The 278,926-nt window shown below is 46.6% G+C and overlaps 70 protein-coding genes across 70 annotated transcripts; 32 read left to right on the top strand and 38 right to left on the bottom strand.

Annotated features, from left to right (window-relative positions):
• Positions 1-5,092: 5,092 nt before the first annotated feature.
• On the top strand, positions 5,093-5,692 carry N7446_010776 (uncharacterized protein; the record flags this gene model as incomplete). The annotated part of the gene is made up of 2 exons (XM_058519519.1): positions 5,093-5,099; positions 5,265-5,692. 2 exons carry the CDS (start codon positions 5,093-5,095, stop codon positions 5,690-5,692), a joined length of 435 nt encoding a protein of 144 aa, XP_058368357.1.
• A 4,317-nt stretch (positions 5,693-10,009) lies between these two features.
• Positions 10,010-10,328, top strand: N7446_010775 (uncharacterized protein; the record flags this gene model as incomplete). The annotated part of the gene is made up of 2 exons (XM_058519518.1): positions 10,010-10,110; positions 10,163-10,328. 2 exons carry the CDS (start codon positions 10,010-10,012, stop codon positions 10,326-10,328), a joined length of 267 nt encoding a protein of 88 aa, XP_058368356.1.
• A 1,448-nt stretch (positions 10,329-11,776) lies between these two features.
• On the top strand, positions 11,777-12,103 carry N7446_010774 (uncharacterized protein; the record flags this gene model as incomplete). The annotated part of the gene is made up of 2 exons (XM_058519517.1): positions 11,777-12,025; positions 12,098-12,103. The coding sequence occupies 2 exons, from the start codon at positions 11,777-11,779 to the stop codon at positions 12,101-12,103; spliced, it is 255 nt and encodes an 84-aa protein (XP_058368355.1).
• A 3,374-nt stretch (positions 12,104-15,477) lies between these two features.
• Positions 15,478-15,957, bottom strand: N7446_010773 (uncharacterized protein; the record flags this gene model as incomplete). The annotated part of the gene is made up of 1 exon (XM_058519516.1): positions 15,478-15,957. One exon carries the CDS (start codon positions 15,955-15,957, stop codon positions 15,478-15,480), a length of 480 nt encoding a protein of 159 aa, XP_058368354.1.
• Positions 15,958-21,781: 5,824 nt separating this feature from the next.
• On the bottom strand, positions 21,782-22,072 carry N7446_010772 (uncharacterized protein; the record flags this gene model as incomplete). The annotated part of the gene is made up of 2 exons (XM_058519515.1): positions 21,782-21,931; positions 21,986-22,072. 2 exons carry the CDS (start codon positions 22,070-22,072, stop codon positions 21,782-21,784), a joined length of 237 nt encoding a protein of 78 aa, XP_058368353.1.
• Positions 22,073-31,206: 9,134 nt separating this feature from the next.
• N7446_010771 (PaaI family thioesterase) lies at positions 31,207-31,852 on the bottom strand (the record flags this gene model as incomplete). The annotated part of the gene is made up of 2 exons (XM_058519514.1): positions 31,207-31,662; positions 31,721-31,852. The coding sequence occupies 2 exons, from the start codon at positions 31,850-31,852 to the stop codon at positions 31,207-31,209; spliced, it is 588 nt and encodes a 195-aa protein (XP_058368352.1).
• A 555-nt stretch (positions 31,853-32,407) lies between these two features.
• Positions 32,408-33,590, top strand: N7446_010770 (MFS general substrate transporter; the record flags this gene model as incomplete). The annotated part of the gene is made up of 2 exons (XM_058519513.1): positions 32,408-32,652; positions 32,702-33,590. 2 exons carry the CDS (start codon positions 32,408-32,410, stop codon positions 33,588-33,590), a joined length of 1,134 nt encoding a protein of 377 aa, XP_058368351.1.
• A 2,483-nt stretch (positions 33,591-36,073) lies between these two features.
• N7446_010769 (uncharacterized protein) lies at positions 36,074-36,496 on the top strand (the record flags this gene model as incomplete). The annotated part of the gene is made up of 1 exon (XM_058519512.1): positions 36,074-36,496. The coding sequence occupies one exon, from the start codon at positions 36,074-36,076 to the stop codon at positions 36,494-36,496; it is 423 nt and encodes a 140-aa protein (XP_058368350.1).
• A 4,365-nt stretch (positions 36,497-40,861) lies between these two features.
• Positions 40,862-42,472, bottom strand: N7446_010768 (transposase; the record flags this gene model as incomplete). The annotated part of the gene is made up of 1 exon (XM_058519511.1): positions 40,862-42,472. One exon carries the CDS (start codon positions 42,470-42,472, stop codon positions 40,862-40,864), a length of 1,611 nt encoding a protein of 536 aa, XP_058368349.1.
• A 3,715-nt stretch (positions 42,473-46,187) lies between these two features.
• On the bottom strand, positions 46,188-47,546 carry N7446_010767 (uncharacterized protein; the record flags this gene model as incomplete). The annotated part of the gene is made up of 1 exon (XM_058519510.1): positions 46,188-47,546. The coding sequence occupies one exon, from the start codon at positions 47,544-47,546 to the stop codon at positions 46,188-46,190; it is 1,359 nt and encodes a 452-aa protein (XP_058368348.1).
• Positions 47,547-48,269: 723 nt separating this feature from the next.
• On the bottom strand, positions 48,270-49,582 carry N7446_010766 (ankyrin repeat domain-containing protein; the record flags this gene model as incomplete). Its single annotated transcript, XM_058519509.1, has 2 exons — positions 48,270-49,127; positions 49,472-49,582. 2 exons carry the CDS (start codon positions 49,580-49,582, stop codon positions 48,270-48,272), a joined length of 969 nt encoding a protein of 322 aa, XP_058368347.1.
• A 633-nt stretch (positions 49,583-50,215) lies between these two features.
• Positions 50,216-50,886, bottom strand: N7446_010765 (uncharacterized protein; the record flags this gene model as incomplete). The annotated part of the gene is made up of 2 exons (XM_058519508.1): positions 50,216-50,459; positions 50,486-50,886. 2 exons carry the CDS (start codon positions 50,884-50,886, stop codon positions 50,216-50,218), a joined length of 645 nt encoding a protein of 214 aa, XP_058368346.1.
• Positions 50,887-51,624: 738 nt separating this feature from the next.
• On the bottom strand, positions 51,625-52,009 carry N7446_010764 (PaaI family thioesterase; the record flags this gene model as incomplete). The annotated part of the gene is given in 2 exon segments (XM_058519507.1): positions 51,625-51,846; positions 51,863-52,009. Coding segments are annotated over 2 exon segments (369 nt in total), but the record flags the coding sequence as incomplete, so codon positions are not given.
• Positions 52,010-52,807: 798 nt separating this feature from the next.
• On the top strand, positions 52,808-54,593 carry N7446_010763 (MFS general substrate transporter; the record flags this gene model as incomplete). Its single annotated transcript, XM_058519506.1, has 5 exons — positions 52,808-53,091; positions 53,141-53,472; positions 53,520-54,116; positions 54,147-54,238; positions 54,294-54,593. 5 exons carry the CDS (start codon positions 52,808-52,810, stop codon positions 54,591-54,593), a joined length of 1,605 nt encoding a protein of 534 aa, XP_058368344.1.
• Positions 54,594-57,552: 2,959 nt separating this feature from the next.
• On the top strand, positions 57,553-57,867 carry N7446_010762 (uncharacterized protein; the record flags this gene model as incomplete). The annotated part of the gene is made up of 1 exon (XM_058519505.1): positions 57,553-57,867. The coding sequence occupies one exon, from the start codon at positions 57,553-57,555 to the stop codon at positions 57,865-57,867; it is 315 nt and encodes a 104-aa protein (XP_058368343.1).
• Positions 57,868-59,150: 1,283 nt separating this feature from the next.
• Positions 59,151-60,326, bottom strand: N7446_010761 (uncharacterized protein; the record flags this gene model as incomplete). Its single annotated transcript, XM_058519504.1, has 2 exons — positions 59,151-60,138; positions 60,226-60,326. The coding sequence occupies 2 exons, from the start codon at positions 60,324-60,326 to the stop codon at positions 59,151-59,153; spliced, it is 1,089 nt and encodes a 362-aa protein (XP_058368342.1).
• Positions 60,327-62,250: 1,924 nt separating this feature from the next.
• On the bottom strand, positions 62,251-63,357 carry N7446_010760 (uncharacterized protein; the record flags this gene model as incomplete). Its single annotated transcript, XM_058519503.1, has 1 exon — positions 62,251-63,357. One exon carries the CDS (start codon positions 63,355-63,357, stop codon positions 62,251-62,253), a length of 1,107 nt encoding a protein of 368 aa, XP_058368341.1.
• Positions 63,358-64,591: 1,234 nt separating this feature from the next.
• N7446_010759 (uncharacterized protein) lies at positions 64,592-66,410 on the bottom strand (the record flags this gene model as incomplete). Its single annotated transcript, XM_058519502.1, has 7 exons — positions 64,592-65,172; positions 65,225-65,230; positions 65,287-65,619; positions 65,677-65,742; positions 65,817-65,975; positions 66,029-66,203; positions 66,273-66,410. The coding sequence occupies 7 exons, from the start codon at positions 66,408-66,410 to the stop codon at positions 64,592-64,594; spliced, it is 1,458 nt and encodes a 485-aa protein (XP_058368340.1).
• Positions 66,411-68,037: 1,627 nt separating this feature from the next.
• On the top strand, positions 68,038-69,144 carry N7446_010758 (hemolysin-III family protein; the record flags this gene model as incomplete). The annotated part of the gene is made up of 2 exons (XM_058519501.1): positions 68,038-68,614; positions 68,699-69,144. The coding sequence occupies 2 exons, from the start codon at positions 68,038-68,040 to the stop codon at positions 69,142-69,144; spliced, it is 1,023 nt and encodes a 340-aa protein (XP_058368339.1).
• Positions 69,145-70,232: 1,088 nt separating this feature from the next.
• Positions 70,233-71,018, top strand: N7446_010757 (uncharacterized protein; the record flags this gene model as incomplete). Its single annotated transcript, XM_058519500.1, has 1 exon — positions 70,233-71,018. The coding sequence occupies one exon, from the start codon at positions 70,233-70,235 to the stop codon at positions 71,016-71,018; it is 786 nt and encodes a 261-aa protein (XP_058368338.1).
• Positions 71,019-72,263: 1,245 nt separating this feature from the next.
• Positions 72,264-72,911, bottom strand: N7446_010756 (MADS-box domain-containing protein; the record flags this gene model as incomplete). Its single annotated transcript, XM_058519499.1, has 1 exon — positions 72,264-72,911. One exon carries the CDS (start codon positions 72,909-72,911, stop codon positions 72,264-72,266), a length of 648 nt encoding a protein of 215 aa, XP_058368337.1.
• Positions 72,912-74,662: 1,751 nt separating this feature from the next.
• On the bottom strand, positions 74,663-75,475 carry N7446_010755 (uncharacterized protein; the record flags this gene model as incomplete). The annotated part of the gene is made up of 1 exon (XM_058519498.1): positions 74,663-75,475. One exon carries the CDS (start codon positions 75,473-75,475, stop codon positions 74,663-74,665), a length of 813 nt encoding a protein of 270 aa, XP_058368336.1.
• Positions 75,476-77,410: 1,935 nt separating this feature from the next.
• Positions 77,411-78,949, top strand: N7446_010754 (glycoside hydrolase family 71 protein; the record flags this gene model as incomplete). Its single annotated transcript, XM_058519497.1, has 4 exons — positions 77,411-77,539; positions 77,588-78,119; positions 78,176-78,401; positions 78,448-78,949. 4 exons carry the CDS (start codon positions 77,411-77,413, stop codon positions 78,947-78,949), a joined length of 1,389 nt encoding a protein of 462 aa, XP_058368335.1.
• Positions 78,950-79,554: 605 nt separating this feature from the next.
• On the top strand, positions 79,555-80,789 carry N7446_010753 (uncharacterized protein; the record flags this gene model as incomplete). The annotated part of the gene is made up of 4 exons (XM_058519496.1): positions 79,555-79,863; positions 80,150-80,515; positions 80,579-80,719; positions 80,766-80,789. 4 exons carry the CDS (start codon positions 79,555-79,557, stop codon positions 80,787-80,789), a joined length of 840 nt encoding a protein of 279 aa, XP_058368334.1.
• Positions 80,790-82,128: 1,339 nt separating this feature from the next.
• N7446_010752 (uncharacterized protein) lies at positions 82,129-82,341 on the bottom strand (the record flags this gene model as incomplete). The annotated part of the gene is made up of 1 exon (XM_058519495.1): positions 82,129-82,341. One exon carries the CDS (start codon positions 82,339-82,341, stop codon positions 82,129-82,131), a length of 213 nt encoding a protein of 70 aa, XP_058368333.1.
• Positions 82,342-83,829: 1,488 nt separating this feature from the next.
• N7446_010751 (Kelch repeat-containing protein) lies at positions 83,830-85,338 on the top strand (the record flags this gene model as incomplete). Its single annotated transcript, XM_058519494.1, has 6 exons — positions 83,830-83,983; positions 84,031-84,196; positions 84,247-84,560; positions 84,607-84,719; positions 84,766-84,827; positions 84,879-85,338. The coding sequence occupies 6 exons, from the start codon at positions 83,830-83,832 to the stop codon at positions 85,336-85,338; spliced, it is 1,269 nt and encodes a 422-aa protein (XP_058368332.1).
• A 3,673-nt stretch (positions 85,339-89,011) lies between these two features.
• N7446_010750 (uncharacterized protein) lies at positions 89,012-90,456 on the bottom strand (the record flags this gene model as incomplete). Its single annotated transcript, XM_058519493.1, is given in 2 exon segments — positions 89,012-89,072; positions 89,084-90,456. 2 exon segments carry the CDS (start codon positions 90,454-90,456, stop codon positions 89,012-89,014), a joined length of 1,434 nt encoding a protein of 477 aa, XP_058368331.1.
• Positions 90,457-103,959: 13,503 nt separating this feature from the next.
• N7446_010749 (uncharacterized protein) lies at positions 103,960-104,525 on the bottom strand (the record flags this gene model as incomplete). The annotated part of the gene is made up of 2 exons (XM_058519492.1): positions 103,960-104,019; positions 104,364-104,525. 2 exons carry the CDS (start codon positions 104,523-104,525, stop codon positions 103,960-103,962), a joined length of 222 nt encoding a protein of 73 aa, XP_058368330.1.
• A 617-nt stretch (positions 104,526-105,142) lies between these two features.
• N7446_010748 (uncharacterized protein) lies at positions 105,143-106,587 on the top strand (the record flags this gene model as incomplete). The annotated part of the gene is given in 2 exon segments (XM_058519491.1): positions 105,143-106,515; positions 106,527-106,587. 2 exon segments carry the CDS (start codon positions 105,143-105,145, stop codon positions 106,585-106,587), a joined length of 1,434 nt encoding a protein of 477 aa, XP_058368329.1.
• A 3,658-nt stretch (positions 106,588-110,245) lies between these two features.
• Positions 110,246-112,712, top strand: N7446_010747 (beta-glucosidase; the record flags this gene model as incomplete). Its single annotated transcript, XM_058519490.1, has 3 exons — positions 110,246-110,378; positions 110,429-111,433; positions 111,478-112,712. The coding sequence occupies 3 exons, from the start codon at positions 110,246-110,248 to the stop codon at positions 112,710-112,712; spliced, it is 2,373 nt and encodes a 790-aa protein (XP_058368328.1).
• A 2,582-nt stretch (positions 112,713-115,294) lies between these two features.
• On the top strand, positions 115,295-118,872 carry N7446_010746 (ankyrin repeat domain-containing protein; the record flags this gene model as incomplete). The annotated part of the gene is made up of 2 exons (XM_058519489.1): positions 115,295-118,390; positions 118,414-118,872. 2 exons carry the CDS (start codon positions 115,295-115,297, stop codon positions 118,870-118,872), a joined length of 3,555 nt encoding a protein of 1,184 aa, XP_058368327.1.
• A 688-nt stretch (positions 118,873-119,560) lies between these two features.
• Positions 119,561-120,164, top strand: N7446_010745 (BTB/POZ domain-containing protein; the record flags this gene model as incomplete). Its single annotated transcript, XM_058519488.1, has 2 exons — positions 119,561-119,722; positions 119,778-120,164. Coding segments are annotated over 2 exons (549 nt in total), but the record flags the coding sequence as incomplete, so codon positions are not given.
• Positions 120,165-124,698: 4,534 nt separating this feature from the next.
• N7446_010744 (uncharacterized protein) lies at positions 124,699-125,920 on the bottom strand (the record flags this gene model as incomplete). The annotated part of the gene is made up of 2 exons (XM_058519487.1): positions 124,699-125,759; positions 125,821-125,920. The coding sequence occupies 2 exons, from the start codon at positions 125,918-125,920 to the stop codon at positions 124,699-124,701; spliced, it is 1,161 nt and encodes a 386-aa protein (XP_058368325.1).
• A 9,856-nt stretch (positions 125,921-135,776) lies between these two features.
• N7446_010743 (peptidyl-prolyl cis-trans isomerase) lies at positions 135,777-136,661 on the top strand (the record flags this gene model as incomplete). The annotated part of the gene is made up of 1 exon (XM_058519486.1): positions 135,777-136,661. The coding sequence occupies one exon, from the start codon at positions 135,777-135,779 to the stop codon at positions 136,659-136,661; it is 885 nt and encodes a 294-aa protein (XP_058368324.1).
• Positions 136,662-142,891: 6,230 nt separating this feature from the next.
• Positions 142,892-144,334, bottom strand: N7446_010742 (pyridoxal phosphate-dependent decarboxylase family protein; the record flags this gene model as incomplete). The annotated part of the gene is made up of 1 exon (XM_058519485.1): positions 142,892-144,334. One exon carries the CDS (start codon positions 144,332-144,334, stop codon positions 142,892-142,894), a length of 1,443 nt encoding a protein of 480 aa, XP_058368323.1.
• Positions 144,335-145,812: 1,478 nt separating this feature from the next.
• Positions 145,813-147,094, top strand: N7446_010741 (PQ-loop repeat-containing protein; the record flags this gene model as incomplete). The annotated part of the gene is made up of 7 exons (XM_058519484.1): positions 145,813-145,969; positions 146,062-146,096; positions 146,198-146,262; positions 146,325-146,415; positions 146,463-146,598; positions 146,657-146,819; positions 146,872-147,094. 7 exons carry the CDS (start codon positions 145,813-145,815, stop codon positions 147,092-147,094), a joined length of 870 nt encoding a protein of 289 aa, XP_058368322.1.
• Positions 147,095-148,298: 1,204 nt separating this feature from the next.
• On the bottom strand, positions 148,299-148,739 carry N7446_010740 (uncharacterized protein; the record flags this gene model as incomplete). Its single annotated transcript, XM_058519483.1, has 1 exon — positions 148,299-148,739. One exon carries the CDS (start codon positions 148,737-148,739, stop codon positions 148,299-148,301), a length of 441 nt encoding a protein of 146 aa, XP_058368321.1.
• Positions 148,740-150,329: 1,590 nt separating this feature from the next.
• Positions 150,330-152,149, bottom strand: N7446_010739 (cytochrome P450; the record flags this gene model as incomplete). The annotated part of the gene is made up of 5 exons (XM_058519482.1): positions 150,330-150,784; positions 150,848-150,990; positions 151,045-151,660; positions 151,713-151,959; positions 152,054-152,149. 5 exons carry the CDS (start codon positions 152,147-152,149, stop codon positions 150,330-150,332), a joined length of 1,557 nt encoding a protein of 518 aa, XP_058368320.1.
• A 4,711-nt stretch (positions 152,150-156,860) lies between these two features.
• On the bottom strand, positions 156,861-158,505 carry N7446_010738 (cytochrome P450; the record flags this gene model as incomplete). The annotated part of the gene is made up of 2 exons (XM_058519481.1): positions 156,861-158,039; positions 158,101-158,505. 2 exons carry the CDS (start codon positions 158,503-158,505, stop codon positions 156,861-156,863), a joined length of 1,584 nt encoding a protein of 527 aa, XP_058368319.1.
• A 4,920-nt stretch (positions 158,506-163,425) lies between these two features.
• Positions 163,426-164,586, top strand: N7446_010737 (uncharacterized protein; the record flags this gene model as incomplete). The annotated part of the gene is made up of 1 exon (XM_058519480.1): positions 163,426-164,586. One exon carries the CDS (start codon positions 163,426-163,428, stop codon positions 164,584-164,586), a length of 1,161 nt encoding a protein of 386 aa, XP_058368318.1.
• A 1,935-nt stretch (positions 164,587-166,521) lies between these two features.
• On the bottom strand, positions 166,522-167,157 carry N7446_010736 (uncharacterized protein; the record flags this gene model as incomplete). The annotated part of the gene is made up of 1 exon (XM_058519479.1): positions 166,522-167,157. One exon carries the CDS (start codon positions 167,155-167,157, stop codon positions 166,522-166,524), a length of 636 nt encoding a protein of 211 aa, XP_058368317.1.
• A 1,400-nt stretch (positions 167,158-168,557) lies between these two features.
• N7446_010735 (uncharacterized protein) lies at positions 168,558-169,896 on the bottom strand (the record flags this gene model as incomplete). The annotated part of the gene is given in 4 exon segments (XM_058519478.1): positions 168,558-168,928; positions 169,009-169,316; positions 169,334-169,773; positions 169,855-169,896. The coding sequence occupies 4 exon segments, from the start codon at positions 169,894-169,896 to the stop codon at positions 168,558-168,560; spliced, it is 1,161 nt and encodes a 386-aa protein (XP_058368316.1).
• Positions 169,897-173,080: 3,184 nt separating this feature from the next.
• Positions 173,081-173,771, top strand: N7446_010734 (uncharacterized protein; the record flags this gene model as incomplete). Its single annotated transcript, XM_058519477.1, has 5 exons — positions 173,081-173,217; positions 173,287-173,323; positions 173,377-173,473; positions 173,530-173,549; positions 173,607-173,771. 5 exons carry the CDS (start codon positions 173,081-173,083, stop codon positions 173,769-173,771), a joined length of 456 nt encoding a protein of 151 aa, XP_058368315.1.
• Positions 173,772-175,102: 1,331 nt separating this feature from the next.
• Positions 175,103-179,050, top strand: N7446_010733 (ankyrin repeat domain-containing protein; the record flags this gene model as incomplete). The annotated part of the gene is made up of 1 exon (XM_058519476.1): positions 175,103-179,050. The coding sequence occupies one exon, from the start codon at positions 175,103-175,105 to the stop codon at positions 179,048-179,050; it is 3,948 nt and encodes a 1,315-aa protein (XP_058368314.1).
• A 549-nt stretch (positions 179,051-179,599) lies between these two features.
• N7446_010732 (uncharacterized protein) lies at positions 179,600-180,581 on the bottom strand (the record flags this gene model as incomplete). Its single annotated transcript, XM_058519475.1, has 2 exons — positions 179,600-180,000; positions 180,065-180,581. The coding sequence occupies 2 exons, from the start codon at positions 180,579-180,581 to the stop codon at positions 179,600-179,602; spliced, it is 918 nt and encodes a 305-aa protein (XP_058368313.1).
• A 3,400-nt stretch (positions 180,582-183,981) lies between these two features.
• Positions 183,982-184,775, top strand: N7446_010731 (uncharacterized protein; the record flags this gene model as incomplete). Its single annotated transcript, XM_058519474.1, has 4 exons — positions 183,982-183,984; positions 184,106-184,413; positions 184,468-184,652; positions 184,711-184,775. The coding sequence occupies 4 exons, from the start codon at positions 183,982-183,984 to the stop codon at positions 184,773-184,775; spliced, it is 561 nt and encodes a 186-aa protein (XP_058368312.1).
• A 1,116-nt stretch (positions 184,776-185,891) lies between these two features.
• N7446_010730 (ankyrin repeat domain-containing protein) lies at positions 185,892-186,476 on the bottom strand (the record flags this gene model as incomplete). The annotated part of the gene is made up of 1 exon (XM_058519473.1): positions 185,892-186,476. One exon carries the CDS (start codon positions 186,474-186,476, stop codon positions 185,892-185,894), a length of 585 nt encoding a protein of 194 aa, XP_058368311.1.
• Positions 186,477-187,609: 1,133 nt separating this feature from the next.
• On the top strand, positions 187,610-188,746 carry N7446_010729 (uncharacterized protein; the record flags this gene model as incomplete). Its single annotated transcript, XM_058519472.1, has 1 exon — positions 187,610-188,746. The coding sequence occupies one exon, from the start codon at positions 187,610-187,612 to the stop codon at positions 188,744-188,746; it is 1,137 nt and encodes a 378-aa protein (XP_058368310.1).
• A 2,440-nt stretch (positions 188,747-191,186) lies between these two features.
• N7446_010728 (uncharacterized protein) lies at positions 191,187-191,870 on the top strand (the record flags this gene model as incomplete). The annotated part of the gene is made up of 2 exons (XM_058519471.1): positions 191,187-191,444; positions 191,508-191,870. The coding sequence occupies 2 exons, from the start codon at positions 191,187-191,189 to the stop codon at positions 191,868-191,870; spliced, it is 621 nt and encodes a 206-aa protein (XP_058368309.1).
• A 2,617-nt stretch (positions 191,871-194,487) lies between these two features.
• On the top strand, positions 194,488-195,216 carry N7446_010727 (uncharacterized protein; the record flags this gene model as incomplete). Its single annotated transcript, XM_058519470.1, has 2 exons — positions 194,488-194,644; positions 194,705-195,216. The coding sequence occupies 2 exons, from the start codon at positions 194,488-194,490 to the stop codon at positions 195,214-195,216; spliced, it is 669 nt and encodes a 222-aa protein (XP_058368308.1).
• An 827-nt stretch (positions 195,217-196,043) lies between these two features.
• Positions 196,044-196,373, bottom strand: N7446_010726 (uncharacterized protein; the record flags this gene model as incomplete). The annotated part of the gene is made up of 1 exon (XM_058519469.1): positions 196,044-196,373. The coding sequence occupies one exon, from the start codon at positions 196,371-196,373 to the stop codon at positions 196,044-196,046; it is 330 nt and encodes a 109-aa protein (XP_058368307.1).
• Positions 196,374-200,905: 4,532 nt separating this feature from the next.
• On the bottom strand, positions 200,906-201,403 carry N7446_010725 (uncharacterized protein; the record flags this gene model as incomplete). The annotated part of the gene is made up of 1 exon (XM_058519468.1): positions 200,906-201,403. One exon carries the CDS (start codon positions 201,401-201,403, stop codon positions 200,906-200,908), a length of 498 nt encoding a protein of 165 aa, XP_058368306.1.
• Positions 201,404-204,129: 2,726 nt separating this feature from the next.
• Positions 204,130-204,804, bottom strand: N7446_010724 (uncharacterized protein; the record flags this gene model as incomplete). Its single annotated transcript, XM_058519467.1, has 1 exon — positions 204,130-204,804. The coding sequence occupies one exon, from the start codon at positions 204,802-204,804 to the stop codon at positions 204,130-204,132; it is 675 nt and encodes a 224-aa protein (XP_058368305.1).
• Positions 204,805-205,877: 1,073 nt separating this feature from the next.
• N7446_010723 (ankyrin repeat domain-containing protein) lies at positions 205,878-207,836 on the bottom strand (the record flags this gene model as incomplete). The annotated part of the gene is made up of 1 exon (XM_058519466.1): positions 205,878-207,836. The coding sequence occupies one exon, from the start codon at positions 207,834-207,836 to the stop codon at positions 205,878-205,880; it is 1,959 nt and encodes a 652-aa protein (XP_058368304.1).
• A 1,859-nt stretch (positions 207,837-209,695) lies between these two features.
• On the top strand, positions 209,696-210,784 carry N7446_010722 (Trichodiene synthase-domain-containing protein; the record flags this gene model as incomplete). The annotated part of the gene is made up of 3 exons (XM_058519465.1): positions 209,696-210,081; positions 210,155-210,593; positions 210,644-210,784. The coding sequence occupies 3 exons, from the start codon at positions 209,696-209,698 to the stop codon at positions 210,782-210,784; spliced, it is 966 nt and encodes a 321-aa protein (XP_058368303.1).
• Positions 210,785-212,246: 1,462 nt separating this feature from the next.
• On the top strand, positions 212,247-216,139 carry N7446_010721 (uncharacterized protein; the record flags this gene model as incomplete). The annotated part of the gene is made up of 2 exons (XM_058519464.1): positions 212,247-213,222; positions 213,288-216,139. The coding sequence occupies 2 exons, from the start codon at positions 212,247-212,249 to the stop codon at positions 216,137-216,139; spliced, it is 3,828 nt and encodes a 1,275-aa protein (XP_058368302.1).
• An 8,817-nt stretch (positions 216,140-224,956) lies between these two features.
• On the top strand, positions 224,957-225,430 carry N7446_010720 (uncharacterized protein; the record flags this gene model as incomplete). The annotated part of the gene is made up of 1 exon (XM_058519463.1): positions 224,957-225,430. The coding sequence occupies one exon, from the start codon at positions 224,957-224,959 to the stop codon at positions 225,428-225,430; it is 474 nt and encodes a 157-aa protein (XP_058368301.1).
• A 3,797-nt stretch (positions 225,431-229,227) lies between these two features.
• Positions 229,228-229,836, top strand: N7446_010719 (ankyrin repeat domain-containing protein; the record flags this gene model as incomplete). Its single annotated transcript, XM_058519462.1, has 1 exon — positions 229,228-229,836. One exon carries the CDS (start codon positions 229,228-229,230, stop codon positions 229,834-229,836), a length of 609 nt encoding a protein of 202 aa, XP_058368300.1.
• A 4,457-nt stretch (positions 229,837-234,293) lies between these two features.
• N7446_010718 (cyclin) lies at positions 234,294-234,930 on the bottom strand (the record flags this gene model as incomplete). The annotated part of the gene is made up of 3 exons (XM_058519461.1): positions 234,294-234,479; positions 234,513-234,671; positions 234,721-234,930. 3 exons carry the CDS (start codon positions 234,928-234,930, stop codon positions 234,294-234,296), a joined length of 555 nt encoding a protein of 184 aa, XP_058368299.1.
• Positions 234,931-236,138: 1,208 nt separating this feature from the next.
• On the bottom strand, positions 236,139-236,408 carry N7446_010717 (uncharacterized protein; the record flags this gene model as incomplete). The annotated part of the gene is made up of 1 exon (XM_058519460.1): positions 236,139-236,408. The coding sequence occupies one exon, from the start codon at positions 236,406-236,408 to the stop codon at positions 236,139-236,141; it is 270 nt and encodes an 89-aa protein (XP_058368298.1).
• A 583-nt stretch (positions 236,409-236,991) lies between these two features.
• On the top strand, positions 236,992-238,009 carry N7446_010716 (oxidase ustYa family protein; the record flags this gene model as incomplete). The annotated part of the gene is made up of 3 exons (XM_058519459.1): positions 236,992-237,259; positions 237,336-237,497; positions 237,549-238,009. The coding sequence occupies 3 exons, from the start codon at positions 236,992-236,994 to the stop codon at positions 238,007-238,009; spliced, it is 891 nt and encodes a 296-aa protein (XP_058368297.1).
• Positions 238,010-240,632: 2,623 nt separating this feature from the next.
• On the top strand, positions 240,633-240,966 carry N7446_010715 (uncharacterized protein; the record flags this gene model as incomplete). The annotated part of the gene is made up of 2 exons (XM_058519458.1): positions 240,633-240,859; positions 240,933-240,966. The coding sequence occupies 2 exons, from the start codon at positions 240,633-240,635 to the stop codon at positions 240,964-240,966; spliced, it is 261 nt and encodes an 86-aa protein (XP_058368296.1).
• Positions 240,967-243,441: 2,475 nt separating this feature from the next.
• Positions 243,442-246,080, bottom strand: N7446_010714 (uncharacterized protein; the record flags this gene model as incomplete). The annotated part of the gene is made up of 3 exons (XM_058519457.1): positions 243,442-244,142; positions 244,195-245,992; positions 246,051-246,080. 3 exons carry the CDS (start codon positions 246,078-246,080, stop codon positions 243,442-243,444), a joined length of 2,529 nt encoding a protein of 842 aa, XP_058368295.1.
• A 1,891-nt stretch (positions 246,081-247,971) lies between these two features.
• Positions 247,972-249,044, top strand: N7446_010713 (NmrA/HSCARG family protein; the record flags this gene model as incomplete). The annotated part of the gene is made up of 3 exons (XM_058519456.1): positions 247,972-248,187; positions 248,232-248,558; positions 248,625-249,044. The coding sequence occupies 3 exons, from the start codon at positions 247,972-247,974 to the stop codon at positions 249,042-249,044; spliced, it is 963 nt and encodes a 320-aa protein (XP_058368294.1).
• Positions 249,045-251,425: 2,381 nt separating this feature from the next.
• N7446_010712 (uncharacterized protein) lies at positions 251,426-252,133 on the bottom strand (the record flags this gene model as incomplete). Its single annotated transcript, XM_058519455.1, has 1 exon — positions 251,426-252,133. One exon carries the CDS (start codon positions 252,131-252,133, stop codon positions 251,426-251,428), a length of 708 nt encoding a protein of 235 aa, XP_058368293.1.
• A 1,428-nt stretch (positions 252,134-253,561) lies between these two features.
• On the bottom strand, positions 253,562-254,672 carry N7446_010711 (beta-glucosidase; the record flags this gene model as incomplete). The annotated part of the gene is made up of 4 exons (XM_058519454.1): positions 253,562-253,831; positions 253,864-254,231; positions 254,290-254,311; positions 254,361-254,672. The coding sequence occupies 4 exons, from the start codon at positions 254,670-254,672 to the stop codon at positions 253,562-253,564; spliced, it is 972 nt and encodes a 323-aa protein (XP_058368292.1).
• Positions 254,673-263,529: 8,857 nt separating this feature from the next.
• On the bottom strand, positions 263,530-264,270 carry N7446_010710 (HMG-box domain-containing protein; the record flags this gene model as incomplete). Its single annotated transcript, XM_058519453.1, has 1 exon — positions 263,530-264,270. The coding sequence occupies one exon, from the start codon at positions 264,268-264,270 to the stop codon at positions 263,530-263,532; it is 741 nt and encodes a 246-aa protein (XP_058368291.1).
• A 2,341-nt stretch (positions 264,271-266,611) lies between these two features.
• N7446_010709 (WD40 repeat-like protein) lies at positions 266,612-268,601 on the bottom strand (the record flags this gene model as incomplete). Its single annotated transcript, XM_058519452.1, has 3 exons — positions 266,612-266,626; positions 266,743-267,312; positions 267,363-268,601. 3 exons carry the CDS (start codon positions 268,599-268,601, stop codon positions 266,612-266,614), a joined length of 1,824 nt encoding a protein of 607 aa, XP_058368290.1.
• A 571-nt stretch (positions 268,602-269,172) lies between these two features.
• On the bottom strand, positions 269,173-270,357 carry N7446_010708 (uncharacterized protein; the record flags this gene model as incomplete). Its single annotated transcript, XM_058519451.1, has 1 exon — positions 269,173-270,357. The coding sequence occupies one exon, from the start codon at positions 270,355-270,357 to the stop codon at positions 269,173-269,175; it is 1,185 nt and encodes a 394-aa protein (XP_058368289.1).
• Positions 270,358-276,486: 6,129 nt separating this feature from the next.
• N7446_010707 (uncharacterized protein) lies at positions 276,487-277,085 on the bottom strand (the record flags this gene model as incomplete). Its single annotated transcript, XM_058519450.1, has 2 exons — positions 276,487-276,645; positions 276,699-277,085. The coding sequence occupies 2 exons, from the start codon at positions 277,083-277,085 to the stop codon at positions 276,487-276,489; spliced, it is 546 nt and encodes a 181-aa protein (XP_058368288.1).
• Between the last annotated feature and the right edge of the window lie 1,841 nt (positions 277,086-278,926).

Below are 278,926 nucleotides of genomic sequence, written 5' to 3'. Positions count from 1 at the left end.
ATATCCGCCTCGCAGCCGCGACGAAACGTCGATTCCGCCAAGAGGCCAAGCTCGAGTGGGAGCAAATGTGGGCATCGGAGAAGACCAGTCGGCCGACCAAACGGCTGATCGAGACACCACACAAGAAGACACTAGAGTACTGGGCAGGACTACGCAAAGCAACTGCATCCATTCTGATGCAGCTGCGCACTGGGCGCATCGGCCTAGGTGCATATCTGGCTCGTATCAACCGGCGGGAGTCGGCACGGTGCGATTGCAACCTGGGCAACCAAACGATAGCACATGTCCTGCTAGAGTGCCCGTTGCATCAAGAGGAGCGTGATGGGATGCGAGGCGCCCTATCAGAGCATGGTATCACGCTCCATCAACAAGAGCTCTTGACGCGCGTGGAAGCGCGTACAATAGTAGCTGAGTTTATGACCCGAACCGGTCTCTTGGGCCAGTTCCAAACGGTGGATCCAATGGCTCTCGGGGTGGAAGAAGTAGAGAAACAATGACCCCTTAAGACAGTGTGACGGAAGGAGAATAATAATGCCCGCTAGGAGTGCAGTGCCAGGTCCACTGTACTCCCTTGATACAAATGAGCGCGCAAGCGGCGACCGGCAGCTGAGGAGGGTAAAGGCGACAAGGGGAGTTGGGGTCAGGAGAGGAGCTAGGAGAGGCGGAGCAGGGTCCCAGTGAAGGCGGTGAGGGCCAGGAACGCTCATTTTGGTGTGGGCAAGGGGTTAAACGCCTGCACTCTTTCCTTTGTCTTATATAAATTCTACATTCGATGTGGCTAGAGAGAAGCTCGGACATGAGCCTCTCTAGGACACCCAGTGGGCTGGCAGCCACTTTTTAGCTGTCGGCGGGCCCGATAGCACTCCCGCATAGCAGCATATATTTAGAGCGAGCTACATCGGGCAAATGAATTCATCATCATCATCATCATCATCATCAACCTATTGAGTTAGTATTGAGGACGGTAAAAAAAATCAAAATCAAATAAAATCCATAAGCGAAAACGAGAACAAAAAGAAAAAAAAAAAGAATAAAAGGTTAAAGGAAAACTAAAGATTAAAGGGAGATGAAATAAGGGATGGTTGGTAAACAAAAAGTGGAGAAAGGAAAGAACAAGGAAAACATTATGGGCGGTAGAATATGGAGAAATAAAAAAATAAATATAAAAAAGAAAAGCAATAAAACCCGGAGTTTCTCATCCACTTAGTACGACCCACTTATGATAGACTCTTATCTCAAAATAGATACCTCGTCTAGTGGATAGATTGAGTAAAGGGGGGCACTGCAATAGGCTTCATATTGACAGAGAATATACACCGAGATATATTCATTCAGGCCTATACAAACGGACCTGGGAATAGGCGGACCTCGTTTTCCGGATATTAGACTTGTAGGTAAAACTCTCACGAAGCTTAAAAGGTAAACCAAACACAGAATAGGAAACCACTCGTAACTTCCCAGAAGGAGCGTGCTGGGTAGCGGAAGGCTCCACCCGTGTAAACCAAGTGGCCTGTTGGCGACGCTGGAAGATGGGAAGAGGTTGACCCGATGCGTGATGTAGCCTTTCCAGGAGGGATACTAAACGCCCCCGTTTTGACGGTTTGCTTGGAACTCGAATATACGGTATCTCTAGTTCCTGTTGCTGAAGAGATAGATGAAGAGCTCCACCCTCTGCTATATGTGGCTGAGTGGGATTGGATCGTCGACGTAGCGTTGGTCGATCCCTCACAATAGAAAAGGAATTGTTGGAACTCCGGAAGAGCTGAACTCCTAGTGCGCACTCCCGAGCCGGAGTCCACGCAGGATTTGCAAGCGCGATGGGACACTTGGAATGGAGAACCTGGAGAGCACAGCGTCTGGGTCTTGGTAATTGATTCGGCCGCCTCCATCGCATCGTTACACGGGCCATAGCACTTTCCTGGAATGTGTACGTCTCGTTGGGTATTTATTCGCGGCTCGGGAAACTCGAAAATATCGTACCCAAGCCCGAACTGGAGAGGGCTTAAGTTGGTAAATCCCGGAGCCACAGTGTATCGTATTTGGCCGGACGACGTCGTCGAGCCCTGAAATGAAGTACTAGGCAGCGGGGGACTGGGAATACACTCCTCGGGCGCACAGTAATAGGTGTCGGCCGGTGGCCCAGCTTCAAAGTTGCATTCCCCATTAGCCGTTCTCTTGGATGGGCTACAAAGAAAGTTTGGCGGGCAGCCCCAGGTGTAGTCGCGAGGTGGTCGTGATGTCGGTGTGTACGTTGGATTGATGACTCTGGTCGGGCAGATGGAAAGCGATGGGTCTATTCACGTTAGCCAACGTAGTCTCGTTCTCTTCAGTCTCCACACTTACTGGGGGAAACCGTTGTCGAAGACAACGCGGCACTTCTATCATCAGTTTGAGCCTGCCCAGCGCTGGGACTTCCGGAAGGAGGCAAAGGATTGGCCCGGGTGACAAACGGCTCCGTCGACGACTGGACTCTCAAACTTAGTTCCTGTTCAGTCGCATGATCGATCGAAATTTGATCGGTAGATACCCCGGAGCCGCCTGTATTGGACTGAGAGGCGACTAGGCTAGAGTCGGGTGCTTCCTCTGTGGGCTGGCCTGAGGGGTTACCTGGACTCGTAGGTAGCGGAAGAGACGATAAAGATGCCGCGTCGCCTGTTGTACAGTCAACTCTCGCTTATACCACGGTGGGATATTGCACATTCTTGATAATAACACATCCCTTGCTTGGATGGCCCCTTCATTCCAGTTTTTTCCATATAAATTGACAGAATATAACACATTTTGTTTTACCACACTTTCTTCCTCTCAAATCTGCTTAGTCAGCGCAATCAACCAATCAGAATGCCTCAATCTACAAGCTCTCCTACCCTCCCGACCCCACCCAAGCGCGTCAGAATGGGACCAAAGCGTACCAAATTGGGTATATCAGACGCGCAGAAACAGGCACTACGGGCATTTTGGTCTAATACTAGCCCAAAGCCCACGCAGACTGCATGTGCTAAGTGGTTTGAGGACCAATTCAAACAAGTGATTGACCGGTCAACCATATCAAGGATCCTTTCATCCAAATACAATTATCTTGATACGGGCCCTGCAGGGGCAAACAAACGATCTTCATCCTCTCATTGGCCATTATTGGACCAAAAGCTATATGACTGGGCAGATAACCATATTGGCAATGGAATACCAATAAATGGCCCTTTGATCCAAACTAAAGCAGCTGAGCTTTGGAGACAAATACCGGAATACAAAGATCGGACCAAACCTCAATTCTCTGAGGGTTGGTTAACTCGCTTCAAACAACGCCACTCTCTTCAATATCATACTTTCCACGGAGAAGCTGCCTCAGTCCCATCCTCGGTACATGATCAGATCAAAAGCACCAAATCGATTTGCAATCAATTCAAACCGTCCGAAATCTACAATATGGATGAAACTGGCCTATTTTGGCGACGTATGCCAAATGGTGGTCTTTCAAAGGGAAAAATTGCTGGCAAAAAGCTTGATAAAACACGAATCACTATTGTTGTTGCATCAAATGCGGATGGTTCCGATCGAGTCCCTTTATGGTTGATTGGCACAGCAAAAACCCCTCGCGCACTCCGGGGGGTTAATTTCCGAGCTCTGGGATGTGTTTGGCGTCACAACAAGGCAGCATGGATGCGTCATGACATTATGGAGGACTGGTTGCGATCTTTCTATGGGCGTATTCCCTTAGATAAGAAAGCTTTGCTCCTTTTAGACAATGCTTCACCACATGTTATTGGACTCCAGCGAGCGCCACCACCACCCCGGATTACGGTTGTTTTTTTGCCAGCAAACGCAACTTCAATTTATCAACCCTTGGACCAAGGTATTATCCAAAACTTGAAGCACCATTATCGGAAGAAATGGATGCGCTATATGATTGCTTTTCTTGATCGTGGGATAGACCCAAAACAAAGAATGAGCATTTATTATACTGTTACCTGGGTAACGCAAGTTTGGAGAACAAGTGTATCAGACCAAACGATTATCAATTGCTTTAAACAAAGTACTTTGATTAGTCCAAAGTCTATACCTATACCTGAGTCCGCGCCCGAGTCCGCACCTGAGTCTGCACTATTTTCCGAGCCCGGATTGAGTGATGAGATTGAAAGTCTATATAATCAAGCAATTGATAAGCTTGGTGATAAAGATATTGTGCCATTTGACGAGTTTTTGAACCCTTCGGACGAAGACATGTTAGAAGATGGGACTGAAGGGCGAGATGAGACCAATGAGCAAGATATATATATTGCCCCAACAACCTCAGAAATTCAGGATATTGACATTGATGGGCCCCCACCTGAGCTTCTGTCTAATTCTGCTATATTGGACAGCCTCCAGGATATCCTACTATGGGTTTGTAGCAAAGAAAAGGGTACCTCGGACCATATTAGACAAATTGAGAGCTTAATCAGCGACTTTGGCAGGATTCAGATTGATGAGAAACGTCAGGTGACTTTGGATCAGATGATGGGATGGAAGACTAAATAGGTATTAGGGCTTAGAGTTAGCTTGTCAAATATTATGTCATCCTCTCACCAAAACACAACTCAATTATACCACGTAATTTGGCTTGGATAGTATGCTGTGGTATAAGCGAGAGTTGACTGTAGTGGGTAGAACCGTCGTCCATAGACCTCCTTGTGGGCTCTCAGGAGCGCTCGTATATACTACGACGGTGGTAGTTGATACTACGATTGTGGAATTTCCGGCAGGGCTCGTACGTGATGAGGGAGTGACTTGATCTTCTGAGAGCTTAGGTGGGTCGCTGGACGATGTTGGAGTTGACTGCGTGACCGCCGTATCGCCTGGAACGTTGGTCATTGTCCAACTGGTCACATAGCTGGTATCGTGAAATGTAACTGTGGTGTATTGAGTTGACGCGCTTGGATTTGAATTGGGAGCTTCATCCGGAGCAGATTCGCTCGGCAGACTGGGTGTGTTTGATGTCGATAGGTCCACTTGCGAGCTATCGATCACGCTCGTACCTATTGCCGTGGTCGTCGATACCGTGATCGTCGAACTTTGGTCGGAGCTCGCTGAAACAAATACTCCACTCCCTGTCATGGTAGGTGAGTCACTATTTGACGACGGAATTGACTGGCTGACTGGCGTCGTGTTTGAAAGTTCTGTACTCCTCCAACGAGTTATGTAGCTGGTATCATGGACCGTGACCGTGGTATATTGAACTGACACGCTCACATCCTGCGTGAAAAATTTACTTGACAAGGGAGTAGGAGCGCTGGGAGCGAGTGTGATAAAGCTCACTACCGTGGTCACCCTCCAGTCTGTTACGGTGGAGATATCACCGACAGGAGTCTCGGTAGAAGCGGGTATAGTGGTTGTGGTTGAGACGTCTATTGACGTTGACTGGACGTCGGTGCTAGTTTGCGACGCTGTGGCTTGTGGAGACGAGCTTGCCATGAGCGAGGTTGTCGTTTGGATCTCGTCGGTGCTAACGGTCGTGCTAAGGGCCGTTTCCGTACATGTACAGTCGGTTGTGTCCGTCGATGTCGTGGTCAGAGTGATAGTAATCATGCGTTTGGCCAGCTGGGATATAATCTCCTTTGTCGTCACCCCCACCCGCCCAGTCTGGCAGGAGGGCACTGTCTGGCTAGAAAGAGAGATGGAAACATCGGAGGCAACCAGTAAACAGAGACCTTGAATGCAAAGCAAGACGAGGGATAGGGTCGAACTCCGCATTCTGATTCTGTATGCGACTAGACAAGATTAAACAAAGGTGGGTAGAATGATACGGAGGAAGGGTGTCGAGTAAAAAGTCGTCGTGAGATAGACCTCCTTTATAATTGCTCAGTTCCATGGTGCGATACTAGCGCCAATAGGCAATTCGATCGGAATGGGTTTGGTTTTGAGTCATAAAAACCCCGGAGGTGATCCCATAGGGAGGGTTTTAGTACCCGTTTGGTCCACGATACTTTCATCCACAGATCATAAGACCCAGAGAGGTCGCCCTTAAGCCAAGTACACCACGGCAACCTCACTACAAAATGTGTGTTCTCTACTGGTGCCGCTGCATTTGTGCTTTGGCCCCTCTCACAGTTCATTATGTGCAGAACAGATGGGCAGCCCATCTGGATTCCTAAGTCATCAGTGATCGAAACACGAGCATAGATATCTGTAGGATGTATACGAAAATTAAGGGTTCTAGAACTAAAACAGGGATGATTCAAGTATTCCGTCGCACTACTAGCTGTGATGTTGTGGATTTGTCTTGAGATAGCGTGCCCAGGTCCGCCTGCCCTACAGCATGGAAGAAACGCTTCTTCCATTCTCTCTCCCTCTCGTCTAGCCAAATTTAATCTATTGCCATCCTTTGCTAGTCCTCTTCTCTCTAGACTTCGCGAAGAAAAACTCAGTGCAATTGCCACAATTTTACCAAGTGACGCCAAAATAAAGAGCAATTTCTCCCCACGGATAAAGTCAAATGTATCAATAGGCTCCACGGGGCTTAGTGAACCCCACAAAGTTCTAGATTTAGGAATTTAGAACTTGGCATCCTATTTTGCCTCATGGGTTGATCGGGACCAAGTAGGAGAAGGGCATAATCAAGCAGTTCGTTAAACGATTAACAAATATTTCTTTCGAACATCGATGCACTAGCCCAGTTTCTCGTCATAAGAATAATTCAGATGACAGTTGGTGGTAACACAGGTCGGAAATGGACAAAATCTCCACCCCCGCCGCCTACGTGGAGAATATTTGGGAGCGAAACAAAAACAAAACCAGAGGTAATGGACCGTAGTAGGTTGCGCTGTCAATACGGCTAGGGGCCTAGATATAGATTAGGCGTTTTCGGGATTAATTCCGAGAAAAGACCAAGGATTTCAAAGTGGTGGAACAGATTCTGAGTGTGCATACACAAACACAAATAGCCGAATTTTTTCATCCCCTCCTTAGCTTTTGATCAAATGCCCCCCTGCAAGGCCGCTTCAACGCGACAGTGCACCCCACTTCTCCATTGTGAGTATGTCCGATAACACTATGTATTGCATGCCGGGTTCCATAGGCTAATGTACATGTCATAGATAGATGAATCTGCTCAATCTTCCTAATGAGCTTCGCCTTTTGGTAGCAGAGAGTCTGGATAAATCAAGGGACAAATTTACGCTGGCTTGCCTCAATCGATCAACAAGAGATCTCCTCCTTCCGGCTCTGTACAGATTCAATCTGCGGCAGCAACGTAGCTCTGCCTTATTTTGGGGTGCTGGCAACAACCGACCAAAACTTGTGGAAAGATTGTTGCGCGAATATCAAGCGGACGCTAACACTACGGATAGGAAATCTCGCACACCCATCTTCTACGCCGTTCACAATGAGGACACCACCATGGCTGGCATGCTTCTTTCTGATTGGAGATCTGATATCAATTGGCAAGACAGGTACCTGCAGACGCCACTAGTATACGCCATAAGTCGAAATCTTCTGTCCATTGCAACATTTCTACTGAAGTTCAATCCAAAGGTGGATAGAAAAAATTACAAACAGCGTTCGGCGATCTGGTATGCTGTCAACCAACGAAATGAAGATCTGGTGCAGGTTCTTTTAAACATGGGCAGCGATGTAGTAACGCCCGATTACAGAGGAACATCACCGCTTCTCCTTGCTATTTCTAAGAGAAGCGTCAAAATCAGCCGAATGATATTACTGCATTCGGAGGGATCGGGAAAGCCTTTGCTGGAGAATGTGCACGATACACATGGTCTGCTTCGCCAAGCTGTAAAGTCAGGTCTTAAAGATATCATTTCCCTATTGATCGCTAGTGGTGCAGACTTAAATTCGAGGAATGACGATGGTCAGAGTGTGTTGCATCAGGCCACACGAAGAGGTGACAAGGCTATAGTCCAACAGTTACTCGCATTTGAAAATATCTCGGTCAATGTGGCTGATAGAAACACCCGCACTCCCCTCCACGTTGCAGCAGAACGAGGGCTTAGGTTCATAACCAGTCTGCTACTTGGACACAAGGATATAGATGTTAACGTAAAGGATATGGACGATCAGACCGCTTTCGACATCGCAGTAGGATGTGGCAATAGTTCAATCACGAGCCTTCTTTTAGCAGCTGGTACTGTGGATATCAACGCTCCAGATGTTCATGGAACAACAGCACTCTGTGTAGCTGCACAGGAAGGGAATACAGATATAGCATTGCAAATACTCGCAGAAGATCTTGTAGATGTGAACGCGGCAGGCCAAGAGGGAAGGACAGCTCTTCATCATGCGGTGAGGACCAATAACATGCTGATCACATGCGCACTCTTAAATAGAAAGCGGATAGATCCAAATGTTTGTGATGACTACGGATGGACGCCCCTTAGCGAGGCTGCTTCCAATGGTAATCTACCGATAGTTGAACTTTTTCTCGCCAGGCGGGACATACACGTGAACGTGCAGAGGGCCCCTCCGTTGTTCTATGCCGCTCAACGGGGTCATGTAGAGGTTGTTAGTCGATTACTGTCCCTTGACGATAGAATCGACATTGATCAACATGTCTCACACAAATCGGCTTTATGCATTGCCACCGAGAAGGACCATGCTGAAGTTGTAAGGCTTCTTCTCCTTCAGCAGAAACAGGGACCCGGTATCGACACCAAGGGAAACCCAGAAGACCCAGCGCTTTCATCCGCTGCCTAGAATAGATATTGCCATGAAGATGGAGATCTGTCTACATGTTACTGTTACCGTTCTGAGACCCTAGCTAGAACGCAGAGGTAAAAGGTGGTAGCAATGTGAAGAACACTATTGATGCGGCTGACAATGCTCCGTCATGTTGTTTCGTGCGTCCATAAGGATCGCTTAGGTTAGTCCAAAACCCTATAGCTTAGTTTTCACCGATCAGTCCGAGATTACAATATCTACTCTCAGTAAAGAATGTAGAAGTATTTCATACACAAACCTGGCGGCGGTAACTATGGTCTTTGAAGCATGAGACATCGTCTTCTACTCTATAACGATTTGCTTCCCCTATAATGGAGAGAGAGGAAAGACAGAAAACTTGTTATAGTATATCAAGCTATACTATGCTACAACGCAAAAGAGGCTGACTACAATAAGGTTTCCCGTTTGTTTATTGCTTTAGGAAACATATATAGTCATATACACTAAACATCTGTATTCCCCTGACGCAAAGTGCTACATATTATATTAAGTGGCGAATGCTTGAATCAAGCTTCATGTCTTCAACTCTTGTATAAAGGATTGTTTCTATTGAAGAGAGGAGTAACGGAGATAAACCGTGGATGAAAATCGTAATTTTGTTTCCGAAAGTTACGGATCATACTATGTTCTTGTTACAATACGGTTCGTGACTTTGTAACAATCAAAGTCAAATATAGATTAGACTGCGTGTTTCAGAGTAGAGTTCACCATGAAGTAAAGAGAGTAAAGAAGTGAATTTGGAGCGCATCTGTAAAATTATTCATACTGTTGCTGTCCGAATGAGCTTTGTTTTCTTTGTTTTATCAAGGACCAGACAAAGAAAAACGAAGAACTAAAATATAAATAAACACAAAAAAATAAAATAAGACCAAGAATAGAATAAAATAAATATAAAATAAAATAAAATAAACCCAAAAGAAAGGAAAACGGGACACTTATCACCTTGCACGCCGACTTTTCCATTCTCTTTCTACCTACATTTTGATCAGAAGCCATCCTGCCACTACCAAATTAGGAAAAGGCAATCAGAAAAAGCCTCCATTCTTTCACAACTTCTATCACCTTGCTTGTGTGTTACAAAAGATGATGCTATACAACGACTCCGATGAACAAGATAGTGCACTCTTTGCTTGCGCATTGCGTCTAAGTAGTCACGTGTGTCCTTTTATTTTGTCTATCAGGTATTGAGATTCCATAGACAGATGGCGACCCTGGGCTAATCTTTAGCTATTTACTATTTCCATGGACACTAAGATCAGACTGGTCGGGTTTCCGTAATTTCAGTCAGCTCTTAGCTGCCACGATGGCAACAGTGGTCTGTGGTGTTTTTTTCTTCTCAACCAAGCTGGCAGAAGGCCCCCAGTACCGAGAGCATCACCTCCGCGAATTCATGACGTTACTGAAGTAAGTCCTGGGCCATAGCATTTAGAATAGCTAACTAACAATTTTGGCCTAGTGGATGCTATGAAGCTAGTAAAATGGGCTTTTTCAACATGTCTATATTTCTTCTTTTAGCAGCGCAAGATTCTTTTCGACTTGCTTTGACAGGTTGGGGCTTGACCATCGCCGTCACAGTATTCTACATCACTATGCTTTACTTGGCCAGCGATGAATTGATGTGAGCTTAATGCACTGTAAAAACAAGCTAAGTAGAATATTGCATTTCTCAAACAGTTACGGAATATGTAAAATAAACAAAAACTCGCTAGAACTCCATAGGAGCCTAACAGTGCGTATCCAGAAATCAGATCAGCGTTGCCAAGTCGGTAATTGGTGGAACGTGTCTCAGGTCTAAGCGGACCAATACAGTCGGTAGGTGTAGTGAAAGAAAGGAAAACCTTCTACCCCATCGCCTACGGTACGATTTCCGGCGGTGAAACATGCACGAGTCCAAAAGTGTGTGGAGCACTAGCCATCACAAAGCTTACGAATAAAGGTAATTATGGGAAAGAAAACATAAGAGTCGAAATATACGGACCTTGGAGTAACCACCCTCCCGCGATTATGCAGGGTAACGACGGGAAACGGCAACGGAAGACCAAGTCTCGCCTTGTCCTATCACCAATATTACTGCCATTGTATACCTACCTTCTAGATCTCCCCGCCTTTCCTATAATCAATTATAGGTCATCGGGTGGAAAGCCCTCGCTCCGCGCGCTGAAGGGGCCTGTAAACCTTGACACAGACGAAAGGCAAGTAAACATCACAATGCTAGTGGATTGTACCAACCATTTCTGGACGGGTTCCACATGTCAATACTAGATATATCGTTTATTTAGATATACAGTATAACTGATTTCGAAAGCTACTGTACATCCTAATAATATTGTTGAGTCAGCAGTTTATGACCGGGCTTTAGAGCAAATCACTGAAATGCGAGAAGGAATGTCTCTTATGTTTTATACACGTAGTTAAGCAAAAACACGAATTAGTTGATTGTTGAAGAACTACTATCGTGGTATCGATAGTTAAGAATCACTGTACCTATATCGATTAGAGATCCGCGTCCTAGATCGCGCTAACGGGCGGCGCTCGGAGGACGAGATAATAAAAAGACTCATATAAGACATACTTAACATAGGGAATATGCCACTTACCGGTGTGCTTCCGGCATCTATGCGTCTCGCAAAGCCGACAGCCGAAGCGCGCTAAGTACTGATGTAGCCTTATTCTAATGCCGTTTGAAGACATGATCTCCGGTGGCTTTTGTGATGTGCCACTTTTGGACTGTCGCACGTAGTCAAACAAATTGTCTATTTAAGCGCCAACTCTCCTCTTTGGAACGATACGATTTTCAGTTTTTTTCGCAGCCAACAAAGACCTGTCGCAACCGAATAATCCCCTCTTATTTCATCACGTTATTCTCGCGTCGTTTGTAAACCGTCTATACAAGAAGCATCAGCTTATCCGCTAGCAAGAGATAATCCTACTGAATCGAATATTGGTACATACGCTAAAACCCCTCTCTTGTAAGTCACATACTCCTCGAGGAGCCATCAATATGGTCTACCGGGAGTCCATTGATATGGCTACCTGCTGACAAATATAAACAAGAATATATAGCATTTTTATGGCAGTCTTAGCTTTGTTCCTTGTGGAACCCGACGATTGCAGTGAAGACGAGGCCGAGAAGGTCCTGAAGGATGCGCGGAGTGGCATAAGGAAAGCCGTCGAGCAAAAGAACCTGCAAGTTAGATGGCTTGTCATGGGCTTCCCGTTGGGGATTGGCCCGATCTATTCCATGGAAGTTCTTTTCGATGGGCCACCCGAGTTGTTGGACGGGGTCCCTCGAGGCAAACCTGGAGTAACAGGAGACCCGGTTTGTTATCATTGGAAGTATGACAAGGTGGAAGCGGTGAGCAGATTTAGCAACCTCAATTATATTATGCAGATATAAAGGCCAGGTGCTCCGCCGGCCACCGAAAGCATGTATTTATCGGCTGGATTACGTATATAGTGTTCCAAAATTCCAAGATAGTACCTCTATCATATGTAATCACATATCCATCAAATTACATTGGAAACGTATGCATCTCGGCCTTATGCTTTACCTTAAAATAAATCTACCTTGTTGGTCAAAAATGTATAATACGGCGTCCTGATTTGGTTTTCAGCTTCGTGAAAAAGGACCAACATAAACAAATGATCGGCCGCCGGATAATAATTATTGCTACTTCCGCCGTCAGAGACTTTTTAATGCATAAAGAACTCGATTTGTTCTATCCAAGCCCGAAATCTTTCCTTTCCCTCCGTGTTCGTTTTGCTGTACCAATATCCTCGTACTTCATGATCTTGGCCTTGCTAACAAATTGTCAGCTTTGTATTTTGTCGAACATTTTTTCTGGGCGTTATGTAAGACGACGAAAGTAGAAACGAAAAAATAGGACGTAGGAAAACAAAATCCAAAAAGGGGAGAGGAAAAACAGGAAAGAAAATAAATGAACGAAAAATCCAAGGATAAGGTAAGACTTACACGAAAAAAGAAATGCAAACAAGGAGTGGTAAAAGAGAATGGAAATAGAAAATAGAAAAATATGGAAACGGCGGTGAAATATTTAAATATAGAGTAAAACCCGAATAGGGCCTAGAGCCGCGAAAGTCTCCACTATATCGCCTACGTTAGTAAGATGCAGTGTGCCTAACGAACTGATGCTGAACCTACTACTCTGATTCTCTTATAGAATTTCTGCCTCAAAAGGGACACCCCGCCCTGTCAATATGTTCGATTGATGTTATAAACTCAATGGCTCTTGTATTGATGAATTATAGTATACAAGACATCTTGTGGAAAGTGTAAGTGATTTATTGATTCACTCTCATTAGAAACAATATAGAAGGCGTGGGTGGACGGACTTTGGTCCGAGTTAAGGGAATGGTATCAAAAAATCTCTCGAGCCTTGAATAGTGGGCCATTTTTGGTAAGCAGAACTGGCGATGCGGGATGAACCGAACGCGAGGTTAAGGTGCCGGAATACACGCTCATCAGACACCACAAAAGGTGTTAAGTCATCTAGACAGCCCGACGGTGGCCATGGAAGTCGGAATCCGCTAAGGAGTAGTAAACTAAAGACAGAGTAAAAAGGAACTTGTAATTACCCAGAGGGACGTGCAGGTTAGCGCAAGGAAGCTCCACCAGTGTAAGATCAAGGGTCCTCTGGTCGACGCCGGAAGACGGGAAGAAGTTGACCCGGTGCATGATTTAGACGTGGACTTTGCATGGGGGATAGTAAATGCCTCAACGGGGTCGCCTAGAGGTTGTATGTCAATTAATATCCCTTGGCGATGGAAACGACATTGATCAACATGTCTCACACAAGTCAGCTTTGTATATTGCCGAAAAGGCCATGTTGAAGTTGGAAGGCTTTTGCTTCAACAGAAAGGGCAACATGGTATCAACACCGAAACGAATGCAGGAGACCCAGTGCTTTCATCGGCTGCCTAGAATAGATGTTTGCCATGAAGGTAAAGGTTTGGTTAAATGTTTCTGTTACTGGTAATGTAGGTAGAAGGCATTATACGTAGCAGCTCGAGGTACGAAGGAAGACATTGGGGCAAAAAGTGGTAACAATGTAAAGAACTCAATGGATGCAGCTGAGGAAGCTTCGCCCTACGTGCTTCCGTTCTACGTTCAGGATCGCTCGAATGAGTCCAAAGCGCTATAGGCTTGTTCTCACTGATCAAGTCAGCGATTTGCTTTGTTTATATCGACATAAATAGCTACTCTGATTAAACCGTCTAGAAGTGTTTTTCATATATTTTGCTGGAGGACAGTTCGGAAACGTGTAAATACAGTAGTGCAAGTTTAACCATGAAGGTTAGTCTGGTACCCTACCGTAGTAAGGGATCGGGCAGTACGAGGAGCTGTACCGCCTAAAGGCCAAGCCATGAGGATGGTTGGCATTTTGTTGATCTTTCAAGACTTGAAGGCTATGATAGTCCGAGGATGCGGCAGGGCAAAGCATCGTCAACAGTGATGCGGGTTCCACAAATTAATGCCCTTATCTCTCGGCTTATTCCTTGCAATACCGTGGTAGGAAAAATCTCTCTCTCCTCTCGTTTGTTCGTTTATCGCCATTTAGAATAGAAGAGATCAATCAGACTGCTGCGCCTCCTCATTCCTGAAGACGTCGTCGAGCCGTCACAGCTCTCATATTGGGACTAGTAATATTGATATCCTGTTGTTCATGGGGTTGACCGTATTGGAAGTAGGATTGGACTCCACAGCTAGACCTTTCACATCGGTGGGGTACTGCACTCTCTCCTGAGAGCTTCCAGGACTGCAAACATTCTGTCGTGTCAACGCGTGTGCGACTGTCGAGCGCCCCGTGTCGCAAGGGCTTTGTTTGGTAGTATGCTGTGTTTGGTTCACAGCAGTAAAGCCAGCAGACCCAATGGCACAACAGGAGGAACTTTCTCTACATAGAACTCCTCGATAAATTTGGTTAGCGAGTCAATATATTCCAGGTTGGTCATCGCTCCCAGGCTGACGCGTAGAATGCCAGTTGTCCGGCGATTTGAGACATCGTGGTCATCGCCGCAACGTAAACTGGCGGCATGATGGCGACGCAGCTCTTCGCCTGTCCACCCAAGAGACAAGGTCGTTCCTCTGGGGTTGTAATCCGAGCTACAGCGTAGTTGGATATTCCGTACGGCTGCCATTTCTTCTACCTCGGTCCTGGAGATCCATTAGCCACGACTGTTTCTCAAATTAAAAGCGACGATCGGGCCTTGGAAGAGTGGCTTGCTATAACTTGGTTGGTAAGTCTGACAGACCTTTATGTCATTAAAGTGTCTCAATACAGACAGCTGATCATAGAGTCGCTGAGCGAGAAACCCAGTATGTGCGGAACTATTAGACATTGACCCGTACAGACGCTTGTGCTAATGGCGGCATCTAGTGCGATGATGCTCTGAAAAGGAAGGGTATCGTTGTTTAGCCGCTCAGGGATCGAGGTGTCTTTCTTGGCATGCCATTGTGCTACGGATATATCGACATATTTACTGTACGCCTGCCAAAAAGCTTTCGTCTCTCAAGTAGGGAGCCAGAACATTTCCGGACAATCAAAGCCCCTAGATCCGGGAATCCAAAGATTTTGTGGAAGCTGAACGCCGTAAAATCCGGCGCGGTGTTTGGCGCGGTGTTTGCTTCACCAAAGTCAAGAGGAGCGGTTGATAGAAATGAGGAGGCATCAAGCAAAGTAGATACATTCCCTCCCTGACAGGCAACGGAACGGAGTTGCGCGCACCACCGAAGTGGGAGACGTCGACCATTCATGTTGGACTGGGCTGGAAAGGCAAACAACTTGGGAACTTAGACTGAGCTGTGCTAAGCTCAGTAATCCAAGCCTCGACATCAGCATCGTCAAAACATTGAGAGTTTATGTCCGCGAGCTCCCGCACACCAATCACACTGGTATGGGAGTCAACATGGCAGCCATACCAAAATCCGCCAGGGTCGGCATCACGAAACAAGTCTCCAATCAGCTTCATAGCTGCTGTCGCATTTGCCACAAAGACTAAATCAAATCCATTGGGGTTGGCATTAAAGAACTGGAGGACTTGGAGTCGCACGTCATCTGTCCGCCGTGTAGACCGCTGTGATGATACCAACATCGGATGGTGACTGGACATTATATCATCAGAGAATGACTGGATAAAAGACTTGGCAAAGAGCGTGGTTCCGGCGTGGCCAAGATAAGTCATTCCTGCAACCCATGGAAGAGGATAGTCAGCATAGACGAATCCAGTCATTTGAACGACTGGGCTATACCATTGAGAAGAAAATACTCTTGCTCATGAATGGCATCCGTATCGGCAAAGTAACCCTGACCATATTGGGGATGAACGAATTCCTCTAAATATTCTCCATCATACTCGATTTGGCGCATGGAATCGAAGAGTATATTATTCTTCCGCGATAATAGTGTGCTGTGCATGAGATTGAAAGTGCAGATAAAAAATTACTTTAATAGAAATGTATAATTGCCACAGAGATGGTGCGGTAGACATTTACAGCGGATATAGATAAAGGGAAAACAGTCGTTTGTGATCATGTTTACTAGGCTAGTTGGTAGGTTTACTGGCCGACAATGTTAGTCCCTATATAAGCAAGGTTGCGCGGTAGAACTCAAGGCCAATAAGGGTTCGAGGGAAGGACACATTTGGAATTAATTGTCTCCCACCCGCTCGCTGCAAGTATTCACCGTAGTTGCATCAACTACGAAGAACCCTATTTAATTCCTGGAGTGGACCCCATCGTGAATTCTCTTATTAACGGACCGTGTATTAACTGGGGTCTCGAGAATTATGATTGCGACCTCATCAATTTTGTGTGGGTGAATATTTACTCCCCCTTCCCTTTTAGTTTATTTTCATTTATTTTTTATTTATTATTTATTTAATCTTTTTTTTTCAAAAAGAAAGAAAAAGGAAAATCGACATTAGTGCTTAGATATGCACTTCGACTAAAGCAAACCAGGGTACCCAACGCTGAGAATGTTTCCGTAAGACTTATGAACATGTTATATCCCATGGTTTTGCTAGGAGAGATGATATCGGATTTTGCTCGTTTTCATAGAATGACCGCGAAGCGTGCGATGGCCGAGTAAAAACCGGCAACAGCTAACCTCTTTTGAAGCGAGGACAAGAAACGCACGGCACACATTCTAGTCGTGTATTTGGTGCACATTTTGGAGCGGCCGGTGCTGACCTACGGAAACAGTTGTAAGCCGGAACCGAAGAATGCCACTTCAAAAATTGACCTGTATGATTGGTCTGTTGATTTATAAGAAAACAATCACAGCTAAATGATTGCCACAGGATCATATTACGTGAATAATGGTTTGGTTAACCGCAGCCTATTATGACAAGCACCCGTTTTCGCAGGTCACGGCACTTCGCAAGAGTGTGAATACTTATCGCCGGGCGCGTTAGCGATAGGAGCAAGTATATACAGAGTCATTTAGGGCGAAGAAATCATAAGAGTCGAATATACGGAGGTTGATGCAATTACGGGAACAGCAACGAAGGCTAAGTCTCGCCTTATGCTATCACCAATTGTCATTGTACTCCGAATTTCTCGCTCTCACTGTCTTCTCCAGGACCAATCATATTTCATCGGCAGGAGTGTGACTCGCGCAGGTTTAAAAGGCCGAAGGTCCTTTCCATGATGGAAAGGCAGAGTAAACAATAAAAGCGCTAAGGAAATATTGTAATTCTCATCAGTTTTAAATGAACTTCACGTGCCAGCGCTAAGAGTATATCGTCGACCCAGATATCGACTAAGTTAGGCATGTTCGGATTAATTCGGACAGGACATCGAGGAACTGCATCCAGAATAGGATAATATTCTCATCTTTCTCCCAACGTTCGATTAAACTTCTCTGCAAGGCCAGCTGAACTTAAAGTTGCTGGCCAGTGTGAGTATAGTCAGTACTGTACCACTTTGTGCCATATGGTTGGTTGTGTGAGCTAATGTAGAATAGATAGATGCATCTGCTCGATCTTCCCAATGAACTTCTCTTACTGTTAGGAACACCGTGGGAGCTCAATAATCCAAAAGTGAACCAAACAGGCTACTATGAATGCGATTTTAGTGATTTTTCACAGTAACCCCTTAACTAGCAGTAGGCCATGTGTAGTATTCGTATACGTGACTGAGCAATGGGCGCTAGCAGTTTGGAACTCGAGCAGGAGTCTCACGAATTTTCCTTCCTTTCTGGCTTGAACGACACACCTAAGATCTAGAAGCCTCGGCGAGTTCAAGATATCCTCTTTGGTAGAACTAGACATGGGCCTATATTTTATCGGATCGTGTCGCCCGTGATAGAATACTACAGAGGACCCAGATTTATGGGTCAAATTTAATTTCACACATGACAGAATGACCGACCAATTTGGCAGGAATCGACTACATGTTATTATTAGCCGCCCCTAGCGACAAGGTAAGAGAATGACCCCAAAGGTTTGTGCCAGATTCTCTCCTAACTGGGTTGACAAAAAAATACTACCGGTGTTTGATCTTACTTTCTCTTCATTTGTCAGGCTTTATTGTCGGTACCGACAGAATTATAGCGAGAATTGCATCACGGAATACTGATTCGACTTCCTAGCTTTGACACTTGCATGCTGAGCCTCACCGTCTATCTCTGCAAGGAAGTCCAATTTTGAGCAGCACGTTTTAACAGCAAAACGCACATCCCTGACATATACATCCCCTGTCTTTAAAAAAGTCCGCAATGCCACCGGTGAATCCCAATCTTGCCGCAGCCAGAATTTCCTAAGCCCCAAATAGCTGCCTTACCTCATCAGGACACCGACGGTATACGGCAATAGGGCGACCCATCAAATCCTGCTTCCACGACCTCAACATTTATCGGAGCATGGCATGCGACCTTCGAGGCTACAGTATCATGGGATGGAGATCTCCTCGCACAATCGCAACGCTCTACGGTTTATTTATAACTCCACCCCACCGAATGAATGAAATACGCAGTGATTGATAGTAGATAATTGTACTTCTGAACATAAAAGGGGCAACACCAAAAGTAAACGAGATATATTGACTACATACAGCCCACTCAGACCAACTGGGTATCTGATCAGTACAGATGAACGTGCATGTCTGCATGGGGGCTACACGACTTGGTTGCCAAATTATCAAACGGCTGGTTATATACCGACGGACATGGTATTTCATTGGCACGACAAGAGATCGCAGGGCAAGTTGATATACTTGGCTCAACAATGACACTGATTCCGCCACCTCCGTCTCCGTTAATATAAGATAAATCATAGAACATCTGGTCTGTGAAGCAATAGAAAAAGCTGTCACATTCAGGTGGATATGGAGGACAGTAGCTCATTTCAAATTGAATGATGTTCCCGCTTCCCCTCTGTCGTGACAGTTTGTATGAGGCCGCAGTTCCATTGATCGTCGGCTGATATTGCCCTGACCATACTTGATTTGATGGAATAACAACATCGGCAAATGTATCTTTGGTTGTACCTACCATGTACACAGGAAAGCTGCAATGATTGTGAAGGAAAGTGCTCCCACGGTTGGAATTCTGACCATAATCGTAACAGGCTACTGACAAACTACTCGCCGAGGCAATAAGCGTAACGCCAACTGCAATCTTTAACAACAGGTTTATTATACCGTGGTGCATCACCGAAGTGTGTTATAGTCAGACCTGGAAATGTGACTCGCAAGCTGGCAATCAAATATACACTAGGGATGGCTTTCCTACATGGTCTATTTAGGGGAGCGTGGGAGAAAGGCCAGCAATTACTCTTACGTTCTTTCGTTATAAATAGTTTAGGTGCTATTTTATAACCAATCTGCGAGACTTGAAATACGGGTGGGGTGGACTGCTTCCCCGGAAAGCGACAGTCAACTTCAAAATGGTGGCTGATAATAATATTCTACCGTCTGCCACCGATTATGATAATATTCTACAGTCTACCATCAAGACACTGCATTCGCTCCCGCAACTCCGACTTGGTATTGAAAGAGTTTCTAGTACAGAAGTCACCACTCTGGCCAATATGCTAGCCGATGATAAAAGTCTTATCCAAAGGAGGCTTGAGGTAGATTTCGGGTTCTATAGAGGATTCTTGATATTTGTGGGGCAGCTATTGGCTATCGTTAAAGAGTACTCCGATGCGGACATAACCAGTACCGGCTTCCATCCCGAAAATCGGAAGATGATCGAAAATTGCTACCGCCCATTCAGCCCGACGGGTGAGGTGCCTTGTGAATTCATAAAGAAAGATATCCAGGATGCATCAGCGGACTACAGGATGATTATTCTCCAGCAGCTACAGTTAGGGCAAATAGCTGACAAGAATGGATGTTAATTTCTGCAACCACTCCCACATTGGTCCGGTAACCCTTTCCCCCACAGGGCGGTCCATGATATTCTAAAGCCGTTATTCGTAATCACGGTATAGTACGACGTATGCAGGCCTAAAACTGTGCAAACAAATTTGTTCAAATAACATTCTTTTAATATCTTGGGGAAACCAGGAAACAACAACTATCTTAGTATGGGCAATCAGTCTCAAAATAAGATAGGAATTGACACGAGAAACACTGAGGTTTTCCTACAAACCAGTCAAGGGTAAAGATTCAATGAAAAGGGAAGGCAGGATAGCAATTTTTGCAGGGTGCCAATAAAAGATAGGGCTGGTAATCGAAAAAGTTTATTAATTGCAAGTGTGGCGTGGCGTGCAAACGCGCCTCAATCGCAGTGCAGACGGCGGTGTACAGGATAAAGCCATTCGGACCTTCACCATGTTGCAGTTATTTTAACAACAGAGTCTGAAAATGTTTCATGATAGTCCTGCAGAGCTCGTTCAAGACAAATACGGTCAACAAGACCACTACAGTACATGCAAACAACCCCCACACCACATGTGGATATCCATGTAGTTACAATGGCTGGGAAGCCCGGGAAGCCCAGCAACATGCATCCTTCCTCACTTCCACTTGCACTGGAACTAAACCCACGGCCCCAATGCAACAATGAACCGCACCACTACGATGGCCATTTCAAAATGCTTCTCCAGTATGCCGCAGCTGTCAATGCCGTTTTAGACTTCGTTGGAGGCGTCACAGATGTTTCGCTAAGCCATGGGCATAGTTAGCTACGCACGGGCAACAACTGGCCGCCAAGACCTTTGGCCTCCGTGACAATGATCATTGCGGTTCCTGGGCAGATTCCCGTAACAGCTTCCTAGTGTAGGTAGCTGGTGAAACACTGTCGATTCTTCGCAAATGACCGCCTTTGGTGGATCAGTTCTATTCCCGCTCTCACGGAGCGCGGATGTTGTCGCGAACAAGCGCCTTCATCCTTATCAGCAAGATCGGAAGGGGTGTTGTTTGCCCGCGCTTGCCGCCTCCTGGGCCAGCTGATCTGCTCGTCATTTCCTGAGTTGTCGCAGTGCACAAGCCCCCAGCACCCACTGTAGACGAAATGCTTCTCCTGTCATTTAAACCTCCGTGGCCGTATGGTGAATGGCATGGCCGGCCTTGTTAGGTTAGGGTGCCATCCACGCCTCGGGCCGTATCTCTATTATTATAACGATGCGATGCTGATATACATAGTGCATTCTGTCTGCTCCGATGTCAGATACAAACCATCAGTTCTCTAGTCTAAGTGAAAACGGTGATGCACCGTCGAACTCGAACAAACTTTCACATAATGGCTAATGTGACAACATACAGCTCTGTTTCATCCCCATGTGTACCATCGCGGAATTGGCCGAGATCGTCCTCCAACGCCCAGAAAAGCTTAAAATATCCGATGGCTACAGCAGCAAAACTCGCATTGGCTATAGCTAATACACTCTAGCAAATCAGCCCTGCGTATTCGTAATATGGGTATAGTAAAATATTCGACGCATCGTATTACACTGAAGGCCGTGTCAAACTGCCGTAATAGGGAGTGATTACTTGTCATCGCTTTTGCCGATCAAATTGTGGTGAAACTAGGGAACGAACTCCTAAGCCTGGCAACATAGGACTGCAAAAATTGGATTATATCACGCTTAGTTTGAAGAATACGACAATTCAGGCACTTGGGGGGATTTCTTCTAGGTCCTCGCTAGCGTTGGACGACTCGGCCGGCGATGATACCTGATCCTCGTCCATAGGCCGTTCCTCAACCACCTTGTCTGTCACATTGTCCAGGAATAACCCAAAGAGGTTTTTATCACCTCGCTGCTTGAATCATAAGTCACGGCCATCCAAGTAGTTTGGGTAAGATATACTCACTATACGCCTTGCCACGCGCTCTGCAACGCATTCTAGTAGGTATCCTGGACGCTGCGTAGTCTTTCGCACCCTATGCCGTGAAGACATGTGAGGGCTACGGAATTGCGGCTGCCCACCCGGCAGTGGAGGATACATGGGCTGCATGGGCTGCATGGGTTGCATGGGCTGCCATGGCTGGGAGTGAGATTGGTTTTGCGGTGGGACTTCATGCCTATCGTACGGACCAAAGAAGAACTGTCCGGGGTGATATGGGGATGGTGAGAATGGCAGATTAGATATGTTTTCACCGGCCCGCGGTGGGGTACTTTGTCTGCCTAGGCCGACTGACTCGGCTACTGGGGCGCTGGCATTTGGCGTTGAATCCATCGTAGAAGCTTCACAATTGTTGATAGCGAAATTTGAACATATTCCACCAATACTAAATACTATGTCGCTATCTGAAGATGAAGGTCTGACTAAAAATAGCATCGTATAGGTTTATTCCGGCTTTAGAGGTCTCTTTGTGAAGGCTAAATTTAGCGAAGCTAAATATACTTGGGTCCTTAGTAGAGGGTCGCAATCTAGTCCTGAAGACAGCCAGTATTCACTCCGCTGAAAGTAATCACCTGGTGGACTGATGCCAACTTGACATACCTGTCTGCAGTGCAACTAGGTAGGACAATTTCAACCAAGAAGGGCTGGTGCGAGGTCCAACCGCCGCAGAAGCAGGGGCTTCGGGCTAAACTCATCGAGTCTACTTAAGACGATCTTTTCATGCAGCCTCTCCAGTATGAGGCACGCCGCTCAAAATTGAAGAATACGTTGGTGAGTCGCAAAATGTACGAGCGATGCAATCAGGTGCTGTCCTTGTTATGCAACCTGGGAAGACCCAGACCTAAGAGCGGGAAGAAATGTTGGGAAAATAGTTTCCAATTTGCCCACAAAGGCTACTAGATGCTGTATTGTTCCACACTGCTAGAGTTTCATCCGATATTTAGTTGCATTCAAGCAGTGATTTTCTAAAATTTACATAGCCCGGAATCATGTTCATCGCTCATGTGGCTCAGCGTAGACGTATAGGCCTAGATTATGATTAAGCTTACGTGATTAAGACCAGCAGCCCTTATCCTAAATTCCCTGGGTTGGAATTAACCTTTACATCCAGGAGAACGAAGGATCTCGACAGCACGTTCATGACCCCGTTCTCGCGCGGCCTTTAGAGGTGTCCATACCTCCGTGGCCACCAACAGCTTTACCACTGAGTCATGTCCATTATCTGCGGCAAGTAGCAATTGGGGTCTGCCAAAATTAGTTCGGATTGACTTCTTTGTAGAAAGCAGTTGCTTAACCACAGACGGGTGTCAATTTTCCGCAGCACTTATGTAACAGTGGTGTCGCTACTCCGAACTCTATGTAATTTAGTTGTCCACCATAAGCAATGAGTGTCTTCACCACAGCACTACGCCCCGTCGATGCTGCCACTAGTAGTGGCGTTTGCAGGTAAATATTTTTACAGTCTGGATTTACTACATTGGTACAACGGAAACCCGTACCACAGAGTCATGACCGTTTTCCGCTGCTATCACTAGGGCATTCTGACTGAACCTGAATAATGCAGGAACATCAGCTGCGTCTCGTAAAGGCATCGTAACTGTAGCTGTTTGTCCACACTTCGCAGCCCTGAAAAGAGCGCAACTGCCAGAGTCGTACATCATATTGATTTGAGATATAAGATTAATGGCCTGTAAAAGTCGGAATTTGTCCGCTCAAGAGCATTAATATTCCTTTTGGATGGCTGGCGTCTGCCACAGCCGTAATAGCTCATTGGGTAACTGAATAGTCAAAGGTAACTTTACCATCTAGTCAGCACGAGAATACGAGCGACGACTAAAGTATAGTGTCATCTTCCTGTCATATTTTTAACAATTGCACTGAATTCAAATTGTGGGCCCAACACGGACCATGACCTATAAAGGTTTCCTTAGGCGGACGACATATATAATTGAAGTCCTATTTCAATCCCAAATCTACGATATGGAACGAAAAAGGAACAGACGGTGCAAAAGAGACCCAGCACAAGAACAAATTACATAAAACCTACGGTATCAAATCCGTTGACCGAAGCTTCCCTTCTAGGAAGATTTCAACCTTGTCTACTCGGGCGGCAGGGCTTACCTCAGTTACCTCAGCCGCCCCCAAAAAGGCGGTGAATTTGGCCATCCACCGCCTGCTGTTTCCAGCGATGCTGACACACCTTTTTTGGGGAACGTCTGAGCTGGGAATTTGGTGGTACCATACAAGTTTCCGGGGTTTTTGCCCGTGTTTATATGGCGAAGTTTCCAGGCGCGTCTTTCAATATTTCCAAGTTTCTCGCGCACCCACGCGAATATTAAGAATCGGGCGACGATGTCTTCTGCATCTTTCTGAGCTGAACCCATTGACACCAAAATTGTATGTATAACTGGAAAGGTGGGTGAGAAATATGTCCTTAAAATACCCGAAGGAACCCTTTCTTAAGCTGTCAAAGCCATTATATGCCCCAAGTATTCCGCCAAAACCTCCATGAAGCATATATTGACATATTTTAATGTATAGTGGCTACATCTGATCCACAATATTAACTCTATCGCGTGAGAATTGACTCCAAACCCGCCTCACGATGCCAGATCGACGCCCATCACGACGGAAGCCTCCTCGGAAATATAACGCGAAACTGAACGACCCCGGAAATGGACAGACACAGTTGGATAACTGGTTGGCCTCTGAGAATAATCGACCTTCTTCAAAGGCTGGAGAGCCTATTGAATTGGGAGTGGAGTACGAGAATGAGGGCGCAACTGTCTTGCTGGAGAAACAACAAGTTGAGAAGAATTCAGTTCTTCAAGCGCAGAAACTGATTCGCGATGCGTCTGAGAAGCGTAAGGATGAACAGGACCAAGCCATCAGACAAGCAATTCGAGAGCTGTATCCCTATTATCCACGTGCGGGTCAGTTGCAAGCATTGAGACAATTGATCTACCTGAGAAAGGACCTTATCCTGATTGCGAAGACGTCATTTGGGAAGAGTATGATATTGCAAGCAGTGTCACTCTTGCTTGATAAGTCTATCACCCTTGTTGTGCTTCCATTGAATCAAATTGGCGTTGAGCAGACCAATTACATCGAGAACATTGGAGGGCGACCTTGTTTCCTAAACAGGGAAACATTCTCATCCGAACTTCTTGACAGGGTACAAGCGGGCAAGTTCACACATGTCCTCGTGAGTCCAGAGCTTGCAATCAGTGACAAGTTCCGTTCAACTGCTATGCATCCAGGTTTCCGAGACCGGCTGGCTCTGGTTGTTGTAGACGAAGCTCATCTTGTGGCTCAATGGGGCAAAGATTTTCGAACGGACTATGCGCGATTGCATCAATTGCGAAGTCTATTCGGCAGTGGCGTCCCCTGGTTTGCATGCTCTGCTACGCTTGATATGAATACATTGCGCGTTGTTATTGAGGGACTTGGGTTTCCAAAGGATGTTGAAATCTTGCGGACATCCGTCAATCGTCCAGAGTTGCTCATTCAAACAGCTTGGATCCCACAAGGCGCGCATAAGAAGGCAACGGCCTTGCGTTTCCTGTTTGACAATGGTCCTTGTCAGCCCATTTTACGACCGTCACGAATCCCAAAGACATTGGTATTCTTTGACTCGAAGAATGATGCATATACTGCCATGGAAAATTGTCGGTATTGGCTGCAGCATAACAAGCAACCAGATGGGGCAAGTGTTCAACATTGCAACTATACCCTCAAAGAGGCAATGGATACGGTGAAGGTCTACCATAGCGACACCGCAAAGGGAGACAAGGAAGCAATGATCAAAGAGCTTCAGAAACCCGGACCGCAATCCAAGCTTCGTGTCCTCATGACCACCGAGGCACTAGCGCTCGGAGTGGACCTCCAGGATATTGATCAAGTTGTCATGTATCGGTTCCCCAAAAACCTACAACCAGCAACGCTCTGGCAACGCGGTGGTCGGGCATCTCGCCTTGGACAGGATGGAAAGATCGTTATTCTCGTTGATCAGTGGATACGGGGGCGTATCAAGAAACGTGCCGTGAAACGCAAGATTCATACAGAAAATGATGATCTAGCGGAAGACAACCCACTGGCCGATTCAGATGATGAAGTCAAAGAAGCAAACCCTGAGAGACCACAGAAAGGTGGACGCTTAAGTCATGAAGAGCGACGTGCTGTGTTGCCTGAATTTTGGTATCTCCTTGCCAATGAGCCTACAGAATGCCTCCGGAAACGGTTCCTGGACTACTTCAATGAACCTGAAGAGTTCAGATGTAATCCTCGGCGTGACCGGTGCTGCAGCAACTGCAATCCTGAGTATCAGCTCAATGATCCAACTCGTTATCTGTATACTGAGCACGGTCCGAGGTCAGGACAGATGGACGAGATAATCATCAACCAGTTAAAATATTGGTCCAAGGAGGTCCTTTCAAGCGCTTTGAACGGAGTGAAGTTCATACCTGATTGCTCAAGCATACTGGCAGAAGAACAATATGTCCATCTTGCGATATATATTGAAAATGCCACCTATTCGGAGCGGGAATATTTCCAGGCAAAGGATCTTCAGACAATATTGGGAATATGGGCTTTGTCGAATCAGCTTGCTGAGGGTCTTGTGGATGTCTTGAAGAATGCATATCAAGCAGCCTTTATGGCCACTATTCAAACCCCTGCAAAGAGGAAGCGTGTGTCGAATGACTCTAGTCAAATGAGTGAATGCAGCAACCTCACATGGTCTTCTGCAGTCACGCCAGAAAGCACCAGTCAACCAACTCCATCTCGGAATATCTCTCCGTGGGTTGATATTAACACGCCATCCCAAGCTTTTATGGACATGCCTCCTCCTTCGGCAACTCCAGTTCCCAAACGCAAGGCCCTCGGTGTGGTATCAGGAAATGGGCGTCGCGTGATGAAGGGTGGAGAAGACCTAGGTTCTAAGGTCTGGTAGAGAATGATGAACAATCCATCTGATGCATTCCATCAATGTGTGTCAGTCACCTTATAATATAGCGTGGGAGTATTATCAATGGAATGAAGAGAAGTATAGCTAAAGCTGTCCCGGCAGCAACCTGCTATTCAGTGTCATGTGTCATTCTCTTCAATCTCATCTAGAACAGCAATAGGAGTCGATGTCATCTTGCTAAAATCAACTTCTTGTGCCCACTGTCCGTTGACGACGAGGCTATTGAAGTTCTGTACGGCTTTGAAGAGCTTTTCGCCAATTGTTTCTGTGAGTATATCACATGGTTGAAAGCCTCTTGTCCGACCATTTGGTTGCTTTTGGATGCACTTCGAGATCTGATAAGCTAGATGACGAACATCCTGGCTAGCATCCTTATTTTGGTGTCGCCCATTGCTATATTCTCCAAAGGTAGCCTCCAGAAGCTCCTTTAGATCAGTACAGTAGCTGGCTGTGAGAGCAGTTCGACGGAACATGGTAGTGATGTCCAGATTTGAGGTCCGTCGAGTCGACATGAGTGTCTTCATATGAAGATTGAAGAACTCATTCAGTCGATCAATTTCGAACCAACCGTCCTCCGCACCCCGTAGATTCACAAGTCCGTTGGCAAGAATGGCAGTCTGCAGCTCGGGATCAGCTGCTTTGGTTTGAGTGAGCCATGTCATATACAAGGAGAGGAAAGAATATCGGGTTTTCTTTGTGCCAGGGAAGAGGAGACAACATTGTGCAAAGATCCGCTGGATAATTCCAATGTCACCAAGTTTGATGGCAAGCTTCAAGGACTTGTAAGTCTCCATCTGCTGAAGGAATTTCGCATGTGCTGAGAACTCATAGTCGACTGGTTCTCCTTCTCGTTCACGAACCTTAGACTGCTGCTCTTTAAAATGGAACAGAGACTGGCGTATCTGATCCACAACGTCCAGGAATTGACCCCTTCCGAGGCTTTGAATCCAATCATCCACATCTTTAGCATCCGCGAAATTGACTGTTAATGGGACAAACTGATAGAACATGGCCGTGACGCGAGCGTCAAATGAGCGAGTAGCCACCTCTTCTTTATGGTGGAATGGACTTTTGTGTCCCTGTACGCAACCGAGACAGACCTTATTATGATGGATCGTCGATTCAACGGTAGGGTGGTCTGTCCCAGCATAGAGCTCAAAGATCATATCCAAGTAGTTCATACGCCAGTGGAACAGTCCGGGGATTGGCAATATCCAGCTGAAACGATCGAAAAGACGAGAAGCCTCCGCACGTTCTTTTTTGACGGCACGAAGGAGTGACACTGTTTTCTGATCTCCATAAACCAGTTGTAAAAGCCCATCAAGGTCTGTATCATCATCATCCCCCAGTTGCTCCAGAAAGACATTCTGAATGACCTTGTATGTCCCCTCTGTCGTGCCTTCGTTGTATAACATTGGCCCAAGGCTGTAGTGAATTGTCTTCTGCGCTTGCAGTCGTTTAACTGCTGGGAATTCAGGCCAGTCAATAAGATGGGCTCGCGGTTTCATCTGGCCTGGTTTGACGCACGCTTCCGCAGTAAATAGTTTCTCTACTGCCTCCCGATGAGTATAGCGAATGGCCTCTGCAATCCAATGGCGCTGACATTGATGGAAGATCTCATCATCCTGATTGCCTGGTGCCATGTAGATATCATGAGGACTCAGTGCAACCTCTGGATGGAACATAGATCGGAGAAGCCCTCCTGCAGGGATGGACTGACCGATACAAAGCTTGCCAGTGGTGGCGGAGATATGCTCTGATGGATCACGAATAGTTTGATGTCGAACAGTCTGGCTGTAGTCAAAGTTATCCCATGCCACAATGAGATTCCTGCGAGAAGCCTGGGCATTCTGTTTCAATTGTTTCTGTACACATCTTGGGGTAAGAAGTCAGCCAGAACATGTTATTCTCCGGTAAATGCGGTTATAGTACCTGTCCTAGTTCTGCAAGTTCCTTCCGTCTGTCCATGATAGTCTGGTATGCTGAGTTTATCCCCAGGCCAGCCAGAAAGCTAATCACACGTCGCTTGACACCCATTGCATGTAAATACAAGCCGATCAACATCGGGAAGTTGTTGCTTTTCCGTGGTGCAAAAGCGCAAGCCAGAATTGAACAGACCATCACAATGCTGCCCTGGTGGATCTTGGGTGTATCGCGATGGTTTCCTGGAGGTGTCATGATGCTAACGAGCAGTCCACAGAGCTCTGGAGCTTTCCTCTGCATCTGCGTAGCCAAGCTAGAGATGTCCATATCTTTAGGGTCCACATTGGACTGGAACTCGCCGAGTATATCTCCGTTAATCAGCCCTCGAATCTCGGTCTGTATCCGAGACACGAGATCGGATGCACCAGTGGCATATATGTCTTTTGAGACACTACCTAGCCGCTCAATAATTTCAGGTTGCCCATATATAGCGTCAGACAATTTCTGTGCTCGATACGATGTCGAATATCCATTTTTTTTGACTGGTTGTGCATGCACCATGTGGTAAAGAAGATCCTTGATTGTCCACCGGTGCTTATCATTAAGCTCAGCCAGTACCATATCGACACGTTCGCGTGGCTGCAATCCTGAGATATAACGAGATCGCTGAGTAGACGCAGGTGGTTCTTGTAATGGTGAACTGGAAGAAGGCCACTCGAGGGAGGATTGTCGAGCACGCTTTCGCGATCTAGAGATCATATTGGGCAAATCCGGTGATGCCATTCTTTCTAACAATGTCAGAAATACTCTCAGAGAGCTTGAGAAAACACACCTTGACCAAATGGTGGGGTTGCTGGCGAGAACCGGAAACTTGTATGTACGGAAGGGGTTCCCGGCTCAGACCACGGGCTGATGAAGCAACCCAATCGGGTTAGCGTGGCAGAATCGGCAGAATTCTGTCTCATCATTGGCTGTGGTCTGAGGGAACTGAGGTAAGGCAGGGCGGCTCTTGGTTACGCTTACTCATCAAGGAAAGACGGACCAGTGGGCATCCGATACACAGTCGATGCTTGCTACATAAAAAAGCCGACATATATCTTCACCCCAACTCCAGCCATATCCCGCTAGATCTCTACTCTGTACTCTCATATTTAGCAGCTATTGGGGTTCTCCACGTAGTATTCAGGCGTCATCCCATCAAGTAATTAAGAAAGGCGCCAATCTACATATTCACTGACCCAATAGGTAGAGAGCCATATAGTTCTTGATCAAAGGCATTTGGCAAAAATCCCGGATCAATTAACCCCTGGTCTTTTAGTCCTGGGCTTGGTGCGGCAGGGTTTTCGTTGCTAGACCGACCAAGATCTGGATCGTCGGAATGCAACAGCTCGGATCCCTTAGTGGAGAGCAATATAAGTGTATCGTGGCTTTTCTGTCTCAGATCACTTCTTTTGGTGGCGAAAGGGTGACTCACATTGTATCCTGTTGCTTGCTAAGTACTGCAATCGAATTTTGTAACTGGGCCCATTGTTGACTCCAGTCATTTTCTAGAACAGACAGTCGTTGCTCTAGAGTCGAGAATCGCTTTTCCAACGAGGAAGGCCCGTCTTGCATTAATGAACACTCCTTATGGGCTCCTGGGACCGGAGAGCTAGAAAGCGTATACGGTTTGGTTGTCTTTCTATTCGAGCTAGACCGCTTCCGGATACCGTCGTTTGTTTTCCAACGAGATCCCAGGTTTGCATTCGGGTCCCAGCGTGCAGTCTCGTACGTTGATAATTGGGTCGATGGATATGACCTATGCGACGTTTTTCTCGTCCCCGATGGTTCATATCCACTGCCACCATGCAGAGTAGGTCCTGTCATTCTGTAGAGATTCGAAAATAGATGACCATGAAATAGAGAAGATGACTTTATAAGTGACACGACCTTGGAGTTCCAATGTGTCCTATCTTTAGCATAACACCGAAAATAGCATACTCCAAGTTTCGATCTAATAATAACCCCTATGAAGGAACAAAGCTTTAACCCATATTGTTAGTCAAGTGGCTTTTTCTAAGGGACCGTGATCTTCAGTAGAGGAGCAGCCTCGTACGACGAAGTCTCTTGGTCTTGAATTATTATCATATTGTGTTGAAACTGGCTGTCATACTACATATGCAATGCTTCCTACCACCACCTGCTATTGTCCGCTGGCACATAACAGTATCAATGTTAGATCTATCAAGTGGCTAACATTACACGGTAACTTGCAGAGTGGCAGTATACTGTGTAGAGACTCTCCTAGCACAGAACCACTCTACTGACGAGGGATAATGAATAGCGCAGAGGCTGTGACCACTGTGGCCAGGTCACCGGTGTCTTTGTCCATTAGCTTAATTGATCCCTCCATCTCAATCTTCCGTCCATTGACCTTTGTTGGCCAGGCTTCCAGGAACAGCTCAGCATCAGGTGGCACTGGTTGATGATAACTGAGCGTCAGACTTGCAGTGACCGGAGGGTTGCAGCAGTCGACAAAGAGCTGGTTACAGCAGTCGGCAAAGAGCTGGTCGAGGAGAAATGCTTGGTACCCTCCGTGGAGCTTTCCCGGGTAGTAACATAGTCCCTGGCTAGGTGACAAGGCGATTGCTGCGCGGGCCTTATTGCCTACCTCACTCAGTTGAATGGTGGGCGTGTAACCTTGAAGAAGCACATGTTGTATTCCGTGTGTAGAGTGCCTACCGAGGCTGTCGTGATGAAACTGTATCGACTGGTACTGCGGCAAACCGTTAGCTCATTGAACGTCGAATCTGGCGGACGAGGCGAAGAACCACCTTCTTTCGTATGTTGGAAAAAAGACCCTTGCGAGCATGAAGCTGTATCCGTGATCCGTCCCATAGCATATAAAGAAGGCGCTGAACCTTTCCTCTCCCCCCTATCCAGGCAGAGTGGCGACGTGGATACATGACGACTGCGAGCAGATTTGAGATTCAGGTATGACTCTCTCAGTCGAAAGCAAAATTGAGATGGAGAACCCGGATATAAGACGAGATTCTACGCCTAGGTCCCTGTGTGTGTGGGTCTAGAGCAGGTTCCTTTATCATACACAGTGTACCAAAAAGCTAGAAAACGTAGCAGTCATGATTAGGTTCACTAAGCGTATCGCATTCTACTGGCCATCGTTAGGACACACTAGACATATTACGGTTATACATCCGTTGCTTTGACCGAATAACCTTCGAAAGACCTAGACCATGTCGATTATTTCTCGCTGAGTGAAATCAACACATCGAGTGACATCATGAGATCCAGTTACTTTCCTTGGTGATATCGCCCATAGATGTCGCGTTGCGGTCTAGCCATGCGCCATGCCCTGTGTGTTCCTCGCCTGGGGTATTTAATACATGCTTTGCCCATTCTCAGGTAGCGTCTTCCTCCTTGTTTACAGCACTTTTTGGGTAAATTGCCTATTTACTTCGATTTATTTATCTTGGTATATTGCTATCAATTCGTTGCTCAACATGGATACACACCCGGAGCTCTCATCTAGTGGCCCAGACCCCAACCACAAGTTGGACATAACGGTTCAGGAGGAGCCACAAACCCCATCATCCAGCACTACCCTCTATTTTGGTGACCCCAGCTGGATTATTCACTTTCAAGACAAGAAAGACGACTCCCAGCCTACCGACTATAGCGCTCGCCAGTGGGGCACTGCTACAAAAATCCTAATCTCCATCGTTGCAATTGCCTCGTTCTTTGTGGTGTACGTTCTGATCCTTCCTGTTGAGGCTTCGACTAAAAGTTTATTTCAGCACCCTGGCAAATTCGATCTACATTGCTGCCATTCCGGGCGTTAGAGCGGAGTTCCAGATTGGATCTACCTTGGCTATATCGCCCGTTACCCTATACGCTATGGGGTTTACGATTGGTCCTCTCCTCTCGTCGGCTTTGTCAGAGGAGTTTGGGAGACAGTGGGCTATTAAATGCTCTCTGCTCCTTCACCTGGTCTTCACTATCCTCGGTGCCACAGCGCGAAACTTTCGCACTCTGGCCGTTGCCCGTGCCCTGTCAGGCATTTTGGGCTCTCCATTGGTGACCATATTTGTGGGAGTCCTGAACGATATATGGAAGATGCCTGAAGATCGGCTGGCAGTCCCTGTATTCCTGCTCTATGGACTCGGAGGTATCGCTGCTCCAACAGTCGGGCCTATCATTGGACAGTCCGTTGTGGAAGCCGGCGGATGGCGGTGGTCCTTTTGGCTGATAGCCACACTGATTGGTGTCTGCTTTCTCGCAGCCCTTCCTATCGCAGAAACCTACGAACGAGAGGTGCGGAGGAAGGCGCTCAATCTCCCTCGTCGTGACTGGCGCAAGGTCATAGGTCCTGCCGTTCTACGACCTCTCGATATGCTCTGGAAGGAACGTATCATATTCCCCACCACTTCTGTTACTATTGCGGGCCAAGTCGTGCTTTTCGTTCTCTACGAATCGTTCCCGAACATGCTGAACGAGGTGTATGGATTCTCCCCGTACCAGACGGGGTTGGCCTTCTTAGCCCAACTGGCCGCAGGCTTTGTGGCATTCCCACTGTTAGCCTTTATCGAGAGGAAAAGACAAGCCACCGTGGAAAAAGACCCGGAATTTATTCTCGTCGGCGGCAAGTTAGCGGGTGCCGCGATGTGGGGTTCTCTCTTCACGTAAGTTTTGGGAACTCCTTCCCCATTCACCTGCCGGGCAATAAATTTGGAGACTTCAAGTCATCAGCAGAGACCCGTTCCCTTGCACCAGAAGGTATACTGACATAAAGATAGTCTCGCATGGTTGTCACGGCACAATGTTCATTGGGTCTGGGTAATTCTGGCGTCTGCTGTTTTCGGGTTTGGTTTTGCGTTGTCACAGGTATTTTGCTTCTTTTGTCTTTGAAAGACTGCCGCTCATCTGTTCTGCAAACAGTTAGTCTATGCCCGCTACAAAAACGAGGTGTATAGTGCCGAGCTCGGGCTTCCGTTCTCGCAATCGACGTGTCTATGAGATATGGGGTGTCGTGTGTATTTCCCCTGTTCACCATGCAGTTTATGGAGCGGGTCGGGTTTCACTGGATGATATCTCTGTTTGGGGTTCTACATCTAACCCTATGGACTATTCCGTGGGCCTTACAAAAGCACGGTGCTAACGCGCGCGATATAAGCCCCTATCTGAATCGCCACTCCCGACCGTACGAAGATGCTGTGAAGAGCATTCAGACGGCGTAAATGCCAACCCAGAGTCGTAGTGAGATATGTACATGGCGGCTCTACCCTTGTAACAAAGATTTCATGTCTGTAGTCTTGAGCTTCATGGCGGTTCTAGGCTCCTTCTGATTGAATTGGATGTTATTACCACCTTGGGCCCCGACTGAGTAGGGCTGATTTGAAGTCCTGCCACTATTATATCATCATAGCTCTAGTGTCCCTAATACGGGAACCTCTTGTTTCTGAATGCGAGATTGGTTATCCGTACAGTAGCCAAACCACGCTTCATTCTTCCTGAAGTTGGATAAACACCCATTACAGTAATCGCGCAACGCTGCTTTTTTGGCTTTTGCCGTCACATTAAGATCAGTTGCTTTTGGCTCCTTCCTGCATGGTCCCCACTATCAGCGACGATATTTATTCTTCTTTCTAATGAGGATTACAAACAAACCACACTTGTAATAGCAACAGGTGCAACACGGCAGGCTTTAGGTTACTGGCCGCACTCTATCCGGTCAAAGAGGGTATGGCAAATTCTACGCAGATCAACGAGATCCGACCCATCGTATCACTTATCGATCCTATGCCATAGAACTACTGTCAATTCGATACGCTCGACAAATGCTACAGAAATGATCGAGATTCGTTTGACTGACTCTAGAATCCTCATCAGTTCGGGGTACTAAGTCCACAGATCCAGTCGCTATAATACATCTCATTCCCTACCTACGCCTTAGGAAAGAAAAATGCAAAAGACTGAGGAAAAAAACAAAATAAAACCAAAAACAAAAATAAAAATAAAAATAAAAAGGGGAAAGTGGAAAGCGGAAATGATCGACGAGGTCGCAAAATCAAACTTATCGTGAATATTGGAATGAATTCTCCGATGTCTGGAATTTAACGAGTAATGGTTTTCGAAGCACGGCCTATTTAGCAATATCTGAAATAGGAATATCCACTGTCATGATATAACCAGTTCTTGTAGGAAATTCGGGCAACCATCGGCCACTGCTTCTTCCAACCGACGCGGAATAACATGCTACCAGGAAGCTATGCTAACCGACTAGTCTGCTTTTAGCGCAGGGTTCCTTTTTTCCCCTTTCCGAAAAAGAAAAAAAAAGGAAAATCATCTATTACCTTTTCTTTAATTCATCTTTTCTATTTAGGACATTTATGCCCCACCTTCTTCTTCTCCTTTGTTTTCCTTTTTATCCTTTTTATTTTCCTGTTCACAAAACATTTACGCTACGACGATTGAGCTATCCTTCTTTTGTTCTTTCCAAAATTGCGCATCGCGCTAATATGTCACAACAAAACTGTTTCCTCTGTTTTCCTTCCGTTAAAGTAACCATGATCGATCTACTTAGGTCTTTATATGTAGAGCTTTGGCGCATTGCGTCAGTTTGGCACTAGCTTTATACATCCTAGGACACTGTACATGTTACATGTAATTTTAGCACCGTTCGGTGGGACTAGGCGGGTCTAGTAGCTAACCAATAGAATCACCTAGGTCTCTATCACGTGTCCACCGCATTTACATCTACAGCGTCTATAAAACGCGACAGTGACGAGGTAGTTTTACATTCACTTAACAGGCGTTTTTACTCGGATTATGCTACTCTCGGCTGGTGAGAGACCTATACGACGAGAATGACTAGCGGATTTCGCAGCTGTGATCCCGAGCTCCCCATTAGATTTACCCCAGTTACACACCGTATTAGCAAGGCCAAAAGGGGTCAACGGGTACACGCTTGTGACTATCCTGGTTGCATGAAGGTCAGTGTTCTCAATCATTGCTCGACTTACGCTCACTCTCCTTCCTAGATCCTGACGCGAGCTGAGCACCTTAGGCGCCACAAAGAGACGCATGATAGGCAGCTACCACGTCAGAGACGACGTGCAAAAGAAGTTAAGCAATCAACACCAGCCGACGGCCTCATCATTAAGCCATCCATGGATCGCCAAATTAGTTCCCAGAATGAGCCTTCCCCGCACACTAAACGCCGCCACAAGCCTGCCATAGGCAAATTCAGCATCCCACGCGGCGCCTACAAGATGCCCCCAACAGCAGCTTTTAAGCCACCAGCAAAATCCCCAGGGCATCTTAGTGCACCAATGCGCAATCTACCTGTCCGACGGCAGCTCACATTCGACAGCGAAGTCGACAGCGAAGTTCCCAAGGTACATAATCCCGGCTCGTTGCCCTCCCCTGTATCGGACACAACTATGTCTCTGCCTCCATCCCGAAGCTGCTCACCTGACGACAGTCAGTCGTCTATGGAAGACTTACCTGACGGTATCAAAGAGGCACTTTTAACGAACCCTCCTCTCCGGAACATCAACTCGAGCCTAGCTTCCAAGTGTGTCATCATGTAGAGTCTGTATGCCGACAGGCAGCTACATTAAGTGCCATGTGCTCGTGTACAAGGGCCAAGGGAGTGGATAAATAGGTTAGACCGCTCACTATAGATCAACATCATGTTCTATAGTAGCGCGAATTGAGAGAGAGGGAGAGGAAAATGACTCACATCCAATAATGGATGGTGGATATCTACGAAACTGCCCTTGGGCGTTAGATAGTTGTGTCAAATGGGATATAAAGATACCACAAATATTGAGTATTCGTCGAATTGGTGGTGTGGCATTTTAAGAGCGATGGGTGACCGGAGAGTTTGGGTTTACCATGTCGGCCGATCAGTTGGCACTGACAGAATCCCTAGTGGTGTTGATCAGGTTTAATACCTGTCCCATTACGGGAACAATGTTCTCTATGACGGAGGGGATGGTTAATATGCGATGTGCTGCCCTTATAGCACAGCAAACTAACTGTAGGCGAAAACGTACATTAATAATATTTTCTAGTATTTAGTTCTTTAAGCTTGGTGTATATGTAATCAGATCTACAATTAGGCTTTGGTTCCAAATTTACCAGAGAAGTAACAAGCTGGTCAACAGTCCTTTTTTAGGACTAACTCGGTTTCTACATAGGATAGTAATACACAATTCTTTTGCCACTAATCCCTACGACCTCGCGAGTATATGTATTAGAAATATAGCCATTCAATGCTTCTCGTGAAAGTCAGGTTTGGTTATGAAACCCGGCATCATTCTCGGGAATAGTGGTTTAGCAACCTGTACTGGCTTATAAGAAAAAATGGCATAGTGCGCTACGGCCAACACAGGCGTATATGAAATTGAACTTCACTCGTCACAAGTGTCAAAATAGCCACTGGATGTCACTTTGATTGCTCTACGGCGGTGTCTATAATTACATTTTCTATCATCAGCATATAGCGCACCTAAAAAAATGCCGTACGGTTTAGCGTAAATCGGGAATCTATTTCAGTGCCTGATCCAAAGCCCTAGAGGGTATATAAAGCACAGGTATAAGTAGAAATGTACCATCCTGACCAACCGTTGGCCTTGCATCTTAAGCAGATTATCGACGATGTATCCTGTCCCAATCTTCCTTTTTTTCCTCACATTCGGTACAGCACTTGGGAACATTGATTATTCAAAATCCACCCGAGATTGCACCCTCGTGAATGCCAAATTGAGCTGTCAATGCAAGAAAGATTTTGGGGGTGGTTGGGTACCCTGTGGGGCCGATTTTAACAAAATCCTTGCCAATGACAATGGCACACTTCATGTTCGGCCAGAGTAAATGCAATCTCAATATTCCAATGGTGAAAGAAAAATTTTTAAGGCTAACAAGTCATGCATGATAGTGGTGGAGCCTACGCTTCTTGTAAAGGGTTCCAATTGGAAGGGACTACTCTTCTCGCCACCTGCAGCACTAACGCGGCCGCAGAAATCATCGCAGAAATCAACCTTGGTAATTAGAGACCCGCTTAGCCTTCTTTACGTTCGATACTTACCACTGCCGTTAATAGACGAACACTGCGGAAACTCTGACGGAGAATTCCTATGTGGGAAACAAACCCCTACTGCAATCTCGACGCCGACATCTTCCGTAGCGTCGGTCTCCTCCTCGGTTTCCCCTTCAAAGGTGTTCCTAAGTCCAATTCAGGACGTAAATCCGCCTCGACGCCCATGTCATGCACAGCCTCGAGATCATCAGAGACCGTGAAACCTTGTGGCTGTGGCTCTAACGCATGATCAAGTTGGGATAGAATCAGGGCAACGTAGCAGAGGTTAAAGACTTTTATTGTCGACACCATTCATAGCCTGTCGAGGGTTGTGTTAGTCTGTGCTAATCTATAGGACGCTTAACTTACCGGTCTACGAGCTAGCTATGGTCAGCTGTCCATTTTGAGCTCTGTCACGTAGCCATATTCCTCTACTTTATACAATGCCATGTCAAACGTTCGTACAGTAGAATTCGAAATCAGTTTTAACTTCACACTCTTGCGACTTGATTCGCGAACCCTAATCTGAAACACGCTAGTTCATATTTGGAATAGTGGTAGATCCGTGATTTCCAAGAATAGACATTGTATTTTACATGACGAAGGTGGGACCCTGTCTTGTGTATCTTACTCGTAAATGCCATACAATGGTAATTCTCCGCCATACCACCCACCCCAAGCAGGAGGCATCTTCACCAGACTATCTCTCTAGAACGTCATAATCGACCTCACAAAATGGCTCCGAGACTTCCACTAGCCAAGCTGCATCTCATCAGCGACATGATAGAGAGCCAGTCACTTGGCACATCTAAAATGGCTGAAGAAGCAGAATGCAGCCAGGCTACGATTATAAATATTCGCGCAAACTTGCGGCAATTTGGAAGTGTGCATGCACCCCCAACTCGAATAGGACGGAAACGGACTGTAACACCACTGATGATCGAAGCCCTCTGCGAACACCTGTCTGAAAAGCCCGGATTATACCTCGATGAGATGGCTGTTTTCCTCTGGGATGAATTCCGCACCCTAGTCACAACCTCCAGCATCAGACGAGCCCTTGTTGCCAACGGTTGGTCTAAAAAGAGCACTCGGCAGCAAGCGAGGGAGCGGAATGCCGATTTGCGAGAATGGTACCTGCATAATTTATCGGATTTTCAGTCGTATCAGCTGGTTTACGTAGATGAATCCGGATGTGATAAAAGGGTTGGGTTCAGGCGCACAGGCTGGTCACCACTTGGTGTGTCCCCTATGCAAGTATCACAATTTCACCGCGACCAGCGATATCAGATACTGCCTGCGTATTCCCAGGATGGAATCGTTTTCTCGCGTGTCTTCCGCGGGTCCACAGATGCCACCGTGTTCGAGGACTTCATAGCGCAGCTTCTTCAGCACTGCGGAAGATGGCCCGAACCTAAATCCGTTCTGGTTATGGACAACGCCTCGTTTCATCACTCAGAGCGAATGACACAGATGTGTGTGGATGCAGGGGTAAAATTGGTCTATCTGCCACCCTACTCGCCGGACTTGAATCCGATTGAAGAGTTTTTCGCTGAGCTCAAAGCCTTTATTAAACGCAACTGGGGCTATTATGAAGTAGACCCCGATCAAGGCTTTGATGTCTTTCTTGGATGGTGTATTGATGTGGTCGGTGCAAAAGAAGAGAGTGCTAGAGGTCATTTTCGGCACGCAGGCTTGAAAATCGAAGAGGCCTCAGAAAATTGCTAGGTACAGTACAGTTCAATTGAATGAAGACAAATTTCACACGCGCCTTCATGTTGTAATGACTATTTGTCATGGGGTCACTCACTAAACCAAGGGTCATCAAGAACTTGTTTCGCTGACGCTCTTGCAGACGGCTCAAAATGCAATAATCTTCCAACGATTCGTCCCAGCCTCACTATGTCCTCTCGTGTGAGATCGGGACTCAGCGGGCTATCAAAGTATACTTCTTCCAGCCATTCCTGCAAGTTGGGCCCGGTGCTTTCTGTGGCCATGACGTCCCCTGTGTTCATCGTATTCCATTCATGTTGCCATCTTTCAGGTAGTTCATCAGTTGCCATCTCTCGCATTTGGCCAACAAGGATTGCGGGCGTTATTAAGAATATGTCGAAAGGTGGCTGGCCCACGAACAGTTCAAAGAGCTGCCAACCTATTAGCTTGGGTTTTTATGTAACTAATCAGTCCAGATTATGTGATCGGATGTCCTACGCGCCCGGGAAAATGATGACGTGGCAACAACCTGCATACAACAGCCAATAACATGGTTTAAAAAAAGCCCAGTAACTTCCCGGCGGCAAATGATTGGTCGCTGGTACACGACCAAAATATATATCGGGCTTATGCATCCTCACAAGATCACACCACTGATTGGTACACAATGTCAGATCTAAAAAAAAACCTCATGCAACATAGCTGTCTAAATGCAGAGTTACACAATCCCAAGAAGAACATATAAACGAACATCCTGCTTGTCTCCTAAGCTGTGTCTACGTCTAGAAAAATAACTACTCGTTGCTATTCTCTTGAAACTACGCTTACACACGCGCTCGAAATCAGTTTCATCTCTATACTCTCTTTAATTCTTTGCTGAACTTTGTTTTGCATAACGCTATGCCTAATACAGTTAGATTGCCTCTGACCCACACTTTTGACAGTATCTTAGTACGGTAACCGGCCCTTACATTTTTTTACAAAAATTACAGACCCTCCTAGCGGAGGGTCCGCCACCCATATGAAAGGGATCACCCAAATGACAGATTTTTCCTACATTTTACTTTAACCTCAATTTACTACACCACCACATAGTAAATTAATTAATTTAATAAGAGATATAGATGAATTAGTCAACTTACTACTAGAATACAAAAGCAATTTAATTTCCACTGCGTTTTTTGGCCCTTCCATGCTTCCTGATTTCGACCAATACCTTCTTCCACTTCCGCCTCGTTTTCTCTTGATCGGCTTTTTCGCTCAGTTTATATTCTTTTCGCTTTATTTCTTTGAGCTGGTTTGAATTCATGATGCCGGTAATCCGTACATGACGGCGAGATGCATCATACCGGGCGTGGCGAGCTCCCATGATAGCTTGTGTTCGATCGAATTCCCGCTGTAGCTGGAGAGCTAAAGTAGCCTGCGCCTCGGCACCTTTTGCAAGCTTTGCCAACCCCTCTTTGAAATGCTGAGTTGTAGGATCATATTGATTAAGCCGTAGGCTTATTCTTCTCACTTTTTCAGCGGTTTTTGGGGTGCTAAACTCAGTGTTTTGTGAGTTTATTGATGGTGTATTCGACCGGTATAGATTGTCATAGTATGGATCGTATGACTCTAATTCGTCGGTAATAAGCTTAGAATTAATAGGCCAAAGGCCTGTCAATTTAAATCCAAGCTTAATTGTATGCGGTTTGAAGGTTTTTCGACGAATTTCCCCTATGGAATGTAGGAATTCATCCTTTGAGAACTTGCGGCATCCAGTCATTGTTGCGGCCTCGACAGCCTCACTATGCCAGTGTTTATAAACACTAAACACTCCGACATCGAGAGGCTGTAATATATGACTAGTATGCGAGAGTAAAAAGAATAAAATGATATTATTCTTCTCACAAAATTGGACGAATTGACGCGTCATATGGGCTCCAAAACGGTCGCATAACACAAGCCTTTTTGCACCTAGTGTACGGCCAATAGTCCACTTATGGAATAGCTGAATCCACTGGAATGCTAAGGTATCATTGATATAGCCGGTGTCAGTGACAGCTAGATGCTCATCTTCCTTAATAGCATCAAACCAGCGTGCTAAGGCTTGCTTTGCACTTAGAATAATAAGCGGCGGGCAGGCAAAACCATCAGCAGAGACAGCCTCCAAAACAGTCACAGATTCTCGGTTTGTGATAGATCCATTGAATAGCTTCTTTTTTGGATGTCTAGTAATGATAAATTGATCACGTCCGACACCAATTTGAAAGCCAGTTTCATCAAAATTGTAGATGTCTTGCTGGCATATACCGTGCTCAGTCACCACTTGTTTGTAGTCTTGAAACCACCTCTCAACAACAGATTTATCAAGTGCAGCACTTCTTTCAACATCAAGAGCCTTCCTCCGTCGTACATAGTACTCAGGATTACGTTTAAGAAAACGTTTTAGCCAGTGGTCACCGATTTGAGGGGGCGGTTCGCTCTCGTCATGGTGGTCTTCTTCGAGGATTGAATTGGCTGCAATAGCAATTTGACGGCGATTTATCGATGCTCCGACCGTATCAAAGTAATTGATATATTCACATAAAGCCTGCTCTTGTATGGAATTAAGCCTCCGGCCATTGGGTTGTCTTTGAAAAAGCGATTTTCCACCTTTCCATCGCCGTCGGAGTCGACCTTCGGGGACCGCGAATTCTCGCGCAGTTTTTGCAATATTGGGTTTAGATTGCTCAGAGAGAGAGTCCATTGCTTTCTCAATCTGGATCTCTATTTCTTTATTGGTTTTAGGCATGGTGGGCTGCGTGGTGGAGGATCAATGTGAAAATGGTAAATTTAAAAAAAATCTGTCATTTGGGTGATCCCTTTCATATGGGTGGCGGACCCTCCGCTAGGAGGGTCTGTAATTTTTGTAAAAAAATGTAAGGGCCGGTTAATATATAATGGCATAAAAATAGCTATCGTATCATAGTTGTATGGGCTATGCGTGCCTAGAGCCATTCACTTGCAACCAAGTCAAACAGCTGAGCTAGCAGGAGATTCGGTCGGTTGGCTAGCCACTTCTCCTCGCCCTTTAGCTAACCACATTCATTCGACTACTCTACTAATCCAGTGGACGAGCGAAAACATACGTAGATACAATACTGGTAGGACGAAATATTTTTTACCAACCGACTTACCTACCCTACAAATGCTGGATTCCTTTGGTCCCCTTCTGTTGAACCCTCCATGACCACAATGTGCTGAAGTTCGGTTTATTAGGAAATTGAGGACGATGATTAACCACTTCTATCCCAACGGTGATGAATCCCAAGCCCAGAACCTCGATCCGTCGGACCAGGATTCGCAATATGCCCCAACGCCTGGGTATTACGAACACACGCCACCATCAGAATATGGTTTCAGCCCTTCACCGAACCGTTGCCCCCAGGACGGTTCCGAGCCCTTACTTTCAACCCCACCGGAAGCCAATAAGCTGCTTCAGCTCTCCGAGTGGGAAGCAAATAGGCCAGACGACGAGCTTCCCGCAAGCTTTATTCGGTATACTATCGAGTGGAAAGTCAAAGTGAATAATCGGTCCATATCAGAGGACACGGAGCAATCATTAGCTTTTGTAAATGATAGGAACTATAAATAGGCAGTAAGTTGGGTCCTTTCAAAAGTCCACCTAAATCAAGGTACCCAATGACAAGCTACGTACGATATTTGCCAGGCCAGCTAAGACGCTACGCATTTATAGGTCCAGCGGAAAGAAAATTAGGCCGACTCACTCCACCGCCTATGTGTAGGTCCTGATGATTGTGCTTCGGTCTCGGTCGGCTCAGAGACGCTGAACTATCAACAAACGCCTAATGTGATTGCTCCTGCATGGCTCCTGCAAATGCAGCCCAGCTATTGGCCAATACCTGCAAGCAGTTCGTAAGGATACGTAGCCACATTGAAATCTCAGCCAACAGCGGTAAACTCAGGCATACTATTGGTTCTCGGCAACTTTGCTCCATACGGACACAAACCTGGTTTGTCTGCTTATAAAGTATCATTCATGCTCTTTGTTCGACAGGAAATATCTATACATCCGAAACACAAGATTCTGAACTACGCGAGTCTTACCGTAGGGGCAATATCCACTTCCGTTGCCCCCTCATCGAAGCAGTATCATACCATCACAAATTCGATCAAACAGACCCGCGGAAGCCTTCGTGTTCCAGGGGCTGAACCTCTTAATTATTCCGTCGATCGCGCTGCCCCTTTAGCCCGCAACTATTATAACCAAGGACGAAGTAAGTTATCTTTTTGAATAGTGTTTAGAGCTGTAGAACAGACCATTGATTCTATAAATACAGATTGTCTCCTCTTCGAGCCGCCTTCCCTTTCAAGACTACGTCTCTCGCATCACGATCCGCTTTGTGTGAAGGTCCTCTCTGCGATATTCAATATTAACCGACTTCCTTCACTCTCACGCAATGTGTGAATGGGCTTGCAAGACATACGCAGCTTGTACGCGTGTTCCTAAACACATGAATCGAGATCACATTATCTTTTGTACACCCGCAAGAAGCACTGCAAATGACCCATGCGTACCTCCCTCAGGGTTTCTGAGAGACCTCCCGTTGGTTCTCGATGCGCAAGACACGAATATAGCGGGATCCTGTCCTCCCTGTGCTGGTACAACACCGACTAATTCCTCTGACTAGAGTGGTTGCCTTCCCCCCAATCCAGAGAAGCAGATCGTTGGTGAACCTGCTTGCGAGCTACCTCTCCGAGATCCTGAAATGTACTAAATATAGTTAGCTTAGTTAGGTTATAGAAGAGGGTAACGCACAATGGATCAATTCCTGAGACTTTGAAGACTTCGAGGTCTAAATTGCTAAGATCGACATTTGGATGTGTTTTGCAGTGGAGATCGAGAACGAGATATAACCGAGAAGATCGAGGATCACTGCATATATGTGTATAGTAGTCTTCTCGGGGGGTTGAATACCTCGCCATGTAAAGAAAGCGTTGATGATTGCTGTAGGCTTTTGAAAAGGTTGTTCGCGATATGGAAGGACTATCCGCACCGGAGTAGCCTGACTCATTTCGTCCCAAGTGTAAGAAGAGTTGCTGATGTCGCTTGTAAAGGTTCCTCGAAGATTCTGAATCACAGACAGGCATAGACAGAGACAGAGACAGAGACAGAGACAGAGACAGAGACAGAGAGAGAGGGAGGGAGAGGGAGGGAGAGAATTGAGGCCTCACGTGTAGATTACGTAATCGCGCAACAGCCATTGTCAAGCTAACTATCTTGGCTTGTTAAGGGGTGGAGGCGAGGTCGATCACGTGACGCCGGCTTCCAACACCCCCCTCGAACGAGCGCTGCCCCTCCTTTCTCTATCCAATAGCGGTAAATAGGATGGTGGTCGATTCGATTTGTTTATATGGTTCCACTTTTCTGATTTTAAGTCGATCCGATTTTATGCCATCCACCCCATTCTTTTTAACCTTCCTGGGTGGCTACGCACTCCAGATTTTGGATACTTAGAGAACCGGTAGTTATTCTATATATTAAGTGCAATAGGAAGTTGCTATCTTCCAGAAATCTTACCATTGCAGGAATCCATCGCACACGAGCCATACCGATCTCACTCCGCATGCTACAGCTTTGTTTGCAACGGAGGAACAATTCAAAAACAACAAGGCTCAAACAGCTCATATCTACCACGATGAACAGGGACAGTATACTGGTCATATTCTATATCAGGAAAGAGGGAACAAGTCGTCGGATGAATGAAGCATTTAGGTTGATGCTTGGAATACATGTACTGCCAGTACTGGTGGCCACGTTACGTTGAGAATGAGAAATACAGTATCTATGAGAGTTCGGACCGCCGCCTAGAGTACTGGGGCTTATTTTTTGTATCTCCCATTCTGTGTAAATTTGATGCATATAGTGCAGTACATATTTACAGGGCCGTCAGATGTATTCTGAGGGAATTCGCAGGAAAGCTAAGCCTAAATACTTGAGTCACCAACAAGGCATAACCTCAACTAACAAGCGAAGGCCAACACGACCGAAGAAGAGGTCTATATGGCGCCGGGACTTTGGAGCTTCTTCTAGAACAAATTTAGCAGTGAATGTCATGCAATTCTGCCAGCTTTTCTGAACCCGTAGTTACACAGTGTCACCTCACATTGCTGCGGAAACCGTAAACTACTCAGTATTCTGATTGCCATCCCCACAATATCAGTGTAACCCAGCCCCACCTCTGGTGGAGATCCGGCCCAAGTCTGTCAAAAACGCTGTAGTAATGGTACGTGGAAATGATGGGTAAAAAGTTCAACGAATTCAGCTACTTTTTTTCCTGGCTTAAATTATAGTATGTATTACTGTAGCCTCTAAACAACAATTCCAACTACACAAATCAACACTCGTGAAACCAGTAGTATGTTAATTGAACCTGCGGTCAACAGCACTATGCTAAATTAAATCTCCTAAACGCCATGTGCTCCAACGCCAAAGCAGGTAGTTGCTAAATTATGTCATATATAGGGATTGCTTTCTTCACATTCTCGACCCAGCGCCGAATGTCTTCTACGAACCGTCGAGCAATACCTATCTTTATGCCCTTTTCGATAAAGAATTCCGGGTCTTGATCCTTGTAGACCTGCTCAAGATCAAGACCATTGTCGATCATCATGTCACAGATCTCTCGAAATGCAGCCTTGAGAGTGTCATCAGTGACATTTGACACCTGCCATTCACCATATTCCTTGACCGCTTCATCCCTAGGTCCAGGGATCTCAAGCGGGCCTGGAGATTGCATGGACTGGAAGTCAGCAGAAACCTGTGCAGCCGCAGAGGTAGAAGACTGCGAGGGCAGGACATTGATGTTGATAGCAGGATATGGTGCTCCATTTCCTGTCACATGTCCTCCTTTGCGATTGTTCTTTCCCTGTCTCTGTTGCTCTTCCATATATAATTCTTCGCATACTGTTTCTGGCACATCCTTGTGCCCGTCTAACACCCCACCTTTTTCGACGTGGGTAACGAGCCGCTTCAGATGATGAGTCTTCAGTTGGTAATGCTTTTTTCCCATTGGATGCACCCAACAATATGGGCCTAATGGGCAAGTCGAGGATGCGCATCGCATCAGGTTGTAGACGCTGCGCCAGATAGGTCTTTCTCCAGAAGCATCCTGCTCAGCATCAATCTGAGCGGCTCTCTCATCGAGCATTCTCTTCGTGACAGAGGCTTTTCCTCTTTTCTCCCCTTTCCGACCGGCGGCTGGAGGAGAGTGACGATCGTCTACGTAATTGAAACTTATCTTCAACGTGAGCTCTTTACCCCGGGAGAATAGACCTGACCACATCCGAAGCTGCTTCTCGATGGCGGTCCAAATGATCTCGGTATCATCAAATCGTTTAGTCAAATTGCGCTGGGTTCGGTCGTTCACTGAAACGACAATCGCAGTGTCATCAGCTCTCACCTGACGATGACGGGCAATTTTTCGTCGAAGAACTTTCTCTAATTTCTTTTCCAAGAACAGCTGCCAAAAGGCACTAGGGGCCAAAACAAGATCTTCCTCCGTGTCCTTTGATACCTCTCGATTGTTGACTGTAACACGCCACTCTAGACGGTAGTGTATACAGGTCGGCGGGTCCTTGTCGTATACTCTTCCTTCTTCCCATTCAGACAACTGGAGCAGCCTAAGAATATCCGACTGTGACTGATCTTCTAGCACAACAGAGGGGGAAGGACTGTAGTTGAACCGTGTTGCATTGGGACTACCGCAATATCCAGGTGTTGGAGCGTACTGTGAGTTGTTTTCCCATGTTGCAGGATCTTCGGGATGAGGGATGAAATCGTCATGATATGGGCTCTGTGTCATCTCTACAGTACGATGGCAGTCCTGGGAGGGTCCATGTCAGCTTCCCCAAGTACCGGATTTGCTTAGGACTTGGTGACGAATGAGAACCGCAGTAGATAGCAGAAGTCAGAGCTATAGAGAAACAAGTTGCGTACCAGGATAAGTTCTCTATGGCGTCACTACAGCCTTCTTTTGGATGCAAAAGAGTGTGGGCGAAGGCTGCGCTTGACAAATAGCCCAAGCAAGATATGAGAGAATGAAAGAAGATCTTGCCAGATTGTTAGGATTCTCTTTTGTTTGATCTGTTTGCACGATGGATTCCATCTGTTTCTACATGAAATTACGGTACTATAACAATGACTCATTGTGGTTACCAGTGAATACAATACAGCCCTACATGGATTAACAGGGGAAGAGCTAAAATTAGATTAGCGTGTCTCCACCTAGGGTCCGGGACATAAAAAGTAAGAGTTTAGAGTTAAAACTGATTTCGAATTCTACTGTACGGTATCCAATTACTCCCACCTCACTTATCTGTAGTTGTTCCGGTATATAACGACTTTGGTTCTCTGGAGCCTTTGTTTAATTGCTGAGTAAGCCAGTTCGTAGCAAAATCTCTACATGCTTCCGCGTTTCGTTAACAAACAACTTTACCTTAAAAGACTGGCAATGCTATCCAGCTTTCAAAGCTAGAGCGCTAGATAGTGAGCCTTACTATATAGTAGGTTTCGAATTCGGTCTGACCTAACACTCTTTAGAACTTGATTCCCGCGCCCTCCTAGTCGCAAGTAACAGCCTCAGCACTGCTTCGTGACCGGCCGACGCGGCCCCAGACAACGGCGTCCGACCGCCGGGGTCCTTCGAGTCCACGTCCACCCTACCTGTCGCAAGTAACAGCTTCACCACTGCCTCGTAGCCCTTCGACGCCGCCATAGACAACGGTGTGAAACCGTAGGAGTCCTTCGAGTCCGCTTCAACCTTCCCCGTCGCAAGTAACAGCCTCACTACTGCCTCGTGCCCATACGACGCTGCCCACGACAATGGTGTCATGCCGTAGGAGTCCTTCGAGTCCGCGTTGACCTTCTCCGTCTCAAGTAACAGCCTCACTACTGCCTCGTGTCCATACGACGCTGCCCACGACAATGGTGTCATGCCGTAGGAGCGTGTCATGCCGTCGGAGTCCTTCGAGTCCGCGTCGACTTTCCCCGTCGCAAGTAACAGCCTCACTACTGCCTCGTGCCCATACGACGCTGCCCAAGACAATGGTGTCATGCCGTAGGAGTCCTCCGAGTCCGCGTCGACTTTCCCCGTCGCAAGTAACAGCCTCACTACTGCCTCGTGCCCATGCGATGCAGCCTCAGTTAACGGTGTGCAGCCGAACCGATCCTTCGAGTCGGCATTTACCCCCTTTGTCGCAAGTAACACCTTCACCACCTCCTCACTGCCCTTCGACGCAGCCAAGAATAGTGGTGTTCTGTTGAATTTGTCCAAAATCTTAACATCAGCTCCTTCTGAAACGCAGGTTCGAGCCGTCGCCTCGCTCCCTCGCTGGGCAGCCCACAACAACGCTGAACTCCCCTGCTTCAGCGAATGCGAATTACGCTGATAAAGGTAGCGGTTGAGGAGAGAGTAAAACCGCTGGCTGGATCGAGCCAACGAGTTAATGTCACTTCTGCGTCCAGAAAATCTGCAGCTAGAAACAGCAATGCCGCAGGTAAGTCAAGAAAATGCATTTTCACATTCAAGACGCCGGATCGCGATAGGCGAAGAGAATTAGAAATCAGTGAATTTGGGGCCTCAGATAATTTGTAAATTGCGTTCTTCGTTCGGAAGCTTCTTAGCAAGGAAGAATAGTTGTGTGGGATATTATAATAGATAAGAGCGCTGAACTCCTCTTCAACCAGTGGTCGTAAATAATTCTACGGATTAGGACGAAACAAACAAACCAACGGCGTGTTGTGAATCTTGAAGGCCGTAGCTACCTGAAGCGCAAGCCGAGAACCAACCAAACCCCGGACGCCTTGGATTATGTCGGAACAGGGATCAGTGTGCCCCATAGGTGCAACAATAGAAAGCGCAACAGGTCTGAATTGCTAACATGGTCTTTACCGGCAATTAGGATGGGCCCATTTCCCACTCATTGATAGGAACATCAGCGTCTCAGATCGTTTCGGTCTGAAGCATGTGCGCCAGGGGTTCTTTGTTTCTTCTTTGATGCTTCTTTGTGGCTTCTTTAGTGGATAACCCAATACATTACCAGGTACAAAGTACATGCAAACTGCAGCTGCATATCCGTGGATCGCTGTCTAGTGGAGTCCACTGTATATCTACATGTACTCTCTTGTGACACTGTCGGATGTTGTCTTTACCTACAGGGCGTGCAGTCTCACTCGCATATACTTTGATAGGGACGAACTTCCCACGCATCCAGAACCTTGAATCAAGACGACAGAGAAGCAAACTTCGAGATCGTCCACGCTAATTGTAAAAAGACCATCGAGAACGCCGAGCACTCAACCGACAGCTTACGGTTCGGTTCAATGATCGAGAGATGTTCATTTGCGTTCGAGTACCATCAGGGAATTTCGGCACACCGCCTTATCTCGCCACCTCCCGTGCACGTTAGACTAGCGAGGCTAAGTAAAATGTGTTTCAGGTACCCCATATAAAATATTAAGCAAAACCTTAGTCTACATAATTAGATTGCCAAAGGCAGCTCCGGCAGACTCTTCTGCAAACATCTCGCTATCAAATGCGTTGCTCAAAAGTTCCGGATTGATTGAGCCTTGGTCTTCTAGCCCTGGGCTTACTAGCGCTTGTGGCTGAGGTTTCTCATCGGTAGGATAGAAGTCTAGACCATCCGGATGTAACAGCTCGGACTGTTTGGTGGAGAGCAATATAAGCGTATGGTGGCTTTTCTGTCTCAGATCACTTCTATTGGCAGCAAAAGGGCAACTCACATTGTATCCTGCTGCTTGCCAAGGATTGAAGTCGAATTCTGTAGCTGGGCCCATCGTTTAGTCCAGTCATTTTCTAGAACGGACAACCGTTTCTCTAGAGCAGAGAATCTCTTTTCAAATGAGGAAATCTCATCTTGCACTAACGAAGATTCCTGTTGGGTCTCTAGGACAGGGTGGGTGGGACGCGTATAGGGCTTGGCTGGCTTTCTATATGAAATAGGCCGCTTCCCGATGCGGCTTTTCGGTGTTTTCTGAGAGGAACCGTTCCAATGGGATCCAAGATTTGCATAGCGCGAAGGATCCTTGGGTGTGGATGATTTAATAGCTGGATATGACCCGTGCGAGGAAGACCAGACCCCCGATGGCTCATATTCATTGCTATGTAGAGTTGGTCCTGTCATTGCGTTAAGATTCGAAAATAGATAACCATGGAATACACTAGATGGCTTTATAAGTAACACGGCTGTAGGTCGCTTCACCGTGTCCTATAATTAGCATTGGACTGAAAATAGCATACTGCGAGATTTGATCTAAAATTAACTAGTCTACAGATCTCAAGACACATATTGCTAACCGGTGAGAGCTATGCTACCGTATATTGCGACATTGACAATGGCAACCGTCGTTCCTTTCTACTCAGTGGCTCTAAGACATTATTCAAAAATTTATTCTCTTTAGAAGTAGCCCGCATATATTGAGGAGAGGATAGGCTACATATATTACTTTCTACTTTCAATACCAACAAACATCCGCTCTGTTACTAGTAAGATAAGTCGCATCTCGCAACATTACTGGACTTCTATGACCGATACTCTTCGGTGGAAAATGACTCTATCTTCGGTACGAGGCAAGAATCCCTCGCCGGGCCTTGGATCCTCGGCCGCCAAATACTACAGTGAAATCTGATAATGAAAAGGTTGGAAAGGTTGGCCTAAAAATGCCTATCATGATAGATGTCTAATGCCGCAGCCTACTGCTACCTGTCAACTCCCGCCGCAGGCCTTAGTACCTTCTCAACCCAGTTCTGATTCGCGACATCCTCAATGCTAGACGGGTTCGACGGTTAGACATACAAGATGACTGGCAGCATGATAGGTACACAGCGCGGACTGTATACATCCTTCAGTCGCTGGGCCACTCTACTTCCGAGGGCTAATAAATAGCGCAGAGGCTGTGACCACTGTGGTCATATCGCGGGTGTCTCTGTCCAGTATCCTGATTGAACCCTCCATCTCAATCTTCCGACCATTGACCTTTGTTGGCCAGGCTTCTAGGAATAGCTCCGCGTCTGGGGGCACTGGCCGTTGATAGCTGAGCGTGAGACTTGCAGTGACCGCAGGCTTGCAGCAATCGGCAAAGAGCTGGTCGAGGAGAAACGCTTATACCCTCCGTGGAGCTTCCCGGGTAGTAGCATAATCCCTGGCTTGGTGACAAGGCGATTGCAGCGCGTGCCTTATTGCCTACCTCATTCAGTTGGAGGATGGGGGTGTATCCTTGAAGAAGCACATGTTGCAGTCCATGTGTACCTGGGAGGCTATCGAGACTGTTATGATGCAACTGTATCGACTGGAAATACAGCAAACTGTTAGCTCGTCAAACATCGGATCCAGGGTACTAGGAGATGATTACCTTCTTTCGCATGCTTGAAAAAAGACCCTTCCGAGCTTGAAGCTGTATTCGTGATCCGTCCCATAGCATATAAAGAAGGCGCTGGACTTTCCCCTTTCCACCTATCCAAGAAGAGTGGCGACGTGGATACATGACGAATGCGAGGAGTTTGAGGTCCAGGTATGACTCTCTTGGTCAAAGAGGAAACCTACCTGGACTAACTGTATATAAGACGAGATCCTGCGCCTAGGGCCCTGTGTGGGTGGGTCTAGAACAGATTTCTTTATCACGCACAATCTACCAAAAAGGGTTAGAAAATGTAGCAATCGTGACTGCTTTCACTAAGCATATCAATTTTACTGGATATCGTAGTATAGACTAGACATATTACGGGTATACATCCGTTTCTTTGACCGAACAACCCTGATAAGACAGGCCTCATCGGTTATTTCTCACTGTGAGTGGCCCGGGGAATCAACACATGCAGAAACATGACGACACATACTCACCTTCCTAGGTGATATTGCCATAGGTGTCGTGTTGCGATCTAGCCATGGTCTATTCCCTATGGGTTCCCTTCTTGGGGTATTTAATACATGTTATGCCCGTCCTCTGGCAAGATCTTCCTTCTTGTTTTACAGCGCTTTTTTGCTTGTATACCTTTTTATTGTGGTCTATTCAACTTGATATATTGCCATCAATTTGTTGTTCAACATGGATACACACACCGACCTTCCTTTTAGTGGCACAGACGACAAGTTGGGGATAACGGTTCTGGTGGAACCAGAAACCCCATCACCCATCTCCCTCTCTTCTAGTGAACATGCCCTCCACTCTAGTGATACTACCCTCCATTCTAGTGACTCCACTCTCTGGGATATCCACTTAGTACAGCACGCAAAAGTCGCCTCCCAACCTGCTAACTATAGCGCTCGCCAGTGGGGCATTGCTACCAAAGTCCTGATCTCTATAGTTGCAATTGCCTCGTTCTTTGAGATGTAAGTTCAGATCTTTGCTATTTGGGCTTCCACTAAAGATTTAATCTAGCACCCTGGCAAATTCGATCTACATTGCTGGCATTCCAGGCATTAGAGCAGAGTTCCAGATTGGATCTACCTTGGCTATATCCCCTGTTACCCTGTATGCTATGGGATTTACCATTGGTCCTCTTCTCTCCTCGGCGTTGTCAGAGGAGTTTGGGAGACAGTGGGCTATTAAATGCTCTCTGCTTCTTTACCTCGTCTTCACTATCGTCTGTACCACGGCGTCAAACTTTCGAACTCTGGCCGTTGCCGGTGCCATTTCGGGAATTTTTGGCTCTCCGTTGGTGACCATATTCGTGGGAGTCTTGAATGATTTCTGGAAAATGCCTGAGGACCGTCTGGCAGTTCCCATATTCCCATATTTCTGCTCTTTGGACTTGGAGGTATCGCTGCACCAACAGTTGGGCGTATCATCGGACAGTCCGTTGTGGACGCTGGCGGATGGCGGTGGACCTTTCGGCTGATAGCCGTACTGGCCAGTGTCTGCTTTCTCGCAGCCCTTCCCATCGCAGAGACCTACGAGCCAGAGGTGCGGAGGAAGGCGATCGGTTCCCCTCGCCATGACTGGCGCAAGGTCGTAGGTCCCGCCCTCCTACGCCCACTCCATATGCTCTGGGTGGAGCCTATCATATTCCCCACTACCTCTATTACTGTTGCGGGCCAGCTCGTGCTTTTCGTTTTCTACGCAGCGTTCCCGATCATGTTGAACGAGGTCTATGGATTCTCCCCATACCAGACGGGGCTGGCCTTCTTAGCCCAACTGGCAGCAGGCTTTGTAGCCTTCCCGGTGATGGGATTTGTTGAAAAAAAAAGACAAGGCAGACAAGGCTCCGTGGAAAAAGACCCGGAATACATTCTTGTCGGCGGCAAGTTAGCGGGTACCGCCGATGTGGAGTTCTCTCTTAACGTAAGCATTGGATACTGCTTTGCCATTCCCTTCCCAAATTCGGAAATCTCGCGTTATCAAATGAAACTTGCTCGTTTGCACCTGAAGACATACTGACATTGAGATAGTCTCGCGTGGCTGCCACGTCACAATGTTCATTGGACCTGGGTGATTCTAGCGTCTGCAGTTTTCGGATTTGGTTTTGCCTTACCACAGGTATTGTGCTCCTTCCGTCTTTTGAACGACCACCGCTCATCCGCTCCGCGAATAGTTGGTTTATGCACGCTACAAAAACGAAGTGCATGGTGCCGAGCTCGGTGCTTCTGTCCTCGCAGTAGACGTGTCTATGCTATATGGGGTGTCCTGTGTTTTCCCCCTATTCACCATCCAGTTTATGGAGCGTGTAGGGTTTCACTGGATGATATCTCTGTTAGCGGGTCTACATCTGGCTCTATCGAGTATTCCATGGGCCTTACAAAAGCACGGTGCAGCCGTACGCGCAAGGAGCCACTATCTGAACTGCCACTCTCGCCCGTACGAACATGCAGTGAAGGGCATTCAGACAGCCTAATCACACCTAACGTCTTGATGAGGTATATACGCGATGCTTCCTTCTGGTTAGAATGATTCTTCGTCTATGTATTTGCCATAATAGATGCCCTTTATGGACTACTTCTATCTGATTTTGGATTGTTTCTCTTCTCGGATGGATCCCAAATGCGTACGGTTGAACCTCTAAAATCCTTTCAACTCTTATATCATCCCAGCTCTATATGTGTCTCCTACATACGAGACTGGTAGTATGTACAGTGACCACAGACCTCGTTTTTTGTTCATGGAGGGATGGACCCACACGCCCTTCACACTATGTCGCACAGCACCGCTATTCAGCGCTTGCTTCGATAAGAGACCTTACCTAAGGAGATGGATTATGATTCCTCCTTGCAATGCTCGGCTTTCGAGGCGACAATCTATTCCTTCTTGCAAGGGCAATGACAAACAAAACCAGCCTGTGATAGCGCTAATTGTAATACTTTAGCCTTGTCGCTAGCGGCCTCATTCTAATTTGGGGATTGTTACTCTAATGAAAGAGCATAGTGTGACTTACTTCTATAGCAGATAAACGAAATGTGGCGGATAGTCATCACAGTAACATTGACTATTCTTGATATATAAAGTTTGTATATTAGACGCGCTTGGTGAATGTTACAAGGGTGATTAAATATCGTTTGACAAGCTCGAGGATCTTTAAATCGAGTATCGTAGTACCATGAGAGATTTCTTTAGGAACATGTGGTCGGTAATATACACTGATTCTTTCAAGCTATCACATATCTCTTTCAGTACCTATGGCTAAAATAAAAGTAAAAAGAGGATCGGCTTATATTAAAATTAGACTGATCATGAATATTAAAACTGGCAGAGCTAGCCTAGAACCACTGGACTGTTGTCGCGGCATGGCATATTTCTGCAACATGAAAAGCATGAAAATCCAACCGTTCACGATGAAAGCCCCAGTCCGGTTTGAATACCAGTGTAGATAATGTAGCTCACTACCGAGCTGCGCACCGAAACCACCATACTAAATAGGATCAATTACAGCTTGATATCTCAACAACGGTCGTCTATAAGGACTTTGACTTATAGCACAATACCTTTTAGGTTATATCTAGGCTCTTTGGGGTTATTACAAAACTTTTATGTCTCAGTGATTCAAATATGTATACATCAGGCTCACAGCAATTTATTTTCGATACCATGACAATGCAGCGTATCGATTTCCTTGAACCGGATATATAGCGTTGATAAGCCTTATCAATAACTATCGAAGCAATAAAATAAATAAAAGCGTGGTTGTTGAGATATTCAGTATGGTGTTTTGGATGTTTTGGGGCTCGGTATTGTGCGCAGGTATGAGATACGTTCCTGCGGCAATACTCTCTGTACGTTGCTTATTCTGGAGGACCGCAACAACCTGCTACAAAGGAATCACACCAATCCCTGGTCAACTAGTGTATAATTATATTAGCGTGGGCGTTTTTACCTTTCAGTAAAAAGACAAAATGAAAAACAAAAATTATTTTCTTATTTTCTTTTTCAAAGGGTCAACTTCCACTTCTTTGTTCCTTTTCCCTTTTTTTGGAGGGGTTTTTTTTTTTTTTTTGCCAATTCGCAAGACCTTTTCGGAGCACGCCATGACGGTTGAACTAGCCTTCATTTATTTTCTCTTCTGAATACGGAGTACACCTTGCTAATCTGTCATTACGGGACTGTTTTGTCGATTTCTTTTCAAATCCATCTATCAATTTTAAACTAACAATCGCAACTCGACCTACTTTGAATTATTCGAGAGCGTCCGTGCTTGGTTTCTGTTTGGAGCTAGCCTCGTACATCCTCAGATTCTTTGTCTCGGATAACAGCTACTGTAGTTTTAAGCACTTTGAGTGGGGGCCAGTGATACTGACGTTACCCGCACCCACCAATAGGACCCCGCCTCCCATTTTCATCTACAGTATAGAGTCCATAAAGCGCCGCACTGAGGTGATCGCGTTCGTCTCACAGCATTGTACCCGGCTCTTCTGTTACTATACTCTCAAGCAACCTTTCGATTCGATATGCCGCGAATGGATTTTAGCAGACGTCGCAGCCCTGCGCCCGTTGTTTTCCCCATCACATTAACACCAGTTACAAAACGTATCAGCAAGGCAAAGAAGGGTAAACGGATACATGCTTGCGACTACCCTGGCTGCAACAAGGTCAGCATACTCTCAATCTCTCTATGGGCTCACGCTCACTCTCCGTCCAAGGTCTTGACTCGAGCTGAGCACCTGAGGCGCCACAAAAGGACGCATAATAAGCAGCTTCCATATCCCAGACGAAGTACAAAAGATGGCAAGCAATCTACATCATCCAAGAGCCTCACTCATGAGCTATCCATGAGCGACGAATTTGGCCCCCGGGCCGAGCGACTCCGGCACACTAACCCCCCCCAATAAGCCTGCTATCACTGGCTTGAATAACTCAGGCGGCGCCTACAAGATGCCCCCGATAGCAGCTTTTAAGCCACCAACCAGACCTGTTGTCCCTCCGAGCGAAGAGTTGGGCTGCCCGGGGCCAATTTCGACCACGTCGCCTGTTCGCCTGACGCCCGCGGCCTTACAGAAGCAGGCTCCTCACTAGGCTAAGCGCTGAGATCTAGCACCGAACCTCACCACGCCCCTGCTCAGCACGAGAGTCTTATATCCTTGCCCGCTAGTAGCAGCCAGGGATCAAGCCCGCTGCTTCCCAACATATTAATATCTTCATTTCCCAGATGATTAGCGCCTGCCACCTTCTCCTTTACACTCATTAAATACCCTTCCAGTATTCCTGCGTGAGTTTCGAAGGTACGAAATCCTCTTTCTCCCATCTTTCTTTCTCAATCAGGCCTCCTTTGCTCTTCGTCTTCTTTTTTCTTTTTGGGGGGTTGGGGGGGGGGGGGGCGGCTAACTACACCACTCTATAAGGTCATCGCCTGATCCAACTCCAACATGAAACCCCTCACCTACCTCTCTCTCCTCCTTGGCATCTCTACAACCACTGCCCTCGCCGCTCTCCGCCTAGACGCAACCCCCGACGAGGTCGCCATGGCAGAAGCTGAGTGCGGGTCCCTGGGTGTGATGAGGATCGACCCAGTAGAGCTGCCCGAGGGGTTACGATGGCCGACGTCCGCAAGTGCGCCGACCATCCGCTTGGCCTGGGGTGTATCTGGGTCCGGGTCCTGGTGCTTTCGCCAGGTTCCGTCAGTTCCTGCCGACTTGGGTATTTTCAGAGGACAGCCCAGGAGCTGGGTCGAGGCCCTGTAGGGAGTCCAGCATGCAGGCTTCTTCTGCTCACGCGCGGGCTAGTTTTTCATACCCAGTCTGGTTGCGTGCGCTGTGCGGTGGGAGCAGCTGTTTGGTCATGAAACACTTGGAAATGTATGGTGCTGTCTAATATTGATTTTTGAAACAAGCTTGATTGATATAGTCTAGCTGGAGGATAATATTCAGATATAACGACATATAAAATTCAATGATAATGACATTTTAGCAATTTCCGTTAAGTAGTAGATTAACTATTTCCATATCGGCCTAGTAATCACTCACCCGCGCAGCGTATATAGAAGGGTTGGGCTGCTGTTCTAGGGAACAGAAATGTAACTGTTCATCCATAAGGAATTGAGAGAGCTAGATATTTCCATTTCTTGGTGCGTTATAGCTGCTCCTCCTCCTCCCCATCTTGCTGCCGGGCTTTTTGGATCGAAGCCGTGTAGGATCACAATCTTCGCTGCTCCCCGTGATGACATTAATATTGATTTCCTGGCATATAATAAGTGAACCGCCACCCGAAAGAGCGATTTAAATGTACTTCTCACACTTACATATCCTTGTCTCTTTCCAACAGCTCCGAACAAATCTTTATTATTTACTGGGATTGCTAATAATCCGGCCAGGAGAGAGAACAAAATACTGTAATGTAATGCCAACAAAGGCAACAGTTAATATCTTTCATAATAATTAGGTCCATTCTCGCTCGCCTTGCTTTGTTCACAGTGCTTGATCCAGAGGCTAATATTGGCAACAAACCTGCACGCTTGCTGATTTTCACGCGCTATTTGACAATGAAATCTGAGTATCCACAATACCAAACCGTTGTGTCGCGATGGTGGTACCTCGGATAATATGATGCAAATGTGGCCACGACGCATGCCTTATGACCATACCTACTATTTGCTTCTTATCCTCGACCGTTGCCAAACTCTCGATGAATGGCGGAGAGTTGTGGTCCCAACTGGTAATCGTGACCCTGACTGGACATCGTGATTTTGATCGGACATTGTGAGCCAAACCGATTTTACGCGACCTAAGAAGCCAGTGGCGAAAGCGGCATAACTTTGTAAACAGAATTGGCTAGTTAAGTCATTCTCTCCACGTTAAAGCACTCCACGTGCTCTTCACGGATCTCAATATCCATATTCAACAAGGCCAACTATATCACACTAGACATTTCAGATGCAAATGGGACAAATTGTCAAGTCAATCCAACCTATAAGCAAGATTTACTCGAAATTAGGGTCGTATTATGTTTGAAACGATCCTAACAACGTTCAAGGTTTAGGCCAGCCATCCAGATTTCCAAACCACCGCGACCTATAGATCTCATCGCCGATATTGATCTTGCGTCTCTTGCCCTGAACAACCAAACTCGTGTGGGAACCACGGAACTTAGTCCACAATGACTGCACATAGATGAAACTGCCATCGGGTGCAATACTAAAACTCTTTAGGTCCGACTGAGGTAACTCCTCCCACCTCCCGTCACCAGTATACCCATGGCGATCGTTGGTTGTAACCTCAAATCCTAGTAAATATTTATTGGTGACGTTCTCATAATGTTCTGTGAACTGACCCGTCTCGATATCAAATGCGTGTAGACCGCGGTCTTCCGACACAAGGAATTTCCGCTGACCAGGGATAGGTACTAGGTCATGCAAACCGGCCCACCAAGGGTATCCCTTACCCCATTCAGCCTCAATTAGGTATGCCTCGGGTAGTTTATAGATAAAGCGATCGTCCTTAGACAGTAGGCCCGTCCTAGAGTCCCAGGGGTATCCCACGATAATCCCATAAGCAGGGGTTAGATCGGTGCCATCCGCTGCGGCGTCCGTGCCAGCAGCCCATAGCATTTGTCCTTGTTCATCCCAAATCAAACCGTGCATAGCTCGTAAGCCGGTGATGTTTTGAAGAATTGGAGGGTTTGCAACGAGGGTGTTGGCGGCGCTAGCATTATAGACAAGAATACCGTCCCAGGTTCGTTGACCAGTAGTACCCACAGCAAGTAAATTGCCCGGTAGGGGTTCGAGTGTATGCGCATTCCAGAGGACTTCGTTCCTTCTACAAAGCGCAAAAGTTATGAGCTTGTCCGTCGCTGGATTTTCGGGGGCGTGGTTGATAACGAGGGCAAGATCACTATAGACGGCACCGACACTAGTGCCGTTGTTCATATACTTAAGCTCCGTGGCATCGTTGGCGTGGGCATAGAGACATTTATGAACATCGTCCGGCAGTGGCTGCGTGACGTCGTCGCGTTGGAAGCTCCAGTTCACGACTCCATCGCGGTCATGAATTTTCAAGAGGGGTGGGCGGCCATACACGCCGGTGACGATCCGTTGCCATGGTCACCGCTCGGGCCGTAGACGCTCCTGCGGTTGGATAGAAGGGATACAGTAGTCCGCGAGGGATTCGAAGTGGAAGGGAATCCATCTCAGGAATCCGCCCGGCATGATAAGAGGTTGTAGGCCAACTAGGAGCACTGTTTCATGAAGGTAAAGTCATATTTCTCTCAGTAAATTTCGCTTCAAATCTTTCTCAAATGCATGTCGCCAATCGGAGAACAAAAGGAGCCAAACCTCTAGCCGGTTGGGCGGAGTGGATCATTTGATAGATTAATGTTCATGGGCCACCAAAAAAAAAAAAAAAAAAAAAAAAAAAAACAAAAAGTCGAAATATTTATGGGATCGTCACCTGTCAATCACCGATATCAAGCTGGTCTACTTCTACCATGAGCCACATACAAAATCTCCGTGGATATCGTCAATGCAATTCCTAGGTCTGCCCAATAAAATTTTGGTCTATACTGCCGATTGTTCTGACCAAGATTGTGACATAAGTTCTCTATTGCGAGTGTGCAAGCGCTTGCGATTCTTACTTAACAGCACACTTTATCTGCATAACATTCGTTATTCTAAAAGTAGTGCTCTACACTGGGCAGCACATTATGGTCGTATCGAAACTCTCAGGAAGTTTTTGGATGTACCTGTCTCGCGGAAAGTTCTATCATGTGTGGATTCCAAGAGCGGCCAGACGGCCTTGTCGACTGCGGCACAACAAAGACACCTCGAAATCGTGAAACTTTTGCTTTCAGTGGGAGCAGATCCTAATACATCGACTCGTTCCGGTGAGTCGTTGTTCTGCTGGGCGGCTAAATATGGACACCTCGAACCTGTAAAGCTGCTCCGACAGCATGGGGCATGGGTTGGTGTCGGGACGGAGACTGAATCTCAGCTACTTCCATTGCTATGGGCTGTATGTGGAAGGCAATACCACGTGGCTGCATTTCTTTGAAATGCCTTACAGCTTGATTCGTGGATCGAATCCACAGACACTGGGTCAGGGCTCTGGTAGATATTGCAAGAAATCGTGGGCGTGAAGGAGTCGTGAAGCGAATACTAGGCACGTTAAAGTAGACGAAAACAACCTGATTAGCGGGCATCCCTCCGCAACCGCTTCTCACTATCACCTCTCATGATCAGGATGCTGGAAAGTCAGACATGTTCTATCGCTTGAGGTCCTCCATAAATACACTATGTGTCGTAATCAGGATGGATGTCAAGGATATAGATGAAGCATGCGGAACGGATGGAGATATGATCCGCACGGGACCCACATGGTGTACATGGGTGCCCCTGAACGCGAGGAAGCTACCTTTCTTTTGCTTCCTCGCGCTACGTCTTGTATCTAGAGTCAACTATAGCAATGTAAGTTCTCGATTTGTTCAACATTGATATATGATATTTAAAATGCTTATCAATTGCTATTAGCGAGTAATGAAATTCAATAAAAGCGTTGATTGTTGAAATATCATGTTGTAATTTATCGCTTTTGCTATGTGTTCAGGGCTGCGCAGCTCGCCCGTGTGCGCAGCTCGCTAGTGAAATACGTTACTTTATCATTGATTAGTCATACTAGAGACAGGGGAAAAAGACCTGACAGAAAAAGAAAGGAGAAAAAAAGAAAAAAGGAAGACAACAAAAAAAAAAAAAAATTCTAAAAAAAGAATCCGAAAAGCAACATCAAGCAAGGAAGGAAAAAAATAAAAATAAATAAAACAGTTCATTTCTCAGCTAATATACAGTTCGAGCATAGAGCTCTACTCCACTCGTCCAAGTTTAGTCTGGGGACGCCAGTCTGCGTCCCCACTCACACGTTGATTAAACCCGCTCTCTATCTAAACTTTTGGAGATATTGCCAGTATTCTGATGTAGCCACACGTCGCATGCCCTAACTAAAAACGGCCTCCGACTTTGCCGAGGCAAACACCAGGGTTGGGTTGTCCATCGCAGTTGCGCCGCCCGTTCATATGGGTCATTTCGAGAGAGCAGATGACTGACGGCGGCGAAGCCAAGAGTGAGCATATAGTAGACCCATTCATCTATAATCATAATATGTTAGGAGTGGACATGAAATGCGTGGATGCGGGGCCATACATTGATACTCTGGTTCCCATTTCCAATCCGGTGGCGGGGCCCCTACATGTTCCCGTAGTATATCCTCGAGAAATTTCCAAAGAATCTGCATATCCTCCACCTCACAGACCGATAACCCCATATGGTTCCCGTAGCCGAATCCTTCAGGAAGAAGCGTCCAATGCTCAGTGGGGGTATCGGACGGATCAATTGTCGCTCCAATCATTTCAGTATCACAGGCACTGCCGGCTAGCCACTGTTGTTGCTTCTGGATATCCCATTCCCGGCCTTTGTTACAGCCAAAGGTCAAACAGAATGTCCACACTCGCCAAAACGCCTGATGAACCCTTGGCCAGTGTTTGCCCTGGGTTGAAATCGGATCGAAAACCTCATGGTCCTTGGCGCCTTGTGGTTTGTATCTTTCCAATATAAGTCCGGTTATATGACTGCAAATATTCAGTTCCCATTTATACTGATCGAGCCATGATTCAGGTGTCCAGCTGACAGGGGTATTGGGAGCTATGGTCAGGGTCGTATAGTATTCCTCTGTACCAGGCACCTCCGGGTTTAGCGCTCTCAGGTGTAGTTCCCATAGGGTAGGGTTTGCCTTCATGAGCGCCTCTTGTAGCTCGGTTACAGTGACCCGCGATCCACCTTCACTCTGAGTCGACGTAGATTCGTTGTCAACTAAGTCACAAAGGACTGTAAGTCGCGAGGTATCATGATTCTCATCGTTCATTCCTCTGGAGTGCTCCCCATCCTCTTGGTAGGAAACTGGTTCGGGGCTTGTTCTCCCCTCCGAAAGATCGTCTGTACTCGGCGTTTCTCTAGGAAGTTCGATGAGACTCGTGTGTGATGTCCTGACCGTAAGTAAGTTGACAATATCTTGATGGAGGGCTTCTTGTGCTTCAGCCTGTTCTTCCGGAGACAGGGGCAAGGGCTTGTTTAAGTCTAGATACTTGGTTTTTCCGGCGTTGTTTCTCAGCTGCGACCTATCTTCTGGGTCACGGACACGTTTCGGAGGGACCGGCAGTAACCTGCGATTGTGCAATGCATCCTTCAATCGCATGAGTCTGCGTTATTGACTATGGTATTCTTTTATAGAGGAGATCACTCGAAAAGCAATTCATTACTAAAGGGCGATTGGTAAACCCCAGTGACAGATTCGCGCCACTTGAGCCCTCAAGTGTTGTATGCAGGAGACCTTTTCTACTAGAGACATCGGGAAAGAAATGATTGTGTCTGATTCCACGTCTATAATAAGATCAAACGGAGATCCAAATTCAGATCAGACAAAGTCATACCGTGTACGTACTCGTACTGTGACAAAGTTGGGATCACCAAATTGTAGGGCAAATTCTAGCTTCATCACGAGGCTGCATGTTTATGTCGAACTTATCGATCTCGGCAAATTCGGGGCACGGTATAAACCATTAAGAACTAGTGTGTATGTATGAATGATATATTTTGAGAACATGTACAAAAATGACCAATAAACGAGATGATTTAAGTCTACTCCCCAATTGGGAGCACCTGTACTGCTATTTATAGTGCGTCGGGTTCTGCCGGCAGTATATCTATTTAACCCTAATTGGTAGTTTGACTTTACAGCTACACCAAAAAATGCCAATAAGACTATCGTATTTGCACTCCGAAAGCGATTGTCGGAAAACGGGATCAAGAACGGTCTGAAAGACAAGACTAAATACAAAAAATGGATAAAACTTCACGTGATATCGCTCAGTGCATTCGCCAAGAATTAAGCCAAGCCGGTTGATTGTGTCGGCAAAAGGGTATATTAGTACCTGACCACGTTCAAGGACCTGTCCCCCATATAGAAGCCTAAACCACTCTTCAGGAGGGGACTGAAATCATCTCTTGGTTGGGAGTAAGATACCTTTCATGTACTGTACATCAACCGAATTTTCACCCGCACACATTTTAAAATATGTTTCCCAATCTAATATATAGTTTTCAAATACTAAGACTGTAATATTCTACAGTACGGCTGAAGATGTATTCTTTACATTTACAGGATGTCGTAAAGTCTTTTTGGTAATGTTAAATGTCGCATACTATTAAGCGTAAAAGAAATATAGTATCGTCGGCTACATAGATTCCGCCTTCAATCCCCACAGTGTCGTGTAGCAAGCGTTAGTACATTCTGCTTTCTTCCCTTTAAAGGTTGGCACTACTAATGGTGTCTCAAGCATTCTATAAATTCTTTTAACTCTATGCTGGATTGTAAGGCTAGCAGCTGTAAAGTCGCATAGTCCACATGTCCACTGTTAAGAACTTCCGCGTTATGAGATCACTCTAGCAGATAGGGGTCTACCGCACGGGTTGACAATAGCTGCCGCTTCCGGGAAGCTTATTACGATTTTACCATGATCATCCAGCCAGGCAGCAGAATCAATGGCGATCATGAACCCTGAGAGCTGTTCCAATTCAGTCTTGATCGTCCCAGTAAAATCATGTGGGAACCAGATACGTGGTGTCCAGAGTTCACTCGCGGGAGTACGAAACCGCGGCGCGCCTTTCTTCTCTGCCGGCCGTGGGATACCACCAGCAAATGGCCGGATCATCATACTTAGATAGCAGTGGTAGATCACGACAGTCACGAGTAAGACGACAGTCACAATCATAGGGCCGACTGCCGACCGGTCATTCAGGAGTCCTATGGCAAACACGCTGATGAGGTACATAATCAGTAGGTAGCACCCGATGGTGACATGCTGTAGGGCCAGTAGAAAACTCTTGCCCCGTGTGTCAATCGTCGCCTTCATAATGTAGAGAATGTTGTATCGGTAGATGATAAAGAAGAGATATAACCCCAGGGCGGCCGCGCCCACAACCAGAGGCGCGATACATGAGTATGCGATTCCTTTTAGATTTTAGAACGAGAATAGTCACAATAAGGATTCGGGCCTACTTACCTAGTACTACGAGCAGAGTGGAGCGGGAATAGATGTTCGCCCATTTCAGCCTTGGTTCAGACCATCGGTGATACACTTTGCGGGGGTGTTATCAAAGAGCTTGCCTAGTGATCCATTGACAACCAGTCTGCCTACTTGAAGTAGCTTGCTTGCACTCAGGGTAAGACCTTGCAAGAGTATATACGAGAGGTAAAAATTAGACGTACGGTTGATGATCGAACATATGACGATATCGGCCACCTCAGGGCGCCGGATGACCTGGGAAATGAGAGGTGGAGCAGCAATAGAGACACCTGTCACCAGTAGTATCTGGATGAGCAAGAAGCCAAAGAAAACCTTGTGAATGCAGAGCTCAAGCGAAGACAGGGTTGGTATGCCACTCTGCCTGATAGTCCCTAGAGAACGTGTTAGTGCACCTACCAACACAGAGCTCCAGCTAGAGGATAACTTACAGCGAATTGGAGTCCGAGCAACAGCCATCAAAATGGAAGTAAGGGCAGCAGGGAAAAGACCTGCGACTGCCCCCTAAACCACGCCGGTACGCGGACGAGAATGGTTAGTGTGGGTCGGAGCTCGGCCCAGAGGTCAGTACTTGTAAAGGCAGCAGCCATGGTCACTGGAACAGCGTAGAGAAGGGTGATAATTGCAATCCATATACCGACCCATATATTGTGGAAAGTGCGCTGGCTACCCGTGAACCGCAGGTTTTCCCAGATGATTTGGTCCTTGACTGCATCATAGCGCCGGAGCCCTAGGGAACAGTCTAAGCTTGTGATCGATGGTTTGGAGGCGCATACAACATACCCGGTGGAAAAGTGGAGCTCGCATCAACATATCTATTGAACTCTACGAATATACAAGGAAGAACCGGGGCATTGGTTATACCTTTACACTGTAGGTCCTCGATCTCCTGTTTCAACCTTGGCATCCTTGACTTGGCCCACATGATAGTTGCCTGCATTTCCGTCCCAAGGACGCTCTGGTGGTCTGTTAGCGAGTGGTTGGGTACTATGGCCGCTGTTTTGTGTTTGGATGTTTTCGACGTTACAGTGGGCGTAGACTTCCTATATGCTTGCTGGCGCCGCCGAATGTACTCCACCACACATTCCTCAATCACCTTGACAGTCTGATCGTGTTCCTGGATTTTCTTCTCGACGTCCTTTGTATCGGGTACTTCCCAGATCATAGACAACTTCTCCCGCCCGATACGATCTACTACTTGACTCCGGCGTAGGCCTTCCACTGGCACACCCGTAAAAAGGACGGTCCTGCATAACGTGTCCCCCGTTTCGAGGTGATCTACTATAGCTTTGCGGAACAACCTGATAAACATATTGTACTCCCGGGTAAGACTTACGAAGAACCACCCTATTTATGTTAGCGGAAAAGAGTCAAAGGGGTGCTTTCAACCATACCCAGAAAGGCCCAGGCGCTCAAACAGTGTGCGTAATATCTCAAAGATGACTCCTTTGCAATATTCGAAATGGTCAAAGAATTCAACTGGACCATTTCACCTCCTCCGCTGCGGTTAAAGGGGAGAAGTATGGGCCACGTGATACACGTACCAACGAACAACGTCGAGGCGCAAAATCGAAGAAATCGAAGCAAAAGATACGAATCTAGCGAATGATGATATAACACATGATCATCCCGAAGTGTGTACAGACTTAGTAACAGGTCCCACCACTCCGTCCATGTTTTGGTAAGACCATCATATATGGGCAGGTACCCCGTTTGCTTGCTCGACATATAAACATGAGGGTATCTGTGACGCAATAGCGCAAACATGTAACTCATAAACAGAAAGCTAACAATACCAAATACGAGAGTTACCACTAGGGCTGATACCGAGTCGGGCGCGTTGGAAGCATGCTACTTACATTAGTGGGACTCGAGGTCACCAATTCTAGAGGAAAACTTTACCATGGCCTAAGCAAAGAGTTCTATGAACACGCCACAATGGATAGAGCTGTCGCGGCGGCCATTTGGATATGACATTGTAGGGATTTAACGGCGGCTTTATATACATTAAGGAAAGGTGTCGATGGTGCTATTTTTGATTTTCAGCGACAACGCCGTTTATATCTTCTCACCTCAATAGGCGGTCTATTAATGTAGAAGGGAAGTGGGATATATGTCAGCTTGTCGAAACAGACAGTGCTTTGTTACCTTGAACATCAAACGTATCCGTCCCTCCACGTATAGATGAAAATAGTTTTTTATTGTGTTGCCGGGAAGAATTTTCCAGCTCAAGACTTTGGAAGCGCATGAATTAGTGGGGCGACACGTCGACAGTTTGAGCGCAGAGTTGTCATTAATTGGGATTGCGCCTTACTGCTGATATTACAGTACCCAGTACTGTACCAAACGGGTAATTGATTTCACACACGCGACAGTTGAACCCCATCAAATTTGACACACGACAAAAATAGCACCCATAGTAAATACGGTAAATTGACATTTTATATCCAAACAACGATGACCAAAAGGGCTTTTTCTTATAGACTCATACTTTTTCAGGTGATATGTAATCTCATTCGGGGGTTTAGGAAACTTTCGTGATTTAGTGATCAAGGTATCTAGCCTAGGGCAATGTAACTTGCATCCTGCTAGATCACTCTTCCTGGACGATCGTGGCGTCGGATGTGTCGTGCCGGATTGCTGCATTTGGGCTTCGCAACGGGGTAACAACAAGGCTGGCGCTTAGCAAGAAACAAAGCAAGAGGGACACTTTTTTTCTTCATCTTGCATTTCCACTGACTGACTCTTAAAGCCTGGCGTCCCCACATCACATTATCATCAGGCGACAGCAAATGGCATCCGCTCCCCGTCTTCGAGTTCCGTCCCCGCATCCCCCAGAGGCGCACAAAGCGCGGGCAATGGAATCTATCAGCGACACCGCGTCCAAGGCCCGCAAGGCAGGACGGCCAGCTCTTCTATGGTTCGATGAGATGCCGAAATGGTTCCGACTTGAATCTAACCAGTGGATTCTCCGTGGCTATCGGCCCATCTCAGGCTCGGCTCACGCTTCGTTCTGCAGTTGGTCGTATATTCACAACGAGTCAGTCAACATCTATTCTCACCTCATACCAGCCGTTTTCTTCCTGTGTGGCGAGTGGTATATCCCGCAGTACCTTGCCAGCAGATACTCCGGGGCCACTGGCGCCGATATTATTGCTTTCTCCATCTTCATGTTGACAGCCGCCACGTGCCTGTCGTTGTCGGCAACGTACCACACCTTGATGAACCACTCCCGAGAGATGGGACATTTCTGCCTGCGACTGGACATGCTGGGTATAGTGATCTTCATACTGGGCGACCTTGTCTTGGGAATATACATGGTTTTCTGGTGTGAACCGTTGCCACGCAATATCTACTGGTCTTTGGTTAGTTAATCTCCATGTGCACAGTTTGGCATTTCCTCACCCCGGACCTGGTACTTGAGTCTAACACTCTTCTTTTCTTGGTTGATAGATTGGAGTTTTCGGGACGTTGACCATCTTCATGACAATGCATCCCAAGTTCCAGGGCCCAAAGTATCGCCTTTTCCGAGCATTGATGTTCGTGGCGACTGGCTTGTCCGGTGTTGCACCCTTGATTCATGGACTCAATGTGTTCGGCATGTCGCAGATGATGAGAAAAGCTTTTCCCTATACTCTGGCAAAAGCAGGCTGCCTTCTATCTGGGACTTTTTTTATGCAGTAAGTCTCCCAATTCCGCACACAAGAGAGAAAATGACCCTAACACATGTGGTTCTGGAGACCAGGTTTCCCGAAAGCCAATATCCTGGCAAATTCGACCTATGGGGCTCCCATTCGATCTTTCACATCCTGGTCGTATGCGCCGCTGTGGTCCAGTTGATGGGGTATCTGGATGCCTTTGACTATGCGCAGGCAAATCTTACTTGCTCGTCCCTTTGAAATCTGTTCTCCTATTGTAGGTTTCTCTAAGCATTGTCAAGATGAGATATCGTGAACGGATTTACGCATAGCGTGATCAGCACTAGCACAAGGCAGCACAGCTGCTGCCTACAGATTGTCTCTGGCATAGGAATGAACACAATTATAGAAACCGACTTTCGTCACTCCTTTAGATAGAAAGTCAAGTCTCCAAATCATCAGATCAACGGGTCATTATAGCGTGACAGTTATGAGCCCGGTTTGCCCCAGGCTTCATTGAACGCAGTTATATCCCGTTCCAGGCCGCATGCCGTTGTGATCAGAAGGTTGATCAGACGGATTTCCGTATCTTTGACACTATACACCGACTTCCACTGCTGTTATCGCCAACAATGGATCCAACGGATCTGGAAGCCTCTTCCCGGACCAGCCTCCAACTATAGTAGTATGCCCTTTCGGCTCTATATCTTAACACATTGTTCTATCAAGACTGAAATTATCCTGCAAGCGAGCGCCGCCGTCAGACACCATGGTCAATGCCATATTCCACAACCACGTAAGCCAGCAACTTTCCATCAAGTATTTGATTACCATAAACATATCTGTAATTTAGCTGGACAATTTATATATCACAGGGAGTATATGTTTAAAAATGTAAGAGCACTTGATTCGCTATTACGAGTGTGAGATGTTAGACAACAGTAAGAGTAATATAGAATTTGGATTTGAATTCTAGAATTGTGAATATGTTTGTGTATTTGGGTTTTCCGACTACGATGCTTGAAAGCTACATTATCAAGATTTGCAAGCTGAAGAAAATACACGGTATAAGTTCACTTTGGTTTGTATTGCATGGTTACAAGAAGAGCCTTGTCAATGGGGATCCCATTCGTATATATCCGTGTCTCAAAACCACGCTAAATTACCGGCTCACGCCTCACATATTTCCTAGCTGTACAAGTAGACTCTTGGACCATTTTTGGTTCCAACGTTGCCGCGTAAGTCTCACAATGCCTATTTTTGTAACGGAATTTCTATAAGCTGTCAATTATCAAGGACCATAATACATATTCTCATGTGTTCCTCATCTCGAACCCCAGTAAAGGATGATGGTATCAAGCGTCTCCTTGCGCCGGTTGGCGCTCATTACCTTCCTCCTTCATTCGGTCGTTCATGCCCATGTTGTCATGATATCACCTGAGCCCTACAGTTTTGACACACTTAATAATTCTCCGTTAGCCGCAGATGGTAGCGATTTCCCTTGCAAGCTGCGCGATAACGCATTCGAGGCCCCCGAGTCTGAAACAACTATCAGTGTGGGCGAATCGCATGGACTGATCTTCCAGGGTAGTGCTATGCATGGAGGAGGTTCGTGCCAGATCAGTCTAACCACAGACCTTGAGCCATCCAAGAGTTCGGAGTGGAAGGTAATCGCCTCATATGAGGGTGGGTGCCCGGCCAACGTGGAGGGAAATCTCGCTGGTGGGTCCGCTCGGATCGAGAAATATCCGTCGAACTTCACCATTCCATGTGATATCTCCCCAGGTAAATATACGCTGGCCTGGACCTGGTTCAACCGCCTTGGAAACCGCGAGATGTATATGAATTGTGCGCCTATTACGGTGACAAGTGATGTCTCCAGCGGAGACCCCGTCAAGTCCATCGTGCCCTCGTCCACCCTTCCTGCAATGTTTGTTGCGAATGTGAACGGCTGTATCACGAAGGAAGGCGTCGACATTAGATTCCCCGAACCTGGTGAAAAGGTTGAGTTTAAGGGCCAGCCTTCTAACCTCGCACCTGAGGGAGAGCCTGCCTGTACTGGCAATCCGACATTTGGCGTGGTCACGTCATCCAGTATATCCATGAGTACCCCGTCAGCTAAGGCAGGCGCATAGGCCGAGGAAGACTTCTTGCAAGCTGGAAGCTTATTTGGGAAGGGGATGGAATAGGTAAATGCTCCGTTCTTCATAGTCAGTATATCCGGGTAATGAGATAGATCGCGATATCTGCAAATTGCGAATTCATTATCCATGTTATCTCACACAGAACAGTCGTAAGCCCCAGTTTGATATCGTAGACTCGACTACTATTCACAACTACTTTTCTAGAAATATTGGTAAAGAAAGCACTTTCACCTCTAATCCTGCGACCTTAGCACATCAACATAAGGCCGAGCTGGTCTGTTCTTCGCGTGTGACATCAGGACAAGGGAACAGGGATTGGGACAGTTAATATTACCAAACATCATGTCGTGGCGGAGATTCACCGCCTGAGTTGAATCCTCATATAGACTACGCTGGAAAGGAATTGGTCCGTCGCCCCGGCACAGCAAAACGACGTAGGGCTCGCGGTGTCACGTGCGCATCGACTGCATCAACGGTCCCTTCCGCCACCGTACCCAAAGCAAAAATGCTGGCTTGACTAACATACAGTCACTGTAATATTCAACGTGCATGATTTTACCTGAATCTGACATGAACATAAAGAAGAAGAAGAAGAAGAAGCTGCAAAGTCTCAAATCGTGAAGTCAAACAAAATGCATAAAAAAGCTAGGGCTGGTGGGACCACTGCCACGAGAAAAAGAAATAAAAAGACAAACAAAAAGGAAAAGAAAAACGAAAAAAGAAAATATAAAAACAAAAAGGAAAAGAAAAAGAAAAAGAAAAAGAAAAAGAAAAAGAGCAGAGGGAGCCTTGCCTATAGCTGCCTAGTATGCAGTGTCCCTCTTTTTCATTATGATTATATAACTTCCCAACTCTACTCAGTCGGAGCTTTGCCTTGCGGTGATTTCTCACTCTCTACTACATCCTTCAACACCGGGTATGTAATTGATTTCTAAAATAGACCGACTAATTCTAACGGGTGTCAGTAAGTGAAGTCAGCATCCGACTCCCATGGACTATGCGCTACCATTTGGAACATTCTTCGATGATAATGTTATATGTGTGGTATTTGGCTTTATTATGATTGCGCTAGGTGTAGGACTTGGCTTTGCTGAAATCTCTCGCCCGCCGCCAGGTCTGCCTATTTAGCGAATACAGAAAAAGGAAACTTCCAATCTAGCCCCGAAATATTGGCTCCAGTACTCCTTTCCTAAACCCAAACGACGCCTGCAAGTCGTAGCCAGTATAGGCAAGGTGCTAAATTGCAGTAAATATTCGTAATGTGGCTTTGAATGTCCTCTGGCAAGACTCACTCTGGGACATGAGGCTGCTAAATGGTTGTATGATTCTCGGGTTCGAAACAATGTTCCATACCGAAGAACCCTGGTTCCGCTGTCCACGACAGTCCAGTCGGGGTGGCGCTTGGGGCGTAGTCACCGAATGAGCCGATTTGTGCTCCTCGCTACCTGCCGAAGAAGATAGCCATTTCGGGCCATGGTTCTGGTTGTGCGGCTGATTGACTGGCTGGTTGCTCCACTGGATGTTCCATTGGTTTTCCGACTTGTCGCTCGGCTGCTGGTTCGATTGGGTTTCCTGCTGGTTCCGCTTTTGTTTCTGGTTCTGTTTCTGGTTTTGGGCCTGGGTATAGTATATCTGCATATCTTTAGGGCCCTTGCGATCTTCTTGACTGATTAAATCGTAGTCGGGTACAAATTTCTCATCACATGATGCAAATGTCTGGAGCTTCCCAGTTTCCTGGTCACGAATATAGAGAAATATATCCTGGTTGCAAAGAACGCTGAGCTCATGAAGCTTCTTCATTGCCCCCGCGGAGCGCTTCCGATAAGTAGTTAGGCGAGATCTCTTATTTTGTAAGCTGACAATGGCTCTGCGTACACGGCCCATTGCGATAATCTTAGACACTATAACATGTATTGAATTAGGACTCCTGGTAAGATATAGCAAAAATGTTTAGGCTGGCTAAAAATATACCACTGGTGTCCAAATTTAGACTTGTTGGCAATACTAAGTTACTAATATGAGCCAGTGACTTGATCGTCCCGACGAGTTGGCACCACTAGTGGATACTACAGTAGGTGTTGTCTGCCCACCAAACCATTGGTATGATTTTGGCCCCCGATGCGTTGGAGTAGCGAGCGATTTCTCTTGTGCTTAACCGTCCTTCGTTCCTTTGAGCCAATATCACTGCATTCATCGGTTCCATTTGAATCTATTCTATCTTTAGAAGAACATTAGTGTCCCGGAATATTGTGCCAAAAATAGTTTCAATAACCTTTTGCCCGTACGCATTGATCTATCAAAACAGTATGAACTGGCTAGTAGGGGGTCGGTTTAGTGCATTTACAGAAAAGTAACAACTGAGGTCTTTCAGAAGAGGTTGTATGTGTTCCACGTGCCCTTGGAACCTGCCATTCAAGGCCGAGCTCACTTTGAACCCTCACCAAACCCCAACCAACTTCTATATCCAAGCTGGTCCGAGAGACAGCCCCGTAGCCCAATGAAAGCTCCAAATCTCATTCTTTTTCTTCCAAACTAATATCGTTTTCGTGAGACATTCCAATCCACGGGGACATTAAAATAGGGTATTGCAACGTTGTGAGTGTCGGGGGCCAGACCTGGTGAAAGTGCCGGGCCAGGCTATCAAGTTGGGTCGAAGTCAAGAGATAGAAGGAGAGGAGAGTAGATGGAAAGTCGGGATGTGTTTCTCCTGTGGACATGGATATTAATGGCAATAGCCTTTGACTGTAATGGTACAGGGCGCATGGAAAGTGGGCGTGGTATTCGTCGAGCTCTGATGGCACATGGTTTTACGTGTATAATGAAAGCAATATCGGGCAGAGCATCTGAAATTGGCCTTGAACCGCCCATCCCGCGGCGTTCTTTTAATTTGCTTCATAATGGCAACCGGTGAAAAGTCCTAAACCCTAGCGATGTGGTACCTTTTATACCTCGGGTCGAGTTGAACTCCCACTAGAAGAGTTTAAATGTGATTCGGAGGCCCTCATCATGCTGCGACAACAGTCCATTTTAGTCTACGTCGGAGTTTCCAACGTTGCGGTATTCGGCAGGGCGAAATGTCATATGTCGGACGTCCAGAATCGGACGTTTAATAACCTAATCTTGGATGAGATATTTTTAGCCCCACACGCACCTAGCATAATTTTTACGCTAAACCACGGCGGACTCAGCACTTCTGCGCGCGGGTAATGCCTATCAGCTTCAATCCGGGTGTAACCCCGGATTTCGTTAAACGAATGTATCGGCTTTCACACGGTAAATACGAGAGCAGGAGGTCTTTGAATCGAAACTTTCAAAACTGGCATCTCAAGATAGCAAAAGGCTGCCTCTCACCGTTGCAATAAAACGGGCTTCCCACATGGCTAGTTGTGCCCTTCCTTATAGCCAAAATAAATCCGGCTGAAAAGCACTAGTTATAAGAGCAACCAGTATAAAATCGAATATGGAAAATTTATGTCCATTACGGCGAAATCCCTTTTCTATCCGAGCCTTAAAAAAATGATAATGACAATAACAAACGTTCGCCGGTGGGTACTGTACATTGATTCCTCATGGCATCTGTTTTCCAACAAACAAAGCAGCCCGATAATTCCAACGGCATGGGCAGTCGGCCTAACTTAAAGCAACATGACACCTTTCCCTACGTATCCTGGTGTGCAGTATGGGTTAGAACCGCCGCGGCATCTCCAGCCAGCAAAACATGTCTCACGGGGTGTCCATGTGGTGCCGATACACTGTTCCAGGACATTCCCGTCGCGTTTCCAAACGTTGTTCGTGCATGCAGTTGCCGATGAAATGGTGGTATTTGCGCCGATCTGCACCCTCGACGGGACCAGCAAAGGAGCTGAACACTGGGGCGAGGCGGACGCAGTCGTGTATCCAGGCTGTTTCGATACTGATGGCAAGGGAACGCCAGAAGAGCTGTTCACAATGTCGTTTATCGTCGTGTCAGTTATTTCCCATGAGATTGCGAGGTGACCTAAACTGCAGGCATTTCCTCCGGCCAACTCGTCTAGGACAGTATAGCTAAAGTCAAGACCAGGAGCGCCTTCCGCATTCCAAATCCTGGCGGATGAAGAGCCGACACTACATCGTTCGCAGCCATCCCCAATGAAGAGCTGCATGGTGGATGGCTTCCCACTAACGGAGACTATTACTTGTTTACCGCAGTATTTCGCCGGGTCTTGGCGTAGCTGGGTGCTATTCATAGCGACAAGGTGGTTTGTATTAATCTGGTTAAGGGAAAGCGGTATGAGGGAGCTACACATCACTCCGCCTTGATTTTGAGACTCAAATGTAGTACCGCAAGTGTTCACCTGCTCGACGTCATAGTAGTACGTGACAAAGCCATTCCCACTGTCAATAGTAGATCTAGCAACGACTCCTAGCTGGGCGAGCAAGCTGGCTGTGATACTCGATCGGAAACTCATGTCGAAGGCCCTACGAGAGATAACGCGGCATCAAAGCAACTCATGAGCTCGAAGATTGTGCAATGCTCATGCGAAATATTCTGTTTTTCCCTGACGGAGAATACAAAGCCAAATATAGTTCTTGCTGCCCCAAACCTATGCCGTATTGTGGTAGCCAATCTAAAATTAACATGGCGGATGTACAAAGTACACTATTATACTTGCCCTTCTCTGGCAGGCCCTTCTTTGATAGTAAAACTGCAGCCGGATTTGGAGAGGTATCCCTGGGATAAGATTCAAACTTACGTTGACTGAGCCTTTACAGACACTATAACGCAAATTTAAGCCTACTTAGTCCGAGTGAATAGGGACGACGATATTTTAGCTAGAACATTAACTGCGTATAGCCCGCGTCTGCTATCTGCATCAACATGAGTGTCTCACATGGTAATCACGTGATGTCAACTATAGTGAGGTTATGCGAAAGAATGTTTTAAACGTAAGCACTATTAACAACCACCACTAAAATAGGGTGAATAAGGGGAGCGTGCAAAATTTATCCTGCGGAAACTTAAAATTAAGACATTGTAGACATACCGGAAATCTGGATCGAGCATAGGAGTAAATTTCCTCTGATTCCGGTAATGTTAATATAGGTAAGTCTGAACATAAGAATATTATTCATTACAAATCCTCATACAATGTTCAAGTTACAATGCTCAAGGGGGCTTCTTTCTAAAATATCTGTCTTTACATGTCCGTTCCTCTCCATCCAGGCGGTTAGAATTATCAAATAGAAAATACTAAGACTAAGGCTCGATCAAAGCAATCCCGTGTTAAACGGCCTACATCGGTTATGATAGACAGGTTAAAATTCTCGTTGCTGTTGGCTCCATCGAGACGTTTATTGAGTTTCTACTATAGGAGTGTGCCATTAGCTCGCTTTCTACATTGGCAGGGCCTATGAGGAGCCATAGGTCCCCTAAGCCAATGCCAATGGGTATTCTTCACCCTTTTAGAGACTAATAAATTATGTACCCTTCTCCTGCCTAGTCTTGCCTCTGCCTCCTGTAATATTGCGCGTTTCAACCCACCAAGCAGACGATACTCACTACTCCTTTTGAGTACGTTACGTAGGAGAAGCCTCAGATCTGAACTTTGGATAATCCAGAGTCTGCAACGTATCCTAACCAGGCACCGATTGACTAGAGAGATAACACCATATTTCATACCAAAGGCATAGATATCTATGTCTCGCCAGATTGCACCATAAGACAAACTAATTTGACGGTCATGTTCGCAGATCAGACATCTTCTCTCAAGAGGCGTAGGATTGAAATCAAATGTAGGGGATGATGTTACGCCAGTCCCTAGGAACGTTTGAAAGAGTCTTACCCTATCTTTACGATCATCGAGGTATATCACGGTAGAATTCTCGACCTTATGCTTCAAGAACGGCGATGCCTTTATCAGGTGTTGTTTTGAAAACAGAAAGCTTTCACCTTGGCAAAAGACTTCGATCGTTTCTTCGGATTGCCTGCCTATCACAGCAGCCTGATCCATAGGATCACTCTCCATCGATATTCGTGAGGGGTCAATGTGCAATGTAGTGTTCCGCTTGGTGATTCCAAGGCGGGGATACGGTAGAACAGGCGTTAGTGGACCTGAAGGACTACGATAGAGACGGTCATTGGTAAGATGATTAAAAGCTTTGGAGAGGCTATTTATGGACGGATATAATTGAACAACGACAACGTAATGTGGCCCGGGCGCGTTGGGTAAAATTTAGCGATGCCCTAATCACCGATGCCAGTACCGGTGCTCCAAGGTGGGGTACTGCCTTGGCCTAGCCTCGAGCCCCGTCAGTAGCCGATATCCACAGGCTATAACTTGCAACAAATGTTGCACCTATACAGGTGGTAGGGAAAAGCAGGACATGCAATCCGAACTGACTGAATGGCTTATTATTATGTATCGATCACGTGCCGGTTACTTTTGTGTCTTTTCTACTCTCCTCTTGCAGTTGTCGCCGATGCCACGAATTACATGAACGACACTGACCGTCTGGTCTTTGCTCATTTTATAGTTAGAGTTTGTGTATCTTAACGTTAAACAACTACTAACAGAATCCAGATGGGCACAAGCCGCGTGGGTAGAGCGTCATCGGACTATGATCAGGATATGAAGCGAGCCAGGGCTTTTGGTATTGATGCGTTTGCCCTCAACATTGGCGTTGACCCCTTCACCGATCAGCAACTTGGCTTGTTGTACGAATCGGCGTCCAATAACGACATGAAAGTCTTTATTTCCATTGACTTTAACTGGTGGCGTATCGACCAAACTGGGCTTATTGGCGAGAAGATTGCTCGGTTTTCCAACCAGCCCGCACAGCTTCTTGTGGATGACAAAGTTTTTGTCTCATCATTTGGTGGTGACGGCCTCGATGTAATGGCATTACGCGCTGCAGTAGGGAGACCCATCTTCTTTGCCCCCAACTTACATCCGCCGTTTAGCACAGAGCTGGAATCGATCGATGGTCTCTTGAACTGGATGGCCTGGCCAAGCGACGGAAACAACAAAGCCCCAGCTCCCGGTCGGCGTGTTTCGGTGGCTGATGGAGACACAATATATCTTAATGCGCTTGCAGGAAAATCATATATCGCGCGTGAGGCTCCTCACGTATGCCCCAGCCAGCTGAATAGCCTACTAATTCCCTTACAGCGGTTTCACCGTGGTTTTTCACGCATTTCGGGCCCGAGGTATCCTATAGTAAGAACTGGGTTTTCCCGTCGGATTTACTCTGGTTTCACCGATGGATGGAGCTCCTAGCCCTGAGTCCTCGTTTTATTGAAATCCTCACTTGGAATGACTACGGAGAGAGTCATTATATCGGGCCCTTAAATTCTCCACACACTGATGATGGGGCTTCCAAATGGACAAATACTATGTGGGTCTCCGCGGAGCTACTGCTGCGGCGTGGCTGATCTGAGTAGGCCTCACGACGGATGGTTAGACGTTGCGAAACCATTTATTGACGCGTTCAAGCAAGGCGCGAGCTCCCCTGACGAGTTTGTCACGTCTGATAAGCTGGTTTACTGGTATCGGCCAAACCCTCGAGAGATATATTGCGGGGTGACGGACACCTGCATGTCCGAGGCCGATAATAGTAGCGGGAATTACTTTATAGGGCGACCGGATGGCTGGCAGCAATTGAACGACTCCGTGTTTGTTGTATCTCTACTGACTTCCGCGGCTACCGTGCGAGTGAGCAGCGGAGGCAATGTCTACTCCTACGAGGCGCCGCTAGGTGTAAGTGCTAAAGAGGTATCAATGGGATTAGGGCCTCAGAGCTTTGCAGTCATTCGTGGTGGGCAGACAATTCTCTCGGGCACCGGCACAACGGAAATCACGGACGAATGTGTCTATGGAGCATACAATTACAATGCCTATGGTAAGTTGTGTCCTACGTCCTACGGCCGGTATCTGATCTGCTAGTTATAGTTGGATCACTTCCTCCTAATTGAAAGAATGCTTCATCTGGCTCCCTATATGAAATTCCTTGCTATATCCATTGAAATGCTGAGCTATGGCTATACAGGCAAGATTGGGATCCCATCTCTTCCTTCGGTTAGAAACAAAGGCGACATTCAAGGCCCACTACAGTAGTCTTGTCAATCTTTACATGTAAAGCCCGCCCCAAATTGCATTCGAGAAGGTCGCGTTCCGTTACCCTTGCTATGCAGGTATAGAATATGGTACTGCTAGTCGATTACCACGTGTCCTATAAAATATACCATGTCTTACGATACCACTTTGACTGTGAAGCTGTGTTCATGCGGTTACCTGCATGGGTATTGGTAGTAAGGGAAATATACCCTGTTATTCATTTTTAAGGTTTCGCAGATAGCCAGTAAGGCGCACAAACATTTTATTCCAGTCTAATATTGGTCTCGCGCTAAGGAAATAGTATAAATCTCACTATCTGCCAGCATTTTAGCGCAGCGAGCTGAGTACCTAGTTTTGATGTTAGACAGCAACCACATTGCCTCCCGGAATCCTTGCCGAACCTTTTTGTCGTCTTTTTCCCAGCGTGGTTCACCATGCTAGGAAGTCTTCCGAAAGCCCTACGTGCTATAATTGCCATATTTATCATTCTTGTCCTAATCCAGTCCCTGCTCATTCTAACAGATGGGCCTACGGTGGCATACCTCCCAAGTCACCATGGTGTTCAAGCAGACGTTGACGCAGTGGACTGGTCGCGCTTTGCCTACACGCAATATGTCACTAACACAGCCTACCTCTGCAATTCAGTCATGTTGTTTGAAACCCTACATCGCTTGAACAGCAAGCCTGACCGAGTTATGATGTACCCATCGGAATTTTCGCTAGACGAAAACGATGCTGAACCGGTGGGTCGACTACTGCGGAAAGCGCGAGATCAATACAAGGTTCAACTGGTACCTATTCAGGTTCAGAGTCGCATCAGTGGGGATGGTATATGTCACCTGATTCTTTGATTAAAATTGTGAATACTAACCGTGTTATAGCAACATGGGCGAAGAGTTTTACTAAACTCCTCGCCTTTAATCAGACAATATGATCGAGTTCTAAATTTAGACTCGGACTCAACTATACTGCAGGTGTGTTTCTAGAACTCAAGTAGAATTTCAATATCTTTGTGCTAAAAGTCTGTAGAACTTAGACGAATTGTTCTTCATGCCTCCATGCCCATTAGGATTACCTCGAGCCTACTGGCTTAACCCTGATGAACGTGTCCAAGGCACCGGGTTGCTACTGATTCAACCTTCTCATTTTGAATTCCGCCGCGTCATGGCTGCTATTAACAATGCTAGTGGTTCCGAATATGACATGGAAATTGTGAACACTCTCTACAAGGACAGTGCACTCATCATCCCGCATCGTCCATATATGATTCTGACAGGGGAGTTCCGTGGTGAAATTCACACCAAGTACTTGGGCAATGACCAAGAAGTCTGGAATCCAGACAAAGTGCTCCGTGAGGCTAAATTCTTACATTTTTCTGACTGGCCCGTCCCAAAGGTTCGTTATTGAAAGTACTTTTCTAAAACTACCTTGGAAAGCGTATCTAACCGTCCGCTGTAGCCCTGGATCAGAGCCCCTCAAGAAGTCATGGATCACGAACGGCCCCGCTGTCGATCCAATGCGACAAGTGGACATAAAGACGACTGTCGCGATCGTGATTATTGGTTGGGCTTCTATGCCGATTTTTCTAGACGACGAGCAGTATGTACCCTCCCATTATCTTGCCGACATCAACTGAAAAATCTAGGATGTCTGTGGCGAGGATGTTTAACCGAACAAACGGGGCATACCAACCCTAGAGGTGCCTCTTTACATGAATCATTGCAACCCCCGTTTGAATACGTACCCGTCGGGTTCAGAAAGCCCATTTTGTCTGTATTTTGATATGATAGAAGAGATGAATATGTATCTACTTTTTGAGGACAATAAAACCATCTTGGCGTCCTATAGAAATTGCGACAGTGAGCATTATGTTTAGTACATCTACAACCAGTTGACACTACAAGCTCCCAATCAAGATCTAATCGAGAAGCCATTCGCGCCGCATTTCTGCGTATATACAATCGTTACATGCTTATGGGCCATACTGGAAGAACATCCAGTACCAAGCCAGCTTAGCTTTTCAGGAGCGAACTTTTTACTGACTAGGATAGAATGGAACATTTCGTCATGACGACGGAAAATCCAGCACTATATTATTCATGCAGTGGTGTCTCAACTCTAAGCGTGCGTAGACTTCAGCTTCGCCCTAGTGGTCAAGTAGAGTTGGCAAAGTCTTTTGCCTAGATCACGTAACACACAGACTTTGAATGCATCACCACAATAACCTTGGAGCCCTCAGAAGAACCACTAGCAATGATGTCCTTCTCAAACCATGTGGGCACATATGGAAATTGATCCTCTCCCCCTGAATGAATTTTTCAATGCTATCTAGACTCCACCTCACAAGACAATGCCCCACCGTGGTCACTATCTCTTCGTCGTTATTGTGAAAATACGCACCAGTGAAAACCACCCGTTTGCCATCCCTTTGGAACCTCCTCATGTCATCTTTATTCAACTTCAGGGTGTGAATGTGGCTTTTTGGTTTTATCTGAAAGCGACATCTATCCTCTAAAGTTTCGAACAGAATAAGCTCCCCATCGGTAGTAAGCACAATCCATTGACCACTCGCTGCGATACAAATATGGTGAATAGGCTTGCTTTGAAAGTAGCGCCTAACTTTCGCGCGCTCTATGCTTCCGTGATATAGCCGTAGGACGCCTGTGTTATTTCTATTCATCAACGATGCGGCTGCAATCCGGTCGCCTGCGATAGTCGCTACGCAAATAAACCTCTCGCCTGTGTATGTTTTTCTTTCATCCAAGTATCGCCCATTCGCGACCCGAATCAGCTTGTCTTTACTTACACCGACAAAAGCCTCGGTATCAGCGGAAGCAGAAGATCGGCCAAGTAGCCCGGACATGCCCCGACGTGGGCACACCCCAACGATGCCTTTGCGTTCACCCGAGAGATTGACCTGATACATTTCATCACTTGCTACCGTCCACACTCGCAACTGGCTCTCATTTTCACAGAGAAAGCCCCCGGAGGGTGATATCTTTGATTCGTCAATTTGAAGGCGCATGGTGTTGGTCAAGTAAAAGCTCAGGGTCGCCTGCTGCCGTATGCCGTCGTTGATATAACCCAATGTTGGAGCCCCGGCACACAACCACCAATGTGGATCCAACAATCAGGATGGAATTATCCGTGTTGCGCAATTCATCAGGATCACTGTACTGATATTTCACATCACTGGGCTCCCACTGGGGAATATCCTCCATCTTTATCATGACCTTGTCGTGGTTGCTGAAATTTCGATACTGCTGAGATGCTACGGAGTCAGTGTATTTACTATCTTCAATTTTACTATCGCAGGGGAGGGTAGGGTAAATAATGTTACTTCCCAGAGGGTTTGCACGAGACGTGCTTGGTACTGTCTCACGCGGCATACTAAACTCTCTACCAGTGACGCCATCGAACTCCCGACGATTGCTAGGACCTCGGACATTTGTGTATCTTCCTAAATATTGAACAAAGGCACGAAACAAGTCTCCTTGGCCACCGATCATAGAGAATTCTCGGCGCTTCCCGGATCGTTCCTGCCATGTTAGAATATGTCGGGGAGACTGATAATACTGAAATCCTAGATCATAGTCAATAATAAGGGTGTATTTACTGTGCGTACTGCTGTACACTTCAATTTCACAATTCCCCGTGGTCTTCTTTGACAGGGTTATTGTAGCTGGATAAAGAGGCTTATGATCGGATGAGTACTTGAACGCTCCGTCTGGAATTTGGATCCGCACGTCGGGCTCCTCCGACGGACACTTTGGCCATACTATGACTATCAGACGTGAGGCTACAGCGGGTCGGTCTCTACTCACTGCGGTTTAACAGAGACAATAACATATTACGCTTCAAGTCTATCCTGGATAATAATACGTGGATCAGTTTACATTTTATGGAGGATAAACGGTTCTAAATCTGGAAAATAACGAATCCAAACCTGGCGCGGTCGAAGTCTCCACCCCACCCGTACCAACTTAGACCATTTTGTTTCCAGAACGCCCGTGTGACACAAATTTATGATTTGAATTTTTGAAGATGCAACTTAATGGTCGGGATACTTGCTAGGCACCTACAATAGACAAGGCAGGAGAGTGACAGCCATGGCAGTGTAAAAGATACAGATAGAGATGTATTGCCGCTAGTCGACGCGGCTGACCTTCGTAAAAGGGGCTGGTGGTGCAATATGGCAACATTTACATTTTGTTGACTCTCACATGCCCACTTGACTGTCAAGGGGTTAAAGATTGTTCTAGGTGACCCAGATTCCCACGCTGCCAAGGAAAGATGTGACCCTATCAAAGTAGGACTCGCCACACGTACAGCAGAACTGCCAAGAACCTGGTCTTCGCTAGTGGGATTGAGTGTTGTGCTCTTTGTAATAGGTAAAAAGTGGGGCGTTACTAGAGGCACTGGTGCACCCTAGTGATAGTATATCAGCGCCAGGCTCCTCGATCTCCTCCTCATTGGAAACATCGACTATCGACAATTTACTGTCCGACATAACCAGAAATTGCATCCTGGGAAGTACCCTTTTTAGGTCATCCCTCGATTATGCGGTCAGCATGGAGAGCGTGGCTGTTGGTCGCTCTACTCTGGACGGATCGCTCGGAAGGATGGAGCTCCCAAGTGAATACTTCAATGTGCAACTGGTTTCAATCTAGGGGTATGTGCCTCGGTCCCATCTTACGGTCGGTAATATAATGATCGAAGTTAGCTTGACGAGAGGCAAGGTTTACTCTGCCGGGGGATCGAAGTGGGATTTGAAGTATGATGTTCTTGTGCTTCTGTGTGTTATTATGCTTATGCATTCTAGTGGTTATTCCGATGGAACATATGGGGTTCCCGAGAAGGACGGTTAGTTCAGTGTATGCAATATGCCGGTTATCACCTAACGTTCCCAGCAGGATTGAGTGGCACCATCGTCGAATTCTCGCTTCGTGAGCCCTACGATACCGATGTCACGAATCTCTCCGCTCTATTTACGAAGATCTCCGATCCGGCATACCAGTCAATCACATTTGAAAGTGGAGCAATGTTCACGAATGATGACGACCTGGTGCTCTATGGGTTCGTTGAATCTAAATTGGAGCAACGAGGCGCTAGCTAATGTCTGACAGTGGACTTCATCGGCCTACGGATAGTGCTAGTACTCCGGGGCCCCAGGGGATGCTTGGCTATCGCGCCTTTCAAAAAGGTACTGGCAAAGATGCCTGGGAACCAGGGTTCTTCAATATTACGCTTGATGACAGCCTTACTAGGTTCGTGACAAATGGAGCGGGAGCATCGGTACCAAGCGAGGATTTAGGGTTCTACTTTGGCGGAAGACGAGGGGAGAACTGGGGACCGATCATGCAGGACGATGAGTCGGCCAACTTTACGGCCAATACCCTGATCTCGGTCAATATGACGCAGCAGGGGGTATCATCAGTGGGTCAATGAGACCTTGCCAGATCACATTGTGTCACGTGCCGACGCAGAGCTCATATGGGTTCCGACCGGTGAGCGTGGTATTCTAGTCGTAATTGGGGGAGGAGTATATCCAGAGGTGCTGTACCCGTCAGGCCTCTCGAAGGCCCAGCAGAAGCAAAATGTGAGATGTCTCTCTACCTCCAGCGATCCATTGCTAATACCACCAGGCCGAGGAGGATCCCTCGTTTATGCAGGAAATTCCCATTTACGATATTGCGAGCCAATCATGGTAATACCACAGCAACCTCCGTCGAGTGACCGTTTTACTTATGAATGGCAGGTATGTACAGAACACCACGGGTGATATCCCGTCGCTTGGTCGGACAATGTTCTGCTCTACGTTAGCTTCGGCCAGCGACGGGAGTTCCCACAATATATATATCTACGGAGGCTACGATGGACAGGACGGGGAGAATGTGCCGTATGACGACGTCTATGTTCTTTCTCTGCCATCCTTCATATGGACCAAGGTCTACAACGGGTCCTCGACTCACGGAAGAAGTGGTCATCGATGTTTCCGCGTTTTCCCAGACCAGATGCTGGTGATGGGTGGGCGCTTCAGGGACCCCTCGCTCTGTGTAGAAGGAGGAATTGTCCAGATTTTCAACCTCAACACGATGCGTTTCCAACCTAAGTATGCACCCGATGCTTGGAGCGACTACAGGGTACCCGACGCAATCAATAGCAAGATCGGGGGCAAGTATGAACGCTCCTCCATGTGGCCCAAAATATATCCATGACTGATCACGGTTCATAGTGGACTTGGCGGTGCGAATATCAGAGCACCACAGAGGTGGACGGACAGTAAGGTCGAGGCCTTGTTCAGCGCACCGTATCAAAAGTCAATCAAAACGTGGTTCCCATACAATAGCTAACAGGAATATCCTGTATAGCTAGGGAAATACAATGGATGTACTAGGCGATTGGCGCAACGGAATCAAAAAAGGGAACTACCCAAAACGATGAGATCAAAAGAGTGTTGATTCCTCTCCTATCTACTGGGATCGAGGGGGTTGAAATAGCCTCGAGAATACCTGGTATCGAATCCTCTAGAATCCCAGAGGTACCGTTTGGGTCAATACGATGCTGATCACCATTTTCCTGACACACCCCCTCAGCAAGATCCTACTGTATGGGGATTTTGCTGTACAAATGAATGGACGAGCTCAATTGAACTCTTCAACAAGATGACCAATCTCTTCCATACCAAGCAACTTCACAAATTCAACGTGCTTCTGGCGAGGAAGGAGCTTCGTAAGACCATCTGCGACCATCTCAGAAGTCTTTACCCATTCGATAGGGATTCGTCCAGCTTGTACCTCTTGACGTAGCCAATGCTGGTGAATGTCAATGTGTCGCAGCTTGGTGTGCAATTGAGGCAATTCCTTCGTCAAAAGCCCTATAGTTTGCTGATTATCACATTGCAAAGCGACAGGGTGACCAGGATTGAACTTAATAGCGTCGAAAAGGCGCTTCCACGTGAAAAGAGATTTGCCTGCTTCTGACAAAGCCAATAATTCTGCTTCAGTAGTGCTTGTGGTAACAGTCTTCTGTTTCGAGGCCTTCCAATCGACAGGTCCTCCAAATATCATACAGATATATCCAGCAGATGATTTGCGATCTAGATTATCACCGAATGATGCATCACTGAAGAATTGAACGGATGGTTTAGGAGGGATTGACTGCTTCTTGAAGCAAATGGCCCTCATTCTCGTATGATAGAGAAAGACGATGACAGAATTGATAGCATGAATATGCTCTGGCGAAGGATTTGCAAGGAATTGAGCAAGATGGGCAGTGGCCTTGGCCGCATCTGGGCGAGTGACAATTGCCGGGAATTGGGCAGATCCAACCTTGCTCATGTATTCGTGTTTTTGCGCATCCGAGGCAGTGCCGTTATACGGTTTCAATGTGGCAATGGAGACTGGAGGAGTATCAATGCGTCGTTCCTGGGTCAAATGATATCGGTGCGCCATTGCTGAGATATAAGCATCCTGGCATAGCCAGATTATGCCTTTTTGGCGGTCCCGAAGGATACGAATGCCTAAAAACCACTGTGCTTCACCCATAGAACGCAGCTCCCAGGCATCGCTGAGGCCTTTGGCAACATCATCTGCCTCCTCCCGTGCATCTCGTGGGCTCACAATAAGAATGTCATCAACATAAAATACGACAATAATGCTATTCCGGACGAACATGCAGAGATCTTCCTGCACTACCTTGAATCCGAGTGCAGTCAAAACCCTTGATGCTTCTCTCTGCCACATCCTTGGCGATTTGCGAAGGCCATACAGGGCCCTCTGAAGCTTCCAACACCTTCTTCCTTTAGGAAACATACCAGGTGGGAGCTCAACATAGACCTCCTCATCATCCTCAAGCTTGCTGTTGAGAAATGCATTAACAGCATCATACTGACGAATATCTAGGTCAAAATTCGCGGCAAAGGCAAAGATAGCCCGCGCGGTTCGCACTGCTAGTGTAGCAGAATACTTTTCCTCGGTCGACAACTTCTGGAGATCTCCGCGGACACAGATTCTGGCCTTATACTTGACCAAGTATCCGTCACTGTCAAATTTGTAGGTAAAAACCCACGTCAACGGAAGGATTTGAAGTCCCTTGTCATTCGGTTTGTCCACTTCTCTAAAGGTCGATTTCGATTCAAGGCCTTTGACTTCCACTGAGGCAGCATGTATAAATCCATCACGATGTGGGTGCCTCAACATCTCAGACCAGGTTTTTGGTTCAGGGGGAAGATCCTCTCGGTGGGGTTTCTGCTGAGTCAGACCCGCACTAAAGGCCAAAAGGACACCATCATGAATCTCATCCTCTTCAATTAACTCAGTTGGCTCAATTAGTTCCTCCATTGCTGCGAAATGAGCCCTTTTTCTCTTTCCTTCGATGATATTGCTTCTTGAGAGAGATGAGTCGATGTTTCTAGGTGCCACTTCTCCTCGTAGGCGATATCCTGGTGGAGGATTCGATGGCGGGGTGCTGCTCAATTCGGTATGAAGCTGCTGTACAGTATCGCTTGTATGATGCCCCGCCCCCTCAGGTTCATGACGAATAGGCCGAGATTCGGTGGGAAATGCACCAGGAACTTCATTGGGTGAAGCAGCTGGAGTAGGCGTTGGCAAAGGTGTTATCATAGGAGGTGGTGTTCTCTCCATAACACGTGTGCTATTATCGTGAATAGCTTGCTTCTTGGAATGTTCAGGTGCGGGAGCATTTTGTTCCACTGAATCCGCGAAAAATTCTTCATCTCTCGAGTGTCTTCGATTCGAGTCGTTTACCTCGGTATCCCAATATCCAACATCATGAATTGCTGGTGCGATCGGCACGGCATTTTCAGAGGGATTATATTGTATATTCTCGTCAAAAACAACATCTCTGAACTCCCTGACTTGGTTCAATTGAGGCAGCCAGATCTTCCAAATATTCGATGCAACATATCCAACCAAATATCCAATCTCAGCGCGCGGCTCCATCTTATCAGATTTGGCAATTCCCTGGCGCATCACGTACGCTCTGCATCCATACAATCGGAGATTCGAGAGGTTTGGGCGCAGATCCTGCGAAGGGTCCCTGTGTTGCATAGCTTCAACCCATGGGATAATATACCTGCCGTCGGGCATCCTGGTAGGCATGCGGTTAACCAAATACACTGCCGCTGCCACTGCCTCTGGCCAAAGATTCTTGGGTAGGCTTGAATCAGCGATAAGGGCCCTCGCGGTGGTAATGATGATTCCTCCTGCCCTCTCGATAAATCCATTCTGTTCCGGCGTTCCAACCACGCTGAGTTCTACTGTCAGACCTTCTTGTCTGCAGTACTCCATGAATTCATTGCCTAAGGTAGGCTCTCTGTCGCTCTTGAACACGTTGATGTCCATCTTTAGTTGTGTACGGCAAATTGCAATGAAGGCTTGAATAGCCTGAATACAGCCGTTCTTCTTCTCGTGGGTTTGGGCCATATGCAACCGAATTCCTTCAATGTAAAGGTGTGAAAACCACTGATGGCCGTTATAACCATCCTTGATATGTACCAAGTCGAAGTGAATGCGTCCGAATTTGCCATGAATATACCCTCTGTCAGCCGGCCGTCGTGAGATTTGTCGTTTTGCCTTAGAGGTTTGGCATGTCTCGCACACTTCGGGATTTGACAGGGCCGAATCGTCATTATCTGGCCGAATTTCAACGCCATCAACCATTTTGGCAAGTATCTTGATGCGTTTATCGTATAGGTGGCCAACCCGTCTATGCCATATTCGTGGGGTTGCCACTGAGACGAGCGGTTTGGCAGAGGTCTTAACGGTAGCAAATGCATAGGAAGGTTGTCCTTCATCTAGGAGATATAAGCCAAATCTCTCTGTGCACATAGCAACCGAAGTCCCCTGGCGAGTGATGGCGGGAACCTCGCTATTGAAGAAGAATCCATTCTTCTTGATTTCTGATACAGAGATGACGTTGGTTTGGAATCCTGGGACATACCACACATCCTTGAGGTGTACCCAGGTAGTTCCTCCACCTGGTTGGTTAACGCAAATTCTTGCAGTTCCTCGTCCTTGGGCAATTGCTTTGCCTGATCCCAGGACCACTTCGCGTTCCTCTTTGGTAAATGTAATTAATCGGTCTCGTTGGTTGCTGATATGAGTGTTGGCACCTGAATCAATTATCCAGCAGGCAGCCAACGGGTGAGTTAAGGCGGTTTTGAATACGAATGGAGACACAGTGAAAAAGATGAGGGTCTCAGTGGATACATCATCCGCCTGGGTAAGGGCCAATTGGGCGGTTTTCTCTTGACCATTATCCTTCATAAATTTCCGGAGCTCCTTCTGCTTTGCAGCATTGAGCTTCTTGATGTTTTGTTCTACTCGCTTTGCAGCATCCTCATACGGTTTCCATCCAGGAGGCCTCTTAGAGGCGTTGATATGGAAACAGTTCTTCCAATGATGACGAGAACTTCCGCAGACGCAATTGGAGCGAGGTTCTCGAGAATTGTGGGAGCCCTGAGCGGAATTCTGTCCTTCTTGGGGCTCATGCTCATTAAGAGTAGCAGCGAATGCGATGCTGCTAGAATTTCCTGGGGATTTGACAACACCCTTAGCATTTCGGTGATTCCGGTATGCTGCCAAGATATCTTGGAAGGAAATTCTGAAATCCTTATTCATAATATCTTTCCTCCAAAGGGATACAAATACCTCATCGAATGATTCAACGGCTTGGAGGAAATCTCGAATGGCATCTCGATCCTGAGGGTTTCCCTTATCGTCATGGTATGCAATGTCCGGGATATTCATTGCTTTACCCTCTTCATAGAGATTTGACCATGTTGCAAGCCATTTATCAATTGAGATTCTGCCAATTGGTCTTCTGACCAGATCTCTCCATGCGTTTCGAACGCTTTGGCGGCTAGTATCGCCCTTGGGCTCAAACTGCTGCTTCAAGCGGACCAGTTTTTCATGTGGAGTGACCTTGCCCTCGAGAATATGACGATGTTCTGGAGCAACATTGGCATCAATCAAGGCATCTACCTTGTTAATCTTCGTGCGAATCGATTCATTCCAGCTAGTTTCCTTATCGAATTCCGAGGTCAACCGCTGGTATCGCTTGTATTCCGCGTCTGATAATTGCGAGACATCAGTGGCATCCTCATTGATTTCACGAGGATGTGGATAGGAGTCGCGCGAATCTACTGGGGCCTTACGGACCTCATCCTCAGATAGATTCGGATTCATGTAATGCCATACATTCCCCTTCGTTGCTGCAGCTTCGACCTTAGCAATCCAGGTCCTCCACTGAGCATCCGAACGAAGACTAGTATCCCAGAGGGTCTCCGCTACTGCTTTGGATTCCGCAGACATGATGGAGATATCCTGGGGATAAAAGTAGGTCGGTGGCTGAGCGGATAGGAAAAATCGCTGGCAGGATAACAGAGGCAGATGAAGACGTAAATGAGTCTGATGATGCGTGCTATCCCGATTACCAACGAGCAACCGGGCTCATAACTAACAGGAATATCCTGTATAGCTAGGGAAATACAATGGATGTACTAGGCGATTGGCGCAACGGAATCAAAAAGGGGAACTACCCAAAATGATGAGATCAAAAGAGTGTTGATTCCTGTCTCCTATCTACTGGGATCGAGGGGGTTAAAATAGCCTCGAGAATACCTGGTATCGAATCCTCTAGAATCCCAGAGGTACCGTTTGGGTCAATACGATGCTGATCACCATTTTCCTGACAATAATCCTTTCCTACAGTTTCCCGTGCTGTACTGTATGTAGCTAGCGTGAATCCATTCTATTTACCTAGATTGGGGAGCTCGTCATAATGCTGCCCCTAGCAGATATTTCAATTCGATGGTCAGGGTATTAATCTCAACCTTGGTACGAGTGGGTCATTCTAGCTAAGATTGCGCACAGGGCGCTACTTGCCTCCTTGGGATGGTCATGCTCGTTGCGTATGAGACGTGATAGAACCGCATAGCGAATCCCAAGGCGGAAATGACAGGCAAGCAAAGGCCCTGACGCACAAACAACACGTCAACCACCTAAATTTCGAATTCCATGACATACTACTCCTGTACCATGCTCTATTGTATCTTACGGAATAGTACGGTATTCCCAGCACAGGGGTTCATGATCACATACTGATGCATCCACCGGAATCATATCTCTGATCAAGGCCTAAGAGTGGCAGAATAAACAGGATGGGCAGTCAGGCTAGGAGGACAAGCAAGTCTGCCGGTATAGGTCATACAGGAGAGAAGACCAGAGCAGAACTCCACTTGGAGAACCCATGTACAGTAAATAAGGCGCTTACGCTAGATGAGCTAGCACGAAGGCATCCATCTGGAATCTCCACCATACCTGATTTCTAACCTTAAGGGACATGTCACGTGACTTATACTATCGAATGGTTATATCTGCCAAAGGCTTCTTCATGGCAGAAACAAAACAGTTGGATGTCGATGCCGGCTGCAATATTCCCCAGGGAATCGAGAATTAATGGTTTGGTCTTACGAGTTACTCTATGCGGAAAATATCTAGTAAATAGACTCAAATATGCGACATCCAATCGGAAAAAGCGCTTGACGCACGTCCCTCTAACGGCTTTTGGTTGACTACGCTCGATTGTACGTATTTACAGCCTTCACACTCACTATCGAAGTTCCTACAAGGACACTATTCACTGAGCAATACGCTCCAAGCAAAACTCCCCAAGCTACCTTTGAGCGCACTACAAATTCGAAGCTCACGATACAACGCTTCCGAATGCAGAGGACAAGGCGATAACAGACGATCAAGGACTAAGTGTGTCAGCAGTCGACCCATCATGGAATTGTTTTGAATAGGACGGTGTGACACTCTGTGTAGAGTACGTGATGTTGTCACTTGCTAGGGCTTTCGGAAGGCTTCGTAGCATGTTAGTGCGTAGACAGTAGATTCCTCAGTTGGGAAGCCATCACTCGATCTAACGCAGAATATGGTAGACGCTAGAGAATGATGATTCTTAGTGGTTTTCTTACCCTCGTTGGGGTCTAAAGGTGCTTACCGAAAGACTGTTACGATCATGAAAGAGACCAAAGTGGATGACCCTTGCCCCCATTTTTCTTAAGGTGTAGACCAAGCAGATGGAACTTGGTGTGTGGTAGATTGTAAAATCCCAACTAAGCCTAGATCGTACCCCACGACATCCTTTTGCCAGCAAAAGAAGAACTCAATTTAGCAAGAGGTCGGTGCCTAGATGCTGAAGCCCTCAAAGAGGGCTAATAGATAGTTATCTCGTATAACCACCTCATCGACGTCAATTTGAAACAGTTGTGACGGGGAACACAATCCAGGAAAATGTCCAAGACAAGGAATGAAACACCCCTGTTCTAGCAAGATACCCCTGTGCGCCGAAATAATAAAACCAACATCAAAGCTTGAGTCAGTCCAGACAAGTTTCGAAAACATCCTCAAGTCAGATCCGGTGCCGTTGACATTAGTGCTTTGAGTAAACCAGTCGCTCCAAAGCCTAATCATTTTCATTCTCCCGCCACAAAAGTTGCTCCCGTGTATATATGATTGAGACCTGCATCTATGAATAGCAAAGCACATTTGGTATAGAAAGTCAAGCTCATCAAGCTGGATCGTCTTACTATAACCACCGTGCGTTGGGATTGGGGGTATATTGTCGGGCGCGATTGAACCTGAATTGAGCTTGTCGATGCTCTGGCTTCGGCATAGTTTGAGACTGATGTAATTATCATTCCGCGGTAGCGTCTTTCGGACAGTGTTCGGGGTGCCAAAGTAATGCTGTTTGACAGGATCTCGGCACCGGGTCAATTCCAACGTCTCACATCCTTGCATTGCCGCCGGGTCCGAGAGTACCATTTGGAGTTTGAATGGTGCCCGCGGGGAGAGATAATACATGATACGGCGATTGACCTGCGAACGAACCATGTGGGAACAATACGAAGAAGCACGAGAAAATTTCACCAAACATCTTGGTGTAAGGTAAAAGAGGATGGAGTCCCACACCTATTTTGCTTTTGGTTAAAAGACGGAGTTTCTGTTCCAAGACTCAGACCTACCTCAGAGGGGAGACTGCCTAAGGATGAGGACATCGCACAACAGCGCACGTTGAACTAGATTCTGGTTAAGCTGTATGGGATGGTGCCTCCCCCTTTATAGTTCACTCTGGGCTTTGAATTCAGGACATCGCGAGAGTATAACGCCACACATCCTCTGGGGCGTCATGCGAAAGGACTTTAGATCAGTCCACAACGCCTTAGGGAATTAGCGTAATATTGGTATAAAATGCCATCAGTTGTTACAGAACCGCGGTTCAAAGGACGTCTACACATCTTGCAAAATTTTGGGTGCCAATCCTCGCTGGATGTTGTGGTTCTCCATGTATATTTTGCGCTTATGGACAGCATATATGGCTTCCCCAGGCAGTGCTAAATCATCCTAATTCTAGGTCATTAGGGACCGACATATGCGCTGGTAGTTTTGAGTAAAGGTTGACAAAAACGATGAAGAGACCAATGGGCCGACAGATAATAATATTTACTATTTACATCCTTGATTCCTGAATGAAGCCGAGACCGTAGCAACATGTACAGATCCGCCGAGTAACGTGCAGATATTTTGGAAAGCATGCCAAAAGTGCAATCAGAGTGCATCAAGACATTGTAATAGAATCAAAATATTTATTAATATTACCTGTAATATACATCAGTCCCAATTTCATCTAAATTACGTTAATCTTTTGCATTTCTCACCGTTGAAAATTTCCGCCCAGCACTGGGGTTTCCGTGGTACATTCTCTTATCCATCCATGGCCCAAGGCCAACCATTATTCAAGGGGGAACCTAATATTCTAGGTATATATATGAATATTATCCACTCCAGAATACATACTCTGCTCACGCTCTGTAGGGTCAGAGCGGCAGCCCACGTTTAGAGCCTTCGTTTTCCCCTATAAACACTTTCCTCCTTCTTTCACGGCTATAGCAGAGATCCTGTTCGTGCAATTTTTGCCAAAAAAAGGATGTCCAGCTGGGCTACTTTATTCCTAATGGTGCAGAACCGCCCGACGACTTCCTTGATCTGGGATTGCGCGGAGACTACAGCGTTAATACTTTCGCGAACTGAAAGTCGGTTTATACGTCTTCAAGGGGCATTACAACTACGATTGTGACCAAAAGGTTTCAAGAACATAGGTTACAAAATCACCATCGATTCTATCAAAAACTTGCCGAAAAAGGCAGACCCCAGGGATATCTGGTTGTTGGTTACCACACAGCGTGCAAGCCCAAGATCACAATTACAAATAATAAAGGGGGTTGGGTGAGCTTCACAGAAAAAGAGGATATTATCTACGTCTATGAATGTGTCCGAGTTCGTAGCTGGGGGGTTCAGCATCTGTATGAATTGTTCGGCCGACAATATATTTGGAGCTGGTGGTTGAGATCAAGTTACGACAATTGCTCACCCCACCCACGTTTCCGCGGCGCTCCCTCCCGGAACCCAACCGCTGCTAGTATGCCTCCATTCGTGTTGAATACGGTTTTCGACAAGTTCCCAGTTAGATGCGAGGCTGTTTCCAGCATTTACATGTACCCAGTCGGAAATAGGGAGTGGAGTCCCTAGATCTAGGTTGTCAACGCAACACGCCCAGGAAAAAGTTGAGGTTCTGTTTTAGAAGAGTTCAACCTAACACATGGAGCGTATCGCCAGTTCTCAAGTTACATGTAGATGCTCCGACCATCATGGTAATGGTAAAGGATAGCACAACCTTTAAGCCCACCAAATAATGATAATATTTTTAATGGTTTGTCCCATACAGCCCCTTCCAGAGAAGCCCCGTTCTCATTCCTGATACCTACGTATGTTACAGTAAAAGTGGCGCTCAATCAGATATCCTACTGTACTACCGCAGGCATGGGAATACTTTTATATGTCATAACTCGTGGGAACAATCCATAGATAAGCGACTACGCTCCAGATAACCTTGGAAGAGGCGGTGCCGCGCGCGAGCGCAGCGGTGAAATATGTAAGTTTCTGCCGGCAAATGCAAGCGGGAATTTTGTCGAAAATAAAAATATTTTGGCCAGCCCATGGGCCCCACTTCCCGGTTCGCACAGTGGGTCAAATCTGGAATATTCGGAATATTCTCATTAAAGAAAAAAGAAAAAAGGACTTTAATCCAAAAGAAATTATCCGACCCACGGGCCCAAAGAGAAAATGGTTTCTTTTTTTTTTCCTTTTTTTTTTTTTTTTTTCATTTATTGACGATGATCCACCAAATTGATTAACTCTATTCATCTTTGTTATGATTGCTTCTGGTTTGATAGTCTGACATGCCTATGGCACCCGTCACTTGATTAGGACGCCAAGCACTGATTAGGGGAAATGATGCCGCCAAAAAAAAAAAAAAAAATCAGTGTCCTTGCTTGAGGTACCTGTCTACTGTCAAATAGAGGAGAGATACTTCCTTCAGATAGCGGACGATCCACATCTACATTCGGCGGCACACATTCTCACTATGGCCCGAGGCCAACAACATGGTAGCTATGGAAAGGGCATTATGCTATTTATTCCAATGATCTTCTGGTATTCGACATTTGAAAATCTGACAGGAGAAATTCTGATTTGACGCCGACAAGGAGTGGATTTTAAGTGGAGACGAGAGTTGTGCTAATACAGGGGTCACTGCGTTCCCTGGTTGAGGCCTAATTATGTAATCTGTAATCAGAGTCGAATGGAGATTCATTATATGTAAAGGTAGATTCAATTTAGCAATCTCAAGAGATTCCCTCAGGACACTCCTGTCTCGTAGGATGAGCATGGTAAACTGTTGGAATTTGAGTATCCCGCGACATGAGCCGAAGATGAGATCACGTGATCCGTTGCTAGCAATCTAATCCTGGAACGAGGTCTAATTTCACCCTTACCGCTTAGTGTAGCTTAGAGAAAAAAGTAGATCGAGAATTGCGAACACTGACTGAGGTCTGCGTTGGCACTATGCATCTGTATAACTTTTGATGGCTGTTGTGGTTACAGACGACATCGCCTTCCCTGTTAGGAACACTGACAGGCCCTTTCATACCCTGGTCACATGATCTGCAATGCGAAGATAGTGAGATCGCTTGCTTTTTAGTAGCATATTCTGATTATTGCATGAAAATATCTATAGAGAATTGCTTGGTTATACAGCCATGGCTATAGTTACTTCGGTTACTCGCATAGCAATATATATATCGGGTCCACTTTAAGTAGAGCTTTGTATATACATGCTGCCTGGTCTAGGGAAACCCTCGCAATAATGCTCGGAGATAGCTCCTTTGTCTAATTCATTCGGCAAATTACAGACAGCATAGTCTTCCGTAGATTGCGCAATTCGGTATCGAGGAATTCTCCATTTCAGCTCCTTGTAGAAGAGTACTCCGTGGCTAAATCTACACGCGTCGTCTACCATTCCCCACTTTCGTATGGCATAAGAACTTGATAAGCTCCCATAGTTCAATAGCCATTGATATAACCGACAACATGGATACCCATTATGAAGCATGTACTTTCAGCTTATAATAAATTTGGGATGGCGGCCACCGAAGCGCTCAATGCCGAGCTAGCGAAAAGATACCTGTGCGATTATGGAAGGCTGCCCAAAAACTCATATACATAAGAACACAGCACCACATCTAGCCGTTATAGGAGAAATGTCCATAGAGTCCACGGCTGAAGGCTCCCAATGTCGTAGATATAATATCATAGCCACGCCAAAGGTTATGAAGGGCTGTTAATTGGCACCTAACAGATGCTGCGGATACAAAGACGGATACTCCGTGTTGGAGCCTCACCCCGACGGGACGGTTGACTGGCCGAGTCTGTCAGCATTGGGGACCGATGCGCCCGGCCTCGGTGCGTCGGATGGACCTTTGGCTCTTCGTCGGCTTGTATCTGCCTTATCCGGCGATGGTAAATTGGAGGCGCTGTTTGACTCGGCATTAGATATGATGCGTTTTGGAAATTCACTGCGGACTGTGATCAGAAGCTCTATTCATAAAGGCTTGACAAAGGGGGGACAGAAGGTTTATTTTTGGTTTAGAAGTTTACGATACCGATTCTACATTTGTCTTCGCAACAAGACGTCCTAATTACGGAACAGTGCTGAAAATCAAGTGCTGACACTCGTCTCACAACACGAGCTGATAGTTCTAAAAAGGTCTCGTATCCAGTCCAAATTCTATCTACATATATTAATAGAATCTAGCGCGCCAGGACCTTTAGCAGATGGCTTTTGGTCACTCATCTGGAGATGTCGCCATTGCAAAGTCATGCTGTTCGGGTGTTGGGAACTGTAAGATCGAATATAAGCCTGCGCAATCAATAACAATGTAAAAAGCACCGAAAGGGCTACAGCCAGAGATATGACAATAATTGCCAGAGTTGTTAACTCCAGTCCCCAGGAAATATGTATTGCCATGTTCAGTAAACCAGCGAGGCTAGCCGCTAAACAGGTTCTGGGACTTGTATCAGTATATGTTGCCTGTTTGCTCATGTTCTACTTACCCGTGGCCTACGAGACCGATTTCACCTCGCCGATCGGAGATGGCGAACAACAAAAGTGGTAGGAGCCCTACTGCGCTAAGGCCAAATGCAACACCAATTGTAGCGAGGTTTCTTGTTGAAGGGGCACTAGTAGATAGGCTGTTCAAAGCTGGAGGAAACAGGAGGAAACTAAACCGTTAGTTCATAAACGGTAGGGAGGAGGGGGGCCGTGGGGGACGAGATTACCTGGTCAAAATGGTTGCGGGAGGCAAATACGCCCCAAACCGAGTGACCCATACCATCAGCAGCTGGTAAGCAGTTTTTCGAACTTCTATTTTGTATACCATTTTGTCCGAGTCCCCATTCCCGGTGGTAGGTGATGAGGGGCTGTACAGCCCGTGGGCCATGTAGGAATGAGCCATCGTTAAGGCAGAGAAGATGGGCAAGGGATTTGTTAAAGACTCTGATGGGGGTATGTCCGTGCCAACCGCCACTGTCCGCCTTCCCTGGTCCTCGTACGTAGCACGTTATATTCAATGCGGGGCCTAAAACTCACTCTTGGCCGGTGAAATTCCGGTTGGATCGTTGGAGAGTCCCGCTTACAGTTACTGTCAAATGTGGACGCAGATTTAAAAAAGAATAATCGTGGTTGAATTGGACGGGGGTGAAAATAGACGGGTCCAAGTCAAAGTAGGGTTGTGTGGTTTTGTGCGGCCTTTTGTTCCAACTGCCTAGCTTATGAGAAAAGCACAAGTTTTCTAAACTAACGTGGCATGTGAAGTGTGTTTACTGAGCGCGGAACCTGTAATACGTGTTGTCCACCGTCAATCAAATTAAACTAACAATACGAAAAAGAATGTGGCAAAAAGGAACCCCAGCCAAATGAGCTAGGCAGCGGACATGCGCCTCGAAGAATAGAAGGTCTATAAGTCAAACAAGTGTACACGAAGGGGTGCTTAACGCTATTTCAATAACCGAATTACTTCTAACGTTCTAAAGCCAAAACCAAGATTAGTCTAGTCCAACCTATCGATACGCCGATGTACGTACGTTGGGTGAGGTGTAGGCTTTTTGTTTTCGGGAGAGGAGGCAGAGGTCTATTCGGAGGAGGGCCGGGGCACGGGGGGAATGAAGAAGATTTGATCAAAGGCATGACAGATGTTCAAACAGGCTAGGTCCTCGTTGAAGTGGAAAGACTGGGGCTTATGACTGTAACGAAGTAAGACAGAAAAACACGAAATATGAGAGGAACAAGACCCGGGTCAGACTTGTTCTTATGACCGGTGTACACATATAATGTCGACAATAGAAGGAGACCTTTAACAGTAAGTTAACGGCTCGTGCGACTGTAGGCAATGACATCATTAAAATGCGGGTTGGTGCCTCGGTCATGTCTCCTTCTTGGCGGTATGATTATGTGGAAAAAACAGAGTGTGGCGAGGCTGACATAGGGGAGAGAAAGCCGTCGGCGGAGTCTCCTCTAATGTTTAGCCTTTGATAAATCAAGCTTGAATGTTCCAAGGATTATATGCGGCACTGTATTTTGGACAGAGAGGGTGTGTTTTAAAGCATTACACCACGCGTACAAGGTTAATTTCTAACCAATTCCGTTCGACACTTCCGCTATACCTAAGAAATATCACTATATAGGGAGGTGCCTACGAGCACAGACCAAAGCATGATAACCAAGGGGTGGTAACACCAAGTATATCATCACTAGCTTTGCCATAACAGACAGAAATTCCTCGTAAGCTTAACTACTTTCTATATTGCAAAGAGGCAGAGAGGATAAAGCAATGACTTGGTACCGCAATGAGCAAAGGAGGCAAGGAGACGCATGGTATAACGGGATAACAGACTGTAGATCGTAGTGAAATCATGTCGCCGCTAACAAGACTGGTACCTGGGCCTAATTCCAGATGACTGGCTTCGTAGCACCAATCAAGCCAGTACTTCCATTCTGGTCCAGCACTATCTTAGGACTCACGCTGGTAAGGTATGACCAGGAAGCGCCAGGGCCGTTAAATCATACGTATCATAGCGTAACCCAATCAGTTTCCTCGGCCACGAGCCGCCGCAGCTCTCGTATTAGGTCTAGGGGCACGAGCATGTGATTGACAATTGTTCTCAACCCCGGAGGCATTGGAGTCAGGATTGGAGTTCACATTTGAATTTTGAAACCCTCGGGGATCATCATGCGCATGCGTCGATACGGACTTATCGGAATGCTCTTTGATTTGCAGTGGTTTATTCACCGGGGTAAAGGTATTGGGCTGGTATGACCGTGGTTCTCTATTTTCTGCGCCTGAGAGAGGCGAGTGGCATCTGTTTGCGTGATGGTTGTTCTGTAGGGCGGCAGAGAACATGGTTCGCGAACGGGTCCTCCTAGATGGTCCGGTGCTGCTCATTTCTGATAGGAATCTGGGTTGTCGTTATATGCTCACGCTGTGGGTGAGGCGAGTTGTATTTATATATTTTGAATGAGGCGCTTACTACGCCAATGTCCTTTGGACAGGTTATAATTGGCTACTAAAGGCGAGGGTATGGTAACTATTATCTCGATTTTTATTTTAGTTAAGACTTATTTTAGCATTTGGAATATTTTGGTATAACCTTTTCTTTTGGTAAGTAGCTATACAAATCCTACGTACACACAACGCCCGTGACAGGAGTTCGCTGACAGCTGTGTTGAGTATGTATCTCATGCCAGGAACCTCACAAGGGGTATCGAAATAAGACATTGAGACGCACATTGTATCATATTCCGACAACTTGTCTTCCCCTGTATGCACACTCCTTCATTCTCTTCTCCTCCAACATCGAGGTCTAGCTGTATCTGGGACATATCATTTGGGGACGCTAATCGCTGTATCACATGATACTTGCCCGCCGTTGGGCCAAGACGAAGCCTCTGTGCTATCTCGCCCATATTTCTCATGGCCCTGCATCGCTTCCGTTGCTTCGTTCTTACTCCTTCCATGATGGCAGGGCCTATGTGCACTCAGGCATGCTATCAGCAGCAACATGATTAGAACCAAGATGAGTAGACCCCCATATCCCACCTGACCAAGGCCTCCATAGTACATGATGTTGTAAAACGCCAATTTGTCGCCAGCCTGAAACCTTTGAAATGAGGTCTGATAACCGTGGATCTCGCCACTGACATAGCCTCCTGCAGCAAGCATAATCACAACCTGTACAGCTTCAAGGCCTACAAAGTAAAGCCCAGCCTGATCGTATTCTCTTCGCCACCTCGTGGTTATAATCACGGTTTCGAAAAGAGCAATGAGAGTAGAAATGGTGCCGAAGGTTCCCGTAGATCTCATGACCCTGTCCATGAGACTTATGAACATCTTGTCTGGATAGCCCTTGCCGGGAGTGACGATGTCGGATTTTGCTCGGTCCTGTAGAATGTGTGCGAGGCCAACAATGGCCCAGCACAGGCTGGCGGCAGCCCAAGTTGTGATACAGAGAAAACCACATATAAGGTTCTCTATGATCTTGTATCTGGTGGACATTTTGAAGTGGTACAGCTACACAAGCAATTGATGGGTAGTTGTTTGCGTCTGACCTTGGTCATAGAAGAATTGCTGATAGAGAACAATAGAGAGAATGGATCCAAGAAGTAAGATTTAATTTATATATTACGGTCTCTACACAAGGCTCCCGTCCTAGAAATGCGTGATCATTAGGTGAGCGAGGATGCTCCCTAGGCTCAGCGGTCCACCGTGCTCCGCCACCTGCACCGCCACCTGACGTCCTCGGTGCTTCATATAAGAGGAAGGGGCTATGCAAGCCTAGGCTTTCTTTGAGCTAGCTGCCACTACGCCCTTCACCGCATGTTTGTCGGAACTGCTACGCGAAAATAAAAACACAATTGCGCTGCGAAATCAGTTCAAATGATTGATATTTACAGAGTATATTCAACTCGATTATTTTGTGTTTCTTCCTGCAGGGCAAATATGTCGAAGCTTAAGGGTGGAGAACATGTTCAGATGAAATGTGATAACAGACAGCCATCGAGCCATGCTATTTCAATATGTACCCAGAGACAAACAGAATTGAATAAGACCAATACTATGAGAAATGTCCCGGTGTAGTACAATATTACTTTCAAGTCAGCTTCGTTGAACAAGCGGTCGGACCATCGTATCTCGGAGATGAGCATCTATTATGATGTCATCCAACCCGATCAGGACATTGGCCTTACACCGAAATCAGATTTGTACCCAGCCTTTTATCTCTTGTAACCAACGCAAAATGCCAGCGGGCGATCCGCTCTTACTGATATACCCCAATTCGCGGAATGGACGTATAAACACCTTTTGAAGACTGATCATTCTCAGCTTGCCATTGGCACGGTCAACAAAACCCTGCAGAGTGTTATAACAGATGGCGCAGTCACTTAGCACGAGTGACTGGAGGCTAGGAGACGGGTCATAACAGAGAAGAGGTTCCCAAAAGCCGAACTGTCCTCGCAACGTTAAATTCGGTATACTTTTTACGGCTTCTAGGAACATGGATGTCACCCCTAGATCCTCGATCGTGTCATCGGCCCAAAAGATATCAACAGCGAGGCTCTTTAGGCGTGGGCCCCTCTTACGAATTGTATCAAGCACGCGACCGATCGCTTGTAGATGTTGACGAACTAACTCGGCGGGCAGTGTGTACACGAGTGGAGAATAGCATTCGCGACATGGTTCGAGCGTCACGTGGAGGGAAGTTAAATTGGCACAAGACTGGATCATCGCATTCAGATACTCCACATCCGGCCTGATATCTAGATGGTATTTCTGCTTCCACGGGGGTGGAGTTTTAGTCGACCAGAGGTCGCTGCCTTGGGACACTATGTTATTGACGCAAACACATCCAGTGCTCGGCTTGCGCGTACCTGATTCGACTTTCCAGCTGGCAACGTATGTAATTGATCGAACATAAGATAAAATTGCCATTGGGATCAGTTCTTGCCAATGGCACACACACGTCCTGATCCAGATATTTCGAAAGAGATACGGGCTCACAATATCTCGAAATTTGTGATTGACCAAAGCGATGTTATAAAGAGCTCCATACTCCATGCGTTCAACAATAAGAAGCACTACCTCTATAGGTAGCCGGGACAGGAGCGTGTTCCTACGACCCTGGAATGACCTATCGCAAAGTAAACGCTTCTTTGTAGGGGGCGCACGTTGACTAGGCTCATAGTCTGCAATGAGCCTCGTCGGAAAAATCGCTGGATAAGGTTCGAACATTGCTTCTTCCGTGTTAATTAATGACATCAAGAGGACTGACCAATGGACGTTGACGGACAAAGTTACTGTCTGGTACTGCAATTCCAAATAATCACCTGTATACAGGGTGCAACAGCGACACCCGGTCAAATTTTCTAAATCATGAAAGGCCTTTGGATCTGGTTCAATGGAAGATGAAATGCGGAGTCTCTTCCTAACTTCATATATCCTAAATTTTCTACAAACGCGAGATTTATTTTGAGCATGGTTCCAACCAAGAAATAGAAATGTCCCCGTTATAGAATCGTCCGTGCTCGAAGTGAAGGAACTGCTCGAAGTCTCTGCAACTCTCTTCATTATACAACCTTACGCATAAGTCTCGCTCTGCCCTCTAAGTTCTATAGTGGTCGTCGGACTTGAAGTTAGAGACACGTGTACCCATAGGCAGGGGGTTTTCACAAGTTCTAAAAGCTGTGCGGGGGATGAACGGCCGGCAGTGGGTCAGACCTCTTGAATATCGGGCTTTGCTTTGAGGTTACTAAAAGCAACTTCAAGCATCTTAATGCAGCACAAATGACGGGTACCATTGTTATCAAAATTGATGACGTCGTCCCGTGAAAATAAGGAAAACTAGTTGCAAGAAAGCCTTGGGCGGTGGAGTATGCTATTGGGCCTGGGTTCCATAATCTACCCTGAGAATGAACTAACTCCAATCGAGATGACAGTATATATCCGAGTTTTAAACCAAATTCAAACTCTAGTAATGAAAAATATAACCCACACCCACTAAATGCTACACGCCCCTGCTTACCCTTCTGTTAGAAGCATCCACCGAAAGGTTATCGTCTAGCTGCCCGGGAGCTCATGTATATTTGACAAAATAATTACTTGAGCTGCCGCGCAGTCCGGCCGTGTGCAGATCCCATCACGCGGGAATTTGACGGGATCAAGCCTATGCCACCTGTGGTAAGGTCGAGATCGGCGCTTGTTACAGCGCTGGCACCGCAGCCCTCTCGTTTCTCGGTCCGAAATCAAGCAGTAGGCTGGCGGAGGGCTTACGGCGTCTGTTGTAAATGAATCTTGTTGAGCGTCATACTCTGGCTCCTTCCACAAAGACCCAACCTCCAGACCAGATACGGTCGCCGGGGAGCTAGTCCTGTTAGTTCTACTCACCAGACAATACTGTCAGTGTTCGTACCTAGAGCTTAAGCCACGATAAACACCTTGAATCCAGCGCATTGAGTCGTTTACCTCGATTGTGTCTAAGCTTCTAGAATTGGCACTTACTGCTCACTAAGTATTCGTTGTTCCTAAAATATCCCCTTCTGCTTCCTTTAGCTCAGGACTTAATATAGATCAGATGTTAATCACCATCCTATTTATATCCGCTCCAGGGTCTAGATATTTTTGGACACATCGCAGCCCATACGATGGAGATTGGAGCATGGGAGACCTTTCACACCAAGACTAGGACTTTGGGGTAATAGGACTAACTAGTGTATCCCCAGAGTACATCTCGGTGGGTGTTGTTGTAATAGACGCTGACGACCGTCTATCCGACCCCTCTATCTCAGATGGCTGTTTGGTATCAAGTTCAACACCGGAATTGACGACACGCACTCGTATAGAGTTCTTTCCAACCTTAGTGCCGTCCATCTCGGGGGTAACATCCTTCCCTCGAATCTTTCGAAGCACTCGTCGCACCCATGGTATCCTCGTAACCTGTGATGCACGATGGGATCGACGGTAGAACAGAAACGAAACCACGACCCCTAGCACCAGGACTGGTATTGAAGCACCGAGGGCAGCGGGCAACACCCAGCTACGGGACTCGGTGTGTGAGGTGTCACCTCCGGGTGCTTTCGGGGGTCAGATTTCGTCGAAGAGCTATTGTCAGGAAAATGGTGATCAGCATCGTATTGACCCAAACGGTACCTCTGGGATTCTAGAGGATTCGATACCAGGTATTCTCGAGGCTATTTTAACCCCCTCGATCCCAGTAGATAGGAGACAGGAATCAACACTCTTTTGATCTCATCATTTTGGGTAGTTCCCCTTTTTGATTCCGTTGCGCCAATCGCCTAGTACATCCATTGTATTTCCCTAGCTATACAGGATATTCCTGTTAGTTATGAGCCCGGTTGCTCGTTGGTAATCGGGATAGCACGCATCATCAGACTCATTTACGTCTTCATCTGCCTCTGTTATCCTGCCAGCGATTTTTCCTATCCGCTCAGCCACCGACCTACTTTTATCCCCAGGATATCTCCATCATGTCTGCGGAATCCAAAGCAGTAGCGGAGACCCTCTGGGATACTAGTCTTCGTTCGGATGCTCAGTGGAGGACCTGGATTGCTAAGGTCGAAGCTGCAGCAACGAAGGGGAATGTATGGCATTACATGAATCCGAATCTATCTGAGGATGAGGTCCGTAAGGCCCCAGTAGATTCGCGCGACTCCTATCCACATCCTCGTGAAATCAATGAGGATGCCACTGATGTCTCGCAATTATCAGACGCGGAATACAAGCGATACCAGCGGTTGACCTCGGAATTCGATAAGGAAACTAGCTGGAATGAATCGATTCGCACGAAGATTAACAAGGTAGATGCCTTGATTGATGCCAATGTTGCTCCAGAACATCGTCATATTCTCGAGGGCAAGGTCACTCCACATGAAAAACTGGTCCGCTTGAAGCAGCAGTTTGAGCCCAAGGGCGATACTAGCCGCCAAAGCGTTCGAAACGCATGGAGAGATCTGGTCAGAAGACCAATTGGCAGAATCTCAATTGATAAATGGCTTGCAACATGGTCAAATCTCTATGAAGAGGGTAAAGCAATGAATATCCCGGACATTGCATACCATGACGATAAGGGAAACCCTCAGGATCGAGATGCCATTCGAGATTTCCTCCAAGCCGTTGAATCATTCGATGAGGTATTTGTATCCCTTTGGAGGAAAGATATTATGAATAAGGATTTCAGAATTTCCTTCCAAGATATCTTGGCAGCATACCGGAATCACCGAAATGCTAAGGGTGTTGTCAAATCCCCAGGAAATTCTAGCAGCATCGCATTCGCTGCTACTCTTAATGAGCATGAGCCCCAAGAAGGACAGAATTCCGCTCAGGGCTCCCACAATTCTCGAGAACCTCGCTCCAATTGCGTCTGCGGAAGTTCTCGTCATCATTGGAAGAACTGTTTCCATATCAACGCCTCTAAGAGGCCTCCTGGATGGAAACCGTATGAGGATGCTGCAAAGCGAGTAGAACAAAACATCAAGAAGCTCAATGCTGCAAAGCAGAAGGAGCTCCGGAAATTTATGAAGGATAATGGTCAAGAGAAAACCGCCCAATTGGCCCTTACCCAGGCGGATGATGTATCCACTGAGACCCTCATCTTTTTCACTGTGTCTCCATTCGTATTCAAAACCGCCTTAACTCACCCGTTGGCTGCCTGCTGGATAATTGATTCAGGTGCCAACACTCATATCAGCAACCAACGAGACCGATTAATTACATTTACCAAAGAGGAACGCGAAGTGGTCCTGGGATCAGGCAAAGCAATTGCCCAAGGACGAGGAACTGCAAGAATTTGCGTTAACCAACCAGGTGGAGGAACTACCTGGGTACACCTCAAGGATGTGTGGTATGTCCCAGGATTCCAAACCAACGTCATCTCTGTATCAGAAATCAAGAAGAATGGATTCTTCTTCAATAGCGAGGTTCCCGCCATCACTCGCCAGGGGACTTCGGTTGCTATGTGCACAGAGAGATTTGGCTTATATCTCCTAGATGAAGGACAACCTTCCTATGCATTTGCTACCGTTAAGACCTCTGCCAAACCGCTCGTCTCAGTGGCAACCCCACGAATATGGCATAGACGGGTTGGCCACCTATACGATAAACGCATCAAGATACTTGCCAAAATGGTTGATGGCGTTGAAATTCGGCCAGATAATGACGATTCGGCCCTGTCAAATCCCGAAGTGTGCGAGACATGCCAAACCTCTAAGGCAAAACGACAAATCTCACGACGGCCGGCTGACAGAGGGTATATTCATGGCAAATTCGGACGCATTCACTTCGACTTGGTACATATCAAGGATGGTTATAACGGCCATCAGTGGTTTTCACACCTTTACATTGAAGGAATTCGGTTGCATATGGCCCAAACCCACGAGAAGAAGAACGGCTGTATTCAGGCTATTCAAGCCTTCATTGCAATTTGCCGTACACAACTAAAGATGGACATCAACGTGTTCAAGAGCGACAGAGAGCCTACCTTAGGCAATGAATTCATGGAGTACTGCAGACAAGAAGGTCTGACAGTAGAACTCAGCGTGGTTGGAACGCCGGAACAGAATGGATTTATCGAGAGGGCAGGAGGAATCATCATTACCACCGCGAGGGCCCTTATCGCTGATTCAAGCCTACCCAAGAATCTTTGGCCAGAGGCAGTGGCAGCGGCAGTGTATTTGGTTAACCGCATGCCTACCAGGATGCCCGACGGCAGGTATATTATCCCATGGGTTGAAGCTATGCAACACAGGGACCCTTCGCAGGATCTGCGCCCAAACCTCTCGAATCTCCGATTGTATGGATGCAGAGCGTACGTGATGCGCCAGGGAATTGCCAAATCTGATAAGATGGAGCCGCGCGCTGAGATTGGATATTTGGTTGGATATGTTGCATCGAATATTTGGAAGATCTGGCTGCCTCAATTGAACCAAGTCAGGGAGTTCAGAGATGTTGTTTTTGACGAGAATATACAATATAATCCCTCTGAAAATGCCGTGCCGATCGCACCAGCAATTCATGATGTTGGATATTGGGATACCGAGGTAAACGACTCGAATCGAAGACACTCGAGAGATGAAGAATTTTTCGCGGATTCAGTGGAACAAAATGCTCCCGCACCTGAACATTCCAAGAAGCAAGCTATTCACGATAATAGCACACGTGTTATGGAGAGAACACCACCTCCTATGATAACACCTTTGCCAACGCCTACTCCAGCTGCTTCACCCAATGAAGTTCCTGGTGCATTTCCCACCGAATCTCGGCCTATTCGTCATGAACCTGAGGGGGCGGGGCATCATACAAGCGATACTGTACAGCAGCTTCATACCGAATTGAGCAGCACCCCGCCATCGAATCCTCCACCAGGATATCGCCTACGAGGAGAAGTGGCACCTAGAAACATCGACTCATCTCTCTCAAGAAGCAATATCATCGAAGGAAAGAGAAAAAGGGCTCATTTCGCAGCAATGGAGGAACTAATTGAGCCAACTGAGTTAATTGAAGAGGATGAGATTCATGATGGTGTCCTTTTGGCCTTTAGTGCGGGTCTGACTCAGCAGAAACCCCACCGAGAGGATCTTCCCCCTGAACCAAAAACCTGGTCTGAGATGTTGAGGCACCCACATCGTGATGGATTTATACATGCTGCCTCAGTGGAAGTCAAAGGCCTTGAATCGAAATCGACCTTTAGAGAAGTGGACAAACCGAATGACAAGGGACTTCAAATCCTTCCGTTGACGTGGGTTTTTACCTACAAATTTGACAGTGACGGATACTTGGTCAAGTATAAGGCCAGAATCTGTGTCCGCGGAGATCTCCAGAAGTTGTCGACCGAGGAAAAGTATTCTGCTACACTAGCAGTGCGAACCGCGCGGGCTATCTTTGCCTTTGCCGCGAATTTTGACCTAGATATTCGTCAGTATGATGCTGTTAATGCATTTCTCAACAGCAAGCTTGAGGATGATGAGGAGGTCTATGTTGAGCTCCCACCTGGTATGTTTCCTAAAGGAAGAAGGTGTTGGAAGCTTCAGAGGGCCCTGTATGGCCTTCGCAAATCGCCAAGGATGTGGCAGAGAGAAGCATCAAGGGTTTTGACTGCACTCGGATTCAAGGTAGTGCAGGAAGATCTCTGCATGTTCGTCCGGAATAGCATTATTGTCGTATTTTATGTTGATGACATTCTTATTGTGAGCCCACGAGATGCACGGGAGGAGGCAGATGATGTTGCCAAAGGCCTCAGCGATGCCTGGGAGCTGCGTTCTATGGGTGAAGCACAGTGGTTTTTAGGCATTCGTATCCTTCGGGACCGCCAAAAAGGCATAATCTGGCTATGCCAGGATGCTTATATCTCAGCAATGGCGCACCGATATCATTTGACCCAGGAACGACGCATTGATACTCCTCCAGTCTCCATTGCCACATTGAAACCGTATAACGGCACTGCCTCGGATGCGCAAAAACACGAATACATGAGCAAGGTTGGATCTGCCCAATTCCCGGCAATTGTCACTCGCCCAGATGCGGCCAAGGCCACTGCCCATCTTGCTCAATTCCTTGCAAATCCTTCGCCAGAGCATATTCATGCTATCAATTCTGTCATCGTCTTTCTCTATCATACGAGAATGAGGGCCATTTGCTTCAAGAAGCAGTCAATCCCTCCTAAACCATCCGTTCAATTCTTCAGTGATGCATCATTCGGTGATAATCTAGATCGCAAATCATCTGCTGGATATATCTGTATGATATTTGGAGGACCTGTCGATTGGAAGGCCTCGAAACAGAAGACTGTTACCACAAGCACTACTGAAGCAGAATTATTGGCTTTGTCAGAAGCAGGCAAATCTCTTTTCACGTGGAAGCGCCTTTTCGACGCTATTAAGTTCAATCCTGGTCACCCTGTCGCTTTGCAATGTGATAATCAGCAAACTATAGGGCTTTTGACGAAGGAATTGCCTCAATTGCACACCAAGCTGCGACACATTGACATTCACCAGCATTGGCTACGTCAAGAGGTACAAGCTGGACGAATCCCTATCGAATGGGTAAAGACTTCTGAGATGGTCGCAGATGGTCTTACGAAGCTCCTTCCTCGCCAGAAGCACGTTGAATTTGTGAAGTTGCTTGGTATGGAAGAGATTGGTCATCTTGTTGAAGAGTTCAATTGAGCTCGTCCATTCATTTGTACAGCAAAATCCCCATACAGTAGGATCTTGCTGAGGGGGTGTGTCAGGAAAATGGTGATCAGCATCGTATTGACCCAAACGGTACCTCTGGGATTCTAGAGGATTCGATACCAGGTATTCTCGAGGCTATTTCAACCCCCTCGATCCCAGTAGATAGGAGAGGAATCAACACTCTTTTGATCTCATCGTTTTGGGTAGTTCCCTTTTTTGATTCCGTTGCGCCAATCGCCTAGTACATCCATTGTATTTCCCTAGCTATACAGGATATTCCTGTTAATTATAAATACTGGGAGGGCGCAAGGTAAGCTGCCATCAATGCGCTTCTTCACTGTGGGTAATTTACTAAAGCCAAATCTGCTCTTAGGCCTACTTTGCCAAAACACCGATGCCATCATGTTGGGCAGAGTCATCCTCGCAGCGGCGTTAATGCTGAATCCCACCGGAGGCCTCGCTACGCCGGCCCCAGATCTCGTGGGCCTAGAGAAACTCTGGTCCTACGGGCACTCGGAGCCTGTCTACCCGACATGTATGTATCCCACTATAATTTCCTTTCAAACTCCTCTAATCCGAATCTAGCCGAGACCAGAGGCTTAGGGAACTGGACAAACGCATATGCTCAAGCCAAGAAGCTGGTAGCTCAGATGACCGCCGAAGAGAAGAGCAATGTCACGTACGGATATGCTTCAACCAGTAATGGCTGCTCTGGAAACTCGGGCAGTGTTCCGCGGCTCGGGTACCCTGGAATCTGCCTACAGGACGCAGGCAATGGGGTCCGTGGCACCGACATGGTGAACAGCTACGCCTCGGGCATCCACGTCGGCGCATCGTGGAACCAGCAGCTCGCCTATGATCGGGCAAAAGAAATGGGGAGGGAGTTCAAGAGGAAGGGGGTGAATGTCGCGCTCGGACCTGTAGTGGGCCCTTTGGGTCGTATCGCTCGAGGTGGCCGGAACTGGGAGGGCTTTGGCAATGACCCGTACCTCTCGGGGGTTTTAGCAGGCGTTACTGTCCGTGGACTACAAGAGTCTGTGATAGCATGTGTCAAGCATTTCATTGCCAATGAGCAAGAGACCAGTCGCAACCCGCCCTTACTCACCCCGGGTGCGCTCAATCAGTCGGTGTCATCGAACGTGGACGATAAAACACTACACGAGCTCTATCTCTGGCCCTTTCAAGATGCCGTCAAAGCTGGGGTCGGGTCCGTGATGTGCAGCTACAACCGGATCAATAACAGCTACGGGTGCCAAAACAGCAAGACGATCAACGGTCTTCTGAAAGGCGAACTGGGGTTCCAAGGGTTTGTCGTTTCCGACTGGTACGCGCAGCATAGTGGTATATCGAGTGCTGCCGCTGGATTAGATCTAGCCATGCCAGACTCGCCATACTGGGCTAAAGGTTCGTTGGCCGCTGGCGTTCGCAATGGTTCACTCTCGTCGAGTCGGCTGGACGACATGGCCAAGAGAATCCTAGCGGCCTGGTACAACTACGCCGAGTTGGACCACCCCGGTTCGGGAATGCCTGTCAGCCTGCTGGAGCCACATGAGCTAATAGATGCTCGGGATCCGGCATCGGAGAAGACCCGTTTCCAGAGTGCCGTTGAAGGCACGTGCTGGTGAAGAACGTAGGGGGTGCCCTCCCGCTCCGCAAGCCCAAGTTCGTTTCGCTCTTCGGCTACGATGCCGTGGCCGCGCCACGTCACATGCCCGATCAGCTCCCATTCAGTCTCTGGTCGATGGGCCTCGATAACAGTCTCGTGTATCCGAATGGGTCGGCGATCGATGACGCCGCTCTAATGTCGATCTTCACCTCTAGCCGTCAACCCAGCGATTATGGCCCTGGCGTGGCCTTGAATGGGACTCTTTTCTCTGGTGGAGGGTCGGGGTCAAACACTCCATCCTACATCGATGCACCGTTTGATGCTTTCCAGCGACAGGCCCGACGTGATGGGACGTTTTTGGCGTGGGACTTCGTATCGGCCGCCCCTCGCGTGAACCCTGCGAGCGACACTTGTGTCGTCTTTGTGAATGAGCAGTCGTCCGAAGGTTGGGACCGTCCATCCTTGGCCGACGCATACTCCGATCGGCTCGTCGAGAACGTCGCAGACCAATGTGCCAATACCATGGTCGTGATCCATAACGCCGGTGTCCGTCTTGTTGACCGCTGGGTGGATCATGCGAACATCTCGGCTGTCATTTATGCGCACCTCCCCGGCCAGGACACCGGTGGTGCCTTGACCGAGGTGATGTACGGGAGACAGTCTCCGTCCGGTCGCCTCCCTTACACTGTTGCTAAGACGGAAACCGACTACGGCTCACTCCTCGATCCAACCGTCCCTGTGGGTGATTCGAACGCCTATTACCCCCAGGATAACTTTTCAGAAGGAGTCCTGATCGATTACAGAGCCTTTGAGGCAACCGGTATCTCTCCGCGCTTCGAGTTTGGCTACGGACTCACCTACACTACCTTTAAATATTTCGACCTACGGATTACGGCGCAGAAGGCACCGAGCAGGGAATACCTCGCCCCAGGTATTAGTATCGATGAAGGCGGCTTATCCTCACTCTGGGACGTGGTTGTCGCAGTTAAATTCACTGTTGAAAACACCGGGGCCGTGGCTGCAGCCGAGGTACCACAGCTTTACGTCGGAATCCCAGGCGGGCCAGCTAAGGTTCTACGGGGGTTCACCAAGCAGCTTGTACAACCGGGTAAGCGCGCCGCCATAGTGTTTGAGCTCACACGGCGAGATCTTAGTGTCTGGGACGTGGAGGCACAGAATTGGGGGCTACAGCCCGGCCCGTACGCTCTCTATGTGGGGAAAAGCGTCCGAGACATCCAGCTCACGGGGACATTGGCTCTTTGATTATGCTACATTCAAGGCGACAGGCTTCTTTGGTATGGATATAAAGTGGTGGTTTAGGATATCTGATTGAGCGCCACATTTACAGTGGAATTCGAAATCAAATTTAACTCTTAAACTCTTACGATTTAATTCCCGGACCCTAAGCGGAGCACGCTAATCTATATTTAGCTCTTCCCCTGTCAATCCATGTAGGGTTGTATCTATTCACTGGTAACCACAATGAGTCATTATTATAATACCGTAATTTCTTGTATAAAACCGACGGAATCCGTCGCGCAAACAGAACAAATAAAAAGAGAATCCTATCAATCTGGCAAGATCTTCTTCCATTCTCATATCTTGGTCTATTTGTCACGCGCAGCCTTCGCCCACACTCTTTTGTATCCAAAAGAAGGCTGTAGTTACGCCATAGCAAACTTATCCGGGTACACAACTTGTTTGCCTCTAGCTTTGGCTTCTGTAATCCACTGCGATTCTCATCTGTCAAAACAAGTCCGAAGGAGATCCGGTACCTAGGGAAGCTAACATGGACCCCCCAGGCAGATGCTGAGGGCCCCAAATTCTTCATAACATGAACCAGATGTAAATATATATAACACTGCTCTACTAACAGTTAATAAACAACCCATTTATTTAACAACACATTTCTCAATTATTAATTAATTGAACATCACGTTGCGTACACTTTAACTCACTCACCTGTAAAACATCGGGCTTCGCCCCCCAGGCAAAGCCTGGGGCCCCCCAAATGAATCCCACCAACACTTCCATGTTGATACACATATACATCTGTCAAAACACGTACTCGTTCCACTCCTCACAAATCGTGCCAAACCTTCCAAACGCCCGCATCCAACAACGGTAACGTTCCAAAACAATCACTTCCGCCGGGTATAACCAGCTCAGCATTATAATACTTCTTGAATTCTTCGAAGTCGACAACTGGAGAGATCTCAAACCAACGACAGAGGTTGCCTGTCACACTAAAGGCGTTTCTCGCCTCCAGAACACCCAAATCGATATCCTGGCGAACACTAACCAGAACATGGTAATAAATTGATCCATTTTTATGCCGCTCACGGCGACCATAAAACAAAGCTTTGCTGAAGCCCTCACGTTTTAGCATATCGCTAAACGCTTTCTCAAACTCGTCTTTCGACTCGATGGAACACGCAAAATACTCCAATAAAACAAATCGATCACGGAGACGAGGGTCATCCTCCGTCGTATGTAACGAGGGGACCAACTCGGTCCCCTTTGCCCCCAAGACTTCGTAGGGTCATACTTCAAGTAAGCGTCATACCTGACGCGAAACCCAGGTTTCGTAGCATTACTTGCCCTTTCAAACGGCCCAGAAGTCATTTTGTAACTGTATTTTTATTCATAAAACTACTCCCTCACGGCGCGGCGAGAACGCCGTACTTATACTTCGTATTAGGCTGTATCAGCCTAAGTAGGAGCAGGGTTCTATTTCCCCCGCCTGATTTTCCGATTTCACTTTCCTAAATCAGTCTTTCTGCTTTGAGTTTTCTAAATTGGGTTTTCTAAATTGGTGTTCTAAATTTATTTCGATTGTTTGATCTAGAGTGTCGAGTAAACTAGTCGCATTCTTAGAGTGATCAATTTAGACGTTCCATTTCTTTGAGCCACTTTAACGGGGATCGGCGTTGCATTTTGATGTTGCGGAATTGCCGAGGGCGTATTGTCTAGTATAGATTTAACGAAGTTACTATTGCACAGTATTGTTTGATTTTGGGCGTTACTACGCAGCCATGGAAATCACTAAAGAGCTATAATGAGGTTATTCCTACTACATTGAGTATAGTAAAAACACAGGCTTGGCACTCCGAAGATCAGGGCATAAGGTACTTCCATTTACTATGGCCACCTAGTTAAATGACCCGTATCACCAATCTCGTGCATCCTATAGCGGTGCGAATAGCGAGGGTGAAGGTGGCATTCCCTAGGGCGACTATTTGAAGGGAAGGAACGAGCCAAGAGCGAGCTCAGCTGCTGTGTAAGGACCAGGAGACGGAGTGGCGAAGAAACAACGAAATTTGCTCTACCGTGGAATCCTGTCGCTACTTACGTCAGGTGGAAAGTGTCACTCTGATAGTCGTGGCTCGATGGCTCACGCCATGCGTGTCGATAGGGTGGCATGCGACGGACTGTCGTAGTAGACCGTTTCCTATCATCCGTTTGTAGTGGTGTCAATAAAGGTATGAAACCGAGACCAGATAATCAATAGAACGAATGTAATATATATTGAGAGCTGGGGAATTGCCCCACACCATAACTGCATGGGTTGTTACCTTCAGTGTTCAAGTTGCCGTGGGAGCCCACCATTATTGTCGTTGTGACGTTCCCAAATTGATTCCTATTTTCGGCTTTTCCTTGATTCATTTTTGAATAGAATTTTCTCTAATATAGAGTTCTGTAATTAGATTTTCTTTCCATAATTGATTCTACCAATGCCTAGCCATTCGCCGCCGAAAATTTAGAATAACTTCATTTAAGTCGGTTATCATCCCTCGCTGATAGCTACTAATCTGATCTCACTTCCAAGTATCTGTATTTGAGTCATGATTTCACTGCCTGACCGATCTCAAGCACAATTTGGTAGCCCCAGTGCCGAATACTTCCGGGACCGCAGCTTGATGAATATATCGAACCATCTTCTGAGCGAGGACAAGACCTCGAACCGGATCGATGAGAAAGGAATGTCTGCTATGCATTGGGCAGCCTCTTGTGGAAATTTAGACATTATTCGCCAATTCTCACAGAAGGATTTATGGATGACCTTTCACAGAGATAATGCCGGCAGGGTGCCATTGGATTGTGCGGCGGAAAATAACGAAACCGAAGTTGTAAGAGAATTAGCCCCCCACACTGTAATTGATATGGGGGACAAGAGGGGACGAACAGCCCTTCATTGGGGCGTGTTGAAAAGCAACGAGGAAATTGTTGCCCTCCTGCTGGCAAAAGACTTTGCACCCAACCCTTGGAACAGCTTCCAAAATCCTACCTCGCCCCCGCTTCCGTCTGCTTGGGTTGATTCGCAGATGGAATCAGGGGACACTGCATTGCACCTGGCAGCTGCACGTGATTCTCCAAAGATTCTTTCTTTGCTGGTAAAGGCATGCGACCTCAGGCTTGAGGATTTGGAAGGAAAGACAGCTCTCGAAATAGCTTTGCTTAGCGAGCACGAAATTAATGCGAAAATCATACTTGGGGAGATGGCGCGGCGTAACGTGAAGGGGAGATTTGGATCAAGTGCTCTAAAGATCGTGAAAAAGTGGCCCGATGACAGAGAGTCCTGGAATGGCGAGGTGCTCTGCTGGGCAGCTTTCAATGGGTTTAAGAAAATTATCACACGTATGCTCAAGGCCACGCCCATATTGGGCTTTATCGCTCGGGATCCCTCTGGCAGAACAGCGCTTCAAGCTGCGGCAGAGCAGGGCCATCTTCAAATAGTCAAACTTTTGCTCAAAAGAAGAGCAGACGTCAATGCCCCACCCGGAACGGCCCATGGTCGAACTGCCCTTCAAGCGGCAGCAGAACACGGCCATCTTGAAATCGTTGAACTCTTGCTTAAAAGCAAGGCGAAGATTAATGCTCCTCCTGCCCAGACCTATGGCCGTACCGCCCTTCAAGCCGCAGCAGAACGGGGCCACTATGACATGATAAAGCTGCTCCTTTCTAAAGGAGCAGATATCAATGCCTTGCCTGGACCTAGCTATGGACGAACAGCCCTTCAGGCCGCAGCAGAACGGGGCCATTATGACATGATAAAGCTACTTCTTTCTAAAGGAGCAGATATCAATGCCTTGCCTGGACCTAGCTATGGACGAACAGCCCTTCAGGCTGCAGCAGGACAGGGCCATCTTGAGATTGTCAAGCTGCTTCTATCCAAGGGAGCTGAAATTAACGCTCTCCCGGCATCTATCTATGGCCGGACGGCCGTTCAGGCTGCGTCAGAGCGGAGAGATACTGGCATGGTTGAGCTGCTTTACTCTAGAGGAGCCAATGTCAATGCCTTGCCTGGCGAAATATTTGGCCGTACAGCCCTTCAAGCTGCGGCAGACCAGGGGTATCTTGAAACGGTCAAGCTACTACTATCCTATGGAGCCGACATCAATGCCGCGCCTGGGCTCACCAACGGCCAAACTGCCCTTCAAGCCGCGGCAGGACAAGGATATCTCGAAATGGTCAAGCTGCTTCATTCCAATGGCGCCCAAGTAAATGCCCTGCCTGGAAAAATCTTTGGTCGAACAGCCCTTCAAGCGGCGGCAGAGCAAGGCCATCATGACATGATAAAGCTTCTTCTTTCCTATGGAGCAGAGATCAATGCGCTGCCTGGACACACATATGGCCGAACCGCCCTCCAGGTTGCAGCAGAACGGGGCCACCTTGGTATTGTCACGCTGCTTTACTCTAGAGGAGCTGAAGTCAATGCCTCACCTGGGGAAATCTTTGGCCGTACTGCGCTTCAAGCTGCCGCAGAGCAAGGCTATCTTAAAACGGTCAAGCTACTGCTTTCCTATGGAGCAGACATCAATGCCGCGCCTGGACTCACCGAGGGCCGAACTGCCCTTCAAGCCGCATCGGAACAAGGATATCTTCGAATCGTTAACCTGCTTCACTCCAATGGCGCACAAACCAATGCCCCGCCTGGAGGAGCCTTTGGACGAACAGCCTTTCAAGCTGCCGCAGAACAGGGAGATCTAACCATGGCAAAAGTGCTCCATACCATTGGAGCGGACATCAATGCGCCGGCTGGACACACCAGCGGCCGAACTGCGCTTCAAGCCGCAGCAGGGCGGGGCCATTATGCCATGATAAAGCTGCTTCTTTCCTATGGAGCAGAGGTTAACGCCTCGCCTGGAACCATCAAGGGCAGAACCGCTCTCCAAGCTGCTGCAGAGAATGGGTATCTAGGAGTGGTCAAACTGCTTCTCTCCCATGGAGCCGAGATCAACGCCTCGCCTGGGACGGCCCACGGCCAAACCGCCCTTCAAGTGGCAGCAGAAAACGGCCACTATGAGATGATAGAGCTACTTTACTCCAATGGGGCAGACATCAATGCGCTGCCTGGGCACACTGACGGCCGAACCGCCCTTCAAGCCGCAGCAGAACGGGGCCACCTTGGCATCGTAAAGCTGCTTGTTTCCTATGGAGCAGAGATCAACGCCTTGCCTGGACCCACCAATGGCCGAACTGCCCTTCAAGCTGCAGCAGGACAGGGCCAACTTGAGATCGTCAATTACTTGCTTGAAATCAAAGCAGATGTTAATGCATCGCCAGCCGCTGTCGGTGGCCGAACGGCCCTTCAGGCCGCAGCGGAACGGGGCCAACTCGAAATGGTAAAGCTGCTTGTTTCTCATGGAGCGAATCCTAATGCATCCCTTGCGCACACCAACGGCCGAACCGCCCTTCAAGCCGCAGCCGAGGAAGGCCATATTCCGATAGTCAAATTTTTGCTTGAAAGTAAAGCAAATGTCGACGCGTCGCCTGCCCCATTCGATGGCCGAACGGCCCTCCAGGCAGCGGCGGAACGGGGCAAACTTGAAGTTGTAAAGCTACTCCTTTCTCATAACGCAAACATCAACGCCACTCTTGCACCTACGAATGGTCGGACAGCCCTTCAAGCTGCAGCAGAGCAGGGCAATCTGGAAATGGTACAGCTGCTCTGTTCTCATAGGGCAGATGTCAATGCCCCCCGGCAGTTTTCCGTGGTCGGTCCGCCCTTCAAGCTGCAGCAGAGCAGGGTCATTCTAAAATGGTGACACTGCTTCTGTCTAAGGGCGCCAAGGTCGATGCCTCGCCTGCACAGAACCATGGCCGAACATCCCTTCAAGCCGCAGCGGAAAAGGGCCATCTTCGCATCGTACGGCTGCTTCTTTCATATAGAGCAGGAATCAATGCCCCACCAGGGATCACCGGAGGCCGAACAGCCCTTCAGGCCGCAGCTGAACAGGGCCATCTTCCAGTGGTGCAGATGCTTCTTTCCTGTGGAGCTGACATTTATGCCTCAGGTACACCTATCGAAGGCCAAACCGCCCTCCAGGCCGCAGCAAATCAAGGTCATCATGACATAGAACGCGTGCTTCATTCCTATAAAACGGAAACGAATGCCCAATATACTCTCTACCTTAGCTAACAGCTTTCGAAACACAGTAAAAATAAAGCCACTTACTCTAGTACCAACCACTTGAATATCACTGTCTTTCCCGAGCTTAATTCTGTATAATAATGGGGTCAGGCTACCTGGGGGATATAGCACGTTAGAAGTACTGGTTTCTTAAAAGCATTGAACTCCCCATTCTCCATGATTATCAAGCTCTTCCGCACTTATTGTCGCGTCTATTCAATTGGATACATATCGCAGGTTGGAGCTTTACGAGGCTTTAGCTGAGATAAATGATAGATGAGCATTGTCTGCTCACGTTGCTGCCGCAATGCCTAAGGCCATCATGAATGAAGTCTTCAGCATCTCGCTGTTTTAGAGCTTCCGTCGTGGATTGTGACGTAAATGCATAGCATGTACAGTAGCGCCCGAGATCGCCTTCCATGTCGGAAACAGAAAGATTCTCTTTCCAACCCTAATCGCACGATCCGCTAAACCGGATTTGGTTATTCTCGTATTTTAAAATACGTTCCGATGTTGTACGGAATAAAGTCAAACGAACGAGAGCTGTATGTACAAATCTAATTTGGGTTACACCCACTCTGCAGCGAACGAAATTAGTGTTGACGTCATAGTACTCAAGGCTTCTTAAGGGAAGACAGTATAGAATGATTTACGGTAAATTCGAGTTAAACTTGACCTACATTCAGCTACATCAATCATGGGGTTTCCAAATCTTCAACCAATATTGCAAAGCCTTCTGGATTCAGGCAGATACTCAGACCTGACGATATCATGCGAAGGACAGAAGTTCCAGGTACATCGTGCGATAGTCTGTTCCCAATCACCCTTTTTTGACGCTGCAGTCAAAGGAGGATTCAAAGTAAATGCGACAAGTCTTTGCCGTGACCGTTGCATATGGATAACGTTTTTACAAGGAAGCTTCTCTATCCCATGTTGATCTACCAGATGACGAGCTAGCAACTATTCAACGGGTTGTCTCTTTTCTATACCTTCAAGACTACGAAGACACAGATAGGTCGCACTTTCAAAATCGAAAATGCCCTTCTGGTATTGATATGGAACCTCATGCAGCTATGTGGAACAACCTCGGAGTGTTCATGGCGGCCGACAAGTTTGACATATCGTGTCTGAAAACCCTCGCGAGATCTCGAATTATGGATTGGATCGACAAAAATGCAAAAAAATCTCCATTGATTGTGCGAGAAATCTGGATCACCATTCCGCCTCTTGAGACAGAGCTTCGAGACGCCATAATTAAGTCAATTTCATGCAACGCGCAGGAGTTCCTCACCTACAATGAAAGTATGGTGATTATGACGGATATACCAGATGTTACGATTTCAGTGCTTAAAAGAATCGTGGAGGAAAATTCTTCACTCAAACTCAAACTTCAACAGCAGAAGAAAACTGTGCGATATCCAGATAACTGGATGCGGGATCAGATTTGATATGTATGTGTACTGTATATACATTTCCACTTGCAAGACTTGCAAGACATGATCACGTCGCCTCAAATATATGTCAATTCTCGATCACCAAAAGCCCACCGGCTCTATCTGAAAATGGCTCAATGTCCCTGCTTCAGTGCCCCGGACTTCCGAAGAGGGGAGAGTGCAGTCTGAAGAGGGGAGAATGCAGTCGATAATAGACCGTGATTCTGCTTGAGGTGATCCCACATTAAATTCGTCGGAACCATAACTGCGATGATTATTCAATCTCCGAGAAGAGCTGCAGTCAAAGCAATATAACAGAAATTAGTGACCAACATTGTATGGGTTCTCCAACGGTAATATTAAACTCTCTCTCTAACTAAAAACTATGAACTTGACAATTTTGTAGGATATGCTGACAAAGACTAATATGCACTTTTATGTGAGGTGTCTGATTTGATGTCGTAAGATATTCTGGGTAAATACCCAGAAATCCACACGCAGATCCACCATATTTCTGACACAATATCAAATATGTGCATTGATTTGTCCAGGCCTCCCGGGGCGCCTGCTAAAACTGACATGGTAACGACGAATATGCTTAGTCGTATTTTGGAGGACCACCAGATCTTCCGCATGTTCCGTACATACCCACATTTCGCTGATATCTCGAGTATTGGGCTGTGGATGGCGGCAAAATTGTATGATCATTCACTTACTGCTGAAGAAATTGATTGCTGTGGATGCAGAATCTCAAAAAGTGAACTAGCCTGGCAGGGCGACAAACCATTTGGACATGTCCTTTTTCTCTTTTATGAATGGGTAGGACTACCCAATACAAAATTTTGATAACATCATGACTACGTAAGCTCTACTACAGCTTTAAAGAGTCGGATTTTTTCATGACATAGATTGGTATCAATCTCATAATCTCATAATTCGTGAAATGTAGTTTCTGCACTGGCTTATAATCAATCTTACCATTACACCTCTCAAGGCTAGAGTTGTATGTAAAAGGCTACGTACTGCATTATTACCTGGTAGGACATATTTCTCTGGGGTTCCAGGTTTCTACGTATAGGATCCCTATACCCTTCTTACAGGTATCAATAGCCAGTGTTGTGCTATTACATGTCATTACCAAACAATGTACTTTACAGTATCATGTGATTAGGACTTGGAAGAGCAGCTCTATGATCCCGGCATAGAAGGCAATGTCGGGCGCCACTGTACTGTCAGTCAAACTGTATACCATGTCATAGTGTTCCACATTACAACATTCTTATTGCCGCTCACTCAATTCCCATCGGTCCCGCTTGTGTACATATGCTGATCAAAACTATCCCAGCGGAGAGGATTTCTCTATCAGAGAACCAACAAAGTTCTCAGTACATTCTAATGGGTACTCATAATTCATTTATATCAAATTACATATTTTTACTATAGACTAATATGCGGTACCTACTAGTCTAAAAGACCGCGATCATGTCTTATACATTTTTGCTAAAAGATATCTTACAGTGTTTGGTATGGTTCATCAGGGAAACTTCTCGGTTCGCACTGAAGGTGAGGTGGCAAAGTATTATTTTAAGTTAGGCAAGGTACATAAACAGACCGAATGCAGGGGAAGCACTTTGTAATAATCACATTTGACATGCATCGACTCTATACATCCGTCACATCCAAGTACAGTAGTCCCCCGGGCAATTTTCAACCTAGTCGGTACTATAAAAATATTCAAAATCCATGTTTGACAAAAGCAATTTTCTAGTGAATTCCCGCTGTAATGGCCCTACCCCTTCGGAGTATAGGTTACCGTGAATGTTTTTCGGAGCTCTAAATATAAATACCCTATAACGGGCGAAACGTTGATATCCAAGACATGCATTATCCAAGACTGGAACTATATTGCATAGTATTCTACTGAATAACCCAACATGCTTATATCTATATTTAGTCTGTGTGATGCTCATAATTATCCATCCATATGTCGTTTCAACCTTTTAAAATCCAAGCTGTTCATGGTGATATTTCGTTATATTAACAATGACTAGCATTTTTAAGAACCAGTCTCCCATCAAAATCAATCAGGTGTATACTCTACTCCTAGAAATGGAAGAAGGGTTCGAACATATACGTAAACACCTCAACAACTTAAGATACCTGGCGGATTCCCAGAACCGACTCCACCAACAGCTTGTCATAAATCGATATTCAAGACGAACAAGGCTGTATGAGATTTGCGAATCATTTCGTGGTAAGATCAAGGTGCCATAGTCATCACCACCTGTATCGTAATATGAAGTCACCTTTCGCAAACTTAAAACTTACAATAGCCCTCTCTCAATGGTCCTATCTCAAAACAATCTTCGGACGTAGAGAAGGATCCGCGGAAGAAGCTCTGGAGATCTTCTGTTCTAGGTTGTCTACTAGAAGAAAGCAATGACCGTGGGAGAACCACCAACAGATGATCAAGGAAATCAAAAGCTTGATTCGCTATAATTTCCAGTATCTTCATAGGAAGGGCTATTTGTTGGAATAATGGGGGAGTTCGTGGCGTCTCAATGAACTGGTTTCACCATACCTTTTCAGTTCTATGGATACGGGAGCAAGCAAGGGAGGGACGTCTAAGCTTCAACGCAAATATGTCAGGTTAGTTTTCTTGGTACAATATACCAAGCATGACTAGTTCATGTTATCATATCTGAGACTATTTGCGTACCCCCTGTAACGTATGTATACCGTAGCGAGCGGAGTAACCGTGGCGAAGTATTGCAGAGGTACTTCCCTCAAGGACCAGGAAATATCCATCACCCTCATCTGTTAATTCATCAAATTCATCAGACAGTCATTTTGCTATCTGCTATTCACCGCGGCCGAATCAGCATCAAAAATGAGTCTAATAAACTGTGATAAGCGAAACTTGACCCCTCCAATCCCCACTAGATCGCGAATGTGTCACTCATACGTTGTAGACATCTGACGCTCCTTTCTACTCCGTTTCCAAAACAAAATAAGCCGAGACTAATTACTCCAGCAATAATATGTACATATCACTATATAAAAATCTCTGATAATCCGTTCATCTTCGTGCCGGTACTTCTTACAATATATTTCGCGAGTCATGTAAGATGCTATATTACAGACCATGTATTGTAACTGTATGATACAATACCGAGTGATAGGAGATACCCTGATCCGTTAAATCCAAATATGGCGACTAGCTTTGTCGGGCCAAAAATAACTATTGCTGGCATCCCGATCCAGGAGCGTTTACCACTCCCGCATTGTTTGGGAATCCTGGAATCCTCGTTGAGGTTGATCCAGTGACTACCGTATTTTAGACCTGGCACTCACCCGCCCCGTGGTCCAAGGTCAGGAACCTCCACCCGCACCTCAGAGGACCCTGAGACTCCGAGGGTCCCTTGAGGGTCACCCGCAAATACCCGATCGTATTAAGTTGATGACTAAGCTAACAGACACCTTAGTTATAATGGGAAGAAAGTCACGCTACAAAGTCACGTTCTTAGACAGAATTTATCACGTGAGGACGGCACCTCTATATCCAACCCTCAGTCAGGGTCGAGATGTGGGACCCTCCACCCTCCGTGGGGCGGTGTGGGGTGGAGGGTCCGGAGGGTCTACGAATTCCATCCTAGCAACTAGTCAGGTGACGCCCCGCCGACTTCTTCCTGGTAAGTATCTCTCCGCTCGGATCTCCTCTCGACCACGGCTATCCCCTATTTTCCAGGATAACTTCAATTACGGCCTCATCCTGTGTAGGCGAATATTGATTTGAATATTGTCAAACGAGCTGGAGCAGCTTCGAAAAGTGGGGTGGACTTCTTCCCCTTCCCAGCCGTGCAGAGGAACCCGCTGACAATGATCAGTCCAGTTACCCTTCCGTATGTTCAAATACTTTATTGCAGTAAAATTGCAAAATCCAAGAGTACGTTATCTAAACTTCACATGTTAATTGTTATATTAACTTTAACCCTATAGTGCCACGAAAAGTCGAATTTTTATGCCTTGGCTGTGGAGACATCTATTCCATATATGTCGGAAACAGCGGATTGGGTATATCTGGTGTCTGGGCATATCTTCGGAATCTTATGTTTAATAAAGCCGTCGGGGCTTTTTACACACATGTACAAGTTGCCACAGCATAAATCAATCAATCGAACCTCCGGGAGGGCATCCTTCCAGCGCTGTCAAGAAGGGGTTAATCGATCATGTCAAGGAATCTACTATTTCATCGGACGGAAGTATAAAGTCTTTTGTTGATGTGACTAAGAAATTGGCGTTGGAACATTGGCGTGCCCAAACACTAGGATGAAAACATCTGGGTGTTCTTGTTCTGGACCTAGTGCTGGGTACTCAACTCGATATAAGAAATGTACGTGGCTCAGTTGTCCTGTTCTGTTGGCAATACCACATCCCCCACCGTTATTGACCTGCTACCCGGGGCGTTTCTCCCACTGCTCTCGCCTTCCTTTGTGGAAACTACCGCATATCTGCCAAAACAAATCCTACTATCGGCCCTTCGCAACTTGAGCAGCGCAGTGGAAGACTGGTCAACGCACAGCATCTGACAGCGCTCGCAAGGGTCAACAGTATCGAAGCGAAGCTGGTCATGACCAATGCGAACGGATGACCAGTGATCTTCGGCGTAGGGGCGTTCGGCGCGTGCTGGCTGAGAGATCCGCTCTGCAACGATGATATTGCCGTTAAAGCATTCTGAAGGAATTACCTTGCTAGTGCCAGAGTTACGCTTGGTAATTGCAACGCTTATTTCGTTGAGACGGTTGATTGACGATCTGGAGACGATCAAAACAGACATTTCGTTGGATACGAGCACGTATTGTTGGCCAATTTCGCTCGGCATTCCGGCCCCGCGCGAGAATGGCTCCAATCTATTTAACTTCCGGAATCGATTCTTCCAGATACTTGCAAGATTTGGTGTCTTTATGTCGAGACTTGCATCCAGTGAAGAAAGTCGCGCCAGAGTACAAGATACACCTAAAATGCGTGTAAAGAATGCTGAGACCACTGGCGAGCCGTAAGATCGAAGGCACAAGTTACTATCGTAGGCACTGGGTCGACAACTCGAACGTACTGGAGAGGACATGGCATTGGTACTCATACCGTCCCACGCCAGAGGAATTTTGAGGCTTAATTGACCATTTGGAGCCTTTGGGTTGTAGGTGATGCGAAGTTCTCCGCTGTCGATATCAACCGAGGGATGTATTAGAGCCATCTGAGGATATTCATGCTGCTTGAAGAGAGAACCGGTCCTTTGATGAACGAGGTACCATTCTCGGTCCCAAGCCAGCCCTTCTCTTTTGACCTCCCACCGCTTGCCTTCCGGAATCTTGAAGGCAGCACAACCATTGATAGGAAATACCATCAAACTCTCAACATAGAATTGAGGACTTGCTCTGTTGGCGTAGTCAAGATAAGTCGTTCCTATAATGGAAGAGGGTAGTCAGCACAGATGAGTCCTGTAATTTGACCCACTAGGCCATACCATTAAAAAAAGGATACTCCTGTCCATGAGTGGCATCCGTATCGGCAAAGTAACCCCGGCAATATTGGGGCCGGACGAATTCCTCCTCATTGCTCTCCATTATAGTCGAGTGGGCGACTAGAATCGAGGAGTATATAGTATTGCGTCTGCGTTGATAGTATGCCGTGCCCTAGGTTAAAGGCGCAAGGGGCAATCGTTTCAATAAGAAAAATAATTACCGCAAAGACAGCGTGGAAGATATTTAAAAGCAGTCATGTAGTCATGTATACCAGGCTAGTTAGAAGGGAAGGGGAAGGAGCATTTGGTGCAACGTACAATTGTGGCTTAATTATCCCCGGCCAACTTCTTGCAAATGGTTTTTTTCTAGTTGCGTCAACTGCGAGGAACCCTGTTAAATGGATGGACTTACTCGAAATTCTCTTTTAATGATCCCTATATTTATTGGGGTCTCGTAAATCACGAGCTACGATCAATCTTTTGTGTGGTGAATACTTGATCGCTCTTGTTATTTATTTTGCCGATCTTGTGGAATGACCGCGAACCACGCGATAGCTGAGTAAAGACCAGTAACAGCCAACGCTTTGACAGCGAGAATAGGAAAAGGAATGCACATTCTCGTGGGGTATCTAGTGGACATTGTGTAGCGGCCGCTGCTGACTTGTGGAAACTGTTGCAAAGGCAGAACTGATGAATGCCGCTTAAATCGATGGCAATGGAAAGTTATGAGGCTTTAAATTACATGATCATATTACGTGAATAACAAATTAAGGAATCATCAATTACGGCAGATTGGGAAGATCACCATGACATCTCTCACCAGTAATGCACAACCAGAGGATAATTTCTCGCTAGATTTAAATGTTATCATCGGAAACCCTAGCGACAAAAGAGAGCTTTCCGGGGCATTTTGCTGCGCTAATAATAGACAAGTCTTCCGGAATTTTGCGCTTCATGTTCTGCAATAGAAGCTGAATTTGGTGTTGTACGGTATCCGGGGTAGTGTGATGCTGCCTGCCATGCACATGGATGTAGTGGACCATATTTTAGTTCTGCTGGGATAGCAGGCCTCATGCTTCCATGAAATGAGCCTGTTTTATATTTTCCTATTAGTCCGTGAGGTTTCTTAGTGAGAGTCGAAAGCAAATTTCCCTCCAGATACACGCAGCGTTTTTCGATTCGTTACTACGCTCATCTACATTTGGACAATCATTTATTTTAAAAATAATTACTAAGTTAGGATCAGCACGTAACGTAAGCTAGTATATTCCACGATCATTTTTTGTAGGTTTCAGCACGCGGAAATACAGTGTCTAACGGAGCTGCTTGCCAAAATCCGTTTTGCCGACAATATCAACAGAGGTTCCCAAGTAATACTCCATTAAGTGGATGTCCGGGGTTGCACTTCAGTTTTCTACTTATACAGAAGGAAAACCGAAAAATAAATTATAAAAATAAAAATAAAAATAAAACCGCTTTATACCAACCAAATATAAAGGTCGTCACAATCACTCATAAACTTATTAGGAGGCCTTGGCTCTACAAAAATCGAAGTTCACTCATCTCCTACCGTTTAACTATCTCTCCATATTTAAATGCGCTATTCGGGTCCTAAAATGCCACGCCGGAGCCAGGTATCTACAACGTTTGGTCGAAACAGGAGATCGCTACCTGAACTACCCCGCTGGAAACTGCGAATGATCTATGATATGATAGTCAGCAAAACACTGTCTGTGGCAGATATGGCAGAAGCGGCGGAATGCAGCGCGGAATCAATAAAAGAAATCTGCCATTTGCTTCAAATCTTAGCCTTCCATGAGGACGAAAATCCTCCCCCGCCATCTGCAACAGTCAATATAAATGTCTTACCAGCAGACTGCTCAACACTTCCATCAATCTCAGTTTCGGCGACATCTCGGTCTGTGAATATTTACGTGACAGGAAATATCACGGTTTCTGTTCCTAAAGAAGGCACCATTGAAAAACAAGAATCATAACCGACATGAGCGCTTTGATGTTGAGACGACCTTCGGCCAAAGTACATTATCGCTCGCAGTGAAGCATGAGCTGAAGCTAGTATGTCCCATCACAGACTCTAATACTAGCATAATAGAATATGGGTGAGGCCCAGGGCCGCAACTCACACTTTCTTAAAGCAACAATCTTTTGGTGGTATATTTCTTATTTGCCGCGACAGAACGCGGCAGACCTTGCTTCGTGGGTTTTGGGATTTTTGGATCTGAGCATAACTCGGAGAAGAAATAAAATCACGCATCATAACAATGCTGTTCTGATGTTGGCTCGGAAAATCTACATTCTCAAGTTATCCTACTTTCCCAGTTGTTTGCGACTCACACTGCGATGTTGTACTTGTCAAATATCAGGCTTTTCCAAAAGGGTTGCGCTTGCTTCCCCTGCATTTTGTAAAATCCGTGTATAGAGGAGCAACATCATCGGAGAATGTCTTATATCAAACACTCCTCAAGCTCTAGCTTTGTTCGTATTCCATAAAAGACCAGCCACGGAAAGTGGGTCTTCGTCTCATTATCTCCAATGTTGGAATCTTCTTCGAAGAGCACGACCGCGGCATTCCCTTCTATTTTGTCACCGCAAGCATGAAGGCTGTCGCGCCCGCTAGCTCTAGCCCACTCCTACCAAAATTTCAGGTGAAGTGACTACTGATCGTAAACTTCCTTGAACAATTCGATTTAAACTGATGCCATCACGACAATCAAATCCAAGGATATCAAGGTACCAGGCGACCTTTCAACATCAATACTTGGCATCAATCCGTATGTCAAATAATCTACATTGGCTTTGTAACACTAAGTAGATGAAATAGGAACTAATACCAACGAACCTTCTCGAGCTTTGCACAGGTAGTATGAAATCTTATATATGATCGTGATTGCTTTGATTGTGCCAGGGGCAGTATGAGACCGTGGGCTAAGTTGTAAATTGATTGCCGGCGCCACTTTTATTGTTGTAAGATCCTATGCCGACATTGGTACCTATCCATCCCTGTCCAAGCTACTCCTGGGCGGGAATAGCAAGGACCCAGACCTCCCGGGTAATAGCATGCTAGCTCCGTAGGTAGGATTTAGATTCGCCGATTAATCTGTAAATGCAAGTTGCAATTATCTATAATAGAGAATTAACATATTGTCTCAGGTTTTCGACGCAGAAGACTTATTGCAGACATCCCTCGACCTTAGTGTCCATCTCCGAAGTTCTCCAACCACTCGTTTATATCCATTGTCCTGCGGCGAGCCGAACTTCACCATATTGATATGATCGGCATGGATACTCTTAGAAATATAGCCGTCGAGGGTTCCCGAATTCTTAGAAACCACCACTTTTCCTATCCGCAAAGGGAGCTCCTCAAAGCAAGAAGTAACCTCAAGGCTTCTACCTGCTTCTCCCAGTTCCCGTACCATTGCCATGAATTCATCTTGAAGAGACTCAAGGACCGGGCGTTCAGTATCCAGTACAGCGAACAGAGACTTGTTTGTCGCCATTACACAACCAAAAGTTGTAGCGGATATCCTATCCCAGTCACCCATCCAAGACCCCTTATGGGGTGTACCCATGAACAAGATTGCCACTGTGCAATTGAAAACACTCTGAAGGTGCGAGTCACGGTTCTTTCGAGAAAGTAGGATCAACTTTTTACAAACGAGACCTCCAAGGCAATGGGCGATGAAAATCAGAGGCCTCGAAGAGGCATCGCAAGACGACCTATCGTCCGTTAAGTCATGTAGAAGCTTTGTAGCATGGTCAAGGACCCGATCAGATGACGCGACGGACTTCCGTACAGAATAGGCATCATATCCATAGGTCAAGATCCGAGCCCCGCTGATGCTCGAAGGGAGCAAACATTCTGGCCAGGGTTTTGACTGTTGATCAAGTGCCCAGGTTGTGCGGCGATCTCCGGTCAGACCATGAATAAAGCAAATATCAAACGCTGGCTCAGGGCAATCATACAAGCCTCAAGCCCATCCGGAAACATCAAGGGCATTGATTCATCTCGTGGACTGCTTAAGCTGGCCCCCTGGTAAGAAAGTGGCGGTTGAGTCTTCGTATGATCCCCCAAGAGACGTGCTAAAATTGCCTTGAATACTTTCATGTCGTGCGCGTGGATCGATAGTCTGGATAGAACGAATTCCAAGTGATAGAGAAAGTGGACCTGTGGTACACAGAAGAAGTCAGCCCGAGATTATAAGCAGACATGGTGTATTCTTTACTCGACCTCGCGTCTTGCCAACGTGCAGTTAACCAAGCAAGAAAATGGGTCTCCGACGGAAATCGCGTAATGTCAGGGTGAAAGATTTACGAAAGATGAATGCAACGAAGAAAGATGCATCGGCCAAGTTACTTACGCGTAGGCGCAGACGATGCTATCTACCCTGTTGTGGTTAAGGGAGAGGGGTTTAGGGTGATCGTGCTCCGGCCAGAGTGGGGGCGAACAAGGGTATTTTAACGATTGGTCCTCAGATTCCCACGCCTCCGTGCCTGACCAGAAATACACATTATATTAGCGACGGGGGAGTGGCACATCAAGTAGATCAATATTGATCCAAGCCACGGTCATTGAAAGCCCGCCAGGCAGACACTAGGTAGCGGACGCTCAACATACCCATACCTGTTCAAAGGTATGTATCCACTCCGCTTTTCGGGTTCTGTTCCAAGATATATATACTACTTGCCTGCTTTACAGCACCGTCATCTAACGTGAAGTCCGATTGCGCGGGCGACCCGGTTGCGCGAGCGACCCCACCAAACCGTGAAAAACCTTCAATTTTTAACCACTATTAAAACCACCAAAAAACATAAGTTTGGCTATTGAACACGTGTAGGGCATTTAGAATATGTATGACCTTTTCTTCCACAGCCAGAACATGTCACCTGCCGCCGAACCAAGGGCATAGAAGGTATAGTAGGTTCCGTAACCGGTTTTGCAGGCACCTCTGGTAAAGATATATCTTTGCTTCTATCTTCATCCCCAACAACCACATCATCCTCACCACCCTCTAGACCCCCAAAGATGCCTTTCTGGGTACTAAACTTGTGTTTGGTCCCTCGCTTCTTGGTCTGTTTCTTGTTGGTAGCCTCCAATTGAGTACAGCGATTCTGGAGAAAAATGTGGTGGTGGACCACTTTTATAGTCATCTCGTAAGTCTTATTGATCTCCCTTTTTGTTGGTGAAGAAAGGATTGAAGAAGAAGATTGTAGACTTTTTTTGATCCGAGATTGCGATTTTGTAAACTTTGAAAGGGTCCAAAGGGTATCTGGATCACTATCGCTACCGGAAGAGACTGGTCGCTGAGAAAGGGTCTCCAGAGGAGGGAGGGAATCCAGGTGCACATTTAGCTTTTCCATGACCTTATTAGCATCGAATGGTGCTAATCCAGTAGCCAAAAAGCTATTCTTTATAGTGGAAGTCTTAAAAGCACCCATTCTCGCATCTGCGATCAGTTCAAGGAAATCTTCCTTGTCAATGGAGTTAACTCCGTTTCGCATCAAAGTTGAGACCGCCCCTCCGTAAAGCCTCTTCAAAACCGAGAAACAACCCACGTCCAAAGGCTGTAAAAGATGAGAAGCATGCGGAGGCATACAGATTGCGATGATTTGGTTTTCTTCACAGACTTGGTCAAATTCAGGGGTTAAATGACTCCCATGACCATCAAGGACCAGTAAGCAGTATTTTCCCACTCTTGTCCCAATATTTGGGATAAAATGATATTTTAACCACCATAAACCAATTGTATTGGTAGTCCAACCATTTAAGCTCATGGTTAGACGAGCCCCTTTTTGATTTGAAAGGAGATAGGGTCGTAAATGCTCTGGGAACTGTTTTCCTTTGAAGACAAAGAGCGGCGGGAGAACATTTCCAGAAGCTCTAATACACTCAATCGAAGTCACCCACTCACGATTTCCGGCTTGTAAAAGAGCTCTTTTTCCATGGTATTCTGCTGAAGTGATAATCTTTTGTGTTGCACCAATACCCATGGCAAAACCAGACTCATCAAAGTTGAAGATATCGTCTGAAGCGATACCCCACTTTTCAATCGTCCTTTGAACCAAATCAAACCATGGTTCAATAATTCGAGGGTCTTCTGAAAGAGCTCTCTGATAATCGTATTTGCGAGAGAGGCGAGTAGAGAGATTTGGGCGTCGTTTGATAAATTCAGCAGGCCAATGATTACCCACAGTAGAGGGTGTAGTTTTTCGGGCATACAGTAGAAGATTGGCCATATCTCGCAACATAGGCAAAGTAAGAGCTGCCCCTCTGGAATCCATATCCAGTAGCCATTTTTCAATCGATCCCTCCTCAATTTCGGTAAAAATGAAGCGATTGTGTCGCTTTTCAGTAGCAGATTCGCGCCCATTGATCCGGGCCTTCAAAGTTGAGACAGGTATCTCAAAAGATCGCGCAGCAGCGGCAGCAGAGGGATACTTGCCATTTTTAATAGCTTGTATAGCTAATGAAAGGCGACCCTCCTGCTCTATTAACTTTTTTTTCTTATCAGAGCGTTGGGGGGCATTGTTTTTGTGGTCAAAGAAGATGCATCATTATTGAAGTGTATTTTTGGTGGGGTCGCTCGCGCAACCGGGTCGCCCGCGCAACCGGACTTCACGTTATAGTTTATATTATTTTAATTGAATTTCTAGATAATGATAGTAGAGTTGGATTTTCGCGTCTAGTGTTATATAATAACGCTTGGCGTCCTGCTTAAAACGTCTAATTGTGACAAAAGCATAACTTATTACGTGAATAACAAACTAAGAAATAATCGAGTACGGCAGATTGATCACGTGATCGAACGCCTAAGCAGCCAGGCTCGATTCAGCTGTTCTCTCCTTGACTATCCCTCCAAACTTAACCTTCTTGCCAATACCAAGAAATGACGAGATATCTTCCCTAGGGCTATCTGTGCGCTAAATAGTGAATTTGAACCCTACCTGACGACCTCAAGAGGATGATACTCTGTCTTCTCGACCCAGCGAATCTCCAAACACTCAGAACCACTTCGTATTAGGACTAAGTTGTTGGGCCTGCGAAACCAGTACCTAACCCGCCAACACGCGGACTTGACAAAATACAGCTCGGTGATATTACTAGCTGTGACGATGGCCGGTACTTGGCTTTCAAGCCTCATGGTGGATCTCATCAATTGCACTGGAGATTCCAACGTCCACATTATCGACCCTGGCATGCCGGTCAGTGGAGATCATTACCAGAGAACATTGGAGCCGGGGAAGCTATGTCAGGTACGATGCGGCGCAGGAGACCGGGTAACTCTGCTTTCTACAATGTGCCGGACCCGCAAGAAACGCAGATTAGCATATTAAAGCGCCTGGGGGGTGTAAAGATTAGTCTTTCACCAACGCTTCTCATAACGAGGAGCATTTTGGACTCTATTGCGATTCGGACCATAGCAGACTTAACAAGTCACCGATGATTGTAACATCAATGTGCCGTATACCAAGCTCTGCATTTGCTATAGGAATGAGATATATGGCCGATTCCCCATTCCTTCATACCATAAAGCGTACTTTACATCACATTACAGCTCGTCCGTTCGATATTTCACTGTTCAATATCAGAACGTGATCTACAAATATGGAGTAGCGGATCATGTGATTAGGGATTGAAAGAGTATCTCTATCCTTCCGACATGGAAGCCGATTTTGGGCGCTACTGACTATATAGCCTTCACGGAGATCGAGATCAGGTCAGACCGAGAGACGGCAAGAGGTCGGGCTGAGGCCGTTCGGTCCACATCCGCCATCGTGGTCTACTCTGATGCTTCAGGACGTGAAGGCCACCTAGGCGCTGCTGTCGTTGCACTCGACAACAACCTGGAGGTCATCGAATCTCAGCAGGTCCAGGTGGGACCGATGAACCGGTGGTCGGTTCACGTAGCAGAGCTGATAGGTATTTTCTACGCTGTCAGTACAGTGTTCAAGATCAGCCATCAGCGACCAAGAACGGAACATAATGGAACAACAACGGCAACGATCCTCTGCGACAGCAGATCAGCCTTGCAAGCAATCCAGAACCCAGGTAACAAATCAGGACAGTGCATTATCCACGCGATCCTCCAGGCAGCCGCAGAGATTCAAGCAAAGGGTACCGCGCTCCGTCTCCAATGGATACCTGGAAACTGCGACAACCCAGGGAACGACGCAGCAGATCGGCTGGCCAAGGACGCGGCAAGCCCGGGCAAAACACACCCATTCCGCCCGTTACTGACAAGGAAGAGGGCGCTCATTCGAGACATCATCCGCGCTCAGTGGGAACGGGAATGGAAAACATCTACCAAAGGCGGTCACCTGCGTAAAATTGATAGCACTCTACCGGCGGCCTACACCAGGAAGCTGTATGGGAATTTGCCCAGGGGCCGGGCGTACCTGCTGACATAGCTACGCACGGGCCATAATTGGTTATCCACCTATGCCAAGACCTTTGGCTTCTGCGACAATGATCAGTGCGTGTGCGGCGCGGAAACAGTCACCCACTGCTGGTAGACTGCCCACATCTGAGGGAAATTCGACGGAAGTTAAGGAGTGAAGCTGGGGACGCGTTTAACAACGTATCGAGTCTGCTGGGAGGCTCAACTGAAGGTGAGAGGGGTAAACCAGACACCGTCTCGCGGGCTAGGACGGTCAAGGCCGTGCTAGACTTCGCTGAGGCGTCACAACGGTTCCAAAGTCGCGCGCCATGAGGGCAGCCTAACAACGTGAGCGGCAACTAGGCCACGATAGGCCTTGACGAGGCTCTAAGTTCGTTTTCAGGAAGTGGGACATCATACATGTACATACACGGATATATATAGTTGCTGTAGCCTGTATATCGCTTTGCGAGTTGGATTCTAAACCATAACCCACTAGGCTGAGTGCGGATTCGTATTTTAGTCTAGTTGGGAAATCAACTGGTTATGAGCCCGGATTGCATGACCTTTGAGCGCGCCGGTTCGATCCTCACAGTTTGCGTTCTTGAGCACCCAGAGCCTCCAGAAGACGGCCTATGATTGGTCGCACAGCCAGGCAGCAGAGCTTCACACGCGCCCCCAACCAAGTGTTTATGGTTTACGGGGGAGAGTTGGATTCTAAACCATAACCCACTAGGCTGAGTGCGGATTCGTATTTTAGTCTAGTTGGGAAATCAACTTTGCGAGAGGTCGGGGTAAATGAAATCTACTAGTACTACTACTACTACTACTACTGACTATATAGCAGGCATATTGGCACCTCCTATAATCAAGCGCATCAGGCTTAGGCGCGATAGCGGGGTCGCCCCCACACCCACATTAATGTCCAGTCTAAGAAACTAATTTTTCTTTTTTTTTTCTTTTTCACAAAATCTAGCAAACTCTACCGGAATGGCTCAGAGTTTGAATAGGCAGAAAAGGCCGGGGCGCGCAGCTAGTGGGGAGGCTACAGTTGCGCTGCCTAACACAAGGGCTACCAAAGTCTCGGGGTTGATGGACAGACGACCATACGACTATACGCCATAAAGTGGCATAACGGGTCTTTTTCGAAATTGTCGTTCGAGTAAACCTGTAAACCGGGGATTGGCACATTGCATTGTTCCCGTCATGTATTTCAATTCTGCTTTAGGGTTAGGCTAGACAGCGGGACCGACCCACATGACTTGTGGGTCGAGAAATTACTGTGAATTCATTTTTATTTTTTATTTTTATTTCTATTTTTTATTTTTTTCCTGCAAAAGAAAAGAAAAAAGAAAAGGAAAAAAGGTGACATCTACCTTATCTCGCTTGATTGTTGCCCACTACTATGCTTTTTGGAATGAAATTGCCATCAAAAAGGCGTCATAAATAAAAAAGGACCCTAATAGACATCCCTTCGCAACTGGTTCCCGCCGGCACGCCCGCAATAAAGATACTTTGAATACTTCGCAGTCTGGATTTTTGTACGCCCATAACATTGCAACCATGAGGCGAATAATGGTTACTCTGCATGGATCCTGTGTGTTCGACGTCAATGCGGCAATTTTGCTGGACAACTACATCAGGAAAGTCTTGTTGGCGGATGAAGACTGGCCGAGCGATTTCGACGACTGGGACCCTCAAGGCAGAGAATGGGGTTGGTTGGCACAGAGCAGACCGGAGTCGACCTCGCCATGCGCACAGGAAACAACTATAACCTTGCTGCCGAAGCTCATGGCGAAGCATGGCTTTCGGCATTTCTTGACCCATTGGGGAGAGCACAGATACGAGTTCGAACCCCGTCATCCGATATCCCGGAACCTCGCAAGTATCGTGTCCCCCAAGAGTGACTACTGCATGGTGTGTAGCGACTTAATGTGCTCTGAATTAACCGCTACTACCCTTCCATGCGACCATGTATACCATAGAGGGTGCATTCTGATATGGCTTGCTCAAGATGGACGGTGCCCGATATGCAGACGATTCCCCGATCACCTTCACGAACTGAGGACGTATGGAAATGACTCTGCCAAGTTCGGCAGATTCCAGGAAGCTGTCAAATTCTACTCCGAGTGTTTATTTCGCCTTGACAGCCTTGCCGACGACTCTGAATTACGCATTGCCCTACACTCGAATATGGCGCTCATGTACCTTCGACTGAAACTTTGGAATGAGGCGAAATGGTCGGCCTTGCAGGCATTAAAGGTGCCTGCCATCAAACCAGTGCAGACGGCCAAGGCAAAATATAGGCTCGGCCTGGCAGAAGCGGGGCTGGAGAAGTGGGAATCGGCACAGCACATCTTAGAGGAAGCCAGCCTCTATGCCCCAGCTGATCGATGCATTTCAAAAGCTCTCGCGGAGGTGAAATGCAAGGCTAAGGGCTGTTCATGAAAATGGTCAAGTCTGTACAAGTCTGTATCTGTGCGTATATAACATGTTTCCTATACTACAGTACAGCAACGCAATCTTAAGTGCTCAGCGTTGACGAGAATTGGGTTTGAATGCCTACGGCAGTCTGTTAAGGCCTTAAGGCTCAAAACTAGTTTTCCCTATACAAACCTCTCACCGTCTCCCTTACCGCCTCTATTACCGCCTTAGATAATTACGGCATCGTACGAAAGATATTCTTCTAATTAGGTACCCTTCTCCACTCACTTTATTTACTATGCCTCGGCCGTGATTCACCCGCCGTTGCGGGCAGAGGGCAGGATCCTCCTGCCCGCGGGTCGGGCACGTCTTTTACCTGCCCCCAGAGGGTGGCCCTCGAAATGTTTCGAGGGCCGACAAACATGACAAACATAGAAAATCTCATAATTACATAAAATACGCAAATTCCAAGGGAATTGATAGGGACACTCCCACTTTTGTTCCGGACACTCCTAATTATGTAATATCCATGATTAGGTAATTGAAAACGTCATGTGATTGTATTGGTATTCATTCTCCGTATTATTTACATGACCTTCGTGTATGCCCAACTTTACCACATGCAGTGCATTTAAAGGGTGCCCTCTTCCGTTTATTCATAGTCTCGCTGTCGTCTTTCTGCTCCAATTGATCCCACTTCCGCTTTTTAGGCTTTGGAAAAGGAATCAAAGGCTCTAAGAGAGGAAGGTATTCTGATTCCATTTCAGAAAGCCCAGTTCGCCAGAATGGGTGGATATCTGTCAATGGGATAGCTTTATTGCTCTCCAATAAACTAGTAATCCGATGGGCACAAGGAAGACCCATTGTCCTTGTGAACGTATTAGTACAATGGGGTAAAGGAGCAAGATTTGTAGCTCTTCTAGCCTTTGTAACTTGCTCGCCAATCAGTCGTATCGAATAGCGGGAGGTCCTGATCACAATATTAGTATAAAGTTGATGTAAGGTTACTACTGGCCTCTCAATCTGATCTCGTCTAAAATCATATTCAAGCGTAGCATGCTGGGTTTGTAAAGCCTGTGAAATCCTTTCAAATACGATCAACATATCCCCTGTCGAAGCACCGATGTGCTTTTTTAAAAAGGCATGTGAGCCTTCAACTCGAGAGGTCGCAGAATTACCGAGGTGTAGGCATTGTTGTGTCCATGCAACTATAAATTTTTCTTTATGAATTAGCCATGTCTCCTTAACATATCGAAGAGAAGGGGAGGTCTGATATCGCTTCTCGAACTCTGATAGCCTCGAATTGTAGTCGTTCTCTGTAGTAGAATAAATTAGCTGATTCCATGATTTTTGAAATGTTTGATATTCGGCGTTCGTCGTAAAATGCTGCTTCGTATTAGACGTTACGTTCTTGTTAATATGCCAGATGCAAAGAAGATGGGGATAATCTGGACAGACGACCTTGACAGCACCTAATAATGCAAGGTCTCTATCTGTACAAAGAACTGGATAGAAAGAGAGGGGGTCGAGAAATGAGAAAAAAGTCTTTAAAGCCCAAATATAGCTCTCTTCCTGTTCATTCTGCATAAAGCAAAATGCAACGCTAAAGGTTGAATTTGATGGCGAGACACCAATAATATGCAATAGAGGCATACGATATCGGTTTGTCTTATAGGTGCAGTCTAGGACGAATACCCTGTTGTATAGGTTAGCATACTTGATTGACTCTGGGTGTGCAAACATAAAAAAGAGGACATGTCCTTCGCTATCCTGCTTAATAGCATATTTCCAGTGATTTTCCTTCAAAGTCTTCAGTAGAAACTCAAGGGGAGTACTATTACCGAGCTTTTGCCTTCGTAAAGCACTTCGCGCATTGTAGATGTCTCGAGGGGTAACTAAAGCATTAGGATGCTCTCGTTTGATTAGAGCTAGGATGCCACGAGGGTTAGATCCAATTTCCGATAGATGTAGGACCTTTTGAAGCTGCTCCTCTGTGAGCCGACGGGCAGCTGAATGTCCGATCATATTATCATCAGCTGTGTGATTATGATTCCGGTTTTGGACCTGTAACTCCCACTTATCATCAAAAAGCATTTTCCCGTATAGCTTAAATGGACAGCCAATCCGCCGTGTAGTTGTCGTTCTTCGTTTCGCTCCATCAGGAGTATTCACTCGGTCACGATACGTGCCACCACGGTCACAACCAAGATAGATGTACTTATCTGTGATTGATCGTATAGTAGTGACAGCGTAACCTTGCGAGAGAGCATGCTGACGGACAGAGGCAATTAATAAATCTCTGCTATCAAAAATTTGCTCAGTAGGGGGGCTCCATTTCTGAAAAATCCGAGAGGCAGAGATTTGAGGAGCTAAGAAAAGAGGGAGGCGAGAGCTGGGGATTTATACTATACTATGGTATGACATTTAGAATGATGTTGCTGTGGTAATACCAATACAATCACATGACGTTTTCAATTACCTAATCATGGATATTACATAATTAGGAGTGTCCGGAACAAAAGTGGGAGTGTCCCTATCAATTCCCAAATTCCAAGTTAGCTGTATTATTGGGTATTTGAGTTACAGCTTAGGATTTCCAAGAGTCACTGAATTAGTAGTGGGACTGTTTTAATAAACTTGAAATAATAAATTAAATCCGATTTAGATCCATTTTTAGAATCTATAGTATATACACCATTCTATGGTGTTTACAGCATCTGTTTCAAAGTTCTCACCTTCACGCTAGCGACTACAAGTTCCAGCAAGGACACAAGGTCCGGGAAGCTGTGCTCTCTCGCAGGATTATCCACATACGAACCCTGCATGTGGTCGGTCGTCGCTTCCTTGTAATGTGACATGATAGCGTTGCTTTGGTTGACAAACTGTATCAAGCTTGAGGCCACCTCAGAATGTATGACTATAGGGTCATCGTCGTAGAAGATTTCCTTCGGCAAAAAAAGATGAATCAGGATCCCTGCGCCTCCGAGCTTACATAAAATCTCTACCGGCGTACGGCTCGACTGAGGAGACAACATAAAGGTTTTGCTCTTTTGGTTTCCTGCCACACTGTACCTAATATGCTCTAGTATGGTTTTGGTGATCTGTGAATGGCAGAAGGCCCATAATGGCTCGACAACCTGCGAATTTGCCTATCAAATCCATTGAGAACGGGGTTCTTATGATCCTCTCGAGCAACGAATCTAGACTAGCCAGTTACTACAGAGGTCTTTCCGTATGGCCATCGCGATAACAAACTTTTGAACCTTTTGAGACCTTCGATAAGAAATTCCAGAATTCCATCCAATATGAACATATAAGCGAACAAGATAGCGCGCTGGAACTGAATATTTGCGGAAGCTTTCGTGTATATCTGGTAGTGAACGTCGAAGCCAGTTTGAAACCGGTTTCCACCAAGGTATATATTTTCTCATCCAAGCCAAGACATATGAAGTGATCCCGGATATTAGACTCAATATCATGGTCTTTGATAGAAGAGTATCCAGGTCGGCCCAACTGGATCTCGCTTAGACAATGTTTATTAAGTGCCTGAGCCGAGTAACACTAGCTGTGTACAAAGGTAACGGGCTCTGGGAGCGGGAAAAGGTTGGCACCGGCACGTGACTATCAATGGTGAGATCCATTCTCGACGAAGATTTTCGAGGAGAAGACACGACGTACCATTTCTAAACCAATATTGATAATGATGAAATGTCGGGATTTATACAACTTTACCAGAGACCCTCAATTGCTTGCCGATTAACAGTAGTGGAGAAGAGTCAGTGTGCTTCAACTAGGTGCAGCATGAGTGGTCCAAGCGGGGATTATCTAATCTAATAGCGAGCACAGGGAATTGATAGGGACACTCCCACTTTTGTTCCGGACACTCCTAATTATGTAATATCCATGATTAGGTAATTGAAAACGTCATGTGATTGTATTGGTATTACCACAGCAACATCATTCTAAATGTCATACCATAGTATAGTATAAATCCCCAGCTCTCGCCTCCCTCTTTTCTTAGCTCCTCAAATCTCTGCCTCTCGGATTTTTCAGAAATGGAGCCCCCTACTGAGCAAATTTTTGATAGCAGAGATTTATTAATTGCCTCTGTCCGTCAGCATGCTCTCTCGCAAGGTTACGCTGTCACTACTATACGATCAATCACAGATAAGTACATCTATCTTGGTTGTGACCGTGGTGGCACGTATCGTGACCGAGTGAATACTCCTGATGGAGCGAAACGAAGAACGACAACTACACGGCGGATTGGCTGTCCATTTAAGCTATACGGGAAAATGCTTTTTGATGATAAGTGGGAGTTACAGGTCCAAAACCGGAATCATAATCACACAGCTGATGATAATATGATCGGACATTCAGCTGCCCGTCGGCTCACAGAGGAGCAGCTTCAAAAGGTCCTACATCTATCGGAAATTGGATCTAACCCTCGTGGCATCCTAGCTCTAATCAAACGAGAGCATCCTAATGCTTTAGTTACCCCTCGAGACATCTACAATGCGCGAAGTGCTTTACGAAGGCAAAAGCTCGGTAATAGTACTCCCCTTGAGTTTCTACTGAAGACTTTGAAGGAAAATCACTGGAAATATGCTATTAAGCAGGATAGCGAAGGACATGTCCTCTTTTTTATGTTTGCACACCCAGAGTCAATCAAGTATGCTAACCTATACAACAGGGTATTCGTCCTAGACTGCACCTATAAGACAAACCGATATCGTATGCCTCTATTGCATATTATTGGTGTCTCGCCATCAAATTCAACCTTTAGCGTTGCATTTTGCTTTATGCAGAATGAACAGGAAGAGAGCTATATTTGGGCTTTAAAGACTTTTTTCTCATTTCTCGACCCCCTCTCTTTCTATCCAGTTCTTTGTACAGATAGAGACCTTGCATTATTAGGTGCTGTCAAGGTCGTCTGTCCAGATTATCCCCATCTTCTTTGCATCTGGCATATTAACAAGAACGTAACGTCTAATACGAAGCAGCATTTTACGACGAACGCCGAATATCAAACATTTCAAAAATCATGGAATCAGCTAATTTATTCTACTACAGAGAACGACTACAATTCGAGGCTATCAGAGTTCGAGAAGCGATATCAGACCTCCCCTTCTCTTCGATATGTTAAGGAGACATGGCTAATTCATAAAGAAAAATTTATAGTTGCATGGACACAACAATGCCTACACCTCGGTAATTCTGCGACCTCTCGAGTTGAAGGCTCACATGCCTTTTTAAAAAAGCACATCGGTGCTTCGACAGGGGATATGTTGATCGTATTTGAAAGGATTTCACAGGCTTTACAAACCCAGCATGCTACGCTTGAATATGATTTTAGACGAGATCAGATTGAGAGGCCAGTAGTAACCTTACATCAACTTTATACTAATATTGTGATCAGGACCTCCCGCTATTCGATACGACTGATTGGCGAGCAAGTTACAAAGGCTAGAAGAGCTACAAATCTTGCTCCTTTACCCCATTGTACTAATACGTTCACAAGGACAATGGGTCTTCCTTGTGCCCATCGGATTACTAGTTTATTGGAGAGCAATAAAGCTATCCCATTGACAGATATCCACCCATTCTGGCGAACTGGGCTTTCTGAAATGGAATCAGAATACCTTCCTCTCTTAGAGCCTTTGATTCCTTTTCCAAAGCCTAAAAAGCGGAAGTGGGATCAATTGGAGCAGAAAGACGACAGCGAGACTATGAATAAACGGAAGAGGGCACCCTTTAAATGCACTGCATGTGGTAAAGTTGGGCATACACGAAGGTCATGTAAATAATACGGAGAATGAATACCAATACAATCACATGACGTTTTCAATTACCTAATCATGGATATTACATAATTAGGAGTGTCCGGAACAAAAGTGGGAGTGTCCCTATCAATTCCCGCGAGCACAGCTGTAATTATGGGCTTCAAAGAAAGCTGGAGACTTGTAGATTTGGCGATCTGAGCTAGCGGTTGGTATCTATCACTGAGTCTTCTGAAACTCGGAGTGATGTATATGTCAACTTTGAGTGAAAGTTGGGTGTACAGTCGAAATGTTCCCCAACGTATTTGGCTTCCGTAGGTGCCATCGTAGTATAAAGTCCGGAAAAGAGGAATTTTCTATCTTTTCTTCGTGGTTGGGAAGCGATCGTGGAACGAAATTTGAAAGAGGGATTAAGCGGCCAAGTGACAGACTTGACACGAGCATGAGACCGACAGCAAAAACCCCGTTGTTTAATCAAAGCCGCGAACGGAATCTGGCGGCTTGGCTTTCTCCCAGAATCTCTCTAGCAATACGATCAAGGGCTTGAACCACTTCCTCAATGTCCTCCGTCGTTTTTGGATTGATCGTGCACATTCGCAAACAGACCTGATTTTGCAATCGCGTTGTGAAAATAACAGCCTTATTTTCGGAGGCTATCTTCTTTGAAATCAATGTGTTGTAATTGTTATACTGATTGTTGTCAGGTTGCATTGCCGCAGGAGCGTATCGGAACGTCAATATAGCCAGAGAGCTTGGTGAAATAATCTCCCAGTCAGGTATTCGACGAAGTTTGGATTCCAAATGATGTGACAGATCAAAGCCCCAGCTGATCATTTGGTCAATCTTCTCAAGTCCGAGAACTTGCAGAGTAAACCAGAGCCTCATATGCCGTGCCGGTCGAGTTAGTTCGATTCCATAGTTCCAAGGATCGGAAGGTTTCTGTGCACACTCAACATCCTGTACGTAACCACCAGAGCCAGAAAAGCTTTCAAGCGGATGAGCTTGTTCACGAAAAAACACGGCTCCGCAGCCATGAGTTTGAAACAACCACTTGTGTGCGTCCCAAGCAATACTCTGGGCTAATCCAATGTCCTGAATCTTGGATCGGTGTGTCTTGGAAAAGGCGACCGAACCACCGTAAGCGGCGTCGACGTGCAACCACATATCGTATGTGTCTGCAATTTGCCTAAGCTCCCTGAGTGGATCAATGCTTCTAGTGTTTGTAGTCCCGCAACTCGCCACGATCAGAAAGGGCTGCCGACCCTGGGTGATATCTTCATTGATTTGGTGTTGTAGTTTGACCGTATCCAATTGAAATTTGTCATCGGTCTTTATCACGCGGATCTGGATGTCTGAGATGCCAACAATTCGCAGGACCTTCCCAATGCAGAAATGGGCTTCCTCGGAGATGTAGGCAACACCGTTCACGCGTTGTTCGATTTTCAGCTTCTGGTCTCGGGCCACGATGACGGCGGTCAGGTTGGCCATGGAAGCTCCCGAGACGAATTGTCCACCGGCGGACGATGGCAGACCAAACTGCTCTGCTATCCATCCAATCAGGCTGCTCTCAATAGTACACACCCCCGGTCCTGCTTCCCAGCTACCACCGAAAGGGTTATGAGCGGTGGCAACACAATCACCCAACCATGATAAACGAGACACCGGGGACGGGATGCAGGAAAAGAACTTTGGATGCGCTGTTGCGAGTCTGTAAGACAGAATTTTGTTGGTATCTTGCAACACCTCTCCAATCTGTCTGGCTACGCCGGGAACGGCCATCGTGCGCAGCTGTCTAACTTCATCCTGGTCAGGCCTCCGGACCAGTGTATCGTCAGAAGTAATTTCAGGACCGCTATGGAGCAGAGCAGAGACTAAATCGTCTGAGACATGGGCAATATTGTTAGATTCGAAACCCATTGTGCCTGTTAGAGCGGAAGTCAGTTTAACGTGAGAAGAATTGTGAGATTAGAGGGTGAGTGAGAGTTGCAATTCAATCAATTTAAATAAGTTCGGTTTCGATTTTCCATGATAGTAGGTGGATCATCGAAAGAGAAAGCCCAGAGCTTGGTCAGCATGACAAGCCCAAGCCCATCCGCCATCCAATCCCGAGAGAGACTTTCCCATGTGAACAAGATTCCGCTGTGCCAGGTGAAAATGAAGCGAGATTGATAGCTGTATTTTAACGGGATTCCGAAATACGTCCCTTAGTGTGAATCTAACAGCTCCCCCTATATTACGTCCTGTTGCTAATCGGTTGTGATTTGATCTGCTGATGGCGTACTCAATGATCGGTCTCCAAATGAGCTTTTCCAAGTTATTAAATCTTATACGGCCATGCTATTGCTAGATTAGATAGAGTAAAGAGCCATTTATGAAACAATTCACTCATACCGACAATTATCACAGCGTACTCAGTACGCAGTACAGGAAGGTTGCGGAAATCAGTGTGTACATCTCTCCTCCACCTTCCGTATACGGAACAGCCGCATTTGGCTTTTGTTTAATTTAATCTAATCAATAACACTTTTGATTTTCGTCTTTTGTTCTGTCGCTTTATTTTTACCTCCTTTTTCTTTAATTTTCTATGTTGTTTATTGTATTTTCCCCTTTTGCTTCTTCTTTCCATTTTCCGTCTCGCGTCTAGCTAGTCTACTCTAGCTTACGCAAAACAAAATTGTGACTCGATTCACACTGACCAGCAATTTTTTTGTCGAGCTGGCCTTGCAGAAAAGTCTGAACAACCGGCTGATAAAAAGATGAGCTTGGTATTCTATTGTGAGAAGATCTTCGGTGTCCTCGATATCTCTTTCGATACATCCCAAAACATATCTACTCAATGTATCTCCACGAATGCCTTAGTGCGCTCGAGTAACGACACTTCCTAAAGGCAAGCTTTCCCATTGGAAGTGGAACATCCATTTCACGGGATGTATCAATCTGGAGTTTGCATAATGTGCCCTTTCCGACCAATATGTAGCCCGTGTGGCATAACTTGCGCGTGAATCAACTGCGCCAGAGGCGATAATCTAGTTTCGGGTAAGGTAGTGATCAAGATTCTCGTGGAGTTGCTTTCCAGATGAAATGGTGCCCAAATTTTTGATGTAATGCATTTAGCCCGTCTCAGACACTTGGCGTCAGGTCTACGTTATAGTGGAATTTGCTCAACCAATAAAAGAGGTCAGGCCTTTTAAAGGTGATTTATTGCTTGTGCATACTGTATCCATGGCCCCACTGATTATAGGATATAATAGTCATCTGGTGCCCCGACTTGACAGCGTCCGGTGTACCTTCTGGGTATCCTGGATTTTGAAAGTGACAACCTTCGCGGGAATCTGCACTATTGACAGTGCTCCTCTTGATTTCCTCCCGAAGCTATTTTTCTTGCTGTCTTGAGGATGTCGTCAGAAGGAAATATCACCCTGGCGTCGAATGTCCTCGGAACGATTGGCACGGTTCTTTGGTGTATCCAGCTCCTACCGCAAATTTGGTTCAATTGGCACAAAAAGAGCACAGAGGGACTCCCCGCTACAATGATGTTCTTATGGGCAAGTTGTGAGTTTCATTTCTATAACAGCATTATGAACCTAGCGGGAACTTCAGTAGACATGTCGCGAAGAGTTTGACTTAGGACTTCGTGTCTTTAGGCTCCGTCCCGATGGGTACATACATGATCCTCCAAGTGAGTTCTCGTTTCTTCGGTGCTCTCGCTCAACTCGATGAGGCACTGTAAAATTAACCAAACTCGCTTTGATACTGTAGCAAGTAAACCTTCCTATACAGATTCAGCCTCACATTGTTGGACTGCTCTCAATTGCTAGCTGGGGTCAAATTCTCCATTACAGCCAGTAAGTCGAGTTCGCTAGGCTGGCAGCGCAAGAAAATATGTTTACCATTATTTTCTGAACAGTCACTACGGAAAACTCAAGACCGTATTGATATGCTCAGGCTTACTTCTCCTGTTGGGGGGTTTGGAAACTATGTTGATTCTCACACTGAGGGTACACTCCCAGCAAACCTCTGATGCCTCGTGAAAGACTGACGCTAGTGCCAGATCCCCTACCGCAATGATGTTACGTGGCCCAACACTGTAGTCGGCGTCATAGGAGCTATCCTCCTTATTGCGGGGCTATTACCTCCATACTTTGAGTTGTGGAAGAGAAATGGACGTGTGATAGGACTCAGTGAGTTTATTTGACACGACCAAAGCCTTCCAACACCAATGGTAGCTGATATGAGCAGATTGGGTCTTCCTTGTGATTGACACCCTAGGGGGAATATTTTCTCTTTTCGCGTTAGGTTTGATGCGCCCGTTCCGTGCATCTTGGGCCCAAATAGAACTAACACAACATCTAGCGGCGCAAGGCACCTTTGACATATTAGGAGGGACCATATATATCTTAGTGTGCGTCAAGGCCCTAACGTATTTCTTTCGGGCAGTAGCTGACACATATCAGAGTGGTTCTCGAAGGGGGGATATATATCAGCCATATTACTTGGCGTATACGTTACCGGAGCCTGCGCAAGGAAGCTAAACAGACTGGGAAAAGCATTGATGATCTACTTGTCTTAACCCTTGGCCATTCACCAGAAACACAAGACGTCGAACAAGGCATGCCATATGACCACAGTTCAAGCGAATCGATACCAAGGCTCATTGAAAGACAGGAGAAAGAATGAGAACCAGCCGCCAACTGGTGCCGCGTTCGCCTTTGTCATTTGCGGATTATTCGCGAGGTCAAGACCAACAGCGATCGAGTTCCCTAACAGCTTCACGGAAAGCAAGCAGGAAAAAGCCTCAACATACAAGAGTACCTGGTTGTTTCTATACCTAGAGTAGCTTGGATACAGTGTTTTCGGTGTCACCACCTATCACAATTTCATTGTTTCTCGAACCCTAATGCCAAGACCTACCGGTCTATATTAAGAGTAGTGTCGGAGTAGCAATTTTCCGATATCGTCATCCATTCCGTATTTTACACAATCTATTGGAACCCCATGTCGCCAACATAATCGAGCCGTACAAATTGTTGTCTTTCTTCTGAGTCTTCGTTTACAAAGACAGGATGAAAAGGGGACGGAATGGAAATGAATCATGGGCACCTGCTATACGCGAAACCCTGCGAAAGAAATCCGCCATAAATCGCGGCACAGCTAGGCCGAGACTCAGGAGTACCTTTTGCGTTTTAATGTTACAAAATCATATTACGCGAATAACAAATTAAGGAGTAATCAGCTACGGCAGACTGGGAAGATCACCATGACATCTCTCACCAGTAATGCACGACCAGGGGATAATACTTCGCCAGACTTAGATATTCATCAGCGAGAATCCTAGCGACAGGAGCGAGTATACGTGTGAGGTACGAACTTAAGAAAATTACAGCTTGCACAGAGCCTCTACTATTACTTACTACGTCTTTTTCCGTTGTGTGAAGGGATCGTAAATCAACACGATTGAAGTTTAAAACGGACCAATTCTTAAGGCTTGCGTGATATCGATTCTCCTCTCTAACATTGATGGAGAATCGGTGAGCTGGATCGTATTCCGTACAGCGTGTTACACCACGGTATTGTGCACTTTAAGGTGCGAGATGCTAAAGGGTCTCGACTAACTTGGATCGTTACGCCATTAGTGATCGCAATGCCGGTACCATAATAGGGCAGCTGGACTGATTGCAAGCAAGCTGCCTCGCCGCATCCGGAGAAGGGGTGACGTAGTGGCTTTGTCCGTTTTGTTATGACACGCTGCCGAAACAGTGGAGTATAGACAGTCCCAGTGCTAAATCTTGTGGTTTCGCTCCGCCAGCAAGTTGACCCCTGGTCAGTCGCTTCCGCTTGATCCATATCATCTTCCGCAAGAAAAAGAAATATCAAGGAAGCATTAATGTGCCGTGTATAGATCGTTACAGAATTCCATGAGAATTTTCTCATCAAGGATGCCTTCTTTCACAACGACATGCGACTTTCCGTCCATAACTTCGTGTTGTTCCCAGACTTCTATCGAAGAGTTGTCATGCCTTGATATGTTCTCAAACAACCACTGCTCGTAGTCTGGATCACGTTGTTCCAGAATTGTGCCAAACTGTCCGTCGACCGAGTGTTCAATCATGCATCGCTCTATACGAGACAGTGCCTTCTCACTTATGTCGCTAGTATCGAATTCAACGAGAAGACGCCTTTGCCGATCCATTTCGTATCCAAGGACTAGCGTGAAATGGGCACGCTTGCGATATGATAGAATATCTGACATGTCCTGCACCACATTAATTACTGAAATATCCGCTGAGCAGAAGGCGTCTAGCAGATAATTAAACTCAGTCATCGCTTTGGCTTCTGCGCTAGTGTGGACAGGCGTGAATGTTTCCAGAAAAAGATGTGAATGGGGTCCCGCGGATTATATACTTTCGTACCGAAAAGCGCTATCCTATTACAACGTGATCCTTTGAATATATTCCGGTAACCCACATGCCAAACGCCCTTCTTATCACCTGATTAGTCAAAGGAGAGGGGCTTGGCCCCAGGGCTAGTAATCTAGAATGAATTCAGTACGTGGTTATATAATGGGGAATGCCTCATTTCAAACTATTTCCAACAAACAGCTACGAGGATGATTGACGATATTCTCGCGTTATGGCCTTTGTGGCGATCGGTTGCTAGAAATTTATCGGTGGGCGATCTACAGTCGCTCCGAGTGTGCAACAAGTGCCTGAACTCCATATGTCTCGATGAAGGCCTCTATAGGCGTCGAGTGTTCGCACGTGACCTGAGAAGATGCTTCTCTGACTGGGTGATGTTCCTTGAAGTGATACGGTCAAGCAATGCGCTATTAGCCGGACCCCCGATCATAAAGCTCTTGACGCAAGAACATCTGAAGGTGGTCGAAGATGTTGACATATGCGTGTCTGAGAAATATGGAGCAGCGTGGGCGCAGTATCTCGCCGAACGTGAGGGCTATGAAGTCATCTACGAGTCTTCACGATGGCGCAACAAGCGGAGCCAGGTAAGGCTGACCCATAGGCTTTTTACCGAACTAACTTTGTAGGTCTTTCGTTATTCAAAAGTGGTTAAGAGGGGCGCAGATTCTGAGCGGCGCGTAGTGCAGCTTTTTGTCTTCGTTTCACAACGAATCGAGGAACAGTACTGCCAGTTGATGGGGATCTCATCACTTATGTCCTATTGGCGAAACAATCAGATTGTTTCATTCTTCTCACAAGAGCTGTTCTCAAAGACTTTTTGGAGCACACCTGTTGGGTTCGTCGGAGTATTTCCATACTCCGGTCTCAGGTATGGCTACATTCAAGCGCTCCGGGAGGCGGGGTACCATGTCAATGGTTGGATATCTTTTGATGAGAATGAAAGCAGTAACTTGAGCAGCAGATGCGTGCTGTTTGCTGTTACGCTCACGGGAAGACATGATTTCCGGATGAGCCATATGACTCCCTATCGAATAACGGTGGGGTACCCAGAAGTTACAATCGAGTACAGTCAATCTCAACTCTGATTTGGTGAATTAAAGAATCTTGTAAACCTAATAAGTGCATGTTTCACGGAGGCGCAGCTGGAGTGGGGGGTGCAAGATGCCAGGAGCAGTTGCTATCCTGTCTCATTTTGGTGCTCTTTTACACATGCACTGTGAGATGTGGATATTTGGGGATAGCGGGCTTATCTTATATCTTTTACCAGTCAATACCTTGGGACCGAGTGAAAAGGCTGGCTCCGCTGGCCAAATATATTCATTCAAAAAGAGTAACTGGAAGATCTTGGTCCGTTACCTCAATCCTCATGCAGCACCTGTGGATCATTAAGAGGCTTTGAATCAATTGAAATCCATGCCATTCCATTCGCTGATAAATCGATTTTATCGCAAATCCAGGTATATTAAAATTGAAAAGCTACCACGATAGAAACAAAGTCATACCGTATACCTTTTCATTCGAACCCAGCAGCCATCGCCACTGGAGACGACCAAGGTGAGAATCTGCTTTTCCTCGCCCACCGGCATGTTAAATTGCTTGTCCTCTGTCATTTCGATCGTTTCAAACATCTGTATTAACCTGACGACGGTGTATGCAGCCTCCAGCTCAGCAAACTGCTGACCGAGACACACTCGTGGACCCCTATTAAAAGGCAAATAGCCCCATCCAATATCTTTCAGAGCGTCATTCTCCCAGCGTTCAGGGCGGAAACAATCAGCATCAGATCCGAAAAGGTCTTTTCGACGGTGCATGGCATAGACACAATATCCGACAGCTTCGCCTTTTCGCACTAGAATTGGAGCTGTTCCATCGGGACCTCCTCCAGTTGGAAGGGTTGTCGTCTTCGTAGCTGCACGTGAGTTCACTGGAACGGATGGATACAGTCGGAGGACTTTTAGAAGCTGAGTCAGATCGTCGTTTCAAGGGAAGCAGAAAAGGAAGGTCGATCTATTACCTTCTTTGACCACAATCGATAGATACGGTAGTTTCTTCACTTGACCGATTGCGGGGTTTGATGCTCCCAAACCAACACCGACCGTGTTTTCAATTTCGCGCCGGAGCTTGGTAAGAACTTTAGGATGTTGAACAAGTAGGCGTCTTGGGCGCAGTTGCGTTAGCATTTAGCCGGACGGGTAGTGCAACATTACTCACAGTGTCCATGTCAGGCAGCACGCTGTTGTGTCTCTTCCAGCCAAAAGAATATTCAGGCATTGGTCTCTCAAAACTTTTGGATTTGTGGTTTTCTCGATAATAGCATCCACGAAAGTGTACGATTCAGTGGAACCTGTCGACTTCGACGGGCCATAGCGATCCAAAGCCTTCTTCACAGCAACATCTACGAAATCGTGGCAGACTTGACACACTCTTCGAAAATCCTTTCCACCAATGACCCAGTGGAAATTGCCGAGACGTCCTCGCTGTGCAAGGTAGTCCTGGCCTCGGTTAAAAGCGTCTGCAAATTCGGCTTCTCGACCTGTTATTCCCTCAGACTTGAGGCTTGGCAGATGCTTTCCAAACAGCAGGAACAGAGTGGTCTCAAATGTGAGGCGGAAAAAGAGCGGCTGTAGGTCTACCACTCCATCCTCGGGGACACGGTCGATCAGGGCATCCACGGCAGACTTGACCTGTTCGAAGTTTTCCATCCTGTTACTCATGAATTGCGGTCGTAGAAGATCGCGTGAGTGCTGCCATTGTTCTCCATCTTGAGTGAAGATACCGCTACCCATCAGAGGGTCAAAGTGCACCGGTCGTAGCCCTAGATCAAAGTCTTAAACACACTGGTCAGCAAAAGGTACACTCTGTTTCTGAGTTAATCCTACCGTAAAACTGCGTCGAAAGGATAGCCTCAATGTTCTGAGGCTCAATTGTATCAATGCCTCGAGCAAAGAGGAGCTTCTGCTCAAAGGTATTTCCCGACTGAGCTACTACGTCTAGAAAGAATTGGAGAGTCTGCTGCCTGCGATCATACTCGAAAGCTTTGAGGAGCAAATCAAGCCCCAGAGGCCATTTTGCATTCCAATGCTTGAGTGGTTGGCATCCATTCTTTGCTGCAAATTGTTCGTCGATCTATCAAGCAGGTCAGAATGAGTGAACAAGCCTCCTCAGCTCAGGTAAGGGCAATGTTCATTTGTCACTCATAGATAGAAAGTAGAAAACGTACCCTTCGCTCATTCTGATATTTGATGAATTTGTATATCAGAGCCAAGGCCAAGGAGCCGACGACGAGGTCGAGAAATAGAGGGTTTGAGAATATCATGGTACCCAGGGAAGATAGGATTCCAAGCAATCGATATTAGACTTGATTTAGAATAAATGTTCGTCTGGCGGAGCGGCGGACGATCATATACTTAATGACGCGGAAGCGAATGGGACGAGTTGACTGGCAACGCCCGTTCCAATACTGTTTTTCAGCTTTGGTGCCCCACGCTGCGTACCGTAGATAAACTAGACAACTGTTTCGCTCCAGCTTAGGTCAAAAGATATATTCTTTCTTCAATTTCCAAGACTTTGGGTGGAAGAGGTGTATATAAAGGTGGGAATGGATAGGGCATGTCGGTGAATGCTCGACAAATTCGCGATATCAGCAGGAAATATAACGCAATCCACTAGATATTCAAGGAAGGAATTCCCTTTGAGGATTACCCTCTAATGTAGAAGCATATCGCCAATTGGTGTTACGACCACCTGATCAAGTATGAAGGAATTCGATACGGCCGGTGTCATATATTACGGCAGCTTTCTATTTAAAATAGCTTTGAAGAAGCGGAAGCAGTGGTCGCGACAATGACGACTGCTCACAGAACCGTTGAATATCGTGTCAATTTCTGATTTCAATGTATTGTAGTGTGGAATGGCTTATTGTATGAACTCGCGATGTATCGGATCCCTCAGGATTATATGATGTAAGGCTTCCCTATTAGCAGGTTGGCAATACAGACACATCTTTCTCTTCACTATCATTTCTATGTCCTCCCCTCTATTATACCTTTACTACTCTTAGTCGCCGATCTGGTTAGTATGAGAGCATGTAGGGATTGAGAGATCACGAAAATAGCTTACCTAATTGCCCCAAAGGCACTTCGAACTGAGATGCGATAAACTCCTCAGCCTTGGGTGCCGCGACCCTAGAGTCAAAGTAGGGACGGATGTTTGCTCCGACCAGGTCCACAGCGCCGCAAAGACCGGAGAGCCCATAGCTCTGCCACAAATTGACCGTTTCCGCGGTTGTCACCCATCTACTGTACCCGTGGACCTGGAGCGTAGTGTTGGCAATTTGGATAAATGCGGGTAGTGTAGGGGCGTCACAGAAGCCGTCCCACTACCCACTACAATCAGTTCGACTAGTTCCCACTTCGCCCAGTTTATAATACGCTGAACTTGCTGCTCAGCAGCAGAGACCACTGATCGGCCCATATAAATACCTAGAATCATACGAAGCCCCTCCTTCTTACATGCGTCACGGACATGGGAAAGTGCACTACAGTCAGTCGAGTAAAGCCGGACGCGACTAAAGCATCTCACCTCGATTTCCTTGATTTGTGCAGATACATGCTCCTCACTTGTACACACTCCAGCCTGGGTGTACAGGGTATATGACATAACATATTGGCCCTTGCCGGTGATACTTGATGGATTTGCATCTCTACTCATCGACTAGGAGGTGGCCCACCATATGATGGAAGCAGTTGAAATCGTACCTAGAAGAATAGTCAGCAGAACCACAAGGATCACCTATAGGGGTAGCTCATCTCTTTATTCTCTGACCCTCCGGTGCGAGGCAACACTTTCCTCGTGAGGCTGCAATAAGGTATCTATTACGCTTTGTGTCTCTAGAGTGCCCCGGTTCAAGTGTGCTAAGCCCCTAGTTCTGTTTTTCAAATCCTATCTACTGTGGTTGTGGACTAGGCTTCATGATGTTTTTCTATGTGTGACAATTTTGAACTTGCAACTCGGTACCAGAGAATGAAAATGATTATGCGTCTCGTCTAATTGCCATGACGGACGCCGTTGTTTTCCATTTACCTCCGTGTCAAGCCAAGCATCTTTCTAAGCCTGGCTCTTAGCTGCGCTTGTTTCTCTGCGAACGTCCGAAGGATCAAAAATTCCTAATACCAGGGCTATATAAAGTTAGACTGATTCCGAGCTCTTCATCGCCAATCTTACCCAATTTTCCGGGATAGGCTGCTGAGCTTCCGAAGACAAGGCTACTGATTATTAGAAAAAGCTCTAAATAAATGAAAAAGCAAAGAACACCTGAGATGGACAATCAAAATGTGAGGATGTGATCCTTACCAAAAGCATTCATCGCAGAAGTTTCGTATCATCGGTTTCTTAGATGGAGTCTTCTCGTCTGTCTGTGTTTTCATTCTTCGACCGCTGGATATCTTTACAGTGACATCTTCTTCGTCTACAAAGGCAATAAGAGTTCCGGCTAAAAAGTTATCAATATGCTACCACTTGAAGGCTTTCAGAGGGGCATTCGAATCGGATACTTACTTCCGCCTCCGTATTTGGTACATATAGAACAATAACAAATGAAGCTTTTTGCGTTTTTAAACTTTTGGCGCTTGGTGGAAATTTTGACATTACCACAAACGCAACTGCCCGTCAGGTCCATTTTAAACAACACACGTTATCAAGTCTGCCTACGAAAGTTAGGGAGTACGTGAATATATAGCCTTTCACTTGATCAAGCGGACAACCTCAAGGGAGCAGCAACGTATGCGGCGTTTTTATGATGACATGATCAAGAGTCGTCTATTAGCTCTAGTCATTGCTAATCTTACTCCGCTTGGTTTCTATCTTAATATGCTTTTGTCTGATTCGAGTTCCACTGTCCTGTGTCTTACGATGAACCATGAGACTGGGTATCAGAGAAATGCCGTGCATGTTTCCTCTCAGAAGACGTATACGATATTATACTACATTACTAAATATCAAAGTGAGTATTTGCTTGAATTGCTATTTCTAAAATGAAAAAGCTTCATTTTTTGCTAGCCACATGGGCTCTAGACATCTGTTCCTAACAGCCCGCCTCCTCGGCTGCTTTTCTTTCTTTCTTTCCTTTTTTTTTTTTTACCTTTTTTCTTCTTTCTTTTGGTGAAGGGTAATCAGGAAAAGAGTGAGCAGTGGCCTGAAAAAGGAAAAAAGAAACGAAGAAAATTGAACCAAAAAAATTCAACAATAAAAAATTATTATAACCCGCAAACGATCTCTCTCGAAAAGGAAAGTAAAAAAATAATAATTAGAATGTGTATTTGCCCCGCCATCCCGTCTAAGCCCAAAGCGGCCTTTCAACGTTCTATACTCGGCTCAGATACCTTCTTTGTTCGTGTTTCCTCTTTCTTCCTTTTCCCCTCGTTGAAGTTTTCTAGAGAGGCGGCGGGGATGTTGAAAAGACGCAAAGATTTAAGAGAATTGAATTCCTTAACCTAATATGAAGGTGGACGTAGGTGGTCCTCGCTATGTCCTCTAACTGTAAAGTAGCCTGTGCCTATAAGCCCTTTTGCTACGAAGCGAATGTGTGCCCCCACTTACCAACCCACCCCAGCCAGTTTGAAAACCTTCTACTATATACATGTTATATCCAAGGGCCGTCATCTGCCGGTTCAAATTTACCGCTATAATACATCGGTGATGTCAAAGGCATGGGCACGCATCAGGTATATTTCCCAGCAATAGAGTCGGAAAAGGGCAGAGGTATGGCTGACTTTGAAACCACCACAACAGAAACATAAAACGATCTCATATCTTGAAAACAAAGTGTTACTATCCTTAAGGCTCTCCGCAATTATAAAATGATTCACTACATCCATGTGTATGGCAGGCAGCATAACACTACCTTGGATACTGCACCTCACCAAATTCACCTTTTATTGGAGGAGGTCAAGCGCAAGACGTCAGAAAAAGCCCAGTGCCACGGCATATGCTGGTATCAAACCCGTATTCGATATCATCCGTCCTGGCTCCGAAGGGAACTCGTGCGTATGTGTGCAGGAGATAAGGGAGTAAAACGTTTGAATGAGGTATGGTACCACACATGTGTTTTTCGTATGAATCTGAAGATTGAAGCAAGTCTCGATGAACGCCTTGTGCGAGACTTGCGTGGCCTTCTCGGACAATACATGATGGTAGAGAAATTTGAAATCACAGGAGGGGGTCCCAATGATACCACAAAACGCATGCGCTCTCTGAGAGATGAGATCCAACGGCTACATGATCGGTCAGTGTTAAAGACAAGTACAGGGGACTGCCAATATTTTGGCGAACGATTCGGCATTGGGAGGGATATCTAATGGAGAGACGCATAAAAGGCGAAAGAGGAGACTTAGAAAAAAACATATAGGATGCGTTCGCAAATTTCAGTCTAAATTAAGCCCATTTCATTGTGTGCCGACACCGATAAGAGGCCGTTCCGAACTAAATGCCTTTAACAGCATCTGGTAGAAGTGACCCACGAAACTCTTAAGTACCTGCCTATGTTGCTAAGATATCTAAAACAACTAAGGGCCCGAGGGTAATTTGAGAAGCTGTTAGAGAGCGCTAGGAGAGTATTCTTTCCATGAGGATAGTTGCAGAGCGCTCCCTCACATCTTTGAGTTGATGGCGTTGGTAGACTGTCGTACGGGAATACGGGGGCCGTGAGCAAGAACCGTGCCACTCAAGGAGCAAGTAATTCATTCCTGTATGAAGATCACCCTTCTAGACTTGTAATGCGTGAACATCAGCTGCTCTTTACCCCCTCATCGTTAGTTCTTTTGGCGGAATTAATGAGATACATACAGAGTGTAACGTACGAGATCGGGGTATTTCAAGCCTGACTAGGCTCTCAGATTTGACGTACTAGAAAACACCCGTATCATGTGCAGATATTTGGCAAAATCTCCCAAACAAACATTTTCATAACCAAACAACATCCCATTCATAAGAACTGCCAATCCTGTCACTCCAACTTCTCCCTAAGCCATTCAAACCGTTGCCTCCGCCGGATGCAATCTCACAGTCACCGGATCAGCCGGACAAGAAGTAAGTGAAACACCAAAACGAATCTCCCTCTCCGGGTGCACATCCTCAATCTGATCAAACCTCTGTAACAATCTCACCAGCACATAACTAGACCTCATCAAAGCAAACTCCTGACCAATGCATCTTCTTCGCCCCGCATTGAACGGAATATACCCCAAGGGAACATTCCCGCGGGCCCACCGGTCCGGATTGAATATTTCAGCATCCTTACCCCAGATATCCTTTCGACGGTGCAAGACATAGGTGCTGTACATGACTGTATGGCCCTTGCGGATGTAGATCGGGGAAGTACCGTCTATTCCGCCGCCACGAGGGAGCGTAGTATCCTTTGTCGCGCAACGGCGGTTGAAGGGTACGATAGGGTACAGACGAAGGGTCTCGTTAAGAAAATGCTGGAGGTACTGGCATGATTTTAATGACTCAAAGTCCAAGTTGCATGGCTGATCGTAAGTACCGAATTGCTCGAGGATATCGCTTCGAAGTTTTGCGAAGACGTGCCGGTGTCGTGCGAGAAGGAGGATCGTCCAGCTCAATAGAGAAGCCGTTGTGTCACGGCCTGCTAGGAGGACGTTCAGGGATTCATCGCGCAGCCTGAAGGGGTCTTTTGTAGTACGAGCCAGGGCTTTCAAGAAGATATACTGCGATGGAACCTTTTCGGCACCCTTGGCTTTCTCTTCATCCTGCTGTACCTGGATTAGAGCCGAGTGAACATACTTGTCCACGAAGGCGTGCAAAATATCAATGCACTTCTTAAACTCCAGGTTGTAGATGACCCAGTAGAGCCGCTCGAACCGGAGTCGCTCCGCGAGATACCACATGCACCGGTCAAACGCGTAGAGAAAAGTATCATCAGCGGCCCGTCCCGCTTCCCTTTGCGTAGCAGCAATCTGACTATCACAGCTTTTGCCGAAGAGGAACTCTGTGGCCGAGTCAAGGGTAAGACGAAACAAGATGGCTTGAATATCCACTTCGGATGACCAGCCGTCAGATAGGATCGGAATGGCGCGCAATGCATTTTGAACATGACGTTCTTCACTATCAAGATTGCTCATCTGATCTCGTTTAAATTGAGGTCGTAGCAGTGATCTGGAATGCTTCCAATCCTCGCCATCAGTAGTAAACTAGGCGGAGTCAGCCACACCTCCAGAAAAAGGTTACTTCCGCTGCGGGAATAAGACTGACGATTCCATGACCGACAACGGGGCCTGCCACATTATGACGCATATCACCTAAGCCGAAGTCGTTGAACTGAGTCACCAGCATAGCCTGGATATTCTTCCAATCGACCGTGAACAGGTTCTCCCGACCAGCCTGGTACATACGAAAGGTAGAAACGTATCTGCCGAGCTGGCTAGATAGGGAATCTATCCGTTCCTCTGCAAGTGCTGGAAGCCGCTTCTTTCTCGCTGCTTCACGTGTCTTGAGGAGGGTGGAAATACCGAAAGGATCCTTGCTGGGATAGAGAGGGACTGCTTTACAGTCTAATCTGCGAGCTTTTTGGGCATGACACCAGGTGGAATATACGAAGAATAACAGACGCCCCGCAATTGCGAGTGCCACAAGGGCTGAGACTAACCAGCTTTGCATGAGGAGGTTGCTAAGCGTTGCGGTACCAGTAGAGGAGGTGTTAGGATACGGTTTTGTCTCGACACAGTGTGAGAGGTGAAGAAATAATAACAATCTTTATCTGGGGGTTCTCAAGCATATAAAGGATTAAAGCAGGCTGGTAACACTAGGGAATAAGGCACAGGCGAGTGAGTTCACAAGACAATATATTTTCATCAACTACACCCGAGATGAACAAAGGCCCAAGATCCTTGCAAGACAAGATGATGCTGGTGGAGCACCTGAATGCCTCCAGACAGCCACTCTTATGTTCGGGACTCCACCTGAGCGCTGCGGTTTTCTTGAGCCGGTACACTTTAACCATCCTAACCATCTGACTAGCATAGCCACATATTTGTAGGCATACCGATCATAGAGGAACAAAACTCGATCAAGGCTGAAATAGCAGGGATATGTCAAGCAGACACTGTACCCGAGTGGCCTGAGACTCTAATCGAGGCATAGGCAGTCGGGAACGACATCAGAGATATAGATGCTTAGGTCAAGGATACTACAGCACTAGCAAAAGAGGGAGAGGGGAAACGAGCTATCTCGAGTTGGTACAGCCCTGGTGTCTATTGTTGTTGATGGGTATAGGACAAATTGTACTGAACGCGGGAACTATATATCAACCTGCCAACAAAACGACATTCAAAAGTAGGAGAGTAGAGGCTCGATGGCATTACCTAAGTATTGTCTCTGAATGTCTTCCGGTATCAATAGTCAGACTCGTTAATCCCATCTATGAACCTACCACACCGGAAAAGGAAAATATGCGGAGCTGTTGACGAGCGTCACCACTGTACCAGAAGGCTTTCCGTAAACTGGTCACGCTGTACTACAGCCTACGCGGGGCGAGAACCGACCGTCACAACGGCCTTTCATCCATGGAATATGCGAGGCTTAAGCCCCAACGGAGGCTATTCTTGTGCCCTACTGCGTTTGCGTTCTATCCTCGACCTGCACGTGAGTCTTTGTGGAGCAGTTGTACTGTGTTCGGGGAGATGGTACAGTATTCGGCTTCTAACCCGCCTTTCAGCAATTCCTAGTAGAGAGTGGGTACAGCACGGCTGTTTATCCCTTTGTCTAACTTGAACTTTATTGATTTAATTTCATTTAATTTTCTCGGCTTCATAGCTTTTATTCATTTGGTTAACTTCACTGTGCTGGTTTTATTTTGTGATTTTTGATCATTTTATTTTATTTTATTTCCAGTAATTGCCCCCTTTTACTTCTTTGTGAATCTTGATTTATATTTCGCTTATTATTTCGATTCGTCACGATTCTATGATTATTTTAATGACTTTTCCACTATTGTCGTTCTTATATGTTGTTTTCTTTGAGGGTAACATGCATCCCCGGAATCGGTTCTCGCAGTAAGCGGCAACCCTAGCAAGAAACAAGGGTCCATTCGCCATTCGTCCGAAGGCTTACAACTAGAGAAGAGAAAGAGGGAGAGATGTAGAGCCAAGGACAATACCCCTCACCGCCTTTGCAGTTCTGCCACTCACCAGCAAGCGAGCTTCGTGCTCTCTCCGGAACGTAAGAGGCGTTAATACGAATAGTATCTATCAGCTAGTTGGTATAATATAGCGAAGACTTAGTTCAAAAATTTCACTAGTCCATTGTCCGTTCGTACTTTCTGATACGGCCTTAAGCAGAAGGGACAGCTGTTCTCCGTAGGGTCTCCAAATTGAGGATACAAAATATCCATCCGCGTTTCAATACAAAGCTGGCAGCTCCCGCAGAATGTACAGCAGAGGCCTGACTCATATGTTTGTCTGCAGAGTCCACATACAAAGCGAGTGTATCCATCAAACATAATCATCTGCCCCGACAAGTAGAGGCCGCATCTAATTCCACACTCCAAACAGATTCGACGGTCCCGTTCAGCGTATCCTTTGCCACGTTTCCCTTGGATTTGCTCGTCGGCAAAAGCTTTTCGAAAGCGGAGCTTCAAACAGCGGCTGCAACAGAAGTACTCGTTGTATCTAAGGGCATAAGCTGAGGGATAACTTGACCATGGAAATAATACTTACCGATTCCAATTCTCCATGGTGCACAGGAACAGCAACTTCTGCTCTGTTGTTGTAGGCGTTATGGCGGTTAATCTAGACCTGAAGAGTCGACTGGTTTGGGATAGAGCCAGATGAGAGGAGCAGTCCAGCCATCTGAAGATATGTAGATGAATCTCGGTCGGTAAATCAAGGACTGTCACGGATGGTATCTTAGCCATGAAGAAATATATCGTTCGTCATGACAAAAGAGTAGGGACGCAGTAACGCTTGGGGTAGCCGAGTCAAGACAGCTCTACCTCTATTTTATTAGCGGTTACTTCGTGGTCTCAAGTACTTTTGTAAAGGGTACGTCAATCTACCGTTGGCTTGTGATCGGGTCCGAATGCTTTGTAGGGTGCGTTTGGAGGCATTTGGTGCTCCGCCATCCTCAGATCGGATCATTTTGGTAGCCTGACACACTTGCATTTCAAAGCTTACCCGTAAAGCAACCCATCTCATAAGTATGGGATCGCTGTGAAGGGCTGCAGCATAATTGATTCAACCATACTAGCCCAACATGCCGTTTATGACAATCTTGAAGAAAGGAAGGGAATCAACCTCACTTCGGCAGTGAACCGCGTTGTCTTTTCTGCAGATGGCGGTGTCCATCCTTCATCGCAGTTCGCCAACGGAATACGTAAGGCAATGGGCACATGGATTTATTGCCGGGCTCTGGCCGTTAAACTCACTCTGTGACTGACCTATTTGGAGCGCAAACTGGCACATCCTGCAAGATACTCAATAGTAGCCGAGCCCGTGAAAGGCCTAGTACAGCGGTGCGGTTGCGAGACACATGAGAACACAGACAATCTACTCACAGAGACTATTTGGCCACGCGTAACATCATTATTCGAACTAATTTTCTTACACTTAGTCTTTTTCTCGCAAATATTCGTCAGGAGTGACACACAAGTAACTAGCCTCAAAGTAAACGAGGTGGCTGCGAATGAAGCGTATTGTATACTGGTACCAGCAGTGGCCGACCGGGCGCGCCTTTTGCTCGTGGGGTCACAATCACGCTATGCGGCATTTCAGTTTGCAGCGGTGCGCTGAAGAGGTGTTAGGTAGCAGGTAGCAAGGTTTCCCAATGGTATAGCCTGCATGAATTGCTTCCAAGTTGTCGGCTTGATATGTGGATGTTCGGAATTGTCCCGGTCTAGCCACTGGTACGTCTGTGCGTTTGAGGTCCAGTGCTGGTAGTGCCTGCCTAGGGAATGAGAGTATGGAGGGGCACGCAGGTGGAAGCGTATCAAAGCTTCGTGTAATATACAACAGCGCATGTATTGCACCGGTCCTATTATAACTTCACTCTTCATGTTGCAATCACTGTTTTATTATACCAAGTAAGGCGTTATGGACTTTGTTTTTTACCAGTTCCAATTGCCCCTCAAAGAATACATTGACGAGTTCTCAAATCGCTCATTCGACAGCGTTGATACAACTTATAATACGGGAACCAAAGCAAGGTTAAAATTACGGTACAAAAGCTGTGTTCAATGCCGGCTCAATGTAGATACATCGACGATGCAAAAGGCTAGCGGAAAGATTCCCTAATCTGGATTAGCGCATTCAAGGTGGAGCCAAGGAAATAACGAGAGAGAGTGTGCAGGTAAACCTGATTTCGAATATCACGGTAATAGTTTTATTCTATTTATTTTGGTTCTGAGGTAGGAACTTGAGTTACGTAACCATCAGGGCGATCAGGTTTACCGTCCATTCTCATGACATGCTTTTATCGAAATTATTTAGTGTTTACCTTTTGCTTCACATTAGATCCAACAGCGGTTTATATACTCCAATAACTTGATCCTGTTCAAGTCAGTTGTGACCTTTATATTGCCTGAAAGGACTAAGGAAAACGTCTGCCACTAGAAAGCACGGTAGAACTCCCAGCAGCTCCTCCGGTAATATAAGCTGAAACGTGAGCTGACCTTATCTTACAGATGCGCTCTGTAAAAGAAACGCCGGAACACGGGAAGATGGCTTTGTTAGAAAGTTTAGCCTCCGTTGGATTTTATATTTTTTCAAGGGTCATATGGACCAAATCTCAAAATAGTGCGAAAATAGTCTCCCGTTACAGCGACCTATCCCTATATGGCCCTTCAACCAGTACATGATTTGACCGCCAATGTTAGTAATAATGCCTTGACAAGTCAAGTTCATAGACCTAGACCAACGAGCATTGTGCCTCTGTCCAGATGCTACGATACATCGAGTGCCGCGATGTCGTCGGTTTGGCGTTCGGCTGATAAAAGGTTATCCGTTGGTCTGCTCATGAGCGGATCAGCATGTTGAAAGGCTTGGTCACTCTAGAACGTTATATTTTGACGATATGGAGTATATCTATTCGGTACACGGAGCATTAGACACTTGAAACTCCACAAGCTCCCTGGGGCATAGGAAGGAATGACCTACCATTCTCGTATGTTACATGTGGCAACTGTGTTGAACAAACACAGGAAATCAAATCTGGCAGCCGGTTTCTGCCACCATGCATTCATGGCATAGCAATTCCCAGCTCCTTTCCAACTCACGTCTTTTTAGAGGGAATACCATTGTATAATTATTGCTACCGACTCAGTACGATATAGAAAGTAAGTAGACGTACAGAAGTTTGGAAGCAAGGTCTACTAAGGAATGCCATGCCCGTATGCCACCAAGTGCTGCTGCAAAGTGTGAGCCACTAACGGTTGCGCCGGCCTATCAGGCCCTCATTGACTGCCGCTTTATATAAGTAATCAGAGGATCCCCTGGACAGCAACTGTACATTGGATTAATGTCACCTACGCTATCATTTCGACTAAGCCCTTGACGTACCCTCCGCTTCCAAGTGTTGCCCATCGAAATGGCACTCTCGGCAATCGAGTGTCTTCCGCCCGAGATCATCGAGGTTATCTACCTCGATGCTTTAGAGGTCAACTTTGCACGTGCGTCCAGAGTGATCGCGGCGGCTGTATCCCGAGAGGCTATCTATGATATTTTCATGATCCAAGCCCTTTGGAACGACCCACAGGACTGTTTCCGGCCGCGGTACTCCGACCGTGAATTCGTCTACATGGATGTGAGGTGTATAAAGCGAGATTATCAAGAGAGCCCAGGGTTCCAGTCGGAACTACGGTTGGCCGCCTATCGCCCTTTGCTGATTTCAGATCAGAAGGAGCTGCAACAAAAGGTCATGTCTTGCCGCTGGTTCAACGTTCATCGGTTGGAACGGGTTTTACCGACACTGCTAGCACTGACACTAGATGCCATCTTGTTGCAAGAAAAAACCCGGTTTCCCTCCAAAGCCATACAGCGGAGGGAATGGAGCGGTACATCCACGATGGACGATTTCCGAGCGCTTCAGATCCATACGAACGATGGATCGCCAAAACGACTTCGTATCATGGATCAGTTTGCCATTGAGGCCGAATATTCTGTCCCGGAGCACGGGCGACGTCATATTATTCGACCCGTCCGTGTTTTCTGCCTTCCGGACAAGGCATTACACGGCCCGTGGTGTGATGATAGAGTCAGCCTCCTAGTTGCCCTGCGCCGTGCGTTTGGAAAAAGGTTTGCCTATCATGACCTTTCCTACTCCGCCATGCGACAGCAGACTCTTGCCCCGGTGATCTCCGAAATGGCTTGCTTGCAAGGCATTAAAGACGCCATAGCACAGGGCAACCGTCTCGCCCTTCTGTACCTACTAGATATCAGAGAAAGTTTCCGACCAGTGGCGACGAATACCTTGCACCAGACTCTGTTCCCGGATCGATTATTGAAGATGGCAATCCACACGCATACGCCTGACTTTGATATTATTAAGCTTCTCATTCGAGCCCGACCAAGCTGCAATTTGGTCAAGTGGACCATTGCCACTAGTCTTCCACGCAGCGTCAACGAAACTCGGTTACTTTGTTGTCTCCACCAATACAGTGCCGTTGGCAGTAGGAATTCTCTCTGCAGAGCGCTTTGGTCGAATCCAGCTTTAGAGCGTTCCCTCTTAGCGGAAGAGCCCTGGTTGTAGATCTAAGTCATAGTTTCTACAAACATCCCAGTGTTCAGCGTCTTAATGCATGTTTGGATGGAATTCCTCGTATATAGTACAGATAATATCCAGATCCAGAGCCCCACGTGCTAGAATTTAGACTGCAGTCGAGGATCCTTCATAAGTGGTATATTGAAAGACATTCGCCAACTCTAGGTCACATTTCATAACACCCATCATTGCACCCATCGCTGAGCAATTGTATCTGGTGCTGTCCAATTGCAAAGATTGACAAATCAAGTGGAGAGCTAACGTTAGTTGGTGGGTAGTAAACAACAGCAATGCAAGATTTATTGAATTGCCCCGAGTAGACAAATCGTCTGGTTTCCCACTGGGATGTCGACGTGACATCTCAAACATGGTCAATGGCTTGGTAAACCCTAGCAAGAGACCTTTTTCTTTCTGAGACGGTTCTTCATTTCACATGTGAGACATAGACAATCGCAGTTATTGTCGCCAAAGTAGTCAGCACTGTAATATACCGTAATCTCTGTGCCCTTAGGGATATAACGGTTCGCGACCACGGACATCTGTCGATTGGCCCCGACCACTAGACGGGCATTTGGTTTGCAGTCATGATTGATGAAGCGAGCTGGTCCTAGAAAAACCGAGAGTTTGTTTTTGTTACTCGATTCGACTACGCTGAAATCTTTACCGGTCCGACGAAGATTCTTCTCTTGTTCATTAGTCATACTGACATAGGTTCCGGTCAGGTATGGAATGGTCTGCTGCGCTGTGATCGACCGACGTGCGCGTACGGTGGCTTCATATGGGAGGATATAGCGATTCGTGTAAATGATTTCAAACACGCAATCCGACTTGTATATGTTGATATACTTCTGTAGGTGCTGACAAAAAGTTTCTCTCCCGCCTGTTCATCCAGACCTGGGATATACCGTTTCAGTTGTGGTAGGGTTATCAAAGTGTCCACAGCCTGTTCCATGCCTCCCTGTTTGATCCGGGAGACAGTATCTCGATCGAGACCACGGAGGGGCGGGTATTTTTCGCGGCTCTTGTTAGTTGTGAAAAGTGCCTAATGGCAAGATCAACTCGGGAAGTCCCATGGGGATCCCAGGATAGAAACATACATTGTCTATGAGCAGATCCAGAGCGATATCATCAAGCCTGGCTAGTAAATCCGGCGTCAGTGTAACAGGAGAGCGTTTGCGAACTTGACTGCTTGATCGTCTCTCCCTCACTCTCATGCAATATCTTTTCTGCGCCGATCGAGCAGAACTACGCTCTGTCCGCTCTCTGTGAAACCTTGTTTTACTGTAACGAAGGGAAGGGTGTGCCGTCTGTCTTCTACCAGATCCTTTGTTCACGCGATGACTCGACCCATGGGCAGACATTGGTCCTGTGTATACGGCTAGTTGATCTTTTGACCGGATGGCCGTTTATACATGTTGACATAGACTGTGAACATCTTGCTCCAAAAATGGCCTATAGTCTTGGTAATCGGATGGAGCGAGTCCCGAAAAGAACCTGGGCCGTAGCATGCCCATCGGTCCGCGTGGTGGCTGGTTAGGTCAAGTATAGCCTTGTCTTCGAGATCTAAAGGATGAGCAATCCAATTATGGACAATCGGCTTTTGCAAGGGTCAAGTGTATTTCTATCTACGTCATTTTAGACTTGGGTTTCTGAATTGGCATTGGTAGCACCCTCATCGCCCTTGGGGCTTGCAACAAACCCCGGATGCTAAAGAGCATGTCATGCGTGCGTTATACCAGACTTGACACGGAACGAGACTGTGCTAGCTCGTGGGAAATTAAGGGTGTATTCTCTTGATCAAGCTTTTGTCATTGCATTGGTCAGATTTAGCACTCAAGTATCTTCCTTGGTGTGTATATACTGGACTACGGTCGTGTGGAGAGTATTCAGGATCAATTGGTACCACGCAGCTCTGTAGATCAGCTAGTGGGAGGACAAGCAACCCCCATGAGCACACAGCAGCTTCAATAGTCCAATGTTATTCCGCTCAAGCGCAAGGTCGAGCGGTAATTTTCGTTGCCGGTCGGTCATTCGATTTGGCCATGCTTGGTACTCGAGGAGGAGACGTACAGTACCGAGGTCCTCGTTCATTGTCGCAACATACACCGGCAGGAGCCCGTGGAACATATCAGGAACGTCTGACTGGGCCCCACTGTCCAGAAGAAACCGGACTATCTGGAGCGACTGTCCGTTGATCGCAAGCACCAATGGATTGATATAACCGCCAAGGTTGGTTATTGCAAAATCCTGGGCTCTGAATTCGTCGCCACCGAGGATCCCCTTATGCTGGTGACCGGTACCCTGGCGTGCGGAATCATCGAAATTCTTGATAAGCTGGGGTATACCGGGTATTTCCTGTACTAGATCCAGTTTTCCAGCACGGATTGCATATATGAGCGCCACAAACTTCTCGTGAGTTGATCTGTAGGAGGCATGTCGGAGCTGGTGATAGGAGCCACGAGATGGAAACACAACCAATAAACTGAAGAGATCGTATGCCCCTAGGCTTGTTGTTATAAGGTGAAAGAGTTCGGATGGCAGTTTGTAGAGGCTGCTCATTTTTGGGTAGGGAAAATAATGGCTATAGAGCCTAAGGAAGTGCCTCCGCGACATGCTCCATACATTGGATTTAATACGAATTCCTACTCCCCACCAACTATCACTAGCGCTATCCATGACGTATTCATATGTTCAGGTTACGCGCTAGCTTACATATCAGATAGCTACAGTATAACTCTGCTCTGTGACAAGCGAAAGACTACTCACTCTTTGTCGATTGTAAAACAACAGGACATCTATTGGTCGCGCCATAACTTTTGGTCTGAACCTTGTTGCCATGCATCCAGTCTGCTTACCCTCGCTTTGGTAGTCAACTGGTTCCTCTATGGGGCCAAGGAAAGGAGTCTTCGCAAAAGACAGTGCCAACCTACTAAGGATATAACGCAAAGTCTTGTGCAACGCATAGATGTCCTGCTGCTTTACAATCGACAAAGACAGTGAGGATGGTATGCCCGAGGGTCACACTTTTATATTTAGGACCGCTCATCGATAGGGTTACCCTTCGCCTTGTTGTTCCGCAGTCATTCAAGTATCCATAGTAAACACATACACCGGTTCTTATATAGGCCGGCTTTCATCACCGGCTCATCATTTAATATTAGCACATTGAAGTGAGTGACTGTACTGATCTATTTTCTAATTTTGGTTAGTCGATTTTGTTTGTGCATTGACGATTTTTTTGATTGTCCATAGTAGACACCGCAGGGAAATACCCGCCTTGTGAGCCAATCACATGGCGGACACGATGTTCCCCACCGCCAAAATTTGGTTTTATTTCTCTTTTTATTTTTATTTTTCTTTTCCGTTCTTGTTTGAGCCTTTATGAAGGTAGATACAAGGACCTATAATAGGAAGCCTGGAACTCTTAGACCATTTCACGCAACCGCAACAAAAGCGCAAAGATAGCAAAACCTCAAGTTACTGGACAACCTTCGACTTAGGAACGTGTGTATGAGCTCATGCGATGTGATGTCCGCTTATGTCCACACAAGCCTGACTGGTGCTGGGAGGACCCGAAGGACAAAGAACATTACAAACTCAGAACTCACATCTAGAACGACTTATCGGCTATGTCAATGAAGGTGGCATCCGAGACAGCCATGACGATGTTCCCGGTGATATTCATCGAGACCTAATTCTAGAAAGGGGAACAAAGTTTGAAAAAAAAAAAAAAAAAAAAGGTAACAGGAAAAAAGATATTAGCTTGGCTAGAGTAAAGTTTTCATAGTGCAGATTAAATGTAGCTTAGTCAACAGGTGCTGGCTAGATATATGATATGGATGACAGAAACCGAGGCGAAGGAACTTATTGTATGGTTTTGTTTTTCTCAATCTTTCTCAAGTCTATCCAAAAGTCTAATAAGCATGTCTATAAAACCGCTCCCTGATGATGCTCTAATTTCACTTTCTGTCGTCTGCCGATACAAAATGCAAGACGCCGGGCTGTCTACTCTCCTGCCTCTTTTCTGATACATAAATGCACTTTCGGAAGGTCACCATCAACGAGTATAAGAAGCTTTCCTCTTTTTCTTCATGGTAATTCTCCCCCAACAGAGGCTGGATTGCCTTGGTAGCCTGTTCCGCTTTGTAAAAAGGAACTCGACTAAAGAGGTGATGAACCACGTGATAATCAATGATTTCGTGGAAGAAATGACGACCAATGAAACCTGTCGTGCGATCAATTGTCGCCAGTGCACCTTTCGTATAGGTCCAAGCCTCTGCGGTATAGTGTGGAACGGCGGGATGGGTATGTTGAAGATATGTAATGGCAACTGTGAATCACGTCAGCGTTTTTTTCCTTTGTACCTTGTCCGTTGGCGGTGTATAATAGCATTAGAAGACGAAGACATACTCAGCCAGTGGTGTACCCAAAGATACGGAATGACGTACAGGAATACGACATTCCACGTCCCAAAAATAGATGCCGCGTAACACAAGATAGAGCTCATGATCATCAGTCCTAGATCGGACAATGCAATATACTTCCACTGAAAGGGCGCAAAGAGTGCACTCGACGGATTATAGTGGCTCGCAAATTTGATCTTGTCTTTACCCTCAGGCCCGCTCTTTGTACCAGCGGTCACATTGAAGAAAAGATAGAGTTGCCATCCATCAACTGGTGTCCGATAAGCTGCATGAAAGAGACGATCGGGGTTTCCTCTGCAAGGTGCGTCAACTTCTCGATCTGAACGTTCTTCTTTATCGCAAGGTCTTTATCTGTCCAGGGAACAAAAACGGTGCCATTTTCTATGTGACCGGTATAACGATGATGCCGAGCATGGGTAATCTTCCATGAATAGTAGGGAACCATGAGGAATGAATGTGTAGCCCACCCAATGAAATCATTGAGACCCTGATACCGCGAGAAGGCGCCATGACCGTATTCGTGAGCCAGAATCCACAGCCCTGTTCCAACACAGCCTTGAAAGAACCCGTAGGAAGCCCAGGCAATGATTCGAAGAGGCAAAGAAGGGATTAGATGGATGAATGAGGCGGCATAAATGAGTGTCACGCAGTAGATGATGTCTCGGGCCAGGTACAGAAGAGAGGTGGGGAGAGATGATTCAAAGCACTCTTTCGGGATCGCATCTTTGAGGGATTTTAAGCTTGGGACGTTCTGCGGTCAGACAATGGAAGATGTTATCCAATGCAAGCGAGACAACCTGGGCACTGTCAAAAGACAAGCCATGCTACGTACCTCATCTGTCTGTTTGGCAGGTTGAGTGTTCAACTCAGACATTTTGAAAATGGAGTATAAAATAGCATAGCGGAAGGTACCAGTTACCAGAAGGGAATCTTGTTAGACTTTGTAGTTAGCCCTTTTCTTTTCTTTTTTTTTTTTTTTTTTACTAAAAAGGTTTTCTTCTCCCGTTTCCCCGGGAAACTATCCACTAATCTCAAATAGAACGAAAGGGCTAGATGCCCTTGTATGTTCCTTTTATTGAAAGAAACTCACTAAATGCCAAAGACCGACGCAAGCACTATAAGATATATTATTTCTAGTCAGAAGTTTAGCGAAAGTTAGTATTTAAAAGGTTGACACATGCCAACATTTGCGCTTGATTCGATGTTCGAGACATAATGAGGGTTGTTGTCAGATCAGCAATATATCCTTTACTTTGACTGAAAGAAGATTAAACAAATTATAGAGACCTGCTGTCAGAGACATGTATAAATACGGACCTCGGCCAAGCACCCTGCCTAATTCGAAGGGCGAGTGTTATGACCTTCTAGTCCCTCCTAAATCGCGTTCCGCGAAACATGCCAACTGCCTAGTTTCTATAAGAACTGGCTGTTTGAGGAGGAACAGTGAATTGCCACGCCATGAATTAATAGTGATAGGTATTTTTTCAACACGAATAGTCACAGGTAAAAATGGTAGGTACCTCCTTCACATTCCCCTGAGATCTCAAGGAGTGTCGAGCGCCGAAATGCGCCGTGTACCTAGCACATACGTTTTCCTTGAATCAAGGAAGACACAAGCGTTCAATGTTCTTTCATCTGCCTAACGCCGGACTAACTACGTCGCTGCACTTGTTGATTATATTATCTTGACAGGGACAAATATTCATTCGTCTAGGTAAACGAGTCTACGATGTCAACACATTCCTGCCAAAACAATCAGTGAGATCTTGCACTGGTCAATCGGGTATAGAGGGGTGAATTGCTATAATGGGAGATAAATTGAACTCCGTACCACTTGGGGATGTTCTGGTTCTCCACATTCATCCTGCAAGTATAGATGTCATTCGAAGTGATTTTAGATCGGATTCCAATGCACTTTGCCACAAATATCAAGCACATCTTCTACGGGGGCTTTGAATTGTCCGGTAACAGTCATTCCTTCGTCCAACACGATTTTGAACTCCTTCGAACATAAGCCCCCGCTAAAATGGCGGTTACTAGTTATCCGTGAAATAGCATCATAGTTGACAGTAAAATCCAAACCATCTAATGATGGCACTGATTTGTTCATCCAACCCTTGAAAAAATAGGAAAGGCCACCGAGTTTAAAATGTGCGACAAAGCGTTTTCCCTGGTGTTCCAGCGTTGCCGATACGAAAGGCATCTATGAGATAAGATGTTAGCTCACATTACCGGAGCAGTTGCTGAGAGTACTGACAATGTGGTTCTGTCGGGACATATACTCCCGTCAGAATAAGCAAAGACAGGTTGTACGTAATCTTGCTAAGCAACGGCTCCCGCCGTATGGATTCAGGGGTATTGGGTTTTAACCTAGAACATCTATTTTTACACGAATCAAATTGACGCTTGCTTTGGAAGCATAACCACTGTCCACTTAACTGTGTACACAGTACCTAGCTGGTGATACCAACAGGTTCAGTGCTAGGCGTTTTCTTTGGTCTCGTTGTGCAACATCAAGGTAGTCAACCGATTCAAACGGGGTCAAGCTATTTCAATACATAAACTGTGGATGTGATTTGAAAAGTGTCCGGTAAATCATTCTACGTAAACCTGTCATGGGAATGGACAAGGAAAAGCCAGATCGGGCTGGTGTTGATTCACCTTCCTATCTCGGAACAAAAGAAACCGACTTTTAAAAATATGTTGAAGTGGTAGCTCTAGTGAAAGTACTGCATTAGTGGCTTGAGGTATCTAAAATGCCTCTGGTGAAGATACGCCGTTTCTCCCACATGAGATTTCGGTGTTACAACGGTCTAGTGAAGAGGGTAAAATGGGCGGTCGGAGAGAGTTGAATGGGGAAACTGAGCTGATAGCGACAGTAACAGACTTCCGTACCATCCGAACACTCGAATATTGCCAACCTTTCTCTTTCTAACCAGGTTTTCCACGAAGGTCCAATATTAGGACCACCATAGTCTACTAATGGGTATGCGAGCGACCTGACTACATTGTAGACTAGCATCGATATAATATAGTAATAAAATAACAGGAATATCCTGTATAGCTAGGGAAATACAATGGATGTACTAGGCGATTGGCGCAACGGAATCAAAAAGGGGAACTACCCAAAATGATGAGATCAAAAGAGTGTTGATTCCTGTCTCCTATCTACTGGGATCGAGGGGGTTAAAATAGCCTCGAGAATACCTGGTATCGAATCCTCTAGAATCCCAGAGGTACCGTTTGGGTCAATACGATGCTGATCACCATTTTCCTGACATAAAATAATAAAATAATAAAATAATAAAATAATAAAACAATAAAATAATAAAATAATAAAATAATAAAATAATAAAATAATAAAATACTAAAATACTAAAATAATAAAATAATAAAATAATGAAGTAATAAAGTAATAAATTAATAATAGAATAAATAGAATAAATCGCACCAAGGGCGGAGAGCCACTAGACTCCATAGTCTTGCAGTATTTCATTGCGCGATGGTCTGCGAGGGTGACTAAAAGCAGTAGGCAAGCCACAATTTATTGCACTAAATCAATTCAAAAAGATGTACTTTTCACCGCGAAGCGAGTCGGAAGGAATAAAGCCGCATTTGGAGACTTCCGCGTGCGTTGGATAGTGTTCGCTTGCTACGAATTCACGAGGGCTGATTGGCATCGGAACCTCTGGCAGACCCACTTCCTACTAAGCTGGTTATATGGATCTTAGCACCGTAGTATATCATATCGCATGACATTTTGTGATCATTTGACAGCAGTCAGGGTATTTAATGAAGAGTAGAAACCTTCAAACTACGCCTAAGTTCTCCTGACAATTCTACATCTACACATTCAAAGCAGCTATTCGAAATGTTTCACAGTCTGAAACCTGCTTTTAAAATCAAAGTGCGTGCATACACAACCTACTTATCAGGAGCATGTACTTACCTTATAAGCCTAGGTGGACATCGGAGGCAGCGAGAAGTTGAAGGGGGGAATAACATGCTTTGTATGTCTCCCCCATCCGTCACAGGCCGTACCTGACTAGAAGTCTTGCATGAAGAACATAGTCGGAGGCTCTATCGAGCCTAAGAAAGACTTCTCCTTTTTGGAGTCCACCTCAATCCAGGGAAAGGATAACGCCACATTTACCGAAAGCAAAATGTTGCTGCTTGACGTCTCTATCGAAGCAAAGTACGTTATACGGAACCAGACCTATTTGCCCGAAATTGCGCGACAGAGCTACGCTTATCTATATTGCAGAGTCAAGAATGACTCGACATCAGGGGAAGAAAGAAATGTGCGTCCAAGACCCAAAGTGGCGATAGGGGACGATTACTGAATTGATCCTAGATATCCATGCACTGGCGTGGCATTGCTGAAGTTGACAACGTTGTGGAAAGGATTTTACGGAATACTTTTGAGGGAGAAACCAACTTTGGTTATCCAAGTAAGTGTGTATTCGGAGCAGATATATGAGTATCGCTGACGATGATCGTTTTGTAGTTGCTAGGTTTACAATTGATGTGAGATGCGTTGAACTAGAATCCTATCCGTGAGCGAGGATACTGACATTGACATAGGTTAAAGACAACAACCTAGAGAATCGAATATTTGTTGGTCTCGGCCAGTTTGTGGTGAAGGGAGAAAACCTAAGCATCGTCTATGAGGTCTACGAACGTCACATTCAGTCCGACCTTTCTCAGTTGACCAAGACACGACTTAGCATAAATGGAGTAACAGTTTAAAGGTGCCATCTCTTTTACAGCTACGTAGATATTGATCGCGCCTGATTCCTGACACAGATATACGAATAAGAGGACTGAATCGGTGATCAGAGTGTCTCCTAAAAGCACGAAATAGAGCAGTGAAAGGTGGATAAATTTCTAGTGCATTGAACGGCCAACGTCAATAGTCTTCATGGTAATAGCTCGCAATGACGACAACATTAGTGTCGATGGTGCGTTCGCAATATCTTCATTTTATTCCAAATTTCCTCGTAGATGGTTTCTTCAAGGACGCCGAGGATGGATTTACACGTAGAGGGCAGGTGGCATCAATTACCATATGCGGATCATTATCTATCAAGCAGGTTCTGGATATATTGAAGTCGTTTTCTCATTTTGCTGTATCCTCCATCGTGAATAGATTGTTTGGGACATGCAGATTTGATTTGAACTCCATTCTCATCGTCTGGTCAGCAAATTTGCGCCGGATGGTTGGCTCCTGTTATATGATCGGTAGGCCAGGGTTGATTTACAGGCGGTGACAGGTAAAGGGTGGTGTGTATGGCAGACGCTACTTCCGTAGTTAGTGTGATAAATTTGCCGGAAATTTGTGCCGGACGAGGTGTTGTATGCCAGTTCATCTTTGTCTGGATACCACGTATCACATTCATTGGTCACCGAGATATCCAGTTGTTCCTGCCCAGCTAACGTGCGGTTGAGCTGAAAACTCCGAATCAAGCCAAAACTCCAAATATTTCGCCCAACGACCGAATCAGTACAATGTGTCGAGCCAAGATCTCCCCCACTGTTGATGTTCTCCCAGGCGTTAAGGAGGAGTGGAGCGGAGAGTTTGTAGTCCTAGTCAGTCATCCACGAGGCTGTTATCTTGACGATTATTTACGTCGGTTGTCCAGACAGCGGTAGCTGCACAAGGCATTACCGCTGCTCCACCAAGCAGTTGAACAGGAGCAACCGTGATAGTATGGTTCACAAGGGGAGTCGACAAGCGCGGGATAATTCCATCAAGTAACCCGGGAAGTATCGTTTGATTGTCCTTGCCGTATCTTACATTTGCTCCCAAGAGCGGCTGCTGTACGGGCTCTAGATCGTCGGCTTGACGGGGGTCTGGCTATTTCTGGCTTATGTCCTCGAAATAGTCTGAACACTCGGTTGCGTCACGATATGTTTCGCTCTTTACCGACTATACTATCATTAGGCAATCTATAATTGATTCTTTCTATGTCGGGGGTCAGCGGTCTAATGTCTAAGCAGACATATACTTAATGCGATATCATCCATATTAGATCGTAATCCTGCGGACAGATTTCTCTGAAGTATCTTAAACTTGAGTCATGCTATTATTGAATATTCGGGATCAAGTGACAGGTGGCCAGTGGGGTACCAAACCTCTACCGGCAGGCATCACGAGTGGTTCCTTAGAGGCTGAGATAAGCCTGAAGAGAAACCGCAATCATAGCAACGAAGTGTTGCGTCTGCATCGGGCAGCATCGGGGGGTAATGTTGATGTTATTCGCCAACTGTTACGTGAATCTCCATGGCTGGCTTTCCATAGAGACGACAATGACAGAGTTCCATTGAACTGCGCAGCCGAGCACGACCAGACAGAGGCTCTAAAGGCGCTGCTTCACCACACTCCATTTGCCATGGGAGACAGAACTGGTCGAACGGCTCTGCATTGGAGCGTCTTGAACGGCAACGAGGAAGCCGTTACGCTCCTGCTTAGCAAGATCTCCATTCTGGACCCGACCAACGACTTCCACAAGGCTGTCTCGTTGCAAGGGAAAACACCAACGGTAAGGCTGATGTCGGATCATGCTTGGGTCGATTGGCAGACGGTGTCAGGAGACACGGCGTTGCATCTGGCAGCCGGTCATCAGTCATCCCAAATCTTATCTTTGCTAGCCAAGGTATGTGACCTCACGATTAAAAACACCAAGGGCGATACCGCTCTTCGAACAGCTTTCTTAGGTAAACACGAACATCATGCCAAGCTTCTCCTTAGGGAAATGGCAAGGCGGGATGTAAAGTGGGCCTGCGAATCTAGTACTCTGGATATCGTACAAACTTGGCCAGACAACAGACAGTCGTGGAATGGCAATGTGTTGTGCTGGGCCGTGTCCAATGGCTTTGAAAGGGTCACAAAATGGATTCTTGATGCTATGCCTATACTTGCCTTTGTCGCTCGGGATACTGGTGGGAGGACAGCCTTACAGGCCGCGGCAGAGCAAGGCCATCTTGAAATCGTCAAACTATTGCTACATAACGGAGCAGATTCCAATGCTCCTCCCGGTCCCTCCTATCCACGAACTGCTCTTCAGGCGGCAGCAGAGCAGAACCATATTGAAACGGCCCGGCTGCTGCTGGATTGTGGAGCAGACATCAATGCCCCTGCTGCACCGAATGGGGGCCGAACCGCCCTACAAGCTGCAGCGGGTCAGGGCCATTGGGAGATGGTTAAGCTGCTTTACTCAAGGGGAGCGGAAGTAAACGCCTTGCCTAGTCGCAACTATGGTCTCACGGCCCTCCAAGCCGCGGCCAAGAATGGCAATTTGGACATAGTCAACTTCCTACGATCGAAAGGGGGAAAGGTCAATGCCCCAGCCGGACCAGCTAATGGCCGGACGGCCATTCAGGCCGCAGCAGAAGAGGGAAATTATGAAATGGTAAAACGGCTCTTCGCTAATGGTGCCAGAGTCAATGCCTCGCCCGCAGGGACCTTTGGTCTCACGGCCCTCCAAGCCGCAGTCAAGAATGGCCATTTCGACATAGTCGACTTTCTACGATCAAAAGGGGCAAAGGTCAACGCCCCAGCCGGGTCTGCTAATAGCCGGACGGCCATTCAGGCCGCAGCAGAGCAGGGAAATTCTGAAATGGTAAGACGGCTCTTCGCTAATGGTGCCAGAGTCAATGCGTCGCCCGCAGAGACCTTTGGTCGAACGGCCCTTCAAGCTGCGGTAGAACAGGGCGACTATGAATTGATCGAGCTGCTTCTCAAGTTTGGCGCAGATATCAATGCTGCGCCTGGAAAGAGCTTTGGCCGGACAGCCGTTCAGGCTGCAGCAGAGCAGGGTGACTGTGGAATCATTGAGCTTCTTCTCAGTTATGGAGCGGATATCAATGCCTCGCCCGGGGACATTTGTGGTCGAACCGCCCTGCAAACTGCAGCAGAGCAAGGGTTTCTAGAGGTGGTGAGGTTGCTTCAGTGCAGGGGCGCACACGTGAATGCCTCATCAGGAAAGGTCTTTGGCCGAACGGCCCTTCAAGCTGCAGCGGAGCAGGGCTATCTTGAGATGGTCAAGCTACTACTGTCCTATGGAGCAGAAGCCAACGCCTTGCCAGGTGCTAGCTTTGGTCGAACAGCCCTCCAGGCCGCGACAGAACAGGGCCACCATGAAATGGTCCAATATCTGATTGGATGCAAAGCGAACGTCAACGGCTTGCCTGGCCTGAAACATGGCCGAACCGCTCTTCAGATTGCTGCCGAACAGGGAGACTTTGATATGCTCAAGCTGCTCTACTCTCATGGGGCGGACGTCAATGCCGCGCCGGGAGAGAATTGTGGCCGAACGGCAATTCAAACCGCCGCAGAGCTGGGCCACTATGAAGTGATTGAGCTGCTTCTTTCATATGGAGCGGACGTCAACGGCCCGCCGGGTCTTACTTACGGTCGAACCGCCATTCAAGCGGCCGCAGAACGGGGAGATCTCGAGATGGTCAGGCTGCTTTACTCTCATGGGGCGGACGTCAATGCCGCGCCGGGAGAGAATTCTGGCCGAACATCAATTCAAGCTGCGGCAGAACAGGGCCACTATGAAATGATCAAGCTGCTCCTTTCTTATGGCGCGGACATCAACGCCTCGGCTGGTCCTGCTTGCGGCCGAACAGCCCTTCAAGCTGCAGCAGAGCAGAGCTATCTTGGAATCGTCAAATTGCTGCTTTCATTCAATGCCGACATTAATGCCCCTCCTGGAGCCACCTACGGCCGAACGGCCCTCCAAGCTGCAGCAGAGCAGGGACATGTTGACATGGTTGCCCTGCTACTTGAAGACAGAGTAACGAGCGACCCTACCCTTGGACCGGGGACCGGTCGACGAGGCGTTCAAGAGGTAGTACAGCAGGGTGGTGTTAAGCAGGCCGAATCGGCTACTTCATGTCAAGTTGACATTAATGCCCCGCCTGGAGCCACCTACGGCCGAACGGCCCTCCAAGCCGCCGCAGAGCAGGGTCACCTTGTGATGGTCTGCCTCCTCAAATCTGCTGGGGCAGATGTAAATGCCTCGCCTGGAAAGATCTTTGGCCGAATGGCGCTTCAAGCTGCAGCAGAGCAGGGTCATATTGATGTGGTCAACTTTTTGCTTGAAAAAAAGGCAAACATCAATGCTCTGCCTGACTCCGCATACGGCAGAACAGCACTTCAAGCCGCAGCAGAGCAGGGTAAAGTTGAAATGGTAAAGCTGCTTCTGGAACATGGAGCAGACTGTAATGCGTCGCCCGCATATGACAACGGCCGAACCGCGCTTCAAGCTGCAGCAGAGCAGGGCCACCTCAAGATTGTGAGTATTTTACTAAACACTGACGCAGTTACTAAAGCCAATGTTGATGCGTCACCTGCGCCTATCAATGGCCGAACTGCCCTTCAGGCAGCGGTAGCACAAGGCCATCACCAGATAGCCAGGCTGCTTATTTCTAAAGGGGCAAACATGAATGCCGCCCCGGCCCCTACCAAAGGCAGAACAGCCCTTCAGGCGGCAGCAGAGCGAGGCGATCTTACTATGGCAGAGCTGCTTCTCCGTGATACAAACCCACAAGGGCGAATCGCGCAGATCAATGCGGCCCCTGCTGCTTTCTACGGTCGGTCGGCTCTTCAGGCTGCAGTAGAGGAGGGTCATGTTCAGATGGTAAAGCTGCTCTATGCTAGGGGAGCAAAGGTAAACGCCTCACCCGGGCAGAATCACGGCCGAACAGCGCTTCAGGCAGCAGCGGAACAGGGCCATCTAGAAATTTTACAGCTCTTGCTTTCCTACGGGGCAGAAGTCAATGCGCCGGCTGGAATCTTCGACGGCCGCACGGCACTTGAAGCGGCAGCGGAGCAGGGACATATTCAGGTTGTTCGCATGCTTTTGTTTCATGGAGCAGACATCCATGCCTCAACCGCCCGGAAGGGTAGTAGAAGCGCCCTCCGAGCCGCAGCCGATGAGGGACATCTTGAGATCGAGCGAATGCTGCTTCTTGCCGATAAAGGGGAAAGGAACGATCGATGTACTCCTTACCTTAGCTAGACCGCGTGCCTAGCTACAGTGCACATCTTCACTCGATCACTGATACTAGAGCTAACCCTTTTAGGCTTACTGTCTACGTTACGTTCTTTTTGAAAAGGTGTCAGAAGCTGCCCGGAGTACAACTCATGAAAAGCCTAGCATGAGCTTTCCGCTTTTGTCCCATGTGATGACTTGAATATATACGTAGGTCAGGGTCATGCGACTCTCTTTCATGATTTATAATACATTGTATACTTTATCAATTTCTATTTCTCCCTGTTGCTACAGTACGTCTCAAAACTGGTGCAACTGCCTACACTCTTCGAGTAATTCTCTGGTCTTAGAGATCATCACAGAGTATGAATTTTCCTGTAACAATCTCAATACCACGATTTACCCTTAATACATACGGTGCCTTGTCTCATAACTGTATCAGAATTTTTCATGGCAATGCAACAAATCAAACACAACACCAGAGCTGAGGGTGCCTTGAGAATCTAGCGAGCCTCACTTCACTCTGCCACACCACCTTCATTCCGATATCTGAAACAGCTGCGCAGATTGTAGATACTAATGAACACATTCAATCTTGATCAGCTTTTCGGACTCAAGAATATCATCTAGTAAGCTGCCGATGTCATCCTGTGGGTGCCCCAGGACATCATATACAGTGTTCCCTTTCCGAACGCTCAGAGATTTCATGGGCCAGATTGGGTCATTCGGGATCTCACTTGTAGACAAAACCTGCGCCACAACCTGTAGAATATTTTGACGGCTTGGGCTTTCTATATATCTCAGAGCGCCCATAGGCCTCCTGTACGGATATTGAATATCCAGGAGTATTGAAAATCCCCTCACAGGCGGGTGTGAAGAAACTGAAGTCGAAGGAGTGAAGTTATTTGGAGAAACCTCTAGGGCGGTTTCTGTCAGATTACCACTCCGTTCTTGAGGTATGGCAGTATTGGTTGATTCTTATGTCCATATTAGTACCACTTTGATTATTGTCAAATCCTGTCAAGGTTGGTTTTTCCATACCTTCTTGAACATCTGTATGGCCATGCTCCGCTTCGAGGATTTCGGGCTTTCCTTGCTCGGGCTCTTCCTCTGGGAGGGGCATGTCAATCAACACATTGCTATCTTCCGATAGTGCCATATTGTTTGACCTTAGTGGAAGTTGTAGTTCCCTAGGCACAGGTATGTGGCACTGTGTTAAGTGTTTATGATGTAACTCATGGCCACAATCAGTGCAGAACTCCTTAAGACGCGTGCATGACATGTCATGTAACGCCTTCAATGCCTTCAACACATCCCCAGCGTATGTTTGCATGACCTTGACCCACTCTCCGTCACAACGGGTTTGGCATGCAAATGCGATCACGCAGCCGTCATCGCCAGCGCAGGTCAAGATGTCGATCCTGCTGTCGAACAAGAAGCGAAGATTTGCTAGATCTTTGGTTAATTCATGGTTATCCCCAAAAGGAGATAGGATAGTATTCACACCTAGTGTCTGTTCACGGTAGAACATGCCAGTCTTGGCATCGAATTGCTTCATGTTTGATGATAAGCGTGAGAAGAAAATAAACTGGTTCGTCCTAAGTTCCATACCGAGGGGGGATTGTCATCGGTATTTAACCATGCTCATCCAAAGCCAGATTTGGTCCATTTGATAGTAAGAATGCAAGGACGCTACGCTACCATCTTAATGTATCATTTTGATACCTTCCTTTTATCCGTCGTTAAGGATATGAGAAAATTCCAAAAGCGCCTCATTCCCAAGACAGCAAATGACCTAGCCAGCCTCAACATACATTCCTACCGCCTGATGGAATGCCCCAAAATGAACTGTGAGAGATGGTATTATCTGCATATTTCTGCACGTTAGCCTGCTATGATTGCTTCGTCATCTGCTTGTTGTCCTTTGGTTAATTGCAACGCCGTACCGTTTATCGCCACTCTCATTTCCTCTTAGCATGTCGTCTCTCATGTTTTAAATATCCCTCACGTTTGTCCTTCCTTTCCGAGATGTTATCTAATCGGATGGCTGTGGGCGCCAGCTAAATTTGCCTACGACTATTCAGCCCCCGGGATGTCCTGATTGCCGTCATCACTGCTTTTCCCGGAGTTGCGTCGTTATTATGGACTGGAATTATGTGATAATTTACGTTGAAAGTGAGCGAAATACATTGATATTTAGTATGTGCGCATTCAGACTGCCCATCCTTAGCATTATGTCAGAAAAGCAGTATTATTCCAGAGAATACCGTCTTGAAAGAAAGCTCCCGAGGCTCTACCTGCCGTCGACTTCGTCGTGGTTTGCATCATTATTACTCCCAGTATCATAATCAACCTGTTCACTGTTTCGAAGATGGTACCACCAATCCTGCATCGCCTCGAACAGCTTTTGTTGTTTCCCTTCCGCTTTCTTCCAAGGGAGCTTTAATATTCGCGGACTTAGGTTTGTTGTCGACTGCGCATCGTACTCAATAATGAGAACCGCCAGCTGAAGTTTTCGGTCTAGGGCCTCAAGCTCTCTCTGCCAGATTCACAGTCGCGTAAAAACTTCATGGGATTGCTCCTGCACTTCTAGAACCCCAACTTGTAGTTGCTCTCCATACTGTTCTAGCAGAGAAAATATCTGCGAAAGAAGGACTAGCGGTGCACCATAGCTTTCAATTGCCTCCTGGGGATCTAGAAGAATATTTGATCTTCGTAATGCATTGTTTAGGGTCCATACCACCATCTGGATCCCAAAAATGGTTGTTGCAGTTCTCAAGAAAACTGCACCAATTCACCGTACATCCGAAAGTAGTTATTCGATAGGTAGAAGTGTCCGTCCTCTCGCGTCAGCTAATATCTTCCTGTCATATGCTTTCGACAGAGAAATATGGTTGTGACATCCCGCACCCCGATGGCTTCGCCATACCTCCCTTCATCTGTAGTTATCAACAAGAAACTGGATGACACCATATGTCTTCGGTAAAATCCAATTCGTTCGTCAAGTGGCAATTTGTCAGAGTCTTCCATATCCAGCCCGATGAGGGCATTGTGCATGTTCCGGCTGGCCCATTTCCTTTCCTCCTCTAACTTGGGAAGGTCCATCGGTAAGTTGCAAGTATATAATTTGATACTATACCACTTAGGAGCACTAGAAAAATATGTCTAATGTGGAAAACTTTTAGTTTTTGACCATATTGTACCACCTGCGTGGCATCGCATACCTTTCATCCACACTTTTCATTCAGTTGGGTACACCTTCGCTGGTCTCCACCTCTATGTACGCGACTTCCAAGGTCGGGATGCTACCACTAATGAGAGATAGAATAACTGAATGTGTAAGAAATGCACTGGGGAAGATTCAACATCATTACTCTGAGTTAAGATCCTATGAAATCGATGAAAGCGGGGTGTCTGTCGGTCATGTGACAGGGACTGCAAACTTGGTTCCAAGAAGGGTCACCATATGTACTGGAATTCTCGTTTACTCCTACAATATATCTGTAGCATTGGGCTCCTAAGAACAAAAAAAGCTGCTCACAAATTTCGGGGGAAGCTAGTACTGACCGGTGTTTTTGTCGGATTCTCGATGAAAAGGTCTAGAAGCTCTTCTGATTTCATCATAGTAGCCGCAGGCCTTTAGAGGGAAACTTGGTGTGTATGAGTGTACGCAACGTGACGTTCAATTAATTAATAATTGAGGAGAGATAAAACTATTGTTATACGCAAGGTAATGTTTGTTCAGTGAATGAACAAGAGAGAGAAAGAGTACGGAACTAATATAGTTCCGTTGGAATATGATTGGATAAAATTTTTGGAGTGAGAGCCCCGTGTCAGTTCCACTACCTGTATTTCTTGTTCATGATCGGAACAAACACCACCTTGGGTTCAACTGTAGTTTCAAACTCTCAATTATTAATTAATTGAACATTAACTTGGCTAAAGCGACACTCATTTTTGTAAAGATCGGGCTTCGCCCCCCAGGCAGAGCCTGGGGCCCCCCGATCCTTATCCATCAACACTAGATGTGTAAATATAGATATCTGTCCGCATTACTTGCCTGGACGGACTGTTCACCAACAAGTTTTTTGTTTGAACTTTGGCCACTTCCCAGAAACCTTTTCTTTATCCGACCACTTGATCGTCATTTTTTTCAAGTCAACTGCAGATTCAAGCCGTATTACCCATGGCTTCTTCGAAACTGCGCCAACGTACCGGCGACCCATACTGGCTTCATAGCTTCCTCCAACAAACGCCAACCAGCGTTCCAACTCATTCTGCTGCGTATCACTCAAAGAACACGTGAGAACCGACGTGTCGTGCTCACCAAGTGCCCACGGATAAAGGCAATACGCCTTATTCCATCCTATCACACAACCCATGTGTGTAGCGTACGCGTACCTTAGAACGTCATAACGAGCATTCTTGCATTTACCACCATAGTAGAATGAAATATGGATTTCTGTTCCGCCGTCGCGAACAAAACTAACTCCCTGATGTAAGCATCAGCACAGTGAAACCCCGAAGGGGTTATATATCAAACCTCTGAACATCCTTCAAAACATAACGAAGGAGGTATGCTTTTGTATCCTTCGACACCACCAAGGTACCGTACCAAACGTCGCATTTTCAGGCTCTCATAAAAGTATGGATCGACTACGACAATGTCGAGTCTGCACGACTGCCGTCCTAGAAAATAAGAACGGGCGAACTCGCCCGCAATTACAGCTCCGGTAGCACGGAGCAACAACCTCAGTATGCATGGATCATGCACAAACTTTTCAAGTTTACCATCAATATTACGTCTCTCTTGAAGAGAGAACGAAACCAGTCCATTCATCCACTTGGATGTCATAGATAACACTTGTAAGTCACGATGTGTCATTACATGACTTAAAGCTATCCAAACAGGGGAATAGCATAGTAACACGGTTTCAAACCTGGAAACCGCCATATATATGGTATGTTTGTACCGAACATATAGTTTATTCAAACGCGCCCATTACTTGGGCGGGCGTACTCGCCCTATTTATACCTTTTACCAAGGCTGTATCAGCCTAAAATTATCATTTCATTTCTTAGCGTGAGCACGTGCTGGTTAATAACGCTAGTGTCGGGTATAATAGCACAATACTGGAAGCACCCGAGGCGAAGATTCGTCTGACATTTGAGGTCAACACTCTCTCCCATTTCCGCATGGCGAAGGAGTTTTTGCCGGCCATGATCAAAGCCAACTATGGTCACGTGGTGACAGTCGCCGGTACGGCCAGCATCGTCGCTGTCGGTGAGATGGTCGATTACTGCTGCTCGAAAGCCAGCGTTCTAGCTTTCCACGAAGGTCTACGCCAGGCGCTCAAGTATTCGTATAGGGCGCCAAATGTGCGCACTAGGTGAGTCGATCATTGGACGACTTCTATAGAAGACTTCTTGACTTAAATATTTAGCATTATTCACCCAACCTGGGTTCATTCCCCTATGATCAAGGCCTTGACCGAGAACGATGATAATTGCAGCCGGCGTATTCTCACTTGCCAGGTGGTCTCAACCGCCATTTGTGAGAAGATTTTGAAGCATCGCAGTGGGCAGTTTATTGTGCCTGGCTACCAGTCCCCAATATCCGTAGTACGAGGTATGCCTACTTGGATTCAAGAATGTGTGCGCACATACACCTCCAACTCTTTGAATAGAATATGCAATCCTCAGCGTTCCGTTCAGGACGTGCAGTAGGGGATCAATCGACACGATGGTCTAGCGCTTGCGTGTAAGCCCGTTGGAGAGAATCCTAGTGGTATCGTCCAGCACCTCTTTAATTGGCCTGGCAGCGCCCGGATGGACATATGGCGTAGCCCGTAAGTTCATCCCGGCTAAGCCTACGGACGAATTGATCATCAGAATTCGTCGCCTGGCGCATAGCTGAAACTAAACCCCGGGGCCCAGAGGCAGCTTCGTCAGATTTGAAACTTAGCCTTTTTTTTTTTTTTTTTTTTTTTTTTTTTTTTTTTTCAAAATATGGTCAAAACGCTCGAGCTGTCTTAGGGATCGCTGACAGAAAATGTTCAATTCGAGGGCCAGAAATGCCCCCATCTCATTAATTTAAATAAACATAACAACGTATGTCACTGAGAAGGATCACGTGAAGAAGCAATAGAAAGCACAAGTGCTCGGATGGCCGCGCTACAGTCAGAACCTGGAAATTATTTTATCTCGCCGCATTAACGCATTTCCGCCGTTTTAAGTTAGACATAAGTTGATTGATATTTGAGTCCTAGGATATGCTCACACATTAAAGAAACATGTCAGACTATACCGTGTGCGGCACGTCTGCCTCTCGCTCCGTCTAGGTCTTACTCAGCTAATTTTGACAGAATGCAAAATCCTTCTCGTACGTAGCGCGTTTTCGACTCGAAGATGTTTGTGGTCTATGTCCTAGTATTCAATCAGCCCATAAGAGAGATCTTATTTGATATAGCATACCGTACTCACTAGAACTTTGTGGGCAATTATGGGCATAGTGAAACTGTGATCTATAGAGAATAACAGCGTAGAGGATTTTAGAGGGGATTTTTTTGTTACATGTACATGGACCGGCGTCTTGAGTATTTGGTATCCACTGAGCCTTACTAGCCACCCATGGTAATGTTTCCACGTGGAAAACATGGGTAAGGTTCTAAGCAATGGTACTATTAAATCTATTGTGTCATTCCCTAGTAAAATCAAGTTATAGTCGGACTACGGAGAGCCAAAGTTACCTTCGGCTGATTACCTCTTAGTCATTTGGATAACAATTGATCTAAACGGAGTCTCCGCCCAAAATATATAATCTATCCGCTGTGAACATTTTTTTCTCCTTGTTTTGTCTCAAACAGTTCTATGCAAATAATCTTTGCGTTGGCTGCTCCACTGGCTTTTGGTGATAACCACACCCCTTTCGTGGTCTACCTCCAGCCTCCAATATCCAGCCGAAAATGTCGAGATCAAAGAAATCGCCATCTCCAGCAATTTCAAAAGCATTCCTTCCATCTTTAATTGTTTCATTTAGGTCTATGCGGTATGGTGCGAAATCATTGTCCAGCTCTCGATTCTTGCTCTGAATAGCGGAAAGTGATAGAGCCACGAGCTCCCGATGTTTGCGCTCAATGGCGGCTGCCAGTATGCTCAAATAAGTGTTCCAATCGACATCCGCACCATGTTGTATCAGAGTTTGTACAACATCCAAATGGCCTGCAGAGACGGTGGCATTGAGCGCGTCACCACTGATTTGAGGCTTTGCGTGCAACGCAAGTAATAAACTAACCATATCATGAAAACCATTTCGGGAAGCGTGCGCGAGAGGCGATCGATCGAATGCCTGTTCGTCAAGTGGTTCTGAGCCCCAGGAGTTAAGGTCGACTTCTGTAGCAAGCAGACGAACACGTTCAAGGTTTTGACTGTCAACTGCTTCGAAAAGTGCCATGATGGGAAGCTCTGCGAGTTTGGAAGCGAGTTAAAGTACTAGAAGCTGATATTTGGGCAGCCCCACCTATATAGTAGATGACAGATCCATTTTTAAACCTTTATCACGCTTTGATATATGGAATTCTCATTTCGATATTCCTTATTCTAAGCCGGGGGACTGACGTCTGTGTAAGTAGACTCTTCCCTCCAGACTAAAAAGCCCTAGATGGCCATCCGTTCCACAAAAGGACAGAATAGTACAACCAGACGTATCACTCAAGCAGGAACCTAAAATAAGTTCCTCTATAGAATTCTGGGCTACCGGATCCATTCTCAAATATGGAAAGCCTGTCTAAATGCCGAGTTTTGAAACATACAGTTAAGGTCACACTGTCATGACCCTTCAAATTTGACTTGTACTTCTTTGGTACATCTAGGTAGTATTACTTTCAAATCCACAAATGTGACTTTATCTCAAACCAACTACAGAATTCAGGTTTAGGTACAGTAAATTCGAAAACAGTCTACCCATTTAGTACACACACTTTGTTTCTCACCCTGTAATCGCTACTATTATAAGCATTATTCGGCTAGGCTGTAAGAAAGTCATATCTATTAGTGGCTAGTAATTTACCGCTTATTTTAATGGAGATTAACTTTAGTTCGGGTACGGGCCGAGAAACAAAATCTATTTGTAGAAGGGTAAACTGATTTCGAAATCGCTGTATGACGACAGGAGAGCATGAGAAAGCTTTCTACGAAAGTTGAAAGATTCACAACCCTCCTCCGTTTACCACGTCTCGGAAAGAATCCAGGGAGGGATGATTTCCCACCTGGGAAAGAAACAACTGCGTGTACGAGATGATTCTTTCTGATTTTGTTCTATTTCGGGCCGGTCTCCAGCTTGGATCGGCCTGAATGATTTTAATTTCGCTGAACGGCTCAGAATTAAGTGATACTAGCGGGCCGTGGAAATGGACCACTCTATTTAGGAATGCTAGGAGGAACACTTACAGAGCGCTGCGACGGTTATTTCCAAAACAAGGCTTTTTGGGTCCGCTCAGGAAAGCGGACATGGCGCGATAAGAGTATAAAATCCCCAGTTTCACCCGTTGAATACCAGTATCACGCATAGCTCTTGTCCAGGCAGCCATGAAGGGAGCATTTATTCTTGTCGCAGATCTCGCAACGGCGGCGGTCATGAATGGGCATCACCGTCCCCGCGACTCTCATTATGGTCATGTTCTCCATCATCATAAGCTTCACAAGCACCCCCGGGGTCTGGAGTTTCAGAGCGACACTACAGTGCAGTCAGAAATGCCATCTCATATCGCGGAGATTGATATAAGCAGAAGAGCTCCCCAAATAAATCCCGCCTGTCTTGATTCTGCTGATGATGCTAACATGGGTTGTACAGACAGTGCGTACCATATAGCGGGTAACCTTACGACCCTCCCGTGCTCCCAAACGTCGACCGCCAGTACGAATCTGTCAGGTATTACTGGCGAGGGCCAGTACGGTATGTCTTATACCCCATACACTCAGGATGGAGGCTGTAAAGGTAAAAATGAAGTGTTGGCGGACCTAAAGGTGATCACGAATAAAGGGTTTGACCGTGTTCGTTTTTACTCTACTGACTGTAGTGCGCTTTCTCATATCGGCGAGGCGTGTAAGAACGATGGTTGTCGTATGATTTTAGGGATATACATTGACCAAACCGGGATCGCTGCTGCTGAGAAGCAAGTCCAGGAAATCGCAGACTGGGCGAAGTGGGACTTGGTTGACCTGGTTGTCGTGGGAAATGAGGCCATTCAAAACCGTTTCTGTGACGCGCCGGCGCTAGCAGCATTTATCAGAAGTACCAAAGCGACTTTAAAGGCCCACGGGTACAACGGAAAGGTGACAACTGCCGAAACGGCCAACGTGTGGCAGAGGTATGGGGCCTCCCATCTCTGCGCCGAGGTCGACCTAGTCGGAGCAAATATCCATCCGTATTTTAATCCCACAGTGGAAGCTGCTAAGGCGGGAAAGTTTGTTGTATCTCAGATCGACGAACTTAGTAGGATCTGCATGGGCCAAAAGGTGATAAACCTAGAGACTGGCTGGCCGAACGCCGGCGTGGCCAACGGCGCCGCGGTTCCTGGAGAAGACAAGCAGGTTACTGCGATAATGGCTATTGCCAAGGCCGCAGGCGCACGTTGTGTCTTTTTCTCGTATTCTAATGATCTTTGGAAGTCGCCCGGCGACTTTAACGTGGAGCAACACTGGGGATGTGCTGACGTCTTCTAATGGTCGGGGGAAGCAACACAATGGAGACCTAGTCGCACGGTCGGGGTATAGTCATTTCTACGCTAGCCTTGTAAATGCCGAGCGGTTTTTAGTTTAGCGGTTGTAGTTGAGATATAGTAGATAGATAGGTAGATATGTAAAAGAGTCCGTCTGTGCGCGCATGGCTCGGTACCCGTACTCTCTTTTCTTGACCAAGGGATGGACCGAGGTGTTGAAGGCACTCAGGTAAGCTAGTGTCGTGATCTCTCAAACCTTACTAACTATGTTTGTAGCAGCGTGCAGGCAGCGTGGTGGAAAGTCAACTGTGGATTTAAGCGCGGATAATTGACGACTGGGCAGAATTGCAGCAATACATTCATTGCATAGCCTGTCTCACTCGTGGTCACGCACCTAACTAGCTTGTGTTTTGGTGATTGGGATCGCACAGTATTTTCAATGCAGCAACTCCGAGCTTGGGTATATTTCTATTTGCTTATTGACAGCGAGACTGTTCTTTATCGTATGCGAATATTATAAGTTGTAGTCTCCGTGCTGTAGACGTTCCGTAGATTGACAAACGGCAACTACAGCTTTCATAGCAGGCAAACGCGTTCGCGGTTATGCGTTCTAGTTTGAACTTCGAACAGCTGCAAAGGTCTCTCCAGTATAAACGTCTTACTCTCGATAAATCAATCTTAGCAACAAGACTAAGGCTACAATAAAGACCTAGCGACATGTCGTGAACCGATTTACCTCTATTAAACAAAATTATGAACCCAGAAAGCACAGATTTATACAGAGTGGTAGATTGCGAGAGTAATGAATTGGAGGACAGAGCTGAGTGACGTCTTCGTCGAAACGGTCAGACTAATTATAGACGCACTGTATTGCCACATGCGCTTCTGCATTGGAAACAGATATAAAAGAATTCCACAATAATCTGACTCCCATTTGACCTATCCATAACATATATTTTACCCAACCTTCCGAACCATGCGTCTTGATATGCCTTTAGTCCTTGGGCTAGCCACATCAGTGTCTGCTTTGTGGTCAGTTACTTACTATACCACATCCCATTGTTCAGGCGCAGGAAAGGCGGTCGGAGGTTTTGAAGCTGGGTGCCAGACTCTGGACACCGACACGGAATCGGTCAGGGTCTCTACAGACGATGGCAACAACGTTACCCTGAGCACCGATACCAACTGCAACACTCCATATGGGGGCATTCCAAGCGGCGTGACCGGCCACTGTTTCAATGCCGCTATCCGCTCCTTCTTATCTTCGTGAACGTAAGTCATGTGCTTTATACTGCCTCCCGCATCAAAAGTAACTCTGCAAGGCTAATTAATGAACTGGAAATAGGCTGAAGGATTATTGGCAAAGATCCTGCCAAGGGCTCAAGATGAGCTGTGAGAATGAATCGTCTTGTTTTTACTATATGCATATGCCAGACAGACTAAATATTGAGACTGAAGAAGGAGCCAAACAGAAACTCTCAGAAACAATCAGATGTCATCTTTCTGCTGGCATAGTCGCGTTTTCACCGAAGACACCGTTCTTGTACACATATCGAGAGTGTAGAAGCTTAAAATCCACAATAGGATAATATGCAGATTATAATTCATCTGCCGTAATATGCCGCTTTTTACGAATGGATTGCTCTCATCTCACCTGGTATACAGTAGATCCCGAAAATGGCCTTAGGTACTGACAAATTTCGGCGCGTATCGGAGACCGCATCAGCTCAGTGGAAAACAGATTTATCAACAACGTCAAGCCTGAATGTGACCTAGTTCAATTTTGTTTACCAAGCGGAAACAAATTGTGAGATTTTCGAGGTAAAGCCGTTTCGATATCCACTGCAAAGAGCTTCGGGCTTGGATAGGACTAAAGGGTGAGGAGCCAGTTAGACTGCGTAGCATAATGTCGTCCAAAGTGTTCTAGGGTAGGCAGACAGCCATGTGACCCAGCCTCTAGTGCAGGTATGATAAGGGGCAATCGGGCCCTTTCGCCGTTCCAATTAACCTGTCAAACTTTGAACCGGATGATGAAGGTTTCTTCTCTCCTTTTGTGTTGGTACTACGAGGAAACAGCCAACAATCAAATTGATCGTGCTCGCCGGTATCATAGAGAACAGCAGAATGGCTTACTAGTGGAGATGTGTCTACTATGTCAAAGGAAGAGCCCTGAGCTCTCTGACCCCGATAGCCCCAACGCCGTTCTATAACGGGCGATCTAGCACGCTCCACGCTGTGCCCAGTGGTGGATACAGAGCGAGCAAACTATCGCTGTTAGATTTCCAGTCCCTTTCTCACGAAATACCCTAAATGCGTTAGTGCTAGACTTGTCTGTCCTTGCATTAAAGCGAAGATATCGCACATATATCAACGGCCTTCTGCCCTCCCAATCTCCGCCAGACTGATGTGCAATTCCCCCAGGTAACCGCCAATTGCTGGTCACGATGAGCCACGAGCGGATCTTACAATGGCTTGAGGACGGCTGGACGGGGCTGCTCGACTTTGAAGAGAGTCCGTCTCAACCGTTTGGACACCTACACTCTCCTACCAGTGTTGGTAATCCAGGAAACCTACCACTACGCCTGGAAAAGCCCTTCTTGCCCGATGACGACATATCCGACCATTTTGACCAGTACAACATGTATTTAGAACTTCCGCCTGTATCGTTCCCAACAAGTCAAACCCCTAAATTTCGCGATACTGTGAGTGTAACTCCCAGAGGATCCCGAGTATACATCTAACGACCACGGCTTCCTTCGCGCCAGTATCTACTACAGCCCTCTAATTCCTTCATGAGCGACACGGCGCATCTGTGGCTCGGCCCCGATATTTTGCTATCTACGGCCTCGGCAGAAGATATCTTTACATATATCAAGCAGACTTTCGACTGTGACTGGATCAGCTGGCTTGAGCTTGATTTTACCTTCTCTGTGGAAAGCGTGACAGGAATTCCGCTGTCCCGGAACCGTATTCGATTCCTCTCCGAGGCCAATGGTCTCAAATCTAAGCGCCCGAGCGCTAGCCTTGAAGATGTCCGCCTGGATATTCTCGATTCTTTCTCGAAGGGAGGTTGGCAGTCCATACAATTGATTCTCAGGGTACGGAGAGACTTGGCTCCTATAATGTAGTCCTGATTTCAACTGAGACGCCGCCTGTCAGTATAAGCACATCGACGTTGCTACATTGATATCTTCTAGGTAATAGCAACAGGATTCTATGCTTTTTTCTACAAGTTGTGGTGACTTCTTCCCATTTTGATTTCTAAACTGACTTCACGCATCTTGGTAGTAACAATCATTCTGTAGAAAATAACTGCGCTCTATAGTATATCAACTCTGCGTCTCGTTGCCGCCAGTGGGTGCAGTGGATGATGCGGGTTACAGGCAAGCAATCATAATTTTGTCTGAAATTTATTTTGTCTAGCGTGGCCCCGCCTTCCCCCGGCGTCGTAGTTCAAATCCAAATTTTAGACCCACTTGGTCAAAGAAAAAAATGATCTTTACATTTCATTTATTTTTTTCCCTTTTATTGTTTTCCTTTTTTGTTTTTCCTTTTTTGCTTTTTTTTTGCTTTTTTTGTTTTCTTTTTTTCACGCTTTTCCTTTTACATTCATTCTTTTAATTTTATTTGTTTAATTTTATTTTTTATGGGAATTCTGACACTCAAGATCCTCTATACTGTAGACTAATTGCGTTTATCCTTTGCTACAATTTCTAGCTTCCATGTCTAGGGCACCTCTCACATGATCAAGACGACCAGCACTGGTCAGAGGAGCGACTAATCAGTGCCCTCGCTTCACGTACATACACAATTTAAAATGAATTCAAACATTCAGCAGCGCACATTCTCGCTATGGCCCAAGGTGATCGTCAAACTTGGGGGCGGTAGGGAGGGGCATTAAACCATTCTGCTGCTAGGAGTCATGACCACGAGCACGACCAAAGTGGAGACGCCGATTTGCGCTAACACACGGAGGTCACTGCGTTTCCCCGTCCAGGGCTGACATAATAGCGTACTGTAAAAACTGGCTCGATAATTTTATTTCCAAAGACAGAAGCAGATATTCCCTCTCATTATGTTACCAACTTTTGGGATTCTAGCTATGTGCTTGATACCCTCTATCCCACATTCTGAATGCCAACCTACGGCCCCGAATCCAGTGGATAGCCCAATCCTGCAACCAGACAATGTTGTTCGGTCTCGTCAATATGATCCTGCTGATCGTCCATTAAGATATGATCATCAAACGAAAGCCGGCTCTTTGTCGCGCGATACGGTGCAGTCCGTTCTTGGAGATCAGAATTGCGACTTCTGGATTCAATCATATGAACCCCCCTATTTACTCTCTGAAACAATCTCTCTACTATGTTTGACAAGGGATGAGCAGCTTCGAAGCTCTATTTTACAATGCCTAAGTTCAGCTTTTGCTTCTATGGACGAAATCGTGGAAGCCATTGATCGGCATTGCTATCATGTCATGTCGTTACCACGCAGATCCAGACAGATCCACGCATAGATATCCTTACCAGCCGCTCTGAAACTATGGCTCTTTTGGGTTCTCTCACTGGATTCTGTCGTATGTTGGCTTTCTATCTACACAGCCCAAGCTAAGGGCCAATCCGATGTACACTGTCTGTCTGAATACGGATGGCCCGCTGCGAGAAGACTTTGATGTGTGAGCCTTGGCTGTGGTGGATTAGGCCTAATTTAACTCTCAGACCCGTTGATCGACAAGACATGTCTGGCATAGTTTATTTGCTCCGTAATACGGGTTTATTTGCTCTTAGAATCGGAGTGGGTACCAGGGATAGGGAAGGTAGGGTTTGACATTCAATGGGGAGGACTTGCCAAGTGATAATGATAATTCAAAGGGAATGGACAGAATCATACGTATCACAAATTCTATTGAGTATAGATTATTCCAAGTAGAAGACAGCAGAAAATCAGAGCCGATATCTCAAGTCTGGGCATCTTTGTCTATATCTTGACCGCTTCAATTCCTTCTGTAGGAGATTGACGCTAAGCACTACTGGCATTGTGAAAAGCGGTCGCACAAAGCTAGCTGCCCACGAGATTGAACCGACCAACTACATCATTGTTTGCTATATAGTTTCCAAGGAAACACTGAAAACAAGGCGTGGGGCCGGGGATCTTAGATATGATTAGCTTAGTACCACGGGCAGAGTTGATTCTCGCGACTAGCTACTCTAGACGGTCTGCCACATATTCCCGAGCATTGAAGGCAATGATTAAGATGCAAAGCAAAGAGCAAAGAAAGATGCTAGGATGAATTTGATAAATAAACAGTATTGTCACACATTGTAGAGAAGGCGGCAACCCAAGAAAGGCCAGATGTAGTTCTCTTGCTTGAACATCCATCACGAGTGGGGGAAGTGACAGAAAACGACATGCGTAGATAGTTAGAAGAGGTGGGTCATTTCGTTTTCTTTTTATATTTTAGGGACTAACCGGGAGGATAGAAATTGTCTTACCTAACTTCATGGCTCCTCCCTGACTATAGATCAAAGGGCTATATTTGGCCGCCCTCTCGGTACGTCCCATATACCTTTCACACTACCATCCCTCCGTGCAAGAAGCACTAGCTTTATAGTAGGTAAGATTGATCCCCCAGACATAGATTTTCAAGCCGCTCACTCCAGCTGACTTTAGAGATGACTAACAAGAGATCACGATCACATGGGAACAAATGTGCGATCGGTCCTAGTGCGTGCTACATTGCCAAATATGAGGCCAATTCTTCTCAATGTTTTAACCCCGTTGCTAGGTCGGCGACCGCGGTCGCCGTTTGGTCCCGAACGACCATCAAGTGAACTTCTCACGGATGTAGCCCGAAAGGATACCAACACCAGGATACGCCGCCCGAGAAAAGTTGAGAAGCATGGTAAATTTCCGCCCCCTTTTCAATGATTGCGTGCTAACTTATGCCGGTTTACTTACATAGGGGGCATGGAACGACTCGAAACTCAGAACGCTGAAAATGCGATGTCAAGTATCGCAGGTCGGATGCTAGAACGCAAGGCCCTGCTTTGTCCGACAGTGGAAGATGACTTGTCACGGGACAGTAGTTCAGGTCACCAGGTGGCTGTATCAATGGCAGCGTTGTTAAGGAACCAGCGAAGGGATGGCAAGGATGTCCCCTTGAGCGATGCATCATCTCCTACTACCACCCTCGAGAAACAAACTCAGTACTGCGAGGGCGGGCTGGCCATAACACTCGGAGCCACTGGCCCACTGCCTGATATTGATAGACGCAGCCATGTCTCATCACCATTCAAGGTAGTGAGCCTCGCCTCTGCATCCGACGGGTTTCTGAGCTGTGTATCTAACACCTGCTGGCTTTCGAAATTCAAAGAGAACCACAATCTTGTTTTCCAGTCATCGTCCCCACTGCAGGTGCCCTCTACCTTCGATACTGGCATTGATCCTAAACTACTTCTGAAATGCTCCAGTTAACTTAGCTCTCGAGTGGAGCATGTTTTGTATCTAAGGTTTCGATATGAGCATCCAATCACCATCTACACCTAGAACAAAATTTATTCCATCTCGCACAAATTAGCTCGGGGTGGGAATAGCGTGGTAGGCTACAGCCAGCTTCATCACGGCTCGATGTTGACCTCTTTCTCACTATCCCTAGTATTACGTAGGACACCAGACATACCACATGCTTACAAATTCGGAGTATTGACTCTGAAATATCTCGAGCCACATTCAGTCCGGAAGCGTTTAGTGGCATCCCCCAGATACTACATGTAGTGCCTAGAATTGCTCAGTGAGTTCCAACCACACCAATGACAGCTTGTGTGAGACCCCAAGGGGATGCCAAATTCCTCAAAGGCAGTTAATGTGTTACGCTATATTAAGCCCGTAATTGTCAATGGAAGCTCGACTCATGAAGAACTAGTTTACGAGAAAGTAAGGCATGAATTGAAAAGCAGGGCACTGCCCAATGGCAGCATTGGGATCATATGGTGACAAAATTTGGGGCAAATATCTGGCAAAGTCTCGCAACTAGGGCTAGCTCTAGAAATCCTCATCATACGTCTGCAGGTCGTCCTCGAACTCGAACAGACTAACCGGGCGAGATGAACGACGCCGCATGCAGAGCATGACCCATCCCTTGGTAAATTCCTACACCCGCTGAATGACCAGTGGGTCCGTCAGTATCTCATCTATCAATTTTATTGCCTATCACTTCGGTGTTAGAATTAAAAGAGCACCCTTTTCAAATCGTGGCTTGTGCAGATTGGGGCGATTGCTGCGACCGCGTTGGCGACTTCGGTCTAATTTTGGCCCTTGATGCTTGTGCTGCTGTCTACTAGGGAGATTTCGTCGAATGTGGTTAGGAAGCTGTAGGCTAATTCTTTGTCTGGTGAGTCCTTTTTCGTTGGTCGGTGTTGGCTTATCGTTCGTGGGGAGATGGGTGTTGCTGCGTAGGGGTGTGGGAGGTCGATTGTTTCATTGTTAGAGTTGGATTCGGCTGTATACACTGGAATTTTGAAACCCGATGTCCATGGTATCTTCGGTGTTGGCTCTGATGTCACTTGACGAGATGGACGCTGATGTGAAGCAAAAGAAACAGACTTTGATGGCGATGCCTCAGAGTAGTCCATTGCTGCTAAGTGCATATAGTAGTTGCGAAAGTTAAGAAGTGAATAAGCGGACTATGCTTGGCTTAACGAGACGTAATACCAAAGGTAAGTCTACATCCGGCTCTGTACAACAAAGAAATCTGACAAACGGAAACACTGCTCTCTTTATATCCGTCGCTAAACGCGACCGAATAGCTCTCGAACGAATAGCCAATTTATCGTATCAACGTCTAGAACAACAATCATGATAGGGTGGTGCAGGGCATACTGGGGCTGACACGGGAATGTAGCCCTTTTGAATTTGCCAGGGGCATGTACATACCATGTGCGGCATATCCTGATTGAACCCCCTGTCGAGGTGCCACAGCTGCACCCAACCTAAAGTTCAGGTCGAGCCGATAGACTGATGGCCGGTATACGCCGCCAAGCTGATCAGGATCTTACGCGCCGTCGATATTATCAACAAATATGACTGAATTCTCGTAGGAATAGCCGAAATGGAAACCTCATGTGATCAGGGGCTCAACTCTGTCAGATACAAACACAAGAAACCAAGATCGAAGCGTAGAATATGGATGCAATCAGGGAGCATAGGTGCATCAATGTATGCCCCGACACAGTATACGGCTCGGGTGAACGTTGACTCAGGACTTGAATAGACCCATGGGAGTAGAACCACCCTCCGATGCCGTTAATCAAAGCCATAAAGATATAAGAGGCTGTCAGTCGAGATATACCAGAAAAGACAGCGTTGTAGAGCGAGACACTGCATAAAACCAAAGCTCCAAACCCTCCAATCACCAGGACTCGTTCTCTCTTCTCATTTGGCCAGGTTATCAAATAAGTGGCACAGGCCACCCCGCCCACTGTGACTCCCAGAAAAATGGAATTGTTGCTCCCGCTATCAGTAGCCTCTAAAAGCAAGACTGATACAGATGTCCCCCATATGTGAAGAATAATTCCAAGGTGGTCCAGCAGGAAGTAGGAAGAAGGGAGCTGCTTTCCCGAATCCAGCACGTAGTGACAAAAGGTAGAAGTCCCAAAACAAATGAGATTGGCTAAGAGAGAAACTAAAGCTGTGGCCGTATTGCTTCTGGATGAAGGGCAATGAGACACATGGTAGATAAAGCAGAGTAGGATGGTACTGCCGCATAAATGGAATCTCGGGTCGACGGAGCCGTTGGTGTGGATGAACGTGCTTCGGGGCTTCGAAAAGCGGTAGCTGGTTTCCATGTCGATAAAATATATTGTCACAGAGGAATTTATGGAATGAGTAACGTTTGGCAACTTCTAGGTATAACAAGGCGAAGGCTTTTCGAAGTAGACGGGATAGAAAGCCTTTAAGCCGGTGGCAGGGCCCGGGTAAAGACGGCCTTTCCATGGGAGACACATCTTCATTCCATTATCACGAAAAGATGACATCTCAATTTGGACACTAGTCACGAAAATGCGAGTCTATTTGTGCTCGAAGTGGAATTATCCAAATAAATTACTCCACATATTCTCTCCCGCCTTTCACATCCATGTTGTCCACTGATTTAGGGCTGAAACAGGGTCTATCGGTATGGCGGGCGGGTTCTTTATTATAGTTTTAATGTTAGAATTTAAACTAGAATCTATTCAATAATGTATATCTGCGAGAGCGGTAATGCAGCGTACTGTACGTCAAATGCGTTTTTTATCTTGACATGCGCGTCAGATTGGATTCTCATTTCAAACCTTACAAGGACAAGATTTTGAAAAACAATCATACACGCCTGCCAGGTAGGGCTGTCAATACAAGGAAGTTCAGTCGAAAATAAACCAGACTAAACTGATAGCTACTACAATGGCCGGCCCATAACAGCTTCCACCGGCTCGAAGAAGGTGTTGAAAAACGACTAGGGTTGGTACGGCACTACAAGCAGAAAAAACAATTCCCTACACTTCGCAATGCCTCAAGCTGCTGACTAATGGCCCTTCTTTACTGAAAATGCCATTGAACCTGTCGGTCGTGATGAGCCGAGTATGAAAGTCAAATGTGTCGTTTGCGAGATAACTATGAGCAGTTTGTTACATGGCGTTGGGTGTATTCTCCATGATTAAAAACTGTAGTGTTCAACTAGACTATAGCACATGAATTGTAACATTCTAGCGATATTGAACCTACCAACGATTTCTGTTGACCAGCGCAACATCCATAGGATACACATGCTAACTTTTAATGCGCAAGGTATCCGTATGGTCGCTCTCAATAACCCCGATCAAAATAAAGCCCACAAAGTCAAAGCCAAACACTATAAAAGAAAAGACAAAAAGATATGTGGAACGAGATAGTCAGTGATTTCACCTAAGACTCAGCGTTTGTTAAGGGTTGCGTGGCCTCTTATTAATCTTCCGGTCTCGTTCAGCGGTAAGCGATGAGTTGCTGCGCTCACGCTTTACCCCAACAGGAGATTCCATCGAGGTGACTTCACCCCCTCGCTCGTTGACTCTTTCTCTGCATGGGGCTCTATAGAATGGGCGGAATGATACCCGAGACTCAAAATTCTGTGGAAAGCTATCTTGTGGGCAATTAGCGTGTTGGTATTGTTCCCCGGGCGTGGTGGAAAGCCGTCGTTCGCAATTGGTGGCCATGGAATTGTTGGTCATTGCTGCACTAAGTGGTCAGAATTAACAGGTTCTGTAATAAACAGATGTCAACTACCACTCTATACCTACCGCGCGGGTCCGTCGATGTGATTCCGAACCCTTCGGTCGGTGCCGATTGTCCTGGTCCGGAATCATCAAACGGGGCGGGATCATTATCGAACAGGCTGTTCTGACTGGAATGTGATACCGTGCACGAGAATTCACCCCCTCCCCTTGGACTGGTGGAAGGTTGCTCTGGGTAGTTGATAGCTGTGGAACTATTGGACATTGCTGCGCCAAATAGTCTAGGAAATCAGCAGTTGCAAACAAACAGATATAACTATCGCTTTATAGTTTATTAGATTTACAAACTCAAGTAAAGTTAAATATGTACTTGAAATCCAATTTTATCTTTCCATAAATTTAAATATCCCCCGCAGGCTTCCGTTTCCAGACGTAGGGCACTCATACAATGACATTATTCTTAGACCCAAGTACAAAGATATCTAGGACCAGGTTTATCCCTAGAAGTATCCGCATTAGATTTGGATCATGACATTTTCAAATTTTCTATCAAGCATCGATTATATAGGCTACCAGGAAGGTTTCATACATTGACATAGTCAACACTCTATAAAACGATCTATAAGATGATGGGACCTCTTGGTATCACGCATTGCGGAAACAACGAAATTAATGATTACTGCACTCTGTCGGAACCGCAGAAGTAACTTTATCTCTGGACTGATCTAAATCTGACAGCTGATAGGATTCTCTCTGTTCCTGTTATCGTACGACCAGACACTCAAGTACGACCCTACAAAGGAAATAATGACTTTTGTTCAGGCTGTATGATACGCCTCGACGGTCACGTCCATCACGGGTTCACTTTGACGACCGTGACTTGTACAAGCGATATATCCGATCTTGTACTAGGCGGTATTTATTTACAATCCAGGAAAACAAGAGCAATGTAGCTGATCCAGCCAGCGACATCAATAGAGCCCATGCCCATAATACAAAGTATAAAGCCTTTACAGCTTCTAGACCCAATACTATTAATACATCAGTAAGCCTTTTAAAAATATTAAATGCAGGCCAAGGGTTTCCTGCCTCGGGGCTATGGATCTCCCCGGAGGTGTTGCTGGTATTTGACGGCAAGCAGTTGTCCATGTTATGACCGGGCGGGTCAGCATCCAGCATGGTAGAATTCGTTTCCGCTTGCCTGGCGGTCGAGGTAGATCTCAACTCGCCTGGTGTGGTGGGCAGGGCAAGGGCGATCTTGCCTCCTGCTTCCGAATGGCCCTTGGGTTCTCCCGCTTCAGGCAGCCTTGCCCCTCTTACATTCCTAGCTGTGAGCTCGTTATACATCGCTATGCCGGAGTGGTACATAGAATCAGAAGCTTGTCTAACAGACAGATGCCTGTCACCGTTTTATAGCAAGCTGTGACTCCATGCCAAATTCGCTACATCCTGATTATAGCAGATCTATTCTTAGAAGCATTCAAATGTACGGCTGGAGCTTTAGTCCTAGCATCTAAATCCGGGCCTAGCATTCGTCCCCATTCCGCGGGAGCTAATAGTTCCTCCCTTCAGACACTCATATATGAAGTGGCTTAGAAGTACTGCCATTCTAGGAACGCTGGATATACTGCGGAGGCACGTGAAACATCACAACCCGAGTTATTTGGTACTAAAGCAAAATTCTTTCAACGGTTCTATATGAAGATACTCAGTTTATTTTATCTAACAAGCTTAACTTTCCCGCAGACCTCCACAGGCCTAAACGAGAGTAGAATGTCGAGGTGGAAGACAGACAGTCTGCGAGCAGATCGATAAGCATACCTCTGTCCCTAATGCATTCCTATTAAGAATTCCATTCTACGGCCACGTAGGGCAACAACATCTCTGATTTTCACTCTCTTCATAGCCTCATCAGGTAACTAGGAACCTGGTGTGCGGATTGGAGTATTGTCTCCGTCAGGAGGTGGAGGTATATTTAACGGTCCATGTTGGCCGCCCTGGCGTAACGTCCGTAGAATAAGGTACCCCAGTGCGCAGACTACCCATCCGATCCAGTAAACAGCCAACGCAGCGAGAGCAAAACATTCGTGAAAGAAGTGACCGATTAGCCGCGGGTCCACGTAAAAGTTATCCTTTCGCGAAATCTGAAATTGGTGCTTAGAGCTCCCCTCGGGATTGTCGTCCTTCTCTGGTTCATCCTGACCGGCCGAATTGCCAAGGATATTAGAGACCTTCTTTGTTTCCGGTTGCCCGGTAGTCTCGACAGCTTTGAGATCCCCGTCCTGTGTCGAGTGTCTTGTCTCACTATTCTCAGGCGAACTGGTCTGCGTGGCGATGCCTAATGGGTTGTCATGAATTAGAGAGCTTGCCGGAACGCCAAAGTTGCCGAATGTTGTGGAATGCTCGAAAGGGGACATCTTTGAGCCAAAGAACTACAGAGAATCAGACATTGTGTAACACATGGTCGGGTAGTTAGCGCGGTTATATACCAGCTAAAAACTGGCTTCTGAGCTCGAAATAGCCATGTAGTGATCAAGTGTGAGATTGCTCCCGAAAGCATCCATATTTCCACTTTCCTATCAAGCTATACCTATCCTAGGAATGTTTTATATCTTGACACAGCTACCTATGATGGCCGACACCCTTCTGAATTAATTGAGATAGCATACAATATAGCAATCCTCTTCTTGTTAGAATTTGGGTTTTCTCGCCGAATTCATGCAGGTGTATTCCCTGCAAGCATAGCAAAATCCTCGCCAAGCGTTAAAAGGATCCTTTTCTGTCGTACTTCTACGCCGCATGTAAATACAAATGGTTTAGAAATCATCTATATGATGAAATTATTGTTCTAGAACACATCAATGCTATTTTCATGAGTTTGCACATGTGGATACCACCGAAATGGTGATTATTCTACTCTGCCGGGATTGAAGACGCGGATTTGTCTCCAGACCGAACTAGATCTAATGTTAAGTTACAGTGGCAATTGTTATGCCTTCCATGTCAGAAAACATAGGGGTGCTTTTCTAGTGCCTTCTTGCTATCCTCAATATAGATAAGGCGTAAAGTAAATATGCCGGTGTGTATTTAGCAGTTTTATAACCAGGCGTTTTTTTGATACCAGCCAAGAAGAACTATTCATCGATTCCCAGGAAGGGCAAAACGCACTACCACGCAATTGACACAATGATTGATTTGGGCGATATGGAATGTGATCTTCTCAATACTTGGTAATATGTAATAGCAATGTGCTGATCCAGCAATTGGCGCCTACAGGTATTCATCTCCGCTCTATCGGCCCGTAGTGTACATACCAAAACATAAAAATTCCCTCGTAAGCTATTGATCTGATCCCTCCACGAGACTCGTAATATCATGCTTAGCATACCCAGTGATAAACCACATTTGACATTCTGAGATAGCCGAAAGGCCCCGGTAATTTAGAGGAAGGCGCCGACCACATGGAAACATGGAAGACCTAGTCAAGACATCATGTGTGGACGGCCTTAGGATGTAATCATGTTTATCATCGGTTCACGTTGACGACCTTTACACACGTACAAGCGATACATTCGATCTTGTTCTCGGCGGTATTTATTTACGATCCAGGATAACATGAGCGATATAGCGGATACAACCAGTGTCATCAATGGAACCCATGGGCTTAAGATAACCTCTACAGCTTTCACAGCGTGTATAACCAATATGATCAGTACATGAGAAAGACGATCAGGGGTAGTAAATAATGGCAAAAGGTCCTTGGTAGGGGTGCTTCCGCGGGTTTGGTTTGCATTCGATGATGACAGGCCGCCGTTGTTTGGCTTATCCGGAATGGGCGATTTGGTACCGGAGATGCCGGACTCCGCCTTTGTTCTCCGTTGGGCCTGGCCTGGGGTCTCCCCGGGGGTTCGATTGTATTGTCTTGTGCCCCCTGCCTGAGCGAGGTGCTACCGGGGATGTTGGGACCTTCTTCTTTAACGACAGGGTTAAGGTCCGCAACTGCAACCGGTGTCTTCTCCATGGCTTCGACGGTAGTAGGCCAACTAAAATCCATGGCGTCGGGATCGTCTGAGGGGGCATTTGCTCTGTAGCATTCTTAATCTTGGATTCTTCGCCATTAAGGGTAAAAGCTAGTGGGCAGTTCGGTTGGCCGCTAGGAGTCTCCGGGGTGTCCTTGGTATTGTAATTCACATGCCCATTCTGGCCGTGCGAGTCGGTAATGGAATTGTTAGATCCGTCATTCGTGGCATCACGAACCGTTATATCGGTGTCATTTTTACCGTTCAAGGTTTTTCGCCTTTTTCCAACATCTCCCAATTCCTCGCTACTGTTTCGCTTCCCAGAGATTTTAGCTTTTTCAGTCTCGTTACCGAACATAGCCAACGGAACTAGGGAGAATCAGAAAATGTGCAACACACACGAGAGGTTGATATTCTGTTACGTACCAGCAATGTTTATATATCTATTACTCCACCATAAAAAGGATTGCGAGCTTAAAATAGCCACGTAGGGATTGAGTCTAAAGATTGTTTATGAAAGCATCTATATTACCACGTTGGATATCCCAGGCTACAAAGAAATGCTCCCTTCTCAAATGTGGACATCTACACCCTAATGGATGCCTCAAGAATTCACTCCGTTAACTTTTAATGAAAATACGCTTTTGGACGTAATATTGAGACCAGTTAGCCATGTCCCCATCAGAAAGAACCATTTCCGGTGAAGCCCTTGCCTGGAAAGGCCGGCTATATCTAAGCTGTCAGGATTTTATTTCAATAACCCTTGTTTGGTCGAAATATATAACTCGCTTAGCACAACTACACCGTACCTATGACTGGAGTTCTCCGTAGTCTACGGCCTAGTTATTGAATGCTCTAAGGTTAAGAATTTAGCTAGCTAATAGAGCGTACGACAGTTTACTCTACGCATTCCTTACTTTTTTGGTCTTTCAAAACGAAAATAGTTATCTAAAATAGTTATCTAAAATGGTCGGAAAGTGTGGATCGTCTACCCGTATCAAGTGTGAAAAAAAAAAAAAAGGGAAAATAGCAGAAACCTAGAGATATTGAAGGTAATGCCACTATATACAGCGAACTTAATTGCGGTAGCTTGTGAAGTAAGATTACATGCTCTTGGGGTACAACTACCCCACAGCCCGAAACGCCGAAGCAGTCGCCATACCACAGCTTTCGCTTTGCAAGTCAGGGCCCTGGTTCCGTACGGCTATTGCGAGCAGCCGGTCGTTCAGTGTGGCTTGCCATCTCCTATTGCGTTTGTTGCTGAATTTTCTTTTAGCCTCCCAGCGATCAGCGCGTGAAGCACGCTGAGTGTGTAGATGGATGGGCTCGTCGGCCTCAGACGTTAAATTGTGATCTAACATCCGTTCAACGTTGCTGATATGGTGAATCTCGATAGACGGAGAAGGTGGCGGTGATGCTGGTCGGATGGACTGGGCAGTGGTGTCCCGCACTCTAATGCCTTCCTCTGCCTCGTACAGTTGTCGCGCGTACTTGGTACCCTCCCACTGGCATAGCTTGTTGATCTCCAACTCACTCAGGTTGAATCGATCAAATGCTTGGAATAACCTTCGATGCCATTGAAACCGGCTCAGTCGCATACGATGTGGTGGATAAGAATAGTCCAGCCCGGGGTATCGTGCTTCGATACTTTGCAATGAACCGTAGAACTGTATTATTTCGACGCGAATCTCGGGAACTAGGTATTGCATAATCAAATCGTCGATTGACTTTGCTTTGTGTGTCAGAGAACGAGTGAAGGTCGATTCAAACACGGCCTCGGCCCACGAGGACTTGCGCATATTCCGAGAGACCCTTCGAGCAGAGGGTAAGTGTCGGGACTGTATGTATGGAAGAAGCCTTCCAGTTCATTTATGGTCTCGCACCATGCGCTTTGCTTAAACAAGATGAAAGCCTCCTGGAATAGCTCAAGCTGGAACGAGTTCTGAGGGACTGATCGGGTGACTTTCCGACGATTTGGCTCTCTGAGCGTTGTGGATTAAACGGTTCAGTGATGGGTTATAATAAGCAGCATAGTTTGAGCCAATCCCATCGCGGCAATTGCAGATATCCACAGTCAGCTAGCAGAAATACCTTCCAGGCACTCTATCAAGTCTAGGATATTGCTATATTTGGACCTTTGAAAGCTAGAGACCAAAACTGAAAATAGAAACACGCTGGTGGGATATACCCCAATTATATACATGCAGCAAGTATTGCTTTGTCAGACGATATTTGGCATTTACATGGAGGATTCCATGAGAAGCTTCCTAGGGAAGGAGATAGGAAAGAAATGACGGCTCTAGTTGTTTCATCTCTAGAACAACCTTCCGTCTCATCCTCACTCGTCGCCTTTTTTGAGACTCAATACTGTGACTGGCTTGAACTATACCTATCCTTAGTAAGATAACTACTCAAAACTCGCAACTACTTGTACTTGGGGAGATAACATACTATTCAAACTGCAAGATCTATATCTTAACAAGCCACGTAGACATAGACGTAGGTAGAGCATAAACTTTGCGAACTGTAGAAGAAGCAAATCTCGGGGCGCATTGCGCTCGTGTAAATTGGAGCAGTTCATTTTTGTAGTTGCCGAAACGGAATATAGCTGATTGGCTGGGGATGAAGCAGTTTAGAAAAAACAGGATAGGCGGTAATACTCCGCTAGCCAGCCTCATCTAGGCACAAGTCGCATTGACGGACGCTATATGATGTACCGGGGTGGATTGGTCAGATTGGCAAGCATGGTCTTAGTGACCCGACGAAGGAGTGCACCGTAAGTATACCCTAACTTGGGATGTAGTCGGGAGACGACCCAAGCGAGGTAGGGAAACTGAGTGCTCTCATACCCACCTTACTATGACTTCATAAATCAATTACAGTATACACGGGGCCAGTACCAATCCGAGATCACTTTCTTTACACTCTCTTTCGTTGCTAGTGCTGCGGCATCTCTGACTTGAGTATCGATGTTTTTGAGATCGTCTACCACAACCTGGGCCTGCTTGATGAGAGACTCAGGCCAGCTAGATTCAATCTCCGTTCGACTCTTCGTTAGTAGTTCTGCCGTGATTTGGGATTTAATGGTTTCATATCCAACGGATATCCTTTGATGGAAGGCTTCCAGTATCGCCCTTGTAGAATGGGGATCACCCCCACATACAACTTCTCTAAGAGGCGATAACCCATGCTGGTTCACAAAGAGAGCGTCGGCCCCTTTCTCTAATAGGAGCTCAATCGCCCATTCACGTCGGAGTAGTCTAGGTTCGGACGCTATCCAAAGCAAGGGCGTCCTGTCAGTCTCGAAATCACGAGCCTCGATATTTGCACCCCCTTGAAGGAGCATCTCAACGCGTTCTTTTGTTCTCCGCCTGAAGACCGTACTAGAAAGCTTTCCCTGACAACCAAGGTAGTTGTGTGCAACCTGGAGAACTGCGTGTGCTAGGAGAGGACATCCAACGCGTGGGGCGCCCGGGTACCGTATATTGACGTCGAATCCAGCTTTGACAAAGGCGTTAAAGCATCCTGGCTCGATGATCCTCGGCCAAGAAGGCTTGGCAGCCTGAAGGAATGCACTTTGATGGTCTCTACGTTCCGGCTGAAGTTGAAGTCCATGCTCAATCAGAAGGTTGAATGTCTCTGCCCCTGCCGACACCGCCCAAGAAAGGATATCTTCCGGTGGGTCGCTCAAACAAAAAGAAGGCCCTAGACCGTGGTTGAGAAGTAATCGGGCGCATTCGGGTTGTCCCTCGAGTATGGCTGCATGAAAAGGGGAGCCAGCGAACGGATCCACGACATACGTTGAGCACTCACCGTGCTCGAGCAAAAGTTCCACAATATCGTGACAGCCTGCGCTTATGGCCTCAAGGAGGGGAGTGCGCTCGGGAAGGCCGGAACGGCCGTTATTGCCGTCAGGATGCGCACCGTACCGAAGCAACACCTTTGCCGCCTCGACTTGGTGATATCGGGCAGCCACATCTAGAGGATGAGGAAGATAATGTTCGAACCAGTCGGGTGAATACTCATCAGGACCCCTTGAGTAACCACCGAGAACACCATATCGCTTGATTATCTTCTTCATGAGGGCTATGTTACCTCTTGCTATAGCCCCATGGAAAAGGGCCCAACGGTTTCGCCAATTAGATGCAATGGTCCTATCGACGTCAATCCATCCCAATATCCACTTCTCTTGTTCGCGGCATTGCTGCGTTGGCTCGGAGAATACTTCTAGAACATGTTCTATATCCAGTTCGGACGGGTCGGATCCGCTCTCCTGGAGAAGCGCCGCGGCTGGAAAATTGCCACAGCGCACAGCCTCTAAGAGTGGGTGGATGCGAGTCACTACGTGCGCAGGGTTAAGCTCCGCACCGCCACTGATCAATAGCCGTAAGATCTCGAGATTCCGGCTTGAGGGGCGCACGGCAGTGACAGCCTGGGTGAGAGGGGAGGAGGTTGATAGGTGACTGCCATCCGTCGGTCTTACACCAAGGTCGAGTAAGAGCCTGACAATTGATGGGTCATGGCAGCGCCAGCCTACCGCTAGATCCAAGGGTCTAGCAGTGTACACGAGCTGGCGGTAAAAGTCATCGTCGGGCTTGAATCCTATGAGCGACTTGATTACTGTTTTGTAGCGCCGGTGAATTGCAATTTCCAATGCCTTTGAAAAAGCGTGTGCTAGGTTTGGATGCTTGTTCCAGTTATGGGAGGGTCCCGGTGGATTGGCTTTGTGTTCCCTTTCTAGGAACTTCTGGACAAGATGGGCATATCCGTGATTCGCAGCAGCGATGATGGCTTCTCCGTAATTTTCTAACGCGAAATCCCTTGCACGCATCACTCTCTTCACGGCTGACAGATCTCCAAGCCTCATTGCCCGAAGTAGCGCCTCCATTTGCTGTCCGTGTTGAATAATATGTTGATAGAATCGGGAGCTAAATACATGGTGAAAGTCTCTGTTCACCCGCAATAACACACTTCGGTCACCAAGATACTGCAGATTGGAGTAAATCTCAAATAGCAACTCATTAGGTAGATCCAGAATGTGCCGCTTTCTCTGGCTATTGCGTAGAATATTGTCATTTGGAACTAAAAGGTCCCCGTGGTCCTTGCTATTGGAGTCTGAAGCAGTGACTTCATTTAAGATACTTTGCAGGTAGTCAATAGGGCTAGGTATATTCATGCTGTGCTGGTCAGTACGAGAGAAGTGGTAGTTTGAAAATGCTGGACTGCTTCAATTCCTGGCTATACGTAGCAGAGGTTAGGACCAAGAGCACAGGAATGCATGGCAAGACACGCAGACTCACTGAAGCGATTTCAGGTGAGTGATAGAATACACTTTTACAATAGACTGAGCCTTACAGGAGCTAATGCCTCAGCATAGGCTCGATTTAGAAAGGTTGGAAGCGTCCATAATTAGATAAGATGCCCAGAGGAAGCGGTACTTTATATAATTCTGAAATGACCGGTTGAGGATCCAATAACACTGGGGTTTGTCCTTTTATAGACTGCGGACAGTCCTCTACTAAGTGAAGAAACGTTTTGGAACATACCTTAAGATACTGGAGAGTAAATTTTGAAGGCTGTTCTTGGCGCAGTTAATAAAAGGTGGGATCGGAAAGTTCTTTAGTCTTTGGTTTATTACTTGATTATGGCTGCTATTTTATGCCTTGAAGTATCCGGTGGTCTTTAGGAGGCGGTTGGTTGGTTGCATCGTCATTGCATCTTACTAAAGTGCATAAAATACCATCCAGGCCGATTCCATCCATTCGCTGGTTAATAAATATGTGCCTGTTTAAAATGTGCGTTTTTGGTAGTAGCATCGTTAAGGCTCGTTCGGCTGGGTGCCTGATGACCAAGCAGGGGACTGCCTATGATTGGTTCACGAATGGGGTTTGTTTGGGTCAAGCCACAAGACCCGTCGTGACGTACGTTGGCATGTGGAGACGGCACATTCGCTGCCTGCTTGGCAAACAATAATGAACTTTGGTCGTGTTGATCGTAATAGGAAGTTGCCCAAATAAATTGAATGTAATTAACTCTACGATAGATCCACACACAAGAGCAAAAGAAGCATTATGCTTTTGCTTTCAGATAAGACGCAAATTGGTCCGTCCAGCGATACCATCCTAGCTCGCAGTCTATGGGAAATCATGCTGCTCGTATCCAATCCGCAGGATCTGCAAAATCGGGCCCCAGGGGTGCAATGCTACGACTCATTGGGATTTTCATGATTTAAAATGAACATAACTCTCTTAGTGCAATGAACCTTTTGTCGGAAGCGCACCCATAGGTTGCGGTGAAGCTTCTCTAGATCCGTGGCGTTCGTCAATGTGTTCGAACAGGTGTGCGTATATATCAGCTCAAAAAAAACGTAGAGAAGAAGCTTTGTGCAGCTAGACTTCTGCGCGAATAGCATGATAGCTCTTTTAAAATCTAGCACATCAAAAAACATCCGCACGAGAAACCTCAAGCGTCGTCGAAATCTAGGTGCGTAAAGTACCTCGGGAATCTGAATAGAAGAGCCATGATGTCTGTGCTCCTGCTGCCATGGAATAAGAAAGAAAAACAAGAAAAGAAGTTGCGAACCCGGGCTAAGGTTGCGGGCAGGGTATAAAGCCCAGCGTTCGGCTTCATCACGATGAGCCTGGGGTCTAGTCCTCAGGTCCTCTTTCCCTTTGTACGTCTTCAATCAACATGGACCCTGCAATTCACGTACCGCTGGCACTTTCTCCTTCTTCTATACGCCCAGCGTCTACGCGATCTACCGGTGTTACCCACCTCAAGCACCTCATCAACAACTATCTAAGCAACCTCGAATTTGACAGACCAGGAACCCACAATGGGATGGCTTATGCGATTGAAAAAGGCGTCGAAAGCCACTTTGTCAGCCTCCCCTTGGATGAGGGCATGTGCTTCCCAGTGAGACCCGTCTTCGGAGTAGCTGCGACCTTTGCCCATCAGGCATATACGGGGCTTTCTCTTGAGCTCCAGATCCAATGCGCTATTTTGCTTGCCTACATGTTTATAGTGGATGACATTGCACGGTGTTCCATGAAAGGTCTCGACTCATTTGGCCAAAAGTTAGTTCTCAATTGCTCCAAGCAAAGGCAATTACTCACCTATCTAGATTTTTCGATCAAAGGGACCATACAGATTACATTCTAAATGGCCTGGATGGACATATCCGGGGGTTGTCGAATCATTACGGTCCTTCCTGCTATTCGCAGATCACCCAGGGTTTAATTGCCTATGTAAACGGGTGTGTGATGGCGGAGGCAAATGCAAAATCCTCCGCCCAAAATTCCCAATCAAGCCTCATGCCGGCGTATCTCTGGTCCAAGGACGGGGGGCAGAAGTCCTAATTCATCTTCTTTGGCCAAAGGATACTTTTCCTAGCGACGAATCTCCGTTCAGGTATTCGGAAGTGACTCCCAGGCTAATGAAATTTGTAAATTATAGCAAACATATTCTTTCATATTATAGGGAAGGCATTCGCTGCCCGGAACAGAGCAATTTTGTGGACGATTGGGCTAAGCTGCGGGGCTTATCAAGCTTGGAGATCTTGGAGCAATTTGCAAACGGTGGTGTGAAGGTAAGCAATTCTTGTCGGGTGTTTTTCCTATATTAACACCGACCTGATAGGCAATGAAAGAAATAGACGCGTTACCCCTCGACCCGCTGATCGTCGAGCGGGTCCAAATATTTACTAAGGGATGGATCATGCTCGGCATAGCACACCGGGAATACTATCTACTTGAGCTGTTTCAGGACGAGTACCTATAGCCATACGATGAGGATGCTTATCACTAGTGCCTATCACGAGACCTTGGCATCACTCCCGACCCCGTCAAAGGCCAACAGCCTGCTTGCAGATGCATGTCCTATCCTTTGGTAAAATGCCTTTTTTTTTTTTTTTTTACAAGAACGATACCCTTGCTTACTATCACGAGCTCAGCATGTTTTCCAGCTAGTTGAAATTGAGTTCTTGATACAGTCGATAGCGAAAACGGCTTCTACCCTGATAACAGCTTTTCTTTTATCGGGCCCCACTGCCAAGGGACTAGCGTGAAACCCTATTACGCGCGAACTAGTAACGGAATGACAGTCCATGGTATTGTGTGGTATTAAATACTAGGTTTACGACATTCAATTACTTGACGACTTCGTCAGGCGCATCTACTTGCGCGAAACACAATGCTGCCCAATTTGCAATGTTTTATTCGTCAGGATATGCTTGGGTATCGTATATATCACGTGACAAAACGTAATGTAGAACAATTGGCTGCTAGACCCATCGCGCGGCCCTCAACTTACTGACTGGAAAACTCATCCATGCATTATTCATTTGTAAATAGCATCAACACGGAAACCAAAGAGATGATGTTCATTACCCATTGCGTCCTTGTTGTTTCGACCTCAATTGAAATTTCTTTTTTCCCTCTATCCTAACATCCTGTGTTTGGTAAAAAGACGCAGATTTGTGAGGGCTTCCAAATTTAGATGCTTACATCTATTCCCAATCGGGAATAGTGGTCGATCAGCTTATAGAATACCCTTGAACCTGGAAGATAGGGTTGTTGTAATTTCGAAATTGGCCAACCCATTTCGAAATATTGAAATTTCACTTTTTTTCTTGATTTCAATTTCATTTCAAATTATCTTGGCATTGATGAGTCAGCATTCCTTTGAGCTCGAGCAAGCCAGAATGGTCAGTTCCTTGCACCTGTCGCTATGTATGTCTAGAGAACCTAGTCATATCATTGGTCAGAAAGTTGAGTGTTATGCCTATTTCGGACTAGTACGATTTCATGATTTCAAAGCCCATTTCAAATTTCAGAAATTTCGAAATTTTGAAATTTCATTTTGGCATCCCTACTGGAAGATATACGTGCAAACAAGGCAAACACCATGCTCCGCCTGCTTTCCGGGTGTCCCAACCTCATCGCCTCTCGCAGAGGTTCGGTCTGTCGTGCCACGTCAGTCGGTCACGGAACATATTGTCACGTGGGACGCACCCAAGCCACAGGCAAGTCCCTTTCTCTAATAACATTCGCTCTATTGCCACGCTATGCCTCAGCCCGGGCTGAGCCTCTGCTGCTGGCGGCGGGGTTGTTGCTGTCTGCCGCGCAATGGGGTTCTTTTCTCCTGATAGTAAACAACTCGTCAACATCAGTTGCTATTCAACTTCTCCTAATATTCTCGTCAACGAACCGTTCTTTTCGCGAAATCACGCTGGACCTTCCACATGGCCCGTCCTCTACGAGATGCCTTCCAAATCGGTTGGATCTGTGCCCTTCCGATCGAGGCTGCAGCCGCCGCCGAAATGCTAGATGAGGACTTTGGGATTCTCGAGGAGCAAGATGCAGCGGACTCAAATACCTACACACTGGGCAAAATCGGCAAACACCACGTTGTCATCGCCTGCCTCCCTGGAGGCCAGTACGGAACCACGTCAGCTACTACGGTCGCAAACAACATGCTTCGAACTTTCTCCAAGTCACTTCGAGTCGGACTGATGGTCGGTATTGGGGGTGGAATCCCCTCAGCTGCTCATGATATCCGCCTCGGCGATGTCGTGATTAGCTACCCCCAAGGCACTTGCGGTGGGGTGATTCAATATGATATGGGCAAGATTATTGCAGATGGTGAATTCGAACGAACCGGCTCATTGAACAGTCCGCCGAGGGCACTATTGACCGCACTTGGCACGATGAGAGCCGCCGCGCTGAGGGATGACCCCCGCTACCTGGAATATGTCCAAAGCGCAATCGGAAGAACCACTCGAACTCGGAAGAATTTTAGCCGGCCTACTACACAGTTAGATCGACTCTTTCAGACGAAACATGATCATCCTACTAGTGCGAGTAGCTGTGATGGATGTCCAGCGGAGTGGGAACAGACCAGAGGTGAACGCGAGGACAATGACCCACAGCCCCATTATGGCATTATTGCTTCTGGTAATAAGGTCATCAAGCACGGGCGGACAAGAGAGCAACTTCGTTTGGAGACTGGGGCATTGTGCTTCGAGATGGAGGCGGCTGGTCTGATGTTGGACTTCCCCTGCGTTGTTATCCGCGGTATTTGTGATTATGCCGACTCGCACAAAAACAAACAATGGCAGGGATATGCTGCCCTGGTAGCCGCAGCACATACAAAAGAGCTGCTGGGCTATATCCCCGTTGGTCGTGTTTCACAAGAGAGGTTGGTAGTAGATATATGCAGTAAGAATAATCCTACCTCAATCAGTGCTGAATCAAGAGTGGATTACTCATGCAGCTCTATGTAGATGGATTGAAGGCTGAAATTGAAGGCACAAATCAACGCCTAGATCAAGCATACATTCAACAAGAACAACATCACCGCGAGAAAGTCGCATTTGCTTTGACGGATCAACAACTCCGCTGTCATCAAACATTCAAGGTATCAAATTATGAGGAGCAAAAGAATATAAATCCTAGAAAAGTGGAGGGAACCTGCCTATGGGCTCTACAAAGCCCTGAGTATATCCGTTGGTCAGGGAGCAGCCGCAACGATCTTCTCTGGGTGTCGGCCGACCCAGGCTGTGGGAAGTCTGTACTTTCCCGGTCGATGATTGACTGCTTAGAAATTTCCTGTCCAGAAGTAACAATCTGTTACTTCTTCTTCAAAGACAACCATGAACAGAATCATCTTGCTTTAGCACTTTGCTCGGTACTCCATCAGCTTTTCAGCCAGCGGCCTCAGCTCTTGCGTCATGCCATACCATCTTGGGAAAAGAATGGGGAGAAGCTCCGACAAGAGGTTGACGAACTGTGGAGAATTTTTACCACCGCCGTATTATCTGATGAATTACAGAAAACGATTTGCATATTCGATGCGCTTGATGAATGCCGTGAGATTGATCAGAATCGACTGATTGAGAAGCTCCAGTCATTTCACCGCCTATCCCGTCCGCGGACACCCGCTAACTGGTTAAAGTTCCTAGTCACTAGTCGCCCTTATGACGATATCCAGAATAGTTTTCGAGCGATCACGGACTCTTTCCCACATCTCCATCTGAAAGGGGAGGAAGAAAATGATCAGATCCACCAAGAAATCGATCTTGTCGTGAAGATGCGAGTAAAAGAGCTGGCGGAGGGAGTGGCGTTGTCACAGGACACACAGCAGCGACTCGAGCAACAGCTTCTGCAAATGGAGCACCGCACATATCTCTGGCTACATTTAGCCATTCATGATATTCGATCTACACTCGAGAACAGCCTTCGCCCGGCTGAGGAGTCAATCGAGGTGATACCTCAATCAGTAGATGAGGCATACGAGAAGCTTCTTAGTCGAGTGCCCTCCGGTCAAGTGGACATTGCGAGGAAGATCTTACAAATCATCGTTGCAGCACGGCGTCCTTTAACAACGGCGGAAATGGCCATGGCGCTCGGTATTGCCACCTCCCCACAAGCCCAGACTGCAGCAAAGGCTGGACTTGAACTATCCCAGATCGACAAAAAGCTCCGTCGATTATGTGGCCTTTTTGTGTTCATCAATAACTACAAGATCTATTTGATTCATCAAACAGCAAGGGAGTTTCTTGTTAAGAAGAGTAGTTCAAACAGTACCAACTACTTATACTCGTGGAGCTTGACTGACACCGAGGATCAAATGGCTGTTCTCTGTTTGCGATACCTACTGATGAAGGATCTGGAACATGATGATGTGGATCCAAGCTCTAACATTCGAAGCTTTCTAGATTATTCAGCAGTATATTGGCCGGACCACAAACGGAAGATGAGTCTGACCCAAGACCAAGAAGCGACCGGTCAAGTTCGGCAAATGTACGATATGAGTAGAAAAAGATTTTCATTGTGGTTCCCTATCTTTTGGAAGGCTATCCGGAGTTACGGGATTCCGCCGGCAATAACTGCTTTACATCTGGCATCATTTAACGGTCATGAGCGGGAGGTTGAATTTCTACTATCTATCAGAGGAAAAGATATCAATTCCATCGATGGTACCGGAACCTACCCCATTATCTCAGCCTCATTCAATGGTTATGAGAAGATTGTACAGCTGCTGCTCGAGAGAGGAGCCCAGGTCAACGCTCAAGACGGAGTGTTTGGAAATGCCCTCCGAGCTGCCTCTGTTGGAGGACACGAGAAGATTATACAGCTGCTGCTCGAGAGAGGAGCCAAGGTCAACGCCCAAGGTGGAGTGTTTGGAAATGCCCTCCAAGCTGTTTCTGATAGAGGACACGAGAAGATTGTGCAGTTGCTGCTCGAGAAAGGAGCCGAAGTCAACGCCCAAGATGAACGATTCGAGAATGCTCTCCAAGCTGCGTCTTTAAGAGGACACGATAAGATTGTGCAGTTGCTGCTCGAGAAAGGAGCCGACGTCAACGCCCAAGGTGGAGAATACGGGAATGCTCTCCAAGCTGCGTCTTGTCAAGGACATGATAAGATTGTGCAGTTGCTGCTCGAGAAAGGAGCTGATGTTAACGCCCAAGGTGGAGAATACGGGAATGCTCTTCAAGCTGCGTCTTTAAGAAGACATAATAAGATTGTGCAGTTGCTACTCGAGAAAGGAGCCGACGTCAACGCCCAAGGTGGAAAATTCGGGAACGCTCTTCAAGCTGCGTCTTGTCAAGGACATGATAAGATTGTGCAGTTGCTGCTCGAGAAAGGAGCTGATGTCAACGCCCAAGGTGGAGGATACGGGCATAGTCTCCGAGCTGCGTCTTCTGGAGGGCACGATAAGATTGTGCAGTTGCTGCTCGAGAAAGGAGCTAAGATCAACGCCCAAGAGGGAGAATACGGGAATGCTCTCCAAGCTGCGTCTTTAAGAGGACACGATAAGATTGTGCAGTTGCTGCTCGAGAAAGGAGCCGAGATCAACACTCAAGGTGGAAAATACGGGAATGCTCTCCAAGCTGCATCTTTTGGAGGACACGACAAGATTGTGCAGTTGCTGCTTGAGAAGGGAGCCGATATCAACGCCCAAGGTGGAAAATTCGGGAATGCTCTCCGAGCTGCGTCTTTAAGAGGACACGATAAGATTGTGCAGTTGCTGCTCGAGAAAGGAGCCGAGATCAACGCCCAAGGTGGAGAATACGGGAATGCTCTTCAAGCTGCGTCTTCTCAAGAACAGGATAAAATTGTGGAAATCGTCTAGCACATCTGGTTTCTAATCGGTTGACATCCTCCCTCTCTCTCATTAGACAAAATGCCCCTAGACCTCTGAAATTTGTAGCTTGAGTAGCTACTGTTGTATAGGAATAAATTAGCTTGGTGGTCTGCTGTTATCCATCTCTCACTATCTGTCTGATTGGACATGTATACAGAAATAATTCCCTGTAAATGAGTGGAGTAAAGAGGTTCCTTCACATTATTTTTAAGGGCTATTTCTGCCTATTTACTAACCAGCTCTCTCTTGCTATCGCAACTATGCTGGGGATTCTGACATGGTCGTTTTGTGTCGAGGATAGTGGAGCAGTGAATTACAGCTGCCTCCTATTGGTTTCCTTTGTCGCCCTCCTTTCTTTGTGTTTTGTGTGTAATTACGGGATTCCGAGACAACACTTACTAGTCACTCTTGAGTATCCCATGCCTCTGAGACACGGAGGAATTGGTCCCATTCACATATCAACTATGAACCAATTCTGCAGATGGGTATTTAACATACCCTCTGCCTGACACTCATTTTATCTACGATTAGTCAATTCTATCTGTCAATTCTACTGATTGCTTCCCCCTTATCATTCGATATCCCCACTCATTGCATACAATGCCGTACTGTATTAGCTTGTTCTGACATTTTGTAAGACACTTGTATTGTACTGTATTGTATCGTCATATCTGCAAGCTCTATCTATTTTTGTAAAAGTAGTGGAGTAAAAGCCATACACCAGTCCCTTGGCAGTGGTGCCCGAGAAAAGGAAAGCTGTCATCATGGTAGAAGCTGTTTTCGCTATCGACTGTATCGCATTGGTAGTCTTGGTAGTCTCATTATAGGTCGCTCTAATTCTCGTCGGGGGGTCCCATGGTATCCTAAATTTCAAACTCCCACTGGAATAGGGGGGCATCATCAGCTGTTCAGCCAGATTAAGCACCTTGAGGGGTAAGACTAAGTAGTGTAGTGGCTTCTTTGGAAGGCCCCCCGGAATGTTAGATTTTGCCCAAGTATTCGTGACTAAGCTGAACCGGTGTGGCCCGAAGGCTGAACCGGATTGGGAACACTAGGGCCAGAGCCATGTCGCTTCCACATAAGGAATCTTGATATAGATCAATGGTGTCGAAGACAGGATTGGACTACATATATCTCTATGTCTCTAGATATATGACATGTCAAGAAATTCCAATTCTGTGGATTTACAGAGCCAAATCTAGTCCAACAGTAGACATCGACACTGCTCTGTTGCGTGTAGCGTAAACTCACGTCTCCACTCAAATTGTGCTCATGGTCATGAAACCTAAAAACGGAATATGATAAATGTATCTCCCCACTGCTTCCAAGGTGAACGATCACCTCGGCCCGTAGCGAGGAATTGTGCTGCTAATATTTGAATTACAAGTATCTGTAGTAAATTTGAACGTTAGACAAGAGCACCAAGAGATTGCCGTTCTGCTCCTGATACGTCCTGGTCGACTTAACTATGGGAATGGTACCCTAGATGTTGAGGCTAAAACTGTGGCCATTGATAGATGATCGACTTCATGTACTCGAGAGTGGATAAGTGGATACTGAATAAACACAAAGAATGAAAAAAAAAAAAAAAAAAAAGTGTGGGAGAGGGAAAAGGGGGGGGGAAGTGAAAGGGAAAAAGAAAACGAAGTGAAAAGCAGAAAAAGCTCCAATCCAAAACATTGGAAGGAAAATATAGAAAATGAACAAGGGAAGAAAAAAGAAAAATTAATTTCTGTTTTGTTTTCTTTGACCTAGCGGGTCTGACCTTGGGTTTCACCAACGACAGGGGAAGCCGAGAGGTGGGGCGGTGTATTTTGGGCAAAATTATGATTGGTGGCACGAGCCCCGCATCATCTCTTGCTCCCACCCAGGAACAAGGAGTACCCAGGAACAAGGAGTGGGTATTGACATAGAGGGCAGGTATTATCTAAATGCAGTAGCTGATACCAAAATGCGTGATTGTTGCAATAACATGGAAAGATTCTGTTGTCATGTACGCTGTTAGATCACGCAAAGAACCTAGTTGAAATCAGTACTACATTATAGGTGCCAAGTCTCTCCGGACCCGTAGAATCACGTGTATGGACTGCCAGCTTCCCTTCGAGAAAGAATTGAGAATGTCTAGACGGAGACCTTCAAGCCTAGCGCTCGGGCGCTTGGACTTAAGGCCATTGGTCTCGGAAAGGAATCGAACGCGGTTCCAGGACAGTGGGATTCCTGTGATGCTTTTCACGGTGAATGTGAAATCAAGCTCTAGCCAGCTGATCTAAGCCAAAGGTTTGTTTGATATATGTAAAGACATCTTCTGCCGACGCCGTGGACAGCAAGATACCGGGACCAAGCCATGGATGTGCCTGTCGCTCGTGAATGAGCTAGGGCTGTAGTAGATACTAGTGCTGAGGAAGTCATGCTCGTTATATATATACCAAGAACCCTTCGGTGTTGCACTCACAGTATCGTAAAAGGCAGAGGTATAGGTTGGTGATAAAGATAGGCGAAAATTCTGCATATAGATTGCGCTGGTCTCTCCCAATAGTAAAATAGTAGTAGTAGTAGTAGTAGTAGTAGTAGATTACATTTACCCTGACCTCTCTCAAAGCGTATACAGGCTACAGCAATTATATATATCCGTGTATGTACATATATGATGTCCCACTTCCTGAAAACGAACTTAGAGCCTCTTCAAGGCCTATCGTGGCCTAGTTACCGCTCACTTTGTTAGGCTGCCATCATGGCGCCCGACTTTGGAACCGTTGTGACGCCTCAGCGAAGTCTAGCACGGCCTTGACGGTCCTAGCCCGCGAGGCGGTGTCTGGTTTACCTCCCTCACCTTCACTTGAGCCTCCCAGCAGAACTCGATACGCTGTTAAACGCGTCCCCAGCTTCACCCCTTAACTTCCGTCGAATACCCTCAGATTTGGGCAGTCTACCAGCGCGTGGGTGACTGTTTCTTGCGCCGCACACGCACTGATCATTGTCACAGAAACTGAAGGTCTTGGCGTAGGTGGATCACCAATTATGGCCCGTGCGTAGCTGTGTCAGCAGGTACGCCCAGCCCCTGGGCAAATTCCCATACAGCTTCCTGGTGTAGGCCGCGGGTAGAGTGCTATCAGTTCTACGCAGGAGACCGCCTTTGGTAGATGTTTCCCATTCCTGTTCTTACTGAGCGCGGATGATGTCTCGAATGAGCGCCCTCTTCCTTGTCAGCAACGGGCGGAAGGGGTGTGTTTTGCCCGGGCTTGCCGCGTCCTTGGCCAGCCGATCTGCTGCATCGTTCCCTGGGTTGTCGCAGTGTGCGCCGTGCCAGTCCGTAGCGGGATCAGCTTCCATCCCAAGCATTGCTTTTCTATTTTCAGGCCCCACTGCCAAGACGCTAGTGCAGTGACTTATTTGACGGGAACATTGAGGTTCGGCATGCAAACGAGGCAAATATCATCATTGTGCTACAGTACCTATCGACAACAGTAGACAAGTCCTTTCCGACATTCGAAAGTTTCACCATCTCTCCATGAAAAACAATGAAGCTCAAACTATGCTTTCCTGTGCAATGGATAATCGTTAAAATACCATCACATCAAAAGAATGGCTAAATAACATACCGGTCCAGCGTAGTAGTCGTACGTTGACAGCTCCTCATCTAGACGGAGCGCAGCTTCTCGTAAAGTAAGTCCGGTAACAGCTTTATACTTTATAGGGCATTTTGCCGGATGATCATCTGCCAAAAGCCCTAAAACATCATATTAGAAGCCAGCAACACAGGCTCGATAGGAAACCAACCTATTAAATCTCTGAGCGCATCCAACATAGCTTCGCAACATGCCACGTCTGGGATGAGGTCGTCGTGGACAAGTCGAAATGGGCGGTCAATAACCATGACTATGAAACGGACGAATTTCAATAACAAAGACACTCGCTTTGTCTCACCAATCCATGGTGGTACATATCCACAAATTTCAGCGACATTGAGACATATCGACGGAACGGACGAAGGAAGACTCATTTTCTCATGCATAAAATGGTCAACTATCACCGGATATACCGCACTTCTTATAGAACTTTACCTCGCTTAACTGCACCCAGGTTTACTTGCACCCAGGTTTATTCCTAGACAGATTTCACGGTTCCGTGAGACGAAATGCTGATATATGATCTTTCTCAAGTCTCATTCCTAGCAGTATTCTGTCGGCTGTGACTTGCCGTACTCCCCGTCCTCAGACGAGCCTCGTCAGATCACGTGTACGATGTAATACTCTAGGAAGTTAAGTTAGCTAGGAAAATGATGATGTTTGCCTTGTTTGCATGCAGTCAGGTTCGTTGGGTAATGTGTATCGCTTTCCCATGGAGTTCACCTCTTTCGACTACCCCCGGAGATTCGTAGGATACCCGGGACTCATTATTAAAAATGTCTTCGAGACTTATTCTTGACTCTGCTAGAATTGACCTATGGTCATTGATTTATGAATATCACATGATCACATTCCCGCTGCCAAGATGAACGCCAATACGATTGCCGTACTAGGCCTATTCTGGCTAGGTTCAGAGTGGAGCTTGACTCAAGAAAGGTGGGGCTTCGAAATTGCCTAGCCAAGTTAGGCTCATACTACCTAGGTGGTTACCAAATTGTTCCCGTACCCTCAAAATCAACACAATGGGCTCCCCATCCCCTTTGAAATCATCTCGTTAGTTTCTAAGCGGACATCTTTGGGTGTAAGGCGATACAATTTGCGATCAGACTGAATCCTGTCATAGGCCTGTTGGGGTCTCTACTTCGTACTAAAACAGAAGAGGCAAAGAGGCATTGTCCCCGTCACGTGATACTCACGGTAGAACTAGTGACGGGGGATCGATTTGCTGAGTGATGGACGAGTGAAGACCCTGAGTGAGTAACCTTTACGGCCAGAACATTTCGTTCAGAATGGTCGCATGTGTTTTTGAACAGCCATGCGGCTGGGTAGGGACTAAAGAACCCCGCGTTGCATGCATTCCGCGGACACCGAGATCGGTTGGAGAACCGAGCCTTTAGGTGAATCACTTTCGGTGAACAGATACATCGACTGACTCCTAAGCCATTGAAAGACGCCCTTATGCCCATTCATTTACATCCCGTACTAGACACAGGAAGCAAATAGTCACTGTCCCAAGGGTGAGGCTAGATCGAGATCCCTTGATATGCATGCCCCGTCTTGATCGGTATGATGCGCAAATGAATCAGAGTACTAACGTGTCTGGCGATAATGGAAAACTCAGAAGCAAAGGTGGCTAAGAAACCGCTTTGCTAGGGTTGGTGCTCCGTCCACTATTGTCACATGCTGTAGTATAGGTTACGCTCGGTATGACAGAGTGCCCTCGGCTTCGTGACAAAGACCAGCAAAGCATTCATGGTACACTTGGATAACAAAACATCGGTGTGTTAGTACTAGGATTCTACGTAAGAGCTAGCCATCCTCTTAGATTGAAGGCAACGTTTAGCAACAGCACCGTCATATTCTAAAGCATATTCCTACCCCAAAGGTCTATGCTATTATTAGTAGTAGAACCGGGGGACGAACCGCCATTTAGAGGGCCTAGAAACTTACATCATCTGCCTTTTGAATTAGGCAGAGTGTTGTTAAGATCGAGAATCTTAAGTTGTACATATATATATCTCAAACGGTGGGTCTCGGTTGTTCCGCTTTGATCGAAGAGACGGACGCAGTCATCTTGCAACATCCCTCAGTATGTCCCTTACATCGAATCCAGCGCATCTTCCACTTTATATGCAGCCCGCAAGTTCTCCAGTTTCACTCCCTAGACCCCCGCCCCAGAACCAAGTGTCGCTGCCGTTGCAACATCAGTCGACCTATAGACACAATGACGCGTTACAACTATCGCAATTACATTATACATCGCTCGAAACCACCCCGACTGCGTCACAGTTCCAACAGGAGCTCGGGGGTAAAGGCAATGCTGCCCTACAGTCATCGCGACTAGCTTTGACATCGCTCGAAATCACTCCGACCGCGTCACTACCACTACAACAAGAATCCACAACTAAAACCAAAGCCGCGCTACAGCCATCGGAACTAGCTTTGACATCGCTCAAAGCGACATCGACCGCGTCACACTTCTTGCAACAGGACTCCACGTCGGAAGGAAATGCCGCGCCACAGCAATCGCATCAATATTCGACATGGCTCGAACCCAGTCCGGCCACATTACAGTCCTCACAAGACGCGATCACGTCTGAACCAAATAACGCATTATCGCTATTATCCCAATCTCTAATATCTTTTAGAAGTATTGCGAGCGTATCGGAGTCATCGATGCAAACTCCGGTATCACGAGAAGATTATATTTCAAGCATATCAAGCTCGGTTAGGCAACTCTCAGTCTCTGGAGATGACTACACCCCATCAAGCCATATATCAAGCACAACGCAGTCAGGGCAACCAAATTCTGCTTCCGTACACTATCACATGTCTGTCTCAGCGCAACAAGTGCCAACGTCGCGCCAAGATAAAACAGCTCTAGAATCTATCTCAAGCACGCCACAGGCATCACAGCGAGAGTCAACATCCACAGAGGGTCATGAATCGTCGTCGTCACGTCAGGTTTCATCATCGAGCCATGGGAATCTCTTTCTAACCCATCAGACAATCTCGCGGTCATTTCGACGTGAGTCAACCTTGTCCGAGGAAGACTCGCGACCAACGCCTACCTTTCATTTAGCCAGCCTCACCTCACAGCCAACATTCACTACCCATCAAGAATTCAGGTCTTCAGGAAATATTCTTTCAAATCCTGCATCCACGAGTCAGCCCAAGCGCAACTCCTCATCATCCGCGCGCGGTCTTGATCAGGGATTGACTCCTCCAGTGACCTCTACACCCTCTACCCAAAAAAAAGTCACGCGGTTTAGCGAATTGAACCTCAACTTATCCGAGATCAGAAAGCTTCAGACCGTGTCTCCCGGACAAGTTGGAACTGTGTATATTGTGATCACTAACCCTACAACAAGCATTTCAGGTCCCTATTATACGATCCAATCCTCTGCAACGTTGCTCGCGACGAGTAGTGAAGGGGAAGAATCCCTTTCAACAAGACATACAAGCACCGTGAATGAAAGTAAGCCAGCCACAGCGTTGAACCCCAGCACCAAGAACTTTCAACCCTCGCAACCGACCCCATATCAAGAACCGACCACAGTAGATTCCAACTACGCCTCTCTAAGGTATTTCCCGCGCCCAAAGACCAAAATCCATGTCAGCTGAACAGTATCACCCACACAGTTCCACAGGAGCATTTGCCACCGGTTCCAATCCGGGATTTTCTCACCCTACTAGTACGGAATATACATGTAGTGCGAGTGTATCTCTCCAAGAGTCTCCTGCAGGTGAGAACACCCTTTCAGCGCCATCTTCAACATCAGATGGCTCCGCTGCCCAACACCACGTGACCAGCACCAGCGTTGGTGTCGCTGTCGGCAGTGTCGCATCGGGCGGGTTCATATTTCTGATACTCGTGGCGTGGGTGAGAAGACGGAAAAAAAATCGACCAACTTCGTCTGTATATTCACGTCCGCCTTAGGCGATATCACCAGCCGAGCCCTAGCGCTGTTCGTTTGCTACAAATGGATCGCGGATCAGGTTATCAGTATGGTATTAGAAGTGGTCTTCACCAAGAAGGGTTGGGGGAAAAAGAAACGAAAATAAAGGGGAGAATGGAAAAAAAAAATAATCAGTCCCTAGCATACTTCGTCATTCTTTTTGGGGGCACAGTAGAATTTGAAAACAGTTTATCCCTTGGATACTCCAGCTTTCTTCCACAGCGCCCCACTTACAGCGCTGGATTCGAACAGGAAATGTCCCACCATCACCTTTTAAAGTATTTCAAGTAGATCAAATGTTTGATTCGAGCATACCCAGTATTAAGACTATGGATTTTCTATCGATAACCGGAAGTAATATGAATGGAGGCCTGATTCCTCAAGCGCCGGACTCATCACGTGTGGGTGCCCCAAAGCTGCATTCGCCGTTTGATCTCCAAACAATGTCTGGATCATCAGCCTAACATTCTTTCATCCTTATTTGTGATGTCCCAGACAAGCCGGTATTATGGTTATGGGCGCTTTTAGTCGAAATAGCCAGGATGGCAGATTTTCTGCACGCGAGGCAGCCTTTGAAGGCACAGCGCGCGTCCATGACACTCGCCCGAGCGATTGGCTCGAATGGATTGATGCCACTAAGTATTTCAAGCTCCAAATCCAGTGTTCTAACTTTTTCAAAGCTTGCGAAGGTGCCATTCCCGTGCCCCATCCCGACGCCAACCTCGGTCTAGGACCTTTGGCTTCTGGCCCTATCCGTGTATCCGCGCAAGTTGCTTGTGTCTCTTTTTGTTCATAATTCTGGTAGGGATTTTAGGGGTACTCCACGAGACAGCCCATTGTAGTACCGTGGCGGATAGTCCAAGTAACCCTGATTTGAGCTTCCCCGGAGCCACCCGCTTACTGCAATTGGCTAGTGTCTGTTCCACATTCATTCCTTTTTATTTATTCTATTTATCTATTACCTTTTTCGTGGGATTTGTGACATGAAATATCGGTTCAAACCCTGCAGGACTTTTCAAGGATTGCTGGAGGACTGCGCATATATATATATATATATATATATATATGATAAAGTAGGTCTTACCATCGCTGTTTTCAATTCCATGTGTTGTTTCCAGAGATAAAGAATCTGCTCATATATTCATCCAGGCTTACGACAAGGCAGTACTGACTACTCTTGTGGAGCTGCGCGGTCTTGAAGACCCTTCCTCACCGTTCTCATGATTCAATCGACGGTCGTTTTGGTTGGCTTCCTCAAGCAGGGGAGGGAGCGAGATAGCGTCCCACTGTTAGTGGAACAATCAGCAGCATTTGACGGATTGAAGAGAAAAGCCTCTTTCCGAGTGGTTGGAGGCTTTTTTGGGCCAATGAACCACTGGTGTATCATGGTGTTCTACGAGGGACTCATGGTAGGAGACCCTGCTGTGGAAGTATTGCGGCAATATCTGGCTACATTCTGCCTGGACAGTACGACATACGAGCACATTGAACCGATCGCCGAGCCGCTGTTCTCAGAGACAGGACAGCGTCAGCCAGTCAAAGCGTGGAAGCGGGAGACCCTCATTTGTTATTTAAAGGGTTCAACCTATCGTCTGATGTGGGATGGCGTTGCACATTTTGAGAATACCAAATTATATGCGTCCGCCGTGTACGATGCGTTGGAGCTGTTTGGAGGAGGGGAGTGTGGACCATGATGAAAAGGGAAGCATCGCGCAAACATTTCCGATGAGGCCAGCAGGGTTGTTGTTGTTGTTGAGATAAAAGTGTAGAATATATCGCATTCACTATCGTCCTTTGGGGCGGGGGGCTCGCGTGTGAATTTACGTTAAATGAAATGCCCCTCGTGATAACATACACGAGAAGAGACAGAAAATCAACGATACTGTAGACGGCACTAGGAAATCATATAAACATCTCTGTTCACCTTCTCGAATTCACTTCAAATGGTCACTCAATATCTGGCTATTAACGCGGACTTTATTTTCTCGCGTTCTTCTTGTCGGGCTCTATGCGCGGCGGCACAGTCTTCCAAATACCTTTTCAAGGCTACATTATAACACTCATCGGGCAGTGCCCCGTGATCACCTTCAAGAACTAGCACTGTCACACCGTCGGCTTTCTGAGCTAGGTCCTCCATTCTGCCAACCACATTTTCTCTGGATGCAACAACTAGTAGAGACGTTTGTCCAGCCTTGAGTAAGTTTGAAGTCAATCCAGTAAAAATTGTTCCCTTATATCCTTTTATGAACTTTTGTTCGTGCTCATCGAGTGAAAATTGCGATGCACCAAGAGTGAGTTGATTATCACAGCTCGGGAAGGGATTCCAACGACGAATGACTTTCCAAATTGCCCCGAGAAGACCTGTGGGGTCTATTTTTTCGATACTTTGAAATGGCATGTAGTAGACTGTCGAGTCGCCCGTGTGACATGAGGCAAGGAAGGCACCGAAGGATCGGCCAAAAATTATAGTGTTCCAATCAAGAAAGGTCTTTGGGAGCTTATCGGTCGGGCATGCGCTTATCCTGATGCCATTCTCATCTCTAGCCACTCTGCGTGGGTTGAAATTATCCCACTCAATTTTAGGTGAAGTTAGGAATTCTCTTTCCAGAGTGTCTGGGATCGCTCGAAGCCACGCCTCCAGGAGACCATCATTCTTGCCCGTCATAGGTGAAGACCTGTCTTCATCAAAACTGCCATATCCGGGAGGGTTCACCAGTATCAGATGAACATCTGACCCGAAGTGCCTCCAGAAATCTGACATAATGGCTCCAACCGCGCGAGTGTTTCCTGGATACCCCACAATCACCTGTTGAGTGTGGGAAGGCTGGAGTGGCGGTATGTAGTAGGCTTTCACTTTCGAAAAGGGGGTCTCGAAAGAGAAAAGAACTGGTTCTCGACCATCGAGGTCAAGGTCCCAGTATTCTGGACGTGGCTTATATCCTCTCAAGTAGGATGGGGAGCCGAAGCAAGGTGGTAGTAGAACGGTAGCAACAAGACGGCCTAGCACGAATGATGCATTGGCTTGGAAATGTTGATATGAAACAGCCATGAGTAGCCCGGCTAAACAATAAACTAAAAGCGGTAAAAGAGGAGCTGCTTCCTTTACTGGTGTATGGAAAAGGCCCAGCATGTGTAAGTATTGTCAATATTTCGAATGTACTTGAGGTATTGAAGTTCCTAATATCCAGCGTAAGCGTGCCAAGCTCAAAAGCACAGAACATAGAGACCCCGAAGAAAATATTGGGCCATAGAAAATCCTTACTCTGTTTCACCTTTTGTGTAAACCTTGACAATGGAATACGCCCCGTGAATTGAAGTCTGCTTTGGAACTGAACTTTGTCCGTTTGGTCCGCCGATTGTTAGACTATGCCCTCTTGTTAATGCCAAAGAGGTCCATAGAAAAAGGTGGAATGAATAAGCTAGAAAAGCTGTAATATTCATTATTTTCGAAAGGGGTTCATTTGTCCATGCTAAAATTATGGTCAACCTAGAAATAGACTTAGCATGTCTTGAAGTAAATTCGGAGTAGACACCGGGAATACCAAAGATCTACATCTAGAATTGGATACTATTTTGATCATTACTCCATCCTTTTATTGGACGTATCCAAAGGCAGCCCAACTCGAAGTTGTTGGCCAGTGTGAGTATAGCTGACCCTACTATGCGCCACTTGATTGATTGCATGAGCTGACGTAAAATCGGTAGATGCATCTGCTTAAGCTACCCAATGAACTCCGTTTGATAGCAGAGAATCTTGATAAATCAAAAGATCGTCTTGCGCTGGTTTTCCTCAATAAATCAAAGAGAGAGCTTTTTCTCTATTATCTATACACATCCAACGTTCGACTGCAAAGCAGCTCTGCCTTATTTTGGGCTGCTCAGAGACGCAAATCAGAGCTTATAAAAATCTATTATTCAATTACTAAGCGAATGCTAATGCCACAGACAGTGACTCCCGTCCGCCTATGTTTCATGCCATCGAGGGTGGTTAAAGGTAATATTAGATCCTCTAGATATACAACGCGTGGATCCGAATATGACTGGTCTCTGGGGAAAGTTACCGATTACCTTGGCGGCGTCTCAAGGGAATCTACCTATGCTCGAACTATTTCTCGCGAGGCGAGATATATGCGTAAACGCGCTATTCGCCCCACCACTATTCTATGCGGCTGAAAGGGGTCATTTGGAAATCGTACGGCGGTTACTTTCCTGTGACAATCAACTAGATATTAGCTGCGATGTAAGAGGCAAGTCGGCCATCTCCATTGCCTCTCAAATGGGCCACCTGCATGTTGTGGCCCTACTACTTGAACATATACGTCAACCGCATTGCAACATGATAGCACATTCAGTGATAGAGCATCTTTTTTTGGCTGATTAATTAGGGGCGTACCGTGCTGGATGACGCCAGGGTTGAAATGTTTGCTAAGATCAGACCACGTGACTACACAAAACGGCAAGGGAAATACATGAAACTTGCTTGGCGTACCTCGCAGTAGCCTGGGAAAAGGTACCACATTCCCTTTCTCAAGCAAGCTTATAATAATGGAACCCAAGGAAATAAACTCAAAAGAGCTGCTTTTGATATGCTAAGCTCACCGCTAAAAAGATACATACACTGCAGTGATTTGTCTGGCGACAGTACGTTGTAACGCAGAGTATGTGGTCATGTGAATAATTATACTATTTCGATGTAGTTGCAAGCATACAGTCTTAAATGGCTAGATACTAGTGTCGCTCTCCAATCATCTTACAGGCTATTGCAGCGAGTATCACGTCGAATAAAAAATTCATGGTGGAAAAGGACATCCTCGTTCCGCAATGGGCTAATTATGGACGAGGTGTGTAAAAAGGTGTAAATATAGAAGCAACATGGCATTTCTATCCCGGCCTCTGGCAAAATTAGTCGAGGTAAATGGCTAGTCAGCTGCGCTGCTACTATAATTCGGCGTCAATATCATTTCCTTGTCGTGCATGACTGATGGCATGAGCTAATCAGTAAATAAGTTATCGATGTCTCTGGGAAAGCTTCCATTAGAGCTATTGTTTCGGATGTCACTCTATCTAGACCGCGTGGATGAGGTTAGACTGGCAAGTGTTAATAAAAAAGCAAGAGGAATCCTTTTACCTCCCATTTACATGTTCAATGTTCGTTACCAAGGGAGCAGTGGCCTGTTTCGGGCTATTAGCATGGGCGAATCGGACATTTTGGCAAGGATGTTATTCGATTTCAAAGCGGATGCTAACATCAAAGATGCTAAGTCCCGCACGCCCATCTTCCATGCCATTCAGGGGGTTATAAGGAAATGGTCTGCACGCTTCTTTCCTAGCTGTTGCGCGAGGCAATGAACGAATCGTGCGACTCCTGATAGACCACGGCGTCGATGTGAATGCCGTGGCTCCCAAACCAGGCACCGCCCTTCATATTGCAGCAAACCACGGTTTTAAGTCAATCGCAGAACTTCTCTTAGCCACCGATCAGAAAGTGAATATGGATGCGGTAGATGAGAATGGAGCAATAGCGCTAGCCGTAGCTGTGCGACGACAAAAGCGAGAAATCGTTTCCTTGATACTTGCCAAGGGCTCTGTTCCTATCAATAAAAAAGATAAATTCCGCAAAAGTGCGCTTGTTTATGCGGTTGAGGCAGAAAACCTACATTTAGTATCTGACCTTCTGGATATTGATGATGTAGACCCTAATGGTCTTGGTATCAGCCCGCCTATCAGCATTGCTGCCGCTAGAGGCAACCTACCCATGGTAGAACGGTTTCTCTCCCGGCCTGACATCGACGTAAGCCCAAAGTCGGGTGTCACTCCACTCTACTGTGCGGCTAAGGAGGGCCACCTACAAGTTGTTCGACGATTGCTTTCCCTTGGGGACAAAATCGATATACAACAGACTGTCGGAGACAGGACGGCTCTCTCTATCGCCTGCGATGGCTTCCATTTTGAAATTGCCAAGCTACTAATTCAACATCAAACACGAATCTGTCACAGTGCCGCATCGTACTGGAAGAGTAAAGTAGTAGATACTGCAGTCTCTGCGTTCAAGAACATTATGTTTGCCTATCTATATTTGCTTCAGAAGCGCGGGGCGTAAAGGTTGTGTTGTAGTGTAAGAAGCCAATGGATGGAAATCTCCGAAGAGCCTGGTATACTAGAATGGAATTAGTACAGTATGACAAATCTCAGTTCTACATTATCTTGCATGCATGGCTGAACGTGTCCGATATTCAAGAGAGTATAAAGACCTAAGACTGTTTGATATTACAAGTAATGACAAATCTACGTAAGTCTAGCTTTTGATGGATGCCTCTATATGGGAACCGTGCGCATAACTATGATATTCGCCTCTTTTTATATCAGAGTACTTACCGTGTGCTGTTTCTATAGCTTTTCCAACGTTTTAAACCTGATCTTTTATATTGAAATGGGCACGTTCTCCTCTTAAAGATCTCGGCGCTGCTGTGTTCTTATGACGGAACCATAAGCTCTGGACAAGAAGCCCTGCCTTGTCCAGAGGTCAACGGTATACTGCAATTGGGTGATCTAGCAAACCCTGCTTTATTACCTCAGTAAGCTGTGTAATATATGTTGTGGTAGCAGTTATAAGCATGAAAACACTCCAGAAGTAAGGAAGATTCGTATGCCCCGCAGAGCAGCACAAATAGTTCAACTCTGTATCTTAACAATACAGATGAATATACATATTTGCCTGGACGCTACAGGACATGGTTGCCAAATCATCAAACGGCTGGTTATATACCGACAGACATGGTATTCCGTTGGCACGACAAGAGATCGCAGGGCAAGTTGATATACTTGGCTCAACAATGGCGCTGATTCCACCGCCCCCGTTTCCGTTTATATAGTAGAAGTCATAGAAAATTGGTCCATGGATCAATTGCAAAAGCCCGCACTCTCGTCTGGATGTGGAGGGCAATAGCCATATTCAAATTGGATAATGCTGTGCTTCTCCACTCTGCCGAAAATTTTGCTTGAGACTCCTGTTCCATTGGTCGTTGGCCGATATTGCCCTGACCATTCTTGATTTGCTAAAATAGTAGCATCGGCAAAGGTTTCCTTCACTACAACTACTACGAATATGGAGGTTGAGCTGCAGTGATTATGAAAGTGGAAGTTCTCACGCTGAGAGCTTTCACCACAATACTTAATTAAAAATAGGCCTAAATATTAAGTTTGGCCTCGGAATAATAACCACAATGAAAGTTCCTTTCTTGAAATATTAAGCCCTAACCTAGTATTAAGTCCATAGGTAAGATAAGGTTTTTTGTATCAAGAAGGGAGAGCAAACAGGCGGCGTTGCAGGCGGTGGAAGCCTCAAATAATCGCATGGCTTTTCAGCTGCCAGCCAAGGATAGGGCAGTGGGGAACAGAAAAAGCAAAGGGAAAAATAAAGAAAGAAATTGAATATAGACAATGGGGAATGCTGGCCTGGTCGTTTTATTGGCTCCGAAAGCGGGGACTCCCTATAGGCGGTATAATGGTCACTACACACCCAAATTGAACCTACCAAAAATAGAAAATCGATTGAAATAGTCATTGACTAACGGCCCAATGTTTTGGAGAGAATTAAAGCCTGGGGATGATGGATACTCTATGAGAAGAAGGCAGACAAAATAGGTCGTAGCAAACAGCAAGCAAACGGAGGCCTTTAAGCCTAGACATGCATGTCTAATAAGTACATGATCTTCGAATATTAGCCAATGATAGGCGTGATACAAAATGACAAGTTCGAGTGAGAATGGCTGAGTGGGCTCAGTAATTGATCATGTGATAAAGAAACGATCCCCTTGAAGTCGGAATGAAATTCCTCGATACATGTCGCTGGAAAGCAAGATTTCACAATCTCCGTTACTCTGCCAAAACTGTGTCACTCTAATTTAAATACTAAATTTTAATATAAGTTTTCTCTTTAGTTTTCACAATAAATTAACCAGATCATGTTTAATATAATACGTACGAATTAAGGCCTTAAAGTTACAAAAAAGGAGGTAGATTTCAGGAAGAATTCGGATGAAATTAAATGTTGCACGAAGAGGTAAAAGGGGCAGTGAAACAGTTATATAGGGGAAATTAGCCTTATAATGCAGTTATGGCATAATACATGGTATTTGTATTTGCGTAAAGGGAGTAGTTTTATTGGGGTTGCCTCACAATGCCCGTAGCCTCACGTGATATCTACACCGACATTAGTGAGGGCCTCTTCCTCCTACAACTGCCTCACGAGAGTCAGTTGCTTGCCTCTGCGGGTAGCTCGTCATCTCTCACGCAGTCAAGTCTTGATTTTGTCCCTCCCGCCTTCCCTCTGTATATAGAATCCACTACAATACAGACATATTGCCTCCCTACAAGGGAGCGCGAACGGGCCCTATCTGACGCTACGGTCTACGACCGCAGCGACAGGTGACCCGTTATGGCCAAACTACACTCTTCTTGCTCCTCTTGACTGCGTGAGGTCACCAATAAAACACGTCTTGATAGTCGTATAGGAATATTGATACACTAGACGTATCCCAAACATAGACTAGTGTGTCTACGCTTAGGGGATGGCAAACCGCGTGCTCGTCCCTTCCGTATTCACTGTCATACTTGATAGAAGGAGTCCGTGAGTTGTACTCTTGATAGATACAAAATCCACCCCAAGACTCCAATTCTCCGCTCTAATTTTAACATCTTCAAGAATCTGCTCCGGAAGATCCTTTTCAACATTGCTGCTGTTCAGGCCTTCCGATCAATATGTCAATTGAAGATACGTTGACCTCGAATGGCTCACACAAAAACATCGGATGCAGTGGCGAGCGGACAGATTCTTTCACCTCGTTCCAGACTCTGAGCTCCTCTGAAAGCTCATCTCGAACTTTTGCCAACGAACGTCTTGAATATCTGAAATCCCTCGCCGGATTATTGTCACGAGGATTATACCTCTTTCCTTCAGACAGCTTATGCACTCGCCTGGCGTTCTCCGAGTGGCTACTTAGCTGGAGGGCTTGAACCAGTACAGGCAATTGGCGAGCCGCCCGCTCGAGCTTGTCCATAGCCATAATCCATTTGGAGAGTTCTAGATTATAATCAAGGGCTTTGAGAACTTTGCCTTTTACTGAATTGGCCTGGGTGGCTTTGATCTGAAATAGTGTAGTCCAGACCGAACCGCCTCCCAATATTAAGATATGATTCTCTGGTAACATCGCTATGTGATTTTGTCCTATTAATAGAAGCTCGGTGATATCCGTTTGCCTTGCGGTCTTTATGCACGTACCAACACAGGTAAGCATGAAACTTCCATGGACTGCCTCCATAAACGTTAACTGAAGACAATCGTTTTGATCTTCGCAACACCTCAGTCTGACTCGTTCCATCAAACGAGCCCAGAAATGCGTCAGGTAACTATTCCAATAATTTTGGATTGCAAGACATTCCACAATGTGAAAATACGCTCTCCTTCTCACTTCGATCGTTGTTTTCCGGATAGACCGTTTCCCTAGAAACCATCGATCCCAAGTTAACTATAATAATTGGCAAGGATCAGTGTTTTTACGCGGATGCTGGTCATTGGGACATACCTCAGCTACTCCCCTAGCTATGGTCCTATGAGCACGCTTCGCAAGTTGAGTAGACATTTATTTTCCAGCTTTCATCTGAAAAATTGAGATCTGATCACGCACGAATCCTTCGATGCGTTAGGTGTTAGTTTATGGCATCCAGTCTAGTGGCCTAATTTAGATTCATCTGTGTCGGTTTAAGTAAAAATGACTTTTAGATTTGGTAGATACAGCGACTTGAATTACTGTAATCTTACATTCACATCATTGGTTCTCCAGGTAGCCTACATTCTCCCGATCATATGAATGCTTGACAGATTAGCCCCGTGGTGTTTCGAGGATACCGCGGTTTTTTTTAGCTCATCTCTCAATGTCTTTGGGCCAGGGCTTTCTGCGCTGTTAAAGCCAGAGATGATGGAGGTCTGGCCTGATCTCATTTATAGGGGTAATGACGAGCAAATCGAGACTGTCTTAGTAGGTACATCACGGCGGGCTTGGGATCAATTAGATCTAGGGCATTTAACGTATTTCTCTGAGACAGTGCTATCACGTGTACAGCCTATTATTAAGATTCAGGTGCGGTAAAACAGTACGAGAGAATTAGGCATATCAACGGCCTATTTTGAACTCACTACAGCCTAAGCTAAGGCGTAGATCTTCTATAAACCAACAAAGATCCTAAAATACCGATGCAGAAGCCAATCTTAAAAAAAGGGTGAAATTCTCGGGTTTTGACGCACTTATAGGAGCACATGTTCTAATACCCTCATTTTCATAGCCTCGGAACTCTTCATCCTCGGCGTTTGATAGCGACTATAACAGTATTGACCAAAGAGTACTAGCTTGCTACACCACTGTGACCACTCGGTGTTGGATGAATACAAGCCATAGTCAATATAGCTAAGAAATTCAATCTCCACGCTATGAATCCACTCTGTGGGGAACCTGGACACTTCTGCCCATGTCCTGTTGCTGTGAGGAATGTCATCTATGACTATGGTGAGTCAGCATTATTAATAGCAACGGCCGACCCATGCGGACAGGCTGACAGTAATCCGTCCACTTGGCTACCGTAAAACTCACATTTATTGCCGAGCATCAAAGCAACGGTCAGAATCATGACTTCAGTTCCCGCCCTACCACCCATCCCTGGATGGGATGTCCTGAGCTTGTGGATAAACTGTAAGGCTAGAAAAATGACGTTTATGCTAACTCGTGTAGCTGACAAAGCGCTGATCACCCATTTCAGAAACTGACCATCAAGGGTCGCCTTCTCATCGATCTGAAGTGGGGTCTCCTTATCATCTCTCTGGAGCCTAGCCTCAATGGCTTGCAAAGTTGAGGTCTTTTCAAACCAGAGTAGGTGGGCCACCTGCTTTATTAGTTCAACCTATTGACCAACGTACAGTCGGAATGCTTACTTGAGCTACAAACTCGGGGAGTGGTATTGCCAGTCTTCTGCGTTTGGCCGCTGAAGGGGAGTTCTGCAATCGCAGTCCGTTGTCATTTCGCTCCATTTTAGATCGTTTGTGACTTTGTGATTCGTTGGCGATGGCCACTGATGTCGACTCAGACTCATGGCACCCTCGATTTTGGCGGTACGAATGGATCTCGTTTGATTTTAGGCCCATGATCGTAGTAGACTTTATAGCCATAGGACTACGGCTTGTGAATCTTGGTCTAGTTTAAGCACTTTGTAATTTGGAGCCCTGTCTTAGGTCAGAGGCGCTGACAAGACCGAGGAGAAGCCGTAATTGATGGGAAATACTGGAGCGAAAGGGAGAGGGCAAAGGGTGGTGTTTTATAGCATTCCTTTTCGATGTGCATCAAAGCCAATACTAAATTCATTTTCACATTGTGAGACACTAAATGCCCCTCTCTAGGCCACTGTTGAAGGAGTAGAAAGAAATAGAAAATACTCAACCTATGGTGAATTTCCTTCACTAGCTTCTAGGTTTACCGAAGGGTAATTGGCCCAAGGGAGTTCCTCCCAAATGCATTACAGCCTATCAAGTTGGTCAGATGGCCCCCTTGAGAATTATCTTCATAGGTTTGTAAGAGGCCTACAGGTCGTAGATTACCAACTAACCTGAGCGGAATTATCAGTGGGCAATTACTTCTTATATATATTGCGTAGGCTGAGGATTGGGAAGACATATGAGGAGGTAGTTGAATATCCTATGCGATCCGCTGGTAAACTCAAGTTGTCCCTCGTTTCCATATTTGCTCTATATTCCCTCGACTGAAAATCCTGCGGCTAGGATGGGCTCCTAATAGATGATGTAACTACATCGCATTTCGTACTCGCCTAAGCTTGCTTGAATGGAGAGACTATCTTCCGCAGTTAGAAAAGTGGGGATGAGATCAACATGCCAATGGGCGTATAAAAGCGCTGGAGGTGGACCTGTCGTAGTTACATGCTAAACATACCCTTTCTGTCATTTAAATTCCTACTAACTTCATTGGGAAACCCATGTTATGTACCTCATATGTATCTAAAAATAACCATTTGGGGCGAGGGATTTGTATCTCTCAACAGAGATCACCAATCACCCACGGCTCCAGATGGGACCTGTGGCGTGCTACTGGCAGTACTGCCTTAGGCCCATTTATTTCAGGATTCTCATTACCGATGTGGAGGGTTTAAAGAATTGACTAGAGGAAATAAATAGTGGGGGTAGACTGATCGCAAGACAGTAACGAGGTACACAACAAAGTTCGTCTATATGTTTATTCTCCCTGCTATTCGCACTTGGTAGGGCACTCCAGAAGTAGCTACAGCAATTTCACAGACTAGTCTGAGTTAGATAACGTTATCATCGGATTGCCTCTGGGACTGTCATTTGCGGTTCAATTTATACGTGATAACCAAGTCTTTGGTCAAATTGGTACGCCTGGCGATATCGATAGAAGTGGTTTCACGTGCATCGATGGGAAGTGGCGCATCACTCTCGTTGACATGATCAGCAGTTTCCGTAGATGTCGAGAGCTGATCCCCCCGCTTGGCAATGTCCACATTCAATGCATTCGGATCTTCCAAGTTGATCGACGCCAAAGGAAAGGCCGAGGCAGCCATGGCCAGGCTGATAAAGACTGCGCGGAGTTGCATTCTGGACTTGAGAAAGGGAGATCAATAAGCACGGATTGGCGCAAAGTCTCGAGGGAGAAGCACGCACTATACGAATTGAGGTAAAAGGGAAGTGAAGGGATGCTTGAGTAATGGAAGACTGTGACCGAGTGATGGAAAAGGAGGGCTACGGATGGGAAACCTCGTGGTTATATGCGCTTTCTCAAGGTAGACCACGAAAAATTGAAATGACATATTCAGCCGTATTTTCTTTCGAGTAGTACATTCCATGACATCATTATGGGTCGGTAAACTGATTGTACAGTCCTCTGCTGGGCAGTCCATAGTGGTTTTGAGACAAGGAGCCATTTCTCTTTGTCCTTTTCAGGCTTGCGGAATCGTCGGGCTGAATCTCTGCCTATCATCCCGTCATGGGGCCATAAAAGTACTCGCTCAAAGGGGCAGTTGGGATCATAAAATATTTCCCTTTAATTTCAAGCCCGTAGTAGTGTGGACCGTTCATCAAATCCATGACTCTACATCCCTTTTTGTCAAGTATCGACTACAGCAAGTTAAAACTCGACTACATTACTTGCGTTCACTATCACGCCCTCTGAACTTGACTATGAATCCTCCACAGGTCTTCCAGCCCTTCTTAGGGGGGATGCTTTCCAACCAGGGCGACCCTGCATATAGCGGCCTAGAACGGGAATCAGATGAAGAGTCAGAGGAAGACTATGAGAACAACACGTCCTCATCAAAGCTGCTTATTCAAGCGTTGTCTCTGAATGTTTGGCTCCTCGCAACGATCGTATTCTTGATTTTATTCTTTGGCAAATTCGGGCAGTTGCGATGTGATACTGGCATCAACATATGGAACATGCCCGATTCAGGTACGTGCTTATAGATTCTACGCTGCCGAGGGCGAGTATCATGCAGAAAAGACCTGACAGCTCGAGTTTGTGATAGATATGGCAGCACCATTGTTGAAATTCGAGAAAAGACGATTCACTCATGCGGTCAGAGACGATTCTGATGGCACACTTTACGCCTCTATCAATCCAAAGGAGCTGCAGTATGCCGGCCGTCCCAGCCACAAGATTGATGAAAACTGGAATGAGCTCATTGTCGGTAGGCACTTCCTCTGTCATTGATTCGAGTGCATCGCTGATTTGTCTCTAGGTCGGTATTTTCGATTAGAAGACTCTGAAGTATCACGGCTCAACCGAGATCCCGAGCTTCCAGCACTGACGGAAATGCCTGTTAGTGAGCGGATATCTCAAGAGGGATTCTACGGAGGCCCCGACGTACTTCATAGTCTACACTGCTTGAACGCTATCCGGAAGCATTTAGACCCGGAATACTACGGCAACTCTATGACTCTCCCGCCAGAACTTCGTCGGATGCACATTGACCATTGTATTGATCATCTTCGACAATCAGTACTTTGCCATGGCGATCTCACACCGGTCACTATGAAGCCCGTCACCGCGAATACTTCCTTGCCGTACCCGGTCACATTTTATCTTGGGCAGACTGAGCGTGAACATACCTGCCGAAGTACGGAAGCCATACGGAACTGGGTCACTGCCCGTGGGCAACGTACGGGACGTATTGAGCCTCACCACGATATCGGACCATGATAGAAGAACTGGAAGAATCCTGCTGCTACGTCTGTCTCTCTCTCGCGTCTCACTACCCCACTCTCTGCCTTCCCCACCGACTTCCGGTCTTCCTCGCTCGATGGTCTTCTTTGACCCGGTCTAGGGCGTCCCGGTGCTGTCCCATCTGTCTGCTTGTCTTTGTCCCCGTTTCGACCCCCCCCCCGGTCGTCCTCACCCAGCAATTTCTCCCTCTTAATTCAGCACGATCCACAGCCGTGTCTCTCTACTAAGGATGTTCATTTGGAATCTTTGATGATTTTGATACTGTTCAGAATAAGAACTGGTCTGGAGCGCACCGAGGTGCTTCGATCCGTGTTCTGCTTTGTAGGGAAAAGTATGTTATTTGGATATACACTATTGTGACGCCAGAGAAAACTTTAGTAATATAGACAAACAGTACCTATGTTTCGATCTATTAACTTGGAGACACAAAAGTAAAATGTACAGATATATTATAGACTTCTATGATCGTGGACGGCGAGAAGATTTGCTTCACTACGACGAGGATTCCTTTGACTACACCATTTCCAAAAAGGTGCAAAGCTAAATTTTACTAAACGACTGCCACAATAACTATCACTGCTGCCTTTCCCCTGCCGAAAGAATCATGTTATCTCAGCCATGGCACCTCGCATACCTTCTTGCACTCTGTCCTCACCACAAGGTGATGTCCAATGGGTCAAATGCCAGGCTCCCAAAGCAGTACTTTGGACCAAAATACGCACTGTGAACCACACAAGCAGGGTCACCGACTCTGCGCACTTTTGCATCTCCCGCGTTCCACCGCTGAATCCTAAATCCGCTACTTTCAAGCGCCTTCCGTCCAGCGCGACTAAATGCATTGAAGCTCCATCCTGGCAATGTGTTCGTAAACGCACACTTACTTACACGCCCAAACAGGTCTTCTGGACATAAGCAAAAAATATGGTCATTTCTCCAGAAATTCATGAGCGCCGAAGCACCGATGAAATGGACATATAGTTGCTCGACCTTCCCCGTGTATGTCACCACAACTTGCACATAGCGTGACTTAGCTATATCTGCCGATTTGCTAAACCGATAGACCTGCACATTGTTACTAGGAACTCTGGAAAGCCTCGGATCGTACCTTGCAGCAGTGGAAATCCCACATGAGTGGCTCAAGCACAAACTCATACAGCTCTTGCGTCCGCAGGTACTCTAAAAGTCGGCACGCATCGACGTTCCTGACGCATATTTCGACGTTTCGTACAACCTCCGCGACATCCGGCAGTAAGAACTTATGAACCGGGGCTCCAGACAATATTGCGCTGCTCGATCGAAGGATATCGAGTAGAACGTCGACCTGATCAAACCACTGCTTCAGGTCTTTCCCAAAGACACGCAAGCGATAATCTTTTTCCATCTGGGAAACAATGTGAGCTCGTTTCGAGCAGCACCCGAGGGATTGAACATCCCTGATTGACAACTGGAATGATAAACTTGCCCAGATTGGCCATCTAAAGATAAGCTGTTCAAAACTGACTGCCTGACGCTGCGATGGTAGCATTTCCGGTAACTTATAACACGGACTAAGAAACAAAACGTGCGTTTCAAGGAAAGCTAGTTGCGAATTTCCTCCACTGCTGTCTCGCTGCAACGGCATATAGTGTAACTAGATAACAGCCCCACGTGGAATTCGGCGGATGCGTCTGTTCAGGGGGCTTTTGCCTTTCTTTCCCCATCACCTTCTTATTTTCGTTATTTAATTTCCTTTACTCTTTGTCTGTCTCTGAAAAGCCGGAACCCAAATCCGTTAGTATTTAATTTGCCTCTTTTGGATTTTTCTTATTTTTTTCTCCCATTTTCCTTTCTTTGTTTTCCTATAATTTTATGATTTTATAATTTCACTTTTTTTCCTAACCCGAATTTTGAATCTTTACCCCTCGCCTTGCTATGTAGAGTTTGTATACAAAAGGGCAGTGGACTCGCTTCTGTCGAGATGCACCCCCAGGTCTCCGGAACGACAGATGTGAGGCATGTCCTTAGTAACAGCGAAAATGTCCCTTATGGATCGCCAGCATCTCTTGTCCGTGATTTGTTCGCCGAAGGACTATCTTCACTGTGAGATATAAAATCCGTGCATGACACCTTGACACTTCCTGATGTTATCAAGTTACGACGCGGACTCACAGAAACGAGTCGGATGCTCTGATCCTCACCCTCTATGCGGTATTTGCGGTCTATCACTGCCTCAATAGAGGGAAGGTTTATCGACGGCCTCACAAAGGTATAATTAAAGCAAATCTCAGGATGACGTGAGCTAACGTACCCCAGCCCTAAAACCACACATAGTTTCCGGTACTCTTGAGCTTATCATGTACTACAGTGACTTGCAATGTTCCTTAGCAGCAGTCGTCGCATGTCTTGTACATTCTGTCACATCCCTCATATTGGTGGACAAGCTGCCGAATGGGCACCCTCGGTATACACGTGAGACCCCACGATGAGTAAAGCTCTTCCTAGGAACGACATTAATCACACAGCAATAGGCCCCTCCTATCAAGCTGGCTCGTACATGCGGATCGCACTCATATTTCGAGCCTACATCAGAAAAGGTCCGATGGATTACCATGATGCTATGATGCCGCTGCACGGTTTCATCTATACCCGAGTCATCCTGTTTGTCATCGGCATAATGGGACCATCTGATTTTCTGAAGGATAATATCAATGACCCCATGGCCTACACTTTAGCGGTGTTCGGTGCTGCAACCATCTCCGTCAGTCACATGAGCAGTCCTTGGGCGGTTACCTGGTACCTAGGAACATTCACCCTAATCGGGATCAAGAACCGTTGGAGCTCAGAACCGTATGTCTAGGCCTACGTCTTCCATTCATTGCTAACAGCAGGCGGTAGATTCATCGAAAAACAGCTTATAAAGTCTGCGCCAACTCAACTTCAAGCTAGCCGGATGAAGGAGAAAGCTTCTGAAATCGGAAATCTGCCTGCAGACCGGCTCGGACACCTCGTGATGAAGGTTCTAGCCTGCCTTGGCGTACTTTACCTCAGGCTGATGAGATATAACTCAAATTGGTATCCAGGGGCGGTATCAATGTCGCTCACTCATAACTCACTGGCTTCAAGTTTGGTACCGTCACTTGTATCGCGTGGGGTGCTATATAATACACAAAGCGTGAAGATATAGTGGGCATGATTCATCGACATGATACATGTTATTCACCCTGTACTTAGGTCAGCACAAAGCTATGATGGTCTTCTATCTCTCAATCAGTGACTCGTCGCCGGCGTTTTAGGAATCTCTTACGCCGGATACCTCGAGTGTTTATAACTATAAATTCCAACTCTCACGCCTACTTCACTTTCAATGTTGATTAGTAAAATCCAGCTTAATCAGTAGTAGCATATTTCCACTCGAGGTCAACGTGCATCGGGCTCAATATAATGGGAGAAAATCAATTGTACGAAATTATTTCCTACAAGAGGGCAATATTAGAAATACGAATCATGATGTGAGGTAGAGCCACTCCACCCTTGAGAGATCCCCCGTCTGTCTATGCGTGTATATCCCTGTAGGCTCATATCCTTTGGTGATGCCCGTGCAATTGCAACCAACGGATGCTTTAAGCACCGAAGTCCCATAACAGAATATATACAAAACTGGCAAAACCGACTTTACGACTCCCACTGAGATCCGACGTTTGAATCTTATTGAAAGACCCACTATGTCAAAGAAAGTAAGGAAAACGATATTTTATTATCTTCTTTTTTGGAACTCTATTAACTATACCCTACAATATGAATGTGGAAGATTCTGTGACCAAACTTGGAAGCGGCTCTGTACTGAAACCGACCACAGTAAAACAATTCTTTCCAAGTCGGGCGACAATATATAAGGAGTCAATCTCCACCATAGAATCACGTCCCCCATTTTGATCTGATCCCCACGGTAAACTTTTCTCTATGCTGTCGCTTGAATGCTTTCGTTTTTGCCATCGGCATGGGCAAGTGCCGCGAATTGCTAGTACGATTTTGCCCCCGACTCTCAAGCATTGACGAACAAGTCTCAGGACTTTGATAATGAAGGCGTCCTCCATATATCGTCTCTCAAGCAGAGCGATTGCCTTCGGAATGACGACGGCCAACTTCTATTATGTTCCAGACCATTCCTGCTGGTCTTCCTACCTTGATTGAGCCAATCGTTAACTTCTTGACATATAAAGCGGAGGAGCAGCCTGTACACATTGCTTCGTACAAGCTGGCGCAACTGAGTAAATTGATGGGGTGATATATACGGGGCCTTCGCGGCCCTTGAACTACCTTAAATGCTCGTGCCTCAATAAATCTGGGAGCACGAAGGCAGCCTCGATTGGATTGGGTGATTAGAAACCTAAATCACGTATATTTTCGGTTATTGTTCTGACCGTCACCTAGTCTCGGTACTTACAACCATATCTTCCTACAGTCTAGCTTGTGGTCGCACCACGGCGACTGTTTCGATATCGACCCCCGCCCCAGCGAGGTCTTCGGCAACTCCTACATCGGCAAGACGTGCCTAGTTCCTTTATTATACCAAGGTAGCCCCATGAAAATGGGCTGTGCAATGGCCTATATACAAGGAGCGTAATACGCAAATTTCCTCTGGCTCGGTCAGTCTAAGGGTCAGTTATAACAAAAGGACGAGGTGATAGGCTATATAACTAATGTCATGAGCCGGTTCTCTACGTGAATGCCGTGGGTACTGCTAGTCGTAGGTCCTTTGACGTCTCTCGCGGTTTGGCTTTCGTTTCCTAGGCTTGTCTACATAACGTGATCCTTGCAATTCTGATAAGGTGTACGTGTATCTAAGTGGATTACAATGCTCTAAACGGTATGTCAGGCGAGTGTGGGCAACTACATACACATTGGAAACTGCATAACTAAGATAGATACCACTAGGTTATAAATAGAACGCTTGACTGACATCTTGCATTGCACCTTGTCGAGAAAGTAGATACCTATATATTCTTTTTCTAAGTCTCCAGCCTATATGATTTTAAATGATTCAAGTTCCAGCTGCTTATCTAGTATAGGCAACCGCAATAGATAAAGCCTTGTTACGCTTAACGACCCGATCTAAGTTGATTATGTCTTTCTCCTTACATATTTGGTCCAGTTCTTTCTGCTGAAGTAGATGACTCCCAAGCCGATCCTAGATGATCCAGATCGATATAGAGGTAGACATAAAGAGACAGAAATCGGAAAGGAAGGAAGGAAGGGAAAGGCCCAGATCAGAGCTGATCTGTGTTCAGGACGACGGTTGGGTATCACAGTTTACCGAAACCGAGTCGGGGACAGGCACAGTCATACGTGTATGTGTGTACAAGGGCAGGTATTGTGACTCGGATCGAGATACCGTTTTGCCGAAAGACGGGAGTGCGGAGGGATGGCGCTTAGTAGGCGATCTTCTCCTCATGGATGGGGGGCTGGCCCTTGTCCATGTTCCAGCTGATCTTGCAGTTCTCGTCGAGCCAGGAGTCCTCGTCCGTGATGGGGATGACGCGCATTGTGTGGGCGACTTCCTGGCTGCTGACGCCGAGGGCGTCACGAGGAATCCAGAGGAGAGGAGGCTGGGCGGTGATGGAGGGGTGTCTGTAGGCATCACGCTCGGCCTCGGCTGAGTACGTGGGCATGATCTCCGTGGTGGGGACCAGCTTGCGCATTTCGTGGTAGCTGTTGTACCGGTCTGGGCGGAGGAACTTGGTGAAGATGTTGGCCTTGGGCGTGGTGGATGGGGCCGCCTCTTCTTCGACCTCGAGGTTCTTTGGCAGGTAGTTGAGAAGAGGCTCCATGGCGCCGTTCATCGAGATGTGGTACAGGATGACGAAGACAAGGAAGATGATCTCCAGGATCAGAGGAGCAATAGCAATCTGGTTGAAACCGGAAACCATGGCAAACAGACCGATCAGGCAGATCATCAGCAGGTAACAGCCAACGGTGAGATGCTGCAGACCACGGATGTAACATCTGCCCTGGGTGTCGATGTTTGCGTTCGACACGTACAGGAGGTTGTACCGGTAGGCGAAGTAGAAGAGGTATAGACCGATAGTACCGAAGCCCATGACCAATGGGGCAATGCAAGAGTAGGTAATGCCTATGAGCAAGTCAGAATTGCATCAAAACAAATTGTACAAGGGCAAACTTACCAACAACCGCCAACAGGGTGACCCCAGGGTAGACGGTACCCCATCCAATGCCAGCCAAATTCGACCAACGAGTGTACATCTTACGGGGAGTGCTGTCCAGGAACTTGCCTAGAATCTTCCCGAGGACCAGAGGAACAATTTGGAGCAAAGCACTGGAACTGAACGACAATCCTTGGAGGATAATGTAGGAAACGTAGAAGTTGGCAGAGAGAGGAATCTTACTGGCCAGCAGCGAGACAGCCGAGGACGGGTTGTTGATGATGGAAGTCACAACACTAGTGGCTGCGGAGGCGAGCGTAATGACCAGGAAGACCTGCACAACCTGGAAAGCGAAGAACCAGTTCTGAACGGTCAATTCGACGGAGGCAGCACTGGGATCACCACCCCACTTGGCCATCCGGCGAAAAATGATAGGAACCAGAGAAATGAGAATAGACATCAGGACAACGGGCAAAAGCCCAGTAATAACACCCTTGATCCATGAGGGGACACTGTTAATGAAGCTCAAGAAATGAACCTTCTCAATCAAAGCGTTAATGTTGGAGATGGCACCAACAGCAGCAGTTGGGATGGCCCAGAAAATGATCAAAACACAGACAAAAGCAATGGTAGCGGCATGACGACCGAGACGCTCCCACCACTTGATGCGGAGGTTAGCCCAGATAACCTGAGTAGGGTCCAAGCCAATATAGCGAGGGCTCATGTGCAGAGGGAGATTGTGAGCGACAGACTGGTAAGAAGCCTGGGCATCGGCCTGGTGGTAGAATTCAACAAAGATCGAAGAGACCAACCTAACGTCGCCAGCACGGTGCTTAGCCTGCAGTTCCTCGATTTCAGGGGTGAGACGCTGAATTTCGGCACGAGCCCAGTTGATAGTATCGACCTTCTTGCCGATCAGCCCCACGAGGCGGTGAGCGGGACGGTCCTTGGCCTGGACCCAGCGAGCAGCGACAGAGCCAGTCTCATCATCGAACTGGCTATCACCAATCTTCATATCGGGGAGTTCAGCCGAGCCCTGCTTCTTGAGGACCTTGTTGCGGGCCTTGTTAGCCGTAACAATGAGCTTGGTCTCGGCACCCTCGAGCTTCATCGCGGCGCTATCACGCTCCTTGACCTTCTCCTCGAGCTCCTTGGTATCCGCAGCGACCCAGACATTCTTTACCTTATCGCTGCCGAACATGGTGCGGACCCTCTCCTTGCTCAGAAGATCAGGAGTCACCGCAGTGAACAAAACAGTGCGGGACGAAATGCGATTGGCATAGGCAGGAGACAACAGGTAAGCTTGGCGCAAGTTGACATAGAAGATGTGCTCGCGGGTAACCATGAAAAAGATGAACGCAACGAAGATGCAGGAGATAAAGCAGTGCGCAAAGTAGTGCGCATACGAATTCTCGCCAATGTTGGAAATAGACAGCAGGTTCAACTGGGTCTGACCACCACCACCGGTAGCATTGACGGGCCACAGCACAGGGAAAGTCATGCAGCAGCCAACAAACAGCAGGACAGAGCACATCTTTAGGAATCGGAGCAGCAGATAGGCATCCATCGAATGGTGCTGCAGAACGTATGTATCGGGAAGCTTGTACATAGCCTTGATCCAGTCCACCAAGCCGGTCGGGGTATCAGGGGTGCGCTCCCAGCCTCGCAGGTATCCAATGTAGGTTCGGGGCATGTACATCCTGCGATGGGTCCTTCGCAGGATGATGAATAGAATTACCATCACGGCGAAAGCAACTAAGGAAGGAACGAGAGTTGTCACCAATCCTGACGCCGAGGGCGACACAGTCGACGGGTCTTCCTAGTTACCAGTCAGTAAAGCATCAGCTTTGGCGACCAGACACACTTGCCACGCGAACCGTCAACCGGTGAAGACCGACGTCGGCCATTGTGAAGAATCAGATGTTACAGTAGACGGTGTGGATTGTATATTCGAGAAGTCAATTCCGTGTATGTCGAATGGTTTGAGTTTTGAGTCTCCCCATGAGTATGGAGAAGGGAAAGAAAAAGACGAAGCGTAAGGTTGCCAGAGAGGTATGTTTTACAATAGATCTGAACCTACGTAATTGGAGCACCTCTCTAAGGAGATGTGCCCCATTAGGAGGTTCCTGGGTACGGGTATGGGAGGTAGGGTCATCGACTTCAGCGTATACAATATGTGACGGTATTGTAGAAGTGAGCGCTGGTCTTTGTTTAAACAAGCAGGAACTTCTAACGTTAACGTACATGATGGACCGAATATTACTTTATCAGATGAATAGAAAAGAACTTTTCAATTTAATCAAATTAAAGAATTGGAGCGATAATTCTCCATATATCTCAACGGTTTCTTGGATAGCCCAAATAAAGACTTGCTTAAAAACCACATCCATGGACTGATTTGATATAGTATCTTCCTTGCTCAGGGCGTTTGCTGGTGTGGGCTACGGACTATTCTCACCATAGTTCTTCTGACCTATGTCCTTCCCACCACACTTTCTCTGCAGCCCATCCAAAAGAACGGCCAACAGGGAATGCAACTTCGAGCCTGGACCACCGGCCGATACCCATTATTGTCAGTCCAAGGAGGGTATCCGATGTCCTCCATTGACCAATGCTTCATCCCAAGGCCCGAGAACGTCCTCCGACCAAATACAATACACTGTGACGCCAGGATTTATCAACTTAAACCCTCTCCAGTTCTGGCTCGTGTACAATATTTTCGTGTTTCCCGAGCCACGGCCAAATACCCAACGAGACTGGGCCGTAAAAATCCCAGGATAGTGCTATGACCCGTGTAACAATGCGATGGAGGCGGCTGTGTCAAGCACCAAGACCCAGGAGCTATGCTCTCCGACTTCTCCATTCCTCGTGTCACACTGCGCTTGCGAATCCTGTGTAGAGTTGGACTCGGGAGTGCGCACTTTGAGTTCCGCTCTTCCGGAATTCAACAATTTCTTTTATTGTGAAAGATCAACCAATGTTACGTCGACACTCCAACTGCACTCGGCTACATATGGCCATAGGAGGAGCTTTTCGTCTGTGTCTCCCGCCTTTTTAATTTGACTTTGTTTTACTATTCAAAGTTCGAGAGAATTTTGATACCATTCTCTTACTTAGGAACCAAAGTCCGCCCACTCACGCCTCGTACGTCGTTTCAATGAGAGTGAATTAATAAATCTCTTTACGCCTTTCACAAGTTGTCTTCTATACTATAACTTCTCAATGTAAGAGCCATTATGCAGTTCATGCGATCAAACAATATGTCGACAGGACGAGTTGTCCATGTTGAGGCAGGATTCTATCAGAGACTCAGAGTAGTAGGTTCTGCAGCAGTGCGTCAGACACACTGTGTCTTACTAAAGTGGCCCATATAAATTAGTGGAGACTTTCACGACTCTAGGCCCTATTTCGGGTTTTATTGTATTTTCAATAATTTTATTGCCGTTTCCAATATTTCTACCTGTATTTTCTATTTCCAATTTTTCTTTTCTTTTTTTTTTCTTTTTGTATTTCATTTTTCTATTTCTTTTTCATTGTTATTCTTCATTTTCCTGTTTCATATATTTTTTACCTTTTATTTTCTTCTCTCTTTTTCTACTACTGTATTTCTATTATTTCTTTTTCTTTGGCTTGTTATATATTTGGTTTTTTTTTTTTTTTTTTTTTTTGATTTTATAAGCTTCCACGGTTAGAGAAACAAAGGCTTGTTGTTACCATATAAAGACACAACCGTTGCCTATTATTGATTTTACATCAATCTCCGCAGCGCATCACATTGTAGTTCTATATCAATTGAACATGTCAAAGCTTTTGACTGTTATCGGTGCCACTGGAACCCAGGGTGGCTCTGTTGTTTCTGCGGCTTTAACATCCGGAAACTACAAGATCCGTGGTGTGACTCGTGATATCAACAGCGATGCATCAAATGCATTAATATCGAAGGGTGTCGAGATGGTTGCAGCGGATTGGAATGACGAACAAAGTCTTGTCGAAGCCTTCGAATTAAGTCACCTGGTGCACTCTTTACATCAAACGGACTGGCTAATTTTCAACAACAGGGATCATACGCGATCTATGCCGTAACTGATTTCTGGGCTAGCTTTGCGATACAAGACATCAAAAATCCTATCGAACTAGAAGCTAAGCAGGGAATAAATATGGCTGAGGCCGCTGCTAAGACTGCATCCCTCAACCACTTTATCTGGAGTACCATTCCAGACAATGTTCGGATTTCAGGAGGAAAGCACTCTGTGGCACACTTTGAGGGCAAGCTCAAGGTTGACCAATACATCAGAGATAAAGATTTGCTGAGCAAAACAACATTCCTGTGGGTCGGTTATTACGCCACAAACATCGTTTTGCCTATGATTACTCCCAATCTCCTTGTCAGTATTACTCTTCCCCAATTGGCACATCTTTCATAGATATTGAGTTGCGCAACTACACTTCAGAAAACATCTGGAAAATATCTCCAGCTTCTACCAGTCCCGGAGGATTGCCCCATCACCACCGTGGGTGATCCTAGAATCAACCCTGGTATCTACGCACTGGCTATCTTGAGCCAGCCCGAGCTCACACTACCTGGCAAAATTGTTCTGGCAGAGACTGAGACTAGAACAGTCCGAGATATACTGAACATTTGGGCAGAGGTTTCAGAAAAACCTGCCGCGTACGCAGAAATATCGATTGAGCACTACGATAACCTGTGGCCAAAATGGGGTCGTGAAATTGGGAAGATGCTCCAGTTCTGGAATGAAGCGCGCGAGAAGAGCTGGACCTCAGATCATCCTGTGTTGACCAAACATGACCTACGAGTGTCTGGCTTGGTCGGTATGAAGGAAGTCTTTGCTGGGTTTGATTGGTCTTCCTAAGCCTTAAGCCTGCTTTGGCCCGAGGAGTGGTATGGGCCAATGTAATGTATAAGCAGGTCTTCCGCGTGGCGGTACCTCTTGTATAGTTTGTTACAGTGGAATTGAAAAGTGTAAAACGAGTGACTAAATTGAGCTTTTCAGTGCGAGTATATAGCAAGTTCCCGAGGAGGACGATATTAAATCCACGACACCTCCTCAATCGCACGAATACCTGCTGTGTTCAAGCTTACCAGGCTCTGTGAGCTACACAAACTGCCGTAACGCAATGTGCCACAAGGCGGCTTCCTCTCCGTCTCAAAGCCGAAAAATAAAGAACGAGACAAAAGGAGCGAGAAAAGAAAGCGCAAAGCATGAGGCCAAAGTGGCAATGTCACTCCCTCCAATCGTGCGGTGCAGCGTATTTTGAGAAAGTTGTATCCATGCGCAACGGGAGCGTCTACGCATAGAAGTGCCAAGAACTACCCTATGGGTTGTACATGGTTCCTGAAAAACTGGATGTCCGTACCAACAAGATTGTCACCGACATCTCCTGCAATGAACATGGGTCCGGCAGCAACAAGAAGGCGATCATTCAGTGTGTGGATGGCGAGAACTTCATGGCAGATCACGTTGTGTTTCCAGCTCCGCTGAAAAAGCAAAGCATCAACTTCCGGCCTCCTCTCCCAGACTGGAAACGTGGCCAGGGGTGGCATCGAGAAGTTCCCAAAGGCGTGCTTCATTTTCTGAAAAGGTTTCTCGGAGATAGTTTCGCTCAACCTCATCATAACCAGATGCTTCTAGTGCCTTATCTAGTTCTGTAGGTTCCGTGTTTGTTTTTGATCCCAGGAATAGTGAGTAACCGCTAGCTTTGTTTGAAAAAACGTACTGATCCACAGAGGGGTGTTTGGTAAGAGTTAAAGTATTGGTGGTACGGTACAATACTTAGGGCAAAAATGGTTGCCGGGTTGTTATACTTGGTCATTGGGGGTTTCATTATCGCGTCGGGAAAATAAAGAAGGGGGCGGTTTTAGCTGGGACAGCACGTGTCCAGCACGTGTCCAGCACGTGACACAAACAGTTGGATAGTGTTTGGTTCCGTACCATAGTCGCTTACCACAATTTGCCACGGTGACCTTGGTGCGGAACAGAAGGCTTTGCGATGGAATATGCCAAAGGGTATACTTAATTTTGTAATTGGACTTGGATTATGCAGGCTAGAGATATTATAATATTATTGAAATTTTATTGTATTGGTCTGCTACTAGGTGATTCATTATCATGGCATTGTCTTTCAAACTATCTTAATTATGAGCGGGCGTGGTGGGAAACGGTTGTGATAGGATGCACGCTATTTTTCTAGTTCGAATTTCCCTCCTTTTCCCTCATTTTATTTTATTTTATTTTATTTTATTGTCTTTTATCATTAATGCCTTCTTTTTCTTATTTTTGTTTTTTGAAGTCATAGATGAATCTTTCTTGAATTGCTCCGTATGAAACTTATCTCTGTGGACTTTCCCAGACCAGTAGCTAGAGCGTGCTTTCTGATTTATTGTTCTGATGTTCAAGGCTTTGCATGGTAAGATAGTTAATTCTTTTCAATGTTATGGGTTACTATCGCTGGATATGTACCGTGAAATTGAATAGTAGTTCAGCCACCGTTCAACATTCTTCTCATTGCAGGTTTCACGTAACCTACAATTCTGACACAACAAAAAGCGCGCGATGCTTTTGATCTCACCCCAGTCCGCTTGACGATGTAAGTCTTTTATGGCAAGTATCTCAGTGAAAGCCGTAGTGCGGTCCACTAACGACACATCCGTATGGCAAGCGTTCCCATTGGAAGTGACATTGATACATCGGAGCCGACCGCGAGGATCACCCATTGCTTTAATACAATCCGAAGGTAATTTAATCATGACTAAGCCCACGGAGAAGTTCGAAGAAGAGTATGGTCGTAGTAATTGGAAATTGGAAGATGGAACGATGATACCATAATATAGTGCTCCCGCGTTCTCGGACCTGCGACTTTGAAGGTCTTATCACGTTCCTAGGCCATTTAGTAACCTTAGTAGCTGCAACTTACAAAAGAACCAAAGCGGCTCTTCTCTAAATCTAGAAATTGAAAAGGTAAATGGGCATGTAGAGCACGTGACAAGTGTCATACAATACACGCTACCCTAAATTAGCACTCCAGAAAGGAACTAGTGCAACCAAACACGGGTATAAAATGATTTGGACAAAGCAAGCCTTTTAAGTGGAATTTAGGCTCGAACTTTTACCATTTTCGGAAGGTCTCTGTCATAAATATTTCACTACAGTATCAGGGCAACTTGCACTGTGTTAACAGGGTTGAACAAGACGTTGATAATTGTAGGCATTTGTTGCTTATTACAAGAGTAGGTTTAGTCAAGTGTGTAGCGCTTCCCTAAAGCCAGAGGGGGCGTGCAGTCCTCAGGGCCTTGCCGAGGAAATTCCCACACGGTGGCTTCTGTCAACGTATCATCAAAGGCGATCACAGTATGTTTACCCGCCAAGGCAATGCCGTGCCAACCCTCGTATTTTTCTCCGAGTCGGTAACTTCTGACCAACCTGCCCGCCTTTGACCAGAAATTTACAAGTTCCTGTCCGGTGGTCACAATATAGGTGTCCATGACAATGGCAGCGTCGGAATCCGTGCGCCAGATAGACTTGGCCACCTTGCAGTGATAGAACTCACGTTGTTTTGCTCCGTTCGCGATGATCGTATACTTGCTAGCAAATCCCCCAGGGACCTGCTCCTGAGTTCGAGTCACATATGTTCCGTCTGAAAACGGCCCAATCCGGGCCACATCGGACTCTTGATCTTTTGAATGGGTTTCAGTATATCCGAAAAACTTGCTCCGTTGGTCGTTTGTAATCAGGTGAATTCCATTAAGAGTGGGTCGATCTAGGTAAGCCACATCCTGGACGGAATATATGTGGAGCTTGTGGATGATAGGCCCCTGAGGTTTCCTCCACGTAAGACCCTTCCACACGTAGATCTTAAAGTCAGTGAAGAGTGCGATGACCATATTTCCGGCTGGTGATGTTATTAAATCCTTGACCATTCCACCGCTTGGTGAACCTGGCATACTGCGAGACTCCCGAAGAAGAGTATCCCACACCTGAAAGGTCATCTCTCGGCGAGACAAATGGATTACTAGACTGCCTGAGATATGCCACTCGGGCTCCAATGGATACTTCGGGTCCCCTATATGACAAAGCCGTGTGAGTCTAGACGGACGTTGACCTATTAATGACCAGTCCGAGACTTGACGCACAACAACGTTATAATTTTCGATCGACCCCGTGCATCTCTCGTAACCGAAACAGAAATTTCCATCGGTGAAGAGGATCGGTTTTAGAAGCTGTGGCTTACGATGGAAAGTCGGTCCGCTCGGCCATCTCGTAGCCGACATCGTTGCTTGCGCCTCGTTACTGCGTAAGGTATCGTAGTGAAATGCGAGGTATTGGCCATTCGGTGCTATAGTCAGAGTGGAAGGACGACACCCTTTGAGTCTATGTTTTACTGGGACTGGCACGCCCTTTTGGAGCACCGAAAAGTCGGGATATATGGTTATGGAATTACGCTGCACTGGTGGACTCGCGAGATGAGACAAAACGGTTTCATCCAGGCATTTAGCGGCGCGTTCGTGAGTTGCTAAGCCGTTACCGTAGGACCTCGGTTTTAGAGGGCGCCTGCCAGAACCATGTTTCTGAACACGACTGTCGATACCTCCCACCTGCGGCTGAAGAGGCATTAGGGTAGGCACAGAGAGAACTTTAGATGGTTTCGGCTGTTAAGGCAGCGGCAGCGAAGATGCGATGGAAACAACACTCAATATTTATAAATGATCTGTAATTGGGAGTAATTTTGTGGCTTTTGATCCGTGGCCGATATATATTTAGAAGCGCGTGAGAGCCGGAAAAGGCTTGGTGGACGGTTCACGTGGAATTCCTTCACCTACATAACTATTAGGCACAGTACTAGTAAATAAAACATACGTTGCTAGCCGACGATATCTCTGGGTTTTAGATGAGTCCGAAGACTAAGCTACAGGCTGATCCTGTTCACCATCTGGGTCATCCCGGGCTGCGTCCCAATAGGATGAACAAGGAGGCGAAATGAGGCACGAGCTTGGGCAACATAAAATTAGCGCTAGCACCACCATACCCTAAAATATTCTGTCGCTTAAATGTCGCTACTAAAGAGTCAATGTCCCTGTGAGATGGATATCTCGGGCGCTTTTTCCGACAGAGAGAGAATACGGGCTTGGCTGCAGCACCTAATTCTGTGCCTCCACATCCCAGCACACTGAGATCTCGACGTGTGAACTCAAAACCAACGTCGGCGCGCTTCCCTGGCTGTACGAGCTGCCTGGTGAAGCCACGTAGAACCTTGGCTGGCCCTCCAGGGATCCCGAAGTAAAGCTGGGGTACCTCGGCTCCTGGTGTTTTCAATGGTCAAGTGACTGTGGCGACCACGTTCCAAAGTGAGGGTAAGCCGCCCTCGACTTGTGCTAGGAGCGAGATATTCCCGGCGGTCCTTCCTGCGCTGTGACCCGTTGATTGAAATAGTCAAAAGTGGTGTAAGTGAGCCCGTAGCCGAACTCGTAGCGCGGAGTGAAGTCGGCCGCCTCAAAGGCTTTGTAATGGATCAGGATCCCCTCGGAGAAGTCAGCCTGTGGGTAATAGGCGTTCTTCTCACCCACATGGACGGCTGGGTGGAGGAGTAGGCCGTAGTCGGTTTCCTTCACAGCAACGGTACACGGGGGGCGACCGGACGGGGACTGCCTCCCATACATCACCTCAGTCAAGGCACCACCGGTGTCCCAGGGGGAGGTGATCCACCAGCGGTCAACAAGACGGCATTACGAATCACAACCATGGCATTGTTGCATTGGTCCGCGACGTTCTGAATCAGTTGATCGGAGTACGCATCGCCCTGGGAGGACCGGTCCCAGCCTTCGGACGACTGTTCGTTCACGAAGACGCCACAGACTTCGCTCGCAGGGTTCACGTGCGGGGCGGCAGATGCAAGGTCCCACGCCAAAAACGTCCCGTCACGTCGAGTCTGTCGCTGGAAAGCATCGAACGGCGCATCGATATAGGACGGAGTGTTCGAGCAAGAACCTCCACCGGAAAACAGAGTCCCAGGCCACCCCGGGGCCCCGGTCGCTAGGCTGACGGCTGGTAGACGAAGTTCGACATCAGACCGGCGTCATCGATCGCCGACCAGTCCGGATACCCAGACTGTTGTCAAGGCCTGTCTACCAGAGGCTTAATGAGGTGATCCGGAGTGTGACGCGGCGCGGCCACCAAATCGTACCCAAAGAGAGAGACGAACTTGGGCTTGCTGAGCAGTACAGCACCGGACTTCTTCACCAGCACGTGGCCTTCAACGGCACTCTGGAAGCGGGTCTTTTTCGATGCCGGATCCCGAGCCTCTATCGACTGATATGGCTCGAGCAGGTTGACCGGCATGCCTGACTCGGGGTGTTCTAGCTCGGCATAGTTATACCAGGCCGCAAGGATCCTCGTGGCAATGTCGTCCAACCGAGTCAAGGAGAGTGATCCGTTACTAAGGCCCGCAGCCAACAAACCGGGGGCCCAGTACATTGAGTCCGGCATGACCATATTCAATCCAGCGGTGGTACTCGATATACCGCTATCCGTGTACCAGTCAGAACCAACAAACCCCTTGGAACCCTAGTTCACCCTTTAGAAGGCTGTTTTGACATCCATAGCTATTGTTGATTCGGTTATAGCTACACATCACGGACCCAACTCCAGCTTTCACGGCATCCTAAAAGGGCCAGAAATAGAGTTTGTGTAGCGTTTTATCGTCCACGTTCGATGACACCGACTGATTGAGCGCACTCGGGGCGAATAAAGGCGAGTTGCGACCAGTCTCTTATTCGTTGCGGATGAAGTGCTTGGCATACGCTATCACGAACTCTTATAGTACATGGATGATATCTCTATTTTGTGATACGGATATTGATCTTAACTTTGATCGGAGTAAATCATTCTAGCTTAAGGTGACGCGTAGGAGATCACAAATACATGTCACATATGGCGCCTATCTCTCTAGTGGCCATACCCGTTTTCAACGAGATAGAGTAGCACCGCATAGCCTGCGGCAACAACTGCGGCAAATCCCAACGTAGCAATAGCACACAACCAAAGATCCTGAGGCCAGAACAGCAGGCATATACCTATATTTCGGAAACATGAGGTACTACTCGTGTAACATGCTCTACTTGGACCGTGCGAATTAGTGGATGCTACTTTGTATAAGGGGCTGTTATCACGTACTGAAGCATGTTGCGGATATCAACATCGGACCCATATCCCCGATCGGCGTTCAAGAGTGGTATAACTGAGAGTAAAAACGAAAAACAGGCTAGAAAGACAAGCATGACCGCCGGCATAAGCTCATAGAGCAGAGAAGACCGGGGCTCCACGTGGAGAACCCATGGTAGAGTAAAAAAGCTGGTTACGTTAGACGAGTGCCAAAGAGAAGGGATCTATCAACCGTGCCTGATTTCTAATAGTAAAGGACATATCACGCGAATTATAGGTATCAAATACTTATATTTTTCGCGGGCTCCTTCGTGGCTGGAAAAGGCGTGAGATGGCAAGGCCGACGGCATGTATGGAGAAAAGGGCGTGTGGTTCAGGTTTACGAGTTACACGGAAATTATCTAGAACTCGAACTATGAAGAATCACTGTACGCACGTCCCTCAGTAACGGCTTTCCACCAACTGCGCCCGATTTTACGCATTCATAATGAAAAATCAAGGGAATCACTAAATAGCCATAGTACACTTACTTATGAGAGTTTAGCCGAATTCAGTAAGCATGTCTAAATTAGCAAGAAATTTGAATAAAAGCAGCGCAAAATTGTATCAATTTTGTTAGTAAACCGAATTGAATTCACCTGGATACGTCTAATATCGGCGCTCAATATGACGCCATAGCTCTGCCCCTCGTAGACCTTGCTGGCGCCTAATTGGGGATGCCATGGTGCTATTCCCGTAGCCGTATCGGGTGGGAGACAAAGTCCAATCCGGCGGTGGCGCCCAGTAAGCGCGAGGGTGGATACGATGCTATTCATAGAGGTCTAGGACCCCCGGACGGCATCGGCAGTGCTATTTGCAGCCGGTGAGGCTATTCGCACAGCTATAGGATGCACGATATTGGTGATACGGGAGGTACTTCATTTGACTAAGTGGCTACATAGTAAATGGAAGTACCTTACGCACTGATCTTCAGAGCGCCAAACCTGTATTTTTACTATACTCAATGTAGTAGGAATAACCTCATTACAGCTGTTTAGTGATTTCCATGGCTGTGTAGTAACGCCCAAAATCAAACAATACCGTGTAATAGTGACTTTGTTCAATCTATGCTAGACAATACGCCCTCGGCAATTCCACTACATCAAAATGCAACGCCGATCCCCGTTAAACTGACTGAAAGAAACGGAACGTCTAAATTGACCACTCTAAGAATGCGACTAGTTTACTCGACACTTTAGAGCAAACTATAGAAATAAATTTAGAAAATCCAATTTAAAAAACCCAAGTTAGAAAACCCAATTTAGAAAACCCAAGTTAGAAAACCCAATTTAGAAAACCCAAGTTAGAAAACCCAATTTAGAAACCCCAATTTAGAAACCCCAATTTAGAAAACCCAATTTAGAAAACCCAATTTAGAAAACCCAATTTAGAAAACCCAATTTAGAAAACCCAATTTAGGAAAGTGAGTTCGGAAAATCAGGCGGGGAAAATAGGACCCTGCTCCTAATTAGTAACAGTCTATCATTGTATTACATCGCGTGCCCTAGAAGACAAGTGCGAGTACGATTGACAGGCGAGAGGGAGTCGACCCGCTCCTGGAGTAGAGTTTCGGAATCGTGTCATGACGGTTCATAACCATGTGACAGTCGTGGCCCAGTATTTGATCACATGATAAAGAAACAATCCCTAATCCCTAGATACGGTAATGTCGCAGGAAAAGAAATTTCCAAAATCTCCTATCGCTCTACCGAAAAAAATACTTTACTAATTCGTGAGCAAGTCACGCACCCGGCCGAAATGCTTGGGCCCAGAGCTCGCGAAGGTTATGAAGAAAGAAACCCTTAGGTCTTCTCTCTTTACAGTACCCGCCGATATCATTCAATCAATCCTAGTCTACGTCCCGTGTCAATACTTTCAAAATATCGAACGGACTTGCTAAGAGCTTAGAGAGCTCACGATCCCTATATGCTGAATTATTTACGCGGATGAGCCAGCGCCTTGTATTCCTAGCACGAGCAAATATTAGCGAAAATTTGCAGTTCAACATGAGATTTGTTGTAGTACCGACGATAGTCTCAAAGATACCACGATTAACGCCCTTTTAGTATTTTACTTCGATTCTCCTCCCGATCGTGACAGTCTGAGGATGATATATTATCTCTGCCACAACCCCTAAGCTCATCCGAGGGGCATTAAAGCGATTGTTATGGCTCTCGTCATCTAGAATCGTCGTCGGGGACCTCATGCTTTTCTCCTAAGATATGGCGACTCTAATACCATGTCTCCTACAACGAAAGCCTTGCCCTAAGCACGCTTCACTTTGATTTTTCAGTCAGTTGGTCTACCTGCCCTTTAGAAGTTTTGGAACCATGCCTCGTTGTTACTGTACAGCTACTCGTGGCAATAATGAACCGTTTATCCAGCTCAAGCGACTTCTGCTTAAGATTTGCAAAGACGTGAAAGTCCATGAGACAGCCGAGGCAGCTCTTCCGTCCGGTATGGTAGGAATTCTATAGGAGATATTAAGCAGCCTTGAAGTCGACTCTCATGCCTTGCTAATAGTATATTTAAAATAAGCAGTGGGTTACGGAAGCGTAAATGCTCCTCGGTTCCTACTCAAACTTGAACCCAGCACGGTAGAAGATGCTACGAACTTTCCGTACGCTGTACTGTAACAGCCCAATTGCTTGGTCTATTTCCATATGACTTAGTTTTCTATACCGCGCGGTGCGAGATACTGGAATTTGTAGTCACATAGGAATCTCCTTGACATCAAATGCTATGCTTCTATTCAGCACGGATTATTCTAATATCATTCCCCAATTTCAACCGTCTTTGACCGCGCATATATTGCATATATCTACTGGACCAGCTTTGATAATGGCGATAACAGCTTTGGTTCGCTCAAATGCAATGAGCAGAAAGGTCTCAATGTCAAAGATTTCATAAATCCGGAAGTACCAGGCAATAAGCCAGACATGACATACAACTATAGAAGGGATAATTAGGCGCCAAAGGATCCACTGCATCCGATTGTTGCCGGTGTTTGATAAATGATAGGTTCTATTCGGGACTGTTGCGTGAGAGCCCCTTGCGTCGGGCCCACGATATCCCGTGCTGGACATCGCACACAAATATCGCCTGGCCTTCCCCTCCCTCGAAAAGAACATCGCCGTTTCGAGGGAGAGCCGGGCTCTCTCCGCGACGGTTTCTTCAATAGTTCCTTTTACAATGGTGCGTCATAGTTCGGTGGCCCCCAGTCTAACCCCTGGGGGACAGACCACCCTGGGCTCCTCGATCTATCCACCAGAGTACATATGGAATTCCCTCTCCGACTCCCAGCAGGACTCATTCATCTCTACTGTGTCCGCGTCCCTTGTTGCGGGCGACGGGCAGCGCAAGCGCCCACGTTTAGACCTCACTGCGGAAGAGGATGCTGACGACGTGGAATGGTTCTCTTCCACCGCCGCATTTGTGACCTTGCTAGGGCATATAAATGGCAGGACTGTATCCTGCAAATGGCCCTGGACCACCACCAGATGGTCGTCGATAAAGGCGACCTCACCGTTTCTCTTAGCGATTGGGAAATTGGGAAAGCCCTCGAAAGCTCCTACCTTCGCCCGGACAACGTGCTCCCAGCAAAGACAGCGCCGGCTACCCCAACCACACGGTCAACGCGCTCTACCGCTGCCCCAAATAATGACACTGTCATTTGTGAAAAATTCAACTCTTCTGCTGGCTGCCACTGGCGAACATGCCACCGAAGACACGTCTGCTCTAAGTGCGGCAACGACCATTCCGTGACAAGCTGCAAAGTAAAACCAGTGAGTTAGGAGCACGCCGGGGTCGGCCCTGGTATAGGTCAAACCTTGTCGCCACCAACTAGCTGGCCAGCCCCGCGTCCCAACACTTCTATTCAGTTTGAGGTCTTCGACCCTTCCCTCCCGCCTCTGCGTGATTCCGCTTCTCCCTTCATTGCTTCGGCGTGGAAAACCCTCCTCGAACGCTATCCTGGCAACCTAGGGACTATCTGCAGCGGCATCCTTACATTCGGCTGCCGCCTCGGTTGTACGATCCAGCCAAGATACCGTCGAACTCCTAATCACCGCATCGAGGAACACTCTCTTATCACCCAGAAGCTCTCTGATGACCTATTATGTCGTCGGGTGCAACCATCTACTGGCCCCGTCGTTGTTTCCCCACTAGGGCTGGTGCCTAAACACGACGGGAGCTGGCGCCGTATCCATGATCTTTCCTACCCGCCGGGTCGCAGTGTCAACGAGTCCATCCCCGACGCTGCTTCTACTATACAATACATATCTATGGATAACATCTTCGATCTCATACGCACGTCTGGACGAGGATGCTATATCATCAAACGCGACATCAAGGATGCCTTCCGTAATATCCCAGTCGCCCCCGCTGACCGGCACCTCCTAGCCTTCTCATGGGATAGCAAGACATACATGGAGTGCTGCCTCCCATTCGGCCTTTCAACGGCACCCTTCATCTTTAACCTTTTTGCTGAGGGCCTTAACTGGCTCCTAACCGCTTACTTGCCTTTGGCCTCTATCGCTCATTACCTTGACGATTTCATCGTTATTTTTCCTTCCTCCGTGGGAGGTCTCTCTAAAGCCCTTACCGCTTTCAATAGCGCATATATTCCTCTCACGGATGCGTTAGGCATCCCACGGAATGACTCGAAAGACGCCGCGGGTACCGTGGTCAGTGTCCTTGGGGTCGAAATCGACACGACACTTCTGCAGGCCCGTATGCCTCGCGATAAGCTAGCACGCGCATCTTCCGAAGCCGCGTCGCTACTACAGCTAGATCGTGTCTCGCATAAAGCTTTGCAACGTGTAGTCGGTTTCCTCCAACACTGCTCAATAGTTATCCGTCTCGGCAGAGCCCGCCTTCAGTCGCTCTACAGCGATCTCGCATCCTTCCCGCCTCACCAGCGCTCCGTCCGCCGCCTATCCCATGATAGCCGCGGGGATCTCGCGTGGTGGAGGGACACTCTCCCGTTATTTAACGGCATCCATTTCTTCGAGAAGAGCCGCCCCCTAGTTGCCCTCTACACAGACGCGTGCGACTCAGGTCTGGGCCTCTTCTTCTTCTATGCGCCCTCATGGGACTCCGCCAGGGACTGGATGTCTGCAGCGCCTCACCTGCCTTCCACCCATGCGGCTATTGTGGACGCCTCCTCCGCCTGCGGCGACGTGGCCCACATTAACATTAAGGAGGTCTCTGCGATCCTGCAGGCCTTCCTCATACACAGCCCCCATTGGGCTCATCATCGTGTCCTCGCTTTCACGGACAGCGCCGTCGCGTTTCATGGCCTGTCTAAGCAGGCACTCCGTGGGCCGGCTCATCGCTCTCTGCTCATGCTTTTCAGCATAGCAGCCGCCCTTGACATCGAAGTCCAGCCACACTGGCTTCCTTCATCGGAGAACCTACTAGCTGATGCACTGTCCCGTTCCGATTATAGGATCATCGCTGATATTTGCCCACAGTTGACGAGCTCCTTTCCCTTGCTCCGCCAGCCTGGTTCTCTCGACAGCCTATTTTCGTGAATGCTGGCCATGCAAAGTTGGTCTGGAATGGCCTTGCAGAGGGAACCAGAAGAGGCTATCGCTCTGCGCAGCGCTCGTACACCCGTAGCTGCGCTATTATCGGAGTGCAGCCCTGGCCAGCCACTGCCCCGTCGATCTGCACTTGGCTTACGGAACGCCTGCTGGGCGCGGGTAGTTCCCCACCTGTGAAGCCCGATTCAGCTATGTCTGAGCTCTCGGCTCTCCGCGCGTATCACATCGATAACGGTCACCTGACACAATTTTTGACCTCCACGCAAAGCATTTTCGTCGCATGATCGATGGCGCTCGTCGGCTGCAACCGCCCCGCCAAAAGCGGATTCGCAACCCAATCTCACGCGCCTCAGTCATAACCCTTTCAGGGAATATCTCACATATCCCTGCCCAACCGCTGGGGCTCTCAGCGGCCCAGAAAAATGACCTTAATCTTGCCGTGGCCGCCCGCGTTGCCTTCGCTGGATTCCTTCGGGTCGGGGAATTTACATACTCAGCTGCCGACCTTAGAAACACTCAAGTCTTCGCTGCTACTAAGTTAACCCGGGCGGATATCAGGTTCTCCCCCACCATGGACCACGTCCTCCTTACCTTGAAGAGAAGCAAGACCGACCGAAACCACGAAGGTGTCAATGTTGTCCTTGCAGCAACAAACGACGCAGCCTGCCCCGTCGAAGGCCTTTCTAAGCTATTCCTCCACGACTCACAGCCTATGTCTGCCCCCTTGTTTACGCTCTCCTCTGGCCCCTTCACCTCATCCGCCTTCCAACGTGCGGTTATCTCTAAGCTCAACCGCGCCGGGGAAGATACCACGGGACTTAAGGGTCACAGTTTCAGAAAAGGGGCAGCACAGCACGCCCACAACGCAGGCTTAAGAAATGACCACATCCAAGCCCTCGGGAGATGGTCATCCGAAGCCTTCCGCCTTTACTTCACAACACCTACGACAACACTGTACGCCTGGAACCGTCAATTCCAGACCGGTCATCCAACGCCGGTCTCATCTTCCATACCACCAGCCCCTCCACCATCCTCTTTTGGCCCACCGGGTCATTTGGGCCCGCCTGCAGCCCTCACGGCGCTGTAGCCCTCCGTCAACGAGGCCTACATCGCCAGTGTTCAGACCGCAGGTGCCCCGTGCGGGCCAAAATATCTCATCCGTCTCCATTTGTGCCAGTGTAGCAATGGTTAGAATAGATGATAGGTTCTATTCGGGACTGTTGCGTGAGAGCCCCTTGCGTCGGGCCCACGATATCCCGTGCTGGACATCGCACACAAATATCGCCTGGCCTTCCCCTCCCTCGAAAAGAACATCGCCGTTTCGAGGGAGAGCCGGGCTCTCTCCGCGACGGTTTCTTCCCGCCCACCGCGGAACCCCCTCATGTATATACCACGTATGCTCTCGCATAGCTATTTTTCCTCCTAGAATATACGGAGTGCCACGGGCCCGCCTGCAGCCCTCACGGCGCTGTAGCCCTCCGTCAACGAGGCCTACATCGCCAGTGTTCAGACCGCAGGTGCCCCGTGCGGGCCAAAATATCTCATCCGTCTCCATTTGTGCCAGTGTAGCAATGGTTAGAATAGAACAGCCTTCACGTGTCGGTCGATTAGATGAATTAGTCGTGGATCCTCAAGGACATGCCAAATGATCTCTGGTTCCGGCCCACGGACTAGTTTAGTTTCATCATTTCCACGGCTCACGGTCCACGTTTTGTCACCACGCAGCATATTGATTATATGAAGATACTCAAACACCTCAAGGTAGATTGCTATTCCTTTATAACAGCGTGGGTATCTTTTTAATATAGCATATTAATTTGATTTATTTATGGACCGTTATTCTGTGGGCTTACGCTCATTAATAGATCAGTTACACTAAGTATAGAATATGACCCCATTCTCTTCAGAAACGCGACAGTACGGGACTAAATCCTATGTTTGGTGCCGCTTTGATTGGAACCAATCACCATTTACGATTACATTCTATTTTGAGTTTCCAAGGCGGGCCTGGGCTTATTTAATTTAAAAATTTTAGATCTCGTAGTCTCCTCTAGCAAGTTCATCAAAGCTATGACTATCTGGAGAATTTGCTATCGAAATAAACATGTCCGAACTTTCTCTACAGCTACCCGGAAAGAGACATTAGACCAACCTAAACAAGACGGCAAAAGTAAGCTGCCTGAGCATTTGGCACGTACACAGGGGGCCACACTCGAGTCATCAACGTGAGCTGGGCCGGGGGAATTGGCAAATCTCCGTGATCCATCCTTTTCACCGTTTGTTTTGTTCATTTTGAATAACTCCCTAACATCAAGGACCAACGTGACACCCGTGGGCACAAATGACACAACGGGCGCAGTTTTTTCTAAGCCAATTCTCCGGTTTATTTTCTCAAACAAGACCTACAATGAACTGAATTGTAAGGGCACAAGAAGCCTTCAATCTGTACCTCTTGCTTGCCTACTAAATATCCGCATCCTCGACGCTTTGTTCAGTGCGCTAGTCCGCTAGTCCGCCTACAGAGCCATCTGCATATAGCTACATATCAATCAGATTCATCTATCAATCACAAAACTATCCGCCTAAACGCCAGATGGCTAGTTAGAGCACCCTATCCCCTGATAAATTTCAGGCAGCCCAACCAAATTAAACGAATAGTCCATCTCAAGGTTCTCTAGTGTGTAATACCGTAAATCTTCACCGTGCAGCCACCAGGAGCCTTCGGTGTCGAGGGCTGTGCTTTCAGTATCCTCGAACGAAGGCTCCAAGTTCTTGCTTATAGGTGAACTGAGGACTTTTAGTTCCGTCGAGGCTTCCTTCATCACAGGAGATTGCTTTCGGGGTTTTCGAGGTGAAAACCGATAGTCTGGGTGCGCTTCAGCATGACGGTGACGCTCGATATCGGCCAGCATTTTATATTTCTGCTTGACATCAGGCGTTTCCATGTTCCAGCTCCGCCCTGCGATAATGGATTTAACGGCTTGGCTTTTATTTCCCTGGAGCAGATTCTTGATGCGCGGTGCATAGGCCGACTTATACAGGATGAAGCAGTTCCTTGGCCGTAACACTTTGCCATGTTTGTCTTCCTCTCTCTTGCGCTCGTCAGGCGATCGATGTACCCATGTGGTCATATCTTCAATGGGAATGTCCGTCATGTTACTGCTCAGCGGTAGCCCTGAATGCCAGGCTGCGAGATTGGGCATATTCCCGTACCAAGGGGCTCGCTTTTGAGTAGACATGCGAACTCCTTCCTCTGTTTCCTCTGAACATTGAGGCCAGTGGTCCGGGAATGGGAAAATTGTCTTTTGCTTGGGTTTCTTCGTAGATATCGTCATCATCGTCGTAGCTTAGCCTGCTGTGGATTTCGCTCCAACTTTTAGCATCACGTAACATCAGATAAGCCGAGAACTCACTTGAGACAGACTTTTAAAGTAACACAAACAGAAGGTCAGGTGCAGTCACGAACTATGACTTCGAGGTTATTAGTGGTCATAGCATATTGTATTACCTGGAACTCACAGATGATATACCGGCTGCCCGCATCAATTGGTTGTTTCCGCATAGGTAGGAAAGAAGGAGAAGGAAAGAAGAAAAACGATCTTTACACTGCTTATAAATTTGCAATGGTCCCCACTAACATACGCTACGATGATGATTCTACCCTCTAGGGTTAGTTCACACTGTTCTAGCGTGAAGTGGCTACTGCCCTTCTATTGGTCGGATGTTGGCGACAATGTATAATGTAGCAGGTGTTCGATCCCGTTATATTCCGACTTGCAATGTAGTAGCATGCAGTTACGCAACCCTTAGGCTAAAACTAACGCGCTCAGTTCGCATCTAGGATAAGGATCAGTGAAAATAAAAGACTGCAAATACAAGCAAATTATTTCGCGGTGCGCATCAAATGACACACTAACTCATATTCGATGTAAGGGGTGATGTGTCTTATTCCACTGCCTACTACTTGATGCTCAACACTCAAACCGCCACGCAGTTTTCCTGATACACCAGAAATTAGGGGGTGCGAGTCCTACATATTTGAAGAAAAGTGCGGCGTTTCTGGCGTGATCGGTGCATTCGATGCGTTCTATGGGCTCCACACCCTTGGGACCCGGGTTTTGCTTCAACTGAAGTACGCAATGCTGCTAAGGGTGACCCCCAGCTCTGGTTGTCGGCGGGCGTACCACCGCTCCTTGGGCGAGGAGCTTGCAGGATTCCAAATGCAAGTCTCGTCGTCAGTGGCCGGAGTGATGGGGCGAGAAATACCACGTGGCCGGGCTTATAAGATCCAGGAATACTATAATTCAGTCAAACAAGGTCGTTTACTACCAAGTAGAAGCAGCGCCGGAATTGACACACCATGAAAGCCAGGTGAGGACGCACAGGCCTAGAACGCTATGACCTCCCAGGATGCGCCGCCAGAGGCGTCTTCAGGACATCGAGATAAATTATTTTATCCCATGCTCATGGAGTATCCAGGAATTCAAGCCCGGGAAGAAACGGATTCTGTTATTTAACGTACCGCATTGATGAATGAGCAGCGCAACTGAATGTCCATGCGATGTTTTTACGTACAAAGGGTTTTACTGACTGAAACTTTTGTTCACATCAGGTTCATTCTGAAGCAGGGGCATCTGTTCAAATTGGGTTAATTCACAGGCTCCCACTTAAATTAAATATGCTGGCGCTAGAGCCAACCAAACTATCAAGTACCTTAAATCTGCATCCACTAATCAAACCTATTAATAGCCATAACATCGGGTAAAATTAAACATCAAAAACACATATATGGATGTCATGTGTATATATTTAAGCTGGGTTCTCTCTTCAATCGCAAACTGGAAGAATGCCTTGCACGACCTACCTTTTACAGAAAGGATTTCTCTACTTCAGTCCTATTTTAATTGAATGCTTTGTACGTCCCTCTTCACACGCTTTTTACTACGAATTATATATCATCCACATATTTTGTAGCTTTGTATACCTGTCAATCCGTTCACTTTATGTTGAGCTAGTGCAGCAATCATCCTAATAATTCTACCTATCGTTCGCCACTGTCCCACAATACTCGATTCTTCCCGCTAAGAATCTTCATATGCATCATTGGAGAAGGTCATCCTTTTTTTTTATGTTTTTGCTCTTGTGTCCTCTCGAATGGAAAGAATCCCTCATTGTCCAAGAGCTGTACATGATCGTGAGGTACAAATTTACTGTAGCGTTGAATAAGGTACAAAGAAGCCAGAAACAGGTAAATTTAATGAGACTGGTACAGAGAAGTGCAAAACCAGCTTCACCAATTTGTACTCTTTTGTTAGTCCTGCGCCCCACAGCTAAGACTCTAGCCTGAAAAATGGGTGCTGTTTAGTGGGGTATGCTATGTACCCTTTTTTCTGCTGGCGTAGAACCTTCAAGATGTAGTCACTGACTCAGCCATCTAGAAATGTGGCAAACCACAACAGAATAGGCTGTATGGGATCTGGAACCTCGTGGAACATAATGGCACGTTCTATTACTACTATATGGTGATATAAATTCTTGCTTTTCTCCCAGGCCCTTCTTTTATAAAGAGATAAGAAAATAGAGGAAGGAATGAAAACGGAAATCATTGACGCCTGCTATGGACGAAATCGTAGAAAAGAAACCCGCCCTGATGCGTGTCCCAAGGCAACTGAATTCCCATTAATCGCGGAACAGCTAGGTCGAAAGTCAGGAGGAAGCCATAGTACATTTTTGCCGTTCAGGTTAATCCACTGTCCTTGCTCAATGAAGATCGCCAAATTTCTATAGGTTGAACTAGAAGCATGATTTACCTGCTCGGACGGAATATGGAGGGTGCCTAGATTGGTGATTAGATATGTACCATCTAGAGAAAATTCGAGTTCTTGGATCATTGTCTCGGTGTCCAAAGTTTCCTGCAAGGCGCCCGTCGCCGTGTCCCAGAGCCGCACTGTGTTATCACGAGAACCAGACGCCAGCAGCCGGCCGTCGGGCGAGAAGGCCACCGACAGAACCCATTCCGTATGGCCCTCGAGAGTCTGTTGCAGGGCGCCCGTCGCTGTGTCCCAGAGCCGCACTGTGTTATCATTAGAACCAGACGCCAGCAGCCGGCCGTCGGGCGAGAAGGCCACCGACAGAACCGAGTCTGCATGGCCCTCGAGAGTCTGCAATTCTGCGCTCCAGCTTTCTGGAACTTGTGGGAATTGGCAGATCCAACTAGGAAGGTCTGGTTTGAACTCCCTATGGATTATCGTCCTTTGGGGTGCAAATACCAGTCCTGCGCAATAAATCTGAAGCGGTGCTTCATCGGCTATCTGGTGATTCTTAAGAAGAAAGCGCTTTCCATCATGCAGAAAATCTGCCATAACGGAATTGTCGTCGCCCTTTATCTATTAGTGTAAATAAAAAATGGCTATCTACCTATTTCACTTACTGGTAGAGTCGTATGGAGGAGATCAAGCATACCCACCGCCTCCGATATAAGGCCCAGCAGGCTCATCGCTTCCACCCAGTGCAGAAAATGCTTCTGGAGAAATATTCGCACATCTTCCATCTCGGAAGATAAAGCCTGACTTTGGTCGAGATGGTGTATCCAGTAGCGACAAGAATATTGTAATTCTGGTGGAAGATACTGGCGAATATGTTGAGGGTCGATGTCTCCCCTACGCGTTCCTGGGCTTGCTAAATTGCAGATATCTTTCTGTAGACGACTCCGCATGGTTTTGAGACACGACTTAGCAATGTCTTTATGCTTTCTTGGCTCATCCACATAAAACTTGGTCCTAGGCTGGACTAAAAAATCCCGAAATGATAGATGTAGAATCCTAAGAGGCCGATCTCGGTCATCGGGAATGCTTAAAACCGATCGGAACGAATCCAATCGATTGCTGATCTGGTCTGCTCCTATCCCAAGAAATAGCGACAGTGCATTTATAGAAAGCGGAACAGCAAGAAGGATGATGACACCGACTATGTCCTGGAACTCCTGCAAGAGCTGCTGCTGCTCCGATTCATCAGATTTATCACTCTCTTGATCCTCCAGTAGTCGGGTCAGAATTGGCAGGTAAGTCTTATCCATTCTTGATACGTATTTGGCTTGGTTCGTTAGAAGCTCTGCGAGGCGCAATTTGGGTTCCCATTTTGAATTTTCAATGTAACGGCAAACAGTGGCAGCCGAAATAAACAGTGGAACGGACATCGTGACCAATTCTTGGATGACGTCATCGCCGGGCCAGTCTTGGGAAATATTTCTGTCGTATTTGATCTTCGCAAAGCGGTCCTGTAGGAATAGATGTATGTCGTGTTCTGTCACTTCTTCGGGTATATCATGAAGAGCTAGGTTCTGATATTCATGATCCGTGATCGTTGAAAAGCCGAGGCTAATTGGGACTTCAGGCCTGCTAGTCAAGAAGATCCGAAGGCGAACCGCTTTAACCTTCTGTAGAAGAGGCAGTAATTGAATTATGGTTCGAATATCTTGATCATTTTCACATTCGTCTAAAGCGTCGATCACAAACACAGCGGTTTGAGGTTGTCGTCCGACTTGGTCAACGTTGAGTAAAGGTTGAAGGAGTAGTTTCTCGAACTGTTCCTTGAGCGATTTTGAGGCAACATCGGGGTCATCGTGGAGTGCCTCTTGTATGCCAGACCTCAGCTCAGAAATCCTCAGCATTAGTTGCCTTATAAGTGTCGGAAAAAACTTCTTCGCGTTCCTTCGGTCCCCTTCACCCCTCTTAAAGAAAAAGCTGGCGCCGAGATAATTGGTGTTCTTGAACGACCTTGCCACAGTCCGAGATACGGTGGATTTTCCTGTCCCAGCCATTCCCTTTAACCAAAAAATACACTTCCCGTGCGGCGACATCGCCCATTCTGTAATCTCGTTGAGAAGCACTGTTCTAGTGCCTAGAAGACATTCATCCTCATTTTGGTTCTCAAAGGAGTCAACTACTGCCTCTTGAACAGTCGGCAACTTCTCCCAATCAATCTTTTGGCCCAAACATTCTACCGTCGTCAGAACCGTTCTATTCAAAGTTAGCGATAGTGCACTTGACTATACCCAACCGAATTGCACGCTACTTTTGCGTCCTGTTGAGACTAATCAACACCTGACTAACTAGACACTGTCAGCACACTGTCGCGAGTGAAATTCAGGATAAAATTGAAAGTCACACTAGAATATACATTTTATATTCTATTGGGCCACGAGAGAACCACATGAGCCTATAAAATCAAAATGGAGGGCTCTAACCTTGTTGAAGTTCCTGAGCTACTCGCTCGGCCCAAGGGGGCATGGCATCCACACGTTGCGGCCGTAGAACCAGGAGTAGCTCTCGTGCATACGTAGCAGCAGCGAGCGCAGCATATTTGTGCCAGACGTCATTCTTATGCGAGTCACAATAATCGCAGATTCCACGAATTATCAGACATGGTACATTGTTCATGAGACCCGCAGCTTCCATCTCAAAGCACAGAATGTTCAGCTCTGGGTCTTTCGCATATGTATCCCGCACAATGGCATCCTTGAGTACAGAGTTTCCTGACGCGATATTTCCGTAGTGAACATGGAGTGTACGGTGGCTCCGGCGCTCTGGGCGATCCACTGCCGAGTGTGAATCACATTCGTCGCAATTGTCTCCATCCACATGTGGATAGTCTGCGGCATAAAGCCGATCAACGGCTGGTTGTTGATAATCTTCCATATCATCAAGACGCTGGAGATGTTCCGCTAGTCTGTCTGGCTTCTTTTTATCGCTATACAGTCTGCGTATCTCAGGAATAACTCCTAGAAGTTTCTCAGGCGGCGCGTTTAGTTGACCTGTCTTCTGAAACCGACCATCTTTTAACTTTCCCAGATCATATTGTATCACTCCGCCGAATCCATCTTTTGGTTGGCTCACGACAACATCCCCCAATCGGATGTCATTTCGGGTAGTTGGTGCGCCGCCTCCGATGCCCACCATTAATGCGAACCGCACGTGTGGAAAGGTCCGGACCATATCTCGAGCAACACGGGCAGCTGAATTGGTGCCATACCGACCGGCTGGAAGACAACCAATGACCACATGATGCTTCGCAATACGACCGTAGACGTATGTGTTATCGTCGTTGTCTTCGCTTATCTCCGGCCCGGTGAATTCTTCGTCAAGCATACGGCATGCACAGAAGTACTCTTCTTCTAGGGCACAGATCCATGCTACCGTGTAGGAGTCCGTTGAATCTGGGTCCCGTTGCTCAGGTCGATTCATTGGATCAGTAGAGGGAGGAGCTACTGTTTTCACGTTGTCGGTTGTGTTTCGATATTTTTTGGAAGATTTGCTGTCTGGAGAAACAGGAAATGCTTCAGCTTGAGGGGAAAGAGAGGCAGGCACCAAAACGGGTGAGGCTGTGTGAGGATGCGTTTCTATTGGTGCTCGAAACCAGCTGATCATTTTGTAATATTGATGCCCAATAACTAGACGATTCGCTATTAATAAATTTGGCATCAATTAACCTTACCTGAATGAGGGCACAACAGCCAAAACCATACGATAAGTCAGGGATTTTATCTTGGGCTGCAAAAGCTTCACGTCAATGTCACCAAAAGGTTGGGCTTTTCTGGCGAGATAAAGAGGGGTAAGTTGTCGGCTCGACTATCGGCCCGAACCGACCCAGAGCCATCTCGTAGCCCTGCGCCCCTGGCCACCTCAGCTTCTTCGGTTAACAGCGCGACAAGGACCATTATGGCGCCCCGACTTGCACCCTCCCAGCTTGTGATGATCCGCGATATGATCAGCAGCAAATCGCTGACTACTTCTCAGATGGCCGAAGCGGCTGGCTGCAGCAAACGATCAATCATAACCATCAGTTCCAACCTCCGAATGTTTGGCGACGTCCGCGCACCCCTGATTCCGGGTGGCCGTCCCCGTGTTATCACGGCTGTCATGCTCGAAGCGCTATGTGACCATTTGCTAGAGAAACCAGAATTATACCTGGACGAGATGGCAGAATTCTTATACGATGAATTCGAGCTGCTCGTATCCACGTACACCATCGGTCGGGCTCTTCGATCGCGTGGTTGGACTAAGAAAGTGGCTCGACGGATAGCACAAGAAAGAAATGCGGATCTGAGAGATTACTATCTGTATCAGCTGTCAGATTTCCACTCGTATCACCTAGTCTACATAGATGAATCAGGCTGTGACAAACGGGCTGGCTTCAGGAGGACAGGCTGGTCTCCTCGCGGGGTGGCGCCTGTCCAGGTTTCCCGTTTCCAGCGAGATCAGCGGTATCAGATTCTCCCCGCGTATTGCCAGGATGGCATTTTGATGTCACGAGTCTTCCAAGGATCGACTGATGCTAGCATGTTCGAAGACTTCATTGAACAGCTTCTCCATCATTGTGGTAGATGGCCAGAGCCAAAGTCTGTCCTAATTATGGACAACGCGTCTTTCCACCATACTGATCGAATCAGAGAGCTATGCTCCAATGCCGGTGTCAAGTTGTTGTACTTACCACCGTACTCCCCTGATCTAAATCCGGTCGAAGAGTTCTTTGCAGAGCTCAAAGCATTTGTGAGACGAAATTGGCAGAAACACACGGGAGAGGGTTTTAAAGATTTTCTTGAATGGAGCCTAGATGTCGTAGGGGCTAGAGGAGAAAGTGCACAAGGTCATTTTCGACATGCGAACGTGGAGATTGAAGAGAAATGAAAACAGGTGTACTGTATATTGCTGAGGAAGCTTTTGACGAATTTTTTTTTTTTTTTTAAGATTAGCTCCACAAAGCTTCTCCATTCCAATGTTTTTTGTAGGCTAAGAGACCGGTAGGCCAATATGGAATTTTGGAAAAATATTGTCTCTAGTGACTTCACGCATTTTGTTGAGATGTACGATTGGACTAGCTGAATTGCTGCAAACAAGCATCCGAATCACGAGATTGTTTAAGTCTGAACCCCAATATCAAGTACTTCTCCACCTATTTATAGTGATAAAATACAGTAACCGAGGGTTCAGTGGAGTATGCAATTGTTAATAATGATGAAAGGTCCACCACTGCCCTAGCTTGCCCTTGCACATGAATTCTGAATGTGATATGCCTGAGGCACGAATGCTGATATCACAACACATTTCTATCCGACAATCCATGGCCATGTGAAGCAGAGTGCTTATGACATAATGTATAAGGTCCATTTAGATCTACCCATTTCTCAAGCTAGCGTCTTGGCGGTGGGGCCTAGAATTAAGAGAATAGTATGAAACGGTGAAGCTGGTTTTGCACTTCCCTGTATCGATTTTGGCTATCTAGCCAAGAATTTTGTGCAATGTCAAAAATTAGGATACTAAGGAAACGAGCTAGAACGGGCAACTTTATACTACTTCGCGAGACATACAGTTTGCTCGCGCAAAGTAGACATTTCGACCTTGTCATAACTTCCATCAAACTCACTCAGTCCCAATGTTCGGTACACTTTCATTGAAGCTGTGGAAGCTATTTTTTTCCCTTTTTCTCAAATTTAGTGACAAATTAAGATATCACTGGAACTTGAACCTTCCGTCTTTGAAGTGTATTCCTATGAGACACTAAGCGGCAAAGTAGGATTTCAAAACTGATTTTTTGAGCTTTCTTGGCGATGAAGACAAATCTAGACACGGAGACACAAGATGCCTTCTTTATACCTGAAGAATCCATGAAAAATCATTTTCCTCGGATAAGCCTTCAAGAGAGCCCTTTTACTTCCATTTTACAGACCTGGGAAAGAGCCGCATCCATTCGTATGAAATTTGTAGCTAGCCCAAATAACTTTAGTACGTACTCAGCCCTTGGCAGGCCTTGGTATCTCTACACAGTTTGTGCGTCTGTCGCAGGTCCGAGAACGTGAGACCTTGTCTGGATCACGTGATGTACTACCAGTAGTAGAACTGAGCCTTAATTAGTTCTCTGTCTCTTTGTCTCCTCTGTCCTTGATCCGTCCGTCGTCCCTGTTCAGCCAATATCATTGCTCGATGCTTCTCTCTATCCACGATCTTTATAGACCTATATTTTCTGTTCCGTGGTCTATCTTTCAACTCCTGGCCGCTGTCTTCCCATCTACCAATTTTATAATATCTGCGACCATACCCTTCTTCGAGGCTTTTCGTGGGTTAAGATATGACAGCACTACACTCCGATCAGCTTGAAGCAATTTATCTTTGTGCAATAGGTGATCCTCGACTTCGTCCGCAATGTATTAGAGTCACTCCAGGTGGACGAGCTTGCCTCAATGACGTGTCGTTAGACAGTCGCACCATGGCTAGCAGTGAAATACTTGCCATGGAAGCCGATGGTTATCAACCTTTTTGGTGGGATATCTTGAGGATCGCTTCTTTTTTGTTGTGTCAGGATTGCAGGTCATGTGAAACCTGCGATCAAAAGAATGTAACACGGTGGCTGGCTGAGAAGCCACGAATATCACGCCCTCTTTTGTCCTTGTGGCAACCGACTATACCAAGGCTTTCCGTGAAATAAGAAAGAATCCCCTCCAGTCGCAAAATTCGGCATCTCAAATTCAAATCCTGTTGGGTTGGTTGAACTTCACGGCTAAGCCACATGGACAGAAAGTCTATCTAGTCTAGTGCTTTCCATAAGTTTTGATTGTGATCTTTCCCGGGACTCTCCTCCCCCTCCTATGGTTCCTGATATAGAGACAGCTTTTGAGTTGTAAATCTAAATCTCTACCGTTGTGAAGTAATGATTTATTATTGTTCAAATTTAGCATTTTACTCATAGCATCTCTTGATCCCAAAAAGCGTTGTGAAACAACGAAAGGTCTCAAATGTAGGTTACACTCCGCGGTACAAGTCCTCGAATTACTATTCCATGTAGCGATAGATATCTAGCGATGGTGGCCCACGAAATGAGAGAGGACTGTTAAACCCTGCAACTACTCAAATATCTGAATATTGAATTAGAATACGCGCTCTAGGTGCTCACCCACTAGAGTCTGAAGGATAATTTCCTCTAACAGTGTACCTTAAGAGCAAATCATCTACTGTTTCAAAAGAATGAAGAAGCGAAAACCAAAACACTAATAAAAAAGAAAACAACAAAAGAAAATCACAAAAGAACGCAAAAAAAAAAAAAAAAAAAAAAAAAAAATTAAACATAGAAAAAAATACAGAAAAAAAAAACAAAAAAAGAATATAGAAAAAAAAATCCATTTGCTTAAATTAAATTGAAAGATTAGACTGCTCGATGCTCAAAATTATCCATTCAAATGCTCTCACGACTGTTCTAAAAAGCCCCAAATCGTTCATCGACGATAGCTCTGTATAAATTGACAAGGAAGGCTATTCTAAGAGGCGGTCTATCAGAGGATAGATCAGGTGTATATTCTGTTCATTAAATTAGAAGACATACGCAAGCGCCTCGATGACGTAAGGGAACTATTTAGGTCCCAGGATCAATATTCTAGGCCTACGAGGCGGCATGAAAATCCTAAATCATCTCGCGGTAAAGTCAAAGCGCCATAGTAATCACCACTTGTCCCAAAATATGGCGTCCCCTTTACCAAAAGCATACTTCCCACTGGTTCTCTCTCGAAGACTCTTTTCTGGTTAGACGTACCTGTATATCCAATCGGGTTCTAAGGTTCAAAGGTGATCGACCGGTCATCGATTCGAGTATGGTCTTTCTAGTAGCTTCCCACGGATGAAGATACCATTCTGTCTATTTAAAATGAGTTAAGAGTCCCACCCCTCGAGTAAATATACATGCTGCCAGGTAGATTTCGCGGTCAAAATTCGTCCTCAAGTTCTCCTTCTACACCATCAATCAGATCACATCCAACAATGGGAGCGTCGAAGCACAACAATCTGAATAAAGTCAAGGTTTTGATGCTTCATGGTAGCGTGTCCTTGGGGGGTTGTGCAAAATCCCTACTATGGCTAACCCGGTCTTGTAGGACACAACCAATCCGGGCTTTTCTTCCGATATAAAACTGGATATCTAGAGAAGATCCTAAAGAAGAGGCTTCAAAGTTCCTCTGCCTTCTCAGATCAACTCGCCGTAGAGTTTGAATATCCCTCGGGTCCGTTACACGCGGATCCTGACTGTCCCCTGGAAGGAAGCAGTGACCGATGGGCATGGGGGCACGGAGACCACCAAACTGATCGAATCAAGGGCATAGAAAACTCAATTCGCTATATTCTCCAGTATCTTCATGAGAAGGGGCCATTTATTGGGATAATGGGGTTTTCCTCGGGAGCTGCTCTCGCTGCCATCGTGACCTCACTGCTAGAGCGAAGAAATACTATCACTGGGATGGATCTACAGGTATAATCCCTAGTCATCCGTTGAAGAGAAATACTAACTTTTGATTAGATCAATCATCCATCACTCTCCTTCCTAGTCTGCTTTAGTGGATTCAAGCTTAACCATGCGTTTTACAAAACGGTTTATCGTGAGAAGATTCAAACACCGACACTCATTGTCATTGGGGAAGTTGACACTATGATCTTTCCCAGTGAAACTCTTCAACTTATGCAACAGTGTGAGAATGCTCAGGCATTTTTGTTTTGGGGGGCGCATCAGATTCCGCGTAACAGTGTCAATTTTCCGTCTTTTTGGGGCGAATTTGTTCAAAGTTCTCTTCAAGGGAAAAAGAAACTGGATAAAGACGATAAAAGTGTCTGGGTTGATGAATATTTTCCCTATTTCTGTTTTAAGTACAATAGCTTCAGGTCTTGAATCTCGATTTCGATTTGTATAAAGTACGCTTCTGAATTGATTTGAGAATTCGCCGCATTCCACGTTTTTTCTTTGGTTAGCAATCTAAAAGACGGGTTATGTTGTATCCCTTATTAGAGTTAACCTGGTTGGTTGTTTCGGGAGGTCGAAGTTCGTTATATGATAAGCTGTCTATTTGTCTGAGGATTGATCAGGAAAGCGCGACTCTACGATCCCGACGGTCAACCATTGAAACCTTTGACCGTACAATCTAACAAACTAGCGAAGAAGGCATTATGGCGAGGTACCTCATCTTCTGTACAGGACCGAGTTCTCTGGGGCATTTTGGGAAACTTGTTTTGCCCAAACTTTTTCAGTCTGACACCCGAGGCAAACATGCCACGTCAGGAATCTAGGCATCAAGCATGATTGCATTCATGTTATCATATCTGAGGCTACCCACGTACCTACTGTATTGTCCTAGGCCAGGAGCGACATGATCGCTTTCGTTAGGCGAGGCGGCCGGTCTGGTCCTGAGCTCGGTTATCGGAGCTCTGGGCATGGAAGGGCTTGAGCTCCTACTCCAGAATTCTTACCCCGAAACCCTGATCAAGACCGCCCGCCAAAATGTCTCTATCTCGGCGGGTTCCTATGAAAATGTAACCTTGAGCAGAGACAGCTACCAAAAGACATGCTATCGTGATTGTAGAAATTTCCTTTCTTTGAAAACTAGACTATGAAGGCAGGTTGTAAGCGGACCGCTAGCACTGGTCATATGACGATTTGGCGGGAACATAATCATAACGAGTAAATATAGGATTTTCTGCAAGCCGACACGAAAAATCAAAAGCCCTCCATTCTTTTAAATCGCCTTTTCACATATGAGTGGAGCGATATTGGAAGCCTGCCGGGTTCCCCTGTGAATGCTGGGACTGAGGACCGCCGGGGGGCATACCACTCGATGCAGGTTGCTGACCATGAAAAAGGGTCTTCGCTACTTCACGAGACACAGCATCCCGTATACTGAGGTCGTGCTACAAGGCGTATTAGCATGTGTCCTTCTAAAAATTGATATGGCTACGCAAACCTCATACAAATGAGCGCCATATGAGATGACAAGCTCATATGAGATAATTCGGTCATAAGGAATTTGGTTCTCCTCGCCGGTGTGATTGAGGAACTGAGAGTAGCTGAAATTTGGATTGGAGCCGATGCCTCCCTCTGATTGTGGAGCATAGTATGAAGGAAACCCGGCATCGTGACCATAGCTAGAGTGCTGTTGAAGGTTCGAGGCAGATGGGTTCGGGACAGACGGGTTCGGGGCAGATGGGTTCGGGGCAGATAGATTCGGGGCAGATGGATTCGAGTTCGAGACAGATGGGTCCGAGGCAGCTGGGTTCGAGACAGAGGGAGCGCCGGAGGTGCCTGTGGGCGTGTGATCATACGACGTCGTGTTGCTCTGAGTCTGATCCATTGCAACGTTGAGACTTCTCTTGGATTGAAGTGCTTGGTCGGATTTCCACTGGGACTCTGCGGCTTTTAACTACTGCCCGGTCGCACTTCATTTCCTTTTTAGGTTTATAGAAAAGGAATGGAGCGCTCGTAAGCTATACCAAGTTGGCTATCATGCCGAGAATTTATGATCTGGAACAGTTAGCGTTATTACCGGGGATTAGAGATGGGCCAGTTCCACTTTATACATCCATGTTCTCGCAATAGTGGGTCAAATAACAAGGCTCGAAACTGGATGACTGGGTCTTTTGACCTACCATAATATTATCCACTAGCTCTCTCTCTCTGATATACTCGCAGGTTAGATACAGAATCACAGTTGATTGTACAAAGTGCGCCGAATTGGAGAAGGGGAGCCACATTGTCTCCAACTGATCGTAGCTTTCTAGTCCGTTCCAGCCACGCTAGATTTGATATAGTATGTACTCTGACGATCAGTAACGTTAAGTCTCCATATAGCGTGTGCTTGGCGTACGGGCCTGCTCTCTACGGACCAAACGTCAGCCAGTAACAACCGATGACGTTTCTAGCCATACCTTAGAACGGCATGTATCTAAAGATACAACCGGGGCATAGGGTTTCGCCAGAGGATTCGAGACCCTCACCCGGCCTTGAGCCACTGGCGCAATATTTGGTTTGTTTAAACCGATGGGAAAAATGAGGTAAGGGCATGTGTGGGTATTCAAGAGATATTGAATATACTATTGCACGATACAGCTTTGGAAAGCTTGCGGAGACAAAAGCTCCATCATTATACTATTTTTATTTCGCGATACTGTAGCCAACATGAGGGATATACCATTGATCTATGCCTCTGGGCCATCGGGCGACTCAAGTAGTGCCTTCAGTCAGGGATTTTGTCCAAATGCAACGCTATGCAGGGGCCTCATCTCCAAAAACGATACTACAACCGACTTCAAAATATTAGCGTCTTTCAGGGGGCGAGGAACGAGACTGCCCTTAGTTGTAGACTGAAATTTGTCATTGCAAGTGTCTTCTATCCACTCAAATTATCATTGAGCTGTACTGTTCTGCCAATTGGCTCTAAGCTGTAGGCCAGGACATGCAAAATTGTGATGTACGGCCCGTGGCTCGCTGCATATCTCCAAGCCCTAATCGAAACTAAGGGAATAATATTGGTCATGACTTCTTTCACATGTTAATATTTCTTTGTCCATTTGAGACCCCACGTAGTGGGTGAATAGATTTCGCGACTAGCTGGCAGCTCTTTACAAGGACTAGTACATACACTAGTAAGCGAGAGCCCATCCCATCACAGCGTCTCTAACGTAGAACTTTCGGTAGGGAACAGAGTACAGAGTACGATATGTGCATGTTCTAGGATCAGTAAAGTATAGCTCCACCTCTGTGCATATAATTTGAAATTTAATATGTGCTATCCGGAAGCAGGTCCCCGCTACATGTACGACCACAACGTCGCCGACTAGCCAGAGCGCGATGCTATAATATTCAACTTTGCCGTATCTGACATCAGTAAACACTTAGGATAGGCTCTTGAGATCACGGCTTTTACATCGCAGGTTCGAGGTCGGATTATCTTTGCTCAGTACACATGATCTACTTCATTTTCACGTGCATATGAAACTTTTAGGGCTCCATCTTATGTATGCGGTATTTTCTGGGTAGAATACGATTTGCAAATGATAAATTAGGTCAAGAAGGGCCAAAAGTAAAATGAAAATTGCGACAAGAGAAAACCTTCGATGGCGTGGTTGGTGGAAAGGAAAATGAACAGGGGTAACTTGACGGGGGAGTTCCGACATTACATGTACATCGATAGGG

This window comes from Penicillium canescens (genome assembly GCF_028828765.1).
Source record: "Penicillium canescens strain IBT 15451 chromosome Unknown utg000007l_segment0_segment0, whole genome shotgun sequence".
Taxonomy (NCBI): domain Eukaryota; kingdom Fungi; phylum Ascomycota; class Eurotiomycetes; order Eurotiales; family Aspergillaceae; genus Penicillium; species Penicillium canescens.
This window is presented reverse-complemented; position numbering and strand designations above follow the sequence as displayed.